Here is a 288358-nt window from a genome sequence, read left to right as displayed (position 1 = left end):
CGAAATATCTGGAAGGTGACAGCTTTGGGTTCACATGAAGTTGCATACAGAAGGTTTCTGTAAAAAAAAGTTTACAAATGTGCAGATCAGCGTTTGTGGTGGAAAAAAATGTAAAGTTCTCGAATTTTTCTTTGCATTTCGGGACTGGGACAATATGCAACATTACCGTATTAATCTCCATTCTGAACTGAGACATTTCTAACACTGTGGTAATAACCTGGGGAAAACAGAGCCTTGGGATATCTGTAATTTCCTTGGTGGACTTTACTGCATCAATTTACTGGTGCACTGCACCAAATAAGCATGAAAATAACCACCACAGCTAGAGGGTGGGCAGCATTTTGTGGTACACCTATATAAGAATTAAGAAACACTGAACGGACCTGTAATCATAGGATCAAACTCCAGCAGTTGCATTAGGCCACTAAGCCACCAGACTAGACATATCCTGTTGCACAAGGGGATTGGTTCTGATAAGTGCTGGAAAATAAGGAGATCCAGCAACCTGGGGGTGCCGAAGCAACAAGGGACCACGGGTAAGGTGAAGAGAAGCACACGGAGGAGACAGTGGGAAAAAACACATGCACTGTCAGACTGCTTAAACAAAAAGAAAAAAGTAACGCCTGAAAAAGCGTGCAGTGGAAGGATGTAGTAATGTGTCTAGGTTCCATGTGCAGAAAAAACACAAAAAGCGGGACTAATGCCCACACAGCTAATGAAGCAAGCAAATGAAGGTGACAATGAAGCTAACTCATGGTAAGTATTTGGCGGGCTTCATGCCCAATGTAGGATAAACAAGCATTGGCATAGCCAATAGGTCTCGCTTTTGGGACCTTATAAGTGTTTAGCCATGCAACACTTGATGTTGTTTAATCAAGGATATTGTGCTGGATAACATAGGGGCCTATGCATCAACAATGCCATTTGCGATTCCTTATTAGCGAAAAATAAGGAATCGCTAATAAGGAATAGCAAAAGGCTATGCATGTAGGAATCGCTATTCAAATAGCGATTCCTTAATATTCCTTATTACCGAATCGGTAATACCGAATCGGTAATAAGGAATACCTACCCATTCATTCCTATGGGCTTGGAGGCCCATAGGAATGAATGTAAAGCCAGTCTGTATTAGCGATTCGGTATTACCGAATCGCTAATAGCGGGAGCACTTTCAAGGGTGCCAGGGTGTCAAAAGGACACCCTGTTGCACCCCTGAAAATGATATGTGCACATATGTTGCACACACACATGCTCTAAAGGCATGTGTGTGCGCAACATGCAACTTTGAAAAATGCACAAAAGTGCATTTTTCAAAGTTTTTGCAAATTACCATGCAGTTCATCTTCATGGTAATTTGCTCCCCCTATTAGCGAAATCGCTAATTTTTTAACTTTGATGCATTGCATTTAAGGAATCTCACTTTGGGATTCCTTAAATGCAATCGCTATTTAAGGAATCGGTATTTAAGGAATCCCTATTTAAAGAATCGCTATTTAAGGATTCCTTAAATAGCGATTTCTGCTTTTGGGTTGATGCATTGGGATTGGGTATTTTTTACTTAATACCGGGAGCTATTACCGAATCGGTATTTTACCGACTGGATTTTGGGTTGATGCATGAGGCTGTAAATACTTATAATATTCCAAAGACTAGACTGATTGGCTATGCATTGGGTGGCCTTATAAGGGGTTCGATAGAGCTATTGAGTTTGCCGATGTTTCTAAGCTGTGTTGTAGAGAACTGTGGCTGCTGTGCAGCATGCTGAGAAGTTGTAATTAAAAAGTGTAAGAAGCACTGAGTGATGCTGTGGTGTTGTTGAGTGATGCTGTGGTGGCGTTGAGTGATGCTGCGGTGGCCCTGAGTGATGCTGCGGTGGCCCTGAGTGATGCTGCGGTGGCCCTGAGTGATGCTGCGGTGGCCCTGAGTGATGCTGCGGTGGCCCTGAGTGATGCTGTGGGGGTGTTGACTGAGGCTGTGGTGATGCTGATTGATGCTGTGGTGCTGCAGAGTGATGCAGTGGTAGCGTATGGTGATGCTGTGGTGGTACTGAGTGATGCTGTGGTGGGACTGAGTGATGCTGTTGTGTTGCTGAGTGATGCTGTGTTGAAGGTGAGTGATGCTGTGGTGGCCTTGAGTGATGATGTTGTGGTGCTGACTCGTGCTGTGGTGGTGCTGAGTGAAGCTGTGGTGGCCCTGATTGATGCTGTCTGATGCTGTGGTGGTGTTGAGTGATCCTGTGCTGACCCTGAGTGATGGTGTGGTGGCCCTGAGTGATGTTGTGGTGCTGACTCATGCTGTGACGTTGCAGAGCGATGCTGTGGTGGTACTGAGTGATGCAGTGGTGATACTGAGTGATGTTGTGGTGAAGGAGAGTGATGTTGTGGTGATGGAGAGTGATGTTGTGGTGGTGCTGATTGATGCTGTGCTGGCCCTGAGTGATGCTGTGGTGGTGTTGAGTGACGCTGTGGTGGTGCCGATTGATGCTGTGGTAGCGCTCAGTGTTATTGTTGTGTCCCTGAGTGATGCTGTGGTGGTGCTGAGTAATGCTGTGGTGGTGCTGAGTAATGCTGTGGTGGTGCTGAGTAATGCTGTGGTGGTGCTGAGTGATGCTGTGGTGGCGCTGAGTGATGCTGTGGTGGCGCTGAGTGATGCTGTGGTGGCGCTGAGTGATGCTGTGGTGGCGCTGAGTGATGCTGTGGTGGCGCTGAGTGATGCTGTGGTGGCGCTGAGTGATGCTGTGGTGCGCTGAGTGATGCTGTTGTGGCGCTGAGTGATGCTGTGGTGGCGCGGAGTGATGCTGTGGTGGCGCTGAGTGATGCTGCGGTGGCCCTGAGTGATGCTGCGGTGGCCCTGAGTGATGCTGTGGTGGTGTTGACTGAGGCTGTGGTGATGCTGATTGATGCTGTGGTGCTGCAGAGTGATGCAGTGGTAGCGTATGGTGATGCTGTGGTGGTACTGAGTGATGCTGTGGTGGGACTGAGTGATGCTGTTGTGTTGCTGAGTGATGCTGTGGTGAAGGTGAGTGATGCTGTGGTGGCCTTGAGTGATGATGTTGTGGTGCTGACTCGTGCTGTGGTGGTGCTGAGTGAAGCTGTGGTGGCCCTGATTGATGCTGTGGTGATGCTGTCTGATGCTGTGGTGGTGTTGAGTGATCCTGTGCTGACCCTGAGTGATGGTGTGGTGGCCCTGAGTGATGTTGTGGTGCTGACTGATGCTGTGACGTTGCAGAGCGATGCTGTGGTGGTACTGAGTGATGCAGTGGTGGTACTGAGTGATGTTGTGGTGAAGGAGAGTGATGTTGTGGTGATGGAGAGTGATGTTGTGGTGGTGCTGATTGATGCTGTGCTGGCCCTGAGTGATGCTGTGGTGGTGTTGAGTGACGCTGTGGTGGTGCCGATTGATGCTGTGGTAGCGCTCAGTGTATTGTTGTGTCCCTGAGTGATGCTGTGGTGGTGCTGAGTAATGCTGTGGTGGTGCTGAGTAATGCTGTGGTGGTGCTGAGTAATGCTGTGGTGGTGCTGAGTGATCCTGTGGTGGTGCTGAGTGATCCTGTGGTGGTGCTGAGTGATGCTGTGGTGGCGCTGAGTGATGCTGTGGTGGCGCTGAGTGATGCTGTGGTGGCGCTGAGTGATGCTGTGGTGGCGCTGAGTGATGCTGTGGTGGCACTGAGTGATGCTGTGGTGGCACTGAGTGATGCTGTGGTGGCACTGAGTGATGCTGTGGTGGCGCTGAGTGATGCTGTGGTGGCGCTGAGTGATGCTGTGGTGGCGCTGAGTGATGCTGTGGTGGCGCTGAGTGATGCTGTGGGGGTGCTGAGTGATGCTGTGGTGACCCTGAGTGATGCTGTGGTGGTGCTAAGTGATGCTGTGGTGGCCCTGAGTGATGTTGTGGTGGTGTTGAGTGATGCTGTAGTGGTGCTGAGTGATGCTGTGGTGGTGCTGAGTGATGCTGTGGTGGCGCTGAGTGATGCTGTGGTGGCGTTGAGTGATGCTGTGGTGGAGCTGAGTGTTGCTGTAGTTGTGCTGAGTGATGCTGTGGTGGTGTTGAGTGATGATAATGTTAATCACAGACGCTGAGAATTTTACAGAAACTGATGTCTGCTCATCTCATGCATGTCAGTTATCAATGGATGTGTGCATTACTTTGTCACAACCAAGCAGAACTGTACCATCCAAAGAATCATCATGAAGTACTTACCATCTTCTGGAGCTCCTCACATGACTCTTACACTCGCTCTCGGTCATTGCTATCCACTACAAAGATAAGACCCTGGAGACAAAGAACCCTCTGAGAGAAAGCCAAACATTTTCTAAAACGGAAACACTGCCCTCAGATGTTTAGTTTCTTTTAGTATGTGAAATGTACAACACTAAGTGAGAAAAGTATGCAATTAGAGAGGTAAGTTGGTGGGAGTGTGCATTCCATTAATTTAACAGGGGATCTTATTTTCAGAAAAGATGTTAAAATTCAGGGTTGAAATTATGCCTAGCGGCACCTTATGAAAAAGATGTCTGCTAGGTGCACGTGGACACTAGTTCTTGGTTTTTAAAGACGCTTGTCAAATGGCTGCGATAGCCCATGTTCTCATTCTGAGTCCTGGGCTCAACAGACATCCTTTAGTTCACTCCACATTTTGTAGACAGTTGAGCTTGACGGAAGCTACATCACTGGGGAAGGAGAAGTAGTGCTTACAGCAAACCAGAAGAAAATGTGTATTACAATAATCCAGCTAGCAGCAGAGCTATACGCTATTTCATAAAAGAAGCCAGAACTCATTCCAGATAAGAAGAATATTCCCAAAAAATTAACTGTTCTCTTCCGCCTTCCCTGGGGCTACAATAAATGCTCCAATGTATAGCACACCAAGGAAGAAAATCACCGCCTGCCTGCAAACCTTGCATAGTCCGAATACATGCTAATGAGCCGTACATATGCACAGTTCATCCTCTCAGCTCGTGCTCTCCAACTGCATGTAAACACGTACATGATTTTTCCATCATATCAATACAAGCGCGCGCCCCACACCCCCTTCAAATGAGAAAACTCCAGTGTCGCCATCCTATAAGCACAAAGAGGTAACGCTGCTGTATGCCGCATTCCTTGTAATACACCATGTTTCAAGTGCTTCCTTGGTCTCACATGTATTTACTGATCGCTCAACGAGCGTGTCAAAAATCAGTCTAGAAAGCATGCACATTCCCGTTGTGGGATTCGTAGAGGACTGCAGGTTGGATACCATGAGGGCGCTGTACTTGTATGTAACTAGGATGCACTAACAGGGTTTCTGAGGAAAGAGGGTTACTACTATTTTACAAAAAAGAAAAGTGACATACTATGCCATACTGACACCAGTTAATGTTAAAATGGATTGACGCAGATTTGTAAAACATTAATAACAATGTTATGTTACTGGAAACATTAAAAGGTCATGCGAACACTAACCTTAGAAAAGCTTATAAGATATAGTAAGTATTACATTTCCCATACTTTACAACGCCAGGCTTAAAGTGGGCCGGGTCCTGCCGGTGCTAAGCACTGGTAGCTGTAAAAAGCAGGTGCTGAGACGGGTCTCTATAGGGCTCTGCATTTTGTCCCTCAGGTAAAAAAAAATCTGAAACCTGACGCAAGACCACCTTTCACTGCCTTTGAGGTAACTTCAAAGACACTCGTTATAGTTTTTTCACTGTCATCATTTCAGAATCGAAGAATTTAAAATATTCTGTACAACAAAGCCATAGTTGTTGCTTAATCTTACACAACTAAAAAGCATTGGCAAAGCCAACAGCCCTGACTTGTGGGTGTAATGTTACTTGTTGTATTATATAGCTGGATGCAATGACCGAAGCAGCAAAATCCAGGCGGGCAGCAGACTATGGTAAGCACAGATTTTTAGCTGGTGTATTTTTAAGCCACGGCCTTAACTATATTGTCTATGCCCCTTTGAGAGACCCCCTAGATTTTTAATTCCACTTAATGCCCTGTTACAACGTATCTTGAAATGCTATGGCTCTTAACTTTTGTATTGTGAACGGTTTAGTTTGAAAAGAACAGCGTAGTGAAAGAGTGTATATGAAACATAAACGTACTGCTTGAAGCGCTCATGCATGGGTCTTGCATATCATTTACCTAAGGTGCTGTCAATTTGATGCTCTGCAACACATGTGTAAAATTAGAGGGCTGCTAGACTTTAGCACAAGAAAAGTATAAAAAGACGTGTGGCCGAGTGGTGCGTGCGTGCGAGGGTCAAAAGCAGACATGGCAGGAGCCACAAGACGTGCGGCCGAGTGGTGCTAATGACCCGTGAAAGACAGATGGCGGCTGGTGCGCGCGTGTGGGAGGGTCAACAGCAGACATGGTAGAGCCACAAGACATGCGGCCGAGTGGTGCGCGCGCGTGCACGAGGGTCAAAAGCAGACATGGCAGGAGCCACAAGACGTGCGGCCGAGTAGCGCTAATGACCCGTAAAAGACAGATGGCGGCTGCGTGCGAGCACGCTCGCGTGAACGCAAGCGCTAGGCCAGACAGTAGCACTTTGAAAACTCACCTACTAAAAGTCTCGCCAGACCAGCGCATGTGCTGGGTCAGGCGACACCTAAAAACATGACTCGCAACAGACAGTGCATGCGCTGTCTTAGCGAGACCTAAAAAAGTATCGTACTACACACCAGGGATAGGGACTTTTTTTTTTTTTAAACAAGAAAATTAGCAAAATATATCATTGTCTCAGTGCTCCAACACACAAGAGCCTCGCAAACTGGACCGGACATCACTTAAGATCTGAGAAAGAAGAGGCCAATATGGGATGTATGTTTTAAATTCCAGAAGTGCACATGCTTACACATATAGCCCAGAGGAGGCCAGCCTCATCTTGCAACTAGATTCATTTCTAGACAGTGTACATACTGGGGAATTCAGAGGGTGGCTGTCAAACCCCTTGTGCTTCAAAAGATGGAGCATACTTCTTCAAAATGTTTTTGCGGGTAAAACATCAACTAATATTTAATTGGGTACCAGTAAAAACAAACTTGCAATAACAAAATTAAAATTAATTTCAATGTAAACTACAATAATGATGAAAAGTGCCTTAAAAAAATCCTTGACGCTTATTCCTCAGCCCCACACCCAATATTTATGTTTTTGAATATTTAGCTACCAGCTGCACACCTACACAGCCTTAACACTTCGTTCCTTATCAGCAGTGTTTTTATTGTAAGAGAAATAATTTTGAATGAAGGCTCACTGGCCTCTGCCACAGGTTCGCCCAACCTCTTATTCTGCCTGCCCTCAACGGCCTAGATAGATGGACCTTGTGCTGTATCTACCTCATACCTCCCCGTACCATAAAACGTTTTCTTGGAGCTGCATTCCTCTCTGATCTCTGTGCATTCTGAATTTTTAGGGTGGATTTTGTGCCGTGCTCTGCCTGCCTCAGTCTCTCCACCATTCACACGCATGAATGACCCAGTCCCACTGCTTTAATAAGCAATTCACTGCTCAGTTCAAACTGCCCTAAATAATGGCGGCCATATCGATTTAGGATGTGTTCAAGTATTATGATACTGCCGGTGTTTCTCACCATTCGGTTAAGTTGAACTCAATGTTTTTATTTAAAAAAATCATTCCAGGCTCTTTGGTGACTCAATTTCATCAGGCACGTTTTGCTCAGTATTCTTATGTTACATTAGTTGATTTTATTTAGTTCAACATTAAAACACCTCAATTTAGGTCATATTTACATCTGTAAGCGGTCCAAACAGCAAATTATTGCAAATGTTGCTGTAGCATGTAAAATATGATCCTATATTTCCTACCTCAGAAATAAGTACCCTGTGCATGATGGTTCATGCTCTTTGCTAGACATGGGAAAATTGGGACTCCAGATATGTCAGGCATGTTTCAAGGCGCAAAATAGATCCACGCTTAATACGCTTCTTGATAGAGTTTCTAACAAGGACAGGAAGGGACCATGGGAAACATTCCATCATCGTATTTCCTGAAAATTGGACACGTGGAATCCACAGAGGTTTCTAGCACTGGGGCCAAAAAGTAGTAGAACAAAAAAAATCAGATTTTTCTACACTAGAAATTTACAGCATGAGTCACTGGATTATATTAATCTCTTCTCCATGGTAAAGAGCCTCTCAAGCAAGAGATCACTGGTGAAGGAACATTATTTGCCTATCCTCGACTCCTACATAAAGGCTATTTTACAGTTAAGTAGGGCACAACATGTTTTCTCAATGCCTCACAGTCTTAAAGATTGTCGCTCATTTAAAGGAAGGTACGGCTACGGCTTAAAATATGCGCAAGCTTTGCTCTTTTACATCAACTCACCTTTCAGGTCGTGAAGCCCACAGGCAATGCTTGCTGGCAGATCTAGTGGAATGTAGACTACCGCCGTCATTACAAGTATGCTAGAATTTGGTGAGGAGTTATTGGGGGCACGGGCTTGTATGCCCACACCAAATTGCACTGATTACAAGTGTTCTCCCTGGAATGGGGGACTAACTACACGCACAGGCAATACCAGGTCCTTTTCAGTGCATCTTCTCCCCATTTGTGGAAGAAAACCAGTGACATTTTCTACCTGTCAAGGCAGGGCTGGGTTGGAGGGGCTCAGGGCAAGCTCCTGCCTGTAAGTCAAGGGGCATTGTCTGCTCTCCTGCGCTGGTGCTTGTAGCCCATGGCCCTGATGCATGAAAGAGAGGTCTGGTGTCTCCGGTCTAGAATACGTGGACGTGATAATTCAGGCGGGTGTGGAATTCTAGTTCCGGCCTACAAGCTGCTGGTTGAAAAGTGATCCAGGAAGATGCTGCCACTGCAAAATAAGCTACTGAGAGTATAGGTGCTCAAGGCAGTCATTAAGTGGAAGCATATTTTGCAGTTTAAGAGTCAGATCTTCCACTCTGGGCATCCAAGTATATCAATTTGGTAGGGTGAAAGAGGGCATGTATTTCTAGGTTTCCTTGGACGCAGAGATCTTCTATAGCTGAGAAACTACCATTACATTTTAGTTTTCTTGCCTAATCCAATCTTGACACAACTGCAGTTCTCCAACACTATTTTTCCCTTTGCGCCGATGAATTATGCCTGGATCTATTCAAACTTAAAAGCATCAGCCACATAAATCTTGCCTTTGCCCTCCTATGTCCTTCCAACCCTAACCTTTTCTTCACTTCACTCCACTACCGTGACCCTTGCCCTCATGCATGTCACATGTACTGCTTTTGCTGTCAACCATTTATTAGCTCTTTCCATGTCCAGTTCCATAATAAGAAATCTGCCCTTTCGCTTCTCAACTTCGTCCAAACTTACATTGCCCTACTCCATTCTACCAACTGGGTCCTCCCATTTCCCCACTCTCCGAAGTCTGCGTAAATTCTAATGTCCCAGCTCTTATTTTGACCTTTTCCATCCTACCAAACATGCCCTTGCCATCCTCTGCCTTGCCGTTAATGCCACCCCTGCCTTCCGTTGATCCTGCTTCCAGGCAGGTCGCTCCCCACGCCGCGTAGTGCCCGTGCTCCAGCCCAGCTGCTGCCAAGTTCGAGGCCAGCTTCCACCCGCAGGCTACCACTTGCGCCTCATCCCTGGTGGCCAGTGGTAGGCCTTAGGTCTGCTTTTGCCGTTTTTCACTGTGCCTGCTTTTCACGCTTCTGCCCGTTTTATTGTGTTTTATTGTGCTTTTGTACCCTTTTTGTGCCCTTCTGGTGTTTAGTATTGTATTTACTGTATTTATTCTCCTCTTTGTCCCTTTGTGTCCGTCTTTGCCTCTGTACCCTCGCCGGTCCCGCTTCCAGCCGCTGCGTCCCCACCCCCCCACTCCCATTTGACCGCTCCCCCCTCCCAGCTGCTCCTCCCTCCCACCTCCCCTCCTTATGGCGGCCGCTGCGCTGTGAAGGGAGCGACCCTTGACCCTGCTCCCAGGCATGTCGCTCCCCACGTCGCCTAGCTCCACAGGACTGCGCCCGTGCTCCAGCCCAGCTGCTGCCAAGTTCGAGGCCCGCCTCCACCCGCAGGCTAACACCTGCGCCTCATCCCTGGTGGCCAGTGGTAGGCCTTAGGTCTGCTTTTGCCGTTTTTCACTGTGCATGCTTTTCGCGCTTCTGCCTGTTTTATTGTGCTTTTGTACCCTTTGTGTGCCCTTCTGGTGTTTAGTATTGTATTTACTGTAATTATTCTCCTCTTTGTCCCTTTGGGCCAGTTTTTGCCTTTGTATCCTCGCTGGTCCAGCTTCCCGCCGCTGCGTCCCCTGCGGCCCCGCCCCCCCACTCCCATTCAACCGCTCCCCCCTCCCAGCTGCTCCTCCCTCCCACCTCCCCTTCTTATGGCGGCCACGCCCAGTGGGTGTGCCGCTGGCGTGACGAAGGGGCGCCTAAGGCAAGCCCGTCCGCGACTGGACCGCGCCCAGCGCCAGAACCCCTGGCCCCCACGAACACCACAACGCCCGACTCCGCTACGATGCCAGCACCCTGCACGCACTCAACCCCGGACGAGAACACACCTGCTACCGGGCCACCCCGAAGCGCACCCAAGGACCTTTCACCTGCCGGAACTGCAGCTTCACCAGCACCCGGCCCTCCAAACCACCAACCAAAGAACCCAACTACCTCAGATGCATCCTCCTCAACACCCGCTCCGCCTTCAAACACGCCATCGAACTCTGGGACCTTCTCGACTCTACCTCCCCAGACGTCGCCTTCCTGACGGATACCTGGCTGAACCCAACCTCAGCTCCCGACATCGCCATAGCCATCCCAGAAGGCTACAAGATCACCCGCAGGGACCGGACCAGACCAACGGCGTAGGAGGAGGAATCGCCATTGTCCACAGGAACACTCTCAAAGTCTCGACCAACAGGGACGACATCCTCAGCACCGCCAAACACATGCACTTCCAGATCCACACCGATCCCAACACCACCCTCAGAGGAACCCTCGTCTACAGACCCCCCGGACCCCGACCACAGTTCAGCGACTCCATCGCCGACTTCATCAGCACACACGCCCTCACGTCCACGGACTACATCCTCCTCGGGGACCTAAACTTCCACCTCGAGAACAACGACACCAACTCCAGCACCCTGATCGACAACCTCACCAACCTCGGACTCAAACAGCTCGTGACAACACCCACCCACGCCGCCGGCCACACGCTCGACCCCATCTTCACCGCAAGCCCCCACGTCTCCTTCAACCACATCACCGAACCCCACTGGACCGACCACCACTGCATCCACTTCACCTTCAGGAAACCCACCACGCACCCCTGCATCCAACAGATGCCTCGACGCTGCTGGAGCAAAGTCACCGAAGACCAGCTAACCACCACCCTCGCCCAGAGCCCACCCACCGACCCCGCCGCCCGCAACCTCAGACAATGGATCGACGACTGCGCCAACACTCTCGCCCCACTCAAGACACCCTCCAACAGCCACACCAGCAAGAAAGCCACCTGGTTCACCGAAGAACTCCAGGCCTCCAAACGAACATGCCAAAAACTGGAGAAGAACTGACTCCGCGAACGAACACTGGACAGCTACGCAGCCCACAAGAACGCCACCTGCAGAAACCATCAACTCACCAGAGCAGCCAAGAGGGCCTCATTCAAAGACCGCCTAGATAACAACGCACACTACAGCAGAGAGCTCTTCAACATCGTGAATGAACTCTCCAACCCCAGATCTAACACCAACGACATCCCGACTTCGCAAGACCTGAGAGACTCGCTGGCCACCTTCTTCCACCGCAAGATCGCCAACATCCACGACAGCTTCAACGCCACGACCACCCCGACAACCACCGCCCCCACGACCACCCCCTCCACCAACCGCCTGCTCTCCTGGACCAGCATCAACGACAAGGACACCAGCGAGATCATGAACACCATCCACTCCGGATCAACGTTAGACCCATGCCCTCACCACATCTTCAACAAAGCCTGCACAGCCATCACACCCCATCTCCGGAAAGTAATCAACATCTCCTTTGAGACAGCAACCTTCCCGGAAAGCTGGAAGCACGCTAAGATCAACGCCTTACTCAAGAAACCCAAGGCGGACCCCAAGGACCTCAAGAACTTCCGTCCCATCTCCCTGCTCCCGTTCCCGGCGAAGGTCACCGAGAAAATCATCAACAAACAACTGACCCGCTACCTCGAGGAGAACAGCATCCTGGACCTATCCCATGCCGTATTCCGCAGCAACCACAGCACCGAAACTGCCCTCATTGCCGCCACCGATGACATCAGGACCCTGCTTGACAACGGTTAAACAGCGGCCCTCATCCTCCTGGACCTGTCAGCCGCCTTCGACACGGTCTGCCACCGCACCCTACGAACACGCCTACACGACGCCGGGATCCAAGAGAAGGTCCTCGACTGGACCACATGCTTCCTCTCCGGCAGAACTCAGAGCGTCCGCCTTCCCCCCTTCCGCTCCAATGCCACCGAAATCATCTGCGGCGTACCCCATGGCTCTTCTCTCGGCACAACGCTGTTTAACATCTACATGGCATCCCTCGCCCGCGTCGCCCGACAGCACGACCTCAACATCATCTCCTACGCCGACGACACCCAGCTGATCCTCCCCCTCACCAAAGACCCTCACACTGCCAAAACCAGCCTCCACAAAGGAATGAAGGCCGTCGCCAAAAACAGCCGACTGAAGCTGAACTCAGACAAGATGGAGGTCCTCAACCTCATCATCACCCCCTCAGCCTGGGACGACTCCTGGTGGCTGACAACACTAGGAACAGCCCTGACACCCACCGACCACGCACGCAACCTTGGGGTCATCCTCGACTCTAATCTCTCCATGACTAAGCAGGTCAACGCCGTCTCCTCATCCTGCTTAAACACCCTCCGAATTCTCCGCAGGATCTTCAAGTGGATCCCCACCGAAACGAGAAGAACAGTCATCCAGGCACTCGTCACCAGCAGGCTGGACTACAGAAACGCCCTCTACGCAGGAAAGTCGGCCAAGCTCCTGAGACGACGGCAACGCATCCAGAATGCCTCGGCACGTCTGATCCTCGACATCCCCCACCGCAGCACATCTCACCCCACCTGAGAGACCTGCACTGGCTCCCCGTCAACAAGAGGATAACCTTCAAACTCCTCACCCACGCACAGAAGGCACTCCACAACACTGGACCAACGTACCTCAACAGTCGACTCAGCTTCTACACCCGTACCCGCCAGCTCCGCTCCACCGGCCTCGCCCTCGCCACTGTCCCCCGCATCCGAAGAACAACCTCCGGCAGCAGATCTTTCTCCCACCCCGCCGCCAAGACCTGGAACACCCTCCCCACCAACCTACGGCAGACCCAAGACCTACTGGCCTTCAGAAGACGCCTCAAGACCTGGCTCTTCGATCAGTAGCAGCCCCCCCCAGCGCCTTGAGACCCTCACGGGTATGTAGTGTGCTTTACAAATGTCTTGATTGATTGATTACAACATTGACATTCTCTGCATTCCCACCAGCGCTGCCTTTAACCCACTTCATTACCGCTCCATTTCAGTCTTCTATTGCACGTCCTTTGTATATATGAAAGCTGAAAGCTACCCTTTAAATTTGCTAATTTCTGCATTAGGCAATCTGCCCTTGCAGTTATATGACCTCCATCTAACCAATGGCCACTTTCCTAGTCTGCCCTTCCCGCTCTGCCTTGTATGAAATATTTCCTTGCTTCTTTCTTTCAGATCAGGTCTAACTTAGTCCTCCTCCACACCAAGAATGCTTCTCTGCCATCCTCTGCACTTATGATCCTACCATTCTCTTCTTCGGCTCTACCGACTGTGACCTTACCTCACCCTCCCCTGCACCAACTGAGCTTTTCCAAAATATCTATGCCCTTGGCTGCCTCACCCATCTACCTCGTCTTTCTCAGCCTTGCCAAGCTCACAAGCATTTTCTAAACAATGTAATATCTGCTCTTATACTCCTATGCCCTTGCAGTCCTCTGCCTTCTTGGGTCCTGCCTGCCTTCAGACCTTCAACACAGTACTTGTCAAAACTTTGGGATCTTTGCACTAGCCCTCTTTCATCCTGTCAAAAATACCCTCATCCTCGTGCGCTTAACCCTCTCCTTCTACATCCGAGGTTCCATTCAAACACCTGACTAGCCTAGCCATTCTCTCCTGAGCCCAACCAAATCAGCCTTGCCAATCATGGTTCTACCGGCTATATAATTTACTTCCGCTGCCCGATTAATTCAGTCTTTGGCCTCCTCTTCCCTACCAAATCTGTTCTTACCCTGTGCCTTCTTTTTCGTTCTACAAATTATGTTCTTCTTTTACACCTTACTACGCTACTGGATCTACCTCTAACAAGGGCTTTTCTTTACACTGCCCTTTATTTCCCTGCAGTGAACAGAGCAGTCCCTCTGATGCACTGCACTCCACTACCACGTGGCGCTCATTTTCCCGTTCCAGCATCTTTTTCCCCCTGCGTCACATCCTGGTCTGTTCATGACTCGTATCTTCCCAGTTAACCACAACTTCTGCTTCCTGCTCCATCTGACTCAAAGGATTGGTATTCTGTGGTTTCTAGCTGCAAAACCCTCAAGCTTTGATTGAGCAATGAGACTTCTGGAGTAAACATACACATTTGTAGACATAGTCGGGCTGGCTGTTCGTATGCATAGCCATTTCCCTATGCACGTATTTTACTCAGGCTGCTCTCATTAATAGGTTTCCTTCTACAGGACGTGAAGGATGGATACTTTGGTACATTGGGGTTTCATCGGTGGGTCCTCTATGACATGTGAATTGTAGGCTCTTTATAATTGCTGGTGAAGGCTTTCATCCATGAGTACCTCTCCCTGATTATACTGTTGCTCATGTGACATTTGTGGCATTCTGCACTGCAGGCTTCCTCTGTGCCAGGAACGCCATATTTGGGTACACTCTCTCTCTGCATTTCATTACTTGAAGGTGCTGCAAACGATTGTCTGTCTGCGTTAGCTCTTCTTGAAGAGCCTTGTCTCTGGATGTCCTGGTTTTGGGGGATCTCTCATTTGTTTCTTTCTCCAGGTACTCCGTTGTCTTTATGAACATCTTTTTTGTTAGGACACCATGTTTCAGTTTCACTTTACTCTTTGCTGGCAGCTCAAACATACTTTTATTTGCCCCTTCTTGTTTTCCCTTCTGTGCCCCTTTCAGCTAGGAGTTTTTTTTTTTTTTATATACATAGTACTGATGTCTCCGCATGTCTTTACTTTTTCAGCAAAGGACCTAGGAAGTGACCTTTCTCTAGAAGACACTTTCTTGGTCGCACAATGAGTAAAGAAGTCAGCCGGGGGAATAAAACGGTTGAGATCCGGACACTTTTCTGGCAGATTTGTTTGCGGATGGTCTCTTGGAAGCCCTACATTTGAGCATCCTGCTGGCGTGTCCTCTTCCTGAGACCACTCCCTACTGGGAGCTGGTGCCTCAGTATGTGAATCATACTGGCGTGTCCTCTTTCTGAGACCACTCACTGCAGGAAGCTGGTGTCTTGATATACGCATCATGCAGGTTTGTCCTCTTTCTGAGATCTCGCTCTGCTGAAAGCTGGTGTTTGTGCATTATGTTGGCATGTTCTCTTCCTGACACCACTTATTACTAGCAGCTTGTGTCAAGGTACATGCATTATGCTTGCATATCCTCTTCCTGGCACCACTAACTGCTGGGAGCTGGAGTCTTGGTGTGTGCATAATGCTGATGTGTCCTCTTTCTGAGGATATCTGTGCTAGGAACTAATGTCTCTACATTTGCATCATACTGGCGTGTCCTCTTCCTGGCACCCCTTTCTGCTGGCAGCTAGGTTCTCTTTATGGACATCATGCTGACGTGTCCTCTTCCTGGCACCACTTTCTGCTGGCAGCTAGGTTCTCTTCATGGGCATTATGCTGGATTGTCCTCTTCCTGGCACCACTTTCTGCTGGCAGCTGGTGCCTCTGTATGTGCATCATGGTGTTGTGTCCTTTTCCTGGCACCACTCTCTGCTGGCAGCTGGTGCCTCTGTATGTGCATCATGCTGGTGTGTCTGCTTCTTGGCACCACTTTCTGCTAGCAGCTGGTGTCTCTCTATGGGCATCCTGCTGGGGTGTCCTCTTTCTGGCACCACCCTCCCCTGGAACTGGTGTCTCTGTATGTGCATCCTGCTGGCATGTCCTTTCTCTGAGACCAGTCTCTGCTGGCAGCTGGTGTGCCTGTATGGGCATCACGCTGGCCTCTCCTCTCTCTGAGACCATGCTGCTGGAAGCGTGTTTCTCCATATGTGCATCATGCTGCTGTGTCCTTCCTCTGAGAGCGCTCTGTAGTGAGAGCTGGTATCTCTCGATGTGCATCATGTTGGCGTGTACTTTTTCTGAGCCCACTTTTGCTGAGAGGTTGTGCCTTAGTTTTTGTATCATGTTGGTGGGTCCTTTTTCTGAGACCTCTTTGCTGGGAGCCTGTGTCTCCATTTTGCATCATGCTGAAGTCTCCTCTTTCCGAGTTCATCCCCGGGTGTGAGCTGGTTTCTATATGTCCTCTTTCTCGGTATTACTTTGACAACCTAGTGGACTTCTATCTATTAGATATGGTCTGTCTTCCTTGTGAGCCTTTTTTCTAGTCTGTCTTCAGTTTTTGTGCATTCCTGTAGTCGAGGCTTACTAATAATTTGGGGGTTATCTCTTTTTTGAGCCTCAGTATCAAACAAGGAAAAACCTCAGTAGGGTCAACTCTACAATTTGTGCTCTCTTCCTACTCATTTGAATTATCCTAGATTTACATTACATGAAAGATGGGCTGATAAAATGATTATGCAATAGTGCAACCTTCCTTTTGTATCACAGGGCTGCAGTATTTAGGAAGTAGGGCACTCTGCACACATCCAGAAAACCGCCAACAGAAAGTAGGCAGAGAATGACATCTCCCGGTTTGCCTGCTTACAAGAAAACGTTATCAAGGTGACGCCGAGCTCGAGCCTCCATTGCTTCTGGGTCGACCCAGTGGATGATCGACTGACGTGTGTGGAATGTACTCCATCAGTTCTGGGTGGTACATCGTGAATTCTCAACTGAGGGGATTGTGATTATAAAATCTATCTGCGTTGCATGAACCCCATCAGACCTTTGGGGGGGGGGGGGGAGAGAGAAGAGAAGAGAGAAGAGAAGAGAAGAGAGAAGAGAAGAGAGAAGAGAAGAGAGAGAGAAGAGAGAGAGAGAGAGAGAGAGAAAGAGAAAGAGAGAGAAAGAGAGAGAGAGAGAGAAAGAGAGAGAGAGAGAGAGAGAGAGAGAGAGAGAGAGAGAGAGAGAGAGAGAGAGAGAGAGAGAGAGAGAGAGAGAGAGAGAGATTTTGTTTTGCATCAACATCGTTTGTTTTTGTGGTGCTCGATAGCACTGTTGTGTCTGTGGTTATACTCAGGTTGCTCGTTCTCTGCACTCGAGTGGACGTCACACCCCACCTTCATTGGTAAGCTAAATATGGTAAGTTCATGCAAAATGCACATACCTTCTTACATATCTTTCCACAGGCCACGCTTAAAAACAGCTAAAAGTATACTGCAACATGAGTGGAGCTAAATCCCCAAACTTCACATACGCCAACAAAAACTCTTTCCAAACAGACACCCTACCAACCATGCACAACAAACAGAGTGGTCGATTACTATACTATGAAAATGTGATTTGGGCCTTGTAAGAGGAAAGAAATTGATATACAGATGGAAAGACAATGCAAAGCAATCTGTCCCAAAAGAAGGATTACAGCATTGACTACGTTTGCGGACCGCTCCACTATGATCCAATTGTATCTCTCAGAGGGACTGTGGCAATAAAGATGAGGGTTTGGGGAACAGAGTCACCACCCAAAATCGTTTTTTTAAAACTTTTTTTCTTACAGTGCTCAGTCAACATTACATGAAGGACACATCACACTATATCATCAATCAGTAAGCCACAAGTACAACGGTCAAATCAAATATCACTTGACTGAATCAGCGTAATAAAGTTTTATTCATTTCTCCTTCCTGTATCTAATGTCCCTTCTTACAAAGCCCGGTATGCCTGCCAATCTATCCATACCTTTTCCCATTTGCTTGGGCACCCTCTACTCATATATATTGTATGTTCAGCTCGCCAGCACCAATCCAGATCTGTTTTCGAGTCAGCCACTCGGCGGAGAGACCGCTCCCCAGCAGCCCGCTATCTTACGTTTTGCCACCACCGCGGCCAGTGCTAACTGTAACTTTTACCACCCACAATCTCATTCGCCAAAGGAAAATTGGCAAAGATGGCGTCTGGAAAACCTTGCCACCATTATTCATCATCTCCCCCAAAGGGACAGAGACTACATATTCGGGGAACTACACCACCAGCATCCTAATGCTCGTGCCTAAAGGTAATGTTTAGTAAACAACAGGCATGGCACTGTAAGCTATTTCCAAGTGAGGCCACTTAAACCAGGACATTTTGGTTCCATCTACTTTCTGACAGCTGAAACAGGAAGCCTTCTAGCACAGATCTCTTGACTGTCAGAGGCATTTGTTATGTAAACAGTGCTGACAACACACAGAGACAGACAAGCAGACATACAGGTAGCACCTCCTACGTGCTAAGCATGCGTACATTTACCCAAACAAACAAACCTCGTAAACAGCAATAGTACGGCTTTGAGCCAGTGGCAATTACAGAACAAAATAATGATGTAAAGGAGAGGGACTCGAGCTGATCTAAAAACAAACAGATGCCAGAAAAGCAAAATAACAGGAAAACTGTGTTCAGAACGTGTAGGCACTTATTCGAAAGCAAGCGGGCCTGGTCAATTTATCAACCTTCAGAGGTGGATGATGAACACCACAAAACCAGGATAATAAATCTAAGGAGAGTGCCTCTGAACTGCAAGTACGTGACAGCCAGCCCTATAGACTGCCTTATAGATTGCATGCAAACAGTAGTAGTTTCAAAGCCAATAACTGAGGGGAACAATGTCACACCTGTGCGGTACTTTCCATAATTTATCGGGAGTACATCATTTTATAAAAATGACAGATTCCAATTAATGTGGAGACTAGAAAATATTCCTTCACTCTGCCTGCTCACAAGTCGATTTACTCAATGTTTTTTAAGGAACCCAGTCCCTTTGATCAAAGAAAACAAATTATGCAATACAACCAATACACATTACAGATTATGGGACGTTGCCCAACAATAAAAATCTATGAACTTCTCGAGGCCTCCGGAAACCAAAACGGATTTCTGTTCCCAGCAGGGGGCAACTAGAGTTGGATAAACTGTGCCAGACTGCTCATTCTGCCACTCAGACATTTACCTAGTGGGCTGCAGGCTAGGCAACTACTTTGAAAGCAGGATGGGTTGACATCACCCAATCAGGCCCCACAACTCCTTCTAAAAGTGGCAGCCTGCTGTGTGGGACAGGTATGATCATTTTTGCGAGCACTAAAAATAAAGGAAGCAACCTGCAATGGTACTCATATTCACAGATGCAAAGGGCATTTTTTGACCCTTTACGACTACACGGTTGTCCAAAAAGGGAATTTGTTTAAACTCCACGAAGGTAGAGAAAGGGAACATGTATGTTATGTTATACAATGTCCAAGGCGCAGCATATACCTCAAAAGGTGTCCTGACGCTTCTTATACATTCAGTGCAGATAAAACCCTATAAACCATTCTTGTTGAATATTTGCCACTTGATACTTACGAGCCACATAATTTTGTGCAAGTATCAGAAGGATCACTGTGAACGAATAGATTTCCTTAATGCTGCACACCACAAACTAAATTGCCTGTAAACACTTCTAAAACGTTAGTTAGTACGCAAGCAAAAACAGCCACAGGAAAAAAAAATGTATCCCAGGATCAAACAATTTGATAACATGGAGAAGTTGGGGTGTTGGAATCTAGATCTAATGGTTCCACAGACTTTCAATTTTTACCTAAATCAAACTGCCTCTCAAATAATTCCAAGGAAACCTGACCTGCTGCCACAGAATTATCAAGAGCACCCCAGATCCTTTAACATTTTTAATACCCGTACAATTATTTCAGAAGTAAGCTAGAAAGCGTGAATCTGCTATTTTTGTTGTATTCGCAAATACTCATTTTTAGGTCGAGCCTAGAACAGCGCATACGCTGTTGCTCGAATTTTTGTAAGGGGATTTTCAAAGTGCTGCAGCCGCTGGCCTAAAGCCTGCGTGCATGTGCGCTGGAACGCGCGCAGCCGCCATATGTCTCCGTCACGGGTACTTCATGAAGGCGCTTTTGCTATAATCGGGCAACGGCGCTTTACTTTTAATGTTAACAACCATTTGCAATGCAATAGGTCTCGCATTTACGTGAGTTTAAGTTATTGGCATTGTAAATAACAATGCCTTTTATTTTTATTTTTTAACCGGAAACAAAAATAAAAGGCATTGTCATTTGCAATGTCAATAGCTCAAACTCACGTAAATGCGAGACCTATTGCATTGCAAATGCTTGTTATTATTCAGATGAAATAAAACACGTCACGATTCCACAATGGCAATTCAATGCTTCTCCAAAAAAAAGAGTCTCTAAATTTTCAGGAGCAAATATCAACCCAACACGACAGTTTTCAATTGTGAATCGTGTTTATAAAGGTCCTTGGTAGGGAAATAATGCTACTTTGTTAAGATAAGAACATGTTTACGGCAGCTGTTTATGCTACACTCCTGGGATTCCATTTATTTGCTATTTTTTAAAAAGCAAAATCACTTTTTGGTGCATATTATCCCCACCTACAATTTGTTTTCACATGCTGAGCAAATACTTTCCTACTCATCAAGTAAACTGTCTTGACAAAAAAGTCGATTTTAAAAAGAAAAGCTGAAAATACATCAAATTATTTTAATTATTCAGATTGAATATTGTGTGTTATGTTAGTATACATCTTTTATGGACACAGTACTTAGCACACCATTAAAAGTGAAATTGTACCCCACGCCGCCCTTCATTTTCCACCCCGTCTGTATGCCCTGGGCTGGCCTGGAGCTCTTCTCTCCAGCCTGAGATCCCAAGAGTGCCAACCATGATGGCCCTGCTGAGAAGGGAAAGGTTACATCACATGCACTCTCCAGCAACAACTTGACAGAGATCTAGTCTCTATTGCTGCAGAAGAGGTAGACAAAGCCCATCCTTTAGAGCTGCACGGTACTGGGGGCAGAGTAAAATGACATGTCATTTCACTGTCACCGAGTGGTAAATCTGTCCCAGCACCGTGCAGTTACAAGCTGAACCCCATGGAATAGAAAACTACATGTAAGACTCGTTTTTCCGGTCGTAAAATGACACGGAATTATCAGTGCTGTAGGGTTTAACACATATATTTGCCACCTGCTCTTAGCAGGGACCTCTGGGTGGGTGGGCGGATGAAGGACGTCAGCGGGAGAAACAGGGTAGGGAAGTGGACGGTGTTTGTAGGCAAAAGGGTGTTTGACCCAGGGCCTTCTTAACGCATGGGCACGCTTTGAAGTTGCCTGGGGCCCCAACAGCATAGGAGCCACATACAGACCAAAATGTAACACAAATTTTCCGTTAAACATTTTTATTCCTGTGAGTGGCTGTGTAGGGCGGACCCAGTGAACTGCTTTAGACAGCCCTGGTATGACCCCAGTCAAAAAAGAAAGAAACCGAGAATGAGGCTTAGCTCCTGCCGACAAAGCATCATGAGTTTCTACCAAGTCAAATCTCAGCAGGTTCAGTTCGGTTCTGGCTCTCCCACACCTGGAAAAACCGACTCACTTGGAATCAGCAAGAGCAGAATTCGAGGAGGTCATTTCTCTTTGACTGGCTCGTAATCAGGGCCTAAACAGAGGAGGGAGGGGACGAATAGAAAACTTGAAAGGAATCTAAAGAAGGCGCATTTGAAGCGGATGCGACGCACTCAACGCCTCTGGCCTCCAGTGCTTGGTCCCATGCTTCCAACATGCACGCAACCGGATTCCTGCCCTCTCGCCTACTGAGTAAACAAAACCCATTCCATCTAATTATGTGGACTCTTACTTGAAAATGCCAAACAGCAACTGTAAACGCCCTGCTCCTGCAAACATAGCATGCATTTAAAGAGTAAAATAAAACACACAAAGTACCGATTCCTTGTTCTGTTCCTTTTACTAACTAATGCACACAACTGTGAATTATGATACAGAAATCGACCTATTGCTTTAAGCATTTTACTCTTTGGAAAAAAAAAACATTTTCCTATCACACATCCACCTAAACGCTTAATTGAAATATATAAAGAGTAATCTATATTATGAAGCACAGCGCAGTGTTAGACATCTTGAGACACTTATAACCACAAGGCCTTCAGTTTCTAGTTGATAAGTCACCAAAACCACTCAAGGCCATAAAAGAACTATACAATGAATAAATCGTCATAGCAAATTAGCCCTCTGAAAATATGACTGTGTCCAATCACCTGAACCACGCAGAGCGACTATAAAAGTAAGCGCACCACAGACTATTGGTAATAGACGATCCAGCTCTCATCTTGCCAGGCCCTATTGCAAAAACACATGAAGGAAAAACTGGAAAACCACTAAACGTGTAGGTAATATTTATACATCAAGAGGTGCAATGCATGCCCCTAAAGCCCCTGCAGCGCAGGGGTGGTCCTAAACATTTAAAGGGGCCCACACTCCTTTGGGAGGGGCCCATTCAGCCCATGGCCAAAAAATATGTGCGAGATATTGAAGACTCATAGGCCCTCTACACATTCTGAAGAGGGACCCATCATTTTGCGTTACACCACTGTATGTATCCTCACTACCTTAACTGCACCCACCGCTCTCTGCGCCACATCTGGAGCACATCTTTGATTGTTATGCACGTGATTCACCTGCCCACATTGCTCAGTTGTCATCACTGCCCACGGCCATGAGCAGCCTCAGCCTCGAGCATGCTCTACAAGGCTGCACCGACACCGTGCTAGAAACCCATGCAGCCGACCTCACTTCATCCCCCACACACAACCATTCAAGTTCACAAGGATCTGGAAGACAACTAGATCTCACTTTCAGAACCTTCGAACAACACCTCCAGTCAACAGCTGCAACATCAACACCTGCATGGGCTTGCATGTATTAGTATTAGGAAGCCCCCAAGAGGTCAGGGTGACTCAAGGGTTCCAGGTGGTACTTTTTGGATCGGTGAAGTTATCCATGATTTAGGAAAAGGAGTACAGGAAAGAAAAAAGAAATCCCTGCAGCCTGATGCCCTATCCATGCCAGACAGGGCATCATGGTTCAGGGACTTACAAACGTGTAACTAAGCCAGAGGGTGCAAACTCAAGGGACTTCGGACTTCCATCCCACACTTGGAGCTATTTAACAGATTATTAATGTGAACCAACATAGCACAGATTTAATCAGGTGGTTCATGACTTTCTTGGTATGCAGGCAAAATGTGTACATTTGAAGACACTAACACGAATGGATGTCACTAGATAACTCCCCCAACCTCAGTCGAGCACTAAGCCAGCTATTCACATCAGATACACCCGCCTCTCTACGCATGTCCCTTTCTGCTACTCATCCTTCTAAGGTTTCTAAGGTGTAACACTAGTCCTTTGCTCTGACATAAAAGAGTCATTACACTTATTTTACAGAGAAATTCGTCGGGCTGAAGAGTTAACTTGGAGGATAAAAAAAGTTAAGTGTATTTTTTGTCATTAATATTATTAAAATTCTGGTCAGATCTAGACTTTTACACTGAGTTGACCATTTTCTAGCCTTTATCAATCAAATTATCTTGTCAGTGCACTGCGTATGATGATCCTTATATACCGGTAGGAGTTCCAAATGGTAGTAATTTTTAAAATACTGCTCTGACCTTCCAGAAGTATTCTGGCCTGTCTCTCGCTCAATCGCCCACTGCTTGCCTCTTTCACGCCAAAGCAGATTTATAGCAGAAAACTGGGAAGCAAGAAGGGCGGGTGGGTCACTCAGAAGGCTGGCAGGATATGGCAATTCAGTTTGTCACAAAATGCCGGGTACACTATTCTTGAAACTTCAAGACAACACTTTTCTTTCTTAAGGTGCTAATACACGACTATATACAAAATCATAATAATACGTAGCAACATGCCCCTTTCGTTGAAAGTGCTGGTACTTCATCTTCCTAGTTGGGTGCTATTTTTTCCTTCCTCAGCATGTGCCAAAGTTTGTGGTACCTGTCCAGTTGTGTTGGTGGAGTATGGTGGCCCCATTTACTTAGCACGGGCTATACAATAGTCATCAGTAGTAATGCAAGTTTCCTTGCTCACTTTCTCATACCCCAGTTTTCCCACCAACACTACACATTAAATAAAAGAAGCTGTATATAGTGAAGGGTTACACAATCGTGTGAATTGTTTAGCCTGAGTTAATACAAAAAACTGCAAAATGTGTCCTAACTCAGCCATACCTCATTAGTTACATAAACTTCCAAATTATGCTAAAGCCGAAATAAGAATAATAATTCGCCACACGGGGAGATGTTTGCTTCCAATTCTAAAATAATGTACGCATATTTATAGATTTTGTGTTTACTTCAGAGGGTTTCTGGCAGTTACTGGCAGATAGAATGTTTGTTGCTATCCACCTAATTGGTACTCATTTAAGTGGCATAGATGCTCTAAGCACCACAGTCAAGACACTGGACTGCTTCTATCTCACTATCCATTTGTTCGCCGTATAAGTGTGCTCTTCCAAATTACAGCCTAGTAGTGCCCTTAAAGGATCCCCTCCTTGGCTCTCTATATCACTACGCTTTGCAATGACATTTCCTCCTTTAGTTCCCGATACTATCGCCATGATTATAACACCCAGGTATTTTCTCTGTCCTCGGCTTCCCTGCTCTTCAAATGTAAAATCGTTGACTGTGCAATGGCAATTCCACCATAAATGACACTTAGTTTCCTAATACTTACTCCCTTAGTGACTGACATCTTCTCCTTCCTTGCCTTGTCATAAGAACCAATAATCACCACACTTTCCAGAAATAAGTGACTTAGTAATATGCTAGCTTTGAGCAAAATAGTCAATTTTAACAGTCGTCACACCTAATGTGCTTTTTCTGCCTTGATAAAATCATTCGTTTGTATATTTCATCACCCATGTAGTCTTCCCAGAACAGAGTTCAAGCTACTTATTATAATATTTAAGGCCACCCACAACACAGTAGTCTACACATATTTCCAAACTTCTCGCAAACCATGTTACCATATAGAAGGTACTCTCAGCCAATCTCAAGCTCTTCACTTACATACAATCACCATGCACGTTGTCAAGATTACAATCCATCGAACTTCAAGGCCCACGCCACTAAAATGCCTCCCCCCACTCTCGGTCAAGCCACTTTTACGCATCCAGAATTTAAGAGCTTTTTAAAAACTTTATCTGCTGGTTGCAAAATGCTATAATCTCCAATAGCAAGCAAACAAAGCGGTCTCTTACCCAGCCTGGTTGCCCTCCATAAACATGTATCAAAACATCTACCTGATTGTGACGGCCATGCCTTTTCAATACCTTGTTTCCAGCTATGTGACAGTATTATGTTTCAGCATATGGTTTGTTTACTTCATTTTCCCCCCACAATAATTCTTTCTTATAAACTGTTTCACCATACGGCGCTTCTGATAAATTGACAGTATAACTACAATAAAACAATTTTCATTAATAACCCATTCCTCCTCCGAAGTATTTTAGGTCTCATTCCCACACTGTCACCTGCCACGTACCTGGAGAACATTGTCATAGTAGATACCTATTGATGGCAGTTTGGGGGCAACGCTGCAGCTCTCCGTGAACAGGTTGCCGCTCTCGTCGTAGGGCCCCACGCGGAATTTATAGGCCACGGTGATGCTGCGGATAGGTGGGGTGCCAGCCCCAACCACCACTTCAGTCAATAGTCCAGAATAAACAGCTACACCAAAGATGGTGAGCAGCAAGAGGGCCATCAGTCCAGCAATGAGACTCAGGAGCAACCAGTCCGCCATGGTCCTGTCTCTGAATTGTTCAAGCAACCACAGTGATGAATGGAAAGTGACACAGTTAAACCAGAAGGATCACGCTGTCCTCGCACGGCGGTGCAGTACAATATTTGTTGAACGAAAGCTAGTTAACAACACAGTTCTGAGGTAAGTTGCTTCTGTATAATCAGGCAAGGGCGAAATGTAGTATCCGGCAAAAAGGTCAAAGAACGGGTGATAAACTAGATGTGATAGTAAATATTAAACAATGGTACTTCGTAATCCGTAAAAAGAAACCATGAGCTGACCCTTAAAGAGGAGCTCCGTGATGTTTCTTACAGGAAACTAAAGGTGGTTTACCTGTGGTTATTCACAATATCTTTCTTGAAATCATGAAAGAGGAGTCCCTTAAACAAAAAACAGCTTAGCTTATAAAGATGTTCCAGAAAATAAGTAAGAGGCAAATTAGTGATTGCAATAGATACACGTTACGAGGGAGAGGGTGGTTCTCGCTTGTATTTAAAAGGTGCAATTGGCAGGTTAGGCACCACTACCTACGATAGAACCCACAGCACGGCGACTGCACTAGTAAACTAGCATCTCTTATGACAGGGTCAGTCCTCCTGTTGTGAACCGCTGGCAGCCAGCAGCTGTCTCTGAAATGAATGGATTAGTCCACTGTGGTGAAAAACGCGGGGTTCCGCGGGACTATCAATTTGTCATGGGCAATCTGTGCGTCACACGCAGCCCTCTAGTACAGCGCCAGATGTCACGCCTATGAACTTCTATACAAAGCAGCCTTACTGCCTGAAGGTTCTTTAGCGAGATAAAAAATAAAACTCTAGCTATTCAGTCCCCCCATTTTAGCCTGCGGGTGGTTTCAACCGTTCTTGAATCTGGAGCTCTTCCGGGAACAGTGTACTGGGGCGTGGGGTAAAAAAAAAAGGCGGACTCTGAATGCAACGTGGATAGGGTGCCACACGTTTAGTGGAAAGTGTCATGTCGCCCGTTTTCCTGCATTAACACGTATTTTTTCCCTTTTACGTGCTAATCATATCCATGTTATGGCCTTAGTGGAAGGTATGTCACTAGTCTTCTCACCCCCTGTACGTGGGAACTGGTATAGCCCTTCGTTGGGCATTGTTTGGGACCGTCCATTCTTGTTGCTATGGAAAATGTAGGGGTGGCACAAAGTGTTGTAACCGTCTTTCATAACTGTTGCCATTAATGCGAAATGAAACTGCGTTTTACCTTTGATCCTACAGTCAGAGCAACAATGCCTGCTCTGCGGTTGCAGCAAGAGTCCACATGGCGCCCTCTTTAAACCTTTGTGAATGGTACACTCTCCCCCGGAGGCGGACATAGTAAGGTTCTTTCGCTGAAGTCGGGGTTAACGCTGCATCGCTGAACTACTTTTCTTTTGAACTTTTCGTTCAACATTGGGCACATGAAAAACCGAGGTTGAAGGGATGGTAATATCTTCGAGGCAGGCGATTCTCGCCTTACTGGCGTTACACCTATTGGCCATCATACTTGACAAAACGTTCCGATAGTGGCAGTGGCGGCTGGTGTCATTTCAAAGTGGCGTGGCGAGTAAACTTCCACTGAGAGTGCGTCCAGAGCTATAAAACTAGCTATCCCATCTCTGCCGAGCGGTTTTTGGAAAGCGCAACGCACCTGCTGTTCACAGTTTATATTGAGCTCTATGTGGTTTATACACCGAGATAAGAACGAGTGTGCAGTGCACATATGTCATTCACAGTTTATACTGGTCTATAAAAAGGCAGCACTATATTTGATCTAGACTGAGCGGTTTACCTCTCCCATGTCTCTGTCAATGTGAGCTGTTGTACTTAGGTTTCCCTGCTGCTCAGCCAGAATGAGTGTGTCGTGGAATGTTGGATGGATGGAATGTTGGATGTCGGTGAATGTCAGTTGGGTATGGGCTGAGCAGCAGGACAGCTGCTCCTGGTGGGGGTTTCCTCATTTATACTTGTAACAACTTAAATAAAGAACTTAACTAATCTACGCTAGAAGTTCATATCTTCATTATGATTACAACATTTGGCGATGATTTTGAAGAAGAATCCACGTGTGCAATTTGAAGAAAACCGAAAACAACATAACAGAAATTTGAGTAGAACTGAAAAGTGAAGCCAAAGGATGTTGGGAAATTAAGACTCGACAGAAACAGAGAACTGAAACCAAGGAAATCACAAGGTAAAAGACTTCTTTGTGGAAATTAAGTATGTAACGCTGTTTGGCACCCAAACCCCACCAGTGACCCTGCTATCGGTCGCCCTAAAACCCTGGTGTGCCAGATTCAGCTGTGTTAATCAACGGCATAGTACCAGCCACAGTGTATTTTGTATATGTGTTCGGGGGCAAAAAAAATCGAGCCTCAGTGTGACGTGCTTACGATGTGACGGGTTGCCTCTATGTGAGTTCATACTCTGAAGTACCGTGATTGAAAAAAAATGTGAACTCCGGTGTCAACTGCTCACGACGTGATGATTTGGTGCGAAATGTGTTAATTAATGCGACGATCTGGTGTTAAATTGGGAGTTGTGCAAGGAGAATATGCACCATGAATTGAACATATCTGATTGTTCAAAGGAAGAGATCGGGCCCTGGTGCTGACTATTGATGTTGGCAGGGTTATTTTGCACTTTGGGATGTAGTGATCGAGAGTGGAGATCGGGCCCATTACTACATTGAAGAACTGAAGCGAGAATGAGGAGCAAGAGGGGTGTGCTTAAGTTGTTGGCTCAAGATGTGGTGACAGCGCTGTGGAATTTCTTAAGTTGTTGGCTCAAGATGTGGTGACAGCGCTGTGGAATTTGCTCAGACGCTGTGAGAGTGGAAAGGAGAAGGAACTACCCGGATACTGTGAGAGTAGAAAAAAAAAACGACGCTTTATTTGAAGTCATTGGCAAGAAGCAAGTTGGTTTTTTTTTCATTGGATATGACCGTTGTCTTCAGTAAAGCGAGTTGACGATTACAGTATTTTTAAAAAAAATCTGGCACGAGAGAAACAACATATGTGCAGGATTACCTTCTCACAGTGGCCTTCAGCGTCATCTTCTGTGACGACTCCTCACTCCATTCACGTCTGTACTCTTGGGGGCATTACTGGTGCATGTTTGTACCGAGAACCAGCCGGCTCTACGTAGACATGCGTGCCTCCATTTTGTTGATGCTAAATCCAGGCATATATTGTCAAGCCAGGTATTTCGTTGAAATTACTGTGAATGTCGCTGCCCGAAAATCGGCAGGGGGTCTCGTACTGCGTAGAGAACCAGGTACTGACAATAAAGCTAATAGAAAGCTTCATTTTATCGTGAATGTTGTTAAAAGAGGTTTGAGAGATGGCATGAAAGCAGTTTCTTCTTGCCCACGCATGTCAACCACAAAGCTCACGATTCTGTGGATTATTGCTCCGTGAACAATGCCAGTGGGTTGGTGAGCTCCATGGAAGCAGTATGGCAACAGCGAGGAAAAAAAAATGAGACAGTGATCCCACAAATGGGTCAGAGAACCCAGAAGAAGCTTAAACAGGACAAAGGTCCCAGTATTGGAAGCGGGTCTGAGAGCCAAGAAGAAGCTTAAACAGGACAAAGGTCCCAGTAATGGAAGCAGGTCTTAGTGACCGTGTCGGGAACAATGTCCCGGAACTGGAAACACAACAGAAAGCCCAAAACATGTGGTCAAAGAGCCCATGTTGGGACAAAGGTCCCAAAACTTGATCCACAACAGGGACAACGGTCCCGGAAGCAAAAGATTGTTGTGTATGAGTTGGCATTGAGGTGTTAGGCCACTCATTGGTTTGAGTTGTGTATGAGATGGCTGTGTTTTGGTTAAGTCACTCATTATTAAGTGTTGGTTGTTGTATAATGGTGCGTGAATGAGACACCCATTGTCTTAGTGTTTGAGTTTCGTGGTAAGTGAGAGTAGTAGTTTTATTGGAAGTGAGGGTAGAAGTGGTATGAGGGTGTTTGTTTACGTTGTTCCTGATACAGAGCTCGAAAAATCTGAAAAATGGTACTAGTCCTGCAGGTCTAGTACCTTGAAAAATCTCCTCGACCTAACAGTAACCTACTTGACCTCCGTCTCTGAAAGCGGAGCAAATGTGACAAGAGAACAAGATTTAAAGGCATCTTTATTGCTCATTTGCTTTGTGAGCAATAAAAAGGCCTTAAAATCTTGTTATCTTGTCACATTTTCTCAGTTTTCAAAGACAGAGGACAAAAGTTAGTATGTTTTCCTACTCGCCAGAAAGGGCGAGTAGGACCTAAAAATAGCTTGACCTCATTAAATTTACCTCGCAAATGCAAGCGGTCAAGTGGATTTGTCGAGCCCTGTGATACATATATATTGTCGTAAGGTTTGTCCCTGTATGTTGCTGGTCATACCGGTCTGGCCAACTCGTGTGATCTGTAGCATATGGGTTTTGATGTATGATGTTGGATGGTGGTTTAATTCAGGAAGTGACGTGATACTTTGGTCAGAATGTAATGTGGTGTGGAATTTTAATATAGTTTTTGTGCGAGTTGTGATGTAGTATGGTGTGAAAGGATGTTCTTTTGGTTCTTTTAAGTATTCACTGTGTGCGAGATGAGATGTAGTATGGTGTGGAAGAGTGTTCTTTTAATTATTCACTGTGTGCGAGATGAGATGTAGTATGTTGTGATAGGATGTTCTTTTTTTGTGAGTTTGATGCGTGGTAGTATGGTGTGACAGGTTGTGATGTGAGATGTTTATATTGTATTGCTTGATTTTTCTTATTATTAGTGCATTGTATTTAATTTCGTGACTATATGCTATTTGCCATCGTGTCATTATTTTAATTGTTTCATCTAAACTATTTCACAATGCATTTGTTTCCCGTAAAGAAGGGAGATATGTTGTACTTAGGTTTCCCTGCTGCTCAGCCAGAATGAGTGTGTCGTGGAATGTTGGATGGATGGAATGTTGGATGTCTGTGAATGTCAGTTGGGTATGGGCTGAGCAGCAGGACAGCTGCTCCTGGTGGGGTTTTCCTAATTTATACTTGTAACAACTTAAATAAAGAACTTAACTAATCTACGCTAGAAGTTCATATCTTTATTATGATTACAACATGAGCTTTACTCACTGAGCCATCATGCCGACGTAAAGGGCATAAAAAAAGCACAAATGAGGCGCAGTGGGAGTCTTGCCACTGATTGAAATAGAAATGAGTGCATATCTTATGACCAGGTCAGGTCAAGTGATTTCCACTCTTTTGTAATTTTGCTCTGTCATGTATAGACTCCGGTACTTTTTATCCAGGAAAAACTTGTTTTCCTAAATGAATCTCAAAGTTTCCTAAAATCTTTTAAAACAGGCCTAAAAGTCAGCCCCAATTTGACCAGGATACCCTGGCATACTCTATAATTATGGAACAAACTGAGAAGGTGGAGCCAGGCTGAGGCCTGGAGCTGCTCCGGTCGTGAGCGGTATATAAGAGTCCGAAGTGTATTCACTTTAAGCAGTAACGTTACACAGCACTGCGTCACACTAGTACACACCACCACCACAAGTGTTAGACGTTTTAGAAGATACAGCAACTATTGGCAATGAAGAGCGCCCTGAGCCTTCCACAGCTACTATCTAGACTGGACAACTTTCGTCCGGAAAGCAAGGACGTTTGTTATCTAAACTCGTCACCTTCCATCACCTGTGAAACTACAAGTGATTTCATATTCTGTGAAACTACAAATGATTCTCTGAAACTCCATCTTGAAGTAATTCTAATACGAGACAACAAACCCATGCAACACATTCAAAGGAGCCTGAATGTCACACATTCACAGAAAGGGTCACACATTTGGATTACGTGTATCGTTTCTTTTGCTTTTAAATAAATACTCACTGAAAATGTGGGTGAAAACATCCAACTTTTGACATTTGGTTCTTCAAGCTGTACAAAAAACACCCAGACTGGTGTTGAGGCAGGCTAAAGTAATGAAGATTATATAACGCATTCTGAAATATTAATTATCACGGAACCAATTCAATTCAAATAAACTTTATTCGTTTTTTGTTTGTAAAACCATAAAAGTTACACAAATACAGATGTTTAAAACAGTTAAAAAGGAATTGATACATAGTTTTAACAAAAAATTCTGTACCGCTAGTGAATTAGCTGGAATAATAAACATGCCTAGTTGTACCAACATTAAACATCCATACAAGTCCTGGATTTCAGAGAAGCTTTTAAAAACCCTACTATAAAAAAAATACAGTCTTCTTTCAAAAGTTGGAGATACAGAAGGGCTGGGCGAGCCTGTTTAAAATTCATTCTTTTTAAAATGGGAACCAGGAAGTGCTTACGGGGAATCTCATACAGTTTGCATAAAAACAAAAAGTGCAGCAAATCCTGCGGAGACAAACCGTCGCAGCCGCAGGGAGCTAGCACTTGACCACTACTAAAACCCTTAGGTCTAGCTAACAAAAAGTGGAAGAGGTTCATCCGGAACCTAGTTAGCAAAAATTTCTCATGTGATGACAGAGACCCCAAAAGATAAGGTTCCATCAACGGGGTTGTTTTAAGCATTAAGTACATCCGGACCCTAGGTTTCAGCACCTCCTTAGCTTCCCTGTCCACTCTCCTAAAAGTCAGAAAGGCTGTTTTAGTAAATTCCACATCCTTCTAGTCGATGGCCTCAGGGTTGGTGATTAAATCACCCTGCCCTATCCCTTCAAAGCTTTTTTTAATGTACGTAAGCCAGGGGATAAGGGCAGAGTTATCAAGTGACATACACTCCCTTAACCCCTTCATTGCGCGGGGAATTCCCGCGCCGTGCGGGCGTTTTTATTAGTGGGTGGGGATTCAGACGGCCGGGAGTTGTCGTGCGCACACGCCCACCGTGACGGCTCCCGGCCGTCCTGCGCATGGAAGAGGTTAATATTAGATGGTTAAGAGTTAGGTCTTTATTCAGCCAACACTTGAGGTAGAAAATCAAGGGACGCAGGGCAAGAGCATCACTTAAGTAGGGGAGCCCTAGTTCCTAGTGGACCGCTAAGTTAGAGGTTCCACGAGGGACACATAGTAAGCTTTTCAGGAAGTCGTTCACACCTACCTGCAGGGAATCTACGGCAGTGTATCCCCAAATTTCACTGCCGTAGGTGGCTATGGCCAGGCTTTTAGCTTGATAAACTTGCAGCATAGCTCCTGTAGGTTTCTTCCCTATTTTAGAGGCAAAGTTAAAAATTGCAGTGTTTGCACAAGCCAGATCCCCTTTTTTCCTCACAGTTAGGGGACCCCATTTGAGTTGGTCTTCGAATAACACCCCTAAATAGGAAAATACATTCGAACAAGGGATCTTGGAGGGGCCAACACTAAAATTAAAGCTCTTTTTCGATTGTTGCCCCACATTCATAACGTAGGACTTGGAATTTTTGATTGCCAAGTCCCGGTTGGACATAAAACTTGAGAATGTGGTTAAAAGGGATTGCAAGCCCATTTCAGTCCTAGATATGAGGACGGCGTCGTCCGCATAAAGCAGGACGGGGATGCCACGCCGACCTACATGGGGGTAATCCACTCCAGTTGCCCTTAATGCATTGTCCAGTTAATTTATATAAAAAAGGCGCCAAAATGCATCCCTGCCGTACCCCCCTCTTGATCTCAAAGTCCCTGGTGACCCGCAGGTCCTGCAAAAACCTAACATTAGCTTTAGTTGTCGAGTGCAGGTCCTAGAGAAAAATAACTATACTGCTCTCACCCCCATTGCCCTCATGGACTGCCACAGTTTGACTGTGTTTACACAGTCAAACGCAGATGACAAGTCCATGAAGGTGAGATGGATGGTTCCGGGGCGAGCAACAGTATATTTGCTCAGAATTATAAATAAATTAAGACATTGAGCAACTGTAGAGCGTCCTGGCCGGAATCCATATTGGGCATCTGACATAATCTTGTATTCCTCTGCCCATGTTGTTAGCCTCTGTAAAAGAACCCGTCCTACTACTTTTACCACAGCATCAATAAGCGAAATCGGTCTGTAGCAGTGGGTACTATTTCTGTTACCCTTCTTGAAGACAGGGACTATAGTGGAATCAGCATTTCACTCTCTGTCCCACTTGCACACTCATGGAATGATGCACATGTCTTTCACCAGAAGGAGGGCACACACGACCAGAAGACTGCACAAAAGCAATCGACTGAAAGCGTCCCTTAGACCTAGGGTGTCAAGATAACCTAATACAATTGTAAAGGCGAGACACCCAGCAGAGACAACACCCCATCGCCACTGTAGAACAATGCCTGCTCTTTCACAATGGAAGACATCATTTTTCACCAATATTTACACGCATATTTGCACCGACATTTGAACCACCTGAAATAAGCAAACATGACATCTACTCCATTTGACAATGCAAATAGCCTGTCCAAATACTCGTGCAAAATTGCACTGGCATAGATGCAAGCTACCTAAACAAGGAAGGTCAGTACAAAATTGCCCGGCGACTGTTCTAAGCCACGTTTTCCGAAGTACAAGTCTGTCTTTGAATTGATTTCTTTTACGCAGTCGCGTCTCGTAATACTCAAGGGGGGGGAGGGGGATGTGGACGTTAAAATAAAATGATAAAATGAAAACTTACCTGACCGGGTCCGTGCCGCCTCTGCTCCTGGGCTTCCTCTGCCGCCTCTGCTGCTCCTGAACAGGACAGGCATGCTCCCTAGTCCCTCCCCTCCTGTAAGCCAATCACAACGCTGCAAAGGCAGCGTTGTGATTGGAGGTGAGTCCCGGACAGCGCCCAGCCGGGCACCTGTAGGGAGGCCATTTTCTCTATGTAGGCTGCAGCCGACATAGAGAAAATGTAGAGTGTGCATGACTGCTTTGATCGGCCCCAGGGCTGACCAAACAGTCAGGGTACTCAGAGTGGTGCAAGCCACTCCTCCCCGAACCGCCCGCCCACACCAACCAGGCATACCCTCCCGCCCGCCCGCCCCCAACCAGGCACATACCCCTGCCTTCTGCTTTCTCGCAGCGTGAGAAGCAGAAAATAAAATGGTATTTAAAATACCGTTTTATTTTCTGCTTCTCGCACTGCGAGAAAGCAGTGGGGTGGAGCTCACACGCCCTAATGGAGCACTACTGGATAGTGGCTCTGACCCAATACGAAAACAAAGTTGCTTGTGGTTTGCTTACAAATTGCATCGCTGCAACCGCATATAAAATGTCAGCAAGCCAAGTTTGAATAACTACATGGTTGAAATCGAATGAATGAGACACGTTCCACATTTCGGTTAGGAGCCGTGTTTATGGGGACAGTGGTTTTGGGGCGGGGCATTGGTTTTATTTTACACAGTTGGCGAGGCGGGAATAGGATAGATAGTTCATCATGTCTTTTTTTTGCAGATTTATATAACGCTTTGGTCCTGTTCGACCTCTCAGCATCTTTCGATTCCATTAATCACGGATTGCTGTTGGACCGTCTTGCTAACCTAGAGATCAGGGGCATAGCTTGAACATTACTGAAATCATTTCTCGAGGACTGTGAGCAGTCAATCAGTATGGACCCTTTTCCTCCAACGCTTTCGCACTTCCGTGTGGGGTCCCACAGGGTTCTGCGCTTAGCCCAACCCTTTTTAATGTATATGTCTTCCCACTGACCAACCTCATTAAAACATTTGGATTCTCCCTAATGTCATAAGCTGATGACACGCAGATTGTTGTCTTGGTGGCAAATGATAATCACAACACTGGCCTTAGGTTCAGTAGCTGTATGCAGGCCATCAAATTATGAATGGGTAAGAACTATCTGAGGCTTAACTCCGCAAAGACGGACGAGTTACTGTTCGGAGGCCACACATCTTTTTGAACCCCATCAAGCTGGCCATAGGATCTGGGCCCTCTACCATCGCCAGTAAAGAAGGCTCGCAATCTGGGGGTCTTGATGGATGATAAGCTATCTTTTTCAGATCACATTAGCACAGTGACCTCATTTAAATTTTATACCTTGAGGACCATTGAAAAGATACTACCGTTTATCCAATGTCATCACCAAAAAACTTGTGTGACATCCAAGCAGTAATAAACCCTTCAGGATGCAGCTGCTAGGCTTCAGCACAGGTTCCCAAAATATCATTCAGCCTCCAAGGCTATAAGACAATTGCATTGGCTCCCGTTCAGACCTAGAATGAGTTTTACAACTACTTTGCATAACCTACAAAGTGCTACATGGTCAGGGCCCTCTTTTTTTCCAACAAAGTTTTGTACAATATACCCCTGGCGGGACTTTACGTTCAGCCACAGCCAAACTACTGGTGCCTTTCAGGTTTAAGTGGGCAGCCTGGGGAGGAAAGAGCACTGTATTGGGAGCTACAAAAGCATGGAACACCCCCCCCCTTGTAATCAAGGAAGCCCCTAACATACTTGCTTTCAAGGAATTGTTCTTCTCTTGCAGACCACATCCTACACCAGTAATTTTTTAGGACAGCACCAAGACGTCTCTGGGTATTCAAGCGCTATAGAAACTAAATATAACATAACATTGTAGCATGGTGCACCTTACAACTGAACTGAGAATGGTTTATCAGTAGCAGAACAACAATAGCAGAGGAAATAATCCACTAATCATAGAGAATTAGTTTCAAATGCAATCTCATTAAACTTCACATTGTTAATGAGGCACAATAATACAAACCCATAAAAATCTTTAATGAATCCCCCCTGATTACTCTTAATCACTAAAACACACCATTAATGAGAATTATCTGATTAGGATATTATAACACAGTCTGCATCACTTTCTGTTTCTTTATGGCTGTGTACTCCATCATCTTTAAACGTGATCTTTAATATTCCCTATTTAAATCTCTTTTTCTGTCTTTTCTTTTAATGATTTGCTTTCACCCTTACATCCATAATTTAGAAACAAACACTCAAAGATTTTAAATGAAAGAATCAAGACAATTTCATAAATCATTATGATAAATACACTGAGTATCACAAAAGAGGCTTTACACGTGGTGTATGTAAATAAAGTTTGCATTCAACACACATTAACTAACACAACATGAACATCATGTATGTCTTGGCATAAATCACATTTGGAAATATCACTAGCAGTACTAGGCCCAACTGTGTTAAAATGACATCAGTATTATGCACACTTGGGAAAGATCCTACTTTACCCTCTAGCACCCTTATGCAGTGCAAAACATTGTCAGAATGAGGCCCACCCTTGCAATTAATATAATTCAATACCACCCCAGATCACAAGGATATCAGAAATATGTACACACGAATAATAACAACGCTTTTAAAAAGCAATGTGGGCCAAGGCCGCACGGGTAAAAACCAATGTCACACATTCTTTTGACAGGGAATCAATGTGTAAAGCAACACTGCCATGCAGTGTAATTAATAACAGGCAGTCACTACCACACACTCACTCAGCACCGATACGCAGTGCCACAGATCTCAGGTAGGTCAGTATGGAGCACATTTGCACACAGCACCATAATGGGGTGCAACTGACATCTGGCAGGTTAGTTGATATTGCACATGCAGACCCCATGGCCCAAGCCCTAGTTCACCATTCAGCAAACCTGTACTACCCTACACCCATAGACTGGAGATAAAGAAAACCTTCCCCCTTGATTCTAAGCCAATCGTGGCTGGAGTCACACTTAGGGTCCCAGGGAAGAAGGTGGGGGTAGGTAGCAGTGCTAATTAGCCCTCAGTCGACAAATGGCGGTTTGGGCACTACTCAGGAAGTGCACCCATGGTATGCGGAGCAGAATCAGGCTGAGGGCGATAGTCGTTCAATCAAAGGATTCCACACTGTACCTTCTGGCACCAGCCCAGTTCTGCGACACACAGGGGGGCTCACGCAATCTCTTGACATACTTCCAATCGCTCTCTGAAGCGTTCCTTAGCCCAGTCAATTACTCTCGCCGCCAGACCCGATCCGGGCAATACTACCTGGCAACACAAAGTCATCAGAGCTGAGTGAGGAGAGTGCTGTTTAGCGGCCATACTGAGGGCACAAAAAGAACAATCAATGAATGGGGGATGAAGTAGGGAAGCCTCTAGGAAGGCGGCACCTCGTCAGACATGTCAATCAAAGTAGCACCCAGGCAAGCCGGGCACCATGGAACATGAATCCGATTCCCCGCACCTCCCTGGAAATGAGGCACAATATCTGGTGTGCACCAGACAATTTCAGTCACACACAACGAAGAATTGCAAATTCCGTACCTCCCTGGAAATGAGGCACAATATCTGCTGCGCACTGATACGGGTTGCACCAGACAGTTCTGGTCACACACAACAAAGAGTTGCAAATTTCGCACCTTGTTGGAAATGAGGCACAATGTCTGGTGCACGTTGATACAGGTTGCACAAGACAATTCCGGTCTCACACATACAGGCGCAAGTTCAGCAGTACACCTGAGGTGGAATGAGGCACTACTATGGGTACGCCCTCACCTCCGAGGGTCGCAACCTGTGAATCGGACACAGCATGCAATGAGCATGCACTCGGCGTCGTCACGCACCAATTTCAAGCCGCACTGCGTGTGATCAATTAACTCACTAAACAATACAGTAATCTGGTAAATCTTCATTCTAATCCATTTATGTCACTCTTCAACTGAAAATTCAGACTGAGGCAATATGAATAATAAAACCTTTTAATGCTCACAGAATGCCCATCCAGGCTTTTTCCAACAGCATGGTGTCTCATATTTCAGTTTGAGCAACCCGATTTGATATCCACCCAATGCATTTCGGGCAATGCGCCCTTCGTCAGGGGTAACTGGAATTTAAACACAGCCCATCAGAAGCCACGTTTAAGTTGTTACACATTTCTAAATTCAATAAATAAACTGTACTCAATCATTTATAATACCAGAAGTAACAGTTTCTAGAAGTGGCATTTCTAAGCTATTAATGACAACTACCTCTTTACCACAGGAGGGGGTTTGTTAGGGTGAATCCAATGATAGGAAACATTATGAGGATGCTCCACTGTAAGCCACTATTGCACCTTGAAGTAATTTCAACCACTCTCCATGTTAAACTATGGGAAGAGCAAACCTCATAGGTAGTGAAAACACACATGGGTATTCTTCACTACCTGGGCAGGGAGCACATGTGTACCCTCCCTGCCTTTCACCTACCACTTGCTTTACCCCTTAAAACTTACCCCAGGGGTGTGAGCAAAGACTACAGGAAGGGGAACATGGCGGCCAGCTAGCAAGCGCGGCGTGAGCTCCGGCACTACGACGAGCAATTTTGAAGATATGGCACAAACAAATAAATAACAAATATTTGAAACTATCGGCATCACTTTTGTTTATGGCCCTCTTTTTTTGTAACCTGGCCAGCACTGACATTGGCACCTCCGACTCCGTTCTGCTGCACTCAGCTGTTCCTCCCAGGGCAGGTTCCCCTCTTCTACATGCAGCAGGTCAGCTGCGGAAGGGTCGACAGCCAGCAGCGCGTTTGGGCTTCCGAGTCATCGCGGCAGCCACAGGAGGTAGCATTGGTGGAGGGCTCAGGAAGCAGGGGCTGCAGCCACAAGACCGCAAGGATGTGGGGAGGCCGTGGAACTGGAATCCTCTGGAGATGAGAGGAAGATATTTTCTGCACAGCCTAAACCGGGTGACTTTTTCAGCCCCAGCTCTTAGAAGAGGGGGGGGGGACTCTACAACCCTATGACCCCTAAAAAAGGTAGTAGAGGACCCCCAGGAAGAAACCGAGTGTACAAACGCCCGGGGATCCAGGCACGGTAGGAAAACCGGCAGAAGAAGCGGGGAGGAAGCAGACAACCATTTATCTCCTGGGAATAAACCCTGCAGCTGAAGTTGTCGGGACACATAAAAACAGGTACTCTTTAAGAAATAGAGTGTGAGCATTTGTTAGCCCAGGGGGTGGGGGAGCCTGATAAGGATAGAGGCTTGAGTACAATAGTGGTCTCCCCTCCCTTGGCTGTGCAAACTAAGATCATTGCACAATGATCAGGCAACTTTGAAAGATGGGGGAAGGTGTTGAGGAATAATACAATTCCAGGGGGGAAAACTAGAGTTACGCAATCCCTAGAGCCTCTATATAAAAGGCCTTCTTCAGAATCTAAAACAGCCGAAGCGACTATGGCTACAATAAGGTCTCCTGGGCCCCAACATGCACAGCCAGTGGTCCCGACTGATCTCCCCACCTACAATAGATGTAATGCTTTGTCTGAGGAGGACTTGGATGGGGGGGCCTCAAATGCACACCCCCTTCAAAAATATAACAGTTCCCAGCAACCCGATGATAAACACACAGGCTCCAGATATGAGCCTTAGGTTGTTTTCACTCTCTAAGGAAATTAAAGAAAAATTTGCGATATCTGAAAATAATTATGCTAAAATTCAGGAATCCTGCGAGAGTCTGGGTGCTAAAATGGCAGATATCACAGCAAGGCTAACAACAATGGAGACTGGGATCGGGGTATTGCAGGACGAGGTCAAGGCCAATCAAACCCTAATAAGTAATGAAAGAGAGATCAGAGACAAGCTTGAGACACTAGAAAATAATTCTAGGCGGAACCACCTGAGATTGCTAAATGTTCCCGGGGGGTGGAAGGGGGAAATTTGAAAGGCTTTGTGATAAGCATTCCTAAAGAGTCAATGCCGGAAATTCATTCATGGGATCTAGACCAGGATATCCAAAGAGTGCACAGCGACCCGTTTAGGCGAGATGCAAATAGAGACAAATCAAGGAAAATCCTTAAAAGGTTTTGTACTTACGTCATTAAAGAGGCAATCCCTTCGGCTGCTCTTAAAGCAAGAAAGCTTTCAAAAAGATGACTGGTTCTATATTATCAGATCAGCGAAGAGAACACAAAATCATCAGTGGAAACTTGGTAAGTATATTCAAACTTTGAAATCACTGGGGGCCACGGCGCAGTTAAAAGTTCCCTTCCACCTTAAAAGTCATGTGGAGAAAAAAAAATACACAACATAGGTAGGTCTCTGAAGTAGAGAGTTTGATTAGCCAGATCAATGTGCAAAAATAGGTATATGAAATCAGGTCGGGACTTCGGAGCATCAGGGGTAATATGTGCTAATTTTATTTGGTTTAAGGGAGGGTTCCCCAGGGTGGGTTGGGGTGGTTCAACAGAGGAAGGGTAACACACATACACTCGTAATTATGAGCACTGGGTAGGGAGCATTAGGGATAAAATAAAACAAGAATTTGCAATGCAATAAGTCTCGCATTTTCGAAACTCTAACCTATTGGTATTGTAAACAACAATGCCTTTTATTACTGCAGGTTTTTTAAACATAAATAAAAGGCATTGTCAGTTACAATGCCAATAGCTTAATATCTCGCAATTGTGAGACTTATTGCATTGCAAATGCTTGTTTCTTGGAGGGCTCGATTAAACAGCTCATTTTAGAGCCTTCCTGGGTTTTGCTATGTCCATCATTATCTACGGTTTTTCAGCAGCTGCATGTCCTAGAGGCTTAGGAGCCGCGCTCAGTGGAATTTATGCTTCTAAGGAAAAAGCGAAAGTCAACAAAGCTCAACAGTGAAAAACAGTTCTTAGAAACGGTAAGCCTACCACTCACACCATTACCGAGGGACCCTAGAGACTGTCCCTTCCCATCCTCTGCCCCCACTCTTCCTCTTGTGACGCCGGCTCCTTCCTCTTCCTCTGAAGTGCACGTCTCTCCGTGAGCCGCTGCTCCGTGCGTTGGCGAGCCGCTGCTCCGTGCGTTGGCTGCGGGCTGGGGTCAGGGAACGGTGGCGGGACTGTGCTCCAGAAGGAGGCGGACGGCAGCAGCATGCCAGCGCGGTGCTGAGGGGGCGCCGCCAGCCCTCCGGCTGCCTGTGTGAGCAGAGCCGCCATGGAGCACGGGAGACTGCGAGGCAAGCAGGGGGACTGCTAAGACGAAGGGAACCAAAGACCGAGAGGTAAGGGGCCACTGTAGCCTGCCCAATGTTCCCCTGCTCGAGCCATTAAATCAGCGTGGGGTCCGTTCCATCCCCACGCAGAGCATCCCTCAGGCTCCCTGAAGGGGCAAGCAGCGCTAGAAGGTGTCCGCGGCTTTCCTCGGGCACGCTGCCTGCTGGCGCACAGCAGGACTGCCCTTGCCCGCTGCCATAATCTGATTGTATTTGTTCTAGGTAAAGTACACCTGTTGCTCCCACCCTTTCTTATATATTCAAAAGCGCGTTGCCGCATGGCATATTTATTTAGATTTAACCGCTACATGTATTTCAGTTTAATGCGTTGCACCTACTTTACCCAACACCCATTCTTTAGACTGTGGCATTGGTTCACTTGTTTGTTTAGCAACTATACGCCCCCGCCCCTCACCGCACCAAAAATGTCCCGCATGACGACTTTCTACTTTCGGTTTCTATTTTATGTTAATTGTGCTGATCGAGGGAGGAAGAGAGAGCAGCGAAGAAAGCCACAGACACTACTAATTACCCTCTGCAAACTCTAATCTTTTTTCAATTAAAACTCTTTCCTTCCCTCTTATGAAGGGGAGGGAGGAGGACAGAGATTGGAAGGGAGCAAAAAAGCAGGAGGGGATGGAAGAAGGAGGAGGGGGCGAGAGAGCACTGGATGCCGCTCTAGCTGACACAGAAAGCAGGGTCCGCCTCTTTTCCTCCTCTTCCTCCTCTAGCAGTGTGTGGTTTGTGTTTATGCCAGGCCGTGGTCAGTCCCTCTCGATGTCGTGTTCACCCAGGGGGAGGGGAAACTGCAGCCAGGAGGAGGGGATTGAGAGAGAGCGAGAGACTGCCGCAAACCAAAAAAAAAAGCCCTGTGATTTTTTTTTATCTTCCCAATCTGCACTACACAAAAAAGGAGAAACAAGCATTTACAATGCAATGGTCTCGGCATTGGTAAAGGTAGAGCTATTGGCATTGCTCATGACATTATTTTTGTTTATGTTTTTGTTTTTAAAACATTTAAAGAAACGGCATTGTTATTTACAATGTCAATAGCTTAATCACTCTCAAATGCGAGACCTATTGCATTTGCACCCACACACAGAGCCACCTATACACACACTGATTAAGCTATTGACATTGTAAATAACAATGCCGTTTCTTTACATGTTTTAAAAACAAAAACAAACAAAAATAATGTCATGAGCAATGCCAATAGCTCTAACTTTAACCCGTTCGTTCCCTGCTCATGACGGAACCACTCCGTCATGAGCCACGGGCGCCGTGTGCTCAGGACGGTGTGGTTCCGTCATGCTGCGGCCGTTGGCGGCCGCTCCGCCCACGCGGCACTGATTTCCCCGCCTGTGCGGGCGATCAATGCAAGTGGGCGGAGTCATGACGGAACTACGCCGTCATGAGCACAGCTCACCCGTGACTCATGATGGCGTGGTTCCGTCATGAGCATGGCGGCGCCGCGCTGACCCCAAACCCCCCCAGCGCCGCGGCGGAATTCGTGCCGCGGCGAAGGGGTTAACAATGCCGAGACCGTTGCATTGTAAATGCTTGTTAATACATATAAGTCACCTCTAGTGTTTCTAACGGAACCTGTTTTAAAGGAAATTTATCCAGACATTGTACGTATGTAGATTCCTGAGGGTTAGGCGTGTGTCGGTGATAGTGTGCACCCGTACTTGCGCGATCATCTGGTTCAGAACGAGAATGGATATTTGAAAACAGAAAAAGTCTATATTGCGAGCCCTGAAGAAGTCCGATTGTGGACGAAACGCGTTAGCGGTTGCAAAAAAAGTATATATGTGAATAAAAGATGAAATTCCAAACCAACAGAACATATCGACTCCTTTTTGAGCAAACAATTGTGCTATAGACGCATTTTATTGTGGATTGTTCATATCTAATACTTACAAGTGTGCTGAGCTATTTGTTGTTGTATGTTTTTAGAGGAACCAGTCAGGTCTCTCCTGGTTTCTCTATTTTTGGGACCTAGGGGATTGTGTCCCAGGCTCTTTTGCACCTTGTTTTGTGGCTAAACTATAGAGATGTCAAGACTGGTGCGGGCATTTATGCTTTGATCCCCATTTCTTTATGACATGGATTCAAACCATCATCTGTTGATAACACCCAGACCTCCAGACAATGTTACTGAATGTGGACCTCGTAGACTTGATGTTTTCAAGAGTAACAAACGTGCAGGAAATCAAAAGAAGATGGGTGGGCAGGAGTGCCCAGGAGGAACTGTAGGAGGCGGGGGGCAGGCATGCAGGCAAAGGGGTGGCGGGTGGGCAGGAGAGCAACGGGGGATTCAGTAGAAAACCAAAGGAGAGATGGTGAGTGAGCATAAGAGGGGGTGTGAGTGGTCGAGCAAAGGTGAGAGGAGGAGGGCAAGCAAAGGAGAGGGCAGAAGGGCAAAAGAGGAAGGGCGGCTGAGCAAAGAAGGAAAATACAAAAAAGCACAGGTGGAGTGGTCCAGCACTGAAGAAGGTGGCTGAGAAAAGGAGAGGGCATCTAAGCCAAGGAGGGAGCAGCCGAAAATGGTGAGCAAAGGGTGAGGTGGGGAAGCAAAGGAGAGGGCAGGTGGGTGAGAACAGAAGGTAAATATCAGAGGAGGAAGACCAAAGTAAGAGAAATTGGGACCTACTAGTAATACAAATTTGTAAACTGGTAAAGACATACTGTGGCAAACCATAGAGAGCCCTGAGAATCCCAAGACGTCTCTGTTACAGTGTTTGCATTCAGACTTTTTCTGCTGCTTATACAAGATCAACACTTATCTGGTAACAAATAATGTAGAGTGAGAGCCTGGGGAGACTAGTTACACCTTCCTACCCTTACTAACTACTCAGATTTCTGGAGGAGAGGTAACATAGCATCAGGATGCGCCCTCCAAAGGCTGTTGAAGAGCGACGCCTTGCACTCACCTAAACTAGGGTGACATGAACTGGGCTACCAGAATTCCAGACCTCACACAAATTGGCTGACTGATCCAGTGGACCCCTTCTGCTTGACAAGAGCTCTAAATCAAATCTAGGACACATTAAGTACACTAGGCACAGAACCACGCCTGTTTCACTGCAGGATTGCTGGAGCAGCAACAAGGAGGCAAACATGCAGGGTCTGAGCCTTAAGCTATTAGTCTGGTTACTTAACAGTCCCTGATTTTGATCAGGATTGCCTACGCAGAGCATATGTAACACTGTTTGACCACAGACGTAACTGTCAGTCCTGATATAATTCAAGAAGTAATGTACCAGCCGCAAGACAGCTCGCAACCAGCAGCTGGCAAGTCTGCATACGGGTGGGGTGAACTCAGAACTTTCTAAGGTCAAAACAAGGAGTACAATAGTGTTGTATAAAAGAGCATCTCCCAATTAAATTCCTATATAAAATGGTCAAAATTACTCACCACTTGTCACTTTCGCTAAAGTAAAGTAAAGAAAGCAGAGGGAGGACAATACTAACTCTGTTTATGTGTGTTCTGAATTCTCGACATGTTCTACTAATTAGGCCAATAAGCAGTAGTGATGAAGTGGAGCTAGAAGGCCCTGCTAACGTCATCGGGCCACTCTTCACATTTCAGAACTAGCGAAAGAGGCATGCATGGGCGAGTCGTGGGAAAGAAGATCTTCAAATGGACTTTAACTTATTTTGGTAGAGAGGCGTGGTCCTGCTCACTCAATAGCACACAGAGTCTTAAAATGGAAACAACGAAGAGATGCACCACATGCCTGCTTGGGCATTGACAGCCAATATATGGCCTCTTTATTTCTGGCACGCTCGATCTGTCTGTATCCAGCCGCTTTTATACGAACGACCAGAGTCTTACAAGTTTGTCAGTTTCCAAGAGGTTACCAGTGTAAAAGTGCCAGTACAAGCAGCCACACGTGAAGTAAGGCAAACTGAAAAAATTGCCAATCCCTGACTGTGAAATCACACAGAACGCCTTAATGGAAACGAGGGCATGTTGTAGAGGTGCCCACTGAGCTGCACTTAAGGCAGGGTTGGTCTAGGTCACCTAAGTCTCGGAGAAGCGAAGACCATTCACAAACTAGTACTGGGTGTGTTGAACTATACCATGTTAAAGTTGGCTTCGGCGGGAATGGTGACATCACTTCAATCCAGGAGATGCTATTTGAAGAGAAGTTGTATTTCTGTGTGGCACACGAAGGCCCGAGTAACTAAGTACCGCTAAACTTTCGGCAATTTTTACAGAATATATATTCCAAATTCCGACTCGCGCCTTTCCCCTGCCAAAACTATTTAATTAAAAGGAAAGAGCGAGCAGAGGTGATTAGACAGCGCGTGAAATTCCACAGAATTCACAGCTGGGGGGGAACTGTTGTGATAAAATACATGGAAACAAGAACTGGGCGACACCAGGCAGCGGCGTGGCATCTGGCGGAAGCCGCAGTCACAGCGAGGGGAGGGGAGGGTCGAGGGCGGGAGCGTGAGGAAGCATCCTGCCAAGCGTAGACCGCGCAGGAGGAAGCGACGGCGGCGCTCTGGACCCGGGCCCGCCCCCGCTGATCCTCGCGACGACAGCACAGCACTTTCGGCGCAGGGGAGGGGCACGGACAGTTTAAGTGCACCGCAGGAACTTTCATTCTTTGGCAACGTAACGTATGCCGCCCAAGCTTAGAAGGTACTTACGATGCCAATAGTAAACACTGTCAGGTACGAATGCACGACTGAAGTGACCAGGCACAATACCTGCCAACTTGCCCCATTGTAATGAGAAACAATTCCAGCCAAGTAAGGCTTTTTTTTTTTTACAGATTAAGTAGACGTGAACGAGGAATACAACTTCCTGAATGCAATAATTCTGTTAAAATAAGGGTAACAAATTGAAAATGGAGCAAGTGGGGTGCTCCACTGGGCTCAACACCAGCGAGCCAGTAATAGGTAGCAATGCGTGAGCCAACCAGTTAACACGGAGAGCCGACCCAAGGGTCTAGTCCCGATCCCGAGCCGAACCCAGTAAACGTTTGTCATTTGGAAGCTTTGACATTAAAAGGTCACATTAAGCAAGGCACTGCGTAGTAGGTATCTTTTAAAAGTGATAGTTAACTAATGGTTCATGTAAAAAAAAAAACAAGTTGGCAGGTTAGTCACAGATATTTTAAAAAAGCTACAACAAGCATCGCGGCACCGGCGCTTTACTTTTAACATTAAAAGTAAAGCACGGGTGCCGCGTTTATAGTAAGAGTAAAGAAATAGATGTTTTCTTTCTATTTCTTTACTTTTGCGAAAGTGAAAGTCATCACGGTGCTAATGACCCGTGAAAGACAGATGGCGGCAGGCTGCGCGCGTGAACGCAAGCACTAGGCCAGCAAGTAGCACTTTGAAAACTCACCTACTAAATGTCTTGCAGAGCAGCGCATGCGCGCTGACTCAACAAGACCTAAAAATGATCCTAATACCTGATATCAGTTGGTACACTAGAAGGTGGCGACCAGAAGGCGTAAGAGGAATAAGGGATGTATAAACAGCAAGAAATTAAAAATATCATCCCTTAATGTAAATGACCTCAGGGTGCATAGGAGAAGGAGGAATATTTTGGAATTAATTAAGCTCTCTGAAAGTAACATAATAATATTACAGGAGACTCATCTTCCACAGGAGGAATGGGACGAGATTCCTAAAACAAATAGGTAGATAGCACAATTGATATTCACTAATCAATCATGTAATGTATAAGGAGTAGCCATGTTATTAAAAAAATCAGCAGGTGCTAAAATAGAGAGCTCCATGGTGGATACAGGGGGCAGATGGGCAATAGCTAACATCAAAATAGATGTCAGGATACACGCTGGTAGGATATTATGGTCCCAAAGTGGATGATCCGTCTCCCCTTAGAGAGTTAAGTAGGCATCTACTCAACTCCAAGTACAATAAAATTATGGGGGGGGGAGGGGGGACGACTTTAATATTTTGATGAATCCTGCCCTTGATAAGTCCTCAACAAAGCACATAGTTAATGCTCCAAAAATGAGGAAGAGTATACAGCAGATTGTTAAGTATCTTGGCCTATTGTACATTTGGAGATTTAAAGCTGTCTCTAGGAAAGAGTTTACTTATCAGAATAAAAAGAACTCACATGCTTGTATAATAGATTTGTTTTGTTGATGTAAGGTTGAGTAAAAATATTCTTACAGTCATGCACCAACCAGAGCGCCTCTCAGACCATGTGACAGTAAAATTAGTAGTCTCTGTAGAGAACCAGCAAACTGAGTATAGATGGACGCTAGATAGAACACTTTTAGGTAAGCAAGATATGGTAGATGCTTAAAAATAGGATGTGGCAGAATTTTTCGAAATAAATGGAAATTCTGCAGCGCCTCATATTGTATGGGACACCTTTAAGGCCTATTTGTGAGAAAGAGTAACAAGTTATGCAGTGTTCAGAAGGAAAGAAGGGAAAAGGAGCTAAGAGAACATGAGGTCAGAATTGAAAAAGCACAGAAAAGTCTCATCGATTGTCATAATCCCACTTTAAGAACTGAGCTCCAGGGAAAGTTGAACAAGGCTAAGGACCACCTAGTTGAGTTTCTGGAAAGAAGGATATGAGAGCGATGGGATGCCAGCGAACTGGCCCATTATTAATATGGGGAAGGATGCAAGAAATTACTTGCCTGGAAGACAAAGCAAGATTAGTTAAAAAGCGAGATTAAGGAGGTGCAGATTGGCTCCACCCAATAACATTGTTTGGATGACTACAGTATCGGTATGTCATTTAGGGACTTTTTCCAAGATTTATACACTGAAGATACGAAGCCTACCCAGATAGAATTGAATGAATGGTTGAAGCAAGACTCTCTTCCCAGGTTGGACATTAGTCAACAAACATTCCTTAATTGAAAATTCACCACTCTAGAGATAGAGAAATCAATCGCCCACTTAAAAGAAGGGAAAGCTGCAGGCCCAGATGGCATCCCTAATGAGCTGTATAAGGTCTTAAAGGAAGTGCTTGTTCCACACTTAAATAAGTTATTGAACCACATTTACGTTTACCATGCCCTTCTCCCAGCGACATGGAAAGAGGCAGTCATAACATTAATTTTAAAACCCACTAAAGACCCCATGAAGTGTGAGTCTTATAGGCCAATTTCTCTTTTACATAGCGACTACAAAATATTTACGCAAATACTCGCCACAAGGTTAGATAGTGTATTAAGAGACCTCATACATGAGAATCAAAAGGGTTTCATGAAACATAGGCAGCTTCATGACTTAACACATGATTTGATTAGTGCAATTGATGGCTATTACAACCAGGTCTCCCCTAACTGTTATAATGATTGTAGTTGCTAAAGCATTTGATAGAGTCAGTTAGCCCTATCTGTATGGAGTCATCGAACAAAATGGGCTAGGTAGCAACTTTCTCAAAGCCATAGGATCAATATATGATCTACCAACTGCGAGGTTAGTGGTAAATGCGTCCCTTTCACCTAAAATAATGATAGGCCGTGGTACCAGACAAGGGTGCCCATTGTCACCACTACTTTTTAATTTATATATAGAACCTCTGGCAAGGAGAATCAGGTCAGAACAGGGAATCCTCCTTTTAGATATCTGGATTGGGTTAAAAAAGAAGCACTATATGCTGACCATCTTTTAATCAATACATCTAATCGAGAGGCATCATTACCACTTATAATGGAAATAATTGTGTCTTTTGGGCAAATATCCGGATATTTAGTAAACGAGGATAAAACGGAGACCATGACTTGGAATGGCATAGCTGATTCCTCACTAGAAAAGCTAGAGATCAGGTATCTTGGGGTAAGACTAGTCAAAGACTTGGACAAGATGGCTTTCATCAACTTTAACAGAATTTATTTGGAGTCCAAGAAGTTATTGGAATCATGGATGCATCTACCCCTTTCGATTTTAGGGAGAGCAAACTTAGTTAATATGATCCTCCCCATGTTTACTTTTATTTTCAATACTTTACCATTACATTTCAAAACCGAGTGGTTCAGGAAGTTGCAAGGGGACCTGAGCAGTTTTATACAGTTTTATATGGAAAAACAAAGCTGTGCGAATAGCCTGGAAAAAACTGTGTAAAAAGAAAATGAATGGAGGGATAGCATTACCGGACTTCCAACTGCACCACTGGGACCTACTTTCTGAAAAATGTTAGACATCTTCTAATGGATAATACGCAAAGAATCCCCCCTCATTTGAGGGTTTAGAGAAAGAATCTGCCGGATGAAGGAAATTCATTTTTATTTAAACATGGCCACCCCAAGTTCTTCAAAAAGATCAAATTCAAGGTTTTACTAGCAGCTTGTAAACTATGGGTTCAAGTTAAGCGGATCTTGGGAATACCTTACTATAGCTGTAACGCCCCGATCTGGAACTCACCAGGGACCCCTGAATATCTTTTGGATGCCTTAGCTGTGCCTTTATTAACAGTGGGTCTGCCAAAATGGGGACAGCTTTTCGATCAAGGCTCATTGATACCATGGGACACGTTAGCAGCAAGTACCAACTTCACACTATCGAGGTTAAAATATCATTAATTGACAAGCAGCAAGTTGGGCTGGAATTAGAGTGAAAGGGCGAGTTAATAAAAGATCAAAGCTATGTGAATGAGGTGTCCAAATGGTATTGGATGTTGGTGGAAACAGAGGACCACCCCCTAAACTTGTCAGAGAAGATATGGAGGATGGACATGACGGTGCCAGAGATTCAAAGTTTATGGCAAGTATCTATGGCTACACTTTGGCTAACAGTGTGATCTGCACCTCTGAGGAGGAACCATCTTTTTACTTTATACAGAGCATGCTGGTCTCTGAAGAAGCTGTCAAAGATGGGTGGAAGCAAGAAGAGACCATGCCCTAAGTGTATGCTGGAGAATGCAGACAATGTTCATCTACTATGGCAATGTCCAGTAATCCAACTCTTTTGGCAAGAGGTGGGTGACTTTTTGTTGAGATTATTCGAGGGCAATATAGAGGAAAGCCATGAGGTGGTTATATTTGGGATTCTACCTGGTGGCAGGAGTAATCACATACTGAAGAAAACTCAGGCCCAGCTTCTCTTTTTTCTGATAATAATTGCACGCAGGGAAAAATGCATGAAGTCGGTAGTAAAGAATGCACCATCAACATGTGAGTGGGTTTCTTATGTTAGACACACCTGTAAATTGGACTGTATAAGGGGGTCTGCCATAAGGATAAAAATGTGGGATCCCCTACTTGCTAATGATATACAGGCGCAACATGACTGGGGGGGAAACAGCATTACTATAGCATCTCAAAACCGTCCAATGATTAAGACGCACTTCAACAACGAGGGAGGGCTGGCGATGTCGAGCAGAATCTCCCTCATATATTGTTTGAAGGAGGCCCAAATAAATAAAGAGACGAAGCTATTTGATATATATTCGCTCCCCGTTAAACCGCTTTCAGCTTAGATCTTGGGCGAGTGTCATGTATGAGGACCAAAAAAAAAAAAAACTTACCCCAGGGGGTGCCCTAGTGGTAGCAAAAGGTCCCCACAGGATTGGCCAGTGGTTTAGAAAGGCCAACCTGAGCATAAGTGCAACTGTGCACACACAGGCCTGCAATGGCAGACTTGACACATGTTTAAAAACCTCAAAGGTGCAAGTGCGCACCCACAGGCCTGCAATGGCAGGCTTGAGGCATGTTTAAAACAAACATTTGCAATGTACTAGGTCTCGCATTTATAAGAGTTAAAGCTATTGGCATTGTAAACGACAATGTCTTATCCATGTATTTTTCTTTGGAGTGTAGTGAATGTGTGAACAGAGACAGCGCTGCAGCACTGCTTAGTACTTAGAAAGGAGGAATTACTATTGGGACCAGAGAAGCAGCTGCAGCACTGTCTAGAAGACTTAGAATAAGGAATTACAGATGGGACCAAAGAAGCAGGTAGCAGCACTGTGCAGAGGATTTAGCAAAGATGCAGCTGCAGCACTGCCTGGAGGAGTTAGAATGAGGAATTACAGATGAGAACAGGAAAGCAGCTAGCTGCACTGTCTAGAAGACAAAGAAGGAGGAATAACCGACGGGACTAGAGAAGCAGCTAGTAGCATCGCCCAGAGGACTGAGAATGAGAAATTACCACTGGGAACAGAGGCACAGCTGCAGTATTGCCTAGAGGAGTTAAAATGTGGGAATTTCCGATGGGGCCAGAGTAGCAGCTAGAAGCACTGTCTGGAAGACTTAGAAGGAGGAATTACCAGCGGTACGAGAGTAGAAGCTAGTAGCACTGTCTGAAAGACTTAGAATAAGGAATTACTGATGTGGCCACAGTAGCACTAGCAGGACTGTCTAGAGAATTTAGAATGAGGAATTACCACTGGGACCAGAGAAGCAGCTAGCAGCACTGTCTAGAGGACTAAGAATGAGTAATTACCACTAGGAACAGAGACACAGCTGCCGCACTGCCTAGCCTAGAAGACTTAGAAAAGGAGGGATAAATGGGCAAGATTTACCATTCAAAAGTAAGGAATTTAGAAACGCACCCGGAACAACCAATGACAAGCGATGGGCCAGCTTGAAGCCCATGTACTGAATACACCATGCCTCACAGTGCAGTGCATGCGTGCTGCTAGGCTTGACCTAAAGACAACAATCATGGCATTGTGTTGTCTATAGTGTATAATTGCTTTAGCATTCCAAGATGGCCAACACGTTAGTTCTAAATGTGGCAGCCATACAGGAATATATAAACAAGGACACACTAACAATGAAACGATCATTTCAAGATGGCCAGCATGTTTTCTTTTTTCTACTTTTAATCTGTTAATTTATCTTGCATATGTTGTTGAGTTTGGTTGTGTGCTTAATTGTGATTATGTTAATGAGTGAATACAAGAATAATTCAGTGAGAGGTTGGAAGCGTCACAGTCGGTGGTATAGTAGGGTATTGGCGCTCCTAGGCTGTACGCAGAAAGCGTTAAAGTGCAAGAATATGTAAGCGGTGCAAAAGGGGTAGGGAGAACCACCCTTCTCCCTTAACTGTGGAAAACCACTGACAAAACAACACAACAATCTCTTGCACACGCTATGGAGTACACACAACAATTTAATAATGGTGTAAGAACAATCTTGGTCCGTTGCTTGATCATGTAACACAATTTTTATTCTTCTCGTGGTCAAACGTAAACAAAGACTTAGCCAACACGTGGTTCGTCGCGTTCTGCTGCTGTGAGCCGTGACTTCTTCAGGGCTAACATTTTCTTGGTGCAGAACCTTAGTTTCGGTTGTATTTCCGTCCCGAAATGGGTTCAAAATATTAGGCGTCCCAAGTTGCAGGGACCCATCATGACGTTCCTAGTGCTTGTGCATGCGTGCTGCTAGGCTCGACCTAAAGACAACTATCATGGCATCGTATTTTGTATAGTGTATAATTGCTTTAGCATTCCAAGATGGCCAACACGTTTTTTCTAAATGTGTCAGCCATACAGGAATATATAAACAAGGACACACTACCAATGAAACGACAATTTCAAGATGGCCACTACTTACTAAGTTTAGTTTTAATTGTGGTTACAGACATATTTCCACCATGTCTAGGCAGCAGCATGTTTTCTTTTTTCTACTTTTAATCTGTTAATTTATCTTGCATCTGTTGTGGAGTTTGGTTGTGTGCTTTATTGTGATTGTGTTAATGAGTGAATACAAGAATAATTAGGTAAGAGGTTGAATGGATGCATGGGTGCAAGAATGAGTGACAGGGCATGTGTGATAAATGCCTTATGGATTCTCTAAAGCCATCAATGACTGAATAGGCACTTCTATTTAGAAGCCAAGCCTGTTGGCCTTGTCAAGGCTTGGTTATGTATTTCTACACATAAGCACAGTAGGAAAACATTAGTTTTCCCAGCCTGAATTTACTTTTAAAAACTAAAAGAAATTCAGTTGCTAGGCCTTAATTTGAGTGTGTCTCTATTATCAATCCTGTCAAGTCAATAGCTGTACTGACAGAATAGACTCAATACACAAAGGATGATATTTACTATTGAACCTACATATAAGTGCTAATACTATACAGGGGGGCACCTTCCCTTACTTTTGCCCCCAAAATCTGCCCCTGTATTGGAACCAGGTTCAGTCACAGCACAAGTGGTTCTAACGCTCCTCACGGTTATGTTGCATATCTCTTAGTAGTGCCACGGCATGTGTTGTATAGTATGGTATGGTATTCTATAATGCAAGCATCGCTTTATACCCCTGAAGAGACTGCGAAGAACTCCTGGGCCAGTCAATGTAAACACAAACTTGCTACTAGCCGGCAGCTCTCTGAAGCACTTAGAGACAATTCGTACTATACTATTTGAAACTTCAATTTTACACTCACAAAAAGTATGGACGACTGCCAGTTAGATGAGAAGAACGCAAATGCGAGTATATACAGACCTAAGAGTCAAAAAAGTTATTCATAAACTAGGAGTCAGTTTACAAATGTGTCTACTTAGAAACTCTCACCGTCTGTTTCTCTCAGGCTGCCCCTCTCTATAGCAGGAATACCCTTGATCTACCCCATCTACTCACATCCATCACCACCTGTGTTTTCTCCCACTTTCACGCTTGTCACTGTCATTGAGGAGTGACAGATTCTGCCGTCAAGTGAACAGGAAAGTGGTAAATACTATAGCTAGTAACATGGATGTCCGGTCAGAAAATAAAAATGCCAGATGTAGCGGAAGTTACATCACCCACCCTTGACACCCCCCCACCCCCCAAGGCATCGTTGAGCTGACCTCTTCTGTTTCCCATGGCCCCTCAAGAGCTCCCGGTTTGCTACAAGTAAAAAAAAACTGGCCTTCTGCAACTACATTAAACAAGAAATATAAATAGCCCCTGGTTTTGAGATGAGAACATTCTCGTTTTCATGGTACTTACCCCACCGTGTGTTGGTTTGTGCGACGTGGAGTTGTTGCTTGTGAATACTGTTCAACTGCTTTGAAATTTTCCTGCTGTTTCTTTTTGTTCTGGTCGGCTGAGCCATGGCTATATATGACAGATAAAGAGAGCACCAGAGACTGGGCATGAAGAGAGGCAGTGGAACAGAGAAAAAGAGGGGCAAAGCAGAAACAGGACAGAGGCACAGGAAGGCTGAGTGAAAAAGACAGACACTAATGGGAAATCAGTGATCAAGACAAGACACAAACATGACTCGTGCCTCAGCTGCCATGCTGATTATAAGTAAATATATCTTGGAAAAGTCAAGCGTACATGAAGTGGGTGCATTGCTGATACATAAGCCCCAGTCAGCCCCCCCCCCCCCCCCAAAACAAAATATTTCAGGAAGGAACATAGATTAAAAAACGTGTAAGATCACATGTAGCAGGGGCAGGCTGCTGGGAGGGTCCAAAACACCAAAAGGCGGGACTAATTAAAGTATGCTGACCAATCAAAAGCAGGCATGTATGACAGGGAGGAACAGGAGCAAATGGAAAAGATGGGAGGGGCAACAAGCAACAGTCCAGATTACAACATGCCTTGGCCATACCCAGCACCAGGAACCCTAGCCTCCCTCTACCCACTGTTACCCTGCAGCACTTCTCCATGCTCTTACTCACGGCCGCCACTCGTCACACTGCATCATAAACAACTCGGAAGGAACATTCAGATACCCCGCCTTCAACTTCTCATGAACTCTTCACCACCCCCTACTCCCACACCAACAGCTCCAAACAACCCACTTGCTCATACTCACACAAACCAGACACCCACTCATACAGATAAAACACCACCCAAACAACACTCTACACTCGTATGCTTGCTCCTCAACACCCGCTCACTCACCAAACGTCACAGGGATATAGAACCTACAGTACGACCATGTTCTAGACCTGCTCTTTGTAAACCCTACAAAACCCAATATGGGTAAACTCAACCTCAGCACAGGACATCACTACAGCCATCTCTGCTGCCAACAAGATCTTTGGGCTTGTGTTGACGGTCTTTCCTAAAGGTGGAGTCACCATTATATTCAAAGATACCAACAGCGACACCACTGGCATGGACACCAGCTACATGGGACACCTATCATTCAAGATATGCATCTCAGCCAACTTCTCTCTGCGCGGAACCATTGTATACAGATCACTAGGACCGGCATCAATTTCACCAGCGAAATCACAGAGTTTGTTGCACCCCTCATTATCAATGCCAGCCCCTCCATCCTCATCAGGGACCTTAACTTTCACCTACAAAAAACCCGTATGGCCCTTCTAGAAAACCTTGGATACCTTGGCCTCCCCCAGCATGTTACCAAACCACCAACTCCGCTGGACACCTATTTAACCGAATCTTCGCCTCAATCAGCAACATCACAGTCGACAAGCCAGCAACTTTGACCTGGACAGAACACACCATTGTCAGTTTCAGAATACCCATCCTGCACCATCGAAGACCTATGACCACTGGAACCACGAGCTGCAGCTGGAAAAGCACTCCAAAAGAGGAGGGATCCTCCGCCTTCTCCAAGCACTGGGTCAAGCACACAAGCGACTTGCTGAAAGTCATCAAACACCTCAACAGCTTGATCATCGCATAAGCCAACACCCTGGCTCCCCTCAAGGACAACCCAACGGCAAGAACCCAACCATGGGACAGCTGGTACACAGATGAAGTCAGGCTGACGAAACACCACTGCAAGCAACTGCAGCGCAAATGGGGAAAAAGTCAAGACACCTCAGATGAAGACATCTTCAAATCAGCCCTAAGTCGCTAAAACTAGAAGATACGGGGCACAAAGCACGCACCTATTGCAGATCACATGGATGACAGTACTAACAGCAGCAGGGAAAAGTTCATCATCTTCAAAATTTTCAGTGCAACACCTGCCGCTCCAGCAACATAACTCCCTCACATGACCTTTGCAACAAGCTCTCAGAAATCTTCCATAACAAAATCAGATCATTATACAGCAACTTTGTCCCTCAACCAGAACCTGCCACTGTCACAACTCTGCTTCCCGTCATGGCCGATTAACAAATCCTTACCTCGTGGTCTGCTGTCACCATTGGCAAAATCGCTGCTACCATGAAGTCATCCACTTGGGGGCTCTTTCTGACCATTGCCCACACCTTTACCAAAGGACTCCTACTGATCAGAGAAGCACTAACATCCATCCGCAACGCCTCCATCAATTCAGCCACTTTTCCAAGCATCTGGGAACATGCCACTGTCATGACCGTGCTCAGGAAACCATCCACTCTGCCAGCCACGCTATCCAACTACAGTCCAATCTCCCTCTGAAAGAAGGTCTGAAAGAAACGAATCAACTGACACCTCAATGACCACTTCCACAACCACCTGCTCCTCGATGCCACGCAGTCTGGATTCAGGTCCAACCATAGTACAGAAACAGCACTCATTGCCGCCACAGATGACATCTGCATGATCCCTGACAGAGGAGACTTGGAAGCCCTCATTCTCTTGAACCTCTCTGCAGAATTTGACTCTGCTTCACACTCCATCCTCATCAGGTGCCTGCACAAGACAGGAATCCAAGGGTCTGCTTTTCACTGTATCTGCTCCTTCTAAATGGAAAGAACACAAGCTGTAAGCCAGGCACCTTATTTCTTGGAAGCCCCCAAACTCATCTGCGGAGATTCTCAAGTATCATTGCTTAGACCCACCCTCTATCAACACATACATGATCTCTCTAGCCAATCTAATGCGCGCACATGACATTAACATCATCTTCTACACAGATGACACGCACCTCATACTCTCCTTCTCAGACAAGACCCCCAGCACAAGAAACAAGTTCACCACCTGCATGCCTGATGTTGGTAACTGGATGAAAACCATTTGTCTCAAAATCAACAATGACAAGACAGGGGGGCGTGGCCAGCAACATCGCCGTGTAGTTGCGTTTGTCGCGAGCTCCGCTGGCACCGGACGAGTCTGGTGGAGAATCCGGAGGTGTTTATCTGCCCGAGGCTGAGACTTCTTCGGCACGGCAGCCAGCGCGCAGTCTCTCAAGATGGCGTCTGGGGCGGACTGATCGCGGCTGAGGGCCGGAGCTCTTGGCCATACTGTTGGCGAGGCTGAACTAGTGCCCACTGCGGTGAAGAGGGGCACCGCCGAGGTCCGCCTGGGACCTCTGCTGTGGCGGTGTGACGAGAGGTTGGTGGCTGCCCTGAGAGATCGGCGCAGTGAAGGGCAGGAGATCGCTGGTGAAGTGGGAGCCCCCCCCCCTGCTGCAGCGTGATGGAGACTTGCGGCTGCGTCACCCGGTGTTGAGCCCCGTGGGTGCCGCTTGTTGAAGGAAGGGAGCCTCCATTGTGCCTGCCAGTGGTGAGCCCGAGTGAGTGTTGGGTGCACGGTCTGAGCGGCGGCGCCGAGACCAGCAAGAGGCCATAGGCAATGTGGGAGGCCCCCCCCGCTGAGGTACAACGGAGATTTGCGGCCGTGGCACCCGCTGCTGAGACCTGCGGGTGCCGCTTGTGAGGAGGAGGGAGCCACACAGAACCTAGATTCTGCCAGCCAGTGGTGGGCCTGGTTGGGTGCGGGTTGAAGGTGAGGGCATTCCGTGCCGCAACCCGGCTGGGCCCGTTGTGGCGGTGATACGCGTGGAAGCCTGCGGCTATCTGGCCAGAGCTGGTGATCAGTGCGGCAGCGCCGAGGACACAGGCCATTGTTGGAGGGGTGAGAGGGGGTTCCCCCCGTTTCTTTTTCATATACTGGCGGAGGTTTGTGGTCACGACGCCCACTGTTGAGACCTGCGGGTGCTGACTGCGAGGAGGAGGGAGCCTGCGGGGTGAGAGAGCCAGCTCCCTGTGCCTCCTGCCTTTGAGTGACTTGTGTACTGATACAGGGATACCCTTCTGAAACTCACATTGTCCTGGCTTGGGGGGGGGGGGGGGGCGTGATTGTTATTGGATACTGCCCTGCTCACCTATTGTGTTGATACAACACATGGTTGGTACCTGCAGTGGGGGGCCTTGCGGGTGCTGAGCAGAGAATAGAAGGCACGTGCGGGGTGAGACACCTAGCTCCTCGTGTCTCCTGTTTCACCCCCCCCCCAGGGAACAACAATACAACAGTGCTGGCACACATATGCGACTTGTCCGTTGCCTTGATGGTGGGGGGGGCCTTTCATCGAATATTACCCTGCTCCTCTGCTGTGGTGAGGGGGTTGCACTGTGGATTCCCTCCGCTGGTCTGGCGGAGCTGTCACTGCAGAGGCTCGTCTCCCTGTGTCCCCTGCTGCAATGAAGGGATGAATGAAGGGGACTCACCTATGGCTTTACCTTGCTGGTGCCTGGTGAAAATAATCTCTTGAGTCTAGGCTCCTGTAGTGCTGTAACCGGACGGGCAATCTGAGTCGTAGGCAACTGGGCCTCCCCCTAGTGGACTGTAATACAGGGCTGTGTATTCCTGGATCAGCGGTGTAATTCGGAAGTGGGCTAGTCGTACAGTGGCGTGGATTTGGGGGACGCTCTAGTTGCCACAGTTCTGATGCCACGCCTTGCAGGGGGAGCGAAGCAGATCTTGGTTTGGTTTTACGGGCTGCCCAAGCAACTGGCGTGCCTGTGTGATTTTATCCCGATGTAAGGGGGTGCTATCGGCCCGCTAGCTTATGCTCTGGAGGGCCTGTCAATAGTTCAGCCAAGATGGCAAAAGATAGGGAGCCTAAAACTAGCAAACAAGGGGAACTGTATCGCTTTGCGAAAGTCGTCTCGGCGCCTGCAGGGGCGGAGGGTGGTATACCCTCTCGACCGGACACAGATGCGATACTACAGGCAATCCATGCATTACGGGAAGCCTGGAAGGCAAGTTGGCGGAGGTACGGATGGAGGTTTCCTTTCTGCGCCAGGACCTGCATAAAGTCTCTGAAAGAGTGACGGGGGTTGAGCAGCGTGTCTCGGAGCTCGAAGACACCTCACGGACCGCAAGTAAAGATGTGGCTGGACTTATGGCAATGGTGAGGGATGTGGCCTGGAAAGTGGATGATGCTGAAAACAGAGCCCCCCCCTGAATAACTTGCGTTTTATAGGCTTTCCGGAGAATGCGGAGCGTGCTGACAGTTTTCACCATGCTTTGTTATAGAAAGAGCTCACAGAATGCCTGGGGCCCGACCGCCGCCGGGGGCTCTTTCTCGGCCGCTGATAGCCCGCTTCTTGAACTTTCAAGATAGAGACTTAATAATCATGGAACTGCGGAAGAAAGGTGAGATCAAATATGAAAACTCAAAAGTGATGGTGTTCCCTGATTATTCTCGAGACGTTCAAAAACAGCGGCGCACCTTTGATTCTGTAAGAGTGAAATTGCGTGCTCTTGGGATCCAATATATGCTGCTATTTCCTGCCAAACTTAAAGTTGTTTTTCAGAACAACACGCATTTCTTCCAGACTCAAGAGGATGCTTGGTCCTGGATTAAGGAACGGCCTCGCTTGCAACGTGGGTCGCCTTTCCCTGCTCCCCTGCCTACTGGTAAGCTGCCGGGTCCCAGTTGGGAACAGCCTAAGGAGAAGCAAAGGAGACAAATGCCTAGACGTCAGACTTTCGTCAAGAGCACACCAGCGAGATCCCTGAGGCCCAGGGACCAGAAGACTAATATATCGGACTCAGACGATGATACGGCACTGGAATGTATGTCTAAAACCTCGTAGAGATTGAGTGGTAACGGAGACTCTGATCAGTCAGAAACGCCAGAGTCTATGGTGGTGGATGATACGCATCCGCTTCTAGAGCAAATTCAGCAATTAGAGGCCTCGGGTACGACCCCTCTGGACGAGAACTTTTCTCTCCAGCAGCCTTTGAACAATAGCGAGGAGGAATGAAGACTTGGGGCCAGACGCCCTCCTTGAGACACTGTACAGTTCCTGTGATTGTATTGACATTCGGAATCTCTGGCCCGCTACGCACATCATTGGGGGCGACTTTAATGATGTGCTTGATCCCTTCTTGGATCGTACGGTGACGAGACCAGGACAGCATGAAACGGCTGCATTAGCGAGGTTTCAGGATGCATTAGGCCTCACTGATCTCTGGAGACGCCATCACCCATTTGCACGTACATACTCATATTTCTACGGGGCCCACAGGGTATTTTCAAGGTTGGATTATCTCTTTGCTCCAGCTGGCAAGGTCGAGCAAGTGGAGGAGTTGGAATACTTGGCTAGAGGCATTTCGGACCATTTGCCGCTTTACTTACGGGTGGGGGAGAGACGGAAGGGTTCTGGCACAACGTGAAGACTGAATGCTTGGGCACTGAAAGATGATTCGGTGTCCAAAGAACTTAGGGTAGACACCGAGCTCTATTTGAAAGAAAATGTTGGTTCAGTGCAATTGCCTGTCACACTATGGGAGGCCTTTAAAACAGTGATACGCGACAGAGCCCAAAATATTATTGCCCATAAAAAGAGGCGGGATCTTCAGGAGATTTTGGACTTGGAACGTAGCCTTGTAGATCTTGAAAGGGGGATGTTACTCCATCCAATACACGCACTCTCCGTCAAATTGACATTACTAAGCGGGAATATCAAGCATTGGTCACTAAAGAGACACGGGCACATCAACTTGCAGTACAGCATAGGCTATATGAGACGGGGGATCGAACGGGTAAATTGTTGGCTTGGTTGGGCAGAAAGGAACAAGAGTCGCGGTGGGTTGCATCCATTACGGAACAGATCCGGACTTACACTACCCCACAGGACATAGTAGGGGCTTTTGCCCGATATTACTTCGCACTTTATACAAACCAGACACAGACAAGTGAGGTGCAAATAGCCCAGTACCTTGCTGGGGTTAAACTCCCCTGCCTCGCCCAAGATGAGCGGGACAGGCTGGAGGAAGATATCACTCTAGCGGAAGTGATGGAGGCTATTGGTAAACTGAAAGCAGGGAAAACCCCAGGCCCTAATGGCCTCCCAGGGGAATTCTTTAAAGCACAAAGTACTTTACTGGCTCCATATTTGCTTCAGATGTTTGTGGCAGCTAAGAGTGAGGGGATACTCCCGACAGACCTTAGAATGGCAATGGTGGTGGTAATTCCAAAAGCAGGGAAAGCCCCGGATGACTGTGGGTCATACCGCCCTATCTCTTTAATAAATATTGAAACTAAAATTCTGGCCACTGTTCTCGTGACACGTCTTGTAACTGTTATTACCTCACTGGTCCACGGGGACCAGTCTGGTTTCATGCCGAAACGGGTCAAGCGTTATAACTTACGCAGAGTGGCCAATTGGATGGATGTAGTTCGTGATAGGGAAGAGGCCCACCTGCTCCTCTCGCTAGACGCTGAAAAAGCGTTTGACACCGTCCATTGGCCCTTTATGAGGCATGTTCTGAAAAAATGTGGATTTGGTCTGGGGTTTAGAGATTGGGTAGAGTTACTTTACAAAGGACCTGAGACGAGGGTTAGGGTTAATGGAGTTCTCTCCTAGACCTGGCCGATCCAAATGGGGACTAGACAGGGCTGTCCCCTTTCCCCCTTATTGTTCGCTCTTATTCTGGAACCATTGGCCTGTGCAATTAGACACCTCCCAGGGTTAGGGGGTTTTGTGGCCGACTCCCAGCTATTAGACACGGGAAACATCCTTAACAACGAAGTTTTAATTACGACTTACCTGAACAACGAAGCCCGAACAACGACTTTCCTAAACCACGACTTTTCTTGAACAACGAGACTGCACAATGCGTGGCACGTCACTCATCTCCGCCCCCACTGCTCATCGACCCTTGCAATTTGCTTTGAACCAACTAGCACCACTTAATTATTTGCCAGGTATAATACATTGAAACCGGGGGCAAAACACCCCTGCACAATTTAATGCTGACTAAAACAAAACATACTGCACGGCAGAGTAAGGAATCCGATCGAAGAGGCAGGAGAAAGGTAGTAGCCATCGCACAGAAAAAAGTTATCGTTATGAAAAAGCACTTTTGATCTTCATTATTCCGCAACTCAGAAGATTTTTTTGTGTAGAAAAGCAATTACATGTCATGCAGATTAAAGCGCATAATAACCCAAAGACACTTTGCTCAATTTGGTAGTTTTGCTTGATAAGCAAGTCATAGAAGTTTTACAAAGTCACTGTCTTTTTGAACCCATTACTCTTACGTGCTTGGTCATAAATGTTTATTTGGCAGGCACACACTGTTTCTATATAAAAAATAACAACGTTCTCGGTAAATTCAAATACGATCTCAATTTACAGTAAAATGTTGATAAATCTTTTTTTTCTGTTAAATACAATGTAGCTCAAGAACAGTAAACATGCCACTAGATGGCGCATGTGACTTACAATTCAAAACTTTAAAAAATAATTTTCATAGTGTGGAATATAACCGTTTTAACAACGTTGATGTTGAAGTATTGAAATGCAGGACAATATTCAAGCATGCATGTCACTAGATATCCACAACTGGGTTCCTAAAAAGTGCACAGAAGTAAACCACGGAGAAATGTATGTCACTTGAATCTAGTTTGTATAAAATAATAATTTTCGTGGTTAAGGAACTCGTTGATAAAAATGTAGTTGTTTGGCAATGATCGTTGTGAAGCCTTCGTGGTTGAGGAATTCGTGGTTTAGCCAGTAGTTGTTCAATCATACAACCATTAGACACAGAATGCATATCTTTTTATGCAGATGATATTCTGTTATATGTAACAAAACCGGTGGAGACACTTCCCCGAATCTTACAGGTTGTTGAGGACTATGGGAGTCATGCGGGATATAAAATCAACTGGACCAAATCCACTTTATACCCAGTGGGGGAATGGTGGAGCCCCAGAGATACCCTGGTTGTTTGCGTTGGTCGACAGAGGGATTTACATACCTTGGTCTTTATATTACAACGGAAGTGGCCACTAGCCTAGCTCATAATATTAGGCGGGTCCTCCTTAATTCTCATGCGGATGTTAAGAGGTGGAGGAGACTCCCCCTGACCCTAATGGGGAGAGCGGCCATGTATAAAATGGTTACTCTTTCCCAATTGCTCTATGTACTGCAAAATACTTACACTAAGATTCCAGACGCAATGTTCAAAGACATTGATAATGAACTGCGTTTACTCATATGGGATGGGGTTCATCTGCGTATTGCACTCCTAACTCTACAGAGAAATCCATATAACGGAGGTTTGGCCCTTCCGGATATTAGGGCATATTATAGGGCCTCCCACCTCATTACCATCAATGAATGGATTCATGCGCCAGGAGAACACCACGCGTATAGATTGGAAAGGCTACAATTTAGAAACCGTACATATCTTCATTATATTTATGGGGGTAAGGGATGTAGTCGACTACTCCAGGCAACCCAGAGGACGCTTGAGGCATGGAAAGGGGCTGAGAGACAGATGGGGTGGGACCACACATGGTTCTTTGTGGGAGGGGACACGTCTACTTGAGATAGGGAAACTGAAAGGCTTTAGGCAATGGGACTTAATTGGCATCTCTAAACTAGGAGATGTCCTGGAGCAGGGTGTGTTGGCTTCATTTGGTACACTTCAAGCTAGATACCAGCTCCAACACACACAGGCTTACGCATATCTCCACTTGAAACATGCCTGGGCAGCCGAGGAGCTAGATAAGGAGACGCTACCGGAATATGCCCCACTAGAAGGTCGACTCCTCCAAGAAGAGATCCCTACTAAAGCTATTTCGTACACTTATAAAACAATACTCAATAAAATGCCTGATAAACTGGGTCCACTACGGGCGCGATGGGAAAAGACCACTGGGGTAATGGAAGACAGACTGGGAGGGCGCTCTTATGCACCCACGCGAAGTAGCAATCAAACTACGGCTGGGTCTTATTTAATACAAAATCCTACACCAAGTTTATTTTGCTAGAGCAAAATTACATACAATAGGGAGAGCTGAAAGCCCAGATTGTCTTAGATGTCGTGCAGAATGTGGTACATTCATACATACCCTTTGGGAATGCACGGAGATTCAGATTTATTGGGATAGGATTGTGAGAGAGCTAAATACCATACTAGAAGTCCAGATAGACTTGGAACCAAGGTTTCTTCTTTTGGGAATTCCGACTGTTGTGGATATCCCACGGCGTAAACTTGTACTGGCCAATTTGGGGCTAGTGGTTGCAAAACGGGATATAGCAAAATACAGGGGGGGCCCTTAAGTACAGACATTGAAAGAGTGGAGGGAATGTCTTGATTTGTACATGGTGGCAGAGCAAGTGACATACAAGGCTAGGGGTTCTCCTCGGAAGTTCCAGACGATATGGGCGCCATGGATCAAGTACTATGGCCTGGAAGTGATGGGGGAGATAGAGGCAGGGGGAATGCAGTCTGGAGAAGTGGGAAAGGAGCCTTGAACGATGTAATGTTGGTTCCTAATATTTGTACTCAGGAGCAGTGTAATCATGACCCTTTATTTTTCTATGCCTGGGTGGCTCAGACCCCTCAGTGGATTCAACTGAGACAGATATTTTGTTTTTACAATTGCCATTTTTGTCACTGTTATTTGTCATTAATGGTGCATCATGTACTCATGCTTTGTTTGAAGTTTGTCTTATTTTTCAAAATAAAATAAAAATATTTATAAACAAAAAAAAAACAATGACAAGACAGAAGTAGTGATCTTCAGTGAGAACATCTTACCATGGGACTCCAACTGGTGGGTAGCCGGCCGGGTTCGGACTCACGCGAAGAACCTTGCAATAATCAGACAGCAACTGGTCATGACAGCTTATGTCAACGTTGTAACTGCATCCAACTTTCACACCCTGAAGATGCTGAAAAAGATCTTCAAATGGCTCCCAAGCAATGCTAAAAAAACTGGCACTTACGCCCTAGTCACCAGCACGACTATGGGAACACCCTCTATGCCAGGATCACCAATCAACTCAATAAAAGATTACAAGCTATCCAGAACTTGGCAGCCAGACTCATCCTCTACCTCCTGCACAGAACTCCCATCACACTATATCCCATGGAACTACACTGGCTCCTGTTTATTTGCACTGAAACAACTAATGCGCTTTGGAAGAAGCAAGCATGTAATATTGCAAATGTTCAAGTTAGATGCTCTTTGCTGGTTAAAGCTGTCTCATTTAATATTTCAATTGTTAATTGTTTAGTAGTACAATGTCATTTCCCCTTGTATGTAGGTTAGAGATACTCACAGACTTCATTTTGGGAGCGTTTCTAGAATGAGCCTGGTTTTCTAAATATAATTTCTATGCTGTTGATTGGTTTCTGTCAATAGGTCTGTATTAGTCCAAAGCAAGGTGCCATTTCACAATAGGCAACTGTAAACCTATAAAATGTGCTATTTTGGGGATTTTTGCAGACTTTTCCTTGCTCTCTTCAGAGGCAGAGTCCATGTCGACCCTCTCATTGGCTTTGTACTTAGATATTTTACACCATTTATTTGTCTTTAAATTAAGAAATCCTATGACAGATTGCTCCTTGGCTCTGTTTTTAAGGTCGACCTTATGTTATCCTCTTGGTGATTTTTAATTATAGAATTATCTGACTAACTTACCTTTTTGCTTTCTGTAATGATTTCTAAATTTTAAATATTCCTTCCAATGTTTGGCTTTGTCACACTCATTTGCTTGCATCTTATTCCACAGCTTTCCTTGTCCCAGCAATTCCATCTTGTGTCTGTCCCACACCTGCAGTATAGCATCTTTACCATCTCTCTGTTTAGCTGGCTTCTGTCTTTCCGCTGCACACTTTTAGCAAACTATTTTTGTAGGTCAAGCATGCAATACCACATGCGCTCTTGAATGCAAGACTTTTTCATGTTCAGCAATGGGCTTGGAACCCGCCCATTGATTACCATTCATTGGCACCAGTGTTACTCTTCTTTGCTGCCTTTTAATTGGGCAGCACTTGCCATACGTCAATTCTTTTTTTTATGTGGCGCTTGAACCAAGCACAATTTAATTTACCTTTATTAGTGTCCCTCCGCTGTCTGTACGCTGTTCGTGCTGTTATTCACTTACAATTTGTTTTATCCCTCCCACCCTCCATCCGTTTTGCTGTTATGCCTACCAATCCATCCTCCCACCCTCCATTCGTTTTGCTTGTTGCCCCCACTTAGCTGAATTCCTTTTTGTAGGCTGGATAGACCACTTATAAAACAATACTCAATAAAATGCCTGATAAACTGGGTCCACTACGGGCGCGATGGGAAAAGACCACTGGGGTAATGGAAGACAGACTGGGAGGGCGCTCTTATGCACCCACGCGAAGTAGCAATCAAACTACGGCTGGATCTTATTTAATACAAAATCCTACACCAAGTTTATTTTGCTAGAGCAAAATTACATACAATAGGGAGAGCTGAAAGCCCAGATTGTCTTAGATGTCGTGCAGAATGTGGTACATTCATACATACCCTTTGGGAATGCACGGAGATTCAGATTTATTGGGATAGGATTGTGAGAGAGCTAAATACCATACTAGAAGTCCAGATAGACTTGGAACCAAGGTTTCTTCTTTTGGGAATTCCGACTGTTGTGGATATCCCACGGCGTAAACTTGTACTGGCCAATTTGGGGCTAGTGGTTGCAAAACGGAATATAGCAAAATACAGGGGGGGCCCTTAAGTACAGACATTGAAAGAGTGGAGGGAATGTCTTGATTTGTACATGGTGGCAGAGCAAGTGACATACAAGGCTAGGGGTTCTCCTCGGAAGTTCCAGACGATATGGGCGCCATGGATCAAGTACTATGGCCTGGAAGTGATGGGGGAGATAGAGGCAGGGGGAATGCAGTCTGGAGAAGTGGGAAAGGAGCCTTGAACGATGTAATGTTGGTTCCTAATATTTGTACTCAGGAGCAGTGTAATCATGACCCTTTATTTTTCTATGCCTGGGTGGCTCAGACCCCTCAGTGGATTCAACTGAGACAGATATTTTGTTTTTACAATTGCCATTTTTGTCACTGTTATTTGTCATTAATGGTGCATCATGTACTCATGCTTTGTTTGAAGTTTGTCTTATTTTTCAAAATAAAATAAAAATATTTATAAACAAAAAAAAAACAATGACAAGACAGAAGTAGTGATCTTCAGTGAGAACATCTTACCATGGGACTCCAACTGGTGGGTAGCCGGCCGGGTTCGGACTCACGCGAAGAACCTTGCAATAATCAGACAGCAACTGGTCATGACAGCTTATGTCAACGTTGTAACTGCATCCAACTTTCACACCCTGAAGATGCTGAAAAAGATCTTCAAATGGCTCCCAAGCAATGCTAGAAAAACTGGCACTTACGCCCTAGTCACCAGCACGACTATGGGAACACCCTCTATGCCAGGATCACCAATCAACTCAATAAAAGATTACAAGCTATCCAGAACTTGGCAGCCAGACTCATCCTCTACCTCCTGCACAGAACTCCCATCACACTATATCCCATGGAACTACACTGGCTCCTGTTTATTTGCACTGAAACAACTAATGCGCTTTGGAAGAAGCAAGCATGTAATATTGCAAATGTTCAAGTTAGATGCTCTTTGCTGGTTAAAGCTGTCTCATTTAATATTTCAATTGTTAATTGTTTAGTAGTACAATGTCATTTCCCCTTGTATGTAGGTTAGAGATACTCACAGACTTCATTTTGGGAGCGTTTCTAGAATGAGCCTGGTTTTCTAAATATAATTTCTATGCTGTTGATTGGTTTCTGTCAATAGGTCTGTATTAGTCCAAAGCAAGGTGCCATTTCACAATAGGCAACTGTAAACCTATAAAATGTGCTATTTTGGGGATTTTTGCAGACTTTTCCTTGCTCTCTTCAGAGGCAGAGTCCATGTCGACCCTCTCATTGGCTTTGTACTTAGATATTTTACACCATTTATTTGTCTTTAAATTAAGAAATCCTATGACAGATTGCTCCTTGGCTCTGTTTTTAAGGTCGACCTTATGTTATCCTCTTGGTGATTTTTAATTATAGAATTATCTGACTAACTTACCTTTTTGCTTTCTGTAATGATTTCTAAATTTTAAATATTCCTTCCAATGTTTGGCTTTGTCACACTCATTTGCTTGCATCTTATTCCACAGCTTTCCTTGTCCCAGCATTTCCATCTTGTGTCTGTCCCACACCTGCAGTATAGCATCTTTACCATCTCTCTGTTTAGCTGGCTTCTGTCTTTCCGCTGCACACTTTTAGCAAACTATTTTTGTAGGTCAAGCATGCAATACCACATGCGCTCTTGAATGCAAGACTTTTTCATGTTCAGCAATGGGCTTGGAACCCACCCATTGATTACCATTCATTGGCACCAGTGTCACTCTTCTTTGCTGCCTTTTAATTGGGCAGCACTTGCCATACGTCAATTCTTTTTTTTATGTGGCGCTTGAACCAAGCACAGTTTAATTTACCTTTATTAGTGTCCCTCCGCTGTCTGTACGCTGTTCGTGCTGTTATTCACTTACAATTTGTTTTATCCCTCCCACCCTCCATCCGTTTTGCTGTTATGCCTACCAATCCATCCTCCCACCCTCCATTCGTTTTGCTTGTTGCCCCCACTTAGCTGAATTCCTTTTTGTAGGCTGGATAGACCACATAATCAACTGGTACTGTATAGATGCAACATTATTTACTAGATCACATGGTGCAGTGCACACCTCAAATTGTAGCCTTTGTGGGGCATCTGGATGTCCCTGGTGTTCAAGTGAAACATCAGTAAACTGAAGCCTATGCTGCTATCATAAATTACAGCGCAGAGTACTTTCACACGGACCCACTATTTCTTATTTACATGGGTGACCATTATCTAATACTCTCTCTGTTTGTGTGGCGCGACAAATCCCTCCCCACTCACTCAGACTACACTTGGTCTGCTTATACACCAGCAAAACACAGGTATGGTTGTGCACCACAGTTTTCTCTGCTGTTCTGGTGTACCCAACGTCAATTTGTCCCGGCAATGAGATGCTTGCATACAGACATTGCCAATCGATTGCTGATTAGTTGTTGATAGAACGTCTGCCTTGGGTTGAGCAGTTACTACTTCTGAAGCTGTTGCATTGCATAATTATTAGGTGTACTTCAGCGTACCAGAGAATTTTGGAGGTAACCCTTACAATACAATTAAACCTGACAATACTTTCAGACACATGGTTGTAACTTTTAATGGTAAGTGTTTTGTAGACATTTTCAATTCATTGATGGACTTGTTGATGATAAGACTATCACCAATAGTTATTGGTTTGCTAATTGTGCAACATAATGATCAATTTATAGCATACAATAGGACTAATATGTTTTTATCTTTGCTATAAATCAAACCTCTTAATTATTTTACCACAGGGTGGGAGGTTTAATTCTATGCTTGATCAAAGTTGCAATTTAAGACTGTTGTTCTGAATTTTTTAGTTTCTATACCATCCAGTTTGGATCTTTCCAATGAAACAAAATGTGATTCCTCTATCCTGGGCTGTTTCTTCTGACATCCCGGTTTCTTCTCCCCTCCCACCCGGGTCCCTGTTTTATCTACCGCTTCCTCTCCACCTCCCAACAGACAGAACAAAAATGGCAGCTTCATAGCGCTTTTCTCAAATATCCAACTGTCCACCAACCACCTGCCCTCCTGTTCACCACCCCACCTCATTGCCAAAGTCACTAAGCTACTAGCTCACCCATAGGCGAGACCTATTGGCTTTACCAATGCTTGTTTTTGTGTGTGCTTTAGCTCTCAATGAGAGCATGTGTTTTTCTGCTGTCTCCCTTATGTGCTTCTCCACACCTCCGTGCAGTGTGTTGCTCTCATGCCCATATGCTTCTCCCCGTCCTCAGTGTTTCGCTCTCCCTTGTGTGTTTCTCCTCTTGTACCTGTGTTTTTTGTACCTCGTGTGATTCATTTCTACCTCCACCATCTGCGTTACTCCCTTCTTTTGTGTCCTGCTTTTCCACTCTACTCAAACTTGCTTTCAGTTTTACTCCCCCCCCCCCCCCTTCCCCCTCCCAGTCACTCCTCCTTTCATTCCTGCACTCTGTTCCTCCATGGTACCTAAAACCCTACGCAGACCTATTACCTTTTAAAATAAATAAATAAATACATCTGAAGAGCCCAGCAGATGCTATTTGCCCCAGGCCGCCCTGTAGAGCATTAAACAATTTCACTCTAAAAAAGGATTTCTTTTTATTTACTGATCCATGTGCCATCCATCATAGTGAATATGCTACTTACCAGTATGCATCTGTTCTTGGGATGTAGGGCTGCTGACATTCATATCTGTGCATAGATTGCCGCCTAGTGTTGGGTCCGGATGATTGCACATTGTTGTCCTGGAAGAGTCTTCGAAGTATCACGAGATAGGTGGCTCCTCCCCTGGACTACAGTGCGCATGGGCATCCTCTCCATCCTTAGATTGTTTTTCGCCATTGTGGCAGGGATGGAGTAGATACAGTAAGTGATGACCATGCTATAGAGTAATTCTGAGTGCTGCAGCCGCTACAGGCGCCGGGGAGGAGGGTGGGCGATATGAATGTCAGCAGCCCTACATTCCAAGAACAGATGCATACTGGCAAGTAGCATATTCAGTTCGAGGCATGTGGGCTGCTGAATTCATATCTGTGCATAGATTATATAGCAGTCCCTCCATTAGCGGCGGCTGCCCGTGCCAGCTGCAGCAGTCTGAAAAAGAGTTTTTAGAACAGCCTGTCCTACAGCTGCCTGCTGTTTTGAGTATACATCTACACAGTAGTGTTTGGTAAAGGTTTGTATAGTGGACCATGTGGCTGCTCTACATATTTCCTGTAAAGGAATGTTTCCTAGGAAAGCCATGGACGCCCCTAACTTTCGTGTTGAGTGGGCTCGTGGGGGAATCGTTAATGTGCGTTTAGCTTTTTGATAGCAAATTTGAATACATTTAACGATCCATCTGGCTATCCCTGCTTTGGAAATGGCGTTGCCCTTGTGTTGTGGAGAAAAGGCAACGAAAAGTTGTTTTGTTTTCCTAAAATCCTTTGTTCTGTCTATATAGTACATGAGGGCCCTTTTTACATCTAGTGTATGGAGCATTCGCTCTGCGACATTTTGTGGACTTGGAAAGAAAACAGGCAGTTCAATAGTCTGATTTATGTGGAACTGCGATATCACTTTAGGCATGAATTTGGGGTTGGTACGTAGTACAACTCTGTTGGCGTGAACCTGTATGAATGGCTCTTGAATGGTTAGTGCCTGGAGTTCACTAACTCTTCTTAACGAAGTGATTGCCACTAAGAAAGCTACTTTCCAGGTGAGGAATTGAATCTCACATGAATGGAGAGGTTCAAAAGGTGGACCCATTAATCTGGTGAGGACCACATTGAGGTTCCACACTGGTGCCGGTGGGTGTCGTGGGGGAATTACTCGTTTGAGTCCCTCCAAGAAGGCTTTGATGGCAGGCACTCTGAATAAAGAGAGGTGCTGCCTGTTTTGAAGATAGGCTGCTATTGCGGTTAAATGTATACGTATGGAGTTGTATGCCAGATTGCATCGGTATAAGTGTAAGAGGTAACAGATGATGTTTTGAATGGATGCGTCCAGCAGGTTAATGTCATTGTTGTTGCAGTAAATGACAAACCTCTTCCATTTAGCCGCATAGCAAGCTCTGGTTGTGGATCTCCTGGCTTCCTTGATGATATCCATACATTCAGGTGGCAGGTTTAGGTAGCCAAACTCTAAGACTTCAGGAGCCAGATTGCCAGGTTCAGCTGTTGCGGATCTGGGTGCTGAATTTCGCCATGGTTCTGCGTTAAAAGTGCGGGTTTGATCCGCAGCCTTTGATGCGGCACCACGGAAAGCTCTAGAAAGGTGGTGTACCATGGTTGGCGTGCCCATGTGGGAGCAACTAGGATGAGTGTTAGTGAGTGTTGTCGCAGTTTGCGTGCCACCAGCGGTATTAATGGCGCTGGGGGAAAAGCGTACGCAAATCTACCGGATCAGTTCATCCATATCGCATTGCCCTGTGACTGTGGATGTGGGAACCTGGCGGCAAAGCTTTGGCATTTTGCGTTTTCGTTTGTGGCGAATAGGTCTATCTCTGGATGACCCCACTGTTGGAAGTACGGTTGGAGTACTGACGGATGTAGCTCCCACTCGTGCATCTGGTGGCTGTGTCCTTGCCCGGGAGGTGTTCCGCCATGAGGAATATGTTCCTCTGAATGGCCCACTTCCACATGCTCTGAGCCAGATGAGACAACTGTGGAGAGTGTGTCCCTCCCTGCTTCTGTATGTAGTACATGGCAGTCATGTTGTCCGTCCGGATCAACACGACTTTGTTGCACAAGTGTACTTTGAATGCCTTCATGGCTAGGAAGATTGACCATCAGTTCCAGAATGTTGATGTGCATCTTCTTTTGCTGTGTCGTCCATAGTCCCTGCACTGTGTAATTGAGTACATGAGCTCCCCATCCCTGGAGAGAGGCGTCCGCTGTCAGTATTATTTGCGGAACAGGCTCTTGGAACGGTCGGCCCTTGCAAAGGTTTTGTGGATTCCACCAATGCAGAGAGTTGTATGCCCGACCGCTCACCAACACTAGGTCTTTTAATTGTCCGTGAGCCTGATTCCATTGACGTGCTAAGCACTCCTGAAGCGGGCGCATGTGTAGTCTCGCGTGCGGGACTATGAAAATGCAGGAGGCCATCATGCCTATCAACTGCATGAACACTCGCGCTGGAAGGGAGTGTTGAGGTTTGAACTTTGTGATCAGCATTTGCATGCTGTTGATCCTCACTAAATTTGGCCGAGCTGTGGCTGTCAGAGTGTTTATGGTCGCGCCCAGGTACTGTCGTACGTGTGCGGGTTGCAGATGTGATTTTGGGTAATTTAGTGAGAATCCCAGACTGCGAAGAAGGTGAATGGTGAGGGACATGTGGCTGGCACATTGCTGGGCTGACTTTGCTTGAACAAGCCAGTCGTCCAGGTAAGGGAAGACGTGAATGTGGTGTCTCCGTAGATGTGCAGCCACTGTTGCTAGGCACTTGGTAAAGACCCTGGGTGCCGTCGTTACTCCGAAGGGGAGAACTTTGAACTGATAGTGATGCCCTTGAATAGTGAACCGGAGATATTTTCTGTGCGATGGGTGTATGGGTATGTGGAAATACGCATCTTTCAAGTCCAGTGTGGCTAGGAAGTCTCCTTGACTGAGTAGCGGTAGAACCTGCTGCAGGGTGAGCATATGGAAATGCTCTGATAGAATGTAGTGGTTGAGGGGTCTCAGGTCTAGTATAGGTCTGAGAGAACCGTCCTTTTTTAGGATTAAGAAGTACAGAGAGTACACCCCTGTCCCCTGTTGGTTGACGAGCACGACTTCTATCGCACCTTTTTGCAGCATACTTAGCACCTCCTGCTGCAATAATGACAAGTGCTCTACGGACATAGGACGGTGCTTTGGCGGTATGTTGGGTGGAGTGGACGTTAATTCTAGACAGTAACCGTACTGGATAATGTCCCTGACCCTCCTGTCTGTGGTGATGGTTTTCCAGACTGACAGGAACTGCTGGAGTCTCCCCCCGACAGGTGTTATGTGGTCGGGGGGCAGGGAGAAGGCGTCACTGTTTGTTTTTGGGGGAGGACCTGGTGTTGCCGTACCCACGTCCTCGGCCCTTGGTGCTGGATCCATGATATCCAGCTCTGGTGGTTTTCTCATAGTTACTTTGTGTGCCCCCTTTATTGTACTGCTGCTGGGACCCCTGACCTCTAGCTGCTCCTCTATTCCCGGGGCGTCGAAAGGAGCGAACTACGAAACTGCTGTGACTGCAGAGCCCCCATCGATTTTGCAGTTTCAGTGTCTTTCTTAATTTTTTCGAGGGTAGTGTCAACTTCTGGGCCAAATAAATAGTCTGGGTTGACCGGATGATTTAAGATATTGTTCTGAATCTCAGGCTTGAAGCCTGAGATTCTCAACCAGGCGTGTCTCCTTAACATGACGCTTGTGTTGATCGCCCTTGCTGCAGTGTCGGCTGCATCCATTGCGCATTTGATGGACGCATTGGTAAGGAGTTGTCCCTCTCTGATAAGGAGCTCCGCTGCCTCTTTGTATTCATCTGGCAAATGTTGTAGCAGTAATTCTAGTGTGTCGTAGTGGGACCTATCATAACAGGCCAGGAGTGCCTGTGTGTTGGCGATGCGCCAGATGTTTGCCGCTTGTGCTGCTATCTTTTTGCCTGATGTCTCCAGCACTTTGGACTCCTTGTCGGGGGGAGGAGCATCACCCGTTGTTTGTGAATGGGCTTGTTTGCGAGCATTAGCAACAACCATGGAGTCTAAAGGTAACTGACCCCTAATGTACATAGGGTCTCCGGGTGCAGGCTTGTATTTCTTTTCGATTCTGGGGTTGAGCACCCGTGCCCTGGTTGTTTCTTTAAAAATGTCTTTAGCAGGTTTTAGAACTCCCTTCAACATTGGCAGAGTTTTGACGGTTTTCTCAGAGGAGGCGAAAGTGTCCACTAAGAAGTCTTCCTCTACAGTGTCAGAATGGAGTTCCACTCCATGATTGGCAGCAGCCCGTTCTATGAGGGCATTAAAGGCAGCAGTGTCCTCTGTGGGAGATGTCTTGATATTGTAAAGCTGCGTGTCAGGAGTATCTGGTGCGTTACCCTGGTCGGTGGGGTCATCCCATGCCTGATCTGGGTCTTGCAAGTGATCATCAGGATTGAAATCCCCAGGGTAGGTGGTATCATCCCCTATGTAGTCTTCTCCTGCGTCTGCCTCTGAATGCGTAGGAGAAAAGGACTGTGGATCCTGATGGAAGGGTTGAAAGTGTTCATGAAGCACTGGTTCTGAACCTTCCGGCAATTTGTGTTTTTAGAGGAATTTTGTATGAGTCCAAGTTTTTCTCTGGCGTGATTTTCCGCTTGCGGAGCATCAACCTACCAGTGTCGGCGTCGATAAAGTGTGCCTGTGAAGGCTCGATATCGGTTTGTCCAGTGGATAGGGAGTGTGTTTGGCGGACATGTGTCCGAATTTCGAACATTTTCGGTGCCGTGGGTGGCGGCAATCCAAATGTGATGTGCGCCGGCGCCGAGGGTGATTTTGCGACCTTGTGCGTTTCGGGACCCGGCGTAGAGTGGAGGGTTGCCCGGTCTCTGATGCGTTGTAATGATGCTGAGACCTGTTGCAAGGTGAACGCAGATGGCGCTTTGGAACCGATCGGCACCTTGGAGGTAGGCGTCGAGGCGGCATCCGACTTATTTCCAGTCTTTGGGTCGTCGATCCGAAGGGAGGTATCGACGCTCGTCGGAGTCGACGATTTGGCAAGCGCCGCCGTCTTCGACGTCGACGGGTTGGCCACCTTGACCTTGGTGGGTTGGGCCGTAATCTTCGGAGCCATAGGCCGGGGCGCCTTGTGGGGACCGAGGGCCTTCTTCTTCGGCTCGGCGCCCGGACCCGTTGCTGTGAGCGCGGCACCGAAATCTCTTTTGGCGCGTTCGGTGCCGAGGGTCTGTGCCGGCGTCGAAGGAGTGGAGGGCTTCGAGGCCTTCGATCCGATCGTAACTAGTTTCGCTTTCGGTTTCGATGTAACCGGTGCGACGGGCGGTTTCGGTTTCACTGAAGGGAATCCAGTCGTCTTCGATAATAATGGCTCCTGTGAAATGTTCGAGGCCGGGCCTTGAGGCGGGGCCGAAGAACCGTGTGATTGATCTTGGGTAAGGCCCGCAGGCGATCCCTCGACCTGAGCCTTACGACGACTTAGTTTCTCGGCCTCCGTCTCGACGGGTTGGCCTAGCTCTTCGTTGGAGCTATCTTCCTCGGCCCCAAGGGCCTCATTGTAGTCTCCTACCTCTTCGACGATGTCTTCGCTCTCAAAGATCACCTCATCGTCGTCTTCCGATCGGGAGTCGTGTTCGGAAGCGTGGCTGGAGTCTACTTCTACGCTCTCGGCATCTTCGTCCTCGGTGCTAAAGATGTTGGCCGGGGCAGGCGCCGACTGCTGTGCCTCCAATCTCGCTGCCCGTCGATTCCGGAGAGTCTTCTTCGATCGGAACCGGGCGCAGGCCGTACATTTCGACTCATCGTGATCCGGTGAGAGACACTTGTTGCATACCGGATGGACGTCGATGTGTGGGTATTTCGCGTGGCATAGAGGACATCTTTTGAAGGGAGTCCTCGATTCCATCGTCGATCTAAGTTCGATGTTCGGACCAAGCGGATCCGAAAAGCGTGAAGAAGGTGCTAAAACACTAAAGAAACTGGTCGATACCGAACGGGAACAGTACCGACGAGATCTAAAGGCCTTTTGGCCTTAAACAAAATTTTCCTAACTTGAGCTAAGATAAGCACATCCGAACCCAATGGCGGAAAAAAACAATCTAAGGATGGAGAGGATGCCCATGCGCACTGTAGTCCAGGGGAGGAGCCATCTATCTCGTGATACTTCGAAGACTCTTCCAGGACAACAATGTGCAATCATCCGGACCCAACACTAGGCGGCGATCTATGCACAGATATGAATTCAGCAGCCCACATGCCTCGAACAACGGTAAATAAAGTAAAGAAAATGACGCTCACATCATGATGCTGGCAAATGCATGCCTGGTGATGTAGGCATGCATAATTCACAACTCGCATACACGTATTCATATTAAGGTACTTCTGCAACATGGCAGTGGGAAAATAAAGGAAGGTTTTCACACTACACAGCAGAACAGCTCTCTCTTTGTTTGCAGACTGTGGCATCTTTGTACAAGGAAAGCTCACATGCATGGAAACATCTAGGAGCAGATAAGAGGAAGAAGCTGGGATAAATAGAAGAATGTAATTTTTCCATTACCTTGTAAAGAAGCTGAGAAGTTGTAAATGTGATAGCTAAAATAGATCCTTTTGGCGATAAAATATATGTTGGAATGTACAAGTGCCTGTGTTTCAGCCAGCAACACCTGTTATCACAACATTGCAAGCTGTGAATAGCTAAACTAATATGACTGATGTGGCATCTATGAGAGTTTCCTATATCAGAGTCACCACTGTAATGCCATCTTTATATTATGTATGAAGTACTCAATTGGTGTTATTTGGTATCTCTGAGTGGAATGGGTAAGGCCCCCTAATCCAGACTGAAATTACATAACATTTGTGGTACGGATATTCACACTATTAATTATACAATTTATTCAGAGCAATTATGAAATATCACATTTCTAACGAAGTTCAGTTTTTTGGTTAATTTTTGTTTTTCTCCTGTAGGTTCAATCCGCTCTGCGCATCTTAAATTCCAGCCAACACATATTTTGCTCTAGGGTCTTCATGAGGACAAGATTGGTAGCGACCTATAATGATTCAACAAAATCAGGAAGATGGTAATACATCAAACACCAAAGAACTCGCTCCCTTTAGGTCGAAATCATGCATGAAACAAATATAGAAAAGAGTAATGCAATTTGCCTTCAAGCTTCAAAGTGCATGTTAAGCCTGTGCCAAAGCGGAAGGCATGCATCAGTCAATAGTAATGGGAAATGTACACTGAAAACAAATGCACGAACAAGTCACGTCCAGTATTTTATTTGGGAGGAAAATATTTTTATTACAGCAGTAAAATAATTGAGATGTAAAGACAAATGTGATGGTCTGTCTCGGGCTCATGCTTGAATGGCGCAAGCGAAGTTTTCTAGTACCTCTGCAAGTTTCCAACCAATGTCTTTCATCTGATTGTCCTTCCCACCCTACTCGAAAAGGTGTCAACTTCACAGTGACTGGAAGCCTTTGAACAATGAGAAGAACCCAATCCAGCCTACCCCCATGGCATGTTAGTCTCCATTTTCATCAACAACTTCAGCCACAACAATAATTGTTCAATTTTATGGTCAGGAATAACATCTTTGGTCATCCATACACCTGTGTTCTTAGGCCCATTCGTAAGCATTCCTTTTCAAGAGTCAAATACCTACATCTTCCATATCTCTGCAGGGCTTTCCTCTTCGTTTAGTTGCATCTTGGCCTCTGTGCCACTCTGCAGACACTGCCACAGGGAAAGGAGCGTAGAACTGAAAGTCAGTATAACCAGAGTCCCGCTTTCACTTCAGGCACACAATGATGTTCGGGTCATTGTCGAGACGCTCATCCAGCTCCTTGTAACTCATTCCTAAAACAAATTGAAAGAGAACATCAGGTAGTCCTGGAAGACACTCACCTTAGCAAGGATACAAAGCAGTGAGGAGAAGACAGCCAATTGTTAATAAGAACCAACATAGATTTAGACTCAATTCTATATCAGAGGCCGCTCATGCTTTCCTAAAATTCGGGCTCATACTGGGCTGGTGTCTGCAGAACATCACACTAGTCTACAGCTATGAAACCGTATGTGTCAGACAGCTTTAACAGCCCCAGTGGTAACATTCAATATCCTACCCTATTCTTAATCTGCGACCCCATGCATTCGCAGGCATGACTTCAGTAAATGTGGCAGGTAAAAGGACACTCTAGTAGAAGTTCGTGAAATCCCCTACGGCAAACCAAAACGTATACATTTTGACTTTGGTATCCCATTATAAAACAAGCATTTGCAATGCAATAGGTCTCGCAATTATGCAAGTTTGAGCTATTGGCATTGTAAATGACAATGCCTTTTATGTATGTTTTGTGTTTTTAAACCTATATAAAATGCATTGTTATTGATAACCAATAGGTCAAACTCTTGCAAATGTGAGACATATTGACTTGCAATAATGGGCCTTCTCATCCAGTTTGAGAGCTCATTGATGCAATTCAGTACAGGAACTGCACTCTACAAAAACCTACATTAGGTATAGTAAATATGAAATAATATTGTTTCACATTTGATGACCGTATAGGCAATCTAACTAGCAAACATGATTAACGGACACATTTTGGGCAACTCGTGACACAGGAGCATTTGTGAATGTTGCAATAAAAAAAAAAAAACATTACTTTCAGTAGATGAAACTCAATTTAATGGTATACTTGTATGTACTTAATTGAGACTGAAAAATGTTGAAGACACTTTTTTAGCATTTTAAAGTCTTTATCATAATTTTTCATGACATTTTGGACTGATTTACACCTTTTGATGGCTCTTCCTGAGCTTTGGCTCTTGGAGCCAAATCAAAGGCCTGGCTCAGCTCTCCCCAAGGCGGCGTGTGTCTCCCTCAGATATACAGTGTCTACTTTGCACGTGTGCAGCCCTGTCATAAGCTGCCCTTCATAATGAATCTGCAGCGTCAATCATAACACAGCCCCTCCCCGTACCCGCATCATAATCTGTACAGCACGCAGATCTCTGCAGCATGCTTGTTATTTATTTACTTTTGAAGCAATCGCGGCACACCCTACTGTAGCGTGAACCATCTTAAGCTAAAACGCGGGGTGCTGCGATTGCTTCAGAAGTACATAAATAGAACAAAAAAAGCAGGCAGAAGCCACATTTTTCCCCCATTACCAATGTATGAAACAGTGCGTTAGCTTTAACGCAGTGCCATCCCTGCTACAAAAATAAAGGACCACCACTACCGGGTATAAAAGAAACAGGCCTAAGGCGGGGTCGGGGTAAGACCCCTCCGCTACTAAATTTAGTTTAGGAACGTTCCACGAAACCCACACTGTGCCTGTATATGCTTCCCCGTAATAATACCAGGCGACGGGGGTTGGATGACCCTCCCACTCATCCCCTGTCTCCGAATCGCACATGCTACCCCTCCTCCTATCGGCTAACGAAGACTCACCAGTTCCACGGCCGCCATCTTACATCGATCTGCTCGCTCACACTACGGACCGGGACACCACAGCATTCAAACCCGGTTGGTTTGAAGCAACCCACGTGACATACAAGGCCGTCGTGGCCGGGGCACGTGCGCGACGAGCAGACTACTGGGTATTGTAGTGCCCAGCGCTTTCTACTTCGCCTCCTGTTGCGTTCTACTTCCACGCGCTTCTCAGAGAAGGGTGACCTGGCGTGCGAACCAGGCGTTATAACGTTAAAGCGCGAGTGGAGGAGACGTCAGGGAGGCTGGTGTGGATGATTAATTATAGAGGCGACAATGTTTTTTGCCAAGAGTGAACGTGAGATGGTTTATCAGGAGAGATATAACATGGTTGAGGTTCCGAACCCGAAGTGATCCGGAACAAAGTTAAGCACGCCATTAAAATAATATAAAACACAGCCCATAGCAATTCGTACCGGGCTCGGCGAAAACCAATACCAGACAAAATCTGAAATAGCCATAGGTCTGACACATATTATACCATATGCTGAAAAATGCTAAGGAGCGGGCTGGTTACTAATCAGAAGGTGTACTAGGGCAATCTTGGTTGGGAGTACTGTTTTGAGATGGCCGCTACGTACACAGGTCATGAATTCGGAGTAAGAGCGGGCCATCGTTTGTTTTTAATGTAATCGTCTGTGACTGTGACGTTTTGTTTGCCTTTTTGTGACGTCCCACTTGGACGGTCTCGCCTGCCAAAAGGTTTCTTGTCTTTATGGGCCATGTGTTTGGCCCCATAAAGATAAGAAACCTTTTGCGACGAACGTAATTCAGGCGAGCCCGTCCAAGTGGGACGGCTCAAAAAGCCAAGCAAATACGTCATGCACAGCTCTGTTCCAATGGCTGGCCACCGTTTACCATAAACGGTGAAGCCAGCCAATGGAACAGAGGGGCGGGGCTTAAAGCCCCTTACAGAAAATACCCGTTAACACTAAATCTCACCAGCGAGACTGCGCATGCGCGCAGCCTACGCCAGGCGAGACCTAAAAAAGTTAATTTTATATCGTACATTTTTTTTTGTTAACAACAGATTTTATTAAATTTGTCAGCGTACCAGATGTGCGAAGCCCAACAAAGAAAGATACAAAGGAAAGGCATAAAATTATATCTCTGGGTACATTATACAAACCCCCTATAGCCTGCAAAACATCAGACCAAGGAACCATGAACCCCCTTATATAGTACATTTACTGTTCAGAGATGTATGTTTTTTCTGATGAAAGGAGGACTTTTTCTTTTTTGAGGAAGGGACACTGAATCACAAATACCTTTTGTAACTTACTCATCAACAATTTGAGTGTTTAAACTCCTAGGTAGCATTAACAGCATTTTATTTTATTAACAAGTTGGGATTGTTTGCTGTAGTTATAAATACTGGATTAAATATTTTAAAAACTGTGTAATATAGGCCTGTATCGGCAGCAAGGTGTTCTGGTGACATTGGCAAACCATGAAACCGAAGGCTGAATGCTTTGTAAATGTCATCTGAACTATGTATTTTTTTTATATTACACAATGTATTACTTGGATTACAGTAAACTTTAAAAAGATTTTGAATATTTGAGTGTCATACTCTTACTATTCATTGTTTGCCTGCAGTTATGTCTGTCTATGCTTTGAGAAATGTGTGTTTTTCTTGGAGATAATGTGCTAATATATAAAAAGAAAGAAAATACAGTGCAATGTGTTTTGCATTCATTGGGCCTGATTCATAAAGGTACCTTACACTTTTGAGTTAAATTTACACTTTGGATTAAATGTATTGCTTTCGGTATTTACAAACTCAGAGTGTAAACTTACTACAAAAGTGTAAGTTTCATGTCTCCACCCAAATAGTTAAAAAAATGGTTTACTCTTGTGTGGGTGGGTGACGTCCCTCCCTAAACCCCTCTTAAACCTTCCTAAACCTATCCACTTGTCATAAGTCTGCTCCTTTTACCAGCCACCCACTCACTCCCTCCAGTCCCACCCGTGGTTACTAATAAAACGTATACTTGGGTCTGTTTAGACTCCATAATCTGGGCGGAGAACTCCGCCCACATATGTAGAGATAATTGTGGATGGATAAACTCCACACAGTGTTATTGAAAAGCACTCTGAAATACTACAAAACGCACTACAAAATGCAGGTTGGAAATCAAGTCCATAGTGTTTATGGTCATACACTTGGGGAGATTCGTTGGTAGATGCTTGCATCAAGGCTGAGCCTGAACTTGGCAAGTAGGCTGATTAATGTTCTAAGAGCAGCACTGTCAATGAAAAAAGTTTTTTTCACCATTACTGAAAGAAAGGCTAAATATGGTGAGTATATCTAATCAATATATCTCTCGCTCCACACACACACATATATATATATATATAAATAACATTTTTATAGATTAAAAATAATTACCTAGTGGCGGTTGTTATAGTTAGATCAGCTGTTCCATAGGAAAAACGTTTTTTTGTGGTGCTAATAACTTTGACACCGTTTGACAAATCTTCATGAAACGTTCCAAAAAGGTGCTGCTTTTTGACTAGTTTGTGCATGGAAAGTTTCCGGGTGATCCATTAAACGGGGGGGGGGGGGGGGGTCCCAAACGTAAAATCCCCAAGCATTTTCCATAAACTTCTTTAGACAAGACTACAGCAAAAACTGCTGAACTGAATTACACCAAATTTGGCAGGAAGCTTGATCTTGGTCCACAGATAGGGCTTTTTCTGATTTGGTGTCAATCTGTTGAGTAGATTTTGAGAAATTAAGGTTGAGAAATAATTGCTTATCTGGACGGTTGAGTTTCGAGACCCTTGAGGGAGCGCCAATTTAAAAAAAAGAGCGCTCCGGTTGTCCCATGGAGCTTCTCGTCCAGTGATGGCAACAATTATATCATCAGTCATGTCATAAAGGATGTCCTTGAACATGTCTTGAGTGATGTAATATGTGAGGTCAGAAGCAGTGCATGGCGGGGGCACAAGTTATAGTTAGCTCCTCTAACTATAACTGGTGAATGTGTGTGTTAATATATTAATGTTGTCACTGACAAATTCACCAAACTATAAATTTACTTTAACCTTTATTTTGTCTCAAAATATATATATATTCACTGAAAAAAACAAAGGTTACAGGGACGCTATAGTTGGGCTCACATTTCACTTGTACAAAACCAGAGAAATTCAACAGTTATAGTCACCTGAGCTAACTATAAGTTACACCCCCAACACACTGCTTATGACCTCACATATTACATCACTCATGACATGGTCAGTGACATCACTGATGACATCTCAAATGACATCACTGATGACATCATGCAGTTATTGTGAGTGTTTACAAAAAGTGTCAGAGTTTTAAAGATATATACTAAGATATTACTAACATTAAATGTGTATACTTGGTATACTACTAATGAGTGATAGTATTTGTAAAACATATTATGTGAGTGGCTGTATGACTGTGTGTATATCTACATTTGAGTAGGTGTGAGTGGCTCTATGGGTGTGTGAGTGGTTGTATGGGTGAGTAAGTGGATGTGGGAGTGACTGTACTTATGTGTGAGTTGGTGTGTCAGTGGTGTGTGGGTATGTGAGAGGCTGTATAGGTGAGTGATGGGGTGTGTGACTGGCTGTATGGTTCAGTGAGTGGGTACATACGTGGGGTATGGGTGAGTGAATGGATGTGTGAGTAACTGCATGGGTGAGTGAATGAGAGTGGCTGTATGGGCGAGTGTGTGCTTGTGACCGTATAGGTAAGTGACTTCATGTGATAGTATCTGTATGACTGAGTGGGTGTGTGAGTACCTGTATGGTGCGTGAGTGAGTAGGTGTGTGAAAAGCGTTATGGGTGATGGAATCGGTGTGTGAGTAGATGTATAGGTGTATGAGTGGGTGCGTTAGTGTATGTTTGACTGGATGTGTGAGTGGCTGTTTTGGTAAGTGAGTGGGTGAGCTAGTGGCTGTATGAGTGACTAGATGTGTGAGTTGCTCTATGAATCAGCAAGTAGGTGTGTGAGTACTTGTATGGGTCTATGAATGGGTTTGTGAGTGTGTGGAAACAGGAGTGGGTGTATGTGGGGTTGTACAGTGGCGTGAATCAGTGCATGATGTCATGAGTGATGTAATATGTGAGGTCATAAGCAGTGCATTGTGGGGCCTAAGTTATAGTTAGCTAAGGTAACTATAAATGCTTAATTTCTCTGGTTTTGTAAGAGTAAAATGTAAGCCTTACTATAAAGTCCCTGTATCCTTTATTTTTTTCAGTGAATTCCTAAGGTTTTATAAATTCTATTTCCTAACTAAAATGTCCCCGTAACCTTACTAAGATCTGAGAGGTAGGTATACTCTTTACTGTGTGTAATGCTAAAGTAGTAGTTCACATAGGTAAATAATATATATATTTTATAATAAAACTTTTTAAGAACCGCGGAGCCTTCGTGGCACAGCAAACATAGGCAAGTGTAACTTTGTATTGGTGGTAAGTATAAGTGTGACACTATGTATATGGGTATGTGAGCGTGTGTAAGAATGCCTCTAAAGGTATGTAAGTGGGTGTGAGGGTTTCTATGTGTCTAAGTGTGGGCGTGACAGTGGGTGTATGAGTATGTCAAAGAGTGTAAGAGTGTCTGTATAGGTGTAAGTATGGGTGTGAGAGTGCCTGTATGGGTATGTAACTGTGTGTGACACTGTCTCTATAATATAGATAGGAGCATGACAGTATGTGTATGTCAGAGGGTGTGAGAGTGTCTGTATGGTTGTAACTGTGAGTGCCTGTATGGGTATGTAAGCGAGTGTGAAAGTCTCTGTATGGGTGTATGTGTGGGTGTAACAGTATCTGTATGGGTATGTGAGCATGGGTGAGAGTGTCTTTATGGCAATGTAAGTGTAAGAGTGTGTACGTGTGTGCATGAGTTTGTGTATGGGTATGTCAGATGGTGAGAGAGTGTCTTTTTAGGTATAAGTGTGGGTGTGAGAGTGTCTGTATGCGTAAATGGGTGTTTAAGTGTCTGTATGGGTGTAGATATGAGCGTGGCTGTGTGTAGCTATGTCACAGGGTGTCAGAGTGTCTGTATGGGTGTAAGTGTGGGTATCACAGTACCTGTATGTGAGTGTGAGTGTGACAGTGTATGTATAGGTGTAAGTATGTGTGTACCAGTGTCTGTATGGCTATGTGAGCATGTGTGAGAGTGTCTGTATGGCTATGGAAATGGCTGTGAGAGTGTCTCTATGGGTGTAAGTATGGGCATGACAGTGGGTGAATGGGTATGTCAGAGAGTGTGACTGTGTCTGTTCAGGTGTATATATGGGTGTGACACTGCCTGTATGGGTATGTAACTGGATGTAACAGTGCCTGTATGGGTGTAGTTGCAAGTGTGAAAATATGTCTATAGGTATGTCAGAGGGTGTGAGAATGTCTATATGGATGTAACCTGTGGGTGTGACTGTGCCTGTAGGCAAGCGTATGTAAGCGAGAGTGACAGTGTCTGTATGGGTATATGAGTGTGTATGAGAGTGTCTTTATGGCCATGTAAGCGGGTGTCAGAGTGTGTCTATGGGTGTAAGTGTCAGCGTGAGAGTATGGGTATGTCAGAGGGTGTGTGAGTGTCTGTAAGTGTGGGAGTAAAAGTACTTTTATATTTTATTTTGAGTCGCACTGGATCCGCAGAGCCTTCACAGAGTTGCACGGGGGGCATCGCTGGGGCCCGCGAGGCTATCGCGGATCTCACGAGTGGAGAAAAAAATGGTTTTCTGGTATTTTGGACCCCAGTACACATGCTTGCCCCTCTTTTTTAACATACACAAGGGGTTTTCGTGTAGTTCCTACAAATCTGCAGTATCTGTGCATTGTTCGGACAACATAAACTAAGGGATTGGTGTCTAGACCGATTCTGGACAATCCCGCAGGATTTGTCAGCCTATATACCAGCTAGCCCACAGTGCCACTATAAGCCCAGTAACCTTACAGAGGAGCGAATAATCTCTGGCAACCACTGAACATTATAACTCTCGACCCTTCAGGGATCGTGGAAACAGTGCAGTACTTTTCGCTCAGTCACTCGTGCTCATTTAGTCTCAGAGAGATACAGAATAAACGTTGGGGACGTTTTCAATAAACATTTATCGAACCAGCGTCATTCTTGAATAAAACATGTTTGCTGCGACAATCATTAGACCGAAACAAATGTAAAAGATTACGAGCACCAATAGAGTAAATAAAAGGTAGAGTTCTACCATGGTGCAGAAAGAGTGAGTATATGCAGGCATATAAACATGACAGTAACCAAGCGTACTCCTAAGATGCTAACCCTACCTAAGTGTACCTACATGTATCTAGCATGTATGAGGGTGTAAACCCAAGACTCCCCCTAGGAAAGAGCCAACCCCATTATCTGATCGGAGAGAATGAAGGACCCCGTCTTGGTCTCGAGTTGGACACCCCGCAAGAGATGTCAGAACGCTGCGTGCTGTAGCTTCTGCAGGCCGGAATCTCAGAGTCTTGTGTCAGCATGTAAGCTTCTCCTCTGTCTATCTTGGGAAGGTATAGTTCTTTTATACCATAAAGATAGCCTAGGGGTTCCTATCAGTATCGATATGTTGTGAGTACGATTATGTAAATGAGCCTAAATCAATACCAACAAAACGTAGTTCTTTCACCCAAGGATGAAGATGACCATGACTTTTATACAGAGTATGTTAATCCTGGTATGTACGTCATGTGCAGGGGACTTTTCTAAGAATCCTCATGCCTAATAAATTAGGCTAGTTTCAAGGAAACCGATGACATTTATTCAGCACATAACTGGGTAAAAGGTCAGTGCTAGGACCGTTATTCAGAGCAAGGTAGGACAAATATAGGTGAAAGGTCGTTTGCTACTTAGGCCTAGTTTGGGGTACATAACGGGGTCAGGGAAGCTCTCACCTGACCCCTTCAACTACTATCCAAACCACGTTTTAGCCCTGAACACTATTTTCCAACATATAAATTGGCGTCCGCAAGTGTTCTGTGAGGGTACAGCCAGCCAATCAGGGCCTTGCTCTGGCATGCGAACCTGTGGATCCTCCGCGGGTGGATCCGCGCCCCTAGATATACAAATTTGGATTTTGGTTAATATCTCTAAAATTACTGAACCGATTTACACCAAACTACCCAAACGCACGACTCTGTACCAAGATCTAGCTTCCTGTCACATTTGGTGTAATTCCGTTCAGTGGTTCGTGCTGTAGACCTCTTCAAAGACCCTATGGGAATTAATATGCGGAAAACACATTTTGGGATTACCCCCCTTTTTTCTCAGCCCCCACTTCACGGATCACCCCAAAACTTTCCAGACAGTAGCTGAAGCGAGCGTCGAATTTGTTTGGAAAATTTCATAAAGATTCGTCAACCGGCGCCAAAGATATAGGCAACTGAAAAACAGCTTTTTAATAGAAATTAGGTCCCAACTATAACTACCTACTGGCGAAAGCTTTATAACTGCTAAAAAACCTTTACAATATATAACAGTGCAATAAGGAATCCACACTTGAGGAAATCTGTGTTTCTTGTCTGAGTATTTTGGTCGTAAACAGAACCTTGACTGCTGAAGGATAGATGCTTCCGTGCCTTTTTCCATCAGACAACACATATGCTTTCCTGTCAGACCACATTCTTCCATGTAGATGACCTCTGGGTCTGTCATACTATGTACATTAATAGATATGGCATTCTGCTGTTTACCAGAACCCTTTGCTGTTGGTTAGGCATTTACACACATTAATCCTGCCATCCTTTGGGTGTCATTCACATTAATTAGGCCACCTAGTCTTCACAATGTGTGGACTTAAACATTCACAGGCATGACATCAGGATGGAACATTCACATACACGCTGCCAGGATGATGCTTTACCATACACATTTCACGCCTGTATACACACTGACATCACATCAAACTGTAAGGTACTCTTTGCATAAGCAGACACCAGCCTAGTCTGTCCATCCAGCTTTACATAGTATCATATATTAGTGCATACACTTTCGAAATTTACAGGCTATATATCCATTAACCTCAGGTTGAGGGTTGTATAGTTGTAATCTAATTTTGTCTATTAAGCTGTACCTCTCCACGACACAACCTCAAACTAGATCAGCTGATTAAGAGATGAAAGACACTTCTTTGTTTTAATTATCCTAGAGGACTGTTTTTTGAAAAATATAAAATGGAGCCCTAATCTTCTGCCAATATTAGTGTAACGTGGCACCTACTGGCAAGGTGGGCTGATGAATAATTCTATATTACTGGCTTGAGACTGACATAGCCTGTGTCTCAAAACTAGTTTTTGAGATTAAATTTATTGTACCTGTTTTACAGCAAATCTCATCATAGCTATGCGAGCCAGTATATAGCCGAGCAGGATGGCACCTTCCATCTCGCACGATCTTCACTGGATACTTTTGCAATCTGCGGATCAGACCCTTCATCAAGCCAAACTGGATAAGCTTCCTAAAACACAAAGAACATTGTCACAGCCTCGCAGGGAAGGTGGTTACTGCATTACAAAATATAAGATGTTGGACTGAAAAGAAAAAAAAAGAAACTCACAGGCAGGAGCAATGGATTTAAAACATATTGATTTCAGCTTAAGCAAACACTGTACAGAAAACAGGTCATGTATTACTTGGAAGGAGCAAAGCATTCAAACATAAATCACACTCCAGAGGAACCTAGAGTAAACCTTTACAGCTTGATTTTGTTACTCTGGAGTGCCAGACCCACGGAGAATACGGAATACCTTTGCTACCAAATTGGATGACAATGCTGCTGGTAGCCCTGCGGTGCCCATGGAAAACAACCTGACCCACCTAGGATACTGCACAGTAAACACGGATAGCCTCAGGACCCTCTAAGAGCCTCTCTATAAGAGGTGCTAACTAAGGCAACAGATCAAGCAGCTTGTCTCCTTGCAGACTGTCAACGCAGGAAAAAGGGTACATCTCAGCATAGGAGCAGCTATCCCACAAGCATAGCACTTCTGAACCAGGGTCAGGGATTATGGATTGTACCTTCTCCTTTATACAAGAAATGAATTTCACATACACTGTATCACATAGGGAGGAATATCAGACTTATTAACCAAACTATGCAACAGAGGGGATACCAGACTCACAAAACACAATCCATTTACAATATGAAGAATCAGACGTACACTAAATTTCCACAAGGTGAAACCCTAGGCATATACCGCAGAATGCCCATCAAAGAACCACTCCAAGACACAAGACACCATCTCCCAATAAAAACAAGTTACTTACCTTCAGTAACGCTGGCTCAGACCAAAAAGTCCTGCAGCATCACATGGGCAAGGGGCTCTCCTGCGGGGCTTGGTTATCAAGGCAGTAGTGCTTCGTGAACGTGTGCAGACGTTCTGCAGCCTGTGTGATGTTCTACACAGGCACTCCACATGCAAATACCATGGTGACAGCATTGCCGCCGGTGGAATCATCCACAGGTGTTCTTTGATATGATCAATATATAAACGTACTTTTTGGGGGGATCCAAGTGACACATGAATGATGTGGATTAAAGAACGCTGGAAGGGTGAGGAACTGCCTGACATGAAACAGGGTGACAACCTTTGGTCAGAATGCCATCTTGGCCTTGAGCAGCAGTTTGTCTTTGAAGAATATGGTGTATGGTTGCTGGACAGACAGGGCTTGCAACTCAATCATGAGATGAGCTGATATTATCGTTATGAGGAAAACTATCATCAGAGCTGGAAGACGCAGAGAGCAGCTATGCACCGTCTCAAATTGAGCGCGCATCAAGAACAAAAGGACCAAAGTAAGACTGTGGCGCAAAAGGTTTGAGTGTGAGGATCCCTTTTAAAAACATCGACAAACACATTCAACATTTACAACATAAAACAACAAATTGTCCAGAACAGATGGTTTGGGTGGATGGACACCTATCTGCCAAGATGATATCAAACATCTTGGGAGGGAGGTCAAAAGCAGTCAACTGTTGCCGCTAAATCTTCAATCAAGGACTCTGCTCCTCTGCTGTAACAGAAGATCCTCCTGAAGAGGTAATCGGATTGGAGGACAGATGGTCATGGCTATAAGTTCTGTGTACCACACTCTCCTGGCTAAGTATGGGGCAGTAGGATAGGTTGGGTTTTGTTCATATTCAGAACTTTTGGCAGTAGAAGTGGTAAGGCATACAAAAGCCCCAAGCTCCTCTCCAGGTGGAAGGTGTCTCCGAGGGAGAACGGCCTTGGAATCTGCAATTAGCAAAAGCGTGAACACTGCGTGTTCTCAGCAGTGGCAAAAAGATTGAGCTAGGGTTCTTCACATTGCTGGAAGACATCCTGTGCCACCCCTGAATGTAATTGCCATTCCTGAACCTCTAGGCAATAAAGATGGAGTTCGTCCGCCCTGGCATTTAAAGATCCCGCAAGGTGAGGTATGACCAGGGAAAGGCCCTGATGGCTCAACCAGTTCCTGAGATGTAAAGCCTCCTGGCACAGAACTCATGATCCTACCTCACACCCTACTTGTTGTAGTACCACATGAAAGTGCTGTTGTCTGTGAGTACCTGCACCAATTTCTCATTAACAGACGGGGGGAGGCTTTTATTGCCAAGTGAATTGCCCAAAGCACCAGCAAATTGATGAAGACTTGGGTCTCCGACATCTTCACATCTGCTACCCGGCATCCCTGACCCAGAAATTATGCACCTGTCACGACCGTCAGCTCTGGGTAGGGTAGGGAGATGGGTGAGGCACTTGTCCAATTGCAGTCTAGCAACCACCACTGCAGAAACTTTGCAGTCTCCTCTAACACCTGGATGGAATCCGATAGGTTGCCTTGGTGCTGAGCCCACTGAGACATCCAATCCCACTGCACAGCCTGCATTTGCTACTTGGCGTTGTCTATTAGCAGGATTCAGGAGTCCAAAGGGTGAAGAAGCACTCGCACTGAGAACCAAGTCAAAGAGTGAAACATTGGCATCCTAGCCAGAATATACTGGACTCGAAATGGAGGGAAGCCTCGAAACAGCAGTGTCCAGGATGGTCCCAATTAAAGGAAGCCTCTTTTAAGGAGTCATCAGTGACTTTGGTCATCTGTGGAGAATCCTAGAGTGGTCAAGAGATTGGCTGGAGGTGGTCCAAGACTGTTTGAGGTGAGCTCGTCATCTGCAACAAATTGTCAAGGTCAGGGAAGATTGGTATTCCCAAACTCCAAAGATGTTTAGCGACTCCCATCATCACTATCGTGAACACCCGAGGGGCACTGGGGAGGATGAAGAGAGCACCAAGAACTGAAAATGCTTATGTCCCACTCAGAACCACAGGAAACATATGTGGGACTGCCGGAATGGGATGGGAAATACACATCTGCAAATCTAGTGCCACCATCCAGTCACCTGGACTGAGGGCAGACAGAACTTGGGCCAGGATGAGCTTCTTGAACTTGACCTTTTTGAGGACGAAGTTAGAGGGCGAAGGTCGAACATAGGATAAAATCCTCTGTCCTTAATCGGCACAAAGAAATTACGGGAGAAACATCCAGTCACTATTTCTAATGCAGGCACTTTCTCAATAGCTCCCCTTTCCAAGAGAGCCTGGATTTACTTCTCTAAAATGAAAAAGTGGAACTCATCAGTCCAATGTGATGGTTTGCCTCCCGCTGAGGTGATAATTATCCAGCCTCTGACTGAGTGACAATGTGCCACTGAGGGCAACTAAAGGAGTTTTGAAGATGTGGCAGGAGGGGCAGGGCACTGGGTAGTGTGTTGCCCCTGCAAGCCTGGATGTTGTCGGCCGGATCCCTGACCTCTGCCTCAAAAGGACTGGGAGGTCTGCTGTTGCAGAAGCTGGCCTTGGTGCGGCCTCTGCTGGATGCCCCGTCCAAAGCCTTGAAATGGGTGTTACTGTTGAGGATAGTGCCGCCCAGGCACTGAAAGGCTACAGGAGTGTGCTGTGGCTCTGCTTCTTTTGAAGTACTCCAGGGCCGAATCCTCTCCTCCAAGGGAGGGTAGCCATCAATTGGCATGTCCATCAGAAACGCTTCGACAGCACTGAAAAAGCCCATGGATATTATGCATGCATGGCATTGAAGCACAACACTGTTACCGGATGACCTACCCAATCAGTGACAAACTTTAAAGCATCCTGTATGCTTTGTGCCAATTGGCATGGAACTCTTCTGGGACCATGGGCAAGATCTCGCTCACCATGTCCCATTACACCTATGAGTAACTGCCTAAGAGGCAACTAGTATTGACTGATCTAAGAGCCAGACAAGCAGAGAACATCTTTCCCCAAAATTCTCCATCCATTTAGATTCTCTAGGTCTAGTCGGGAAAGAGTTAGGGTTAGCCTGCTTGTGGAAGCTCACACCACATGACTCTCAAGAGTAGGGGCTGGAGGAGAAAAGATGGGACCACTGGAGCAGGTCTGCGCAGTTAAGAATTTGCCTGTTCACAGGTGGGCAAGATACAGGTTTTGCCCAAGTGCCCATTAAAGGAATCCGTTAGGGCCTAACTGGCTGGGAGGAGTTCTGAAGAGGTCTGCCCATGCTGCAAGACCTCATGAGGCTATTTGTTTTTACCTCAACAGATGGCAATTGGAGGTCAACAATTTCTGCAGCCCTCCTAATACCTACAGCAAAAGACGGTGATTCCTCTGTGGAATGTCTGATATGACAATCAGTTATTCACCTGACTTCGGTGCTGGCATCGACACAAGGGGAATCAGCAAAGATTTTTGTGCAAGATGGGAAGCCCATGCAGGCATAGGCCCCAGAGTCGGGGCTGACCCTAGAATGGGGTCCAGAGGCACAGTCAGAGTTGACTGTCTGGAAGCCTCTACAGATCCTTGGGGTCTGTAGGCACACCGGAGGGAACTAATAGGGTGTCGAATATTCTTAGCATGAGCTTGTTGAGGGCTTAGCCTTGTTGCTGTGCCTCAAAGGGACCTGGGAATTAGGATTGGATTGGAAAAAGTGAGTGGAATCGACTCTGCAGGGGGGGAGGGGAGGAAATCGGGAGGTGAATGACATCTATTTGGCTTCTCTTGAGATGGTATACGTGACTTTGAACAAGACTGGCCCTTACGCGGTTTACAGCAGTGTTCAGCAACATAGAGCTTGGCCTCCTGGTCCCAGGTGGCATTTGGGTTCATCCAGGCATAGTCTTCACACAAAATCGAGTCATGTGAAGAGCCTAGACACCAGAGAAATACCTGGTCTGGATCTGTCATCAACATCTACTTTTGAATCCTGAGATGTTTTTCAGCACTTCCCTTGCATCGTGCTGCTTTGCATCAACTCCATACTGCCCCGGAAATTATGCCAGAGCCACAAATAGCTGCCTCCCCTGCGCACTGACGTCAGTGTCCTTGTCTGCACCGACGCATGCAGAGTTGCAGTAAGCTGGCTCTTTATATGATATCAAAATTAGATATATTCTGTAAAGAGTCCAGGGGTGCCCTAATAAGATGACAGGGGCTTGCTATGGCAATTCCAACGTGCTCTTCTAGGGGGCAGTGTGGTCGAGCAGCCTTAAGTTATCAAAGAGGCGAGCAAGACATCTGAAAATACATACAATGGTCAATAAAAGACACACGACTCAAGAAGGAGATCCACGGCAATTTATAAAAATAGCAAGTATCTTTATATATGTTTAGGCATCAGAAGAAAATCGTTCAGTTAAGTATGTTTTTAAATAGGAATTCTTTTCAGTTCAAAAAGTCGACATTCAGGTGTAGTACAGCGACTTATGAAACCAATCTCCAGGAGTTAAGGTGAGTGGTGGGCAAGGTCCAAGGCAGCACCAGCAAAACACCACCAGCAGCAGTAGGGCGGCCAGGTCCAGAGGTGCAATATAGCGCCGGGTGCCCATTGTTACTCTATGGGGATTGGTCTTCGCATAAAGAGGCAGCAGGCTCGGACTGGGAGGCCAGTCAGGCTGAACCAATAGGGGGGCTCAGGCCTCACTATGTTCAGGGACATAGGGACACCTCTTCTCCATGACCCAGGGGCGAGGAGTGTCTTTAGGCATTGGGGTTTCCTTACCAGAAGCAGTCGCGGTAGAGGGGGCCTGTGTGCAGAGGTTGCAGGCGATGTCAGAGTTTACTGGGGCAAAACCATGGTAAAATCTGTATCTGGAGGACTGGGGATCATGATGACACCATTGGCCCACTTCAACTCAGGCTTGGAGCGACGGGTGAAGTGGTGTCTTCAGGTGTCGGGTTTCTGCGGTCACGGAGTCCTCACAGAAGTCTTTGGATGCCTGCAGGGAAGCAGGTCTGTTACTTCTCGGGGGTCTTGGTTCCTGGGTGAAGTGCTGGCAGGTCTCCCGGGCTTTGGGGACTCAGCAGCTGCAGGACAAGTCGACTTTTGGCGCAACTGTCAAAGTCAGCAGGCAGGCCGGCAGGGTTGGTGACAGGTCAGTTGCTGGTTCTTCAGTTCTTGCAGGATGTGATTCATCACATTCTTCTTCGGCTTTCAGGTTGGCAGGATCTGATTTCCTGGTACCAGGGGCTCCCCTAAATACTGAATTTATGGGCGTTGGGTGAGTATAGGGTGGTAGCCAATGGGCTAGTAACCCTTGAGGTCACTACGCCCCCTACATGACCACTTCCTGTGGGAAGTGGGCATAACCCTGTCAATGATGACCACTACTGAAAAGTCATACCCACATGAGTTTAGGTTAACTAAGGGATGGTACTAGCCTGGGGGTGGGCATGTTAATTTCCCACCTGTCCAGGTGCCAAAGGTCTCCGGACAAAGGGGGCTTGGCCTCCTCTTGTGAGGGGAGCCAGATTTGCATTTCAAAGGCGGGAGCTTATTTGAAGCTCGCTGGCCTAGGAGTGCTAATAAGTAGGTCATCCTGAGGGAGGGGGTGTGAAACACCCTCTTCCCGTGCAGGGTTTGTTTCAGACCTCCTGAGAGCAAAGGCCCTCACCCTGGGAGATCACAAATCTGTCTCGGTGGCTGGCTGGCAGATACCAGTCAGCCAACACACCAGAGGCATGTAAGTTTTCAGGGGCACATGTAAGGTGCCCTGTGTGTGCATGCATTCACAAATCTACCACTGGAACCAGGGTGGGTTTGTGAATACGAGATGTTTGACATCAAACATTCTTATTCTCAGTGAAGTAATCATGTAGCTGGGGAACTCGTTTTCACCAGTGTCCAGCACATGTTCTAAAATGGCTTCCCTGTTCATTTGCACTGACAGTAATGTAACTGACCAGCACAGGGGCATATCTGCTTATGCAGGTACACCCTCACATGTAACATTAAGCACCCTGCCTTAGGGCTGTAAGGCCTGCTGTAGGGGTGACTTACAAATACTACATGCAGTGTTAGGGGACGTGGCACAAAGGGATGTGTGTCAGGTCGTGTTTTCACTTTTGTCTGCACCATAACACACAGCCTGTGATGGCAGCCCTGCATGAGTTTGGTGAGGGGTCCCTGCGGGTGGCACAATTTGTGCTGCAGCCCTTAGGGGCCCTCCTTAGTACCTCATGCCCTAGGTACCAGGGCTACCATTTAGTAAGGACTTCCAGGGAGTGCTAAAGGTATTGCCAATTGGGGAAACAATGGTACATTTTTAGGGAAAGAGCACTGGTACTGGGGACCTGGGTAGCAGGAACCCAGTACACTTCAGTCTAAGTTGCATCAAATACCAGGCAAAAAGTGGGGGCGGGTTACTGCAACAAATACCCGGTTTCCTACAGGAGTCCTTTGTAATCAAATTGTGCCAGAGTACAGATCTCTAATTGGAATTATTTAATATAGATCAACGAAGTCCACGCCACAGAACCGAGAGGAGGGTGGGTAAGTGTGAAATCTGTGATTGAATAGAGTATCCATCAGAAAGAGCATTATTAAAGATAATTAACATGTTCTTCTGATGTTGGATTCCTCACCTTGTGAATAGATTACAAAGCAGTATTTTCCCAGTTGGTGGGTCTGTGGAATGACTCAGACCAGGAAATCCTGCAGGTCTGAACAGGCAAAGTGCTCCTCCCAAAAGACCTGAAAATCCAGGCAGTAGAGCTATGTGAATGTGTTAACTAATGCCCATGTTTCAGCCTCACAAATATTCAACCCAGGTAATCTGCGCACCAGTGCAGTGTAGAAGCTGTGGCTCTGATGGAATGATCCTGCAGGCTTTCCAGAAGGCTGTTCCTAGGCCCGTTCATAGCAGATCTTTACACAAAGGACAATCCATCTGGAGATGGTCAGATTCTGCACTGTTCTTCCTTTCTGTACTGCTCTTCCTTTCCCAGAAAAACCTACAAAGAGCTGGTCATCTACCCAGTCATCCTTGGAACGATCGATGTAGAAGCTCAGAGCTCTCTTTGGGTCCAGGCAAATAAGTCTCTCTTTCTACTTGGGTGGATAAGGAGGAGAAGAGAACATCGACAGGGTGATAGACTGCACTAAGTGGAATGGCATTACAACCTGTTGATGCTGATGCAAGGTTTGACACGACCTCTGCTGCAAACCTCTTCCGAAACCTCAAAAGGGGTGATACAGTTGTGGAAACTGCTGTGCAGGCGACGCTATGCTGAGGGAGTGAACTGTTGCTTTCCTCTCTTTGAAGCTCTCCAATGCCAAGTCCATCTTGTCTCCAAAGAGACAGGTACCATCAAAGGACATGTCCAGGAGTGATTGTTGGACATCACTCAAGAATCCAGAGTAGTATATTTGGCGGTTGACAGGAAGGAAAGATCCTGGCTTCGCTCAGGTGCCTATGAGAGTGTCTGTGAATGACTCAAAAAGGGCAGGAGTTGCTTTGTTGAAGTATGGCATGACTGCTGGACTTTGCTTTCACTTTTACTGTGGGCAGCGGTAGGGTAAGGACTTTCACTGCCTTCCTTATCACCATAACAAAATATCTAGAGTCCTCCGTTGAGGGACCAGGCGGGGAAGTGAGGCCAGTACCAAGGGATGTGTGTCAAGGCCAGAGACCTCCAGAAAGGCCAAAATCAGATTGTCATCATCAAAAAAGCTGGGATTCATCATCCCATTCACTGTCACTAAGTTGATCGGATCAGAAAAACTTTATGGTGAAGGAAGCATTCAGTATGAATTTGATTGAGGCATCAGTCGAGGAGGGTGCAACTTCATCGAGGTCGGCTTGGATTAGCTTCCTATAGAACCTTCGGTTCTTCCTCCAGCGGTGTCAACACACAGAGAATCAACATAGGGTTTCAGCGCCGTGTGAGAGTCAAGAGGAGGCATCAGCTCAGGTATCAAGGGGGGCACAGGAATTGGCTCAGGAGGTACAGTCTGCCTCAGGGACGGATCTGCAGGCAGAAATACAACTGGAGGCCTCCTCGAATCAGTGGGGCCTGGAGACGCAACAGAGGGAGCCAGTAGAGCACCAAAAATGCACAGCATGGCTTCTCTGAATGCCTGGATCTTCCACGGCATCACAGATGGCCATTGAAATTTGGGGGATTTTGGGACTGACTGAGAAACTGGATCTGTGAGCTGTGAGGGGAGACTGAGGTTGTGGAATACCCTGACGTCTTCCCAACTTCTCCGGACAAGACGACGTGGAGTTGCATTTCGACTTATTGTGTTGCTTTTTGGATTTGGACTTGCCTTACTATTATGAGTGGCAGTGAAAACACTTATGAGCTTTACAAGCTTTCTATGATGATCTGCAACATGGAGTTTGGTGTCATGGACCCAGATGGTTTTTGGATCCATCCGAGATCACGTGTTGCGTGATTTCGATTTATGTGAGGAGCCCAGACACCAGAGACCAACCTTGTGGGAGTCGGTCAATGACATATGTTTATGGCTTTACACCTGTAGTCTGAGGAGAAGACATGTCCTTGGTACACTACAAGCATTTTGGACATAAGTTTTTTGTCAAGTGATTGAAGTAAAGGAGGAAGCGCAGGATCAAATTCGGAAGACACAGAACGAAAGAAACTGACGATGTGCAGAGGTGGCAGTTATATTGTGGCCTCCACATCACTTCGGGAGCGGGATGAATCCAATGCAGAGCCGCATGATACCACCTACAAATGGGTGAGAGAACTGGTGTGAAAATCCCTGAATCTTGTCTGGCACCTGGGAGACTCACAAGATGAGGAATCTGTGGTTAGAAGAATCCATCAGGCACTTTATTTTTCACACTTCTGCTTGTACATGCAGCTTTTAAGCCACACTAGAATGGTCTAACAGTACTCTATACAAAACAGTAACACAGGACAACTGCATGGGAGTTGAGACAGCAATCTTCGTTTGCCTTTATTAATGACTTACTGTAGGAAAGTGTCCCTTTTTGACATGGTCACCCCCGCTTGTTGCCTTGTATTTGATGTAATTTCGACTGGGAGTGCATTGGGTTTCTGCTAACCAGGTCCGTCCCCAGTGCCAGATCTCTTTCCCAAAACTGGGCAACTGTATCCCAATTGGCCTTACCTTTAGTACCCTTTTAAGTCCCTAATAAATGGTACCCCTGGTACCTAGGGCCTGAAATAATAAAGATGGTCCTCCAGGGCTGCAGTACGAATTTTTTAAAACGTAAAGTATTTCTGTTGCAAAACGTACTTAGCTGATCGTATTGATTCTGGTGCCTAAACATATATAAAAATGTGTGTTATTTTTATAAATTGGAGTGGATCTCCTTATTGAGTGGTTTGCATCATTTATTGACTGTGTGTGTAATTTGCAGATGTCTAACACTACTCTGTGATAAGCCTAAGGCTGCTTGACCACACTGCCCCCTAGAAGAGCACCTTGGGATTGCTAGAGCAAGGTCCTTTCCACTCATAAGGGAATACCTGGACTCTTTACACAATATACCTCTTTTTGGTATATCATATAAAGAGCCAGATTCCTGCACTTACACGTATTATTTTATATGTAACACAAAAATCTATTGAGTTTCTGTTGCAGAAAGTGACGGCTACAGCTAGTCAATGACGTTGCTTGAGAAAGCCAGCATGGCTGAATGCATATGGTCAACGCCGCAGTTCGAGCACTTAAGTCGAGAAAGAGGAAAATGAGTGCTGCCTTATCCTCTTGAATGTACATAAAACTTTGTGCCTAACCTTTCATCCACTCTTTGCAGCTGTTGGGTATAGCGGCAGATGAGGTCTCGCACTGTGGTTCCAGGGCTCAGCCCGCAGTAGAGTTGGAAGACATCACGGAGACTGGCTCGTTTGTGACCTTGGGGAAAGAGAGGATGGAAATGGTTACGGCCAATGAAAGCAAAATACTGGCAGCGCTGACTAATTACATTGATTGTGACTGAAGCAGCCCTGAAGTGCTAGAAACATCTTCAAGACAACCGCCTCACACTGATGAGCTATTCTGGAACCAGCTACTTTGCCACAGCCTTGGGCAGGCATGACATGCTAAAATCAATTACATCTTCGTATGGACAAGTAATCCTGCAACTCATTACGGTACAAGAGTCTGTTGCAGATCAAAAATGCTAAAACGAACACAATTTCTACTGCCTCCTTCAGACCAGCAATGCTACAACAACCTATATTGTCCCACGCAAATACAGAACGGTAGTGCTGAAACCAGCTACATTAACAAAGTTACATACAGACCGCTAATGCTGGACACAATTACATTACCCACGTAGAACGTGTAAATGGTGAAAGCCATTTTATTACCACAACTTAAAGACATGAGAAACAAAACAAATACATCACTACTCCTAAATAGGGACTACCATTGGGGAGCCCAACGTTGTGTTCCCTGACTCAAACTGGAAGTGCAGGGACAAATCGCTACTCTCCTGTAGTAAGAAATGCTGCATTCTTATTTCTAAATGGCCCTCCATTCAAATTTGAAAAATATTTTTTTACACAAAATATGTATATACATGCAGAAATACAAAAACTGTGGAGAGTCCTCGTCTACAGCTGGCCGTTTATACACTGTTTGTATGAATCATCGCTCAGTTCCACAGATCTTTAGGAAACATTTAGCTGGACCAAGCTCAAGGTGAGTGGAAGAGGAGGTTGTGGGGTAAATTGAGGAGATTTGGCCCTAAGGGGAATGAAGTTACTTCAACATGTGAGTAACATGTTCTCCCTCCTCTTACGTCCAACTTCCTCCATTCTGAACATATGGGAATATTTCAAAACAGGGGGATGGCAGAAGTGATGGCCATTGGTGTGATACCAGAATACCGTGGTCAGAATATCATCTGGCATAAATATAGCGTCCTGAATATTGTCTACAACAATATTGCCGCACTGGAGTTAATAATCCAAAATCCTTTTTTTTTTTTAAAGCTTTTTATTGAAATCAGGACGAGAGATCAAATCAACAGTACATTTGAAAGTACAAAAATAATTTATACATTATCATATCAATATATCTTGCAGAGCATGGATATAGATGTCTGAATTAAGTTTCATAAACGAAAGATTCATATTTGTTCAATAGCAGGTATAACAGACAGCAAGAAACAACAAAACAAAACAAAACAAAAAAAAAGTTCAAGTAAATGAGGACCCCCAGATTCTATCTAGCCTCTGTAGAGATTTAACTCCTCTAATTTTAGCAAGAGAGGATTTCATAGTATAGATTTCTCTAACAAGAGTTCACCATTCCATCACATGTGGTGGGTTGCTTGCGATCCAAGTTCGAGCTAAAGTTAATCTAGCACAACCTATTAAGATATTGAAAAGATCTGATTGTGGGTCTGCTGGTGAATTGTTATAGATCTGAATACCAAGCAATACGTTAGTTATGTTAAGTGTTACTGGTCTAGACAAAATCAGAGCCATTCCTTGTTTTACATTAGTCCAGAATTCCGTAAGTCGAGGACACGTAAACAGCATATGTTCTAAACTTACAGCTAAAAGGTCGCATTTGGGACAACTAATCCGTTGGTTATCAGTACTATTACTACACCACTTGAAAAGTCTTTCGGGAGTGTAATATAGCTGACAAATAGTTTTATAATACTGTAACCTCAGGCTGGAAGAATGAATTATACGATTTATATTACAGATAGCAGAAGAAATTTGATTAGCTGTAATATTTAAGCCTAGTCGAGAGCTCCATTTCGCTGCTATTTTCCCACAATCATCAGGTTTATATAAAATTAAGACACCGTATCCAAAACTAATAAATGACCTATCCTTGCTGGAGTAGAAACATTCCCAAATATCAGAGTCAAGAATATTTAAAAGCTTAATTTTACGAATGAGATAGTCATGAATCTGTATATATTTGAAGCGTGATGTTTCAGGTAGTTTGTAAAGTCTACTAAGAGTCTCAAAAGTCAGAAAACCGTCATTGCCATATAGATCGCCAAGTGTTTTTATTCCAGCATTTTCCCAAATTTTAAATGACCCGTCGTGAAATATTCCTGGGAGACCTGGGTTCACCCATAAAGATAATTGGGGATGATAGAGCGTCGTATTGCATTTGGTCAGGATCGATTGCCAAATTTTAAAACTGTCTTTGGCGGTCTTAAATTGAACTCGTTTAAAGTAGTTTGGATCGTTCATTTTTGCTAAGAACATATTAGAATCCTCACCCAACGAGAGTTGATAACAAAAACATGTATTCTTATTACGAATAAACAGGCTACGCAGGCGGCTGAGAAAAGCTGGAAAAAAATATAATCTAAAATCAGGAAAGTTAAGACCACCTTTGTGATAGGGCGGTTTGAGTAGATTAATTGATCTGCGAGCCCTTTTGTATCCCCATATATATCTGCTAAAGATCCCCTCTAATCGTTTAATAATCCAAAATCCACACCCAAAGAGACGATATTTATGTGAGCATTTATTAAGACAAAATATTTATGCCAGATGATATGCCTGTATAGGACATTCTAATATAAAGTGGCTAGAGCTTTCCTAATTACAAATTACGCTTCACCATGGATGAAGGATCACGAGTCGAAGGGCTGCAGCCACTCTTCTCATCGCTTGCTATCATCATACTCTGGTATCTGAAGTGGTAGGTTGCCAGACGCAAGCAGGTCCCCACTGCCTCCACATGGGGCCCATCCTTCAGTGACATAGATACAGACTTCTCCCAGTTTACCTGCCGCCAGAGTCATCCCAACACAACTTCAGCATCTCTAATATGCGGGGGATGGAGCAGTTAGAATGTCGGATACAGAGAGGCAAATCCTCCACATACAGGATATTCTGTCCTCTACCTCATTCCTCCATCAGGAACCTGGCAGCTGCACATCCCAGAGCAGCCACTTTGCCAGATGCTCAATCACAAGAGCAAACAATAGGGCGTGAGTGGGAAGCACAGTGGGGTACCTTATGTTATCGTCCAAGGCTCTGACAACTCCCCATTCACTCTCACCTGGGCCCAGGGGGGCTGCATAAGTAAGTGCCACATATTTCCGAAATTGGGCACGGAGAGCCATCCTCCTCAATATCTTGTAAATAACTAAGCAGTGGATTGAGTTAAAAGCCATTTCAAAGTCCACTTACAACGCAGTCACTGGCCCCTCAAGTTCAACTATGCATGTCAGCGTCACCCGGAGACAGCGCAGGCCATGCCTGGTACCCCTTACTGGTATAAAGTCATTCTGATCAGTATGGACCAAAGTACGAATCACCTTAGCCAATCTAGTGGCTAGAATTTTGGGCAAGAGTTTTACTTCAATATTTCTTAAAGATATTGGCTAGTAGGACAAGCTTTTGCCGGTGGGGCTTAACGGGGTTTGTAACCACCGTGAATCGTGCACCCCGCAGATCCCGTGGGAACATGGCCCCAGCAAGCGCCTCAGAATATAGTGCCTGGAGATGTGGCAACAGCAGCGCTGCATACTTTTTAAGGAACTCCTGGAGGAATCCATTTGGACCCGTGGCCTTTCCAGAAGGCATACCCATAATTACTATTATGACTCTCCTAGATTATGATAGAGAGGTTGAGCTCTATTCTATCTTTCATTGTTAGTGCACCAAAAATTAGATCGTCCACTATTGAATTCCCAGCTTCTTTCAGTGGAGGGTCTTGTCTGGAATACATCTTCCCATAATAGTCTGCAAAAATCACTGCACTCCCAACTGCATCTACGACTAACTCACCATTGCTGTCCTGTACAGAGGAAATTATTTGTGATTCAGTATCACTATTAGTGAGCTAATGAAGCAGTTTGCTTTCCTTATCTCCCCAATCATACAGCGTATGCTATGAGTGCAACCAGACTTAGCCTGCTGAATACAATAGCCTCGTCTGCAGGGTATTCTTAAGCACTTCTAGCTGTCTTTCTTTTCTACTTCCTCTGTTGAATTGGAATTCAAACCCATATCTAGATGCTTAATTTGCACCTTCAAGCCCTCCACTTCTTGCCCCTTCACTCTACCTGCACCTCTACAGTAGGACTTGTCCTGTCCTCTTATCACAGCTTTGACCCGCTTGTATATTTAATCATAGTTAGCATGTATTTGCCCTTTGTAGTCTTTTAACCTCCTTTGGCTTTGATATTCCTGTACGTTTGTTATTACCGTAACTCAATGTTAAACTATTTCCTAGCCTGCTTGTTTGAGAGGGCAGTAGGGCTCAAACTTGATATTGTCATGACCTGGAAATTTCCTTTTCCAAGCCACTTTAGGTGTGCTCCCAAGAATGCCAGCACAACCAAATGACTGCCACTGACTCCATCCCGCAGAGTTTGAATGTAATTCTGCTGATCAATTTAAGTTGTACAAAATTCAATGTTTTATTACTGTATCTGAAATTCTGCCTTGCTCACCTATTTGCTAATGTCTTCATGAATATAAAATAGTTGTAGACATGTCATGTTTTGTTTGCAACTGTAGATGGGCCCTATTTATTGGTCGAAAACACTAAGTTGTTCCACGAGTCCCCAAGACAAATGAAAGACCCACAAGGACAGCATATTATCCAGCTGCACATTAACCACAGAGACCAAAAACAGCCTTATTATTCGTTGTGCCAGGACCAACTAAATTACATAAGTGTTGTTTTCCACCCAACTAGATGCAACATCACAAAAGAAGTATCCTTGTGCATAGATTAGGAAACAGCTTCAACACCTCTGCATCATTCACAGGACATACCCAATATAATAGCAGCTTTGCCATCCAATGAGTCAGAATAAACTACACAACTAAGTTTCCATTTAGTTAGAGTTGATGTCCCACAAGCCACACTAAACATTGCCTTAGCCTTGTTATACATAGTCAATGAAGGCATTACCACAGCCACGTTTTAGACATTCAAACCCAAGTACATTAACACTTTACCTATCTAGAGTGCAAAGAGACCATTACATAAGAAATCATTTTCTGTACCAATCCCCCACTGCCCATCACAGTTACACTGAATCTGCTTTCCTACTCCCACCTTCCGTCTCTGCTTGTGGTGATCCTACCTGGCTTAGTAACATAGGGTAGGCACTCCTCCTGTAAACATTTGTCATCTACCAGATCCTGGACCAGCGGCGTGGTACAGTATACATTGGAGTACTGGAAGATGAAATAAGAAGAGAGAAAAATGGTAGTAGAACAGTGAACAATAAATGGAAACTACATTTGAAAACAGCTTTCAATAACTATAACAAACACGGATCTTCAGAAATTTGAATTAGCAAAAATAAGATCCTTCCTGTGCCCAACAGTGAACACAATCAAGCTCTTCATGCTAAACCAGGTAATCTAACCTGACCCAACACTTAAAAGAGAGATGCTATCCAGTAGTGTTTACACGTCCTTCAAGTAAAACTACTCCAAAAACAAAAATTCAGCAAAAGGAGATGTGCTTGGCTCACAATCCATATACAAGCCTCCAACCACAATGCTATTTTAAAGAGGCGCTCAAGGGCCATTTTAAAATAAGTATATCACAATTAAATGTTCCTCTTATGATCTACTGCCAAAAAAATCACTAATTCATAAACTATGAATTTGTACTTCCTTGTTGAATGATCGCAAATATTGGTGGCATGATCTTTTTAACCAATATGGTAGCAGAAAGTGCTGCCAAGCGATAATATTTAGTATGAGAGGAGAATCTGCTGTTGTAACCATGCGATTTATTAAATTCATGAACAGATTAGACAAGTTATTTAGTAAAAGAGGTGGAATGAGAAATCCTTGCTTAGCAGCGATAAGCTACTGTTTAACATGTAAACTGGCTGTGTTTTGGGGTTAGGTTGCTAGCAACATAAGATTCTGATGTTCGCATAGGAAGACTATATTTTGGCACATGCTTGAAATGCATACAATGCATACAAACTTTGTCCTATCTTTCCCCTCTCGCCTTTTGCTGATCATGGTGAGATTTATCTTTATTCATGTGCGGTTTTAAAATACGCAGAATGGTTTCAAATGTTTAATATCAATTTGAATAATTTGCCTTTTTGCACTGATTGAAGCCATCTACAAATGTTAGTGGCAAAACGCCCGAGCTGGGCTCTTTATGAACACTTTGCACTGTTATGGTCCTGCAGAATGTTCATGGTTTTTATTAAATGTAATAAAAGATTTACCTACCTTACTTTACCTTATAATAGGCTGGTATTCTATCCCCTGGAGCCACCAGAACCTCTGGTATTGGTAACTCTAATGGTTGGGGGAGAACTACTTGACAGATTACTAGGTCACTTGAAATTAGGCTCTTATATCGCTGGATGCCACTGTCCAAGGACACTTCAAGATAGAATTGTTTGTCATCCGGATACTGGTATATGGAGGAGGTCTTGTTTGGTAATTAGCACTCCAAAAGGTGCATATAAAGAACATGGACCCTTAGGAGACTAAGCATATGTTCCCTTGTAAGGAAATGATCTGGCATTTAACTGGGTACATGAAGCAGAGATTATGTGAAGCTTTAGTTTGGGTCCCCTGCAAATCAGAGATCACTGGGCAGTGCCTAGGTTAGGTACTGTTGTCACAGGGCCACAAGCATTGGTTAATTTCCACCTGATAACCAAGTTTTCCAACGTGCACAGGACACTTGGATCTCCCAGAGCAGTGACAACAAGCAGTCAAGCCACAACTTAAGGTTTGATGTGACCTAGAAACTCAGACAAAGTGATACAGTAAATAAGACACACCAGAAAGTTCAGTCAGAATTCTGACTTCTAGGAACAACAGGTTTTATGTTACTATACACAGAAAGCAAACCATCCTAGCACTTTCTGGCAGCTTTGCTTTAAACATTGGTTAGTGCCACAAAATACCAATACTTGCTGTGCATTTTTACAACTCACTGTCAAACTAAGGCAAAAAGCAAAATAATAAGGTCTTAACTTAAATATTGAAATTATTTTCTTCTAAAGTCTGACGTAAATCATCGATTTTCCATGAGAACAAATTATATATGCTAACAATATTCCACAATATTGTACACCTCTTTCTGTGATTTATTTTGTAGAAATAGGCAGGTACTAGAAAATCAATCTTAAAGGTCTGGCTGTGATTCTTTCTTTTTAAAAAAAGGGTGGCTTGTAGGAGCTTGGGAGGGTAGTGCAGATGAGTAAACTTACATGTTTTCTACCTTGAAAGGCATACTCCTAATTGGTGCTGCAATTATTCATTCCGATTTTAATGTGCACTGCTAAGGTAAACTGATGAAATACATGATCTGTTTCTATATTTACTATGTCGAAATGTGAAAGACACCATCTTGTTTTATGATGGAGTTGTGATCTATGGTTGTCAGTTTGTTTTGGATGATTTGGAAGGGAGGGATCTTCTTTAAATAAAGAAATGTTATAAAAGTACTGGAAAATGAAGTAAATAGACCCAGAATGTATATCCTACGCACCCAACAATGTAGTTAAGTAAAAGAAACATATTAAGTTCAGAGTTGTACCACATTATAGTGGATGAAATATCAACCCACACATATACTGTGACAATAATATTGACCCACCGAATGTCACCATAGAAAAGTTAATAACAAAAAAATCTACAATTATCTTGACAATATTTTGGAGTCCAGATCATCATCACGACATATGTGGAGGTCGATAATTTGACCATGATAATGTGTCCTAAAACCATCAATTTCTTAAACAAGTTGGAGCAGTATAGACCCACTCTCTAGGACACATAGGGTCACACTGCCCAAGTATTCCACAGGTCTCAAAATTAACCATTAGCAAGAGGAAAGTTTTCTCAAGCAAGCCATTTGAAGAAGGGGCCATTCATAGGCTTTGCACAGTCAGCTCCACAGTACCTGAAAGGCCAAAATGTTCACACAAAAGTTAAATCCCATAATGCTCACCTGCAGAATGGACACCAAGGTCACCACTCCATAGTACCTACAAAACAAGAGACTGTCAGCAGTGTTTAGACTCTTGCATCAATGCGCCAGTTTTGATTTCAGAGACTCCATCTAAGATGAAACACAAACCTGTGGTCTAATTCTAACCAAGCAGATGTAGTGTACCCCTTACAAAAGAATTGGGTCCACTGTCCTAAGTATGCTTCTAAAATGTATTTGTCACATAAACAATCGAAGAGAATGTATACATCATGACTATGCAGCTTATAAACTAGAATACTTTTAAGGGTCCTTTGGATGCTGTTCGAGGAGTACTCTTAACCTTTCCACATACCAGCTCACAGGGCTCAAGTCCCACCTGCCATAGACCGGCGTCTGTGTTGTACGGGGAGTATTAATGCCCTAAAGGAAACAGCTTACAGAGAGAGTTCCTTCTACTAAAGGGTATAGGTAAACTATTAATTATGTTCCCCGAGATTCATTGGCACAATTTACTTTGGTAAGTCGAATTTATTCATCTTCTTGTACATCTCGGGTATAGGCCACCAAAAACATGAATCAACTATCAAAGCAGTGCCCCACTGCAGCTAGTGTAGCTAGGATAAAAACAGTGCCAGATTAGAGTTTCTGCAATAATGTTTTGAGGATCCTGACATCCACTCTGGCATTAAGATCAACATATTGCTGATATGCCCACGGTATGAATGCACCTATCATTTTACATTCAGGTTATGCAGCTTCCTTCTTCAAATTGGAAAGATTAGGCACTGGCAAAAGCACTAACAGAGACTCAATTAAAAAATAAAGCAATAATGAAAATATTTAAGCTAAATGTACAAACTAAATATCAGCACTAACCTGTCCAGTTGAAAAGTGTAAATACATTATTTGAGGAGACTTGCAGAGCTCATGGGCCTTCCACCCTAAAGACACTGAAACCCGAAAGATCGTTTTCAAAATAATGAATTTAAATGACACCTATTAATTTGAGCTCAATTTAGCCACATTAATGCTCGAAAACCCAACTCAACGCTGAAGAACAGTGTACTACAGCAGAAGTTAGTAACCTAAAAGAAGAAACAGCATGTCAAGGACTCTCATAAAATGCCCAATTATATACAGAGAAACCAATGATCCTTCAAATCTTTTCTGTACTTATCTGCCCTCAAGCCACGGATACCATCCTGTGCTTCACAAAGATGTCTAGTGTTTTCAGTCCAAACCTCTTAGAGGCAGCTCTGGATACTGAGGTATTCTAGCCTTGAGGTGAAGCACCCTTCGCTTTTAAAACACGCATTGGCAAAGCCAATAGGTCGTGCCTTTGTGACCTATTGGCTTTCCCAATGCTTTACTAGTAAAATATTTTTTGCTGATGCTATGTAGTAAAGGCAAAAAGAAAAGAAAAAAACGTGATTACTTGATGCTTGGATGAGCACAGGCAATAATGTCATGCAGCTGCGTGCTCGTGAGATGAGGTATACACGTGCATGCATCACCACACATACTGAATGAGGGAGGCGCCATTTTATTTATTTTTGTATTTACTGATCCAAGATGGCAGACGCCACTTGGAGTGATACATTAAAAAATAATTTTCTGAAACTTGAGTAGCCCAGCAGCAAACGGGTGGTGCTGGGCCCTCCAAAAATTGTAAAAGTAAAAAAAAAGAAAAAGGAAAGATTTTTTTAAGGACCATCAGCGGTGGGTAGCAACTAAGAGGCAGTGGCCACAGAGGGATTAAATATACATGTTTTAAATAAAATCCCAGGAAAGGGGAGGGGTAATAAAGAACCATGGAGGCACAGGGTGAGGGAGGTTATCAAATGGAAAAAGCTGCACTCTAGAGAGAGAGAGAAAATGGTCTGTGGGGAGTAATACGGAATGCCAGTTGTGTATTTCAGGGGAAGCTGCATATGAGGGAGGGTGCTAGAAAACACATGCACCTTAGAGGAGTGCTTCGAGAAAAAAATAGAAATGTTTTTCAAAATGTGAGCGGCGAAAGGATACAAGAAAGTCAATCAAAAGAATGGTAAAGAGGCTGTGGGTAAGGACAAGAAGAGAAAGGCAAGCCATTAAATAAGAAGCAAGCAAATAAAGAGCCAACCAATGGTAAGCAATGGGCGGACTCTAATCCCACTGTAAGGATTTGGTATTGTCTACAAGATGTCTTTCACAATAAGACACCTAACAGCGGTCTGTAGGTGACACCTAAAAAAGGGCAAACTTGATGTGTCTATTATAGGGTTCAAAATATGTATTAAAAAAAATCTTTATGAAGGAAATAGCATGGCCAAACTGAAGCGATGAGGCCCATACTGGCTTGTAACTCCTGATCTTTCTGACCACCACGTGTTTTGGGAAAGATGCATCACTGGGCCTGTTTTAAGCAGTCTAGTTACAATTTACCTTTTCTCAAGATATGAAAGGGACCTTGAGTACTCTCCAAAAAGATCTATATCCACATACCCTCATGCAATAACAGCTGTGCATGGAGAGCGTTACTCCTAAAACAGTGTTCTGTTTTATCCACAGCATTTACCACACCCTCACTTGCAGTGGATGTCCAATGAAGAGCAATGATGTGCATGTTTTTTTAGGGGCACCATTTTTGCTGTACGCCGGGAGAGGACACTACTAGCAGTGCCATGCAAAATTCATTCAGCTGTCGTAATATAGACCCTGTTGCTCTCCTCCCCCACCTTAAGTGTGCAATAAAAAACACACATAGATCAAAGATGCCCTGTAGTGGTGTGTGCACACAACTGTGAATGTGCTTCTTTACAAACCTCAGTCCATGCAGGAATCGTTTCTTGACTAGTCCTGTCTGACCACAGTGGAACAATACACACAAACTCCCAAGCCAGCCCTCTCAAAAGTGGGAAAGAAACACGTGGACAACACAGCTAGAAAGTAAGGAACTCCATAAGGAAAATGGTACTTTCCAATAATCATCAGTTTGCAGGTTGTGGTGTTGCAGATGTATATGCTGGGCACTCTCCTGCTATCTACATTTGGGTTCAGATTATTACCCCTTGTGTTTTTTTCGAAGTCCTTTTTTTCATCTTCAAGGATGATTAGAGTGATTCATGATCATGTTCCTTGAGATCAAATGCTCCCAAGCACAGATAACGCTTTCTCACATTATGTCAATTATTTCAAATGATGATTTATGTCTGTGTTATTTGTGTTCTCGTGTAATAAATTGATGTCTCTTCTACCACTAAACCCGGGGAAGGTGGGCACGTCAGATGCATGGACTCATGTAATCATTGTAGCAGGAAAGGGCTCTTCTACCATATACTGTGCACACACACTTCGCAGAAGGTTTTAGGATAAGTAAACAATGTTGGTAGATGTATAGATTAAGGTGAAATGACACCTGAAAACAGAACAGTACCCTGTCTTTACAATCTTGCAGGTAGAGTTCTTTAGTAGACAAAGTCTATACAAATGACAGTTCTTTAGAATTGCAGAAAACACACTGGTTTACAAGAAAGGGGCCTTAGGGTGTGTTTCACATGTAAATCTCACACAGGGGTGTGGAATTCCTATAGTCAGACGCCCAGGACCTATTGTTTGGGGTCAAGGGCAACAAGGTTTCATGTATATTTTGTCCTTGGGACAAGTAGGCCCAACCCCCTGCAGCACAATCCCTTTGGCTGCCAGTTTGCAGTACCACACTATCGATCAGGGAAGGGCACTGTCTGCAGTTAAGGTAATATTTTTGCCTATATGTTAATGCTGTTCCAACTTGTATTTATGGTTCATTAATTGAAAGCCTTTATTATTAGGGTGAGCACTCACAGTAAATGTTGTAAGCTCTGACTGCACTGACAGTGGTTCCAGTATAAAAATATGTACATGTTTTCAAAGTTTAGCAATATGAGGCTATGTCTAATGCTTCCAGAATGCTCTCTGATTTGATGCGAATATTTGCAGAAGCTTGAAAGCAAGATTGATGATTCTTTGCTTTCAAAATAAAATGTTCATAAAAAAAGGAAAGCAGGAAAAAAACATTTCTCTAAACTACTGTAAAATTTCAGGTACCATTTCTTTGCAGCTTCATTTACTAACATGTGTTGGTGCATGCTAGTATTTCCCAAAAAGATTCATAATGGAAAATCAGTTCAACCAGTTTCAATAAGATTATGGGAAATAAAAATAAACAAGCATTTGCAAAGGCAGTAGGTCTGAAATGGGTAGTCAGCTTTCAGTTTTGTCAATGTGTGAATTGTTTTGGTATGGTTTTTGTAAAACCTTATTGGTGTGGGAGCTGCGGGCCCTTATCATTATAACAAACATTGGCAAAATCAAAAATAGTTTTTGGTCTCAAAAAGCACACACTGCCACTGTAGTTACTTGCACTGATTAAAACTCTGTGTGCTGATATGCTCCTTCTGAAAGTGCAGAATGCTGTCACTCACACAGTGAAGCCAGCCAATACAAAGAGAGATAGAATTGTAATAAACGCAAAAGGTCATGGTCAACGTCAGACCAAATCAGGGGCCCAATTATTGAAGAAAGTCTTAAAAGTACACCCATGGTATATGTCCTTGAATTGAGTGCAGCCATCCGGTTTTTGTGAATTCTCAAGAATTTACAGAGGTAGGACAGGAAATAGTACTCCTAGAAAATATTTGTGAACTGCATTTTAGCATAAGCAAATATGCAAGTGTAGATTTGCTCATGCGAAAATCTGAGTATTTGCAAGTTCACTTTCCTTCCAATCACGTTTTTCCCAACTCTGGAAGAAGGTTTACGTCTGCCATTGTCAGGAGTAAATTTCCAACATTTCTCAGTATGGGAAAAGATTAGAGAAGAGTTGTTGAAAACCCTTAAAACATGCAAGTTAGAAGCTTTGCACAGACTCAAAAGGGCACTCTAACCCTGAAACTATTGCTTACCCACTACCTTCAGCCCCAGTATGCAGCTCTGCGGAAACAAGGCAAAAGAAGGGAATTAAAAAGTATTCAAACACTACTATGGTATGAGCCCTGGCATAATCAGAGTGGCTATATCAGAGCTCTTATATAATGAGATTGCTGCCATAGTATGTCGCCACACTACATGGCACCAAAGGGACAGGTGGATTTTGTTACAGGACAAGTAGATTTATGAAGCAACCTGCCCCATGGACAAGTAGATATTTTATTAAATTCCACACCCCTGTCACATAGGTGCCGGAAGTCATCTAAGTAGAGTAAATCTCTTCAGACCTTTTATGTATGCTCAATCTACTCAACACTTTGAAATTAGTTGTATGATTTATAAATAAGCTGCAACTACCACCAAAAGGTCATATATGGGTGTGTATGTGAATTTGGATTTCTACAGACTCAACGTGCATTATATATCATCCCGTACAGAAGCAAGAAGTGAATGAATACTATGTGTAATAAAGTTGTTGGCAAGCCTTAGCATTTGTTAGCAAAATAGACATTAGTGATTAAGTTGCCTGCTTCTTTCAGAATACTTATGCACTCCTAAGGAAACTGCATGTTGCCAAATCTTGAGATTTTGGTTCCTAATAGATCATTTCTGTGATTGGATTTGATGTAATACTGCGTAGGCTTGTTTACTATGCAAATTGAAATGAGCTGGCCATTTCGTGAATGGATGGAGGTACATTTCCACGAGATGGGACAACTATGCTTGCCAAGCCCATGTTAAAACAATCAGCATAATTGTCAATGGGGCCTGCTCCACCTTTCTAACTACATATGGAGCAAGAGGTGAAGGGTGAAAAGCATTTGCAAATGTCCCTGACTAATCTATCTATTGAGGTGTGGGTATCTGGAGGCATTTTGTGCATCTGGGAAACTGACCGATGTTTGGTGTTTCCCATGTTTAAGGGACACAAGTTCTACTTTCAGCTGAAACTACATTTAGGGTCAAAGCAACCCACATTCTCTACAGATTTGGGGACCTGGCCTTTTACGAATGAAGAAGTGCTTGACATTAAATAGCAAGGGAAATGTAATCTCTGTAGTTGACAGCCAGAGGCTCCTATACATATATTATCCAAATGTGTCACTCTAACTAGTCTGCAGAATGCTATAACTCTCTATAAGTTGTGTTGGTATGCATTCTATGACAACTAAGTATCTGTCACTAGAAGCTTTGCCGAACCTGCAGAATGCAGCGCATTGTTTGACAGTAGATTACTCTCTCAGGCATTAGCTACTTGATATACGGTATAAACCCTTAAGGTACCCACTGGTTCCATGCCAGTTGGTGAATGCAGTGCTATTTAGAATTGGAATGCAACAAGTATTTGAGGTTTTAAACAAAAAGTGGAAGTTATTTAATCTGAAGGAGAATTGGTGTTACCGCGATATTTGCTGCATGTTTTCCTCAGGAGTTTGATATCGAGATTGTACTACTTCCAGCAGCCAAAATCTCAATTTGAAAAAAAAAACCTTAGAATTCTGATGGGCCCGGTGACTCCTGTTACTAGTCCACTGGATTTACAGGTCACTTGTAAAAACAGCCTATTTACCATTGGTATATTTTATTATTTTATAAAACCTGATATATATATTCTAATTATAAAAAAATGAAGGGGATTTCTAATGAGCTGCCACCAAATCAATTTCTTAAACAGTCTAAGAGCAGACTTAATCTCACATGTTTACTATGAACTGAACCTGTTCTCCAGCTACCACAAATATCTAACGATGCATTCTTTAAATCATGCAGTCTCTCAGCTGTTGCAGAGAAATGACTTCTTGCCAGTGTACTGTCCTAAAGTGGAGTGTGTGTACATACCAGTTCAGATTGCGTAGGTCCAGGATGGGGAGCAATGTGCCATCCGTCTCGGAGATCGTGAAGTAGTTAAGAGTATACTTCTTTCCCCCAAATGGGGTAGCATTGTTTCCTCATGTCTCCTTTACTAACCAATAATTCAACTCATACCTGCATTGGCAACTGAGTTTTTGTATTCCTGTCTTCCACTGGTAGATGTTGAATTGGTATTTTGTTTTTAAACGGATTCCGTACCCATATCTGAATGCTGTGAGTGCCCACCGATCACAGTTTATTTCCTCAAACTGTTGGGGAAATTACATTGCTCTCCTTCCGATAAGAGTTCTATGGCCAGGGGAGGAAATAAGGACTCACTGCTTGGTGACAGAAGACACTGTCTCGATGCCCTTTGGTTTTAGATCCGGAGTAGTCTCCATAAATCACTTTTATATATCTGGGGCACTGAGACTACTGTTGAATTTGTTGTTGAGAAACCTGAAGACCCCGATACGGTTTTGTATGCCCTTTTGCCAGGAGTCGTTCAGTGTCCTTTGGAGGTATAGCCAATGTTGCTGTAAAGCACCAACAGATTTTGCACTTTCAATAACCTTTTAAATTTTTTGCAGCAACTCATCTGCCTTTGAATCAAGTGCCTAGACCTATAAATTGATCTGGACTTCAGGAAGAAACACCATTAACCCAATTTCTGCTAAAGTGCATAATAATAGGATATTAATTTGTCTGGACGGTGTGTCTCAAAGGACAATGAATGCCAGCATCTGAAATCTACTTTCCTACTTGAACTGTTTAGTGAGCTCATTTCCAATGTAGAGCAGGAAAATACTGAAGAGGTCTTCCGTTTTCAATTTTTTCATAGACTTTAAAAAAAAAAAAAGATTTGATTTTATACATAAACAACAAAAAGGGTGCAAACTCGAACCAACAACAATACAAACAGTAGTGCGGAGGAGCAGCAGCACAATTTTAGCAGTTACAAATTTCACAGGTAGGTACAGTGAGTCAGCCAGAGAGGTAGCCACAGTCATACAGAGACGGTGGGACACTAAGCCTGGAACGGTGGGGTCGCACCTCCATCATTCATCAAGTCAAGGTCGTAATACTTTATCCAGGGACCTCAAATCTTATAAAATTTACTCAGGCACCCCGTTTTTGTAGGTGACCTTCTCGGCTCATATATATATATATATATATATATATATATATATATATATATATATATATATATATATATATATATATATATATATTGCGGGGGAGTTTTATCTGGCGGATTAAAAGCATCTCTAGGGTTTTGGAATTCTATTGCTCCAAGGTGGATTTTTCTCTGGCGTCTTGAAAGTGCCTCCCGAAGATCGGCCTTCTATTGAATCTTAGTTCGCTCAAATTAGCATTTTAATTGGTGGATTAACAGTACCTCCAGAATTTGTATACCTCTATTGCTCATTTGTCCACACCCAATAAAACCGCACTGGGAAGCTATTTCCCATTGCTTACACCCCAGTTGTGGTACTTGGATCCTCCCAAAACTTGATACAGTTAATCCCAAATATATTGGTTTGTATGCACTGCCTGGAAATGTATCCCTCAAAATTCTTCATGCATAAAATGCAATGACTTGCAGCACAGCTTTAAGCATGGCACCAAAACATGACACCAAAACATAACACTAATAGAGGATACTGGAAGATTTGGTAACCACCTACTAGACCAGCTGGAGAGAGCTTTGGAGCCTTGCCAAGAAGTGGCAATGGGTTATAGATATGTCACAATACAACACAACATACAAATGAGTGACCCTGGCTGGAGGGGAAACTTCCTTCCATGAACCATGTATCTAAGGCAAATCCTTCTTCCCATCACTACAGAGGCAAATGCTCCAGCAGCCATTGCAACAAAAGCAAGTAAAACACCCCTGCTATGGGTGCGAGAGATGTTGACTAGACAGCAGCTGAGAGTAAATGTTCATCTGGACGACGGCTTATATCAGAAATTGCACACTCTCTATGGCCTTCATAACACTAGAAATTCAATACTACTACTATCAATGCAATATGTGTTACACATCCTTGGTATTTAAGTTTCTGTTATTCTTGTTTTTGGATTCTCCTCACTTTTTAATTTCTGTTAGGTCACACGTTCTGTTCTTGAAAGGATGTTTTGGCATCTGTTTTTGAACCTGTACGTAAAGCTCTCTGCTGCATTAATTGGGGTCTAGAACGCACGAAATTAAACATTTTAATATAATCATAATACATATACCAAAACCGCGTCTTTCGGGATCCTTGAGCCATTCTGCCGGAGCTGTATGCTAAATTAACAAGTGCTCAAAACTCATCTAAGGTTTAAGTCTGCATTTAGATCTGACCAGATGAAGAATACAAACTTTTTTCTGGATGTTAGGGAGGATTCTATCCACCACCACCATAGCAAGAGAGACCTCCTAGGGAGTGAGCACTTTTTCCACGAGGCTACCACCTACAGCTCTAAAATGTAGGAGTCAAAAGGTTAACAAATAACCCTATCTAAAGAAAGCAGTTTGAGATCTACTAAACAAATGGCTACCAAGAATACTGGGGTTATTTACATGTTTTATCACTATTAGTACATCATGACTAATTGGGCATTTAGCAAAAGTATGGTCCTAGGTGACCCTAGCCCTCCAGGGAACATACAATGTCTACAAACGAACCAGTGGGAACTGGGATAAAATTACCTACATTCAGATTCAAAGTTTGGAATTGTGTTCACTTCATGAAATACACAGCAGATAAGACAGACACAATGGATTTGAAGATCATCCTTTGGCCGTTTACAGATCAACATAGAGAAAATGGAATGGCTTAAGATGTCCTATCAGTCGAGGATTTCAAATTAAAATAAGGAAAGAGCCAAAATTGCTAGCTTTGCTCACAAAATACACACCAATGAATTGAGTTCATTGTTAAATAACGGAACCCAGATACCACACCATTTTGTTACTTGACTAACGCAGTATGGGGATACTGAAGAGACCACGCAATTATGTGATTGGGTTCAGCACTGAAACTCAGAAGGGTATCCTAGCACTTTATGCTAACTGGATTGGGCCAGGTCTAAACTGGGGTGTCATGGTGAGCAAAAGAATGATGGATTTAACCCAGATCCCTTGACTGGGGGTGAATGTTTTGATTTGTTCTGCATTCCGTCCATCAATTGTGTGTCTTTTGCTTTCTCGCACTAAGTGCGCCGGGTATGCCCAGACGTGGGTCCCGGGCTCACTGTGCCACTGGATTCAAGCTATCCTGGCTGAAGAGGAGTGAAACCCAGAAACCGGTCCTAGGATGCTTGTTTCCGGTCCAGGGAGGACCTGGCTTGGCAGTTCGGGCTGGACTGTTCCCATGAGGCACAGGGTCAAGACCGATTTGCATATGGCCAGGTCTAAACTGGGGTGGCATGGTGAGCAAAAGAATGATGGATTTAACCCAGATCTCTTGATTGGAGGTGAATGTTTTGATTTGTTCTGCATTCCGTTCATCAATTGTGTGTCTTTTGCTTTCTCGCCCTAAGTGCACCGGGTATGCCCAGATGTGGGTCCCGGGCTCACTGTGCCACTGGATTCAAGCTATCCTGGCTGAAGAGGGGTGAAACCCCGAAACCGGTCCTAGGAGGACCTGGCTTGGCAGTTCGGGCTGGACTGTTCCCATGAGGCACAAGGTCAAGACTGATTTGCATATGGCCAGGTCTAAACTGGGGTGGCATGGTGAGCAAAAGAATGATGGATTTAACTCAGATCTCTTGACTGGGGGTGAATATTTTGATTTGTTCTGCATTCCGTCCATCAATTGTGTGTCTTTTTCTTTCTCGCCCTAAGTGCACCGGGTATGCCCAGACGTGGGTCCCGGGCTCACTGTGCCACTGAATTCAAGCTATCCTGGCTGAAGAGGGGTGAAACCCCGAAACTCGTCCTAGGATGCTTGTTTCCGGTCCAGGGAGGACCTGGCTCGGCAGTTCGGGCTGGACTGTTCCCATGAGGCACAGGGTCAAGACTGATTTGCATATGGCCAGGTCTAAACTGGGGTGGCATGGTGAGCAAAAGAATGATGGATTTAACCCAGATCTCTTGACTGGGGGTGAATGTTTTGATTTGTTCTGCATTCCGTCCATCAATTGTGTGTCTTTTGTTAACTGGATTGGGTGGCATTACTTACTCAGGATCGGCTATGATGATAATTGTTAGTAGCCTGCTTATCTACATCCTCCATAGGGAAGACAATAGAGAAAGTATCTGTGAGACTTGTATTAAAAAGCTGTGATACAAAAAACAAAAAAGTAAGCTTATCACCTGATCATTTGAAGAGCTGATGTCAACTGCAGCCACTAATGTTATTGATACTGTAATAATTTCTCAGGAAATTCTGGCTGACTGTCTAGCAGATAATTGAAAGAAGGAAGCCACTGGATACAATGTCATTCCAATGGGGACAGATTGGTAATAAAGCAGTAACTAAGTTGTTAAAACATGTGGTTCCAGTTGAAACCGGGGTAAGATTTACTTGTTCATGCTATGCTTGGGATTGATGGCAAATAGAACATTTCAAGAGACGACCTCCTTGCTCCATTGTCCTTGGCACATCCATGACCTAAATACTCTACCTTTTTAAACAAACAGTTCCACAGCAACCAGGGAACAGGAGCCTTCAACGCACATTAATCCCTGATATAAGTACTGTTCCTTCTCTCCTCTCCTTGCGCTATCAATACTCATATCTGTGAAAAAAGCTTGCGAGATCGCCTGCCAATTTGTTTGAGCTCTAGTGTTGATCTACTGTTAAGTATTTGAGTTGTTCTGTACATCTGATTCAGACACCATTAGTTTTACCCACTTGGCATATCCGATAACTGTAATTTTGAGCACTACTTCTCACCCAGATGTTTCCACCTTTATGTAAAAGAAAACCAATGTTACCAATTAGATGACTGCATCATAAAATTCTTAGAGGCTCAAAGGCACTGCAGATCTATATTGCATCAAAAATAACCAGACTTTAATAAAACTCACATTTATCATTGAACACTCTGCTTTCTGTTTTATTATTCCTCTCACTCACTGCACACCTCACTTGCCAACTTTTACAAGGCTTCTGTACTCACAGAAGGTTCTGCGTGGCTATCCGAACCAGATTCAGTTCTACATCTGCTTCAGCTGCAATTTTCTGAATGTGTCGAAATCCATCAATATACGGTAAAATCTGAGAAAAACAGAGAACATCTTGACTATTTTTAAGAAGATAAACATGAAGAATAGAACAAGGTAGGAAAACATAATATGGGTAACTTGGTGAGTTACTGTGGAAGAACGTCCAAGAACCACAGTTGTAAGGGATTTATAAAGCAACATTGGTGAAGGGTGTGAGAGCATTGGCTAAAGGGAAGATTGTGGGATTACTATACAGCAACAAAGTCAAGGGTGAATGGTTTAAAGGCACCAATTGTCCTTAACTTGGATAAGCTTGTCATTTACAACTGAAGTGTGATTTGAAGGGTCAGATAAAACGCTATTTATCACAGTTTGCTGTAAACGTTGTTGACGGATGGTGTGGCGTAACGGACTTTGGAAGGGATGGTCTTGGAAGGGTGGTTGTGAGAGTTGATGGAAGGTAACTGGCTTTAAGACAAACGCAAGTGAGCTTACTTTGGAGATAATGTAGGAGCTATGGCTGTCCAGATGATGAATAAGTCCCAGCCATGGCTGTGGTATTCATAGTGATGGTAAAGAGATACTAGCTGTTAAGGACGACTATACTCGAATACAAGCTTTAGAACAAACGTTGGACTAGCTGTGAATGGGGGTAAGAGTGTGCATATCGAGGTTTTGCAGGACAGACATTAAAGTTAGACTTGAAAATTGTTTTACCATTTGAGCCAGCTTTAGTCTAATAAAACACGGAGAAGCAGAACTTCAGAATCGTCCTGAATAAGTGATTTTTAAGGAGCATACAGCTTGAACTGAATCCCTCTCCACTGAGAGTTCAATGCATTGATTTAAGTACTGCTGCACGCGCATGACTGAATGGAAAGGAACACAGGTCCACCACAGAAGTACATGCTCCAACAGATCATCAGCCAGTGTGTACTAAAGCTACTAAAGAGGTCGTCCAGATACATTGTTTTTTAGTCCTTAGCTTCTATGTGGAGGTGGGTGGTGATAAGAGTGTTCGTTTGGGATAATTGGGATATACTTGGTCCTGTGTAGAAGATTATCCAGAGCAATGGAAAATGGACAAAAACACCAACTATTCCACAGGCCATCTAAATAAATCATCAGTAGGTTATGAATTTCAACCACCACCAACCTAGGTCAGATTCATGGATACACGAGAGATATTCCTCTAAATCCATGTCAAACCATCAAGTAATCTGACACAAATGCTAGCTCAGACAAGTGCCTTTTAGTGGGAATATAAAAGTGGGGGGCTAGATGCATATAGGCATACATTTAGATTATCACTCTGTGTTGCAGAGATGCTGCTAACCTGCATGCAATCAGCATGCGTTCTTGCAATCCAAATTCAACTGGACAATACTGCACTGCGACAACTAGAAGTCACAGTCATTAATGCCTCAGATTAATTTACTCGAAATGAGATGGATCTTCATCTTTCTCTTTAAGGAAGAGTCAAATTAGCAACAGCTGGAATAAAAAGTTATTTATATGTAATCCAATTCCTCCATCATGAGTGCCTTTAATGAACCAATGACAGTTATCAAGAACGTGCAAAAATTGATTTTTAGAACAAAAAAAGGAAGGTGTCTGGCTCTACTGATGGTACTGTACCTGACAGAGACGTTTGCATGCTTTGCCACAGCACTTTGCTTTAGAGGTTGCAAGAAGTGGTAGGGGCCTTGGAGAGAGGGGGCGTGGACTTTTTTTTAGCATTACTGGTGGAACAGCATGCCCAGGAGAAGATCAGGGAAGCAATGAGGATCAGCCTGCCCAGTTCAATTTAGAGGACTGGAGGGCTCGCACCCATCACCCTGTCATTTAAAGTTAATGTTTGGTCACTCAATTATTTATTTGTGCAAATTGTGCCACTCCATAATTATCCAGACAACATTGTCTAACATTCGTTTGAAGACAGGGTGGCTGACAATGGCGCGATCAACAGCATTTCTGACAGAATACAACGGTGTTACTATTGGCGTCATTCAAACTTGCTGAAAAGAGCTCAGAACTGTACAAAGAAGTGCAAATAAGCAATATGATTTTTTTGACTCCTCTATGACAATAGTTAGTCAATCAATCAATCAATCAAGGTTTATAAAGCGCAACTACTCACCTGTAAGGGTCTCAACACGGTTGTGAAAGCTACCACCTATGCCTTTCAGTTATTAAGCAATGCTGAGCCAGTTTTAACTAAGACCAACAGGGTGGATGTGCAAAGGGCTATAATTGGTTGAAGGTGGAATACTGGAACAATAAAGAATATCGTAAACTCCAAGTTGTTACGAACTCTGCTGTTGCAGAAGATAACAACATCACCTATGATGTGCATATTAATCCGACTGCAGGTAGGTGCATTTGTCTGTCAGCCAAGGAACATTAAAGGACACAGTATTAGCTTTGCACAAGGCAATTAAGAGTGATACACCAGAGAATTTAAAGACAGTTGTCCTTCCCTACCAACAATAAAGGATGGAGTGGAAAACAAATAATGTTCTAACAAAACACTTATCATAAAAGGTTTGGGCATTGAAGGGCCGACTGTATCCCGCACAATCAAGTAACGTTCCAGATTATCTGCATATAACAGTGCAGAGTCCCCCATTTAGGAAAGCACTGAAGACACAGTTGTATTAAGAGCTGCATGTCTTCTGTCGCTGTGCTGTTGTAGGAGCTTGCTTGCCAACACTACCTTAGGTACTACATAATTCTAAGGATGATGATGATAAACATTTAGCGTCTGATCAAGCAAAGTTGTGATACACTGAAAAATGCAATTATGGAATCTTAGGACCAAACGGCACAAAATCCACTGTAAATGTATATGGAAAGGTAATGTTACTTGGAGTTCTGGACTCTCTTTCCAGCTGTATGTACACAACCCGCAATTTAATCTATGTCTAAATTAAATTCTTTCTGGTCATCACCTCAGAAGAAACCGCCACCCACATGAAGCCCATCCATTCAGGGGCCCCACTGGACTCCTGCTCCCACCACACCTACTCCAGAGGACTACAACCTATCAGCACCATGCTCACACTCATTCTGAACGCCTTTACCTCTTCCGCGACCATCCCAGATGTTTGGAAACATGCAAATGTCCTCCCTTTACTGGAGGAATGCTATGTGGACCCTTCAACATACAGCAACTACAGACCAATCTCCCTGCTACCATTCCCGGCCAAAGACTTCGATAGATACCTCACCTAATTCTTCAACGACCACCAACTTTTCAATACCACTCAGTCCGGTTTCAGACCCAGCTTAAGCATGGAAACTGCCCTCATTGCCTCCACACATGGCATCCGTGTAACTCTGGAGACATCGTGGCCCTTTTCCTTCTTGGCCTCTCTGCAGCATTTGACACAGTCTCCCAACCCAACCTTATTCAACACCTGCACGACATTGGAATCCAATGACACACACTCCGATGGATCTGCTCCTTCCTGACTGAAATGACCAGGTCAGTCAGCCTGGCAACGCACACTTGGGATGTCCGCAACCTCATCTGTGGAGTTTCACAAGGATCATCCCTGGGCCCGACTCTCCAACGCACACATGATCTCTCTAACCAGTATCATCCGCTCTTAAAACATCAGCATCCTATCCTACGCCGATAACACGCAACTCATTATCTCCCTCATGGACATGATGCCCAGTACCCTGATAAAGTTCAATGCTTGCATGGCTGAAATCACACAGAATGAAGACCAATGTCTAAAGTCCAACAAGACCAAAATACAGATCTTCGTGAAGAGTACATCACCATAAGATACCATCTGGAGGCCAACAGAGCTAGGACCGACACCACCATCCATGCCAAGAACCGCTGGATCATCATCAATAGCAAACTCAAAAATGAGCGGCGAAGTTAATGCCATCATCTCCTCATGCTTCTATACCTTGAAGATGCTGAGGAACATTTCCATATGGCTCTCAATCAGCAGCCCGAAAACCGTCATGCATGCCCTGGTCACAAGCAAGCTGGACAATGGGAATGCCCTCTATGCCGAGATCAACAATAAACTCAATAGAAGGCTGCAGACTATTCAAATCTTGGCGTCCAGAATCACCCTTAACCTCCCATGCTGCCCTCATATCACACCACACCTGAAGGAACTCCAATGGCTCCCAGTTCACAAACAAGCACAATTCTATCCCTTCACCCACGGTTTCAAGGCATTACTTAACACTGACCCAACATACCTCAACAATCGCATCTGCTTTCAAAAGCCTTTCAGACATCTCCGCTTGTCCGGACTCCTACTAGCACACATCGTTTGCATAAGGAAATCCAGATCTGGCGGTAAAGTCTTTTCCTACATTGCACCTACAGCATGGGACGACCTCCCACTACACACAAGAGCCTCTTCCTTACTACTTGAATTCTGCAAGAAGCTTAAGACCTAGCTTTTCGAGTATTTCCACTAGGCCCTAGGTGAGGTATACACACACCTTCTCAGCACCAGTATACCCTACAAATTTGCATAACATACCAAAATACGTGCTGCATCTGCATTTAGCAAAAGAATTGCTTGTGCTCATCATCAAATGGGGCAATATAAACCATCCTTAAAATGGCATGGCCTAAACGGACAGCATAGCCAAGCAGTGGGAAACCATGCAAAGACACAGAAGTCAATAGCTGGAGAGACCCAACCCTAAACCCACTCACGCTCTATACTTCTTTATACTTCTTTTTTAAATATTAATGAAAAAAGTGCTTCTAACAGCTAAAGCTGTCTGTAACAAGTTCCAACAAAGGAACTAAAGTTGTATTAACCTCACATTTCTGGAGTCACACCCAGTAGAATTCCTAATGCCTCAAAAGAAAAATGTGACCTTTTTGGAGAAAAAGAAAACTGGCAGATGTCGCTCACTTCATCTCTTCTGAGCTATGCTTGTGTAGACAAGTGTTTGCAGTCAGCAAAAGCCCATCTGAGAATCTCTTATGTGCAAATGGCATATTTAGCCCCATCCAAATCCCAACATCAGAATACAGTGTTTGGTACTGATCATTTATTATATACTATTCATCCCCCAACCTTAAGTACCAGAATGATTGTAAATATTATAAACAAATCAGCAATTATTATGCATATTAAGGAAAAGGTTAGATAAGCCCCATCATATTTAATCAAACTTCCCCAACACCTAATCGAAATCCTACCTAAGTTATAACTAGATGTCGAACAGCATAGTTGTGTTAATCCATTTGCAATAATACGTGAAGCTATGTAAGCCCTCCCTACGTACCTTATTATGCCATTAGGCCCAAAGGTCAGAACTCTGTGCTTCTGCATCCCTCCAGGAGACGGTCCTTGTATTTAATCATGCACCAACGTCGGTACCTTATACACCTTTCTTATATATTCCACTCAATGGACTGAGGAGGATCAGCTCATGCTTCACTCCAATTTGTTAATCAGGACAGTGACCAATATTCCTGTTCAAAATATAGGAAGTACATAGAAGTTCACTGCTACTTTTCACCTTCCTTATCTGAAGTTTCCCATCGGCTCGCTCCAAATTTTTGCAACATGGAAAGCAGCTTTAAATGACAGGGGAAGGCTTATCTTTAAAATCCAGAAGAGTGACCGTATATCTCTGATGCTCAAATCACTACAACTATTACCAGTAAAAGCTGTACAATTCTTCGCATCATCTTTGAAGCTCAATACTCCAAACCAACTCCAAGCCAAATTGTTGTTGTAGTTACTTTATTCGATATATTACAAAAATATCATAAAAGTTTGGTACAATAAATATAAAAACAGTTTTAAAAACCCACTACAACTATATGCTTTGAACCTTATACAATTAAAAGCAGTAAAAAATGGCAATAAATATGCATATACAGTGTAAACAAAGACCCCCATTTGTCAGTACCTTTGGCAATGGTATTCTTTATGGGCAACAGGGATAAGTTTATATCTTAAAATTGTTGCACCTTAAGGAGCTTGCGTCTAATCCTCCAGGCCCAGCCCAGGTATTTAGCAGTCCCACAGATGACACTAGGGACTGATGTGTCATAGATCAAGATACGCAATGCCACCCTGGCAGACCTGGTCCCCATATTTTTACAAACCGGTGTCAACCATCTCGCTCTTGGTTGCCGGTATGCTTTGCATGCAAACAGAAAGTGACCAGTAGACTCCAAGGGCGAGGCACAACCGGGACAGCCTTTCGGACTTACGGGTGCCGTGCTCCATCTAGATTGAAACTCGAAGAGTGGGAGTGTACCATATCTCATCTTGAGATAAAGGGACCTATCTTCAGGAGATTCAATAATGTCAAGAAAGGGTTCCATGCTAGGTGCAGGTTTCACATCCAGGAAATTCAAAGTTAGCTCACCTCCCTGATTTCTTAGGGTATTAGTCATAACCCATTCCCAGTAAGCCTTCTTTATCACAGATTTGGGTAGGGGGAGCTGGGTTACCCAGGCCTCTTCCAGACCTATCTTCTGGAGCTCCTTTTTCAAATTTGATACCCAAGGGATCTTACGCTCAGCTCCAAGTTTTATTAGCTCGTCGAGGGCAGATGCATAGTGGAGGAGTTCAGGGGTTCTCCGGAGCCTTGCCCAGTATAGTAATGGGCGCAGCCTGGCTACATTGCTAATGTTTTGTCTGCCAAGATCATAACGGAGAGGAACTAGTGGGGTAGACAGAGGGAGCGACAGTAAGTCTCTGAAGAACTTATTCTCAGATCTAAGCAGCTCTGTTAGGTTTTCGAACCCCCACAGTTCCGCCCCGTATAGGGCAGCTGGCATTGCCTTCCCCTCATAGACCTTAACTGCCGCAGCAATGGGCCTGGTGTAAGAGAGTCTCTGGTGTTTCGCTATTGCCCCTGAGGCTCTCTTATGGGCAAGAAGCATTTTCGATAGATGGGGAGCCCATTTTAGCTTATTGTTTACCCTGACTCCAAGGTAATCAAAAGCCTCAACTAGCTCAAGAATAGTGTCGTTAAGCTTAATATTATTCCTAAAATTTCTAGAGGGTGATAGTGCCATTAGCTTGGTTTTAGAAGTGTTTATTTTCAAGCCCCTGGTGTCACAAAAATGGGAGAAGCGGGAGAGCAATCTTTGTAGGCCCATAGGGCTTTTAGATATCAACAGAGTGTCGTCAGCAAAGAGCAGGGTGGGTGTTTTTTCCCCGCACAGGGTTGGTGCATCGACCGTGTCCTCTCTCAAGTGGTCTGCCACCCCATTTATAAAGAGAGAGAACAGGGTCGGGGCTAAAACACAGCCCTGGCGTACTCCTTTCTCGACGGTAATCCTCACTGTGAGCTGTCCCTGATGCCCCCATCGGACTTTAGCAAAATTCCCTTCGTGAAGGCGTTTGAGGAGGTCCAAGATTAGGGGGGGGATGCCCAAGTCATACAGGACCTGCCACAGCTGTAATCGTGGGACCAGGTCAAAGGCCGTTTTTAAATCAATAAAAGCCAAATACAGGCTGCCTTTTTCAATAATTACAGATTTCCAATGAATGGTGCAAAATCTGAAGACCTGGTCAATGGTGCCAACCCCCTCCCTGAAACCGGCTTGAAAATGGCTCAGGATACCCTCCTCACCTATCCAGGTCTTGATTCTAGTGAGGAGGACTCTGCCGACCACTTTTTGTAGGACATCGATTAAACTAATCGGTCTGTAGTTGGCAGGGTCCCCCCTATCCCCTTTCTTATAAATGGCCACCACCTCCGCCCCCTTCCAAGAATCCGGGACTGGGCATCCCAAAGCTAAATTATTTAAAATGCGTAGAATGAATTCTGCCCATAGGTCTTTGTCGTGTAGCAAGAGATCGCCAGGGAGGCCATCAGGTCCTGCTGCTTTTCCTGGGGCAATCATATTGATTGCAGAGAGGACCTCTGATAGACCAAACGCGGCCTCTATCTCCAGGGGTACCAAGTTCTCAATTACCGGGGTCAGGTTCTCTGGAGCCATTTTTTCCCCAAAAGAGTAAAGATCAGAGAAGTGCTGGTGCCATTGACTCCCCGTTATATGATTGGGGATTGGGTCAGCTCTTCCCTTGGACCGGACATTAATGAGACTCCAGAAGGGAGTTCAGTCTTTTTGTAAGGCAGCGGCCTTTAAATCCTGCCAATGACTTTCCTCCCACAGTCTCTTTGCCTTCCTGATAGTTTCATAATAAGTTTTTCGGGCTTTAACAATGGCCGGTTGAACCTTATGTTTAATGGCTTCGGATATCTGCCAAATTAAAAATGTTGGGTCTGTGAGTTTTAGAGAAATAATACACTTGGCCTCAAGACCCCGGAAACAAAATAAAATATTCACCCTCTTTCTGGATCTCCTCCCAGATTATAGAGCACTACACCTAGATAAATCTAACAAGTTTCTTACCTGTGTTCAAAAATAGATTAAAATAACCCCTCAGTTAAAGCTTTACTTAGTGATAAAACCCCGCTTTCAAACCCTTTCTTAATTGATTCAAGTTAAATACAAATTAGTGTCATCTTTAACAGAATCCTAGACTTAATATCCTGCAATAGATGACAAGGTATTTACAGGTATCCCTCTTTTAAAAGTTAGCTAATGAAGGTTTACGCGGGTGCGCCCATAACATGGGGTATAGAGCTCATACATAAAGAAGTATCCCCACAAATGACTACTTTCCTTGCATCCCATATTAACCCCTAGAGGTGATAACACTGTTTAACAGATACATAGCCACAATATTCTGATACAAAAAGCATCGAAGGCTCACTCATTGGTTTGATCACTTAGGGTCTGTGATAACCCACTCAAGAGATTGCAAGAGGTACAGGCATATAGTCCGAACACCTGGGGGCTCATTACGAGTCATTACTGTCTTTTGGTGCAGTGATATTGTTCCCAGAAAATACCTATTTCGCTCAGGCTGTATTGACTTGATAAACTATTACCACGTCATTCCACGTTCCACACCTCAATATGGGAGATAACAAGGCAAGACTGCTTGATTTTCTCCATTCAAAGATGTGGTATCCCTGAATTATTTATTTTTCCCTGTTTGAATTCTGGCAGGTTTTACCAGGTGCAAATTATACTGAGGAATCCCATGACTGCCGTAATTTTTGAAAGCCCAATTTGGGTGCAAACTCTTGTTTACACTCGAATGAGATACCTGAAAGTGAGGCTCTTGGTGTATCAACACGTTACCTTTAGAAAACAAGCTCTGGCATAGCAACAGGTCTCACCTTTAGGACCTTATAAGGGATTATTAAAGAGAAGTCCTTGCCTGTACTTAGAGGTGTTGTTTCAGCGTTAACACATTTAATATAGCTTCTTTAATCTTAGTTCGGCTCAGACGGAGTCAACAGAAGCCAATAACTTTTCATCCACAGGTAAACATGAGAGTGGCACAACTGTACCAAACCTGAAACAGCAAGTCTGACATACACACTTCGGTGTGTATGTGACGCACCTCCCTCAAAAACAAAAATCCCCCACAAAGAGTCCAATGCTTTGAGTATTTTACTCTGACGACGTGCACCTCCACCGCTCCTGCCGTTTCCAGAGAGCAGTCTCCAAGACCAATAATAGATTTGTCACAAATGTGGGTTGCACCACCAACTCAAAGTCATAAAATATTTTGATCCGTCAAATATTTGTTATTATCCAGTCTCTTATTATTCATTCATAATAAAAACAGCCAAGCAGCCAACGCGTTTCGTGCAGCTTCAGTGGACTTCATAAGGACTTATTATCAACTTCCAGGCTTGTATTGATAGTGGAAAATTGCAGCAGTGCTGTCCAATTCAGTACATCGCCCTCGTTTGAACTGTGCCCTCCGGTATCATGGGTAAGTTCACTATTACTCGGCTCCTGGCATCCATGCAGTATCATGTTGGTTGGCAAAGTAGCAGAGTAATAGTGAACTTACCCTAGCACTAAGCACACACAGGCTACTTCAATTCAACAGTGGAGTGGAGGATGCATTGGAACATCATTACCGAATCCGTATATAGTAACTTTACACAATTTCCAGGATACAGTGGTGAACATTAACGTATTTCTAAGATACAGGTTAGTAACAGATACTTTGTTTATGAAGTATGATGAACATGGAGTTGAGGTTGGCATGTAGCTCCTTGGTCTTGTTCTGCCTGGAGGATAGGAAGAGGTGGTGGGCAGTCAAGCACAAGGTTCCCTCTACAGACAGGTGGAAGGGCTGCTGCAGCTGCACGTTGTGAGAAGTTGGCCTGGTATATGCTGTCCACTAGTTATAGTGGGCACCTTGCACCAGTCCAAACAACCCTTAGTGATGATTAGGTTTAAGATAACCTTTATTGAAAGCTATCCTAGTGGTAGCTATGGAGAGCAGCCTTCAGGCTAAATCTCGAAGGAACGTAAAGCAGCTTGGTTTACCATATTATAACCTCTTGAATGACCAAATGAAAGGAGAACCACACAAGGTATATATATAAAATATATGTATTTATTACTAAACACTCTCTACTAACCTCTTTATGTGATTAGAGAGCAAGGCACACAATATTACAGTTCTAAAACGACAGTAAATAGCACAATATACAATGGGCCACAGGTGGGAGACCAAACCATATATTAAGAAAATGGTATAAGAACCACGACTTGACTAGACACCGTGCCTAGAGCACGTAGAATCGCTGGGACCCCAAGGAACCACCCAAGGTAGTGACACAGGGGACCCACGGGGGACGCGTGCAGTGTGAGAACACAGCCGAGAGCTCCGTACAATCCAATGGGAAACTCACGGTTGGAAGTTCAAAGATTAAGGACACTTAGGAGAGGACTTGGAGCAAACCCTTTTAGACTTAGAAGGTTCTAAGGCCAGCACCCACGTGAGCACTGGAGTACTCGTGTTACCTAACCCAGGGAAGCCGGGTGCAAAGGTGTCAAATGGTGTTGGGAATCTTCGTCGTTTCCAATGGAGAGTTGCTGCAAAGTGCTGCTGCAGTGGAAAGGAAAAGTGTCCAGCGCGATCCAAGCCTGGATCGAGGATGAGACGGACCTGAAAGCAGAGGGGACAGAGTCAGGGTCACTTGCCAGTGACCAGTGGCACGATAGACGAATGCTCGCCGGTGTCCGGTGTTTCAGGTGCGATGAGGTGAAGCTTGACTCTACTGCCACAGGGACCAGGAGGCGTCGACGATGACCACCGTCTGCAGGCGAGCTGTCCTACGAAGGATGTCGAGTGCTGGGGGGGTCGGTGTCCAGATTGGAGACCAACAAGCCTTGGAAACGGCAACCCACACAGTGAGAGTAAAACGGCTTCGGTGTGGACCAGCAATGTCCTGTGGACTCCCCAAGTGATGGAGAGTTAGGGCACGTCTGGAGCAACCAGGTAAGCCAGTTGAAAGTCAAAGTACCCTTCTCAGGGACCCACAAGTCGACGGACAAGGGATCGCAAAGGGAACTCGAGAGGAACCACTAAATACCAGCCCACGGGACACTCGAGGAGTGCAGGCCAGTAATCTTCGGTGGAATCACTGCTCGGGGTCTGGACTACAAGTAGTCCAAAGCACAGCCTCCGGGATCGCCAAGAAGCATATGCTGCTGCAAATGTGCACGGTGTCCAGGGGTTCGGGTTGCATGGTCCCCACGAGGGCTTTGGATCTCAGGATTGCTAAGAGCACGGGTCGGCCTCGGGGAAGCTTGGAAACCCACCTCCTGTTTTGCAAAGTCTTTGGAGTCCTTCAGGAGCTGAGTAGTTGCAAACCGGACAGATGCGTCTTTGGTGCCTGCCTTCCAGGGGAGTAATTCCTTTACTCCAATGGAGATTCTTCGGTCATCCGTCGTGTAGATAGTAGTAGTTCTGGAATTCTGTAGCAGAGTTTCGTCCAGGTAAATCTGAAGTCCTGTAGCCAGGGGTTCCTACTTTATACCCAAGAAAGGGGTGGGACAAACTCTGGGGACCCACCTATGGGAGGGTCTGGACAGAGGGGGGGCTACACCCATGTCCTTTGTCCAGTTTCGCGCCAGAGCAGGTGCTGGTAGCCCCTGCAACCGGTTTGAGCTGGACTATGCACAGGAACACCAAATGTGCCCCCAGTGCAGACATCAAAGCACTCTTGGGAGTGCACCGATTCAGCCCCAATACACTAAAGCCTGTCTGGGAGGTGGTTACACCTCCCTGTGACGGGAAACCTATTGTCCAGCCTCCCCTGCCGAAGTTTCGTCCAGCAGCAGGAGGGCAGACTCGTGTCTGTGGCTGGCAGCAACCATTTTGTGATGCCAGGGTTCTGTGAAGCTGGTACCGGGTGTACCGGTGAAGTCATGTTTCTCCCTCTCGTAGGGTGGAATCATACCTCCCCTGCCAGTTACTGGAGGGGAGGTATGATTCCAAGGTGTTTGACGCCAAACACGACATGTTTCCATGCAGCCATTCTAAAGTTAGCATTTACCGCAAGGATAAAATGCACTTAAGAGTATATGGTTTGGCTGCATCACAAACAACCCCGGAATAAAGGTTCCGAAGGCTGCAGAGGGGCTCTGCTAATGCATGGGCACCCTCTCACATAAAACCCAGCACCCTGCCTTCAGGATTGATAAGGCCTGCCATAGGGGTGACTGATAGGTTTATATGTGCAGTGATATGGATAGACATAGGGAACATATATCTAAGTAAGGGGTGCATACACCACCTTACACGGGCTGCTGTAGCAGACCTGTGGTGTCATTTTGTATGGCATAATACATGCTGCAACCCCTGAGAGGCCTCTAGGGTACCTATGCCTTGGGTATATAGTATACCCTATACTAGGGACTTATAAGGGTACCCCAGAATCCAATCTGTGGTGTACCTAAAGTACATGCAATCCATTTTAGGGAGAAAGCAGATAGACTGGGATCCTGATTAGCAGGATCCCAGTCAAACAAAGTCGAAAACCAGCAAAATACCAGGCAAAAAGTGGGGGTAATCATGCAGTCAGATTCCACCTTCCTACACACGTTATTCACCATTGGGATCTTGATGAACTCGGCGAACTCCATCCTGAGTCCCTCGGCACTGGCCCTGTCCGGACTCCAGTCCGTACACACCCGGTGAAGCAGTATGTTGCAGACAACCAGAACCCAAACCCACAGCGGTAGAGTCAGCTGCAGCATCAAGTAGACACAGAAGATGGCCACACTCCCTAGTGTTCTTCCGATCCGCATATGGTAGATAGCGGCATTCATCTTAGAGGGGTACCACACCTTCATTTAATGCACAAATTGCCCATAAAGATCACAGGAACATAACTTGTGCACGCACCTAATATTTTTACTCACTCAATGGCACTACTGCATTGGAATATGGTTTTCCTTCAAGTATTGCTAATATGTATAAGTAAAATAAAAAAGAATATTTAAATAAATAAATTAAACACCTATGCGATTTACCTGTATGTACCAATAAATTACAAGTAGAATTATGGCACTGTAATTGACTGTATGATTGTTTTGAGTTTCACAACAGTTTTAACTGCTCCCGCCATTTGTTGCTGGTTATTAGCCACTGATAGTACCATTCTGACAGTTTTACACTTTACTTGGATTTCGCCACAGCGCCGAGATACCCCCGTGGGGGTGATTTGTTGCACTATAAAAGTTCATATATAACATATATATCAACTTCACATATAACATTCAGTCAGGGAGGAGAGCGGAGACAAGTGCTTCGGATGGTGCCAGTCAGGACAGGAAGCAGCGGTCCCGGGTAGAGAGCAGTGGACCAAGTGGTTGGGTGAGGGAAGGAAGAGGGCAGATGTGCACACTTCCTCTCAGAGGTGCGAGCAGCAAGGAAGCAAAGAAAACAAGACAAACACACTGGACAAACAGATCTTACCTTATCCCTCTTTCCTCCGGGACTCAGAAGCTTTTGCAGCTATTCCGATGGCTAAACAGACACAGGCAGTTAAGGATGAGCGGGACAGACTCGTAATGTGTCTGGCAGGCTAGGATTGCAGCCCTGGGGTCACCACAGCCTATCCATGTGCTGCACAGAATTGGGACGTGCCTATTGGCTATAGACCGCATGTGCCTCTATAGTGTATAAAAACTGTGAAAGCTAAACAAGTTAGCGGCCAGAAAGGGTGTGGCATAACACACAGAGCTGCCGACTTTGGGACTGGGAAACCAGGTTCGAGTCTCGGCATTGGCTCTCCCTGTGCCTAAAAAAAACATGGGAGATGGGAACAAATAAAATGAAACAACAGCAAATCGAAACAAAATAGGAACAGAAACAAAATTATAAATGTCGATCCGTACTGCCAATGGTTGAACTCCTTTCGCGTCACCTTTAAAGGATGGGGTACAGGAAGAAAAGCCCACAGCAAAAAAAAAAAAAAAGAGTGTGCAGAAACAAACCATAAAGAAACAAAAGAGTACGCGGACATGTAACAGGGCCAGTAGCCATGAAAGTGACAAACCCAAAGGAGGGACAAATAGCAACATTTCACCAATGAAAAGAAAGGAATTTAGAAAGGCAAACAAAAGGAACGAATGAAAAGGGATGGGCGTGATGAAAGCACAGGGAGTAGATACAACATGTTTTGAAGAGAGAGTGCATGTGCTGCCTAAGCGAGACCTAAAAATACAGGGAGCACCCACAGCAGATCAATGGGTGAATATTGGAGCATGTGGACTAAAAAGAATGCGTACCCATATGTTTTCAGTGCTACGTACCTATACCATGTTTAAGAATGATCATCTGAATTTGATCATCATGATAAAAAGTGTACGCAAAGTAGCAACAGGGGGAGAAAAGCATTGTGAAATCAAAGACCCATAGGCAAGAAACACATGATGCCAGTTTGAGAGTTCTAACATGTATATGAGGGCCATATAAAGGGGATAAATTCATGTAGTCGTCCCAACTCTGAATAGCAGCAGTGACTTACTTGTCCAAGGATTCAGTTTTTCTGCTTATTTTTTTTATCAAGAAGAGAGACGTTCTCACAAATACATGTCTGTGGATAATGGAGGAGTCAATGAGGAACAACTCAAAGAAGGCAGCTTAGAGATGGTTCATGATTTTGCATCTGTTATGCATTGATGGGGAGGAAAGCAAATGTATAGATCATTGTTATGTTAATGGTAAATGTAATGATTATTTGAGGTAGTTGGGGGTTAGAGTTCCAGGTCAGGTGAGAATATTTTCCCCTTTTTCCACTCAATGCTGACCAGCCTCACAATACTTTCAAAACATTTCCTTAAGAAGGCAGCCTGCAAGTATAGAAGGGGACAGAAGAACTCCTGGAAAGCTTCTCACCTGAAGAAAGGCAGACACTAATTTAAGAAGACAATTCTATCTTCCAGTCCAATAAAATGGTTGCATCAAAGATTTAACAAATATCGCAGTCCTCATGGATGTGATGAGGGTGAAGGCAGCTAATGCACTCTTTACGCTGCCCATATATATTTTTTCAGACTACTTGGTTTATTAGACTTCTACATGAACCTTTTTGACTTCTGTTATCCTTAATGAAGTAAACAAAAATATATATTTTTTTAAGAGTGTGAAATTGTCTTGGCTTATTTATCTACACAAAGGCCATGAGGAAGGAATCTCTGAAGGCTACACCCTGTGGTTGCAAGCAACACATATCTCTCTGTACAGAAATACTACTCTTATTTGATAGGATGTGTAGATGTGGATTCCAGCAGGTTTTCCATGAAAATCTTGTAAAGTGTGAAAAAATGCTTCAGAAAACAGAGCTTTCTCGGAGTACCACCGGATACATAGAATGCAGTAAAAATATTTTCTCATTTGTTATATGTAAAACATTGTACTTGAGTCCTCTATGCCTGTTAACAATGACTGGCAACAATATGTTCCTCTTCCAAATGTTTTATTTACATCTTCTATTCGGATAAACTGTTATTCTGGGTGTTTTTTTTGGCATGACAGACAAGGTGTCTACCAATGTAGTAAGTAGGAGAAGCAGCTCACCACACAGGAGGTAGTACAGTCGGCTGAATGCATCAGCATATAGTTTGTGGACCAAGGTCATCACTACCGTGTGAGTACAATTCTCATTCACCATCAGACATATCAAGGCAGCTTACAATCAAGCTAGTGCAGGTCAGCATTAGCATTTGGGTGCAGGTGTCTCACCATCCAGCATATATTATCTGCAGCTGATACTTTTGTTCAGTTGCCAACAGTGCAAACAATCCAACTACTTCCCCCACTACAGTTTGTATTCTTTTTCACTACCACCTACATCAGATCTTCCATAAATGGAATCATATGATTGGAGGAACTAATGCCTTTATCTTCTTAGCGTAAGGTAATATGTGGGGAAGCTCATATATATTGATAAGATTTTGGATCACAGGGGCTCGAGTTCCATGCAAGGCTCTGTGGACCAAACAAAATGATTTAAAACATTATTTTCTCCTCCACTAACCAATGTTTAGGTGTAGCTTCTGATATGTTTTCAGCGTGCAGAAGCAATTCTAATGACCTTTTTCTGTCTGAATTCAATTTTAAGAATATTAAAGACTGACATTAGGACAGTCTGTGCGCTTGCCAGGGAGCAATCCAATTTGTGCAGCGTCCAGCATATGCTGCTTAACATGGTAGGGCAAAGGTTTGGCTAAGTATTTCTCCCCTATTTTAGCAATGGAGGGAAGCAGTGATATTGGTCTATAATTAGATTCTAAAGAAGGATCTAGATTAGTTTTGTTTACCAAACTTTTCTTCCATTCATAGAGAATTAACCCAGATGATAAAGACCGATTTAGGAGTGCCGATAGTGAAGAAATAACCATTGTAGTCAAATCATGTAAAACTCTGGTGGGGCAGATGTCATCAGGAGATCTTGACCTAACTGATATCAGCATTTGGCGAGTAAGGGCCTCTTGAATACAAGAACGGTGTCAATTACAGGAACTTCGTGCTAAAGGAGATTTATATCAGATGGATCTTTTTTTGTCAAGGCGACTTGAATGTTATCATAAACTGATAATATTTTATTTACGGAATATGTGGAGAACCTATCACCAAAGACTTGAATTGAAGAGATAGTATTTAATAGGAACGAGGGCTTGTAGGTTCTCACACAGTTTCAAAGAGGCTTTGAGCCGAGTTGGAAGCTACTTCTGTCCATAAGGGATTTTAGCTTGATGAAGAATGAGCTTACACCAACTGAGCTGTAGTCTAAATGCTTGGTGCACTGAAGATGAGTAAGACTAGCACTTTGGTTTCAGCCTGTCTTACTGCTACTTTTTCAACTCTTAACTCATGAGTGTGTGGGTGTTTTAAGAGAAACATGGCTAGTGGCCTTGTACACTTCTTAATCAAAGGTAACTCTCATATTTTTGTTTAAAATACAAACTGCATCTTTCAGGATTTAAGGTATTGAGATGTACTGCAATGCTGTTTAGATTTCAGGGACTCCTCTGAAAGTTTATGTTTGTGCAAGAGTCATGAGAAGGTCCGTCCTACTCGATGACTTGCCTGCTTGAGGTTATTTGGGGGTGAGGAATTGAAGATCAGAGCTGGGTAAACTTATGGCATCTAAAAATAAGGTTGGTTATGTGTCCGTCCTGATGGATGAGTTTATCGCCCTCCTGTTGTAGGAATTAATAATAAAAAAAGGCCTCTTTTGAACGTGACAGAGGTCCATCTGTACCATAATTTAAAATCCCCAAGAATGATTACAGTAGCAATGTTAGTTATAAGGAGACTGATGATCTTGGAGGTTTTTTCAATGAAGGCTGTGGGTCTGTCTAAAGTGTGACAAGATACTAGCCTGTGTTTTCACATACTCTCTAAAGGCAGCAGCCACGCCTTCTCCTACTTGATCCATCTATTTTCCAGCATGTCGAAAGTGGTGTCTAAATTCCATTCTAGAATCAGCTGATGAATTTCATCTTTTTGTTTAGGTGAAGATCTCACGTTCAATAGCGTGGCCTTGAGACATAGGCCACACCGAGCTTTTATTTACAGTCTTCCAAAAGACATGAGGTTTATTATTAAAAATGCACAGTATACATATTTCTGTTACATCTGAAGTTGGAGGAGGTAGTGTCTATTCCTTATGACCATTAGTTCTTGAGGTCCATAATTAATTTCAAGAGCATCTTCATTCAGACCATGCGTGTGTAGCACATACGGGCGAAGGCGGGCTTGCCTTTGGTGTACCTTTAGGAGTGTTTAAATAGGCTAGTAAATCTTTAAACACCCTCTGAATGTATTCTTCCAAGCAGGTCTGCTAAGACACCAAGAATGGCCGCCATGTAGAGCACAAAATATCACTGCCCAGCAGAAGAGGCGCGAAACTCAGATACTCCTGTCTTTAGAACGCAAACTACTTGACCTCGAGAACAAAGGGGCCCCTGCATTAGACCCACGCATCCTCTGCCAGATTGCCATCACTAGGTGAGAATATCAAGCGTTGGCTACCAGGGAATTGCGTTCGCACCAGCTTGCAACACAACATCGATTATATGAAGCTGGGGATAGAACAGGTAAATTACTGGCATGGTTGGGAAGAAAGGAACAAGAATCTAGGTGGGTTACCTCCATTAGGGAGGCAGACAAATATTACTTTACGCCACAAGATATAGCCGGGGCCTTTGCCCGATTCTAAACTACACTTTATGCGGCCCAAACACAGGTGTGCAATACACAAATATGCAGGTATCTTGAAAACATTGAACTTCCTTGTCTCTCCTCAGAGGAGGAAGAGGCTCTTGATATGGAAATCACACTGGAAGAAGTGTCAGAAGCTATGAACAGGTTGAAGCTGGGGAAAGCCTCGGGTCCCAACGGCCTCCCAGGAGAATTTTTTTTTAAAAATACCTCTCTTCTGTCGCCACATCTACTTAGGATGTTCAAGGAATCTAAAGAGGAAGGGTTGCTCCCTGCCGATCTCAGAGAGGCGATTGTAGTGGTGATTCACAAGGCCGGGAAACCCCCAGATGACTGAGGCTCCTACCGCCCTATATCATTGTTGAACACTGAAATTAAAATCCTAGCCACCATCCTTGCTACACGCCTTATAAGGGTGATTACATCACTGGTTCAGGACGATCAATCTGGCTTTATGCCGAAGTGTGCCACTCGTTACAATCTATGCAGGGTGGCCAACTGGATGGATGCCACTCGAGATCGGGAAACTGCACACTTACTGCTTTCCCTAGACGCTGAAAAAGCGTTGGATACCATTCATTGGCCCTTTATGAGGTATGTTCTGGAGAAATTCGGATTCGGGCCAAGTTTCTGAGATTGGGTAGCGCTGCTTTATACGGAACCCGTGGCTAGGGCCCGGGTCAATGGGGCTCTCTCTGACCCTTGGCCAATACAGCGGGGAACTAGACTGGGATGTCCCCTTTCTCCATTACTTTTTGCCCTTATTTTGGAACCGCTTGCCTGTGTTATTAGAACTACCCCCGGATTAGGTGGGTTCGTAGATGATGCCCAAATGCTCAAGGAGGAACGTATATCTTTATATGCAGATGATATATTGTTGTATGTGACCGACCCTAATGTGACCCTCCCCCCGAATCCTGCAGATTTTTGAGGTATACAGGAACCACGCGGGATATAAAATCAATTGGAGTAAATCAACACTCTACCCAATTGGGGGGGCGGTGGACCCACAGGGGTTCCCTGACTGTCTACGTTGGTCAACGGAAGGCTTCACATATCTTGGCCTTTATATTACCACTGATGTTGCAGAGAGCCTGGCACGTAATGTTAAGAGAGTTATTCTCAATTTTCAAGAAGACGTTAAGAGGTGGCGCAAACTCCCCCTAACTATAATGGGAAGGGCCGCCATATATAAAATCATTACGCTTCCCCAGCTGCTCTATGTGCTGCTAAATATTTATCATAAAATCCCAGACACATTGTTCAATCAAATAGATAGTGAGGTACGCTTGCTTCTATGAGACGGGGCCAACCCACGAGTGGCACTCCAAACTTTGCAAAGAAATGCATATAATGGTGGTCTGGCCCTCCCAGACATCGGGGCATACTACAGGGCATCCCACCTTATTGTAAGTAACGAGTGGATACATATACAAGGGGATCATTCGACGTATAGGCTGGAACGACTACAATTTAGAAATCGTACACATCTCCATTATTTATATGGTGGGAAATGTAGTAGCCAACTGCTTCAGGCAACCCGGAGGGCATTGGAGGCTTAGAAACACGCTGAGAGGCAAATGCAAGGGGACAGGAAATGTACCAGGGAGACTCCGCTATGGGAAGGGAATAGACTGTCCGAAATAGGGAAGCTTAGGGGTTTTAAAAAGTGGGCCCTAATTGGCATTTCCAAGATAAGGGACCTTCTAGAAAGGGGAGTATTGGCCTTGTTTGAGACACTTCAAAACAGATCCCAACTTCATGCTACACAAATGTATGCTTATCTTCGTTTAAAACATGCATGGATGGCAGAGGGATTGGAGGGGGAGGCATTACAGAATATGCCCCACTAGAGGGTCGCCTACTGCAAGAAGAGATTCCGGCTAAAGCTGTTTCCTACACATATATAATTTTACTCAATAATATGCCGGATAAGCTTGGTCCACTTCTAACCAAATGGGAGGAGACTACCGGAACACTGGAAGACAGACTGGGAGGCCGCCCACGGGAGGAGGCAATCAAACTTCGATTACGCCTCATTCAATATAAAATTTTACATAGAATATATTTTGACAGAGCCCGACTGCACAAGATAGGGAGGGCAGATAGTCCGAAATGCCTTAGATGTCATGGGATAGATGGGACTTTCATATATACCTCATGGGAGTGTAGGGAAATTCAGGAATACTGGGTAAAGATCGTGGATGAGCTTAATAGCATACTTGAGGTCCAGATAGAAATGGAGCCGAAGCTCCTTCTTTTGAATATTTCCATGGAGGTAGATACCCCACGGCGTAAAATACTACTAGCCAACCTGGGACTAGTGGTGGCCAAGCGTGACATAGCAAAATATTGGGGTGTGCAACAAATACCCACGCTAACGGAATGGAGGACATGTTTGGACCTATACATGGTTGCAGAACAGGTGACATACAAAGCTAGGGGCTGCCCGCGGAAATGCAAGAAAATATGGACACCGTGGATGAAATATTATGGCTTAGAGTTGGATGGGGAATCAGAGAGTGAGAGTTCATTGTCCGGAAGGCTGAGGGAGGAACCCTGACTGAGGTATATTATGACTAGGGCTCCTGGTTTTCCGTATTTACGGATTTATACATATAAATACAGACGGAAATCGATATTTCCTTTGTCTGTATTTATATTTATAAACGGTAAAATACGAGTAAATGTTGCTGCGCTAGTCTCCCGCCTCCCGATTCCTGCAAGCAAAAACCCGATGCCTCTGGGTTTCAGCTGACAGGGCAGCGCATCTCGAGAGCCTGCTGTGTTCACTGCAGTCTCCTCACACCGTGGGTGGGCGGTGTCTGCTGCCGCTGCTCTGTCCCAGGGTGCCACATCTTTGTTCTGTGCCTCGGGGTGTCTTCATCGCCTGACTTTGTTTCGGGGCACTTTACCAGCGCCTTGAGTACATTTGCAATGCAATCTGAAAGGCCACCTCCCGCCCCCCGTTGATAACCTTCAAACTACTCACAGAGCAGGCCTCTCGTGCTTTCGTAGTGCGCCCACTGCTGCCGAGGAGCACAGTGTGCGGCAGAGGGCGGCCAGTGAAGGCTTAAACCAGGGACACTTTTTGAGAAACACAAATATAGTGTTTTGATTACAGTTGGGTGGGAAGAGAAACTGAAAGTAGAAAACCGCAAATGATAGTTTTTTTGATGTTTATACCATACATGCCAACCCTCCCGGATTCAGGCGGGAGACTACCGATTTCAAGGCTAGTCTCCCGCCTCCCGATTCCTGCTAGCAAAACCCGATTCCTGGGGGGTTTCAGCTGACAGGGCTTGATATTGTGTAACGTGCTAATTCTTCCAGCAATAGTCGGAGTGGCGATGCAGGGGCTCTAGAAGGGGTGAACAACCAACAAAGCCCCATTAACAAGCGAATGGTCTTTTAAAGACCTGTGAAGTGCTCGGGGTCGGCTGTGTGTAAGCTGTTTCTGTGGCTCCTAATGACTGCATATGGACCTTCACCTCTCACTAGGATTTAATTTGTTTTTTTTAATTTCAGCTGTATTCAGATTCTAGGTTTGATAATGAGTGACATAGAAGGCATCAGGTGTGCTCCTGTCCTGTCATTGACTGCTTGTCAAATATTTGATTTCGAAGCTTGGGGCATACTTCTAAAGCACTGGAAACATATTGGGGCTGCATTATGTTTTGGTCTGCATCATTGTAAGAAAGGTATGCAAATAAGCCTGGCCCCACACAAGCCTGAACTGCTAGGCCATATCACCCTCTTTCATGAGACAATATGCACAACGATGGCGTGTTTCTGTTTCATTAGGTCTCATCAAATTTCTTTTGTATTTTTGAGTTATCATAGGTGGAGCTTAGAGGTGTGTAAGCCCACAAATTAGCAAGGGAGCCGAGCCAAGCCCAGGGTCTGGATTGGCTTCAAGAGCCTGTGCACGAGCCAAACCTTGAAAATATTCGGCAGACAAATCAAGTCACAGGTATCATATACAATGTATGGTAACTCCTTTCCAAAATGAAAAAGAAGGGTACACGCGTCTCATTTTAGCACATCAGATTATATCACTGCATAGAGAAGAATTTTTAAAAGCGGTAGTTTTTAATACATAAACTTGGAAGAATTAATGCTTCTCCATGTCGACAGTGCCACTAGTGTAGTTAGAGGCAAGTCAGTTATTATGTGTATCCTATATGTGGCATGGAATTTTATTATGCATGAAACAAAATTATAGTCTATTAAATCAAACACAAGAGGTGTTTGTACAGTGTGTGGCTTAACTGATGCTGATGTATTTGCAGATGTTCTCATGTGTGATAATGTATAAAAAAGGAGGCTTGCTGAAATAAAATATTTGACAAGGTTTACACAGTTTGTTCAGTTGGGGATGCCGGGATTGAGCTCAGGTTTTCTGGTCTCACATTGTGCAATTCACTCACTAGATGGTTATTTCTTGCCCTTTATTACATCAAAGCTTCCGGCTTTGCTTTTTGTGGGTGACTTTACAGCGTGAGTGGCAGATGCCACATGAAAGTTCAACTCATTTTTAGCTCGAAGGTCCAAAAAACAAGCATTTGCAATGCAATAGGTCTCGCATTTACTTGAGTTTGAGCTATTGGCATTGTAAATGACAATGCCTTTTATTTATGTTTTGGTTTTTAAAACAGATAAATAAAAGGCATTGTCATTTACAATGCCAATAACTTAAACTAGCGTAATTGCGAGACCTATTGCATTGCAAATGCTTGTTCTCTTCTGCACACACAAAACATCAATCCTCATAGTGATGGCCAGGGACAGCTTTTAGCGCTAGTGGGGCACAATTTGGGTTGCAGTTGAAGTCAGTGTGAGTTTCTCTCTGTGGGGCAGTATGATGTTCAGTGGGGGAAAGGATGTGTCACTCTGCCGATGACAGGAACTGCAAGGCTCTGAGACAAATGGCTTGTGATAGCACTTTTAAGCATATTTGGGACATTTTGCAAATGGCAAAGTTTTCAGGTGAATGTATAGTGTTGACCAACAACAACTGAGCGCATGTGTGCATTGTCAATTTAAATAAATGTGGAAAAATACTAGCTGTAGCGTCGTCTTTTGCTTGTGGCAAAAATAAATGTGGATAAATACAGAAAAAATGCCCGAAAAATAAATATGGATAAATACAGACGGAAATGGCAAAAAAATAAATACCATAAAACCGGGAGCCCTAATTATGACCCACTTGGCGTTGAACAGGAACTGTGTAGTTTTGATGTCATGATTTATATACAATTGGATATTTCATGTCCCTCAATGTGTAGCCCTGTAGTAGATATTCATTATGACCACTGGTCGGCTGCAATTGCTCTACAACCTATCGTGTCAAGTATTCATATTATGTTCTATATGTTATTTTATTGTCAAAAAACAAGAAAAATATATTTTTTTTTTAAAACAATGGCCGCCATGGATGGAACGTAAGTCCAGGAAGTATGCCAGTTTCAGATAAAATAAAAAGTTAAAAAAATCCCTCAAAGACAGAACAAATAAGGGACAAAATCAACAAATTAAACCTAGTTTTACTGGCTCATTGCTACAATAATCACAAAAGGCAAGAAGAGAACATAAAAATATACCACTTTGTAGCATCATTGACATTTTTTCTCTCTGTGTGATTAGAGAAAGGCAAGAGTTAAAACTGACTGATATTCTTTGTTCCTCAACTCACAATAACAGCTTGAAGTATTGTCGTGCATGGCTCACTTTTACAGAGGAATTCTCTGACTGTGTTGGCTATTAGTTTCTATTATAGCCAGGGCATAAACACACATCTCAGTTTATTAAAAGTTTTTACACTATCATACTATGCAACGTTTTCTACCTAGAAAGTGTATAGAGGTGAATAAGTTCTCCGTCTGTGGAGGCTTGGATCCATCTTACATATAAACCTTCTTAGCAAGAAAACTGAGCTGGATTTGGAAAGCAAGGCAGTCTTATTAATGGTAGGTGGTATTCAGATGGTGTACTGACCTTCAGGACAGTGACATAACCTAATTTGCTCTTCTGAACTGTTTCTCTGGTAATTTAAATCAAGGACCACTCTGAACATCTCAAACCAATATGTTAATTGATTAGGACTGTTTTTACTCTCTGTGTTCGCCTTCTTTTATTTTTGTACTCTTAAAGATGTAGTTTCCAATGCCATACTAGATTTTCTGTTGGCAGATGTATCCAAAAAATTAATAGTTGATTGGACTGCTGATTTAATATACCCAAGAAAAAGTCTGACTATGGCCTTGAGCTGAATACTCACTCCTCTCTTGCAGATCTTGATCAGGTTGAAATCCTATCTTTGGAAATATTTTGTTCAAATATCTAGGAAATCCTACAGCTGGTTATGTCTGGGTACTGAAGAACGTATAGAGAGCTAGAATTCAGACCTGCAGTCCAGCTGGTGTGGTAAATTTTGTCCAATATCCAGACAGTGCATTAGAGTGCCGCAGTTCAAAGGTAACCTTCTCAAATGGGACAGAATCAAGAAGAAGCTCTATGTTGCTTGTGGTTGTTATTGATTCCTAACCTTTTCTGTCCCTCTATTGGTGTGATAGAAAGGGAAAACAAAGTGACGTACAGGTTTACCTCCTTTATCGAAGAAATATATCTTACACATATGACAAACATTAGGTGATCTTCAAGCCATTGTCTAGATGTTGGGGTTCAGGTTAGTAATTACAATTACTACTGTAGTAGTGCATGTTCCTTTGAGGTGGTGAGCTACTTCAATCCACCCGATGAGTCTTGAGATGTCTGTACCTGTATGCTGCCAGAACCAACCTGTAGGGTGTGACCCATGTATATAGAGGTAAGTGGCCTGAACCCACCTGCTGGGTGGTGAGGTCCCACTGCGAGCTAATGAAGTCACCACGCTCTTCGGTAAAGACAGGCACGTCATATTCTTGCACAATGGGTGGACTTGACCGCTGTTCAATCACTTTAAGGTGGATGGTATTAGATTCATCTGTAAAGGGTAAAACAAATAGTGTTGTTTCCAGTGTTAGAAGCACTTCGTTAGAATGCTACCATACTGGAGCATTCGATGCATGAATAAGTGAGCTTGCAAAGGAATCTATAACCGTGAGTAAGATGGATGAAACAATGGATTTCAAAACACATAAAAATGGAAACATGGTAAAGCACTATGGGAGTATAAATCATATTGCATAATAATGGTGGTTTTGTGATTTAAAAATGGTGAATGTATTTCAGTGCCTGGTATAGCTCAAGCATTGGCATTACGTAGTGTTAATACAGACACACTCTCAGCTCCCAGAAGAAGAGTTAATTATTTGCCCTTACTCACAATTTCGTTCACAATGTAGGCATGGAAAATCTTTTCATCCCATTTTACCAGCAGCACAAGGCGAAGGCTTTGATTAGGAGTGCCTTGTAATTTTGCAGTGTGCCAAGTTCCTCCCGTTTGTGTGTCTCAATGGCGCCATGATTGTGCCAGGCTGGACTCTCTTTTTGATTTGAATCTGTTCAATAGTTTTTGATAAAATACTTAATTCTAATTGAGCAACTAAGAGTGCAGATGAACCATTCCCCATACATTTCAAACTCTAAATCAATTTTATAGTTTTGCAATGCCACTTGGTACACAAACCCACAATGAGGATTCACAAACCTGCAGTTCAAGGACTGGGAAATGAAACCGCTTTAAAAAACATTTTTTTTTACAAGGACAGTATCACAGTGTACACGGACTATTCACAAACATCTCACAAGTAAATGTTTTTCTTACTGTTGCTATGTTTAGTCAGCCTATCTGTTTCATAGTTATAAAGGTATGGAGGTACACTCCAGGCTTAAAGAAAAATCATGATTGCGATCATCGAGTAATAGTGGGGCGGGCAGCCAAACAAGATGGTCCTGCACTAGCCCAGGTCCAGGCTCCGCTCCCAAAACTCTTATTTCTCCTTCGGTAGGGCTATATAGCATTAAATGAGCCACTTGACGGTTGTAATGCGGCAATGCCAGAAGCCTCTGAGTTTCAACTCATTGGGGGGCTGTCGGAGCCACCACCTACCCTTTCTTCCCCTATCTCTTCTCTGCCAAAGGATAGATGATACCCCTCAGCAGCAGTGAGGAACATGATGATATGTTCTCTAGATTTTTTGGAAACACAGAGGTTTTCAGGACTCCTTGGCATTAAGAATTCAGTAAATGTGCCAGCTCGAATCTGGAAACTATTAGCACTGTATCCAGCCCACAACCCACTGAGCGTTACTTGTGCAAGATGTGTTTCAGGCAACCATCAATCCCATGAGACGTCAGAGGTATAATTAGTGGAACTTACAGCCCTTCTTTCATTGATGTACGCACTCAAGAACATTAAAACCACAAAGGGTAGATTATAAAGATGTATTTTAAATCAAAATCCTAGTCTAGTGCAGACAATATGAATAGTAACCACAATGAAGACATAAAATTGCAGCAGCAATGTCAACCAAAAGAATAAATAAGAGGAACTGCTCCAACATGATAGCTAATATAACTCTATAGCAACACTACCCCCATTATCCTACTTCTAAGCACTGATCTAATTCTAGAACAGCAAGTTTAGAGTTTAAGGCATGGCACACACCTGCATACCTTTTTCAACAATACAGCTCTATGTTCAAAGGTCTGACATGGTATGCCATTCTTGTCTCACAAGGCCAGCTGCACTGTAAGTCAGAGAGCCAAGCCTAAGTTCCTCCAGTCCCAGTGGCCATCAACTGAGATCAGAGAAGGGATTCTGTACAGCCCGTCCTAAATGTGCTAGGTGTGAAGATTCACTCTATCTTTCACTCTCATAATCTAACTGTTGTTAAAAGATAAGTAAAAACAATTAGCAGAAAGTGGCCTGATGCCCTTTAAACTATTTTTGTTCTATGAAACTTGTGTTCTCTTGAATAACAACAATAAACGAGACACTATTGTCAATCTTCTAGAAACGTTTGGAAATCAAAAACAAGATAATGTCAAATGAAGTAGTTAGCTTTAAGATTAAACCCCTACTGCTGGGCCGCCTCCCCCCAGTGACGATTTGGGGGGAGTTCCCACTTAGGGCGCCATAACTTTTTTCCACATAAGGTATCTAAGCCGTATTTGTGCCCTTTTTTCCCAACATCCTGGGGATTCTAACAGGTACCCAGGGTTTGTGCATTCCCCTGGAGGGGACTGAGAAAATGGGCAAAATATAGCTACATTTTGAGTTTTCGGGGAAATAGAGGAAAAGAAGTACTTTGCATAAAAGTGTCTGTTTTTCCAAAAACTGGCTCAAACAAACGGTTTGCTGTGCTAAAATTACCATCTTCTCAGCTTTCACTTACATGCAGAGGTGAATAAAAAAATGTTACCACAGCTTTGGCATTTTTCAAATAGGTAGCCCTTTTTTTCAATTTGTTGTGCTCTCAACCTACTTCCAGTTTGTGGTGAAAAGCAGTGTGAAACCCATGGGTATTCCAGGAAAGCTATAGATTTCTGAAATGCAGACAAAATACCGAATTCATCAAGGGGTCATTTGTGTAGATCCTCAAGGTTTTCCCAAAGGAACTAACTGTTGAAATAAAGAAATATCGAAAATGAGTAGGAAAAAACAGCCATTTGTGGCAAAAATTCCATTTGTAACTTTTTGTCACAATGGCCGATTTACGAAACCAATATACCATAAGGTCCGCTAGCCCTCTTGGCTGCGGGCATATACAGGGTTTGTAAATTCTCCACAAATCCAAGGTACCCAGAGCCAATAACTGAGCTGCACCGTAGAATGTTTTTTCATTATGTTCCAAGTATAGACCAACTCATATGGTGAAATATGTAAAGTGAAAAATGGGTATCAAAGAAACCTACATATTTCTGAAATGGGCACAAAATAAGGAGTTTAGGAGCAGTGGTTATTTGTACATCACTGAATGTGTATGCCCGTACTAACATATGATTAGTAGGACATTTTTTTAAATGCCTTCTTTCTTACACACTACACTGGCTTACACTTGGAAGCATTAATGCAGTGAAATCCTATCAGTAATAACACATGTTCTACTTACTATGCCCCCACGCGACAGGAAATGAGCCAAATCGCAACATGTATACATCACATTTTTCTAATGAAAACTGCCCATGTTTTAGAAAGCTGTTAGCTGTGGATTTTGGGCCCAAGCTCAGCTGGCACCTAAGGAAACCTAGCAAACCTATTCTTTGTCGAAAACTAAACACCTGGGGGAATCCAGGGTGGGGTGACTTGCACAGCACTCGGCAGGTTTTTTACTCAGAATACCTTGCAAACGTCAAACTTTGACTTAAGCAAAACACTTTCTTCATATTTCTGTAATGAAATGTTCGATATTCTGCGGGGTGCCACAAACTTCCTTTCACCCAGCATTCCCCCAAAGTCTTCCGATAAAAATGGTACCTCACTTGCTTGTGTAGGCCTAGTAGCCCCAACAGCAAACGACCCAAAACGCAACATGGATAATACAAATTTTTCCACTCAAAACTGATCCTATTTTTGCCAAGTGGGTAGCTGTGGCTTTTGGGCCGTAGATCAGCCGGCACCAAGGGAAACTTAGCAACCCAGTACATTTCTGAAAACTAGATACCTGGGAGAATCCGGGGTGAGGTGACTTGCATGGCTCTCACTAGGTTTTATTTCCAGAATCCCTGGCAAACGTTAACTATAAAAAACTATTTCCTCACATTTGTGTGAAGGAAAGTTCTGGAATCTGCAGAGTGGCTCCACAGTATGTCACAGAGACAAGTGGCCACAGAAGGGTACTGACACACAAGTCACAGGCATGCCTGTGGGAGAGGAATTCAGGGGCCAATAAGACCTCACCAAAGAAAGTGTACAGTTGAACTAGGGTTTAAAAACAAAAGTAACCAATGGGGCAGGGAAAAGAAACGTCCCTGCAGCACCACTATCGCTGGACAGAAAGACTGTTCCATATATATTGAGTTATGGCCATGCCCTAGTTAGCAGCCCCCCCCTAATAGTTTATTTAGGTCTCGGCTAGCGATGGCTGCGCTTGCGCAGTCTCGCTCGCGAGAGATAATGACTTGGGAGAAGAGGGGCTTGAACCCGCCCCTCTTCTCCCCTGTTCTCCATTGGCTGGCCTAGTAAATGCTGGCCAGCCATTGGAGAAGAGGCCCCGTCACTCCAATCATGCCCCGTCCTTTTCGGATCGGGGGCGTGTTTTTTGCAGAAAGTCTCATTCTCTCCTCCAGCCAATGGCTGGAGGAGAGAAAAGACAAACACGCCCCCCAAACCGAAAATGCCGCTGCCTTTCTCCGAGGCATTTCTTCTTGACCTCAGAGAAAGGCAGTGGTGTGCTCGTCCGCTCCCCCTGCGTCCGGCTGCTGCTCTGGTCTCCTCACCTTAACAACACCGACATCGCCTGCAAAAGTTGCTTCTTTAGGCCACAACCTGTTCTTTAAAGAGACAACACAGCTGGATTCTCGCATTGCTCCTAATATATCGCGTTTCTCCCCCAACGGCTCCCAAAACCAGTTGTGTTGCTCTGTTCCAGGCTGGGTCGTGGGAGGACGGACTCTTTCCCGGCTCTCGGCCCCACAGCGGCGGGTGAGGCTCCCGGGACTCCCCGCTGAACAGAGGTGAGAGGGCACGGGGGTGGAGGGCACCGGGGTGGGGAGAGGGCTCCTGCGTCCGCGTCACTGGGCACCTATGGTGCCAGCCAGTGTCTGCTCTTGATACGGCTCATCTGCTCCCTGTCACTGCTGCCGCTGCGCTCCACTCTGGGGGCTTCGTAGCGGTATGCGCAGCGCCTGTACTCTCCTGTGGGTCTCCTCTGAGGCGACCCCAGTCACAACTCTCCCAGCCTCGGAGGGGGACGACAAGTCTTGCCCAGGTACAGCTCGGTGGTGCCACAAACACTCCCGGCTGCAGTGGGGGCAGGGGTGGACTGTCCCTCACCCCGCCACTCTCTGCGGGGGTAGCCACCCCGGTTCTACCGCCTCTCCCCACAACACCCCAGGCACTTCTGAGCAGCGCTTGTTGTTGTTTACTAAAGAGCGATTGTTTAGTGCCCCATCTACGGACAAACCCAGTCCATCTAGCTGTTAATTTACTTGTAGTCTGCTAATTTTGCCCTGGTTTGTACGATAGAGGCTCCGTTTTAAGAAGCGGAAACGCAAGAATGGATAGCCCCGTGACATATCTAGTCGGATGTGGTGACCCACACGCCCGGTCAGTCTTTTGAATCACATCGCCGAAACTCAGACCGCGGACGTTCTATCCCGAAGAAGCTTCGACCTGAGGAGACATTCTGTATGGGTAAGCCTAACTCTACTTGGCGCTTTTGCTTCCATAATTGTAGCAATAAATTTTTGAGTCGGTTTCACTTACATCTACATTACAGGTCACAGCATCTAATGCAAGGGTCCCTGTGCTGATCCCTGCTGCACACCAGGCCGAGGCATGACTAAAGGGGTCGGCAGCCGAGGCCGCAGGAGGAGAGCTGTTTTATCCAAATCCAAAGCTCAGCAAGTACACACACACAAACACATTGAAAAGTGGAGTAGGGTTACCATAACGCGCGTATCGCATACTGTGCAAGTCAAGCACGCGGGCAGAGGTGGAAAGGACCACTTACTATTCCACAGGCCCTTAAATCTAGAGATCCGACCCTTACATCTAGAGAACCGGCCCTTAAATCTACAGAACCTCCAGTTAAATAAAAAACAAACGGGTCACTATAATGCATCACCAACACACCAATTAGAAAGATATCAAACAAAAAGAAAAGGGATGAAAATGAGAGCGCAAAAACTGCTAAACTAGGTTCCTGAGCTCCCACAATGGCAACGCAAGTGAAGCCATACACCTCACCTGAAGTAGCAGTTCTCTCTGCCAAAACACATTCCTCCCAGCTCCCCCGGGGCTTATATTGGAGGCCCACCCCTCCACCATTACCGATGACGTCACACGCGTTTCATCCACCTGGGGGCCAGCCTGGGACATTCCGAATCATTTCCAACCAACCCACCCCCACCGAAACTAGGGCATCCCGTGTTGTGACTTTCAAACCACGGGGTGGACCGCGGGAGGGGCTGTACATTGTCTTTTTTGCAATGTTTAACTACTCACACAAACTAGTGAAAGTGGAGTCCGCACACAGGTTTCCCAATCCCAACCACGCGCAACAAGGGAATGTGTATCATCCCACGTGGGGTACGTTCAGCAGTGCTCTTTAGTTTCTCAATTCCACAGGTAAGTATTTCTATCGCCGCAGGTTATTCTGGGATTTGTAGTCCATTTGATACTATTTTAAGACCAGCAATTCAAATACCAGAATGCAAAGAAAAACCTGGTTTTGCGGAACGGCTCATGAGTGGAAGTGGGCAGTGTTGTAAATGGAAATATAGAAGTGCAGGTAATCACTATTTAGAGTACCTGCTTAACCCCCGAGAACAGCCGGTACTCTCCCATTAAATGTATTGTAGCGGTGCTAAGAAGTGTAGGTACTCAGTGCCGGGCAGTACCTGCTTATTCAAAGCACTGGACCTGGGGCATTAAGAATAACTCCTTGGTGACCCCAGAATGCGCTTGGAAGCCTCTGCAAAAGGTATGAAGGTGAAGCACTTTACAAAGGCACATATAATACGATGTCACACGTGACACCTTCAGCCAGCCCTGACTTTATAGTCTATTGTGCTTTTCAACCCATTCTCCTCTGTAGTGAAACATGGCACCCTAAGCTCCAGTATGGAAAGTGCTGTAGGGTGAAAAGTAGGGAGTCGTAGGGTGCCTTTTATGCCCCCCATGCAGCAGTTCAGATTGTCACACATACGCAGTCTAATAATGCATTCCTGTCTAAATGATAAGCTTTTTCAGGCTCTCATGCACCTATTGGTGAGTGAGGGGGGCATGCATGTGTGTGTGTCATACCTCATGGAGGGACATGTAACATGAGGCCCATGTTCCAGTGATTAAAACTGAGAGGTATTCTTCGAGCAATGCGATGCATGCAGACCACAGCGAGGAGAATTGCAAGGCTTTCAAACCTCTGAAGTTTAGTGTGATATGCTTATATCTCATTGAAGCACTGTCTGCAGTGTCCGGATCTCATGCCATGGGGAGGAGCATTTGCATAGTTACAGGGGCGCAACTAGACCCGAACATCGGAGGGGGGGGGGGGGTTGGGCCAAAATTCCCAGCCAGGGCTAGCCCTAGCACTGGTCGCACAGTCTTTTTTGGTGCCCCCCCCCCATTTCCTACTTCTCCATGAATACCCTCCCCAGCAGGCGCGCAACACCCATTGGACTCACAGGGCTTCAGCCCCCCCCGTCGTGTGTGGCAGCCCGGGATGAGACAGCTTCCCGTGTACACACACAGCCGCACCAGAGCACTTCACAGGTCTTTACCTTTGTGTACTACCTACCACTTAAAATCTAAGTTATTACAATGCAAGTCAGTGACCATATACAACCCGTATTACAAAACAAGCATATACAATGCAACGGTCTCGCCATTGTTAAAGTTAGAGCTATTGGCATTGCTCATGACAATGCCGTTTCTTTAAATGTTTTTAAAAAAAAAACATAAACAAAAACAATGTCATGAGCAATGCCAATAGCTCTAACTTTACCAATGCCGAGACCATTGCATTGTAAATGCTTGTTAAATAATCTCGTGTGTCCAGTGGACTTTCTGCCATCCCGGGGAACAGATCAGGGGGAATCACCCCATCTGCCCCACGTAGCGGAGCAGAAAGACTGTTCCATATATATTTGGGGTGCGGGCATGGCCAAGCTCTGGTGGGCAGCCCCCACCACAAAAGTTTTTTTTTTTTAAATTAAAACAATACCTGGTGTCTAGTGGGCTTTCTGCCCCCCACCCAGGGGACAGTTCTGGAGTTATCACCGGAACACAGAAAGTTTATAGGGAGTGCTTGGGGGAGCACAGGCCATTGTCCAAGGGACCACTCCCCCTGATCCTGGATTCTAGTGGTGGATCCCTGCTTGGGTGGTGATCTTCAAGCAGGGATCTACTGGGGAAAAAAGTGCCATTGAAAAGGGGAGATTCTCCCATTTCCAACGATACCTCTTCCATTAGAACCTGTGATCGGTGGCTGAGATTTGCCCCGAACACTGATTCAGTGATAGTAAAATAAATCCATGGCTCGTTTTGCTTTTAATTTAGGAATGTAATGTCGTGTAGTTCCTAGGAGTCCCCCAGGACCTGCGTGTTTTGGAGTACCTAAACTGAGGGCTTGGTGTCCCAACCGCTTCCGGACACCCCCACAGGATATGTCAGCCGTTAGACCAGCTAGCTCTACAGTGCTACTATCACCCCCCTGTATTCTGCCGTGGTGTAGGAAGTCTCTGCCAACCACTGAACATGACATCCCTGATTCCTCAGGGATCGTGGAAACAAGTACAGTATGTTTTGCTCAGACACTCGTGCTTGCTTACTCTCAGAAAACACACAGGATGGCGATTAGGACGTTTCAATAAGTATGTATTGGTCGAGTGACAATCTTGTGTAAAACATATGTGCTGCAACAATCAGGAGACAGAAGCAAACGAAAGAAATTGCTAGTACCAATATAGTAAATAGTAGATACATTTCTACAATAATGCTAATAAGATTAACATAAGCAATTCAGATAAAAACAGTAGCATTGCATATTCCTAAAATGCGCGCCCTAAGTAATTTGCCTAAATGTACCTAGCCTAGCCTGGATATGTAGGTGCATGTGCGTATGGCTATGTGTATCTGTAGCCAAGAAACCCCTAGGGGGTGAACCAGCCCCTTCACCTGATGGTTTAGAATGAAGGACCCCGTCTCTGCGTTGAGGATGACACCCTGCAAGGATTGTCAGACTGCTGCTTGTCGAAGATTCAGCATCCAGGACCCCGTCTCAGCTTGGAAGGAATTCTCCGCTAATTTGTAGGGGGGAGTGAGGGTCTTATATACTAAAGTAGCCACTGCAGGGATTTTTCTAGAATCAATATGTTTTCAAAAGAATCATTGATGTTTTGAAAACAATCATAAATGTTTTGAAAACAATTACTGATGCTTTTCTAAACAAGTGTGATCATGCACAGCTGGCTGTTGGCCAAGGATGAAAAAAAGTGGTGATCCTTATACAGACCAATTCTGCCGTGCCTGGGGATATGTTTATATACGTCAGGTACAGGGATTATGATAGAATACTTAGAGCCTGGTGTCGAAGAGACAGGAGTAAGCTAAAAAGGTCACCTGTTTAGAATCGTTATTGTCGTGTTAATCAGACAATGTATGTAAAAATAGGGAATACATGACAGGACTATCCTAAAAGACATGACAGTGCGCCCTGCTTCATTACAAACCAAAAAAACAAAAGAAAGAAAAAGTTCTTCCTGAGGAGCCCGAATCTCAGGGGAAAACAAGGAAACCCTCTGGTGAAATGTACCTGAGAGGGCCTTTCTAACCCTCCCCAGTATCAGCCAATGCCTGACTAGCACAATGGGGAGGAATTGCGCCCATTGGCATTGACCGACGCCGCACCTAAGGGGTTAAATATTGTGAATATAGTCAAGTACGCTTTTTATTTTTATTTTATATAGCGCGAACTTGACCCGAATCACGTATCAGAGCGCTTTACATAGCACCAGTTGCATTACATGAGAACACATTCATTTTTTTTGTTAGGCACATGGAGATTAAGTGATTTGCCCAGAATCACAGGATGTTCAGCGTCATCGCCGAGACTCGAACCCAGTTCCCCAGATTCAAGGTCGACCGCCCTAGCCGTTAGGCCAACTCCTCCCCTGCTTGACAATCATATTGCAGAACATAATATAAACTAAAACTGTTTCATTTAATCACACCTATTCAGCATTTACTTATCATATCTACTTTTGATGGAGTGACTGGCACATGCAACTCAAGTAGGAGGATACCCACAATGGAAAAAACAATCTTTACAACAATCAGAATTAGAAACAGTTTCAGCATGCACCAAGGTCTGCTGGAGAAGCAAGTACAGGTGCAAAGTGACTCCTTGTGCAGGGAATGATGTGAGAAAGTGGGTCGTAGAAAAGAGACAGAGCCTCTGAGCAGTGTTGGAAGGGAGCAGGGAGCTCCCATCAGGCAGGCGGTGATGTGTACTGAAACTGACACAGACTGACCCCACGGTATGTCATAGAGACAAGGGGCCACAGACTAGACTTGACACTTCAGTCACAGGCGTGCCTGCTTGAGAAGAACTAGGGGGCCAATAAACAGTCACTAAAGAAAGTAGACAGTTTACCTTAAGATCAAAAACAAAAGTACCACCTGCACATATATACTTTTCTGTGATGCAACGATGAATTGGAAAGCGACAGCAATCCTTGCCAGAGGTAGCGTGCCAGATAGACAAAGATCCAACATTAAGAGAGGTTCTGCTGGCGTTGAGAGACACCAACCCAACACTGGAGAGTAAGTTTGACTTGGTGAACATGCTGCGCTCGAACTTCTGGAAGATGAGTAAAAACAGATCATACGAACAACTCTACTGAGCACTATGTCCAAGGTAAAATTACTGTGGATAAAGTCTTTGGTAGAGAAAATACAGTCAACAGAATCAAGCAAGCCTGACGAAGACACAGAAAGAAAGTGGCGACAGAACTATATCTGACAGGTGAGGTACTAGAGCGAATTGCAGGCCTACACCTTTTTGTTGAGAACTGGATCTCCAGTTCAAGCATCGCAAGCCGAAGGGCCTATCAATTGTTTTTCCACAGAAACAGCTGAAATCCAGAGCTCCTCTGTGAATAATCGCAGTTAGGCTTTTCAATTATCGAGACAAGGATGTCATATTCTTAGCATCCTGGAAACATGGGAGAATGCAGCTTTGACAGGGTGAAGAGGGCCGTGAGGGAAAGAGAAATTAAATACATGATGCTGAGCCCCATACATCTGTAAATAATTGCAGTTGGGAGAGCTATCCCAAAAGAGGAATGGGACTAGTTAAAGGGATGGCGTAGGGTCAATGTGAGGAAAAGAGGACTCAAAACCAGCAGCAAGGACAACTGGACAGAAAGGAATGTATGTAAATGTATGTGTCTTGTAAAGCTGGCTGCAATAACGTGAGAGACCTGGGCATGAAATCATGAGGCAACTCTGGAAGACAGAAAGACAGCAGTGAAGGACCAATCCAGTGTCTACAGACAAATACAACAAGCAATGGGGAGTGGGACACAAGGAACTCAATCTGAGAAAACTGCGCAATGATCATAGAAACAAAAGGGGCAGTGATATGTAATGGTCAGATTGCAAAATGAACCACCTGGTAATAACTGAACTCCCCAGTGGCAAAACTGGAGGTCAGATGGCCATGGGCCTGGGGAAAAGAAGGGATAGCTAGACTCTTTTGGCTCATTATCAGCCACAGACTATTTCCAAAATAAAAGAACAGCAAGTACAAAAAGGACCTGGATTTGAGGGCAAGGCCTAGCAAAAAAGCACATCCCCTGAGTAGGATGTGCGGGGGCACAGGTGCGTTTGAACCGCAAAGAAGGGAGAAATGCAAGTCTTATCACCCAATTACCCTAATCCATAATGAAACCAATATCCTGGCAAAGGTGCTTGCCCATGTATTAAGATCTGTAATTCTGGGCTTGATGTATCCAGATCAATCAATATTTATGCCAAATAGATCCACCAAACTTAACTTGTAAAGACTCCACAATAACATGGTTGGGGGATGTCATAGAACCTACAGCTGTGGAATCACTGGATGCTAAGAAAGTATTTGACTCAATAGAATGGATATTTATGCTGTACTTTGTGCGAAAAATTGACTTTGTACCCTACATTTTTAGCCTGCATAGAACTGTTGTATAGTGGCTGGAAGCTAGAGTACAAGTAAACAGTACAATATAAAGGACATTCAAGATTCACTGGGGCACCCAGCAAGGTTGCCCTTTGTCCCCAATGCTATTTCCTCGATTATCGAACCACTGACAGAGATAAGGATGCACAGATTAAGGGACAGCAAAGGACACACAAAAGGGAAGACAGAATCTCACTTTAGGTGGACGACATGCTGCTATTCATAGCCAACCCTGATTAATCATTCTCTATACTGAAATGTATATTTGACCAATATAAAAGGTACTCAAGTCTCCGGATTAATTGGGATATAGCCCTCCTGGTCACCAAACCAAATTGGATACTTCCCACAGCCCCTAGGGTGAAAAAACACTTTAGATACCTTGACATATGGAAATCAATCACCCAAATATTCAAAGCCGATAAGCTTGACTCATTGTTGCAGAAGATGTAGACTGATGTCTCCTACTGGACATGAAAACCTCTCTCTCTGTTGTGCCACCAGCCCCATTTCAAAAAGATCACACACCCAAAAATGTTGTACATAATGCACAGAACTCTACTGTTGAAGGGAGGCCCTCAGAACTGCCCTGGATACCCTCCGGAGATCTAAAGTCTACAGGGGTGTAGCTTCCCAATACCCAGAAATATTATCGGGCTGCCCAGCACATTACAATCAATAGAGGAGACCTCGTATCACAAGACAATCCGGCTATATAAAATGGTCTGATTTATGAAAGGGGAACAGGGCTACATACTCTTCTTATATGGAGGTTCCCTGCTCAATGGACCTTGCAAGCCACAACAGTGGTGGTGAAGATGTGATGTAAACTCAATACAGAGATGGGTTATTATTATTATTACAAACACTTGTAGAGAGCATGGCTACCCAGAGGCATCCCAGCGCTTGAGCCAGTCAATTGAAACTGAGGACGCCTTTATAGTTAAGTTCAAGACTAAAAACATTTTAATAATCTGGCTGGGTTTGGGTACGGAACACAACAGAGATAAATATTGAATTAGGTCTAGGGAGTGAATGGTGTAAGCACGATTTTGTAGCTAAAGGAGGAATATACAAGCTGTTGGGCCCACAGATCCTCAGATACCTGCAACTCGAACATTCCCTGCAGGTGTGTTTCGGATGTAGGGAGATGGTGAAATATACATCACCACTAGAGAACAGATGTTTGGAAGCAGAAATAAACTGCAGAGAAATATTAAAAGACTTGATGAAGCTGAGAAGCATTTGGCCTCAAGATGTAGGTATCATTGAGGACTACAAATAGATAGAGGTCTTAGGATGGACCAGGATGTGTTGATTAAATGCAGCTTTAGACTCATTCAGTTAAAAATGTTGTATAGGGAAAATTAAACCAAGCAACAAGAACAGATGCAGGGGTGTGGGGGAGCTGCAACTTTTTCCATACAATATGAGAGTTCCAAATGTTTGGAAGCTATTGAGATGTAGAACATACGGAACTAGAATCAACATTGAGATTGGAAAACTGAGAAGGATGCTTCAACTGTGGCCCGACCTCAAAAGATACCAGAAATTGCTTGTACACGAGAGCTTCATAATACCAAAGAGGGACATAGCCAGAAACTGAGGAAGCCCTGTAACAGCAACACTGTCTAAGTGGATTAGAGGTACACACTGGTGCAAGAAATCTATCAAATTTGAGAAAGTCTGGTGATGGTGGGGTAAAGAAACAGATTAGTTAAACACACAGACGGGAGAAAGGATGACAGTGGAAGTGAAATCCTATAGCCCCCAGGATCTACAGGTGATGTAAGGTGTCACAGAATCTAAATTCAGGTATTGGAAATATGCTGTATCCTGTGGGCCTAAAAAATATCAGCGGAGTCCAGCACACAATTATAGGGATCACTTTATAGTTTACATAGTGGATTCTCTGCTACAGTGAACAAGATCACCATAAGTTGGCAAATGGTTCACTAGCAGAACAAAATCAATGTGAAAATTGTTTGGGATATAAAATAAATATATAGAAAACTAAAAACCAGTTAAATTGACTACTTATGTTTATTGGCATTACCTGAATCAGAAAATACTGAAAGCTAAACTTCAAGAGGAAGAAGTAGACCTTTCATGTGTGCTACAGGTAGTGTGACTTCATAGAAAAACAATTGAATGGAATACCATTACTGAAAAACCATTTCATCTAAACGGTTTAATGGAAATTTTCAGGATGAATGGCATTTAATATTTCATAGAAACCAATTCATAGAATGTCTTTTTTTCTCGATATTGGCTTCTGCATAGTTATTTTTTAAGATGTAAATGAAATGCTTGCAAGGCCTTACTTTCAGAATTTTTTTTGTCAAAGGTATTTGTTTTAATCCTTTACCTCAGGGGAAAGTGTTTTGGATTAGTATCTTTTACATTGTCAAACCATTAATTTGGATGCGTTTAATTAACTGAACCCTCACCACTCCTAAACACCATCCATCTCTGCCCCGCCTATGCATAAAACACACTGATCCCTGACCCATAAACTCCACTGATCCCTGAACCCTAAAACCACTTTCTAACCCTAAACCTACATTCATCAATGAACCCTAAAAACCCCTTACCACACCTAAACTCCACCCATCAATGACCCTAAAACTCTACCCATCCGTGAAACCTTAAAGCGCTTTCTACTCCTAAACCCTACTAATCTCTTAACAAAATCCCCACTCACAACCCCTAAACTCTACCCATTCCAGAACCCTAAAAACCCCTTCGACGCCTGGAACCCATCCATCCTTGATCCCTTAAAATCCCGCACCACCCCTAAACTCCACTTATCCAAAAACCCTAAAAACCCTACCAACCCCTAAAAGCCTCCCATTCATGACCCCCAAGCTCGCCCATCCTGGAACCCTAAAAATCCTTTCTACATATAAATTCCACCTATCCCTGAACCCTTAAAACCCCGAATTACCCTAAACCTACCCAATCCTGAACACTAAAACTCTTCACCAAACCAAAAACCTACCTATCACTGAACCTTACAAACATTCACCAGCTCTAAACTCCATCCATTTCAACCTTAATACCTCTAAAACCCTCACAGTATTTTGCCCTCCATGCTATCCCACTTAATTTACACCCAGCCATACGCCAATAAGTCTTCACCCTGCTCCAATGGAAACAGTCCAGCCAGAACTGCCAAGCCAGGTCCTTCCTGAACTGGAATACCATGTAGGACTGGTTTTGTCCTGATACAGGCTCCTTAGCCAGGCACAGTTTGGTTCCAGTGGCACAGTGAGCATGGGACCCACGTCTATGTGACAGTATATATTGGCCAAGATTAATATGAACCAGTCATTTCACTAATCAGTGAAATAATTAAGCACTGCCAAAAGATCAAATATGATTTTAATATTCCCAGATTCTCTACAATATAAAAAATACTGAGATCAGACACAAAATAAGCTTCTAGGCCCTGCACCTTAAATTCAAGCACACAGAACTGGATGAAATAGAAAGAAGAAACAATATTGTAGTGGTATCCCTAATATATCACTAAGTTGATATACCGTGTAAAGAGTCCAGGTGTTCCCTTATGAATGGACAGCGGCTTGCTATGCAATCCCAAAGTGCTCTATTAGGGGGTAGTGTGGCGAGCATTGTTAGACTTAACACAGAGGAGTGCAAAATACACACAATGATTAATACATGACAACACAACTCAAGAAGGAGATCTACACCAATTTATAAAAATACCAAGTATATTTATATAAGATTTGGCATCAGAGAAACAGCGTTCAGGTAAGAACGCTTTTAAATATAAATTCTTTTCACTTTAAAAAGTGGACATAGTGCAATTTCTGAGTTCTGCTATGTTATCCTACGGAAGGAAGAACAAGTTCTGCAAACAGGTACTGTACATCGAATTACAGGACCAATCTCCAGGGGTTAAGGTGAGGGGTGGGCAAGATTCAAGGCAGCACCAACAGCACACAACCAGCAGCACGAGGGTGGCCGGGTGCAGGGTGCTAATCAGCATCGGGAGCTCAATGTGTTTCAATGGGGTTCGGTCACTGTAAAAAGAGGCAGCAGGCTATGGCTAGGAAGCCAATCGGGCTGAACTAGCAAGTGGGCTCAGGCCTTGTGATACTCAAAGACACCTTTGGTCCTCTTGTTTAAGGCCCAGGGCAGACGGATGCAGGGGTGTCCTCGGGAGTCAGCTTTTTCATTACCGGAGCAGTCACAGTCGAGAGGGCTGCGTGCAGAGGATGCAGGCGACGTCGGGGAGTCCAGGAGGGGTGAAACCACAATGGACTCGAGAGCTGGGGAACCTTGTTGGCACTGGTGGCCTACTTCAACTTGGGCGAGAGGTGTCTGGTGCAGTGGTTAATTCAGGTGTCTGGCTTTGGCAGTTAAAGAGGTCTGGGAGTCTTCTCTTTTGGAGTTTCTTCATAACATATCCGCTGTTCATGGGAGGTCTTGAGTCTTTTTCAAGGGCACGCTGTCCTCCCAGGTTTCTAGAGTCAACAGCTGCAGAACAAGTTGATTTTGGTGCAGTTTTCAATGAGGGGTGCAAACAGGCTGGCGGGGTGGGTACCAGGTTAGCTGCTTCCATCTTATTGGCTTTTGTAGCTCTTCAGTGTCCTCTCTCTGCTTAGGTCGTCAGAGTCTGCTTCTCAGGTGTCAAAGGCTCCCCATAATACTTAATTTAGGGGAGTGTAGGGTAGTAGCCAATGGGCTACTGACCCTTGGGGTCCCTACTCCCCCTATATGACCACTTCCTGTGGGAAGTGGGCCTAACCCTGTCCCAGAATTCCTGAGTATGCCATCACAAAGATGGTTACTTCTGAAAAGTTGTGTCCACCTCACAGTAGCTCACCTTAGGGGTGGTACTAGCCTGGAGGTGGCATGGCTTCTTGACTAGCTTATCTTCCCTAACACACACAAGGAGGGCCAAGAGGAGATTTAAGGACCAGCGTGAGCGCACTCCACACTACACGAATCAATTCACAAAAAGAGCCCACGGGTCCAGGAGGTGTAAGAACACAAGATGTGATACGCCAGGCTATTGCCTCCTCGCGTCAGGAACCTAGTCTTAGCGTAGACTACAACCCCCTCTCTACGAGGGAGGAGCTCAGAGATGTTTTCAGTTAAAGCACACAGGTTGTACTAAAAACCCTATGTGAGCTAGGTGAGAGGAGGAATGAAAATGTGCAGTGCAAACATGAAGGTGAACTAAAACTGCCTATAGACTTAGCCTAAAGAATTTTATTGTGGCTACCCTATGGCAGGATTAAAAACAACAATGAGCTGAAGTGATGCTTCATCAAAGGGATCAACATGTTTTGGCCACTCATGATCTAAAGAGTATCTTGGCCTTCGTCAGGATCCAAAAGGAAAAAACCAGCTAGTGTAACGAACAAAATAAAAAGTGGGAGGGTGGTGAAATCTGAACCCAAAACTGTTGTGTTCATAGAAATCCACCGCTACAACCACATTGGGTCATAATAGTTACCGCATCTGTACGGGGCTATTGTGGCCAGACGGATGCATGAAGGAGCCACGCACTGACTGTCAGGTGGGTAGCATTTGTACCTTTGGCACAATAGCCCCGGACAGATGCGGTAACTATTATGACCCAATGTGGTTGTAACAGTGGATTTCTATGAACACAACAGGCGAGACCTAAAAAGGAAACTTTCTGGTGCAAAGCACCAAAGGGGCCTTTCTAACCCTCCCCACTGTCAGCCAATGGCTGAGAGTCGCACTGGGGAGGGAGTGCACCCGTTGGCCATTGGCCGATGGCCGCACCTAAGGGGTTAAATACTGTGAATATAGTCAAGTAAGTTTGACTATCATATTGCAAAACACTTAAGTCACAGGCATGCCTGCAGGACAGGAACACAGGGGCCCATAAAACCTCACCAAAGAAAGTGGACAGTTGACCTTAGGATCAAAAACAAAAGTGCCCAATGGGGCAGGAAAAAACACAAAGTCCCTTACAGCAGCACCACCTACACAAATGTACTTTTCTGTTTTGCAATGGTTAACTGGAAAGCCACAGCAATCCTTTCCAGAGAGAGAGTGCCAGATGGACCAAGATCCAACATTAAGAGAAGTTCTGCTGGCATTAAGAGATTCCAAACCAACACTGACTTGATGAACATGATGTACAGCAACTTCTGGGAGAGGAGTAGAAATGTAGATAATAGGAACAAACTCTACTAAGTACTACGTCCAAGATAAAATTACTGTGGAAAAAATACTTTGGTAGAGAAACTACAGTCAGCCAACAGTATCAAGCAAGCTCGATGAAGGCACGGATAGAAAAGTCATGATAGAACTAAATTTGACAAGCGAGGTGCTTGGGCGAATTGAAGAACCACGCCTTTTTGTGGAGAACTGGATCTCCAGTCCAAGCATCTCAGCCCGAGGGCCTATCAATTCTTTTTCTGTAGAAACAGCCGAAACCCAGAGCTTCTCTGTGAATAATTGCAGTCAGGCTTTTCAATTATCAAGAAAAGAAGGTCATATTCCTGGCAGCCTGAAAACATGGCAAAATGCAACTTAGACAGGGTGATAAGGGCCGTCACCAATGTATGGCTATAGATTAGAGACGGACCAATAATATTTAGCGGGACATAAGAAACTTGATGCACTTTGTATTAGATGAGGATTTGTATTCCCAACTTTTGATCACAACCATTAATACATCACTTCTCTCTCTTCTCTTCCTCTCTTCTTAGGTCAGAGGCAAGAACACCAGGACCATCGGGAAGAAAGATGCTCCTCAAAGGAAGATGAAAAGAGCCACAGGTAAGTGTTAGACCTTATTTACTCCAGGCCATATGGTGGGCTATGAGGGAAGAGACCAGTTTTCTAACCGGTCACCAAGTGGGTTTTATTTTCTAAATTAGCTCTTTTCTGGTGGTTTTCCAGTATCCTAGATATGGGACTTATTCCTTTTCTCTGAGATAGCCACAGATCCTAAAAGAAATGCAAAGTAAGAACGAAAGAAGAAAGGAAAAAAACAACCTGCTCTTTAATTGGGGGATGAGTTTAAGCAATCGCTTTCTGTGAGAATTTTCTTTTGCTATGCAGGGCATTTACACCGGAGAGCCCTCGAATGCTAAAGGGCCGCATCTTCTTTTTTAATCCCCTACCGGCTCCCAGTCCTCCCAAGTATTCGGACACGTACCTGGGCTAGTCACGCTCCTCTGAGAATGTGGCGGGGCTCTGAGCACAACCGGTGGTCTCTTGCCTTCTCCTAGTCCTCATTAGGGACCCTGGTCGACTCTGTCTTCTCAGGGAATTCTTGTAATCCTACGTCTCGCATCTCCTGCAGTCTTCTTTCCAGCTGTGTCCTCCGTGTTTCCAACACTGCTGTGTCTCTCTCAGGCAATTTTCCTTCTGGGTTTTTCAGTGCTATGTCCTCTCCTGATTGGATCTTTGCTGCGTCTCCACTCCAAGGCCACAGGTCATAACCTGCATCTTCGAATCTGGTAGACTTCTCTTTAAAGGTCCATACATTCCAAGGAGCCTGTGGGATAAGGAAAAGGATGTCTTGCGATGTTGAAACTGTGTGGAAGGGCCAAGGTATCGAAGTGTCAATGCCCTCCTCCCCTTCACAAGAGCTTTGAGGGAAAGAGAAATTAAATACATGAGGCTGTGCCCTCACATCTGTAAATAATTTCAGAGGGGTAATCCATCCCACATGAGGCATGGGACTGGTTCAAGAGTTGGCTTAGGGTCAATCTGAGAAAGAGAGGACTCAAAACAAGCAGCAAAGACAACTGGAGAGAAACAAATGGCTGCAACAATGTGATGGACCTGGACAAAAATTATGAGGCAACTCTGGAAAACAGAAAGACAGCCTCTACAGACAAATAAAAGCAATGGCGAATATTTGAGATCGTCACTGAAAGCAGCCACTACAACAGATCTCTGGAATCAGAGCTTCCCTTTCTTAGCATTCCGCCAGTCATTAAACAGAGTTGCCAAAATAACAAGTCACGCCCACACTCGGATGGTTCTGCAAACATATCCCACGCTGAAACCTGCCACATTCTTGGTACATCTAAAGAGAAAACTAATGGCAATTGGTTTCAGCTTCCTGCCATCCTTGGCTAATCAACCATCCTGGAAATAAAAGGGTCCAAGGACATGTCGACTATGCGGTGCATCAAAAGAGGACCTCATCCACCTGATCTGCATATGCCCCTCTTTATTGATCGCTCTTACTTTATTATTGAAAAATGCTTTTACCTCTAGGGGCAGCCATAATAAAAGATCTTGATCCAACTGACGCTCAGCTAAATTGCAAAATGATGAAATTTCTGATTTTACACAAAAAAATTAATAACACACTAAATCTTTATTGGTCTATAAATTAAAAACTACCAATTGAAATCTGCAAGCCCCAGTGTTTACTATTGTCACAAGATGCCCACCATCTAATGGTCATGGTATTCAGTGGCAGCGCGGCACCTTGTGTTGATTATTATCCAACAACTTAACACGACTGCTCAGCATATGATGCACACCGATTGCTAAACTTAACTATGATTTTTTTACTTCGATTTTAATAGCGCTGCAGCACTTATACACGGCAGAGTGACTGTTTCCTCAGGATGAACTTTTTATTGCATAATGGAGGTTTTATACTGGATCAAATTAATGACTATATATTTTAACTATTAAGGGTCCGATTTTAGTATTAAATCTATTTTATTGTCAGAACCCAATCCAAGGAACAGGAGTAGGATGCCTACAACCCAGAGCGCCGGCGTACTGTGAAATTGATTATATCAGGAGGCAACAAACCATATAATACTGTCCACAATTAAACACAGCAAGTCGCCTACAACCCCTCTGGGCAGGCCGCGTCTGCAAAATGTGGGTATTAGCTCATACATGATGCCCGGGAGGGGCATGTAAAACAGTCAAGAAGCACTAAGGCCGTGCCTACAGTGAAGCGGCCAGCTGAGTCTATAAGCTCCAGGAGGTGTTCCAGAATTGAACAGGAAACAAAATTGGAACATAAAAGAGGAATACCAAAAAGAACTCATAACTCCCATCCCATCCCAACCCCCCCCCCTTTCCGAGAGCGTAGTTTGAATCCTTGCTGACCATCTAAGTAGCTCTGCAACATCGCCAGTCTGCAAACTTTACTCAGTCTTCTGTTCTTCGGGTAAGCGCATTAAGCGCAGATATCGGGGACAAGTGACCTCCCGAAATTCGGAGGCCAACAAAGCCAAAAAGGGTTTCCACAGATCCCCATATTTGGGGCCCTCCCCTGCTAGCGTTATTGTAAGTTTTTCCATGCACAGGACCTGCCATAACCGATGTAACCACCCAGTGAAAGTTGGAACGCTGTTAGTGCACCAATGAATAAGTATATTTTGTGTCGCTGAGCCCAGCGCTATGGCTATCATTCTTCCCCTACGTGTTCGAAGCGGGTAGGTCAGGGGATTTGGAAGGCCCAGTAGCGTGTATGCAGGGAAGTGCGGTATCGCTGTATTAAAGTGCCTGTCCACCTCATCAAGCACCTGTGACCAGTACGGACGGTCATACTCACACTCCCAAAGTAAGTGAGTCAAAGTGCCCACCTGCCCACATCCCCTCCAACAACAAGCCTCCCTCTGCTGGTCCATAGCATGTAGACGCTCTGGGGTGTAATACCAGTAGGTCACGATCTTCGTAAGCGTGTCAGTGAGTCCCATATGGTATGCGGAATGGCAGGCCCTATAATATATTCCCTCCCACTCCTTGTGAGTCAAAGTTCGACCCAGCTCCCTCTCCCACCGTGTCCTACCCGCATTATAAGTATGCATATGTCGGACTTGCAGCATTCTATACAAATCGGAAATTAGTTGTTTATCCGATGTACGCGTTATTAGCCATTTCTCATACTGCGAGAATCTCCGATCTGCCAACGGGCGCACCCGTCTGTCCAGCGCCCAATGCCGAACCTGCAGGTAACGGAGCCTCTCCGTCTCCTGTAACCCGTATTCCTGCTTGAATTGCGTAAACAGACAAACACCATCCCCATCATACATGTGGTAAACAAAGCGACAACCAGCCGGCTTCCACTTATTGTATGCCTCCGTGTCCATCCCGGGGGTGAACTCAGGATTATCAAACAAGGGGGAAAGCAGAGGGGGAAAGGTGGTGAATGCATGCGTGATATTGGTGCGGTCCCAGATCTCTAAATGCACACGAGTGATGTGAGAGGCGTAGAGGTTAGGGGGCCTGTGCTCCTTAAATAGGAAGGAAATTTCCTGCAGGGGCCGAGCCGCAACTGCTTGGTCTTGAAACAGCCAGTGTTTCTCTGATTCCCAGCGACTCCACTCCACCAGGTGGCGTAACTGTGTGGCCTGGAAGTGTAGTTGAAGATCAGGAATCCCCAGCCCCCCGCTCTCCGGTGGAAGAGTGGATAACAGCCTCTTCATTCGTGGTTTCCGCCCGCTCCAAATAAATTGGGCCAGCTCCGATTGCGTCTGTCGAAGCCATCCGATGGGCGGATATAGGGGAATAGTGCGGAATAGATAAAGAATCTGTGGCAGGACGGTCATCTTGACCGCTGCAACTCTACCCAACCATGAAAGAGGACAATACTTCCATTGCCCCAGCTCCCTGCGGATCTTCCGACGCAAGGCTGCGTAGTTGAGGGCCACCACCTGCGGCAGTGTAGAAGCCAGCTGAATCCCGAAATAGGGGATGGACTCCCCCTCCCACTGGAAGGGGAGTAGAGTCTGCAGGTATTCCCGGGTGGGCCGAGACAGAGAGAGGTCAAGGGCCAGCGACTTGTCCATATTCACCTTGAACCCCGCCACTCGTGCGAACGTGTCTAAGTCGCGGGTTAGCGATGGAGAACAGCACATCGTCTGCATAGAGGCTGATGGTATGTACATATCCCCCAAATTTAATACTGGAGATATCTGGGTTCTGTCTGATCTTCTGGGCCAGAGGCTCCATATAAGCGGAAAAAAGCAGCGGTGACAGCGGACACCCCTGTCTCGTGCCCCGTTCTATCTGAAAGCTGGAGGACGTGTGTCCATTCACTCGAACCACCGCCGAGGGGAATTTGTAGCAATTAAAGATGTGGGGGTGGAATTTCTCCCCTAGGCCCATTCTCAGCAACACCTGCTCCAGATAGGGCCAGTGGACCCGATCAAACGCTTTTTCCACATCAATCGTGAGCAGCATGTACTCTCCTGTTGTACGGGAGGCTTTCTCAACCAGATGCAGGACTCGTTTCGTATTGTCAGGAGCTTGACGCTCTGGGATAAACCCCGCCTGATCTGGATCGATAAGACCTGGCATACAAGGTGCCAACCGGCTGGCCAGTATTCCCGTATAAAGCTTGAGATCGACGTTCAATAAGGAAATGGGACGATATGCCCAACAACGGGTCCGATCCTTCCCCGGGTTGGGAATGACCGTTATGTGGGCCCCAACAAGTCCGCGGGGATCGCTCCCTCCGTCGAAAAGGAATTGAATAGCTGGGTAAGCAGGGGTGCCAACAAGGTGCAGAACTGCTTATAGAAGATAGCGGTGAAGCCATCTGGCCCCGGGGCTTTCCCCAGTTTCAGCCGTGAGATGGCGGCAATCACTTCCTCCGGACGGATTTCCCTGTCCAGCTGATCCGCCTGGAATCCGGACAGAGTTGGGAGGGTGATCGAATCTAGGTAGGCCGCCCCATTATCGGCAGTCAGGTGGGAGCTGGTGTACAGGTCGGCATAGTATGCACGAAATGCCTCAGCTATGTCTCGGTCTTCTGTAACTCTCGTGCCGTCCTCCCGACATATTTCACGAACCCCCTGTCGGTTGCGGGCTTCCCGGAGCTTGTGGGCTAGAAGGCGCCCGCACCTGTCTCCCCTAGTATAATAAGCGTGCTTTAAGCGCAGGGCAGCGTACTCTGCTCTATCTTGATCCAGAGCCGCCAATTGTTGTCGGGCAGCCTTAAGCTGGCGCCACACCCAGGGGGCCCCCGTCCTCTGATGTATCTGTTCTAATTCCTTAGTTGTCCGTGTGAGTTCTTCCCTCTTACTCCCACGCTCCCGATTGTCCGCGGCCGAGATAGCAATAAATTCCCCCAGAAGGACGGCTTTCAACGCCGCCCATTGGGTCGCTAAGGTTGTGTCAATATTGGCGTTATGCGAGAGAAAGTCAGTGATAGACCTACGTATCTGCATCATTACATCCTCTTGATGCAGCAAAGTATCCCTGAGGCGCCATACTCTGTCTGGACGCACTACCGGTGGTAGGGTCAGAACCGTGAGGAGCGGTGCATGGTCGGAGAGAGAGGCCACTCCGATCTCCGCTTCCGAGGCCATTGCCCGGACTGCGGACGAGGCCAAAAAGTAATCCAACCTGGCATATGTCTTATGTGCATGGGAATAAAAGGAGAACTCTCGGCTATGGGGGTGGAAACTCCGCCATAAATCGCATAATCCTAAGTCTCGTAGGCGGGTCAATCCCGCCGCCGAGAGTGCCCCCGCTTGATGTGTACGCTGGCAGGACCTATCTTGTATATTGTCAAAAACAAGATTCAAATCTCCCCCTAGAAGAAAATTGCGGTCGCTTGTGGTCGTAATCTCCGTGAGTGCGGCCTGTAAAAAACGCTCTTGGCCCTCGTTAGGGGCATAGAGAGAGCCAATGGTGAAGGGCTGGGCCCCCAGAGCAAACCTGTAAGCCAAAAGCCGCCCCCTAATCTCCGCCTCCCTCTGCAAGACCTCCCCCCGGAACCGTTGGGCTACCAGAATCGCTATCCCTGCTGCCTTGGTGGGACCAGAGGAGAAGAGTTGTGTCGGGAATTTACGGGATCGGAGCCGGTAACAGTCCTGCGCTAGGAGGTGGGTCTCCTGAAGGAGACAGATGTCTGCCCGCGAGTTTTCTAGACAAGACAGTACTGCCCTTCGCTTGATTGGGTTGTTAAGCCCCCTTACATTAAGTGATAATACTCTAAGAGTGTGTGGAGCCATTCGCTTTAACTGTAAAACTTAGAGAGTGCCAGACCGGCGATGCAGCACACCCAAGGGAAGCACACCATGGACAAGTGCTGTGTACACTCCGCAGCCTGTCGGCTGACGCAACCCCACCTAATGATGGACGTGGAACCCCAAACCCTCTTGTGGATAATGCCCCCCATCCCCTACCCCAACCCCACAACCTTAAAACAACAACGAAGCTAAAGAAAAAAAAGGGATAATTCCAGTACCAATGTCCTCTACCTCTCCCGCCGACAGCCCAGCCAACGAGCCAGCCTCAGCAGTGCGTAGCTCAGGTGGGTGAGGAGGCGTGCAGACCTGCAGAAACAGTCTCCAACGCTGCTTGTTGGCCCCTGAGGATCTCCGCCGCCGGGGGCTTCTTGGCTCGCCTGCGGCGACCCTGACTGCTCCACCCCGGCCGGGCAGGCCGCGTGTCCGTCGAGCCTCCATCATCCCCACTGTCCTCCACCGGTAATTCTACCTCCAACAGCTGCGCCGCCTCCTTCAAGGAGCGCAATTGGTATAGTGTGTTATCGATGCGGAACACCAGGCGGAAAGGATGCCCCCAGCTGTATGGGATGTTGCGCTGCTGTAAATGTGCTGTGATCGGACGAAAGAGTCTGCGCTTGTGAAGCGTGAGGGCCGAGAGGTCTTAATAGAGGACTGGTGCGTGTTCCCTAAACGTCACTGGGTGCTTCTGACGAGCTTTCCGGAGTATGTCCTCCTTAGTGCGGTAGTCCTGTATGCACACCAGGATGTCTGACGGAGCAGCGGTTACGGGCCTCGGGGGCCCCACTCTATGTGCCTGATCGAGCCGCAACTCCGCCTCCAGTGGACGCTCCAGGATGTGATTAAAGAGCGCCTTCGTGAAGGCAAACAGATCTTTCGTGTCCTCAATGATCTTCACTCCGCGGACGCGGATATTATGGCGCCGAGAACGGTTTTCAAGATCTTCCACGTGGGACTGGAGGTCTAACTGCTGGTCGTGGATCCGGATGAGCTCCTGCTGCAGCGCCGCTAGCTCCGTGTCCCGCCCGTCGCCCTTGTCCTCCAACGCTGCGACCCTCTCTCCGATTCCGTCCACGTCCCTGCGGACTTCCTTAAGTTCCGTTGCGAATTCCTTTTGAAGATTTGGATGTCAGCTCACAGGGCAGTGAACATAGACTCCAGGAAGGACTTTGTGATCTGTTCAGTTCCCTCCAGCTGCGCGGATGAGGGACCAGGCGCCGCCGCCGCCATGGCGCCCAGCGCGGGACCAACCGGTGTTTTGGCAAACAGTTCTTTCAGTGTCTTGTCTTTCCGATTCTTTGGGGGGACCATTACTCGCGCCTGCTCTCCCTTCACTGTCTCCCTCGTGGGAAGGCACAACCCTGCCGACCCACGTCCCACCGCCGGTAGCTCCTTCCACTGCAGCAGCTCCCCACCACAGTCCCTCGGTCCACCCCGACTGGGCGTGTCCAATGCCAGGGACTACTCAGGTGTGCTGTGACCCCACTTCCGTCTCACGAGGCCCCCGACGCCAGGCCATCCGCTCTTGCCACGAACCCAGGCACAAATCTCTTCAGTGCTGCGGAGCGTGCAGGCGGCACCTACCGGCCTTCAACACTACACGTCTCTGTTGGGCCACCTCACGAGGCGGCAGGGTCCGACTGACCCGTCGCCCAATCCAGCTCCACTGGGACCCTCCAAATCCTGCCGAAGCACCAGATGGGACCGGGGCTCGTTAGCTCCCGGGCACCGCACCAGGGACGGGCCCCTGCTCCCGTGCGCGATCAGCCCAGAGCCGGCCCCAGCAAAGGGAGCCCCGGGTCTCTCGATGTCAGCCCCCGCCACTGGCTCCCTCGCAGGCGGGAACCACGCCACTCCAGCGCGGTCACTTGCTTGTCTGTGCGGTGCAAGGGGGTCTCCCAAGGCGCGCCGAGTCTCCCTCGACCCCCGAAGGCACCAGGCCACTCTGCGATACGGCCTCAGGGCGGAGGGGCATCACCGCATCCCATCGGGCCTCCGTCTATTCCCGCCACCTCCGGCCCGTACTCCGGGACACGCAGGGCCTCCTCACCACGCAAAACAGCTGGCCCCGGTCTCGCCCCAAAGTAGGCAGTCTCTGTAGGGCCCGCAGCCCCCCACCAGCGCGCCGCGTAGATGCGGGGACCGTCGGTCTCCGCGGGCAGCCAAAGCACCTCCAGCACTCAATCCCGGGGAGAGCAGCCAGCTCCCGTCTCTCACCTCGCAGGCTCCCCTTGGCGGCGTCGATGGCCGCTCCCCTCCCGGGATCACGCCGGCAGTCAAGGTGAGCCCCCCCGCGTCTCCGGCTTCTCGGGCTGCTCCGTGTCCGCCAATTCGCTCCAGCTCTTCCTAAAAATGACTCTTACTCAGTCAGGCCGCAAGGGAGCCGGCGTCGTCCCAATCCGCCCGGAGCTCCGGGCGGGCCGGGGCGCTAGGGGCCACCGATCCGGGCCCGGAAAGACCCCCATGTCGCCTGATCCGGCTCACCGGTCCTCCTCTCGGTGCCCACGCCACCATAGGCCAGGCCGCGACGTCTTCGTTTCGCCTCGCTATGGTGACGCTGCACTGCCTCCCGGCCAGGCCCCTCAGGCTCGACTTCCACCTTCGTGCGTGGGCTAATAAGCCTTGCCCATGCCCGAATGCCGCTCTCGTGGCTGTCGGTGCAGCGACCGGCCCCTGGAGGCGCAAGGCTACGGGACCCCCACCACGGGATACGGCCGGTCGCCGGTGCTTTGCTGGACGGCCGGCGGGAGAGACCGAGCAACACGTCCGCTCAAGCCGCCATCTTCGAACAACCAAGGGTCCGATTTTAAATGCATTGTAGCACTTATGGATGAAATCATGACAGTTTTTGGGGACTAAACAATTGCACAAAATGTATTATCAGTGGCTTAACCAAGGGTGATTAACCTTGTGCTTCAATGATAAAATGATAGCCATGAAGTCTTACTGACAAGTATTGCACTATCAACTGGACTGTAACATTGTTATGGTTGTTATTAACTTAAACAATAGAGTATTGAACTGCATTGGATTGACACATGAAGCTCAAGTGGAGAGCACTAACCCATGATCATAGAAATGTAAGGGGCAGCGATATGGTAATGGTCAGATTGCAGACCGAAACACCTGGCAACTGAACACTCCAGTGGCAAAATTGGAGGTAGGATGGCCAAGGTCCTGGGGAAACGTAGGGATTGCTAGACTCATTTGGCTCATTATCTGCTGCAGAGACTTTACTGAACAAAAGAACTGCAAGTAAAAAATTGATCAGGATCTCACGGCAAGGACCAGCAAAAAATAACATTCCCCCACACCTGTACCTACTATCGAATACATACAGAAGATGGGCAGAGTTTAGGGCTGGTGAAATTTCTTAAGGTTCAAATATAGGTAGTGGCTGGGATGGTGAAAAGTTTTTAGGGTTCAGGATTTGGTCGAGTTTAGGGGGGTAATGAGTTTTAACGATTCAGGAATGAGTGTAGTTCAGATGAAGAAAAGAGTTTTCAGGGTTCTGGGCAGAGTAGTTTAGGATGATGTGTTCTTATGAAACATGGATGACACAACGTCTTGTGACTTGAAAAGACTTCTTCAAACAGAAAAGAATTGCACATGTATGTGCCCAAAACTAGATGGCAGGACAATGCACAGCAAGCCTACCTACAGTTAAACATGCCACAAAATGTGTATTTCTTGCTAAAGTGGCCAACACAATGTAACTTTGTTGTAAAGATATAGCAGCTTGAAAGACTGGTCTAAGATTATTCTGCTTTAGTTTTGCTGTTTAGGGATGTCACTACAATTTGGTTTCTTTTTTTTGTTTCATCCAGTTGTGTGTGCTTGAATTAAAGGTGCAGGGTTTAGAAGCACGTTTTACTTCTGATCTTACATTTTATACACTGTAGAGAATCTGGGAATGTTAAAGTCATATTTGATCTTTTGGCAGTGTTTAATTATTTCACTGATTGGTGAAATGACTGGCTGATAAGAATTTTGGCCAATATATGCTATCACATATAACCACAGTGTCAGAATGAGTAAACCCCTTTTATACATCAACCTCATTTTCTAACAAATCAGTATTGATAGCAGGTCAACTGCCAAACAACCCCAGGCTTTCAACATTCAATGCATGGAGTAGGACCGGTACATGAAAAGAGTGGTCACCATGTACAGGGGGTAGTGGTGAAAACATGACAAGACTTTCCACGTACCAACAAAATTAATTGCTGCAAGGTGTTTCATTGTAATGTGTAAAACTTTCAGCTAATCATAGCTTTTCACACAAATGCTGTGTTTTTTGAGCCCATAGTTAAAATGTTAACAGCACAATTTCAAGTCCCAGAATACAATGTGATATCTGTCAACAGGTTAGGACTGACTTAAAGTGAGATATTTGCCATGGGGACACTTGACAGCTATGAATAGCTACACAACAGCACCACTATCTTAATGTAGTCAGGCAAAGAATGCAGAAAAGCAGTGGCGAGAGTGCTTAAAGCATCAAGTTTCAGGTGCCCTAATAATGCAGGGCTACAAACAAATCTGGTGCTGTTGGCAAGGTTGGCCACCCCTACAATGTCATGATATTAAGTAAGTAGAGGTGACACATACTTTCTATGCTTAAATCAGTTTAACATAAGTGCGTAGGCCACATTGGCAATGGCAAGACACTACATAACCTGTATTACTTCTCCTTTAATGTGTGCTTTATAACAATCACTGCAAAAATGTTTTGTGAACACTGAAAAGCTTTTTTTACAGTTGGAGAGTTTGGCAACTGAATATACACTGATAAGCACTGATTAAACACTGATGAAACACCACTGAAATCCTAAAAAATAAACACTGAAAACAAGACAGCCTACCTACCAGCAATAACGACTATTAATTACCTACTCTCTTGTTGTAAGCCCTCGCCTCTAGACGAGCGCCCATAGCTGCGTAGGAGGAGAATTACCTCAATGTATTTACCACAGATAAGGCAAATAACACTTAATCAAAGTGCTGGAACAATTGAGCTCCACTGAAAACAACTGAATGGCTTGGCCTATAAACAGTAGTACAGGTCTGCTGCCATGAACATTATAATTCCCAGATTCACAGTTTCCATCATTCAGTTTCTCTTTCCTCCCCTCTGGCTTTATAAAGTTGTGCAAGAGAATTGGAGAGGCAGAGTCTATGGGCAAAGGGAAAAAAAGTGGGGAAAAACTCCAGCCTGCTTCTGTGGCTCCAAATATTAACTATTTAGAGATAGTCATCGAAGGGTAAAAGTGAAGCCTCTAGAGTCTGTGGCTCTATCTGCATTGCTAAACAAAGTGAAGTAATTTGGTAGAGGAAAATGAGACTCAAACTGTAGATGCTTCTCCCTTCCTTTTTCTTCTGCTGTCCTTTATCGTCCGTAAATGACAGGGCCAGGCACGACCCTGTAAGTGGACCGAGCAGTAACTGACAAGGAGAAACAGCTGCAGCTGCAAAATAAGGGAGAAGGAAGCTGTGTAGAGTCGTAGAGATATTTAAATTACTATATCTACCGCCAGACTCATTAAGTGAGGATTTGGGCCATTTTAGGTTGACAATAAAACACTTACGGCTCACCACAGCAAGCTATTCAACCATTAAAGTCTTGCTCCCTATGCTACCATTTTGGTCAGACCAAAAACGCTGGAGCAGGGCTCCAATGGCCAGTGTAACTCACAGAGTCAATCTACGAGGCTATATTAGAACATTGTAATGTTGGGAGTTCCTCTACAGCCAACAGCTTTGCCGAGAGCCGATATTGGCTGTTCTAAACTGTTTCTATTTGCTCAATTCAGAATATTCGGAACTCATAGGGTGTAATATTTCTGCGTAATCATAAACCTTCTGCGTCACAACACAATTGTTAGTTGTATTCTTAGCCTTAAAAGGTCTGCCATATCATTTTAAGTCTATAACTTAGGGTGTCTATCACCAATAACGCCCTTAAGCCATTTTAGAAGTTCGGCTGTGAGCTTATTGAAATGAGTGAAGGACTTGGTCTTCGTTCACACCTTTCAGCAAGCACACGTGCCCCAAAAAAACCTAACCTTGGTGTCTTTCGAAGTCTCCTATGATGACTTCTCGTGGGAATTATTCCACTGACTGATACAACAGATACAAACGAGTCAAAGCTCAGGGGTTTAGCAGGGCAGAAATGACGATGGGCTTTTAGCCATGTTCGATTACACACTACTGGTGTGTTTGCTTACCTATGGGCAGTGTGCACTCTCCTGTCGCATTCAGACTCTCCAGCAGGATACTCATGATTGGGACCAGCTTCTGCTTACTCTCCTCGTTAGAAATGAAGCTGCTTTCCAACTGCAAGAAAAGATAGTGCTAGTGAACATAGTGTGGTACAGTGGCATGCAAGTTATAATCAAAACAGAAAGGAATACTAGAGTCTGAAGTGTGGGCACTGAGAGAAAAAGTAATCTTGTGTTCGAGGAAAATGCTGTCAGGGCCCACTCAGAATGTTCACTACAAAGGGCAAAGAAACACAGTGCTTAGTACTGAACATGAGACACAGAAAAACAGCAGCAAAATCCAAAGAGGAGATCTCTATAGGTATGCGACAATCATATCTTTTTATATTACGCACAGTTTCATTCCATGGTGCTCCTACAAGCTCATAGCTATAGTGATGAATATTTTTCTATGAAGGCCCCCTTTAAGAAATATGGAAAGTTCACTTCACAAGATAATACAGAAAACATAATTTACCTATAACAGTTGTTTTGCAACCTGTATTTATTACATAAGCAGAGCTCAACACAGCTCTGTCATATAGTGCTTGGGTCTGGAATATTATCTTGTGTATCGAAAAAGAAAACAGTTGGTGGCCAAAGGTGTGTGTAAAACGACTCTTAATGCGGTTAGCCAAAGTCCTTGGACTCAACCTCATCTCAATTTTCTTCTGATACACCCAGTTCATGTATGTAATTAAGGAGTCCACCAGTTCAATATAAACTAAAACAAATCAGTGACTTCGTATTCTTCTTTTCCTTTTTTTGGTTGGTGCAGAGAGCAGGTCTATGGATGAGTGAAGTTATCTTCAGTGAGCAGGTCAATATGTTAAGAGCGCAGCTGAGCTGCTGACAGCAAGCACAAGAGATAACCAATGAACCAGATCAACCACGGAGCGAGGTTGTGAACTGAAGTTAAGTGTCAAACGATGAGCCAGCGAGTGTCCAGAAGAGACAAAGAAAGAATGGGAATGTCCATTATATATGCAGGCACCCAATAAAAATCATTGATTCCCTGAGCAGCAGTGCTGATTGTGTATGTGAACTTTTGGATGGGCGAGGAGCAATCATTGAGTCAGTAATAGTGGGAGGAGGGAGGTACATGAGAGAAAAACATACTGAGGGACCACTCGTTGCTTTACTAAAGGCAGAACACATCCTGGGAGAAGGATTTGATCACTATGAGATGGACAGGTGCTCTGGATGAAAGAACGTGAGAGGAATAAAGACGCAACTGACTTAAGAAAACAGTAATTAAAAGTTCCATGAACCATACATTTAAACTTTTTAGCACTGAGGAGGCTCAGACAGCTGTACGTAAATTAAAACTTAGTTTACTTAAAAATATATAACTCCTGTTTTAAACTTCCTGTTTTGCTCCACAAAGATCTTTTTTCTTAGCCACATTTTTGATTAAGGAAAGCAAATCTTAGTTTATAACAAATTGAGGTACTGTGCTGATCACACCAAATTCTATCTTATGGAGTCAGGGAAGTCCAGCAGATTAGTGGCCATAGCCAAAGGCTTTGATGCTATAAAAACTGGATGTGCCACAACAGCCTCACACTAAGTGACTCAAAACCCAAACGTCTCGTCCTGGCCCAACAACAGTTCCTCAAACAAGCAATCTCTTAATTCATCTCTCTCCTACATTCCATTACCAAAAGGTTTCCAACAAATCTAAACTAAGAAACATGGGACTCATTTGCAAAGCTGAGCTGAACCCCAGTTCACAGAAAGGAAGAGTAGGAAAAGCTACTTTCTTGTTAATTAAACTACTACAAAATCCTTCCTTGTCTCACCTTCTAAACAACTCCTGCTTTGACTAAGCTTAAACCGCGTCGATCTCAGAACTTGCTTTACTCCTGAGGCGGAAGCCGGGAGATCACCTTTTAAAATTTGTATATCTTGTGTCACTACTTCGCCGAACACCTGATTTTAAATTGCACTCACCTGCCTGGCTCCACCAGAAACGGGCTACAGAAACGCCTAAAACAGCGATCTTCGCTGAAAACAAACAATTGGGAAAGCTAACGATCCTGCCGCCACTGACGGCGAGGAACCGAGGCCACGCCTACCCTAGGCGACGCCCACCCGCCCAAACCAGTATAAAACGCTGCTGATAGCGCGTCGATCTCAGAACTTGCTTTACTCCTGAGGCGGAAGCCGGGAGATCACCTTTTAAAATTTGTATATCTTGTGTCACTACTTCGCCGAACACCTGATTTTAAATTGCACTCACCTGCCTGGCTCCACCAGAAACGGGCTACAGAAACGCCTAAAACAGCGATCTTCGCTGAAAACAAACAATTGGGAAAGCTAACGATCCTGCCGCCACTGACGGCGAGGAACCGAGGCCACGCCTACCCTAGGCGACGCCCACCCGCCCAAACCAGTATAAAACGCTGCTGATAGCGCGTCGATCTCAGAACTTGCTTTACTCCTGAGGCGGAAGCCGGGAGATCACCTTTTAAAATTTGTATATCTTGTGTCACTACTTCGCCGAACACCTGATTTTAAATTGCACTCACCTGCCTGGCTCCACCAGAAACAGGCTACAGAAACGCCTAAAACAGCGATCTTCGCTGAAAACAAACAATTGGGAAAGCTAACGATCCTGCCGCCACTGACGGCGAGGAACCGAGGCCACGCCTACCCTAGGCGACGCCCACCCGCCCCTTTCCGCTCCCTCAAAAGATGTGCAATCACCGGACGCGCAGCGGACGGGCGCAGCGGGCGCGCCGTCAGCGCGCCGAAGGCGCGCCAAAGGCAAGCCCGTCTGGGCCCGTCCGGGCCCAGACGGCCTTAGGCCTAGCCACTATGCCCAATCTGCAAAAGCACATATCATACTCCCGAGGATCACTGCTCGCCTGGAACCCGAAAAAACATCCCCAGTGCAAATACATCCTCAAGGAAGACACTCCCTATGCAGGATGCATCCGCTGCAATAGACCCGAGGAAACGGAACGCCACCAAGGACTTCGGATTGGCCTTCTGAATTGCAGATCCTTAGTAAAGCACGCCCACGAAATTAACATCCTCGTTCAGAATGCGGTGTTAGATCTTCTATTTTTGACGGAAACATGGCTGACCCCGCACAATGACTTTGATGTGGCCAATGCAACACCCCCTGGCTACCAAATATGTTGCCTGAACAGACTAATCGGTAGAGGTGGCGGCCTCGCCATACTCTACAAACACCATCTTAAATGCAGAATTGAATATGGGACCATTAAAGACTGCGAGAACTGCCACTTCACTATCCAGATCTCGCCATCTACCTCCCTTTCGGGACTGTTAGTGTACCGGCCACCAGGCTCTCTAGGCGAATTCACCAATACTCTAATGGACCACATCTCACTTAAGACTATTTCAGTCTCTAACTATCTCCTCCTAGGGGACCTTAACATGCACTTTTTGGACCCCACGGACAATGCCGCAGCAAACTTGCTTGCTGATCTCACTACAGCCGACCTCCATCTGCAAAACCCTAAAGCCACCCATGAGAAAGGTCAACTTCTGGACCCTATCTTCTCCAACATTAAGAACCTATACGTCCAGGACCCTACTCCCCTTCCCTGGACAGACCATATGCTGATCCTTTTGCACTGGTCACTCGAAACGACACCAGCGCTCAAACAAAAAACTAGGATACTAACCAGACGATGGCACAAGTTAGTACCAGAGGAATGGGAGGCCAAACTACGTGAAACCATCGCCCCCCTATCCACGGAGCCAAACACCGCGGACAGAGAATTCACGGACTGGCTAGTCCGACCCTTAGATAGCTTCATCCCACTAACCAACACTTTAAAACATTTTAAAAGAATCAACCCCGCCCCCTGGTACACACCCGCCCTCACTGCTCTTAAAAAAAAATGCAAAAAGTTAGAACGCACGTGGAGGAAAAACAAGTCCATAGAAGAGAAAAGCGCTTATCAATTCTCAATGAAAGCATATAAACGTGCCCTACAAGACGCCAAAAAGGCTTACTATGAGGAAAAAATAAAAAGCTCCTCCTGCTCATCCAAGGAGACTTTCTCCATCCTCAAAGAACTCCTCCATGTCCCTGACCCCCCACAGAAACCCATGGACCCCAAAGCAGCGGAGGAAAAATGCGTCAAGTTGGCCACCTTCTTTGACGAAAAAATAAAAAAATCCTCACTTCCCTCCCGACCGCCAACTCAGACACCACAGAGAGAGCTAAGGAGCAGCGGCCCCCTCCCGACAAGCCCTCTTTGGTGTCGCTCGGCCCAGTTACAGAAGAGGAAATAAGTGTTGCACTCACCACAATCAAGAGCGGAGCCCCTAGTGACCCAGTCCCCATACGATTCGCTAAAAACATCCCGCTGACCATAGTTCCCCAATTGACAGCCCTCATTAACATTTCGCTGGAACAGGGAGAGGTCCCTTCAAACTGGAAGGAGGCTGTCGTCAAAGCGCTTCTCAAAAAACCGTCGCTTGACCCAGCAGACCTTTCCAACTACAGACCTATCTCACTCCTTCCTTGGATAGGTAAAGTCGCCGAAAAACTTGTGAATAAAAAACTATCGCACTACCTAGAGTCAAACCAACTCCTCAACAACTCGCAAACAGGCTTTAGACCAGGTCAGGGCACGGACACTGCTCTCCTCGCAGCAGTAGAAAGAACTAGAGAAATCATCGATACAGGAGGATCAGTGGCAGTGGTCCTCCTAGACCTAAGCGCGGCCTTTGAAACGGTCAGCCACCAGGTCTTAACGCAACGTCTGGAGAATATCGGGGTCAAAGACAGAGCGCTGAAATGGCTATCGTCCTTTCTCTCTCGACGCTCCTACCAAGTATGGGAAGGCGAAAGCCGCTCCCCCTCCATCCCCCTCCAGTGCGGCGTGCCTCAGGGCTCATCCCTGAGCCCCACGTTGTTTAACGTTTATATGGCCCCACTGGAGGAACTCGTCTCTCCCTTCGGAGTCACTATCGTCAGCTATGCTGACGACACACAATTGGTGGTGACACTCTCCCACCCCAAGTTAGAGCCCTCCAATCTTCACGACTGCCTCTCCAACGTACATCAGTGGATGAGTGACTCTGCTTTGAAATTAAACGGCTCCAAAACGGAGATCCTGCTCCTAGGACATAAAACCACGAACCTCCCTTCTAACATCTGGCCTGCCTGCATGGGTGAACCCCCCACTCCCAAGAAGGAGGTCAAGAGTCTCGGAGTATGGCTGGAGACCGATCTTACCTTCAGGACACAGGCAAGAAAGACGGCCGGCATATGCTACGGTCTACTTAAATCCTGCAGGAAGGTACTCCCGCTACTACCTTTCCAGCCGCGTCTCATGCTGATCCAGGGCCTAATTCTATCCAGGCTGGACTACAGCAATGCCATTTACCTGGGCTCTCCAGAATCCACTCTTCAGACTCTGCAAAAAGCTCAAAACGCCGCAGCCCGACTCCTAACGAACACCCCGGCTAGATCGTCTGCCAAACCCGCACTTAGGAGGCTGCACTGGCTCCCTATCAGGGAAAGGGTCACTTTCAAGGCCCTTTGTCTCGCCCACAAGGTATTACACAACACCGGCCCTCCCATACTCAACAACTGGATCACCCCCTATAGACCCACCAGAGCGCTCCGCTCGGAGCACAGAAACCTCATTACGATTCCCAAGGTGAAAAAGGCCCGCATAGGTGGCCGCCGCTTCTCGGTCAATACAGGAAATAAATGGAATGCACTCCCTCTGAGCCTCAGAGCGGAACCCAACCTCCTTCGGTTCAGAAAATCCCTCAAAACCCTACTCTTCCCCTAAACCGTCACTTCTACTGACCAATTCCCCTTTGCGAGTAAAAAAGGTTCAGCGCTGGGATACCCACTGGGTGACTACGCGCTTTATAAAACCATAAATAAATAAATAAATTGTTATTCCAGTCTCCCAGGCATCTAAGATCAATTGACAATCTGGGCTGGCTGGCTCATATTTGGGCTAACAAAAAAATAAAAACATTGGGACCACAACTAAAAGCCTCTACTTGCTCCATGTACAGAAAAGAATACAATTTAAGTTCCACGGCCTGACCTTCAGGTGCATGCCCCAAAATGCTGCCTAGATAACATACCAACTAAGCTTCTCACTATGAGCCTGAGGAGAAAACGTCTAGTCACATCAACATCAATAGACAAGATAAAGAGTGATGTGTGCTCTGCAGTGGTGGCATCCCACCTCTAGGAGTGGGACCACCTTCCCCAAGACACGTGCAATGCTCCATCCTTCATACTTTTGAGGTGCAAATCAAAAACACACCTTTTCCAGCCCTAACACTAACATCGCCTCTCACAACTGCTAAAATTGCAATTTACTTTTTCTATGCAGGCCACTTCGGTTTCTCTCTTTTCATCTCTGTGCAACTGTTTCGCTAGACAAATCTCCCTCACCAATCTACCCAGAATTGAACCTGCAGGTTTCTCTTCCCTCTAAGCCCTGACTGGGGCACACTTGCCCTGGTATTCAGCACTATCAAGCAATCAGTTTGGTAATGTGCGTTGTACAAACAAATACATAAACCTAACAATAGACTGAGGACATACACACAGGATCAGACCTCCAGGGTGGTGAGATATCCGGCCAACTTCTTCACTAGAGGCTCCAGGTGACAGGTCTTGGCTGTGGCATCACAAACAAAACCCAGATTGAAGAGCAGAGCATTGCGGCTGTACTTCTTGTGTTCAATGCACACCGGACAACCAATCAACTTCTTCTCCATGGCAGTTCTATCGGAGGACAAAAGGATGCACAACTGAAGTCAATTAGCAGCAACATACTCTTTCCATCAGAACACCAGATTATGTATTTATTACTTAATGAACATTTGTAAAATGCTACATGCAGATCTAGAGACTGTTTAAAAGTGTTGAAGGACAAGGAAGGGAGGGATGGAGGCAGGAAGCTGCGATTAGTGGAATGGGTGTATGTAAGTGACACAGGAACATGAGGGGCTTAATTAAAGAAGAGGGTGCAAGGAGGAGTCGGAGAGGAAAAGCTTCAAAGCAGTGAGTGGTCAGAGGAAAATTAATCAAATGACTGCGAGAAAATGAGTCTTAAATTTACTCTGGAATTGTAGCTACTTCCAGAGCACGATGCTTGTAATGACAAGCATTGGCATAGCCAATAGGTTTCGCCTTTGGGACCTTATAAGCGTTTAGCCATGCAGCACATGCATACACAGGAGGAAGGGCACTGACAGCAATAGGGGTGGGGGAGGGAAAGAGCAGGAGGCAGAGAAAAATAAGGCGAGACAGAGGAAGAAAGAGGAGAGGAAAGGAAAGGGACCGAGTGACGGGAATGGATACAGACAGAAGAGTACAAGAGAATAGAGAGAACGAAGGCTAGCGAAAGACAAATGAAGGAGTAAAAGGCAAAAGTGAAATGGAGAAACAAAGTAAGCAAGGTGAGTAGAAGTAAATATAGGGCGGCGAAAAGAAACAAGAGGATAAAAAATACACTGCGCGAAAGGGAGAGACAAAGAAATAAGGACTGTGGAAGAGAAGGGGGAATGAATGAATGAACACAAACAACTGAAAGAAAGGCGAAATGAAGGATTTGTGCTGAGGATAAAAAGGAAGGAAAGAATGACGTAAATATGAATAGTCCGAGGGACAAAAAAGAAGGAATGAGAGACGAAAAGCAGGAATAGTGTGGGGATAAAGATGAAGGAAGGAAATAAAGAAAGGCAAAAAGAAGGAATAGAATGGGGGGAAAAAGGAAGTTGAAAGGAAGGAATAGTGCAGGGGATAAGAAGGAAGGAGGCAGGGATATAAGTAGAGTATATGGGGAGAAGGTTGAGTGAAAAGGAGTGATGAGGAGGCACAAAGGAAAGGAGACAGGTGTATTAAATGGGAAACATTACGAGCAGCAATAAAATGGACAGATGAACAGATTAATAGTGTGAGAGCGAAGGTAGTAACGAATGTGGAAGATGAGGAAAAAATACTAAAGAAAAAATGACCAAACTACATTAAATTGTACAAAAGAACGAGTGAAAGAAGGAGAAGATGTGTAGGGGCAAATCAGTGACGGGTAGGAAGGACATATCATTACTAGAGTACTAGAGCATATACATAACAACATGACATTTTTCATGTCGTCAAAATTGTTTAGGTGGCGGTCTGTGGCTTCCAACAGTGATTCATTGGGGGTCCGTGGAAGTCAAAAGGATATAAGAACTGCTGCATTAGAACATGCCTTACAGAACAGGGTGCGCCTTTGAGGAGGTAAATATCCAGAGGATAATGAGGGAAGCCGGATCTTCTCAATGAGCCGCTCCAGGTCCAGTGCGGCCATGAAAGACATGTGAGGTGTCTCGGTGAAGGGATGTGTTCACTCAAACTGTGGGGTGAGACGTGCCTATATTGGAACGAGATTGGGGACTGTCTGAAGCGCTGTAGCAAATAAGGAAATGGAGGCGGTGTATATCTGCACTACAAAGGCGAGGGGCACTTCCCATATAGCTCGGAATAAACGGGGAAAACACAGAGCCAGACTACAACTGTGCCTTGACTGCAGCCGTCCTCAGAAATCAACGAGTGCTTAGAAGGAAGGCTACTGCTCTTTAATGTCGCAGCAGAATGCATTCCTCATGAAAGCTGTAAGGACAATAAAGCAGGACTGCTTTGCCGTAAACATGTTTAAAAACACAGTGCCCTTTTGATTTATAAGCCGCAAATGTCTGGGAGACAGTCTCAGAAAACACTGCATTTATTTGGCATTATGAAGATCTCATCGGAATTCAACCCTGTGGATGATTAATGGGAGATTTGGTGGGAAATCCGGAGCGTCGTGTCCAAACGAGAAGATGTGAAGGGGCAAATCAGAGATGGGTAGGACTAAGGAAGGTTTGGAATGGAGGCGGTAGTCAGAGAATGAAGTCTAAAAGAAACAAGTTTCGCTTTCCTGTCAAAGGGCGGGGGCCCAGAGCTGGAAACAGGGCGCCTGAGAGGGAGGGCGAAGGTGAAACAGGCAGGGGAGAGAGAGTAGAGAAATGTAAACAAGCGCAGCCGGCCACGCTAATGCCACACTAATTAGAAACAGATGGCCCCTGAACGCAGCGGCTCGCTCCCGCAAGGTGGATGCCGCCACAAGCACGAGTGTTAGGAAAGTGCAGACAGATTCCAAAAGGTCATCTCCTAGAGCGGCAAAAGCACGCTGCGCTAGGCCCGACCTAAAAAACTGCCAATGCTTTTTCTGCTCAACTAAACAATGGAACGCATGAAGGTGTATATGTGGATACTCTTATGCTGTTAGACTAGAACGGACTTGAGGAGTGATCCAGAGAGTTTTTAACTTTATGTATCCACAAGAAACCAGTATAAATTCTTTAAGGATGACTGAGCATGTTTGAGAGGGTAGAGAAAATATATACATCTAGATGCTTTGTTTATGCTGAAGCTTTAACACAAAACAAAGATAGAAGGCCCATGTACGAGGCACAGCATAATCCTTTCTTAGGAAAAGTAGGGTCAAAATGAAGGTGGCATAGGTATTGAGAACCGGAGTGATATTTTTAGACAGATTAAGATGGTCATTCCAGTGCTTCACCAAGTAATTTATTTGTTTTGCATGAGTGGCTGAGGAATAGAATATGGCATGCAGGTAGTTGAAATGGTTTGCTGGTGTAAATGCTGCTCCGAAACCATGACACCAATTCAAAGGAAGTAAATGTGAATAAGATATGCCCAAGAGAATTAGTTTTGCATTCTCACCATTCAAGTCTGTTTAAGTTGTTCTAAGTAATTCTGCCCTAAATTGAACTGATGCAAGCGGAGACTGGATCTGAACGTGGAGGAACGTTGTTTTTTAACACAGACCTAATCCAGCTCAAACTAGTAGCTAGTTGTTTGTTGTGTGCGTACATTTGGAAATAAAGGCCGAAGTGTCTGAAAATACCGACAAGTGTACTAAGGTAGGTGCTGAACAGAGCTCAGGAAGAAATGAAGCCTGGTGTGCATCTTCAGATCCTCGGTGAACTGGGAACTTAGGAGGAAGCAATCATGAGCTTTTAAGAGTGTTTTAAATAAAGGAGCCAAGGCAGTCCACAGCTGTATCTAAGATATTTAACCAAAAGGTCACAAAGTAAAATGTTCTTTGTGACCATGTCGAATGTGCTCATATGTGAAGCAGTCTGGTCTTTGTTTACACTTTCTAGAATGTATTCTCTTGCATATTGACACCAAGTTGTTTCCATGTTTGGGTCAGAATCTACATTTGTTCTTGTCCAGTAAGCTGTTGCTCTCTATCAAGTCCTACATTTATTTTATAGTTATGTTTCCATTATCCTGGTGATGGAGGGAAGGTTGCAGATGAGTTGGTAGTAGGCCAGACTGTCATTATACATGATGTTTTTGTGATGCTGGTTGGCAATGGCCTACTTGAAGCCTGATGGATTTACACCACCTTCCAAAGATGCCTCGATTATGTTAGTGATAGACAGTGCCATCAAATTTGAAATCCTGGTGAAACCTCTAGCAAGGCAGATATCTGCTGCGGAGGGGAAAAAGATCGATGTCCTTGATGGCTTTTAATACCTCAGGGTATGTGTAAAGACATGTAGTGCTGGTGGCAAAGAATGTGGTGAGGTCAGAGCTGACATAGTGAGAGAAAGTTGGGGATTTGAATAGAAGAAGCTGGAGAGCGTTGGGCTCAGCTGCAGATGCTGTACCTCAATAAACCTATGAGAAGTTACTGAGCCTCCTTGGATCATTACACTTGTGACGAGGGTGGGATGCGTGAGTATTTCAAAATCAGGGAAGAACTGAGCATAGTTGGTGACAGGCTAATGAGGAGAGGTCAGTTTGTTCCCCCCAGGAGTATTTGAATGAGAATTCTTGATATTGTTCATGAGAGACACCTAGGACGGGGACTTGTGAAAAGGAAGGTGAGGTAATCATTGTGGTGGCCTGGTATGGATCGAGATGTGGAAGAAAAGGTGAAGAATTGTGTGGAGTGTGCAAACAGTGACAAGATCAAAGTGATTAGACAGGCTCCGTTAGTAGCCATGAATTTTCCAGAAAGGCCTTTGGAAAAGTTGGCCATCAATTTCTTGGGACCTGTATCCAGGTTAGCAACAAGAAATACGTTTATCCTAATCTTAGTGGATTACCATACCAAATGGTTTGTAGTCTAGGCTGTTGGGGAAGTGAATTCTTCAAATGTTATCAAGTTTTTTGAGGAGATTTTCATGGAGGAAGGGATACCTAAAAATATTGTGTCGGATAATGGGGTGCAGTTTATATCTAAGTGGATGACGAATTATCTCTCTGGCATGGGAATTGAGCATGAGAAGGAGGCTCTTTTGCAACCGCTAGCTAACGGGTTGGTTGAGAGAGTAAACCGATTGGTGATGGAAAACATACAACGGTCTCTAGCTAATTATTTTCAATGGAAGAAGGAACTGAGGAGAATGATGTGGTTGCATAGGACAACCACTCACTCTGTGACAGAAGTCTCGCCATTTGTGTCCTTAAAAGGAAGAGAGCCAGGTGTAAAATAGTGCCCTATATGGTTGAAGGGAATGGCAACAAAGGTTGAGGTGACCCCTGTGCCCCCACAGCCGGTCGCTCCCCCTCACTGCTCTGCCTACCTGTCGCTGCCTGGCACCTGCCCACCCTGTTACCTCCGCCTGACGCCACTCACCTGGTTCACGCCGCTGCCGCCTCCTGCCTCCTGCCTCCTGCCTGTCGCTTCCTGCCGCTGCTGCCCCTTCTCGCCCGCTGACCTCCGACGCTGCCCCGGTGACTTCCGCTCCGTTTTTTCCCGCCGTTTTCGCCACCGCTGACCCGCTCTCCTCCTTCCCGCTCCCGCCTGCAGTCCCCGCCTCCCCCCACTGCCCATTGGACAACCCGCTCCCGCCTCCCAGCTGCCCTCCCTCCCGGCTCCTTATTTAAAGGGACAGTAGCGGGCTGGTCAGTGTGACCCCTGTGCCCCCACAGCCGGTCGCTCCCCCTCACTGCTCTGCCTACCTGTCGCTGCCTGGCACCTGCCCACCCTGTTACCTCCGCCTGACGCCACTCACCTGGTTCACGCCGCTGCCGCCTCCTGCCTCCTGCCTCCTGCCTGTCGCTTCCTGCCGCTGCTGCCCCTTCTCGCCCGCTGACCTCCGACGCTGCCCCGGTGACTTCCGCTCCGTTTTTTCCCGCCGTTTTCGCCACCGCTGACCCGCTCTCCTCCTTCCCGCTCCCGCCTGCAGTCCCCGCCTCCCCCCACTGCCCATTGGACAACCCGCTCCCGCCTCCCAGCTGCCCTCCCTCCCGGCTCCTTATTTAAAGGGACAGTAGCGGGCTGGTCAGTGTGACCCCTGTGCCCCCACAGCCGGTCGCTCCCCCTCACTGCTCTGCCTACCTGTCGCTGCCTGGCACCTGCCCACCCTGTTACCTCCGCCTGACGCCACTCACCTGGTTCACGCCGCTGCCGCCTCCTGCCTCCTGCCTCCTGCCTGTCGCTTCCTGCCGCTGCTGCCCCTTCTCGCCCGCTGACCTCCGACGCTGCCCCGGTGACTTCCGCTCCGTTTTTTCCCGCCGTTTTCGCCACCGCTGACCCGCTCTCCTCCTTCCCGCTCCCGCCTGCAGTCCCCGCCTCCCCCCACTGCCCATTGGACAACCCGCTCCCGCCTCCCAGCTGCCCTCCCTCCCGGCTCCTTATTTAAAGGGACAGTAGCGGGCTGGTCAGTGTGACCCCTGTGCCCCCACAGCCGGTTGCTCCCCCTCACTGCTCTGCCTACCTGTCGCTGCCTGGCACCTGCCCACCCTGTTACCTCCGCCTGACGCCACTCACCTGGTTCACGCCGCTGCCGCCTCCTGCCTCCTGCCTCCTGCCTGTCGCTTCCTGCCGCTGCTGCCCCTTCTCGCCCGCTGACCTCCGACGCTGCCCCGGTGACTTCCGCTCCGTTTTTTCCCGCCGTTTTCGCCACCGCTGACCCGCTCTCCTCCTTCCCGCTCCCGCCTGCAGTCCCCGCCTCCCCCCACTGCCCATTGGACAACCCGCTCCCGCCTCCCAGCTGCCCTCCCTCCCGGCTCCTTATTTATGACGCCCCCTGAGCGACCGCGCAGCGGACGCGCGCAGCGGGAGCGCCTTATGTGCGCCGAAGGTGCGCCAAAGGTAAGCCCGTCTGCGCCCGTCCGTGCCTGGACCGCGCCCAGCGCCAGACCCCTTGGCCCCCGCGCCCGCCAGCCCCCCCGCAGGACCTACGACTTCACTACGCTCATCGCACTCAAAACCGCCCGAGCCCCCGGGTGCTACCGAGCGTCCCCGCGACACACCCATGGACCCTTCGCCTGCCGATCCTGCAACTTCTCCTGCCTCCAAACAAGCACCACGCCCACCAATACGGACAACAGCAACCACCTCAAGTGCATCCTGATCAACACACGCTCCGTCCACAGACACGCCGTGGAACTCTGGAACCTCCTCGACACCGCATCTCCAGATGTCGCCTTCCTCACGGAAACCTGGATGAACACCTCCTCAGCCCCCGACATCGCCATAGCCATCCCGGACGGCTACAAGATCATCAGGAGGGATCGCGTCAACCAGACCGGAGGAGGGATCGCCATCGTACACAAAGACACCATTCGCATCTCGACTGACTCCACCGACGCATTCAACACCGCCGAATACCTGCACTTCCAGATCCACACCGACCCCAAGACTACCCTCAGAGGCACCCTCATCTACAGACCCCCGGGACCACGCGCACAGTTCTGCGAAGACATCACGGACTTCATCAGCCCTCACGCCCTCCCCTCCGCCGACTACATCCTCCTCGGGGACCTCAACTTCCACCTGGAGAACAACAACGACCGCAACACGACCACCCTGCTGGACAACCTCGCCAACCTCGGACTCCAGCAACTGGTCAACACCCCCACCCACCACGCCGGCCACACGCTCGACCCCCTCTTCTCATCCAGCAAGCACGTCACCTTCAGCCACTGCACCGGACTCCACTGGACTGACCACAGCTGCGTCCACTTCAGCTTCAAGAAGAACACGGTCCACCACCACCCGAAGCAGGTTCCCCACAGAAACTGGAGCAAGATCACCGTCGACCAGCTCACCACCTCCCTCAGCCAGAACCCACCGGTCAGGACAACGGACCCTAACACAGCAGCCCTCGACCTCACGCAATGGCTGACCTCCTGTGCCAACGACCTCGCCCCACTGAAGAACCCACTCACCAGGCCCAGAAGCAAGAAGGCCCCCTGGTTCACCGACGAACTCAAGGACTCCAAGAAGGCCTGCCGCACCCTCGAGAAGGCCTGGCGCCTCGACAAGACCACCGACAACATGACCGCCCTCAAACTCGCCACCCGCAGACATCATCAGCTCATCCGCACCACCAAGAAGAAATCTTTGAAGGAACGACTGGACAAGAACGCCCATGACAGCAAGGAGCTCTTCAACATCGTCAAGGAGTTCTCCAACCCCAGCGCCGGCAACAACGACATCACTCCCTCGCAGGACCTCTGCGACTCCCTCGCCTCGTACTTCCACCGCAAGATCGCCGACATCCACAACAGTTTCGGCGCTCCACCCCCGCACCCATCGACTGAACCTACACACCCCGCCGTTATCCTCCAGTCATGGACCAAAGTGACCCCCGAAGACACGACACGCATGATGAACACCATCCACTCCGGATCGCCGACCGACCCATGCCCCCACCATGTCTTCAACAAGGCCGCCTCTACCATCGCACCTCACCTCCGAGACATCCTCAACGCCTCTTTCGACACAGCCACCTTCCCGGAGAGCTGGAAGCACGCCGAGCTCAGCGCACTACTGAAAAAACCAACAGCGGACCCGACCGACCTCAAGAACTTCCGCCCAATCTCGCTCCTTCCATTCCCTGCCAAAGTCATTGAGAAGGTCGTCAACAAGCAGCTGGCCGCCTTCCTCGAGACGAACGGATCCCTCGACCCATCGCAATCCGGATTCAGAGCCAACCACAGTACCGAGACCGCCCTCATCGCAGCCACCGACGACATCCGAGCCCTGCTCGACAAAGGTGAAACAGCGGCACTCATCCTCCTTGACCTCTCCGCAGCATTTGACACTGTCTGCCACCGCACCCTAGTCCAACGCCTCAATGACACCGGCATCCAGGGGACTGCTCTGGAATGGATCATCTCATTCCTCTCCGGCAGAACACAGAGAGTACGCCTCCCTCCGTTCCGCTCTGAGGCCACCGAAGTCATCTGCGGCGTCCCGCAAGGATCGTCGCTCAGCCCCACTCTCTTCAACATCTACATGAAACCCCTCGCTGCCATCGCACGCCAACACAACCTCAACATCATTTCCTACGCCGATGACACCCAGCTGATTCTCTCCCTCACCAGAGACCCCGACACCGCCAAAGCCGACCTACACGAAGGGATGAAAGATGTCGCCGAATGGATGAACATCAGCCGCCTGAAATTGAACACGGACAAGACAGAAGTCCTCATCCTGGGACCGTCGCCCTCCGCATGGGACGACTCCTGGTGGCCCCCGGCCCTGGGCACCGCACCCAAGCCAACGGACCACGCACGCAACCTGGGCGTCATCCTGGACTCCTCCCTATCGATGACCAGACAAGTCAACGCTGTCTCCTCATCCTGCTTCCACAACCTCCGCATGCTCCGCAAGATCTTCAGATGGATCCCGACCGAGACCAGGAAGACTGTCACCCAGGCCCTCGTCACCAGCAGACTAGACTACGGAAACACCCTCTACGCCGGCACAACAGCCAAGCTTCTGAAAAGACTTCAGCGTATCCAGAACGCCTCTGCCCGTCTCATCCTGGACGCCCCCCGACGCAGCCACATCTCGAGCCACCTGAGAGACCTGCACTGGCTCCCTGTCAACAAGAGGATCTCGTTCAGACTCCTCACCCACGCACACAAATCCCTCCACGACCTGGGCCCAAGGTACCTCAACGACCGCCTGACTTTCTACACGCCCACCCGACAGCTACGATCCGCAAACCTCGCCCTCGCCGTCGTCCCTCGCATCCAGAGAGCCACCGCCGGAGGAAGATCCTTCTCCTACCTAGCGGCCAAGACATGGAACTCCCTGCCCGTCCACCTGCGGCTGACCCAGGACCACTTCGCCTTCAGGAAACAGCTCAAGACCTGGCTGTTCGAGCAGTAGCAGACCCCCTCCCCCAAGCGCCTTGAGACCCTTCCGGGTGAGTAGTGCGCGATATAAATTCCATGATTGATTGATTGATTGATTGAAGTGGATCTTGAGGAAGTGAAAAAGAGGGGTTTAAAGTTGCAAAGGAAAAAATGTGCTATATTAAAACATAAGGAAGGGTGTGAAACAATGTTGTGTAAGACCGGGAGATTGGGTGTTCGTGAGAAAAAAAGGGTTTGTTTGCAAGGGGGAGAGCAAGTATTCCATTCCCTTGCTGGGTGAGCAAAGTCAAACGCTATGTTGTAATCCTGGAGAATGGTGCTATGAGGGGTATGGGAGATCTATTTAGAATTGAGGGATAGTTGTCTCTACCTTATATGATAGCATGAAATCCGATGACATGTTGAATATTTAGATATTGGTCATTTAGCTATTAGTAATTTCGAGATATGCCGTATTTTGAATCCTGTTGCATCAATGTATGTTAATTTCATAGTTCTTGTTCAAATATTATTATGGGGAAGATGTGTAAAGACATGTAGTGCTGGCAGCATAGAATGTGGTGAGGTCAGAGCTTACCTAGTGAGAGAATGTTGGGGATTCAAACAGAAGAAGCTGGACAGCGTTGAGCTCAGCTGGAGATGTTGACCTTAATAAACCTATGAGAAGTTACTGAGCCTCCTTGGATCATTACAGTATGCAGGACAAATAATGGTGGATGTCACTGGAGGTGAATCCATGTGAGAGAGTCAAAGAGTGTTTGGGGATTCTTACTTTTCAGAAGGTGTATTTCTGCAAAAAAGTTGTCACAATAATCTTTTCAAGAAGGTAGTGGGGAGTTGAGCAGATACGTTTGATTAACATTGAAGAGACTTTAAAGAGATAGGCAATGTTGTTTTCAGCAGTTTCTATTTTGTGAATATAGTATGCTCTCTTGCATTGCTGTCTTTTGGCTTCTTTTTTGTACTGGACAAACAAGTCTGTCCACTAAACATCCCAATTTCCTCCATCGTCATCAAGGGAACCACAATCACTTAAATTCAGCAAGTTCATTATTATTGATTTGTTGAGGTGATGAGAAATGTTTTTTGTATGTTCCTCTTAGTAGCAGGCAGCTTATTTAAAGCTGGTGCATAGTTAGTAAAGTTTATGTCAAGTGATGGCTCTGTGATGGGTGACTGATGGAGTTGTCCAGAGGAAACAAATCTTCTTGGACTGCATCTGTGAAGACTTTGGGTAACTCCCTAAAGAATTAGCAGTCTTGTTTCTTGTTTTTGACATTTCCAACCAGAGAATGAAATGATCAACAGGCTGAAAAGATAAACAGTTATTCGATGGTGAGACCACAGATGAAGATTAGGTCATGGGAATGGTATTTAGCATGTGTGGTCCTGCAGAGCCAATGGACTGGGAGCAGACTCAGTAAGGCTCAGCTATTAATTTGCAGGTGGAAGAAAATGTTTCAACAACTACACTGCTGTGCCCACAAGTTACACAATCTATATTCCTCTGAGGTGATGACTTTGTTAACAATAAGTGAATGTGTCAAACTTCTGGGAATTTAAATCATCTCATTCTCAGCAAGTCAAATATCATTGCATACATCTGAGCCCTGTAATGAGTTAGCCACATTTACAGAGTACTATGTTGTTGATGGTGCTTCTACATAATAGCCATGTAAACTTGAAGCACTGAGGCCAACGGAAAGAAAGTAACTTCTGCTAGATCGAAGAGGCCGATGGTCCAAAAACGTCACATTTCCTGACATGTTTCTGCATGTTTGCTATGCAGCCACTAAAGACTGAAAATTCTAATCAAGAGTTTTCTCAACCCATTATTTATGACAGCCCTACTCGCACTCAACGAAAAGCCACCGAAATTGTCAGTTAAGGTGAAAATATAGAAAGGAAAGGAGCAAAAGTAAGTCTTGATGATTCGAGGAATACACTATACACTTGGGATCTGAGGCAGATGGAAGTTTCAAATATGTAATGCGCTCCGGCAAGGCCATTAAGTTGTAGTACTCTAAGCCACCCTAAAATCTGCTGTGAGAGTACTCAAGTACACTGCCTTCTGAAGAGTCGGGTCAATGGTAAGTCACACAGTGCTTTTTAGAGGCGGTGATTTATCGCATTTGTGAAGAAATTGGAGTATTACATGGTGTGCTTGTGTGTCCTCACCATGTAATACACTCACAATACTGACTTGGGTCCAGTCAGGTTTGTTTGCTTAACCTTAGCTCAACTCTTCGAAGCAGTGGATTCGAGCAGTAAGCCATAAACAAACAAACAAAAGCATGTCATTTATCAGTACCAAAACAACAGTAACACACTAGGCAAAGTTCCCGGTCCAAGGATACTGTAATATCGCAAATGTGATACTCTTATTAAGAAAATTAGTGGAGACCCTTTGGTGCAAAAGGCAGTGTTATAAACCAGCTATGATCTGTAGACTGTGTTACGCACACAAGATGCACCTTGCTTGTATGAGGCATTTCCTTATAGCACTAAACTGATTCATGCATAACGATAGCCTCTGATCATGCCATGACATCTCCTAATACGTTTGTCATTATGGTAAACTGCTGTGATGCACTAGAATCATCTAATGTGATGTAAAATTTCAGTTGCCATTTCTACATAGGCTTGGGATTCTCTATTAATCCAGGGGGAAAATACACTTAAAGAATATTAAGTATTGCTCGGACTCACGTATTGATTTTAGTAGACAAAAACCAAATGCATAACAAAACCATTTTAAGTAAAGAAACTCTGCTTTGCTGATGGCTATTCAATCTCCACCGAAAAAACAATCTAAAAGGTCCTCAAAACAATTTATAACGTATTCCTCATAATCAAATTGCACAAAGTGCAGACTACAAGCACAAGTCTAACCACTCTAGCTATGTCACTTTTATAATATTGGGGAGATGTTCCATGTGAAATTAAGTGACATTAAGTCCTTGAGACCACTATTACTGAGCAATCATGTTACACCTCTTGGGGAGGACTGTATCATGTCTGATACCAAGACACTAGTTGTAGTACTTACACTGTGATCAGCTTGTTCTGATACCAAGACACTAGTTGTAGTACTTACACTGTGATCAGCTTGTTCTGATACCAAGACACTAGTTGTAGTACTTACACTGTGATCAGCTTGTTCTGAAGTTCAGGCTTGGTAATGATATAGACTTGGACTGTGTCGAAGAGCTCCCGAGATATGTACTCTTCTGGGACCTGAAATGGAGAAAGACATTCAGTAGACTACACAAGGCAAAAGAGGCATGAACGTCTAGAATGAAAAAGCATCCAATCTTCAGACTGTGAACCAAATGCAGACATCTTGGAGAGCTGGAATGTCTAAGAAAGCAGGCCTGAAATGGATTAAGTATTATGTGCTGTACCACCTTAGCCTTTTAGTGCTTCCCACGTTTGGGTTAACGCATCCCTTCTCCCTCATGGTTCTCTGGTCCCATGTTTCTTTTTACTCTCACATATCCTTTAGTTTTGCCCAAATCCATCTCTATGCTTGCCTTATTCCATGCTTGGTGTGACTTCTTCTGTGTTTGGAGAAAGTAAAAAAGAAAGAGAGATAGAGAGAGAAAGACTGACATACACCCAACCTTGAGTGTGTTCACTCAGTCTACAACTATCTCTGGTCACCTTATTGGGTTTCAGCATTCTCCTTGCTCTGTTCTCCATGTGTCTCTTTCTTCTCTCACTTACCTCATTCCTACATCTAAAATATGTACTAGTTTATCTTCAGGATCTGCTCACCTGGTACGTGATTTTTGGTCCCAGCGTGGGGTGGAATTCACTGAAGAAGATACACTCAATCTGTCTGCTGTTTGCCATGGTTAGCTCAAGAAATCACAATAGATAACTTCGGAAATGCAGCATTCCTGATGGGCATAATTAACAAGACTATGAACATTAATTTCTTGTATCCTATATTTGCTTGCACATAAAATAGAAACATGTGATTTTAAAACAACTTACAATACTTATATTCAAATAACCATTTTATACCTACATATCAAATGTCAATAGTCTTAGCCTCCAGCAAAAGAGCAAGTGCTTTGTTATATATGCAAACACTATACTATAAAAAAAAAAAAGTAACTATAGTTGGTGCACACACACCCATAAAAATGAATGTTGATATTTAATTAGATATAAAGAAAAATTGAGTAACAGATCTCATTTGTCTTAACTTGCATCAAAAGTGCATGTGCTTTACTTCATGTAGGAACATAATACTTCAAGAAGATAACTTTCAGGTACTACATCGTTGTAGAAAAATACAGGCAGATTAAAGAAAACATGTGCAAGAGTCTCAACTGACATATTAAAAATACCTTCTGCTCACCCAATTCCCAAAGAAAAGATATCAACCTCATTCCAGAGAAACGTGGGGGGGGGGATATAAGAAATGTCAAGAGAGCAAAGCTGAGCCAAATTTGCTAGTGCCGCGTTCTGACATTTCCAAAACGCAGGGATTTGCTGTATTTATAACAATACGGCACAACCCTGTATTTTCCCTAGCACTGGTGCTATAATTAGCTGCCTAGCGCCAACGTAGGCACCCTTCCACCATAGTGCACAGGTGCCTGCGTTGAATGGAATGGTTGGTTATGTGCATGAAGGGGACCCTTCCTTCACAAACAATCCATAATGGCGATTTGTTACTTCTATGTGTGCTGCATTTTGTAGCACACATAAAAGTAGCAAATCGTCATTATTTAATGATTAATTTAATGATGGGACACATTCCTGCCCATAAACAATCATTAATGGAATTTTGCTATTTCAGAATGCAGCACACACAGAAAAAAGCAAAAACAAGTAGAAAAAAGTATTTCTCCCCGTTCGGCCATTCTAACACCTGCTATTGCTTTGAGTTAGTGTTTGGTGCGGCCTCAGATTTACAGATCTTTGTAAATCTGGGGCAGCATCAAAAAGCAATGGGTGTTGCTGTGGAACATCCGTTGCACGCCCCTTTCACGCAGATACCTTTGAGAAAGGGTAGCTTAGTTACAAAGCTTAACATTACTTTGTAAATATGGTACAGGGCATAATGCCACCGGAGCGTCAAAAAAAGTGGCGCTAAGGGTATATACATATGCCCCTAGTTACGTCAAATAGAATCTAAAAAACGTAATCCAAATGGTCCGTTTGAGAGAATCACATAGGCAACTACTCCTAGGGCATATCGCAAATTACTGTCTATGAAAAGTTCCAAGTTTATTGTATTTGTATTTTCCTCAAAACTCTTATGCTGAGTAATTTGTTTCACCAAGGTAATGATGTTCCATTGGTACTCAAAACAAAATCGCATTTTTATTAAATTGACGCAAAATATTAAACAAATCCAATCAATCAATCGGGGAACTGTAAGTGGGCTACTCACCCGTAAGGGTCTCAAGGCGCTTGGCGGGGGGGGGGGGGGGGGGGGGGGGGCAGGGGCAGATCTGTTTAGCCGAAGAGCCAGGTCTTGAGGGTCTTCCTGAAGGTGTTCAGGGAGGGGGCGCGTCTGATGTCTTCCAGTAGCTCGTTCCAGGTCTTGGCTGCAATGTATGAGAAGGATCTTCCACCTGCTCTGGCTCTGTGAATGCACGGGGTTTCGGCCAGTGCGAGGTAGGAAGATCGGAGGTTTCTTTTGGGTACATGGAAGTTGATTCTGTCGTTGAGGTATTTGGGTCCGTTGTTGTGTAGGCATTTGTAGGCGTGAGTGAGGATTTTGAAAGTGACTCTTTTCTCCACGGGGAGCCAGTGGGGACTTCGTAGGTGTTGACTGATGTGTTCGTGTTCGGGGATGCCGAGGACGAGTCTGGCGGCGGTGTTCTGTATTGGCTGGAGTTTGCGGAGAAGGGACTTGTTGATGCCGGCGTAGAGTGCGTTTCCATAGTCCAGTCTGCTGGTGATGAGTGTGTGGGTTACTGTCTTCCTTGACTCAGGGGGGGGATCCATTTGAAGGTCTTGCGGAGGATGCGGAGGGTATTGAAGCAGCTGGTGGTGACGGCGTTGACCTGCTGGTTCATGGTGAGTGATAAGTCGAGTACGATGTAGAGGTTCTTGGCGTGGTCTGAGGGGGTAGGTGGGCTTCCGAGGGCGGTCGACCACCAGGTGCTGTCCCATGCAGAAGGGGTGGTACCGAGGATGAGGACTTATGTCTTCTCGGCGTTGAGCTTCAGGCAGCTGTTGGTCATCCAGACTGCGATGTCTTGCACTCCTTTCTGGAAGTTGAGTTGGGCAGTGGTGGGGTCTTTGGTGAGGGAGAGGATGAGCTGGGTGTCGTTGGCGTAGGATACGATGTTGAGGCCGTGTTATCGGACGATGGCAGCGAGGGGGGCCATGTAGATGTTGAAGAGGGTGGGGCTCAGGAATGAACCCTGTGGGAGTCTGCAGGTGATTTTTGTGGGGTCGGAGAGGAAGGGTGGGAGTCTGATCCTTCGGGTTCTTCCGGTGAGGAATGATCGGATTCAGACCTGGGCTGTTCCTTGTATGCCTGTGTCGTGTAGTGTGCGGTGGGAGACGGTGTCGAAGGCCACTGATAGGTCGAGTAGGATGAGGGCTGCAGACTGGCCTTGGTCCAGGAGGGTGCGGATGTCATCTTTGGCGGCGAGTAGGGCGGTCTCTGTGCTGTGGTTGTTTCGGAATTCGGATTAGGACATGTCGAGGGACATGTCGAGGACGGCATTCTCTTCAATGAATCGGGTCAGTTTCCTGTTGACTGTTTTCTCTAACTTCGGCTGCGAAGGGGAGGAGCAAGATGGGCCGATAGTTCTCGAGGTCGGTGGGGTCAGCCGTGGGCTTCTTGAGCAGAGGTCTGCCTTCTGCGCGCTTCCAGTCATCTGGGAAGGTGCCTGTTTTGAAGGTGGTGTTGATGGTGCATTGTAGTTCGGGTGCGATGGCAGCTGCGGCTCTGTGGTAGATGTGAGGGGGGCAGGGATCAGTGAGGGCCCCAGAGTGGATGTTTTTCATGGTCGAGGCGGTGTCTTCAGCTGTGATCGGTGTCCAGTTGGAGATGGTGGGCTGGCTGGTGTTTCTGGAGGGCGGGGGCCGTCTGAGGCGACTGGTGGATGGTCGATTAAGTTGTCGTAGATGTTTTTGATCTTGAGGTGGAAATAGGTTCCAAGCTTGTCGCAGAGGTCTTGGGATGGGGTAATGTCTGTGGCTTCGCTGCATGGGTTGGTGAATTCTTGAATGACACTGAAATGTTCCTTGGAGTTAGTGGAGCTGGCCAGGATTTTGTTGTGGATCAAGTTCCTCTTGGTGGCTCTGATCTGGTTGTGGTAGTCTGTCATGGCGTCCTTGTAGGTGGTGTGGTTTTCGTCTGTCTTCTTGGAGAGCGGTGATGAACCAGGGGGTTTTCCTGGGGCATTGTCTGTCGGGGTTGCGTAGCGGGCGAGCTCGTCTACGCAGTCGGAGATCCAGGTGTGGAGTTCTCTGGCTGCATCGTTTGCGCTGGGTGCCCAGGTGTGATTGTCTCTGGTGAGGGTGGAGTTAAGTTGCTCGTTGGTAACCTTGCTCCAGTTCCTTCGTGGTGGGCGTGAGCCGGTTTGGGTACCTTGGGTTTGTTGATGGCGAAGTGTACACAGTGGTGGTCGGTCCATGGCGGCTGCATTGTGCAGCTGAATTGGACGCGGTTTCCTGCCGCGAAGATGGGGTCGAGGGTGTGTCTTGCTCTGTGGGTCGGAGTGTTGACGAGTTGTTTAAGTCCGATGCTGACGAGGCTGTCATGAAGGATTGTGGAGTTGGGGTCCCTGGGGGTGTCGAGGGGGAAGTTCAGGTGACTAATGAGTATGTAGTTTGTTGAGGCGATTGCGTGGGGTGGGATGAAGTCGGTGATGGTGGTGGCGAAGGGTGTTTGGGGGCTGGGTGGTCAGTAGATGAGGGTTCCTTGGAGTGTGGCTTTGGGGGTGGTCTGGATCTAGAAGTGCAGGTGTTCAGCGGAGGGGAAGGTTTCGCTGGAGGTGGTGAGGCGGAGGGTGCTCTTGTGGTCGATGGCGAGGCCCCCTCCTGGGTGGTTGGGGCGGTCTTTCCTCTGGATCTTGTATCCGTCTGGGATGGCGGTGCTGATGTCGGGGGTGGAGGATGCGTTGGTCCAGGTCTCTGTGAAGAAGGCGATGTCAGGAGAGAGAGTTGAGTAGGTTCCAGATTTCCATGGCGTGTTTGTGTACGGAGCGTATGTTAAGGAGGATGCATTTTAGGGTGCCGCCTGTGCTGGAGTTGGAGGCCGGGGTGGCGGTGAGGGTCTGGCGGCAGTGGAGGCAGAAATGGCCGTGGGTCGTGTTCGGCGAGGCCTGTTGGCATTCTTTAAGTCTTCCAGGGTTGAGTGCGAGGAGGGTGGTGGTGTCGTAGCGATGGGTAGTGGGAGATCCAGGGTTGCTGGCGCTGTTACACAATATGAGAGATTGATGCATCAAACCATCACAATGTGCAATAATCACAATGACATTAATCCACTATGCTGTTGCTCTCCATCTCAAGTATGGGACAAAGCACCAAGTAAGGTATTATCATTCGTCAAAAGGAACAAATGGACTTCCTTCCTCATCAAGGTAAATCAATACGCTACTGTGAGAAGCTGGCTTAGTATATGGTGCACACTTATGTGAGTGGGTACCCTGCACTAATCCAGACAACACTTATGGTGTTTTTAGTGGTCTTAGACAACCTTGGCTGTGGAGAGCAGGCTTCAGGCTTAGTCCAGAAGGAGTGTAAAGCAGCTTGTCTTACCAGAAAATCATCTGATTGGTATAGATTGAGTGAAAACGACCCTGAAGAAACCCCATGGAAGACCGAAGGTTGGAAAGCCACCCCACCCGTGCATACCCTAGGAACCAGGATACGTACACCAGGGAAGCCGGGTGCATAGGTGTGAAGTGGCGTCAGAAACCACTGTCGAACTCAAAGGAGGACTTCAGGAAGGTGCTGCTGCTGGAGAAGGCAAAAGTGTCTGGTGGAACCCAAAAGGTGGATTCAAGTTGAGCAGTACCTGCAAGCAGATGGGACAGAGTCTATGCCACTCAGGAGTGAGCAGGAGGCACAGAAGACGAATGCCCACCAATGTAGGGTGTTACAGGAGAGCTAACTGTGACCTTGGAGCTCGAGCTGTGTGGATCAGGCAATGCTGTAGAAGACCAGGGGCCATTCACGAGCTGTCCCACGTCGGATGTCAAGAGTTGAGGGGTCAGTGTCCGTAGGGAGCACCAACATGCCTTGGCAACTGCAAACAACACAGAAAGCGAAGAAGGTGCAGTGTCAGGACCAGCAAGGTCCAGGTGACTCACCACAAGCAGGGAGTCAGGGCAGGCCTGAGCAATTAGGGGAGCATGTGGAAATCAGAGAAGACCCTCAAGATGACCCACAGGCCGGAGACACTGGAGTCGCAAGAGCACCTAGAGCAGCTCACCAAAGATAAAGGCCCATGGTGCACGTGATACAGTGAGGACGAAGATCTTTCTCACAGGAGATGCTTGAGGTTGAGGCTACTCGGAGCCCAAAGATCTTGGAGGAAGGAAGCCAACAAGCCTTTGCCACGGCAAGTTGACACGGTGCACAGGGATTCGGTTCCTGCGGTTCCGGCAAGGGATACAAGCCTCAAACTTGGTGAGAGGACAGGGCAGGCCTAGAGGGATGTGAAGAACCACCACCTGTGTTGCTGAACCTTTCGGAGTCCATGGGAGCTCGGGATCAGCAGACCGGTCAACTCTGTTGCGGTGCCTGCAGATGCAGGGCAGTGACTCGATCACTTCAGGGGAGATTCCTTCAGGTGTCTTGGATGTCCACAGGCCTTGGAAGGTTCCTGTATGGAGCATGGGCACAAACGTTGCAGCAGACTTTCAGGATGATGAGAGCAGGAGTCTTCCCAGTTGCAGTATCGGAGCCCAGAGCAAGGTCCAGCGAAGTCCAGAGTGCTCAGACGGTTGAAGAAGTGGTGTTTTGATATGAATCTTGTCCCACGACGAATCTAGAGACCCACCTTAAGTACCCTAAGGAAAGGGTTGGGACAATTCAGGGGTCCCTCCCAGGGGAGGGATCAAACAGTGGGGAGGATACTCCCATGTCCTTTGTCCAATTTCGCACCAGAGCAGGAGCCAACGGCTTCCTGAGCTGTTTTGAACAGGACTATGCAAGGAGGGCACCAAATGTGCCCTTCAAGCAGACTGAGTGGCGCTGGAAAGCGCTCCCACCCGGCACCAATACACTAAACCCTGTCTGGGAGGGGGTCACACCTCCCTGTGACAGGATACCTATTGTTCTGCCTTCCCCTGCTCGAGCTTGGCTCAGCAGCAGGAAGGCAGAATCATGTCTCTGGTTGGCAGCAGCCATGTTGTGCTGCCTGGGTCTAGAAGACCGTTACCGGGAGAACTGAAGGCCTTCCGGAGGAGCTTTAAGTGCATGGAATCATGATACCAAACATGAGAGGGTTCGTTACAGCCAGTTTAGAGATAGCCATTGCGTAATGATGCATGGCCACTCTATATATCATAATGGCTGATACACTTACAACCCAGGTGAATGGACTACGAAGGATGTAGGGGCTCATGCAGGGGCACCCTCACACTTAGAACCGAATACCCTGCCTTCAGGATTGAAAGGCCTGCCTTGGGGTGACATAGGTTTTAAGTGCAGTGACCTCAGAAATAGGGAAACCTATATCTGTCCTAAGTGGTGTTAGCACCAGCTTACACAAGTTGCAATGGCAGGCCTATAGTCACAATTCGAATGGTCTCTCATGGGTGGCATAATACATACTGCGGCCTATGGGAGACCCCTGGTGTACCCATGCCCTGGGTACCTCAGTACCATATACTAGGGACTTATAATGGTACATCAGTACCCACTCTGGGATGTACCTAGGTACTCACCACAACCAATTTAGGAGAGAAAGCACAGAGGCTGGGGCCTGATTAGCAGGATTCCAGTCAGACTAGTCAGAAACAGAATAGCACCATGCACAAAGTGGGGGGAACCATAAAAGCAGATCCTACTTTCCTACAGCTACCACCTATTTATTTGATTAATTATCTTGTGAATTCTCGGTTTCATTTTAATAAGAGCAAGATAGGTCTGGGAGTCTTTCCAGGGGGCTTTAGGGCATTGTGCTGTTTGCTCGAGACCGCAGTATAATTCTTCTTGTCCATTACATGGTGTTAGCTCATTTGGCAGGAGGTACAACTGGGTGGAAACCTATGTATCCAAATACTGATCATGCAACACTTTCCTAAAAGGAGTACCAGTCCCACAAAGATTTGTTTGATAACGTTTCTTTCAGGAAGTAAGCTCAATATTACAATCTTGGGGTGTGGCTACCCAGATATTTTAGGAATAGCCTCTTAAGCCCGACACCAAAAAACAGTATAAGTCACAAGGTAAAAATCAGCATTGCAGCTGTTACACCTTAGACAATACTGAGGCAGTTTGTTATTGAAATTTGCAAGTGACGGCTGGGTATGCTAGCTTCTAGCAATATGTCTGTCTGAGTTCAAAACATGTTAAACATATTATTGAGAACATGTTGACATAGTCACATAATCATGCCATGGCGAGTCAATAAGACCACAATTTGAAACGTATAAAGTTTAACTTGGAACTCCGACTCGTGGGTTTATTTGTTTGGCTTGGACTAGGTCCTAGGAAGACCCTGTCCCAATCCTATGCCTCGACTCTCTTAATCAATTAATTAGAGCACCAACACTACTTTGCCAAATGCAGATGAATAAAAGGCAGAAAAACAAAAGCAAACTATGGCTTTGTGGCTTCATACCTTAAGCAGGCTGTGGCTGATAGATCTGATGCTGGTTCTACAGCATCTGATTTATTGAATGTTTAGGTTGAGCCTGGGCAGCGCATGCTCTGCGAGGCATGCTGTATTGAGGTACGGAGGTGAAGCTACACCCACTCTCCGCCCACATTTGTCATTGGCTTGTGTCATTGTCTTTCGTAAATGCTGGCTTTTGAATCGTTACTAGGCTTACTAGTCCCTCCTTAGTACCGCCTTGTCTACATTTGTAACATCCCATTAGGACACCCCCCGTTACGTGTTGTTTCGTGTGTGTGTCTGTACATTTTATTTACAGTGTTTGAGCACTACTTTCTTAAATTACTTTCTCCTAAAGCATGCTCGACATGCTGACCTGCAACTGGTTGCTTTTTAAGCAGCACGGCACCCATGGTTTATCTCATCTTTTTTGCTATGAAAATGGCAGTCGCGCCATTAACCTGTTCAGGCTAAAATATATTTTTCATAATATAATTTTTTTTATTTTTATAACGCGCTTAATTTTTTCAGAATGCTGAACCGATGCCGGAACACTGGTCCCCATTTCTTAGGTCGGCAGCTATTACCGCTGAGCCACGCCCTCTCCCTGTACAGCACACTAATATTCAGACAACTGAATACAATGTGTTTAAGTGCTCCCACCCTTTTTAGGTCTCGCCTACGCAGCATGCATGCGCAGCATAGGAGGACCTTTAGTCGTTCTGCTCTTTTTGGAAGCACACACTCGTGCTTGTGGTGGCATCCAGCTTGCAGGAGCGTGCAACGGTGCGCCACAAGCACGAGTGCAGTGCTTCCAAAAAGAGAAAAGTGCGCGCGCATGCACGCACCACTCTCGGGCTCTCGCTCCCTCCCTCTCGCTCGCTCTCTCTCTCTCCTCTCGCTTCTCTCCCGCTCTCTCTTTCTCTCTCTCTCCCCCTCTCTCGCGCTCTTTAGATTCTGCAAAAAAACTTGTGAAACCATCTGTTTCTGACTTAGCTTTCTCAAGTATCTCAAAAGGTCACTTTTTTCCACACTTTATGGTAAATATTAGATATGTATAAAAGTGAGTTTTCCCACAAACACAAGTATTTTTGGAAGGTGTAGAAGGCAAGGGAAAGCCACAGTGGTTTCAACTAGTTTCATGCCATGTTTAAAGTAGTTTTGTTCTTTTCAGTGGCACTGTAAATATTTGAGTTAAAACAGTTTTGGTGAAAAGTTTCAGGAGATGAGGAGTAATTTTCTTGTTAGGAATGTAGTTGGCTAAACGATCCCACCTCAAGATATCCCATCACAGATTACTGTGTTTATCCTATCTCTGACAAACTGTGCCAGGCAAGCAAAAACATGGGTCTGTGAACAAGTTATAGTCTTACTCAGCTGTTGCGGCATTAAACTGGTTACTGGCGTTTATTGCTTGTAGGGAAAATCTGATCTGTTATTATTTCTGTGCATAATACGCAGTGATGGAAAGTGTTTTTTTGCGTTGGAAAAGGAACTGAAGCAGAAATCACATCTGGGATGTCTGAAGTTTAAGGAGGGACGAATATTGTAAATTAAAAATGTATTTTTTGTTTTGTGAACAAAAGACCACAGAAGGCTAAAAATGTCTCATGTAAATCAAAGACATGCCGGACATTTTCATGCACTTTGAATCAGCTCCTTCGTCATCTAATATCATGAAGCAACGCAATACAAGTGGTCACTGCACTGTCAATGCTGGAATGCGCGTGTGTTCTCTATGGGGGTGGGGCCCTTCTAGGGGAACAGACTCATCTCAACCTCTTTTCTCCTAAAGGTCTTTCTTAACTTTTCATTCAATTCATATGTCATTACAGTTTCCAATTAGAAGCAAATCCTTTCAGCTTGACTAATTTCTCACTCTCTAATTTACAAAATACACTTTATTCTAACTATTGCATTCTGTTTGCTAGTTGTATAGCTCTTCCATATCCTTTTAGTGGCCTAAAGCACTTCAGTTTAAATATATCCCTACAGTGGTGTAATGTCTGTGGAAACCTGTTGGGACTGAGGCACTTATGATAATCTTAATGTCTAGGGAATTTGTTCTGTGAAAGATTTAACTAGTGTGGCTATCTTTTCATTTAAAACATCATACTATTTATGACTATACGTATCAGTGTGTATATGTAATAGAAAATCGAAAATACACATTTTTTATTCAGGGTTATGTGCTTATTATGCCCGAACAGAACACGTAATATTATTTTAATAAAATATATCACCATGTTAAAAAGGGTCTTTGTGTCTTACATCAGTAGGACACATACTTGACTGATTTTACCCAATATTTCACTTCTGTTTTTTGTAAAAACAAAACGTTCTTTAATAATTATCTGCTTGGACAATATCTTACTCATGATGACATGAGAATCATATCTTGCATTTTATGACATAATCAGGGTGTCTTTAATTTGACGGTGCAACGGCGAGTTCTAATTTGCACACAGCATAAGACAACATTAGTTACTGAATAAAATGTTTCATTCTACTTGCTTCTGCATTTGTATTTCAAAGATTGAAGCTCCTATGCATCTGGCAGGGAAGGGGGATAGAAGTGAAATTTGCATAATATGTGGCTGGTGACAAAGCATGCAAACCCAGTCAGCCCTTCACACGGGCAGAAAAACAAAGGAGTGTGTTGCTACTTTTTTTTACCATAACCAGTAAACTAACCACTAGAGCAGCTTAGTAAGTTAATGTGGTTGTTGCAAGGATTTAAAACGCGTGTGTGTATTTATACATACACACACATATACATATTAGAAAGGCAAAAATAGCGCATTTTCTACTCATGTTAAATACTTCTAAGGTCCCAAAGGCGAGACCTATTGCATTGCAAATGCTTGTTTTAGGCTTGTTAACTATATAACAAGATTACCAGGAGAACTAGCTTGACCAGAGATATTGAGTACTTACCTATGGCTGTTTCTGCACTTTTCAGTTGGTTACAAGTTGTACCTAGAGAGATGGCTACTATGTCCTGATGAGATCCACTGACATTTGCTCCCAGGGTCGAAACATCAGAAACACCACTTGGGACTGTGCATAACTGTGTTATTAGAATACCATAATGAATGGATTCTGGACTACAACTATTGTGCAAGCTTTTTTTTCCTAGATATTTTCTTTTACATATCACAAAATGCTGCACTGTCTGCACTATTTTCGTTAATTGTGTTTATGTAGAATACTAATTTGACAATAGGAGTGGATTACATACTTACACTGTGCCCCTTACTATATATATTGTTATGCTTCTATAAACATTGTTAAAGATTTTGGTTTAGGTTGAATTTGTAATCATTTGATAAACCCCCAACTGAAAGAATCCTATGGAACCATGGTTCTCTAGCTCAACAAATCAATAAGAACAAAGGGGCATATCATCAAGGGGAAGCGATAAAATTATCACCGCTTTAGCGTCCGTATTCAGGCGAAAAGAGGCGATAATTTTATCGCACTATCGGCAAGAACACGCTAGCGCATGTTTCTATGCCTCTGCGCCAGTTTTCCTAACGCCCAGCTTTGCATCTCTAATCACATGCAAAGTGGGCGTTCCTCGCCAAAAGAACATGGGAAATGTCGCTAACAGACATTTCTCCTATCAGCAAGCTGCACGCTAACCTTCACAGCGACGAGAAATGTAGCGCTAACCGCGCCTAACGCAGGTTTCATTATGCCTGCTTGTAACCTGACTAAACCATTTTAGCCTATGGGTGGTGGATTATAGGGCTGAGACCACCCAGCCCTATCAACAAGGTATCGCCTGTCGCTGTGCGATTATCGCTGGATTTCCAGCGATAATCGCACTTTTCGCAACTATCGCTGGATTATATATCGAATCAGAGATAAGCGTTGCTGATAGCATGCTATCTCGGCGATATAATCCACGATAGCCGGCGATACTAATCCTCGTGCTGTTGCTGATATGCCCTAAAGTCATTATTGGGCCATTATGAAATGTTGACTCACTTAACAAATCCTGGAATCAGATCACCCCGGCTTAATTTTATTCTTTAACTTCTCTAGGATCTTATTTCAAAACACCTCCATTTGTTACTTCAAAATGTGAAAACTTTGTTACTATGATGTTTAGTTTGTTACCTATTTAGGACTTAAAATTTGGTCTGATAATATTAGCATTTTCCTTTTTGATTTCACATTTACCACAATGTCTATGCTTAACTTGTGGTGGAAGACTGGAGAGATTATATTAAATGGCTTCTTTGCTGCTGCTGCTTCTTTTTTTCTTCCACATTGTCCAAATTTGCTTTTTGTCAGGATGGCATTGTTTCTGAGACTATTTACTGTAGAGGATATAGGAGACATTGTACCGATAAACAATCAGTCTGAGAATGTCAAAGAAGGATGGTTATTGTTCCTTGAAGAGAACGTTTCCATCTACAAGATATTGAGACGTTCTGACTCAACCAAATGCTGCACTGTGCCTAGCAAGAAGGGGTGTGGAATGGTGGCTGGAGGGATCTTATTAATATTGAGACCCCAATCTTGCGAAGATGGATGCTTAAGGTAGTTTCTCAACTTTCATTGGGCTGGAGTCAAACCAGTTGGCCCAAACCATGCTTCTATGAATTAAAGGGCTACAGAGTTTGTAGAGGGATACTTCTGAGAAATTTTGTATGAACATATAGCAAGGGCCCCAACACCATCCATTTCAAGAGTATGCTCCTCCACCAAGCTCAGTACACACTTTGACAAACGCACGTGTGAAATAAGTGATCTACCAATAGCAAAATATTGTCAGGGTGCGTTATGGTGGTGGTGGTTTTTTTTACTCAAGAACCTGTAAATTACATTTTCATTGTTGTCTTTGTTTTCAGTTTGCTGATCCATAACTAACCCTTAACTGTGTTTTTTGGTGAATATATCTGCATATATTCACAGAGGCCGCAGTTAAGGTTGAGACTCCAGTCTACAGCAAATCCAATGTTAGCTGCTTTTATAACATTGTCCCTCCTTGAACAATTAGCAACAAATTTGGACAAAAACAGTTTTTCAAATTCAACCACTCATGTGACATATATGGTTCCGAAAAGAGCAAATACTTTAAAGGGATTCCAAATCCAGTGACTTCTTCAAGTAACAGGGAACTCAAATAACGCTGAGAGAAAGAGCAGGCATGCAGTTTTAAGTACCATTTGGGGCCTTTTGTTTGTTTGGTGTATTATCACTTAGCCATTTTTGAGTAATAAACAAATGTCCAGTGTGCATGCATCTCAGCTGTAAACAATGGAACATAGCTAAACCACACAAGCACCTGGTCATCTCATGCATGTTTTTACACTTAACATTAATGTTCGCAAACATTGTTGGTCAGACATTAACCCCTTCGCCGCGGCAGGAATTCCGCCGCGGCGCTGGGGGGGTTTGGGGCAGTTGCGGTGCCGCTGTGCTCGTGACGGAACCACTCCGTCACGAGTCACGGGTGAGCTGTGCTCATGACGGAGTGGTTCCGTCACGACTCCGCCCACTGCGCTAATCGCCCGCACAGGCGGGGAATTAGCGCCGCGTGGGCGGAGCGGCCGCCAACGGCCGCAGCATGACGGAACCACTCCGTCATGAGCACAGCGCACCCGTGGCTCATGACGGAGTGGTTCCGTCATGAGCACGGAAAGGGTTAAAAATTAAACCAAACACAAGCTTTGATTGGTCCAAGCCCATGCCCATATCCTGGCAGACCCAAGTGTAAAAGCTAACAAATATCCATACACACTACAAGCTGTTTTGGAGTGAAAATGAAACCTAGTCCAATGCTCATGATCATCAAAGAAAGCATATCAACCAAGACGTACAAATTTAAAAGTAAGTTATTTCTCAGAGGGAAAAAAACAGTACTTTCAACACCAAACAAATGGTTTAGTGAACATTTTTTAAAAGCCACCTTGATTAGTTGCATTGGTTTGTGAAAGATGTACACCTCAAGATGTTCACTGTATATATATTTTTAGTTTAAGCATTCACAAAAGTCAATAGGTCTAGCTTTGCCAAACTAGTCTCATTGTTATTTTTTCAATTTTATTATAAGCAAGAGAACAAAAACAAAAAACAAGAAAACATGTCAAGCATATGCTTGCAAGAACAATTTAAAACATTTTAAAAAAATAACTATTGCATTTTTTTTATAGAGCTGCTTTCTAGCAGGAAGTTATACTTAGATCGGATAAAGAAATATTTTTTAGTTTAATGGGACATGATAGAGGAATATGATTCTTTTTGGCAGAAAGATAAGTACTACTGGCTTCGAATTACTATAACACGGACATAATTTAAACACACAAGGATGTTTAAAGAACGTGAAGAAAAAATGTGAGTAATTATAGTATTGGCACATTAGCTGTGGCACTGAAGTGCACTTCTTTTAAGTTGAACATGCATATGAGATAAGAAAAAATGTGATTAAAGTGCAAGAGAGCCAATGGCTGAAGTGGGTTGACCAAGCCCTCCATGCAGCAGACTGTGGTTGGTGGAAACAAAATGTGAATGAGGAGCTGAAGAGGGGCAGTGATAAGGCCTCTATGAATATATAAACACATGTATGCATTATGCGTGTATGTGGTACCTGTAGAGCGCAAACCTAGTCTAAGGCAGCAAAGCACTGTACAGGGTCAACAGCACAAATACAGTCTGTCAGTTATTGGATCAGAACCTGGGTTCTGAGAGTGGGGGTGAACTGTTACTTTGCTGTGATGTAGTGCTCTTTAGAAGGGTGTGTCTCAAGCTCTTTCCCTAATTGGAGCAGTCCTGATGGAAACAGGGACATTGTTCCACAACCCGGCCACATAAATGGGGAAGCTAGTTTGCACGTATAAGGTCTTCAATATGATGGTGTTATGGCTGTGGTTTGCCAAGACCCACTGGGGGAAATAAGCTTGTCAGCCAGAAAACCAGGAGCGCTGGTCATGACGGCTTTGTAGATTAATGTATTCTTTATGTATTTTTAAGTGTGGTCGAGAGACAACTTTAACTGTCTGACCAGCCTCATGTAATCAAAAAAAAGAGATGCCAGAGTTTCAAACCCTTTTTTTAAGAATGTGAACAGCCCAAGTAGCATGACGCGCTGAGCTCCTCTCCCAAGACTTTCCAAATATGAACTGGGAGTGACTTTAACTAAACTTATTGGCAGCAAATCATTAAGCGCAATTTATACAGCTGACCCTGCCTTTCAAGTTTACACACACGTGATATTCTCACGCTTGTACCTTCAGCGAATTAATCTGGGTGAACTCGTCTACCCTCAGCTGTTTTCTGCAGCCCTCAATTGCTCTTCCTTGAACTACAAATAATTGCATCAATTCAGCTTGCTCATCCGTTATATGTCCTGATGATAATCTCGAACAGTTGAGATCGAAACGCCGTTGAACCTTTACAACAAAACTCTTCCTATTCTATAAAGTTGCTTGAGGGGTTTTACATTATTGTTGTCAATGCGATGCCGTTATTTTAAACTTCATCATCACTCTGCACCCTCACGCCTCTTTCACTTATTGTGTGAGCACCTGAATTCTATTGTTGTGGAAATAAATGTTTCACATGAACTGACTTATGTCCCTATTTCCATTATTAATTTTTTTGCTCCTTTAAAATAATTAATCTTCAACTCTCTAACCATAAGTGCTCTCCTTAGGATCACTTTATTATTGGACCTTTTGGCCACACCCGAACCATTGTTTTTTTACAGCAGAGTTCCAAACCCTGTCTCCTAAAGTAAACTTTGACTCCAAACCACTCTGGAGTAAAGCTCTAATGACCTAATAGTAGCCAAGGCCAGCATACACCATAACATTTGGTTACCTACCAGAGAACATGTTGCTAATCACTGGCTGCTCTAAAACCTGGAGAATAGCCCAGACTGCTTCACTTTACAAAACACAACTGTGTAAGAAAGGAAATTATTAATTGTGGAGGATGGAAGTCCACCACAACTAATCAAGTCACTAACCTGTTATGTACAGGCAAAGGTTTCAATCATTTAAACCCCAGCTCAGTCACAATTCAAACAGATGAAACTTAGTGAACGTATCATGCATTTAAAAGTTCCAAAACAGTTAAAAAGCAAAACACTAAACAAGTAAAAACACCTACTCTAATTCATAAAAATAGAGAAAAATGCAAGAAATAAAATCACACCAAAAGAGACAAAAATCCAATAGAAGGAACCAGGAGGTACTAATTTTAAAAGATTTGAGAGAAAAAGTACCAAGTAAAAGTAATACACTAATATAAAGTACTGCTACCATGTGAGTGAAACCTAGTCACGAGTTAATGTCAATCGCATTGGAGTAGGGGATCAGATACAAAGCAGGTTCATACCGGTCAAGGATTTTACCTTCTGACGTAGTCTCAGAACTGGAGTCAAAATTGGGGGCAAGGTTGCAGACTGTATCAGAGAAAATCCTTTTGAAGCCAGGTAGCCATTGGAAAAGGTCCCTCTGAACCTGTCGGTTTTTGTTAGAAATGCTCAGAGCGGTATAAGTGCAAATTTCACAACCAGAGAAGTCCACTCATTGGCCGTACTTTGTTTGCACCTTCCAGCAGTCAGGATTTCTTTGTTCGGAATTCTCCAGAGGTGCAGAGCTGCAGGAAGGTCGCACCAAAGTTGGACAGGCTTGCCGCTTAACATGTTTTTTGAGTGACAAAAAGCTGTGAGTAGGACCAACGTCAAATTTTCACCAACTGTGGTCTGCGAAATAGTGTGGTTGGTCCAGGTCCCCAGAGGACTAGGAGATCTAAAAATGTCTTTCTAAGGACCAACTTTTCAGAGATTGTTGGAGATGTCTGGCTAGACACTGCCAGGGGTCTTAAGATGTCTGGGACAGTTCGGGTTGAGTTGCAACTGGTCCGGTGAGCACTTCAGGAAAAAGGCCTCTTGCAGCTTGTTGTGTTCCAGTAGCCACACAGGTCAGCCAACTATCCCTTGGAGTCCATTTCTTTGTTCTGGGTACAAATTGGTCCAGCTCTTACTGTAACAAGTTACAAACAGCAGATGCAATCCTTCTTCTGTTCTTCCACAGGTTTGGAAAGTGTTGTGAGGGGGCGGGGTGGGGTTGGGTGAGGTAAAAGCTTTGTAGGTTTTACTAGTCAGGGGGTGGGGTGACTCCTGGGCACCCACTGATCAATGGGGGACTAGTTCTGGGGAGCAAGAACAGATGTAGTCCTAAGTGTCAGTAGCATGTACAAGTTTTTGCTTTTCAAAATGTGGTCACCCTAAACAGTTTGTTCTGCTGTGCGAGCCACTGACCACAATTTACTGGAGTGCCAGCCCTGAGGTTTTGTGCCAGTCAACCCTATCTCTAGAAGGCCTGACCTTGGAAGGTCACATGACTCATGCTCACACTGTGATGTGCTAATCCTGGCTCTGGGAACCCAAGCCATCTTGGGGCGAATGGGATTTGCAGGTTAAATTACCTTGAGATGTCCTGTGTCTGGTTAATATGACTTTCTGGTGAGGCATTATTTGTAAGTACACCGTTCAGCTTGAAGGCATGCAATCCATAAATTGCTTCAGCAAATATAAAACTATAATTAATCTGATGTGTGTGTTTTTGTTCAGCTTCATTTAGAGATATTTGCTTTGCTCAGTGCCCTACTGATATGATCTACTGGGACTCCTGTTCTAAGGGCTTGTGCTAAAATGTATAACTGTGTCGGATCTGTTCTTCTTTTGGAGATACTGCATGTTTTTGGAGCTCCAATGCCTTTCTATTCTGAGACTTCTGCCTTAAGGCCTTGGACCCGAATGTACAGCCATGCCCAGTCTGTTCTTTGTGTGAGCGTATGTGCATCTGTCTCTGTGTATGTCTTTATGTGCGTTTGTGCGTGAGCTGGCTGCGATTGAAAAATTCAACCTTTTACTAAACCTCTGCCAAGCTGGGTGCCAGATAAATCTTTGGAAGCATGATAGGTCTCCTTTTCCACATTGTTTCTTTTTACCCAGAAATGTAATTTTCTACTAATACTGAAAGTGGAACATGTCAGGGTGGAAATTTAAAAAGGGTGGAAAGATGCCTCCTAATGTAAACTAGAAGGAGTAAGCATCTCTGGGATCGAAAATGAGGTATTGGGCCCTCATTAATGATTGAGAACAGGATGGTAACACTGGCCACGTTGAATTGGTAGCTAAAAATGAAACAAAAAGCACTTTTTTAATGCGTGAGCTTAGAGTAACAAGAAGAGGCCGGAAGTACGACGGGGTGTGAGTAGGTGGGGCAGAAGCAACACAGGTGACGAGGGGCAGAAGCAACACAGGTATGCCAGTGGGAGGTGGGGGTTTGAAAGCAGGTGTGAAGAGCAATACAGAGGCCAAACCAACCGGAGGGGGTGGGTGAGGGGCAGAAGCAACATGTGGTGCCTGTGGAGGATTGTTTTTTAAAGCAGGTGGGGAAGCTATAACGGAGCGTAAGCAGCATGGGTACAAGGGGGAAAGCAATACGGTGCGACGGGTGGGGGAAGTGGGAAAACTTGGACGTGGGTGGGGGAAGCTAACGTGGGAATGCCACAAACGTGGAGATGGCAGGGGAAGAACTAGCATGAGAAGGCAACAAAAGAGGAATTGAATCTGTGGCAGCCGCAATAAAACGAAAGTGGGGGGGGGGGCAGAGAACAAACAGGGCGGCAGGAAACATGGAAGGGACAATATATATATATTTTTTTTTTTCAACGTATCTTTCCTTTCGCAGCCTCCATCACCTGCCTCAATGCTCTCCCAGCAGTCTCTGGGAAAGCAGGTTCCCTACCCAATTCAGACGCTCGCCAGGATTGGTCTGACCGGCCGGGTCTGCCACTCAGACAGTCCCTGGGAGCCTGTGGCTTTTCTCCAACCCGGCTGTGAATACAGCTGGGTTGGAGGAATAGAAATGCGCATGTCTGTTTGGCCACCCTAAGATGCTGGTCAAGCTTACATGCGCACTTCTAAGTGCCCACCACTCCTCCTGGCCCCGCCTCACCCTACACGTGTGCCTAAACCAGACACAGAAAAATAAAATTATGTTGCTTTATGGTTTTATTTTTCTGTTACTGACTCGAACAAGTGCGGCGACACTCCTCTGCCATTACGGAGGAGCTACCCGAGTTGGATAGACTCACATGGGCTAGTGGAACACAAACCGCACTGATGGGGGTGAGGAGGACATGAGGGAGGAGGTGGGAAAGTACACACATTCTCGTAAAGTGCTTAAATAAAACAAAAGTAGCACCTACAAAAGTAAGCAGTGGGAGAAAACAGTAATGTGCCAACTCTCCAGGGGCGGAACTACCACAAGAAAAAGGAAAGCCAACATGCTAACGAATACGAAGCAATTAAATGAGAGCGACAATGAAGCCAACTAATGGTAATCAATGAGAGGGCTCTTAGCCCACTGGAAGGTAACAATATGTCTTTCTTGCATGCGCCGTTTTAGGCGAGACCTAAAACCCAGGGGGCTTATTTACAAGCCCCTTGCGACATTTTTGTGTAATTTTTAGATCTCGCTAGAGTCAGCGCATGCGCTGCTCTTGCGAGACATTTAGTAGGTGGTTGAAAAGTGCTACCCATGTCGGCCACCAGCTTGCAAGAACGCGCACGACGTGCACATCACTTTTTCCCGTCACACGCTCACAACTCGTTTTTTTTTTGCGTCATGGTACTTGTAGTTTTGCCTTTATTGCCCTTCCTAGTTGTTGCTCTTCGCAATTCATTTCTACCCTCAGTCATCTCACGGGAGGATACCTGTCGGGCTGAGCAGCAGTTGCGTGAAGTATGATTGTTTCTTTGCCAGCTTGTATCCCTCGATATCTTATTTCTTACGAGAAGAACCGAAAAAACATTTTTTCAGGAGCTTGCTGGTCCGTTCACAGCGGAAAATGTATTGGCTTTTCTTTTCCGTAGAACATGCTGCCCACTAGTAAAACAATGCAACTCTTTAAGTGACAGTTTGATAGGTTATTTACTGCATATGACTAAGACTCGCTGCATTAAGAGCAACTTTTACTCGACTAAAATGGTTTCTACTTCACACGACTTTAAGTTGGGATAAAACAAAGGTGGGGTGAATCTCTAAAAGGGGAGTGGCCAAAGTAAATAAATTCTTTTGAAGACGTGTTTCCTAGGTGTGGATCAAAATAAGTACACTATTATTTCCTGCTTCAAGCAGCACGCCACCTGACTAAACTCGTGTGCTTCTCTGTGAGATATGTTACATCTGGACCTCCTACATAGTTACAGATATACGACTGAAACAAGCCAGTGCTATTGACTTTGCCAACGATATTGTTAGGAAAATTAGAATTGAAAATATTTCCATTCTGAAAAATGTCGAAACATTATTGAGGCCTGTGGAAGGAGTAGTGATCTGCATGCAGTGTGTCACAATCACTCTTTTTCACAACTTATCACAACTTTACTTTACTCTGCAGCCTCTCCATCAAACATTTCCTTATTCTCCCCACATTCTTCTGAATCCCCCATATGCATATTTAACACTTCATCTCTTTGCTGTTCCACACCCTCTTCCACGCTTTTTTCCTACTGCACTTACCTTGCATCTCGTTCACTTCAGCCTTCCCCACACACATTCACCTGTAAGTACCTCATTATTTTTAATTTTTACATTCTCAATACTTTGACAGCTTGTACACACTGCTTTCAGCCTCTACTCCAGAGCCCTCAACACCCACTGAAAACCTGAGTCCTCACAGAACTCTATAGACGACCCAGTTCACAGAACGCACAAGAAAATATTGACATGCTGCACGAAAAACTGAAAACAGTATCCTAGAAGCCCCTACACTTAGGAAAGTAAAACATGGGAAATGTAAACAGGTGCCACCTCACTAACATGGATTACATTAATGGTTATTACTGTTGAGATATCGACCAGCATTTTTTCTGTGAAGAACAGCAATTTAGGCCCGATACTGACCCATTTCAAAGTCAGTTTTTAATTACTTCCTGGTGTGAGACCCGCAGGGCCCTGGCCCACTTCAAACCATAACATAATAGGTAATAACATGCTTATGGGAGCAATGTGGCTTATGCAATACAGGAGTTTTGTCCGTCTTATAGAAAAACTGCTGCACCATATCACCCAGCCTCAGACTCTAAAGCTACACCTTACCATGTGCTGTGCGGTTAACAACAGCTGGATCACAAGCATTGGCCAAGCCACAGTGCAAAGCAGCTTACTTACTAAAGTCCAGAAAGACCTTGGAAGAGGTGAGCTGATGTCCTGGATATGCTCATTGTGAAGCTCTTAGATATAAAGGCAACTGGTAATGCAATAAGTGATAATGTACTGTTAATGTAATTGCCCTTTGTCCTTGACCATCTGATCGCACAATTATAACTGTACATCCACTGACTTTATTGAAAAACAATAAAGGTTCTAAAACAAAAATCTAGAAAGACCTTACTTGATAATGCAGAGTCACATTGCAGCCAACTACAGCTTTCCCAATACTTTGGCAGTTGCATAATTCTCAATACAAAATTACACATCACTCGAAGTGCGAGCACCGGTGGCTGTTCTTAGTGTGCCGCCTGAGCTAGAATCTGTATAACCATTGACTCTGAGTGAGTAGCTTTTGTTCTGGACTTACCTAAAGTGCCTAAATCATTGAAATCAGCCATGAGCCAAGGCAGTAAATGCTAAAAACAAAAGGTCAGCACTGAATATGTTAGGATGCTAAAAAAGAGACCAGAAATTCTGAATAGTCACTTGGGCGGGATGGTACCTCCAGGAACTACAGGGTGCCATTAATTAGCGAGAGAAAAGCTGTTTTAATTAAACAGGTCAGTGGCCTAGCAAGGGGGGGCGGTCTGCCCAGGTCGGCAAGACTTTTGGGGGCTTCAGCCTCCACCTGCTCTTACCATCCGCAGACTCAGGGACCGCCACGGGAGGCCAATGGTCTAGCTACACCACTGAAACAGGTGCCAAAAACTCCAAGCCACTCATCCTTGCCGTAAGCCATACAGACTAACATTAAACCCAGCATCACTATACATATTACCAATTATCCACCTCCCTTCCCCAGCTAACCCTTAACATATTCAGAACCCAATCACAAACTCTCCTCGCTTCAAACTTCATACATCCAACCATCCTGTATACACCACAGTTGCCTTCTTGTTGCTTCAACCCACCCCCCATCTCTCCTCTCCCCGCATCTCTTGCCTGCGTCTCAACTTGACCAACTTGCTTGCAATAACTTTAAAACTTGTTTAACCAGCCACCTGCATGCACCTTTTCATAACAGCGACGACAATTTACATGCCATCTCAGCCACCCATCTTAAAAAAGCTTGGCCAAAGGGTTGTAAACTAATCGACATTCGCCGCACATATCCCTGGGCGTAAGATTGCCACCCAACTCTTAAAAACATGAGGAAGGGTTGGGCTGGTAAATAATGCACTGTCCCTGCCAACTGGTGTGCTTGATAACTGGAACTCTAGATGGATTGACAGAACTAGCCATCACCATTCTATATAAAACCACTCCGCCCTCTGTACTCCCTCCCCTGCCATCCTTGGACCCTACCACCGGCCTGTAAATCCCGGGTTGGCTGGTCAATTGCCCACCCCCCAAAACCCTACTGTCCTGCCGGTTCCTCCCCCCAACTCTCCAGCAGTTCACACAGTCACCCTGCTGCTCTCGCTCCACACTCTCCTGCAGCTCACCAGTCACCTGCAGTCCTGTATGTCTCCCTCAGACCTCTCCTAAAGCTCACCCCATCACCTTTCATCAGAGCTATTCCTCTATTCTCTAATGATTGTCTACTCCAGCTCAGAGTTATCCATTCTGCCAATATTTCAGTCACTTCTTTTGTAAAAAAATATGCTAGAGACACAACCCCTCATGATGACAATAATAGAATATGACACCCACCAAAAGCAAACAAGCATTGGCATAGCCAATAGGTCTCGCCTTTGGGACATTATAAGTGTTTAGTTATGCAGCACAATATCCTTCGTGCAACAACATCAACGGTTGCATGGCTAAACACTTATAAGGTCCCAAAGGCAAGACCTATTGGCTATGCCAATGCTTGTTAACATGGTAAAAGTGACGTACGGGTGGCTCAAGGGGCTTGTAAATCTGCCCCCAGGACTGGCTGTACTACTCACCCATGGCGCTGTAAAACTTGAGAGCTCTGCCACACCACACACTTGTTCATAGCTGCATTCACCGCACCATGTTTTAAAACACATCTTAGAACCCCATGTACCTTATCCCCTACACAACCATACTATGCTTCATTGTGTGTGGGCGGCTGGGATATCGGTGCCCGTGTGTATTTTTGATCAATCTTGTATGTAGATATTCAGTGATTAAGACCAAATGAGTCCCAATTAAGTTATTAAAAATAACTGCAATAACCACCTACCCCTCGCCTCCTCTCTGTTCCACTGTAAATTTACATCACGGCATTAGCTAAAACGCTCTGAAACAGGCAAAGCTTTAGTACTGGTTGTACTCCTACACGCACAGAATAAATGAAGACTCGTCAAACCTTAGGCCATCTTGGAATTACGATTTTTCTCGGACCACAACTGTGAAGGTGGGCATACGCAACGCTACGTTTATTTTAAAGAAATTAATAGAAAATAAAGAGCAGCTTCAAGTCTTGTTTTCTAGAGCTCTTTACAATCAGCAATGTTTTTAATGTATGTATGTTTTAGTACTAAACGTCTATAAGTTTGCAAAAGTAAACATTTCTATGGCTATCAAAAATTACAAACAATGAACATAAATATTTTCAATTAGAACGGTACAGAAACTGAAGTTCTTTCCCTTGCTTGTTCCATCTTTTATATCAAGGCTCCTAAGTACACACATTCAAAGATGACCGCCAGTCATTAAACAAACGTTCGATTTAGAACAAGGAAATGCGGAACCGCTCCAAGGAGATGCCCCAAAACGAGGCTTGCACCGCGCTTCCTGTCTTTTACAGAATTCGTCTGTATAGCGTCTCTTCTACGAAGTTGCGCGACAAAGATGAGGCGGAGTTTTGGAGATCATGATCACACGGTAAATGAAAGAAACCTTCCAGTGAATATTCCGTTCTTCCGGACCTTTACTTGTTGTTATAATCATTATGAGCGCCAGAGACTCCGAAACGGCGTCTGTGTGCTGGAGATTATTTGCTCAACTTTTGTAGGCTTTCATCTGCGAGGTAAGTTTCTTTAGCTGGAACAGTTCAGAGAATGAAGCCCGATACAGCCCAACCTATTTATTTATTTATGCATGTTCATATTGCAGCGAACTTTACCCGAAGCCGTCGGAGCTCTTTACAATATAACAAGTTACATTATATAAGGATTTCAGAGTACATGAATTACACAAAAGGTGCGAAGCAGAATACATTCTAAACTCACATAAGAATGGCAGTAAGTGCATACGTCTACTATAGATGCCAGTGGTTAGAGTTGCATATATAAAAGATGCAAATTCACTCAAGATTACATTTTAAGGTAAGTTGAGGCGATTATGGTTGGACAAACATATTACATATTTATAGAGCAAGATCATATCGCCATTGCTGGGATTTTTGCGGTGCTCGTTCAGATGTCATAGAAGGCTGATCCTTCAGGCATCGGATGCAAAGTGCGAGAGCCTTGCATGTATTTATGCCGGAGTCGGTGACTTAGTCTGTCTTTCTTTGGAACTATTTTTTTTGCAAATGTCAGGCAAGCATGAACCTTTGGTGTGGTGTAGTGACAATCGATGCTGGGTCAGAGAGATTGCATCACTGCCTGGACACCTTTGCGCGCTCTCTCTCTGTCTCCATCCCCCTGTCCCCGTCCCCTTACTCTCTCCCTGTCCCCTTTCTCCCTTTCAATTATTTTCTTGCTGGCATATCACCCATCGCAAACTTGGTAGAGAATCGGAGGGAAGACGTTGATTTGCTTTGGTTGGTGCTGGGTACTTTCCCTACATACATTCCCTGTTTATGACGGCACCCAACTCTTAACTCCCATCAAATTATGATAAAATGCCAGTTGGAGAAAAGATAGTCTTTTCTCACTGTGTTGTGCACAGCATTTCAGGAATAACCACCTGATGCATACTAGCACACCAAAACTCCAAAAATGCCTTTTATGTGCTTGTAGCGTTGTTACGGTCATGCATCAAACCTTGTATTACCATGAACACAATTGCCAGTACCGCCCTCGTCCTCATCCCAGTCACTTCAGAAGGCATATAATCATTTATTAGGACATGAATGAAACAGGAAATGGTAACCATAACCAGGGACGTTTCTAGGATTTTGAGGGCCGTAAAAAGATAGGTAATGTCTAGGCCCCTCTAATTTGCATACAAACTGACTCATTCATGGCTGTATGCATTCCAATACATACCCTTCTTCCTTTAGCTGGTTGTGCCGACCCCTCCTGGGATTGAGCGCCACTTTCTCAGCCACCTACAAGCACGACTTGGTAGCTCATAAAGGGCTGAATGTGTGAGAGCTGCTTTTTATCACAAAGGGTTAAAACTGCTAAACATTGGAGTCACTCTTGCTGTGCTGTGGCGGGCTGTCGTTTTGAAAAGGACAGGACAAGGGATAGAGCACCCAATACTGGAATATCAAAGTAACAGACACTAAATCACATACATGTCTGGATTTGGACTATAAAGGTGGGGGCTTGAGTCCCTCAAGTTGATCAATAGCACTGTTCAACAGGAGAGAAGATCACCAAGACTTCTAGCTGTTGGAACCAGGACTAGGGACCAATGTCCGCTAGTCTCCATGGTGGGTGAGGAGCATCATCCGGGAAGACAAGACCACTTGCCCTGAGCATTGAGCACCAGACTTCTGCCTTCCTGCCAAGACTAGTGGGCTCTGTGTGGAGGTGAAGGAGGAGAGCGCCTGGAGTGTGCAAGACCCAACCTGCCAAGTGGATTCCGGTGAGCGAAGTGTGACATGCCTAGTCTGATTGGGACCACAGCGAGAGTTTGGGCCACCTGGCTGTTCTTGATAAATCGGTGACAAACTTGTGCTAGGAGGGGGTGACACTGAAACTAGGGCTGTTGCCCTTGTGCAAGCAAAGTTGGTGACCCTCGTGCGCCAAGAGGAGGCCTCAGCAAAAATAAGCCTGTCGTCCATGTGAAGTGAAATCGGTGATTCCAGTGTGCCGAGAGGCGGCCACCATGATGTTAAGGTCATCGCCCTGGATCGTTGTACCAAGGCTGCTGTGAAAAACACCTACCAATTGCTGAATTAGCCCTATAGAAGACGGCCTACGCTGGCCATCCAAACACTGACATGGCACGCCACCTCATTGGGTAAAGAACGTGAGTGGTTGCGTACCTTCACCACTGAGAGCCTGTAGCCAGCAAAGATGTGTCCAGTCCTCCCGCACTTTCTGGATGCCCTTCGTTCGGGTAAGACTGTCCGAGACTGTTAGGCCTGCCGGGGACTTGCATGAGCTTAGCACATTGTGCTACTAAAGTCAGTAAGGCCAAACTTAGGCTTTGCTGCATGAGGACCAGCGTGGGCCACATCTGAAAGTCTTGCATTATCGAATGGGGAATAGCTAGTCCAACTAGAAAGGACAGAGGGACTATGGGATACCACTGGGAGTGGCACTAGCCCACTGACCTTAAGAGACTAGATATTATTTAGTGTGTTCCCTCTATCTATGCATACCCCTCCCCCCGAACGGCCTTGCATCCTCAACCCACACTACCATTGAGAGTCAAGTGCTCAAAGGGATGGTGTTTGGCCTGGTTGTGCAGGACTTCTAGTAGGTCAGGCCCTGGAACATCAGGAGTAAAAGGCCACAACCTCCACACTTGGTCCAAGTAAACCGTACTTGCCTTGTGGCCCTCTGAAAGAAACAATTAGATTGGCTTATTTAAGTCAAGAAGAAACAAGCCCAGGGCATGTTCAAGGTTGTTCACTTTGATATGTGGCAGCTTCTTGGGTGGCGGTTCAAGGAGTTATGTAGGAAGAAATTTGTAGGGCTGTAACTTAGGTCTCACACCACACCTTTTTATAAAACATTATAAAGTTCAAAATGTACAATGAGTACAGAAGAACTTTGGTGTGGCAATGATCAGCCGACAATGATGTGAATGCGGCCAATGCTGGTTAGGGGTTTCTTTGTCATGATTCACTATGTAGCAATTAAACTACACTGGGATTTACATAATATTGTCATTTGTACTGTGTTTTGTGCCAAAGGCTTATTCCTTTGGTAAATCTCATTAAGTAATGACTGGGATGAGAACGAGGAATTTAGTGGTAATAGCTTGGTAATACTGACCTGTAATCTTAATCAATCTTATTCCAACTCTGCTTTCTCCATTTCTCCACCCATAAAACATCTTTACCACACAATTGACAACCCTTGCCCTTTCCCTAAGGGCAGTACTCCAGCAGTTTAAAATTTTGGCCCACTGCCTGCAACCCAGTCACAGTACTAATGACAAAACTGGTATTTAAGTCAGTCGGATCTAATGAAGCTCCGGGTCCAAGTAGCATCCTTGGATCTCTTTATAAGACAAACGCCGATTACTGGAGTGGCTGGCTTTGCCAGATATTTTAAGCCACTTTCCAACAGAAACAAGTTCCGGAGTCTTGACCAGGCTCAGTATTACAATCTATTCCTAATAAAGGGGACAAAAGCGATCCAGTTAATTACTGTTTATTTGCCCTCTTGAACAAGGAAGCCAAGGCTTATGCAAAGATTATACTTCAGGAATTGGAGAGCAGGACAGAGCAGAAAGGTCTTATTCTGTTTTATCTAACCGGGTTTAAGCCCAATCCACCCTTCCACACAATCACCTTCGTTTGCTTGCTTTATCAATCGTGGTGCCACTTTCTCTGTTGTTGACAGACGCATTCTATGGGCGAAGCTCACAAAGTTGGTTATCCACCCTGCCCTGCTGAAAGCAATATCTTTCCCTGTACACTGATACTTGGGTTAGAATTAAGGTAGGAGTTGACTTAAGGTGTGTGAACGTTTCAAATATACACTTAACACAAGGATGTGCCTATAGGTTCCCTTGCTTTTTAATCTATACACTGCGAATATCAGGCACGATGGCTCTACAGCCTGGTCTTTTCCTACAAGAATTAGGCCACATATCCAAATCCTGCACTATGCAGACAATTTGGTGATTCTAGACAAAACAACGAGCCCCTGAGTTAAACGTTTATACCCAACATAATAAAATGGATGTGAATGAAAACAAACCATAGTTAGCATCTTTGACACAGAGAAAAAGAAAACTGAAAGGAGCTGGAATATGGGTCTGCACAAGATAGGTTATTCAAGCTCCTATAACTATATGGGGGTTTGGTTGTTTGATAGACTTTTCCCAAGACTCTACCTACTGAAAACAAAGGCTCCAGCACTGTGCAGTATTAAGGCTCAGTTAACAAGCTACTTGGCAGAAGCAGTTCTAAAATTATTTTGTGCAAAATATGTTCCAGCACGGTCTTATGTTTTATGGCCACTTTCCCTAGCCTGGAAGACTCTTGAATACTACTAACCAGCTACAGAGTATAGTTTATAGGAGAGTCTTCCAACTCTCACAATTTGTCCACAGCAGCATGATCCGGTTCGAATACATCCTCTTGAACCAGGACTTACAATGTAAAACTAATTTCATTGTTTTTTGGTCTCGCCTGAGCCAGCGCATGTGTTGCTCTGTGAGACATTTAGTAAGCGGGGTTTCAAAGTGCTACCCCATGCTTTTGATGGCCTAGTGCTTGTGTTCATGCGCGCACCCGCCAGCTTTCACCGTCCGAGGCGCCATCTGGACCGCGATCAGTTTCACTTTCGCGCGCGCACACAACTCCCATTCACGGCCGCACGTCATTACCGGCTTGTTTTTAACAAATAAATTGAGCGCGCAGCAGCGGCGAGGGCAGGCTGCATTCTCGTCTCAGGTTACTTGTTAAGTAGGTGGGCTTTCAATCTGCAGTGAGCATGTTGTGTAACATGTTGGCTTGATCCCAAATTGCATGTATCGCAGTATAGATGCGGGGTGCCTTGCCTTTGTCAACTTTGTTTCATCCATCGACAAAGAGTGTAGAAATCATGTCTAGAATCTCAGCCAGTGGTTTTAGTCTGTTATGTGAACAGTTTAGACGCTTTATACAGATACGTAGTCTCCTAACGTATCTCTGAGTGGTCTCAAGCAGGGGTCTGTGCTATACCCCTAGGAGTAGCAGTTGTACACTACTTATGATGATGTAATTTAGAATTGATTTTGACAGGTGGCCACTCCCCTCTGGATTGCATTTCTATATTTGAATTCTTTTTTTTACAGCCTTATAATGTTTGATAAGAACGGTGTCTGTCATTTACACGTTAATGGTAATTTAATTAAACCAAGTGCATAAAATGATAATTTATTCAAAAGTGTATTAAAGGATAACATTGTATCAAGGCATGTGAAGTGAGTGAGATCAGATGTAAAAAATGTCAAACTGCGCGATCTGAATTTTACATTTCTGTTGCTGTGGATGTGAGACTTTTTAAGCACAATTTGTGGGGTGTAGCATAGAATCACAGTAATATTATGACATTGTTGAAAACAATGATAATAGGATCCTTGTGCTTATAAATCACAGTATTGTTGTCGGTCATAAAATCATACAGAAACTACAACCAGGTCTTAAACTAGTGACACAGTGAGGTAGTTAAAATGAAATACAGTTGTAACGATCATCACACAGTTAATATTACAGAATTTCTATAATCCTACTCAAAAGTACCTGGTTATTTTAAGTATAGATACAATGAGGTAGTTGCACAAAAACAAAGAATCATAGTTTTTGTTAACTAGTAATAACTACAGATTTCAGTAACACATTTGTTTGCAGCAATGAAAACAAAATACCCATTAAAACAGTTTGATAAGAAACCAAAGTAGAATGCTAAGTAGACAAACAAGGCAGGCTCTTGAATGCCTTTCTCTATCTTAGCGGTAGGGCTCTGTGGTGGTTTATGGGCTCATGAGTATTGAGGGTCATTCGAGGGGCATGTGCAAGTGTATTTTGAGGCTCGTAGAAAAAGAATGCTGCAGGGGCTGAATGGATATCATAAGGGGCGAAAGCATTGCTTTTTAAATAATCTTCTAAGTGGATTCTATGCCCTCCTTGCCCCAGCACAGATGGTGGTATGTTCAGCTTCTCTAAGCTCTGAATGAAGGAGTCTCAATTAACAGGCCCTTTCTTATCATCAGAGGTGTGTGTTTGTATTGATCCTTTGACAAAGTCATACAGGTTTGAACCATGCATCACCCTGAATACACAAGCTCGCTCTTCTCATTCTAGAAAGCTAGGTCTTTTTGTTGAATTTTACAGGGGAGTATTTCATCATTCTTTTTGTAACGGGGTTAGCAATGTCCATTATTTCATGAGCTAGATCAGGGGTTTTTAGGTCTCGCCTGAGTCATCCTACCCTCTCGTTTTTCTGTTGTAGCTCACCTCCTTCCCTCTCTCCCTCTACTAGCCATTCATTCCCTCTATCTTGTTGTTCTGCTCTCTAGTCCTCACTTTATTCTCATCCTCTTCTATCACACTCCTCTTTCTTTGCCCTCTTCAGCATTATCTCCCATTCCGCTCTTCTTTCGAATTCTCATTGCTGTCTTCCTCCTTCTCCCTAACTCGCTATGTTGTAGCTATTATCAGCTCTACGATTGATCCATTGACCATCTAATTTGCGTTAGTGTGTTATCCATATGATCGTTGTCTCACTGCAGTTCTTTAAGCGCTCTCATTCCTTACAATGTTCGTCACTGTATAAAGCTGTTAAATAATTAATATTTAATTATCCGATGTACAATTTTAGCCTGTTCTGCTTCATGTCTCAGCTACAGGCTCACATATTACTTGCTGGGAACCTCCACTGCGGCTGAGAGATGGTCCAGATATTCGTCCTTTTTTTTAACTGAAAGTAAATAAAAGCAACATTCTTTGGAGGTAGCCTTTTGATTGCTATGTGTTCACTTCAGACCAAGAATGCACTGAATGCAGATGCTACTAACTGCCATTCCTCTACAGAACATCCGGTTGACCACTGCACTGGACTCCCACACTCATTCATTCAGATTGAAAACAAGCATTGGCATAGTCAATAGGTCTCGCCTCTGGGACCTTATGAGTATTTAGTTATGCAGCACAATATCCTTGGTGCAACAACATCAACTGTTGCATGGCTAAACACTTATAAGGTCCCAAAGGTGAGACCTATTGGCTATGCCAATGCTTATTTTTAATGACTTCAAGCATGCAAAAAGTCACACACTAAAAGCATCCTTAGTCTGAATATCTTACAGCCGCATTAAAAAATCTGGGTATGTACATTATCCAAGCAAATATTCCATCAACATCTGCACTGAAATATATAATATACCTCTAAGTTATCTTAATTTCACTGTGATATGACTTAGTCTTATTCTCACAATTCATGCACGTCAGTCATTTTTGATTTGTACACCTTAATGTTCTTGCATTTGTTTAGAAACATTTCCGTCTGTATTTATCCATAATTATTTTTGGGCCATTTTATCTGTATTTATCCATATTTATTTTGTGTATTGCGTCTAAATGAAGGTGTAAAACTGTACATTTCCATATTTATTTAACTGATAGATTCGCACTTATACTTTGATGTTTGTCGTGTTTTAGCTATTTAAGCTGGCAAATATTACATAACGACATCTACTGGTAAATACCAGCATTATACCACAAATGTATATTGGCACATCAGTTATTTAAAGCAATGTCATCCTGTTTTTATAATTTCGCATGCTGTCCATCTGCTCCGCTGTTATGCTATAATTCATGAAAGACCGCACGGAGAGTCACTTAAAAGCAGCACAATTTTCTGTATCTACTAATAAATGGAGACAGAAAAAACATTGTTTTCTGTCTGTATTTATATGTAAAAATCCGTAAAAACAGAAAACAGGGAGCCTTAATTATTAGTTAAAAGTAAAAGAACTATTTAAACGGGCCTTGCCAACTTCAAATAGTGAAAAGTTGATTTCGGATTTATTCAGTGAGGGCTACCAAAGTGGCCCATATATCTGCACACACCATTGCACTGCATATTGTGCCAATATCATAAGGAATCTATTTTGCACCTTACATGCTGCTGTCATGGAACATAAAAGGCACACCTTTTAAAAAAAAAAAAAAAAAAAAAAAAAATTAAAGTGAAAAGAATTCATAACATTTTCTTTGTACATGGGGAATCTGTCCAAGCTCTCACAGTCTTCAAAAATGTGAAATATGGTTTTTAAGAAACTGGATAACCGAATCAGGAGACTGTAAGATGAATATTTCGTATAGGCGACTTTTCTTTTAAAGTTTGTACTTTCCAATTTCGATGCTTTAAGCTAATTTTAGTTAAGTGTTTTAGTATTTATATTTTGTGATATTCCTATGATGCAGTAGCTCTATAAAAAGTATTGGTGGAATTGTACTTGTAATGATTGTGATTAATTACTGCAATGAAATTTATCATCATCTTCGTCCTATTCATTATGACATGCCCCCCCTCCCTGGTACTGGTCTTTGACAGGAAGTTCTGCTGGATGCTAACCTAATAAAGACTACCCAGCGTAAGGTGGGCGGGGTTACAGTTAGCATTTCCTTTTTCGTTTGATGTCCTTAGAAATGGTTACTTTCCTTATTAAGTATTGACTGGGACGAGGACTAGGTGGACTAAGCGCAATGAAGATTACCAGTAAGTAATCGGGCATTAATCTGACATTTTAGCCTGTATTTTGACCATAATTTGTTTAGGAAAAGCAGTCAACTTCTCATTACCTGGAAAAAAAAGTATACTTTGCAAACAGAGAAGTGATTGAAATGCTCTGTGCACCTATCGAGCGGCTTTGGTGTGACACAGTGACCTGCTCATGCTAGTACAGAAGAGATCATGATAACACGTGTATTTGTTGTAACTCCTGATTTACACACGTCTCCATTTCACAGTTCACTAGCATTCCTTTTTATTACTCATTTGACTTTTTATCTTGCAATGGTTTATAGCCTGTGATAGTCAGGCTACACCTGACGTTCCAGAAAACACTGCACCCACTCATTGACTTATGTCCCACTGATATAAACAAGAAGTGATAATGTAGATTTTCCTAATAAGTTATGACGGAAAGTCTTAATTTTATTAAAGACACGGAGGCGAGTATTATGCTAACTTTTCTTGCATTTATTAGAATAGCAGCAAGATAAGCGAAAAACTACACTCCCCAGAAGGCTGTAGGAAAGAACTACTGGCCAATGGGGAGAACAATACCAAAAAACAAACCAATCAGGACAGGCCAACCATATATGGGCTTATCTGACCGCAAGCAGTCCTCTTTTCTTGTGCGAATCATGAAGAAGTCGAAAACAAAGGAACCAAAAATAACAGTAAGTAAACAGTCAATATCCAGGTAAAGAGTTCTTGAATCATAAACACCATGGAGGAAACATCCTGAGGAAACCATGAAGGCAGACAGATGGACGAGGACGTCGAGAACTCCGGTGAGGTAGGACCAGGCTCATGAGGAAGGCGGTGGTAACGCTGGAGTACCTAAGGGGGGGAAAAAAAAACAGAACAAATTAGAGCTGTTGTGGAGGGATAATACTCGCCTCCGTGTCTTTAATAAAATTAAGACTTTCCGTCATAACTTATTAGGAAAATCTACATTTTATGGCAAGACCGGAGGCTCCTATTATGCTAGTTCAAAGCATATCAACAACCAAAGAAGAAGCAGTAGCTACAGGTTTACAATAGAAGGACTTGAAAACATTGTCGTTAGACCAATCTGCTGGCTTAAGGATATCTTCCAGGCGGGAGCCTGACCAAAAGGCTTTAGAAGCCATGGCGCCTCTGGTAGAATGAGCACCAAACACAGAGGTATCAATGCCCGCAAGAGACATGATCCAACGGACCCAACGGGCCAGGGTAGCAGAAGAAACAGGCCGGTGAGGTTTGCGGAAAGAAATGAGCAATTGAGTATGAGAAGAAGTCCTAAAGTCAGCAGATTTCTGCTCATAAGCCTTTAAACAGCGACCCACACATAATTTTGGTTGAGCTGGGAAGTAAGGATAAAACACTGATTGTAAATTTGTCTTTGTGCGTCTCTGCACTTGAAACAACACTCCAGTAGGGGAAAACTGCCTAGAAGAAAGATCTAAAGCCCTAACATCAGAGACACGTTTAATTGAAACTAAACATAACAACATAGTAAGCTTTGCAGATAACATTTTTAGAGACAGAGTAGCGTTGTCAGGCCAATCCATAAACAATTTAAAAACCAAATTAACGTCCCATAAAGAAGAATACTTAGCCAACGGAGGTTTGGAAAATCGGACTCCTCTTAACAAACGACAAACCAGCGGATGAGAGCCCACTGGTTTATTGTCGATGGGCTGATGATTAAGTGAAATGGCTGATCTGTACAGGTTCACCGTGCGATAGGACTTGCCAGCGCTGGCTACCGAGGCCAGAAAATTAACAATGAAAGTCACAGAGGCTGAAAAGGGATCGATAGACCGTTCCAGACACCAGCTTGACCAAAGAGACCAAGCGGAATTGTATGCTCTGGAAGTGCCGGGAGCCCAAGCCCGGCTGATAAAGAGAGAAGCTTCCTGACAAAGGAATTGGTCAGTAGAGAGAGGCCGGAGAGCTTCCAGGCCGAAAGAGTCAGGGACCGATCCAGAATGAGGGAGTGAGGGGAACCTCGAGGATCCAGAAGTAGATCTGTGGAATGAGGAAGCAGGACCAGAAAGTCCACTGCTAGTTCCAGCAGAGAAGGAAACCATATCTGGGATTGCCAAAAGGGCACTACCAGGATTAGAGACGTTTGTTGGCGTCGAATCTGGGAAAGAACCCTGTTGATCATAATGAAGGGAGGAAAAGCGTGATTGAGATGAAGAGACCAATCCTGAAGGAACGCATCGGTCGCTAAAGCTAGCGGATCCGGGCGCCAGCTGTAAAAGCGAGGTAACTGGGAATTGAGGCGGGACGCAAATAGGTCGATGAAGAAAGGGCCCCACTTGAGAGAGAGAGCATGAAACACGGAGGGAAGTAGCCTCCAGTCGCTGGAATCCCGGAGAAACCGAGAGTGCCAATCCGCTACGGAATTGAGATTGCCGGGGAGATACTCGGCTTGGAGGGAGAGATTGTAGAGAAGGCAATAATGCCATAGACTTTTGGCGAGCTCCGCCAGGGGTTTGGATCTTGTGCCACCGAGACGGTTGATGTAACGGACCGCAGAAACATTGTCCATCCTGAGAAGAATCGTACAACTTACCTTGTTCTTTGCGAGGCTGCGGATTGCAAAGGAGCCTGCAAGCATCTCTAAACAGTTGATGTGCAATGACGACTCCTCTAGAGACCATGTACCTCCAGTCGAGATTGGTCCACAACGGGCGCCCCAACCCGCCAGGCTGGCATCGGATTCTAATACAAGATCTGGGGCCGTGGCGAAGATGGTCCTTCCGTTCCACGCATCTAAATGGTCTATCCACCATTGAAGTTCGGAGCAAGAGTCTTGGTCTAGGAGGATAAGATCTGAATAAGCCAGCCCCTGACGCAGATGTCGTATTTTTAAACGCTGAAGGGCTCGATAATGAAGAGGACCCGGGAAGATGGCTTGAATGGAAGCGGAGAGAAGCCCCACGATCCTTGCCAGGGAGCGAAGGGAGATTTGGGGAAGGGAAAGAACCTGAGAAATTTCTGATCGGATATTTGCGATCTTTTCGCAAGGGAGAAAGAGAGATGCCGAGGGAGAATCTACGCGAAACCCCAGGAAATCCACACTTTGGGAGGGAATCAACATGGACTTGTCTGGATTGATAAGAAACCCGAGATCGAGCAGAAGGGATTGGGTCACCTGAAGGTCCCGCAGGAGACCTGATTTGCTCGCGTTCATAAGAAGAATATCGTCCAGATAGATAATCAGACGAATTCCTAAAGCTCGAAGATAAGCCACTACGGGCTTCATGATTTTGGTGAAACACCAAGGAGCCGAAGAAAGTCCGAAGGGGAGCGAACAAAACCGATAAGTTACGTCCAGCCATTGAAACTGGAGGAACTTGGAATGAGAGGGATGGATAGGGACGGACCAACCAATCGCTGACTCGTAGAGTGTCTCGCAGATGAATAATGGTCTCCATTTTGAAATGTCTGTAAACAACAAACTGATTGAAAACTTTGAGGTTGATGACCGGGCGCATCTTTTTGTTCTTTTTGCGAACCAGAAACAATGTGCTTAGAAAACCTGAGGGATCGAATGGGAGTCTTAGAATAGCTCTCTTTGTCAACAGGGAATGAATTTCTTGAGAGATCAGACGCGACACGTTGCGGAAAAAACCAGAGGAGGCAAAGTATCCTGGAAAGGAGGAGCGTAAAACTCTATGAGATAGCCTTGGACAGCACTGAGAACCCAAGGGTCTGAAGTCAAAGTTTGCCATTTGTTTAGAAAGAGCGCTAAACGCCCTCCCACGGGAGGGCCAGAAGACAGGCTTACCTTGTTGGGAGAAAGTGGAGTTGTTGTTATTGCCTCTGTGGCCCCTCTGACCACGTCCCCGGAGGCCACGTTGGGGGTAGAACTGTGGCTTGTACTCTTGATAGCCGGCGTTGGAGGCGCCTCGGGAACCTTGGGAACTGGAAAAGCGGCCGGAAGAGCGGTTCCTACCTCTGCCGGCCCTGCCGAAAACCCGGGGGGCAAAAACTTTTTTGATGGAAAGCTGGGCCTTGTCGAGAGAGGCAAAAGTGGAAACAAATTTAGACAAGTCCTTGACCAAAGAATCACCAAAGAGGAGGCCATCCGCTTTGACCCCGGGGTCCTGAGAAGCCAAGTTGGCTAATTTAGGGTCCAGTTTAATAAGGAGACCTTTACGCCTTTCATGTGTGATGGCGGCATTGGCATTGCCCAATAAACAAAAGGCACGTTGGGCCCAAAGAGAAACTTCCTCGGGATTCAACACCAGCTCTTCTGAGCGCGCTGACTCTGCCAGATCCAGAATGCGGGCAAGGGGGCCCACCATATCCAAGAGTTTGTCCTGACAAGAGGACCATGCTCTGTCTACCCCCTTACGAGGGTCCTTTCCGAACTTAGAAAAGAAGGTGAGGAGCGGTTGATCGATGGTGGGAGTGACCGTAATGTTAGAGGCCAAAGATGGTTTGGGGCACTCGGATTTTAATTTAGCTCTCACTGATTTATCTAGAGGATGTCGCAGCTTTGAAGAAATATACTCTCCCACATGGGGAGTGGGAAACTATTCCGTAGAGTTTGGGTGTCTAATTAAAGCAGCGTGAGCAGACGCGTTCAGCTGAAGAGCGAGGGGGAAATGGGGAAACACGTTTAAAAACGAAGCCGTAACCACGGCGAGCAAGCATGCAAAACGCTTGAGGAACGAAGCGGAAACCAGGTGAAAATACACATGTAAATATGGCTAAACAATTGCGCACAACAGAATATTAAATGGAGAAATAAAATAATCGACTTATCTGACTGCAAGCAGCAAGAAAAGAGGACTGCTTGCGGTCAGATAAGCCCATATATGGTTGGCCTGTCCTGATTGGTTTGTTTTTTGGTATTGTTCTCCCCATTGGCCAGTAGTTCTTTCCTACAGCCTTCTGGGGAGTGTAGTTTTTCGCTTATCTTGCTGCTATTCTAATAAATGCAAGAAAAGTTAGCATAATAGGAGCCTCCGGTCTTGCCATAAAATTGAGGTGTGTGTATGTATGTATGTATGTATATATATATATATATATTATATTTCTTCCTTTTTTCTTTTCTTTAATTATGTTTTTGTATTTATTGATGCTTTTATGATTCTGTGAATCGAATAAAGATGCTTTGATGATGATGACAATTGAGGCCAGATCGTGCAATACTGTTGAGAACTATAATGTGTACAGTGCAACTGTCTGTCAGCTGAAATGTGCTTAATGTTATTAGTCATTGACCTGATGCTACACAGCAATGTTAGTTTAGTAACCTGGCTAGCTGTACATGGCATGGCAAGCTGAGACTTTGAAAAATAGTTCATGAAAGTCATTTACCAATGCAAGTTACTACTATAACCTCCATGTGAGAAGCTTAAAGTCTAATATGGAGAAGATCCGTACTAAGAGTGTGAAAATTGTCTTATTAGAGTCTTATCAAAATTTTCATAGCTAGGCTCCTGTCCAACAACTTCATTGTTGCGGGTTGCTAAATGTTTGCTAATAATACTGGTGAAGAATCCCCCTGCATTATCGTAGGAGAATCGCCAGCAGCTTTGCAAGTCACCAGAAAAGCGACAGTGTCTAAAACATGAACCTCAGAAAAGCCTGGAAACTGAAATGACGCTTACTGGACGTTCTTTAATTTTTAAAGTTCAGGGTAGCTGCGTGAATAAAAGAAAAATTGAAAAGTAACTGAATCTCACTGTTGTATTTATGCACTGGAGTGAGTAGTTAAGGGTTTTGTGCTATATTGTCGCACTGCCTATTTATGAGTGAATTGGTGGTCACTTGTTCCTTTCGGAGCATTAGAGTGTCTGCGATAAAGAACTGTACTGTTGATCACGCCAAGGAAGCGTGCTCCTGCATTAACCTAACCATCATCAAAATGTATTTTAGGTGTTTACTTGGAAAAACTTGTGTGACTTGACTTTCCAGTAAAGTGCAGTGTAACTTGTTGCCTAACCTCTGAAATAGCATCACAATAGAAGGTGTCCACTGACTAAAAATGTAAATGAAACTCTTCAGTGATCAAATGTGTTTCGCGCCACTCCTCATTGATTAAATGTATTGTGTGCCAGTACTTTGGGGTTAGCTTTCTTTTTTCACAACAGATTTTATTGTTGACAGACAAAAGCAAGCCAAGTTCGTCTAGGACATAAGGATACATAGGACAGAATCAGTGAAGAATACGCATTATAAACAAAGAACAAAAGTGTCACATGATGTACGCAACTAATATTTGAAATTGGCTCCAGTCGCGATAGAATAGTATATGTACAATAGGTCCCAGTGTGCGTACCCAACATTAAATCAACATGGCAGATAATCAATACTTCGTGCCGGGGGACAGTTCAAGGTAAAGACCGAGATAGTTGGCCCATCGCTTCCATATTCTCGGGTGTTTCTGGGGGCATCCGCGTTCTTTGGAAATTGGAATTTCTAGCCCCATGGAGAAATCAAGGCCACGCTTCCATGTCCCAACTGAGGGCAGAGAAGCCGCCTTCCACGCCCTGGCAATGTCGCACTTAGCAGGGGGTAAGCCCCAAGAAAAGCGAGTGCCTTTTGTATCTATTACCGCCAATCTCCTCGGTAATGTGGAGCATGGTTAGGCGCGGAGACCGTGGGATGTCACATCCCAGGACCTCTGAAAGGCAAGCCAGCACCCCGCGCCAGAAGTGCGACAGGGCAGTACAGTCCCAAACAGCGCAGGCACGAGGGAGATGCGATTATCCCAGTGACTTTGGGGTGAGTTTGCCAGTGAATAACCTTAGACACACGGTCTCATAAAACCTCACTAGCAGGTGTGCAGCGAAGAAAAAAGGCTGGATCTACAGCCATTCAAAATGGCGGCCATATCAATGTTCTTATAATTGGCCATTTCAACATGACTCTTTCCTCACTTAAATCATGAAAAATGGGCAGGATTCAATCAATGGTACCAGCCAGAAAGTAGGTGCTTTACACTCTAGACAGATTTCAACCCACGGACTGTCTCTTTGCGATACCTGATAAAATAAAAAGTCAATTTCAGTCACCACCACTGGTTCACAATACTATATGCTTGCAATTTGTAGACCAGTTATGGACAAAAAGCCCCCATCTCATGAAGTCACGATATCCTCGACATCATTGTTTTTTACTTGAAGGAGTCTTATCCAGAAAGGGAGGCTTTCCACTGAAGAAATTGCTGATAAAACTCTGTTTTTGCCTCTCCCTTATTTCCTCCCGCTCATGAAGACACACCACAGCGTACTTTGGTTGTCAAACTTTCCACGATCTATCGAAAAGCAGTGCTTATTCTTGATATCTATCCAGATTTTTTTTTAAAGAGACAAGCTTTCCGAGGCACCAAAATATTCTCACCCTAAGCCGCACAGCCTAAGCCAATGGGTAAAATAGACGTCCAGAAAGAGGCAGGGTATTTGCTTGCACTTTAGGTAGGCTCTGAGACCTCTCCTACATGGTTAGTCTGTTTAACACACCTGTTCTGGAGTGCATAAAGCCCAGAAGCAAGTCCACTGAAGCCCACCACTAGCATAACTGTTACGTTTATATCGGTAGAACATATTGGCCAACGTGAACGGGAAGCTGATGAGCCCAATTTGCCACGCACTATTAACTTCAGTGTCTGTCGTGGGCAGGATTCATCATTGCAGGGGCAAACTCTGTGTCAATTGATGGGGAGGGGTTTTGTTGGGTTTATTTACCCCATTAGATTTGGGTGTTAGAAGAATGAAGGAGGATGATGCACATCGAAAGGTTCCACCGTCTCCAGGTAAACTGATTTTAATTTACTCTATCTCAACTCAGCTCTACCACTTTGCTCGTCGGATCTCACATGGCATGCTGCCCATCACTGTCTTGGCCTAACTCCAGTCGTGCTACAGCCTAGGATATCATTTTTCCCTGGAGATCAATTCAACCGCAACTCTTCTGCTGTGTTTGACTGTAGATAAATAGATAAATAGAGTTCTGTCTCTGTACACCACTCTAAACCCAGCTCTGCTATAGCCTTTCTCTGAAGTATCTCCAGGCAGCATGATGCTTTCCCACCTGCCTCCCTTGTTTGCACCAAATAATTACTGTAAAAGGTATACAATATCCTCTCTAAACCAGATGTTATTAGGAAAACTGCTTAACATTTTTTTGTCTAACTTAATAGTCACCTTTGGGAAAAACACTTGCCTTATTCTCTCCTACATAACTATCTGCTCGCCTTCTTAGTACTTACCTGCTGGCAGCATCTGCATCAACCAACATCACACATAGTTATGAAGCAACCCTGGTTTGGAGGAATAACTAGTTATTCTTTGACCACTCTCATTACCCAAACCCAACACCACAACCCCTCAAAGCATACATTGGAAACAGCCGATAAAACATACACATAATGCACCTCTGATATTCCATATATTTTTATTTCCTTGGGCATAAATGAGTATTTTGTATGACACGACATACACACCATTGTTCTGGTTTCTTCTACAAATGAGCATGCTGTAACTGCACGTTAGACACGCCTTTCACAATTGTGTGTTCAGTATGGCACCATACTTTATGTATTATGCAAAGCGCTGTTAAATCAACAGCAATGTCATGAACCACATAAGCATACACTTTGGAACTACACACAAGAAAATATACATATATGTACTATGCTCTTGCACAGACAACATCTCAATATTTGGACCTGGCTTGTGATGAATATATAAAAATCACTGTCTTTGGTTGCGCAATGGCCAACCACTCCGTTCTAAGCAAAAACAAAAAGCTGTTTGATGCACCCATCCATACACATAACATACAGCAATCTTTCTAGATCAGCATTAGTTTACTTTTGATCTAACTCACACAAACAGTTTCAAAATGAAACCATGAGCAAACTCTAAACTAACTATCCACAATCAAATAAACTGCACTAGATATTAGAGGCTCATCTAATTTCGACGAAAGGGCATCCAAATGGAAAAAAGTTCCAAATTTGCCATATCAATTGTTCAAAAGTGTCATACAAATTTCAATTACATAACGGATCACATTTGTAGCCACATGCTGCAAATCTTAGTCCCCCCAAAATCTGCTGTCTGGGAGTATTTTGCGAGTTTCCATTGGTGGGAGATGCTGCTGAAAAGGAAATCCTTCTCTTAGTAATTGACAGAAGTCCATGTAGTGCACTAACCATTCACCCCTAAATCGACGAATTTCAGGCCTCCACATGATTATTTTCCTTCTTTTCCAGGCACTTTATCTACTGTGGTTTACGGAGGCCCAAGGACACGGACAATAGACGTGGCAAGATCCCTTTCAAAGAAGCAATCTAATCGGGACCGGCTGACCCAGTTATGGCTCTCAGCATTGAAACGGAGACCTGGCCTTACCGCTACCTGCGAGCCCTCTCTGGCGTGGCTGCACACATCTCCGCTCTGGCCTTGACCATCTCTGTGGGTGTGGTGGCCAGGCCAGGATCAAGTGAGTAAAGAAGCAGCATGACTCATTATAAATACATTTATTGTTCCACTTTTGAAAACTCAAAATAGGTTATTTAATTTAATTTATTGTTACAGTATTTTTAAATTCAAAATAGGTTATTTATTATTATTATGGAAGACAGCCTAATTATTATTTTATAATTAAATAAGAGTGAATATGTACTATTCATTTATTTTTTAACATTCTTTTATAGTTATTTATATTTAATAATTTAATTTAACATTATTTCCTATGGTGTATTATTTTAAGTCCCTACCTCTATTATTTTCAATGGGAAGGTGTTGAATACCAGTGGTTGTCCATTTGTAGTGCTGGACTCACTACAAAAGTGTAAGTTACTGCAAAAGTGCAGTTTGAGAATACCAAAAAGTAGTAAACTTGATGAAAATTATAAATGTATTCAAAAGGGCAGTTTGTGAATCAGGCCGTAGGTGTGATGTTCAGCCCTAGATGGGTTTTTACCTGTGGTTGCTAAGTCTATGCCCGGCACTAGGATCTAAAATAGACTGGTAATTTACCAAAGATTGTGTGGACACTCGTGCTACACTGCTCAATTTTGAAATGCACCCTCGGGCTTTTATAATAACGCTGCTCCATGCAAGTACCTGCTCAGAATCCTAGGGAATAAAACCTGTAGTTTCTAAATATACTGCACCATGATGACTTTGTAACTAACAACCAGGTTTCTTGCCTAATGTAATAGGCTACTGTTGAGATTCAAGGTGCTTACTGAAAGATAAGAGGAACCCCTTCACATCCAAAGGTATAGGGTACTATACAATTGTATCACAAAAACAGTTTCCTTTGGTAAATATTATATCCTGTATGCACTATATGTTTTGTGTATTCCATTCATTCCCAGTTTCTCTCATTCACTTATACACTATACATACATGGGAAGTGAGACCATATATCGCCTACAGATAATCGTGACAACTTAAGTTGTAAAAAAGTACAAATCAATTCATTGGTTAAAAACTCACTAGAGTACACAATTTAAAAAACGCCTGACATAATGCATAGTATTGTTGGTGTCCTACACTCGATTGTGAAAAACACTTTTGTAAATATTAGTTACACATTGAAAAACAACAGTCAAGTTAAAAAATAGAGTGCATACCATAGACAAAAACACTGTGTCATTAACACATCCATGATAGAACAATTTTTCCGGCTGGTGCCTGGTACTTTTCTATTTGTTAAATACTCGTTGGCCACAGCCACTTCACGGATTGTGTTATTCACAACAAGGCGTCGACGCGTTTCGATGGATTCTTATAACACCATCTTTAGCAAGACAAAGATTTGGACTTTCATAGAAATCAGATTAACACTTGATCTGTTAAAAACCTGTGTAATAAAGCACAAATATCAATCAGCAACGTCGGGAAATATCATAATTTAAATCATCATAATATTAAAAAAGACCCATCTACATAGTATCTTTTATAGGGCATTTGATAACACTGTTTTTATGTCTTATAGTCAGAAATTCATAAACATTTCAAAATATCCTTATTAAAAAACATCCTGAGTCCCCGAGCAATACTGCACATCCTAGAAAAGATATTTGCCCATGATCTTTAGACGTTTGCTTAATAAACAGTGTACACCTCACAATCCCAAATGATTATCACTAGGTATATATGTCAGTCTTCCCTCCATTTATACTCGCAAACCCACGTATTCATGTTTCTCTTAGACTCACACATGCATTACTTCCCCAGATGGCACGTGGCCCGCTCTCTCAATCTCATTGGATAGTTTCTTTGAGCAAACCTCCCCTCTCGATGGCAATGGTGATCGCTCCAGTTGCCCTAAGCATATACTTCGCGGGTTTTTGGGTCGTTACCTCCTGCTTCCTATCCAGATTGTAGTTCAATCAATCTATTAAAATAATTTACAATCCAGTTGTTATCATTATTGGAATTATTTCTAGTCTAGTTGTAGTCGAGAAGATCTTTAAAACATAAACATCGCTAAGTTTGAGCGTTTAAGTCTCACCTTCAACTTATCTAAAGAAGGTTAGGAAGATATTTTCGCGCTACTTGGTCTGTCCCTAAGGGCGTTTAAAAATCTGGTCTGGTTTACAGCTCTGTAAAACATATGGTATATGGCTAACTAGTTCGCATTCTCTCCAGAGTAGCACGCAAACAAGAGCATAGTTCTCACAACTACCTGATGAAAGGGGCAGTGATTGCCTTCTCAATTTTAGGCAGGAAGGTGTCTTCGCACTACTTTATCTGCCACCCAGGGTGTGTTTAAAAATTCTGGCCCATTTGATGGCTCTGTAAGAAACATGATAGATGGCTAAGTAGCTCACATCCTCTCAATGGGAATTTTTTGAATAGTACACAACAAAGAGTAAGGTTCTAGCGTTTACCTGATAGAAGGAGGACGTGGTTGCCTTCTTAAAATTAAGCTTTAATTATAGATTCCACTTTTACCTTCTTAAAATATCAGAGTTCAAGTTCCCCTGTAATAATTAGGGTCTGAAAAATAAATGAGAATAGTACAATCCTTTTACAAGCTCCTTATGGGACTCTCTGATGTTATAATTGGTTGCCCTTTTTCCCTTTAAGTGGGTAAACTACCCTTAATAACACTTTCTCATACTGTAGTTAGTTTCCCACATATCAAATATTATTTGACACCTCAGAAATTAAATTGTATTTATCCTTATTGGACCCCTATACTTGATAATAAAGGTAAGTATAAACGGGTCCCCCCTGCCATGTGCTAATACTAAGGCTGTCCCGGTATATCTGTTACTCGTGGTAAATATCACCAATGCGGTACCGCTACTCTCAGTAAGGAGATTTAGGCAATCCCTCTAACAACAGACTCTGCCTCTATCTAGACTCCTCTACAATATGTCTCGCTATTACTAGGGATATTTGCAGCACAATCTCCATAAGCTCGCTGTGTCGATGTTACTATTAAACTCCTTCCACCATGCAGTAAAAGAGTTATTTTCTCTGTGCAATAACGCCAAAACATATAGTGCATACAGGGTATAATATTTTCCAAAGAAAACTGTTTTTGAGATTCAAGGTGTGTCACCGATTAAGTGTAGTGCTCAGCACTAAGGTTGACAACTATCACATGTAGGTACTGCTCAGTCAGCAAAATGTGCTGTACAAGACTTCTCCTGTCTTAAGAAACAGCAGAACTCCTACCTTTTTAAGCTTCCCTCCACATATTAAAAAATAACTTGAAGATGTCTTACATATGTGCTCATTATTGTACATTCGATTATACTACAGTTGGTTGTGTTAGGTGACATACATTTCTCTACAGTTTCAACAATAATTTTACAGGAAAAATAGAAATACACATAGATGAAGTCAATCAAAGTAAATCTATTGTAACCTCTTGATTTGTATGATTTTCTTACAAAATTGAAAGGCTAACATGAATAATGTTTATAATTGAAAAAGGCGAAAAAGAGTGACTTATAAGTGAATATAAGTGATCTAAGGGTAACGAGGTGTTTTGAGTGAAAATAATATATACAGAACCAACAGTAGTATAATCTTTAGACGCCCAGGTTCTGAGGGATAAGGGGTCACCCCATTATATTGTATGCATTATTGTACATTAAGCATGTTGCACCAGGTAAATTCCTTCTTGCACAAAGCATACTGCTTTGCATTATGAAGAGCTGTTCTCTTGTCTGAGTTGCTTGTTATTTTGTAAACTTTATAATAGTGCTTCAATGAAATGATCTTGACTGTGGCAAGTATTGTAGGGGATTGCAAAGTTGCAAACTTTTTTCTTGCCAACGTACTATATCTCGGAATAATACGCCCCTCTTATTCCCCGCTGTCGGACTTTATTTGCAAGTGTAATTTGATGTACGTTTACCCTGTTAGACATTTGTGTGGAAATGCTATGCCAAGTATGGAGTCACATCCAAAACCCTTGCAGGATTTAATATCTGCTAGAAAAAACCCTTCTTGAGCATAGTTGAAGAGAAAGCAAGAAACTACGAACACAGTGTGCAAGTCAATAATTGGGAGCTACGTGAAATGTCACTGGCATAATAAAATCTTTCTACAGCCCTGGCAATGGTTCTGTTAAGAGAGTTTCTACAGAACCAGTCAGTGTAATTTGAACCTCAGTTATGTCCCATAGTACATGTTCAGTTCCAATTAGTGACTCCAGCCTCAGCTGGCTCCAGAGAGAGCACCAGAATGGTTCTGAAGTGGAAGACACTGCCTGGAAATAGGGACTCAAAGTGAATAGTTGTGGCAGCTAATTATTGTAAAGCAGTTTTATCACTAGTCCTAGAAACAGAGGTTTGGGATGGGACCAAGGATTTGAGCTTGAGACCTCCCCACTATGATTTGCCCATTAATAAGAAACGTCCACAGCTTTTCAGTACATAGAAGATGATTATGTTTGTCTACAATGTGCAAGTCTCCCCTCCTCCACTCTACTGTGTCACCCTTGCATGTAGTAGAGACATATTTCTATCTAGTAAAGGCAGGCGACTTGGAGCCCAAATTAAGAATACAGCGTGGCATCGCTTTAGAAGGTTTCTATACCAAGGTGGTCCACAAATTAGTTCAGGAGGGTAGTAGTGTAACTGGCACTAGTTTTATTGAAACTCAGCACAGAGTATGTGTGGTTGGTTTAAAGTCTGAGGGTATGCAGCCACATGTATGAGGAGACTGCACAGCAACTGATCTAGACATCACACTCATGAATGATCATTTTCATGTTTTTTTAACAGGTCTTTTCTCCTGGCATCCATTTCTGATGTCTATGGCTGTGAGTAAACAACATTATGGAGATCCTGACGCTTTTTTTGTCTAATAGAAATTAAAGACTGTACTTTTACTGTCCTGATTTGTGTTCTGTGCAGTGTAATGGTATCAAGGCCCTGCTCTTTGTGTCTATCGAATATATTTCCATGCTTGTGTTCAATTTTGAAATAAGCCCCTGTTTCTCTTTTTAACCATAACTGTTTGTCTTTCTCGTTCGCCTTTTCTGGTCTTTTCACCTTTCTATTTGAGATTCCTTCACTCTTCCTTATCTTTTTGTCGTAGTTTGGTTTCAGGAGGTATCCTCTATTTTATAATTGTGATAGTGGAATGTGAGTTCAATATTAAGATTTTTCTTTTTACTTTGCGTAGCTTTTGTAAACCATGTATTACAGATTTGCTTATAAGGTGGCAAGGAGCACCAGAGGTCATAGGTAATATGCTAGCTTACGGGTAAGTTACTTTCACGAGGACCTAAATATGTTAGAATCAAACTGAATAACACTGCAATCCTATATTTGTTGTTTCTTTTTAATGTGTTGAATGGTGTGAAATGTCAGCTCCTGGGCTCTCCAGCCATGTTGTTGTTATTACAAACTAGAGTATATTTCTTCTTAGCATCTCTAAAGTCACCTCACTGGTCAGTAGATTAATTAGCTGATTAGTGCAGGTAAAAGTAAAGAGGAAAGTATTTCTTTTTAACCTTTTTCTGAAAAACTGTGTGGTTACATAGGCCCAAGTTAATTTTATTTTCTGGTTGCCGTGCTCCTCTGAGAGCATGTTCACAACTAAGTAGTGTGCAGGCATGCTTGGCAGAGTGTAATGCATGTATTTATTGGTGTGAGAAATTCAGAATGCAGTCAGTGGGCATCTGGGGACTAATTATGACCCTCCTCTGGGTCACCTCCTCGCCCCATTCTAGGGACACCAGAGCCATAGGGCAGAAGAAGTCCTACCCATCGACCTGATTAACCCTGCTTACCTCTCCAGTGTACTGATTTGAGGAAATCATCCTGTCCAATGCCATAGTCTGGCTGGCACCAGTATCTGTCCGAGCCGTGACAGGGATCCTGTTTACTGTGATGTGGTGGAAATGACGACTCCCACCTTCAGTGATCACCAGCTTACCCTCTGATTTTAGCTCATAACTAAGGGAGACTAGAGCATGCCGCTCGTAGTCGGGAACTGTGAACTGTGGACGCTGGCAAACGCTGAGGACACCACGGAGGAGTGACCGAAATCCCCTTTTTAATTGCAGTTTTTACTGGAGCTTTTTAAAAGGACTGGAAGAAGTGCTCCCCTAGCGCAACATACTCTGGAACTACATATCCGTCCCGGGACTGCGAGGCCCAGGCTGCCCTGCAACGCAAATCCACAGCGCACCTGGTGCCTCTTCCCGGCCCCTCCCTCTCAGGTGATATATCTGACATTGAATCCCGCGTACGCGGGACGCGAGCGGGACTCAGACCAGGGCTAAGCCCGGGCAAAGGGCGGGCCGTCTGAGGCCGTCTGAGGCCGTCCGAGGACGGGCCGGGCCACCCCCCTAACTTTGTCTGAGCCGTGCTAATTGTGTACCTCCAATTCAGAAGTTATTACGGTATTATACTGTTATTGTTGACCATTTATCTAGGGTTCCCATCCACTACGGTCTTTGAAAATGTCTACATGCCCTGGGAAATCCAGCACCCTAGCGGTAAACACCTCTAAAGGCGTGGTTACAGGTACTATTGATCATTTCTTTAAACGTGTGACCACTGTTTTGGAAAAGGAGATTGCGGACACAGAGAAGAGACTCTCATTAGACCTGCTAACGGGCAAACGATCTTCTTTGGGGAGAATCGGGAATGTTCTTTCCCCTGGGGTGGTAGCAAAGGAGATAAATGTACCTGGTGCTTTCTCCATGTTTGAACGGGAGGAATTGAACACTGAAATTAATCGCTCTCCTGCGATTGTTAACCCTGTTCATACACTGAGTTCAACCATTTCTGGGCTATCTGACTCGCCAAACTTGGACATATCGTCCCCATCGAGTGTAGGCCCCTCTGACCCCGGGCCTAACGCAAGAAAGAGGCGAGGCTCATCTAGGACAAAAAAGGAGAAAGCAAAATCGCAATCTAAAAAGCTAACATCCTTCGAGTCCACGGAAATGACCAATCCACCTGCAACCACCACTATCACTGGGTTCGCATCTGGTCAGGATATCGTGGGCGAACTACTTAATAAAATTGAGATCATGTTTAAGTCCCTATTACTTCCTCTCTTAGAGAGGACTAGATTAATGACCCTGCACCTTGATAACCTGGGCAAAAAACAGCAAGAGAATAGCATAGCTCTAACCGAACTAGCTAGAGTGCAGACAAAAAACATCTCGTCTGACTCAGAGGTTTCTCCCATCAGGCCCTTACAACAACCATCAACTAGTGGTATCGTGGCAAACAGGCATAACGTTTTGGGTAAAAAATCCCTGGGAAAGTCAGCTAAAGACATCAAAGGCAAAGGTCCCACTAATCCCTGTGGTAATGAATCAGGAAGACAAACAGAGAGGGCTGATACCACTAAAACCGATGAATTAGGAAATGTTAAAAAAGTAGCAGGGAATAAAACCCTTACGACTACTAATAACATCCCTCTAAAAAATAGACAAGAGAAGGTAAATGGTGAGGATCCCAATCAGCCACCCTCCACCCCCCGAGTAGAAGAGTGGATTTACCCCCAGAATCAGCACCATATACTATCATAATGACGGGAGTACCACAACTCCCAGAGGGAACAAGGGAGGATTATTACGCCCTAAGAAACAAAACAATATATTGGTTAAAACAAAACAGACCCCTACCAGCGCACATAAACGGAGAAATTTTAATGGTAAGACGCACGTCTTGGGTGGGTTCAAGACCAAAAGACAGGAAGAGGGATGTCATAATCATAAATTTTAGGGATCACAGAGCCGTCAGATATGTTGGTGACTGGTATGAAGCTAGAGGGGGGGGACGGCATTCTTACCCATTATGTTAACTATTTTTACCCACAAGAATTGATCTCTCACCTAAAACCGAATTCCGTAAAAGACCATTTTGTAGGCGGGAAGGAACCCAATTATCAACTTTTTTTCTCTCATCCTTGTAATTATATTCCTAACCCACCTCTTTTTAGGGGTCCACAGAACAATGCCCATTATTATCAAAGGCCCCTTGCACCACCTCATAAAGTGAACCTTCACCCCTACCAGGAATATAGCGTGCCTACCTCTAATTATTTTCTTCCACTTTACGATCTGGAAAGCGTTGATTGACTTATTGATGTTGAGTCTTCGACCCAAAAATCCACTTTTCCAGTACCTGTCACGCCCAAAGAGATAGCCAAATTAAGTGTCGATACAGATAGGCAAGAATTGGAAAAAGGCAACTATTTACAATCTCCTATTTTGCCCTTTATTGGAGGAGCCGATATAATGGCCTACGGCAATAGTTCCCGCAGCGGATCTTTAGAACCGGGAAATTGTTCCTTGGAAATCCGGGAGATTTTTCCCGTAGAAGAAATAGTTAGTGTTAAAAACATTAGCGATTTCAGTAAGGACGCCCTAACACTACAAATTATGTCCTGGAATATAGCGGGTCTACGTTCGAAAATAATGGACGGAAGTGCAATGGACTTTCTGCAGGACTACCATGTTATAGCCTTGCAGGAGACGTGGACCACTAATGAATTGCACATGATAGGGTATAAAACATATTTCTCTCCAGCAGTTGCAGGCTCATATGGTAGGGCCAAGGGAGGCCTAACGCTATATATAAAAAATACCATACCAGGATTAGAAGTCAAGGAACTTAGCCTACAGCCTAACTATCAGATCCTGAGGTTATTGTTCCCAAAGAAAAACACGATCTTCCTGGTTAATACCTATGATAATCTGCCCGATTCCGAGAGAATAAACACTCTTGGGGTCCTTCGGAACAAACTTTCCTCCCTCCAAAAGAAAATACAAGGCTCAAACGCCCCAACTATTGTTTGGGGAGGTGATTTTAACCATCACCCCTGTGCCGTGGAAAATACTAATATCTGCGGCATAGTGGATGAAACAGAAACTCACATCACCCATTTTAGTCATTCCAGGGTAGGGGATTTTTTAAATGACCTACTTTCAGAACTAGGATTAGTCATTTTAAATAAAACGGATATTAGTACCGGACAATTACAGCCAACTTATGTGGGCAGGGGATGGGAGTCAACCATTGATTACATATTGGTTTCAGCCGCCTCTGTGAGTAAAGCGCAGGAATTTAGATTAGTCGCTAACACACTAAGTGACCACGTTGCTTTGGCCTTCGATTTAGTGATGGACTTGGGAAAATTAACCCCCCAACTGCTGATGACTGCACTTGCACAAAATAATTTAACCCTAACTAAAATTAATGGCTATGCCATAGGCTGGGGCAAGATAGAGCCAGCAGATTTGACAAAGAAGGTGGTACTCGCGGTATTTCCCGCCGTAATGAAGTGCCTAGAGGAGGAGATAGATGAGGAGGAAGTCCTGGAAAACTTCAGTAAAATCTTGGTCAAAGTAAACGAGTGCCTAAAACATAAGAAGAAAGGGAGCAAGGGTGGGAAGAAAGGATGGTTTAATAGAGACTGTACCCTGGCCCATAAAGCTCTAAAAAAAGCCCTGACGAACTCTGTCAGAGACAAAGAGGAGATCCGTTCCCTAAGAAGGTCATATAGACTAGCCTGTAAAATAAGACAACAGGAAATTTAAAAAAAAACTTTGGGATCAATTATATGAGTCCGCCAGGAATAAAAATAGCGCAGAGTTTTGGAAGGTAGTGAAAACACCCTTTCTGGCAAATCTAAATGATCAGCCAACAATAGAAGTAACAATAGATGGCTCTGCATGGGTCAATCATTTCTCCAAAGTCTTTGGTAGACTACCAGGAGCTGAACAATCAGAGGAGACTAATCAGAATTCACAAGGTAATTTATTTCCCATACCCATAAATTTTGAAATTACCGAAGTCATAAACGCTGTTAAAATGAGTAAAGGTGGAAAAGCTCCGGGACCGGATGGCGTCCCAGTGGACTTTTTTAAATTTAACTTAGATTTATGGGCTCCAATTTTAAAGAGGGTCTTCGATGCGGCCATGAAATGTGGACTAATGGAAACTTGGACTCACTCCATTATGGTCCCTATTTTTAAGAAGGGAAACAGGGAGGAGGTCACTTGTTACCGCCCAATTTCATTACTGGACTTGCTTGGAAAGGTACTGGGGAGAGTCCTTCTCCAACGTCTACAGGAATGGGCGGATGACCAAAAAATACTATCCGATATCCAATATGGCTTCAGGGAGGGTTTTGGAACCACGGAACAGGCCTTGAATCTTGCCCTCATATTGGGAAAGTACGTGTCGGCAAAGCAAGGAAGGCTCTATATGGTCTATGTCGACCTTTCGGCAGCCTTCGACTGCGTTTCCCACCAAAAACTCTGGGCAGTTCTTACAGATATAGGTATCGATCCAACTCTTGTAAACCTCCTCCGTGCACTGTATTCCTATGCTTCCTCTAGGGTTCGTTTTGGAACACGAGGAGAAGTATCAGAATCATTTAAGGTGGAGCGGGGCGTAAGACAGGGTTGCGTCCTGGCCCCCTTCTTGTTTTCACTCTATACTAATGGCCTCGAGGCAGAGATGCTGAGAGGCTGCCAGGACCTCCCTCGAGTAAACAATCGTCCAGTCCCCGCACTCCTCTACGCGGATGATGCAGTGATTTTGGCACGCACCCCGCGGGAACTGCAAAAAGCACTGGATAGATATGCTAGGTTTATGGGTAGTTTGGATCTGAAAATAAATATTAAAAAAACTTACGTAATGAGAGCAGGCAAGAGACAGAAAGGGGGGAAGTCCTCTTCTGTAAGTACTACATTCCACACCGTAAACTATGGCTAATACCCTTGCTTAGAGCTCTCGGTTTCAATAGATGTCGCCCCGCAATGCTATATTTGCAATTTTTGAATAATCCCCTAGTTTCAAAAACCGTTAGTACCTTCTTAAAATGTATTTTTAAACATAGAGCAAACCTCGGATGAATTTATCTTCAAAGTGTACAGATTGGTTTATGATTATGCTGCTATGTATTTGATATAGCTTCTATTTTGGAAATTGTTTTACTGCATTTGTAAGTTGTTATTTTATGTGTATCTACTTTTATGGTTATTACTGATTATAACCGAATAAAGATTTACTTACTTACTAGAGCATGTTCTGTCACCTGCCCCTCTGGACTCAATACATCTTATGCCATGTTGGTCACCCCCTTATAGATCCCACCAGTGGGTGGTTCCTTAGGACAGAACGAGTCCCCCTGCTTGTGTCCTAACTCACAACTATTAAAGCTCGAGGCTGAAAACTGGGTGCCATGGGCCACTGCGCACCAGAATCTCCACCCCCTCATTCTCAGAAGGGACTTGGGAACCCTTTCTCCCTACCTTACTCTGGGACGTGTCTGTGTATCCTTGGACCTCTCCCTCACTCTGCTGGGGGAAACCTGACCTATTCTTCTTGTGGTCACTCCCAGGTACCTTCTTAGACATTCTATTACTGATCCAGAGGTCTGCCACCTTTGCAGGCTCTCTTGGTGTCTGTGCGCTTACTGTCAATCAGATGTTGCCACAACTCTGTGAAGCAAGTACTGAACATGTGCTCTCTCAAAATTAGATTGTACAGTTCAGTGAAATCATTCACTTTGCTGCCCCTCACCCAATCACTCATTGTCTTGCTGGAGTAATCCAGTATAATCTACCCAAGACTGGTTTGGCAATTTCTGGCTGTCTCTGAACCTGATGCAGTATTTGCCAGGGGTCAGCCCAAACCTGGCTCATAAAATTGCCTTCATAGGAGCATACCTCATCTGCTCCCTCACCTCTAGTTTCAGGAGGCTGTGCCTTCCCACTGTGAGCATGTGTTACCACAGGCTTGCTCCCCATTCCTCCTCTGGGACCCATTGCATTCTAAGGGCTGCCTCATAGGCAGAACATAATTTATTTGTATCATCCCTCACCGCATAGTTTGGCAACAGGTCTTGTGGTATGTGGTCTCTCAGCTCTCCAATGGACACTAAATGCATGGTGCCACCATTGCTGCTGGATTCTGCTGCTTGCTTCGCTTTAAGGCACGGCTCTTTCAGACTCACTTCATGAGCCAATATCAGTTTATTTCTGCCTGAACCTTCTCCTTTGCCAGGGCTCTTTCTGCGTCAGCATTTCTGTCCTCTCTAACCCTCTGGGCAACAGTCTCCTCCATTTTCTGTTTGGCGATCTTCAACCTAAACTCTCTTTCTGCTTTCCTGTCCTCTAGCTTGTCTGGGGACAAGTTGCAGGCAGAGAAACTTCTGCCTGCTGTCAATCTGGCAGGGGACCTCACTCCTGTGGGCACACCTCTCTCTTCTGGTGCCCCAATCGGGGAATTGTCATCCTCCCCTTCCGTTTCCTTATCCCCCTTCTCAATGTCCACCTCCTCATTCTTCTGTGCTGTTAACTGTAACTGGCGGGCCGTCTCCTATGCCCTAGGCCCTTCTGGAGTTCTTGTTTGCTGGAAGGCCCCTCTCCCTTCAGAATCCTTTGAGCTAAGCCACAGCTCTCCAGGTTGTTGAGCTCAAACTCCATGCTTGCAACCGGCAGAGTCACTGATGCACAAAGGCAGGTGGAATGGAAGTGTGTTTGGAAAAAGCAAAATTAACAAATTAAGGAGTGTTAGAAATTAGGTCTCTGGTTAGCAGAGGTATGCACCCTGTCAAAGTAGGGACCACAATCCTAGTCCGGGCAAGTCAGATACACAGACTAAATTAACCTGTGTTCACTCCCTGGTAGATTGGCACAGAGCAGTCATGCTTAACTTGAGGGGCAATGTGTAAAGTATTTGTGCAACACTTAAATTACAGCAAAAAAACAATTGATTAAACCCATGTTTGAATGTTTGTTTGATTTGTTCAGCATCCCGTCTATCAGCTGTGCCTTTTGCTTTTTTGTGCCCCAAGTGGTAAGGGCATGCCCATGCATGGGTTGCATGCTTACTGTGCTACTGAATTCAATCTAGCCTGTCTGATCGGGTGATGCCCCGAAACCAGTCCCATGGTGCTTGTTTCCGGTCCAGGGAGGACCTGACCTGGCAGTTCCGGTTCGACTTTTCCCATGGGGAGCATGGTCAAGATTGATTTGCATATGGCTGGGTCTAAACTGGGGTGGTGTGGAAAGCAAAACAATGATGGATTAAACCCGGGTCTTTGACTGGGGGTGAATGGTTGATTTGTTTAGCATTCCGTCCATCATTTGTTGTTTTTACTTTCTAAAAGTGGCATTTTCAGACTTACAATTTAAAATCCAACTTCATCTTAAGTTGGTATTTTAAATTGTGAGTCTAGAGACATCAAACGCCAAATTTAAATATTTTCCCATTTGGAAATTACATTTCTAAAATGTAACACGGTAATCCCAATGTTAATCTGTGAGATAGATAGGCTGTGCAGTAGGGAAATGCAAATGTAATAGTTTTTCACTACCAGGACATGTAAAACTCAGAAGTATATACTCTACCTTTTAAATACACTGCACCCTCCCCAGGGTCTACATTAGAGGTGACTTCTATGTAATAAAAGGGAAGGGTTTGATCCTGGCAGGTAGGTTAACTTTTTCAAGTCGAAATGGCAGTTTAAAACTGCACCCACAGGCTCTGCAGTGGCAGGCCTGAGACATGTTAAAAGGGCTAGTGAGTGTGTGGCACAATCAGTGCTGCAGGCCCCCTCGTAGTATTTAATTTACAGGTCCTGGGGATGTTTGGTCTTTGGTGTGACCGAGGGCCACACTAATGCAAGCAGGGTGGGGGCTGTAAAGTGGGTGTAGAGAAGCGAAGCATGTACATCTAGTGGCTGAACTGAATTGCACAATGTGGATCTGGACAACCTGGGGTGCAGTACTTCCTAGCTATGAAATAAAACTTTTAAAAAATGCATGCTGTTTATTTAAAAAAATATTTTTAATGTTAGTGCGGAGTCCAGTAAACAGCAGCCCAGTGCTGCTGTTGCCCAGGGAGCTGCATATAAAGGTCAAGAGGGCCGCATGCGGCCCGCGGGCCATACTTTGAGTATCACTGTAAGATAAGGGAAATTTTCCATCTTCTCCCTCAGCAACTGACCTCCGGAGATGATCAGCACAAATAGAAACACCTCTCTAACAATGACTCGTATAATCTGCACATTCACACTAACCCTTCCAGCGGAAGACCTTGAAAATGATGGTACATAGTGGAAGCTTCATTCGCAATACAGGCTTTCTAACAATATTATACATCCCTAATACTTTTACGTCATTCCCTTGATGAAACAAGGGGAGAGATGGCTTTGCATTAATTGGGAGTTGTACGAGCGGGAGCAATTTGAACAGGACATCAAAAACTATATCCATATTAAAAGCAATGTGTTTTGAATAAAAATGTGTCATAACTATTCATCTCATAATCTACTCTTCTAGGTGTCTTCGGTAACTCATTTCAAGTGCAATATAATTAGCATTACGACTCAATCCTTCATAAAAAACACTATTTATGAGACATAAATTTCACATAAACATTTGCACATTTTACATGCATTAGAAACGCAGCCACAAAAGTCACTATATTAACCTGTGCTTAACCTTCTGGTAGAGTGGCAAAAATACAGTCAGGCTTAACTTAGAGGCATTGTGTTAAGTATTTAGGCAGCACATAAGCAGTTATAAAGTGAAAATACAACAAAAAAAAAAATCTAAAATTGGTTTGCGATTTTTTTTTTTTTAAACAGTTTTTATTACAGTTTTTATTAACATAATTATATGCAATATATGGACGGTCAAGAATCAGCGATGCATAGATACAAATCAGACGTTGCAATAATGAAGGTAGCATGACACTATATAGTAGTAATACCAGCTCGACTGCATTGAGCTTGTGTCTCTCCGGGATACCTGCATTTACAGTCCGCCTTATCAATTCAAACCTGAGAGAAGTACAAAGGGCACAGGGACACACGAGGTCTAGGAGGATGGGGGGGAAGTTGGGGGAAAGGGGTGAGTTTCCTCATCCTTCTACGATTCTCAGGCTTTGCCTCTTTATGGCTTTTTCGTCATCTTCCCCCTCTACACTTAGCCCATAAAATTGTATTCAAGGAGTCCAGATCTTGCAAAACGTTCAGGACGTCCTCTCGTCTGGTAGGCCACTTTTTCAGCTATCATGTAGAGATCAATCTGGGTCCTCCACTCAGTAAGTGTGGGCGGGTTTGGGTCTCCCCATTGGCGAGCAATATTTCTCTTGGCCACTACGAGCCCTAAGTTGTATAGAAGGAGTTTGTGGTGTAGCAGGTCTATTTCGGTGGGAATGTTAATGTCCAGTAGGGTATATTTCGGCTCCAATTCTAGTCCCCCCGTTGTACTGATTTCATTGCAGTGTTTGCAATACAACTTTCGGGTGTCTTCCGTCCCACAGTAATGTGTGCAAGTCTGTATTTATCATGGTTAATATGTCTTCGGGTATTCTGCAATATGTGTTTTGAAGCGCATATAACAATTTCCGAAGCGTAATCATTTTGTATAATGCAGCTCTTCCCATTATAGAAATTCCGCAAGCATCCTCCTAATATTTTGATTGATATTGGTTGTGTCATTGGTGGTAATATACAGACCCAGGTACCTGAATTCTTCTGGGGCCTGAAAACGTCACAGGATCCGTCTCTTGTCCATATGTTCTCCTACTGAGTACAGACTGGACTTTTCCCAGTTGATACTGTAGCCCTCGTGCTTATTGTATTCCTGAAAGGTGCTTAGCACTATTGGGAGTGTCTTATCTGGATTCATAATATATAGGAGGATGTCATCTGCGTAGAGCGATAAGCGCTCGTCTGAAAGGGCGCCCTCACTATCTTTAAAACCAGGGATTTCTGGGTGTTTTCATTACTATGCAGGCAAACGGTTCCAGGACCAGTGCAAATAGCAGCAGGGACAGAGGGCAGCCCTTAAGGGTGCCTCTCTGGACCTGGAAGGTCTCCGAGGTTATTTCATTAACCCAACCCTGGCCACTGGGCTAGTATAGAGTAGGTCCACCAAAGCTATAAAAGCCGGGCCAAATCCGAACTTCAACAGGGCTTGGCTCAGGAATGGCCAATGTACCATGTTGAGGCCTTCTCTGCATCTAAGGAGAGGAACATGTGTGTTGTGGATTAATTCTTTACAGTATCTATCCAATTAGCTAGTTGACGAAGATTAAGTCTTGTGGTACGCTGCGGCATAAAGCCGGATGGGTCCCTGTGAATGAGGGATGATAATACTGTCAGGAGATGTGTCGCTAACACAGTGGCAAGTGTCTTTGTTTCCACATTCAGTAAGGATATGGGTCTATAGGACCCACGTTTCATTGGGGGTTTACCTGGTTTATGGATCACCATCACTGTAGCCCTTCGCAGGTCCAGTGGGAGTGTCCTTTCTACTAGGGATGTCCGGAACATGTTCAGGAGGTGCGGGGCCAATAGGTTGGTGGCGATATGTTTAAAAAAGTCTACTAGAAGCCCGTTCGGGCCTATGACCTTCCCTGGTTTTGCCTGCTAATTTCATCCCTTACTTCCTCTAGGGTCAATTCTCTCTCCAAGAATTCTCTATCTTCTCGGGACAAAGTGGGAGCTTATACTGTTGGAAGATAAGAGTCTATTTGGGCAGCGTCTAGCATTGGTCTGGCTCTGTATAACTGCATAGTACCGGGCAAAAGTGTTTGCTATATTTGGGGATGTGGTGTGTATCTTGTCTTGTTCTTGTATGGAGGTCACCCACCTCCCTTCGCTCTCTCTCTCCTACTTGGCCAGGCCAATAGTTTTCCCGCTCTGTCTCATATAGCCAGTGTTATGTGGTCAAGAGTTGGGTTTTTGATTCCTGGGTGATTAGGCTTTTATATTCTCTCTGGGTTATCTCCATCTGTCACAACCTGTGGTGGTCCATATTTGTATTTATATGTTTTTCTAGTTCTAGGAGTCCCTGCTCCAGGGTCTCTATTTCCTGGGTCTGTTTCTTTTTTTATGGGCTATATTTTGTGCTCTGTCTCTTACCACTGTTTTATAGGCCTCCCATAGAGACACTGTGCCCTCGTTTTCACTGAAGTATAGTTCCAAATCTATTTGGATCTCATGGGCAATTTGTTTTATCTTGTAGGAGCCAAGCTTGTAATCTCCACTCCCCCTGTCTCCCTACACCCCTCCCCCCCACCGTCAACTTTAAAGGTGAGTGGTCTGATATGCCCCATGCCAGATATTCCACCTTTTCAATCCCCTCCACCGCTCCCGATGGGGAGAGTAGGTAATCTAGTCTGGAGAAGACCCTGTGGGCGTCCGAGAAGTATGAGTATGTACGGTCTGTCAGATGTTGGCGTCTCCAAAGATCAGTCAGCCCCAGTGTCAGCCCAGTGTGTTCTGGAACTGTTCGAGGTGTGTGTACCAACTCTCGCCTGTGTACGGTCTAATTGTGGATTTAACACGTCGTTAAAATCACCACCAATGATGTATGGAGGTGCCCGAGTCTATAAGTATCTGTGCTACGTTTTCTAGTGTGTGTTGCTGCAGTCTTAGTGGCGCATGCACACTGATCAGTGTAAGTTCCCTCCGACCCCACGTTCCTTGCACCGCCACAAACGTTCTGCTGGGGTCTGTCCACGTTCTGGATGTATGGAAGGGGGCGACTTTTTAATTAATATCGCTACTCCTCTCGATCTTGATGAGAAGCCTGCATGCACCAATGTAGTGTATATACCCTTCCCCAGAAAGGAGCAGTGGGAGCGCATTAGGTGTGTCTCCTGCAGGAAGACAATGTCTGGCTTGAGTTGTTTAATATATTTTATTGCCTAATCCATTGGCATTTCACGTCAATATCGAATAAGTTCCAGAGTGGGGAGGGAGAAACCCCCACTCAGCAACTATGATGGGTTCTTCTGGGCTGTGGGGAAAAGACACGACATTGGTTTATTCATGACCACTCACATATGGCAGACACCGGTAACTTCTTCAGCGCATACAGGTCTTACTTGTGTGTTTTCTGGGCCCCTTATCTATTCTGTTGTCCTTCCCTAATGGGGGGATAACCATTCACATCTGTCTGCACGAAGCTCCAGTGCTGCTTCAGGAGCGCAATCCTGCTCACTGCTCTGCTCAATAGTCCTTAGTGTGACTCTGACATCTTCCTTCAAAAGTTCTAACTCTTAATACCATCAGGCGTCAAGGCCAAATCCCCATACAACCCGTACAACAGGCTCACTCCCCGGGCACTGTTCATCTCAGGCTGGCACGATGTTGGTGCCAGTTGTGGGGAGGGTCTCGTCCGTTTGGGTCACCAGGGTGGCTATGTCTCCCGCCGGTACCCTCCCTCTGCGAGGTGTGCCTCCCTCCTCTCATACACAAGACCCCCCTCCTGGCGTATCACTTCAGGCCTGGCGAGGGAGGTATGTCCGATTTCTGGTGTTCTCAAGGTGGGGAGGGGCTTTTTATGGGCCACTGCGGGGTGGGTAGCTGTCACTAAGTCTGTTATTGCTTTCAGCAGGGGAAGCACTCCAGGTCCTTCGAACTCGTTGCGCTCCCTCCCGTAACTCTCTGCCCCCAGTCACCATGTCTCTGCCTCTGTATCATGGACCATGTGTGTGGCGCCTTGGTGCTCCGATGCCTCGCACTGGCCTGCAGCGGAGTGCCTGCCCCTGGCCTTCACCAATGCCGGTGTTCTCAGTCTCTTCCCAGGGTTGCGGCAGCCAGGCCCGGCGGGTCCCTAGGTCCTTCACCTCACTGCCTCTGTCCGTCCCCGGCCACCTTAGCCCTCTCCCTGGTTTCTCTGAAAGGGCGAGAGGGGGGGGAGGAGAAGCGGGAGAGAAAGGGGAAAGGATCCCTGGATGCAGTCTCTCAGGAATTCCTCTCCTCAGCGGGTTGCCGAAGATCAGGCCTCCGCCCCAGGTCTAGGCCCCTACTGTCGGCCAGCGCTCACCTCTCTCGTCCCTTTTAATAGCTCCGTCATAGTGACCACACCGTCATCCGCTCCACTCAACACGTATGCACAGACATCACCCAATGATTACACTGACACATTAGTTATGGGTGAAGAACTGCTGCAGGTTTATTTCATACAACATAAGTATGACGATAGAGTGGGTTATCTTACGGGCGATCCAGGGCAAGCAGCCCCTCGCTGCTCCGCCCGCCTTGCGAGCCAGCACGTACGGTGGGTCGATGCCCGGCAGTGCGGCACATTTTTCAGATCCTCCTTTGGATCACGTGATCTGTGTAATACTCCCGCCCCTTTTAACGGGGCGGAGCGTGTTATGGCACACCCCCGGTTGGTCAGGCCCCCCCAACCGCCCGAAGGACTAACGGGGCGCCGTCGCGGTCTTCCCAGAACCTCCTTCGGCTCCCGGACCTTGGCTCGGGCACCCTTACTGTGCCGGACAGGGGTACCCTTACTGTACCGACTGTCGCAGAGGTACCCTTACTGTACCCTTCTGCCTCCAGATTGCCCTTTAACTCCGCCACAGCTCTGGGGAGGCTCCCGTCGCTGCCAGAGCCCCCCCCCTTCCTCCCTTCGCTGTTATAGGTGCCCTGCCCCTGCGAGCTAGCTTTAGTGGGCTAAATTATGGATCCTGTTCTGTAACCCGTAAATAACGGCAATAATTTGCAACTGATTACCGGGCTTCCCCAGGTCCAGCCAAACCAGTCTTAGCCCATGCAGGCCCGGAGCCGGCATGCCCCCTCAGGCAAGTGCCCCCATTCTATCAAAGCTCCCCGTGGATTTTGACTGAAGGGACCCGAAACCTAAAAATAGGCGTTGGTCCAATGTTACCTTTGCATGGCTGAAGAACAATACCTATGACAAGCCACTCCTGCCAGGAAGTGCCCGCGGGTGGAGGTAAGAGTTGACAAACCCGCTCTACTTCCTCTTACCTCAGTTATCTGAGTCTAGCCCTAGTCGGAGTATGACCATCACCTTCCGACAGTCAGCACCCTATGTGAAGCCTAGCCCTCCCAAAGTTCTGCCCGCATACCAGCGAGCAGACAGGACAGCGTGACCCAGGGGGGAACCAGAGCATAAATGCCTCACTATGTTAATACTGGGAATGCCAGTGGTACTCCTGCTACTTTGCAGCCCAAATATGCCTCCTAGGAGTTGTTTGACTTATACGTGAATGATGTTCCTAACTTTCTTTGAGATGTAACTGCAGATCTTCCAGACGTAATTGTGTGAAGATCTAAAACCTACATTATAGAGCCAGAACTGGACCGTAGCTTTTTTTTTTTTTTTTTTTTTTTTTTTTTTAATTCTTCAGTCCATCATACCCTTCATTCCTTGAACATAATTTTGTAAACAATGGAAGAATATGTTCTCTGCCGGTAAAGGTGGCTGAATTTTCGGAAAGCAGCGTTTCTTTCCTAGCACGAAGAAGATTTCATTTTCCACTTTGTCTAAACAGGAGATGTATTAATAGTGTTTGTGGTTCCCGAAATGCTGCTGCTTCGAGGTATGCATGGTTTCTAGGCAGGGCAAAATATTTAAAGCTGGCTGCTTATATGGACACCTTTTGCCATGCTCCGGATAAAGCCAATATAACTGCCTAAAAGGTGAGAATTTGCTTCTGAGGGATACATATCTTTCAGCTCGGGGCCAAAATTTGTGAACGTTCCAACTCCCTAGGCTACAAGGAAGGACTGAGCGAAGGAGGGCCACACCTAAATCTGTTTCTCAGGACTGGAAAATATGGCATGGGTAACAAGGCATTGGTGAAATAGGCGTTTATGGACATGAAATCCTATTATGGTTTTTCAATTGTGCCAAATTAGGGTCCATTCTGGCTTAGAAGTGTGTTTCCAACAGCTACATCACAATAACGCAAGATGAAGGTAACGTGTGAGTTAACTACCTTCCCTATGATTATAAACACCAGCTGACATCACGGGTATCCGATGATGGGATGGGCAATTAAAAGCTGTGAACATCAGACAGTATGGGGGCAACAGCCTCTGTCTATGTACTCTCACCCAGCACACGGAAACCTATGCTCACTGTCCCTGGCTGCTTCATGTCACTGTCTCTGAATGTTAATGCCACAACCTTAGCTAGTGACAGCATTATTGGCAAATGATTCGTTGAGACAATCTCACCCTCCTACAGCCTGCTAATACTAGTCTCGCTGTTCATCCCAATCTTTTCTTGCTCTCCACTGGGACAGTGTATACAATTTCCTTGCTTGTTGAATAGAAGCTAGATTTTAGACTTTATTGCTGCTGCAAGGAGTTTATAGGTTTGCCTACAGTCCTTGATATACCGGTGTTGCTATGCTATAGGTAATTTGTGGCACCGACATAGTGGCTTGAAAAAGAAACTTCTTATTTTATCAAATAATTTGTTGTGAGCCCCAGTTATGATTTCGTTTACATCTTCATAGTTGGCAGTGTCTCTATCTTGCCAATACCTGGGTCACGTCTACCTTAATTGATGACAATACATCTGGCTTTTCCACTAGCTTTGCCCATTTAACCTGTCAAATGTCATTGGAAAGCAGCACATCTCTGGTCATGCTCATTTCAGAAGGTGTTAAGCCCTTTCCATTATTAGAAAGTTTAAGTGCAAATTTCAAGAGGTATGGTCGCTCTCTGCTCTCTCAGTTAATGAGGGCATGCCACAATTCCAGATTTATTGATAATCAATATGGCTGGCACGGTAGCCAATATTATAAGTGTTTGACTCATGTCTATCTGAGTTGGATCTCCCATTTACTGCCCTAATGCCCATTTCCAAACATAGGGCTTTTAGTTGTAAAGCTGTTTCAGTCCATCCTTTGATAGGCACTATTTCTAGGCTGGGGGTACCCTTTAGAGCATCTTCCTCTTCGGTTAGTTTATTGTTGTCCTGGTAGAGGGGCCCAAAGGTTGTATTAAAATCCCCTGCTATTAGTAGGTGAGGGATATCTGGGTTAATAGCCAGAGGTTCACCCAGTAACACAACGGTGTTAGACCTTCGACTGCCTTTGATTCCTCTAGTGTATACATTCTAAATAACTATATAGGTCTGGTGGCTAATCTGCATGCGAATGGCAAGGAGCTGTCTCTACAGCGCTCCTGGATCTTATAGCCTATGGCCTGCCTCACCCATATGGTCATCCCTCCTTATGGCCTGCCTAACTGGCGGCGAGCTGCCAGTATATGATAATTCAGGCACCCAGGATGGAATATGGGGTCTGTAGACCATGTTTCCTGAAATAAAGATATCATGTGCATCAATTCGACTGTTCCAGTCTGAAGAAGCTCCCCTAGATCTCAGTCCTGCGATGTTCCATGATAGGAATGATGTCTGAGTTGCTGCTATTGGCTGGAGTGAGACTACCTGGTCATTTGGGCCCCATGGGCTGTTTGTTATATCCTCGATACAAGTGGGCAGGGGAGGCATGGGGTTCAGATAGAACACATGAAATTAGTTGGTGGCCGGTAGACTCTCCAGTGCATTCAGGAACTACATTCCGATGGTACTTGTGGAGAGGCTTCCATGACCATCAATCCAATGCACTTGGGGGAGACTCTATTAAACGAGAAAAAGGATGGTTTTTGGGTAGCAGATTTAATTAGAGATCCAGGGAGTTGTATTTCGTTCGGATTTGTGTATCTGTTAAATGGGAATTCCAAACATCAAATGCCACTAGATTGTCAACTAGTTCACTACAGGTAGGGGTCAGCGCTATACAATCCAAGCAGATCCAGATTGGGGTAGCCTTTTCACCATGATTATGTCTTCCCTAATAATTGATCGACAGCCCCTCACATGTCTGATCCATTGGGTGCATTTATTTATCAGTGCGACTTTGTCCTCTTTAATTAAACTAGGGGATCATTTGGGGACATTAGTTAATTGAGCGATTTTGTTCTGAACCCAGCACAGGATCTCTAATAAGTTGCGTCGTCTTCTTCGTCCTATTAGGAAGGATGGATGAGCTTGAAGGGTTCCCAGGAGTGTCAACACACTTTATAAACTGAGGCCCAGTCAAACGAGTTTGTACTGTTTTGTACAGTTACGTGACCAAATGTTGGGCCAGGCCGTTATGTATATTGGTGGAATCTGAATGTGCTACCATGTGGGAGGTGATCGTAGGGTTTAACAGTATTCTCCCTGGCCCCTGAAACCTGTCTGACAGGGTGCAACTCACTGCACACTGTTATTGTAGAATTATGTAGCTGATTCTTTATATGAACTGTGTCTGCTAGTACGAGTTTAAGGGATTCAGATGATGGCTAACCATTGCTTTAAGAGCGCTGACCTCTTTATTTAAATCCTTAATCTGCAGTTTTAATTTTCAGAGACCCTTCCTCTGAGTTAGATGCGAGTTTAGGGGGAGTGTTCGGCTTAACTAGTTTTACTAGTGGGGGAGAGTCAACACGGGGGGTGGGTTGGATGGAACCAGCATGATGTCCATTTGGGAGAAGAGGAGGAATGGATTCTGTGATATTAGGTGAGTTGGTATTATTTTCAGTTTATTTGAGCTTACACTTTTGTGCTGATTGTCTGGACAAATAGATTTTTATTGTGCCATGCTTTTGACTCAGAGTTGTTTTCGACCCTGCCTCTCACACAAAACCGCCGAGCCAATCAATCATATGCATGTCAATCAGTGTATCGGAAATGTTACCTGAGCCAAAGGACTCAAAGTGTAGGAGACTCATGTCATCCCTGCTGGCAGGCAGTATAGTTTAAGGCTACTTGGTGTGGGGAAGCACAAGCTCAGTCGATTTCTAGCCAAATTAACCCTCTTTGCAACATTAATCAATGTTCTAATAATGTATGCTTAGCGGTGTGTATGCAGCTCTAGGCTCAGCGTTCGTAGCTCACTGTTGACTATTAGGGCCTTAAGATATACATTGCAAGTAACAAAAGGATGCCTCTTTTGAACACAGTAACCCGCTGACCCACTCACATCATACGCACTCTGAAATCTACCCGGCACACGTTCCTTGCAGCGGGCACATCAACCCTATGCACTAACTACACCGAAGTCAAAACCTCCACTATACACATCCCCGATCTCTCTCCAGGAAGTAAACGAATCACACGAGTCATCTTGGTCTTTATGTGAGGCCTGGAATTGCCGCGAAAAGAAAGGCAGCATCCGGTGCTTCAAAGCTCTTAGGAAAAAACCTATGCATGCGGGGGGGGGGGGGGGGGGGGGGTAGGGAACTGTGCTAGCTTTCGCGATCGGGCGGGATTGCTGACCGCGGTCAAATCCTAGGCCATTCACAGCTCTTTGGAGCGGTGTCTGCCTGCTTAATAGCATGTTTTCTCCAAAGCGTAAGTTTGTTGGACCACTTGCAAAACGCCCCCTCAACTCGCTACGGTCCGATTGCAATCAGCTATGGCCAGACACAGAGTACCACGCGAATTACACCAGTTCTGATGGTGCTGCGGGCGCCACGACCGACTCGCTCTACTGGAAGGCGGCAGATGGCCTCACGTTCATGTTTCACCTCCGCTGCCGAACCGCACTCTCTGGAGCGAGGAAGCCAAACCTCAGTTGCTTCATGGCAGGGCCAACCCGCACACAAGGAAACCAAATGTAGGTGCTGCTTAACCCGAGACCCTGAAGTCGTTATGTGATGAAACTGGTCCCTTTGCAACGTGCTCTGACACCTTCGTGTAGGGTTTGTGCTATCGAAATTCGCATTTAATCTATCAATACATACACTAAATTAAGGGCAGGTGCGTGCCTATGATCGGCTAGGGGCGAGCAGAAAACGCGATCCCCATGAAACACTGGTGCTGACGGGAGGCTAGCCCAGTCCGGTTAAGGGCACGCCCAAGGCCGCGGCGGCCTGCCGTGCATTGTTCTTATGCCCCCACCCACCGCTTGTAAAACGTGCAGTCACTCCGGCCGCACTCGACTGCGCAGATGGCACAATTACCCGTCCTGATGCCCGGGTGGACAAGGACAACCCCAGTCTGGGGCTTGAGCATTCATTATAAGTGGGTATGGGGACGGGGCCTCATCCATGCCACGCATGTGCTATTCCACTAAGCTGCATCCCTGGCACTGCGACGGCCGGGAACGAAGCCCGGATCCCACCCCCTAGCTGGAAGCACCGCCACAGTGTTCAACCAGGGAGATAGGCTCACGACGATAACCACTGCCCCCACAGGAACTCTCCTCGGGGCCCCAATGCACCAGATCCACCCAGTATCATCGCCCAACTAAACCGGCATTAGGCTGCTAAAGCACTTGACCCAACGCTGCGCGAGCCACAGTAACCATGTTCTAATAATGTATGCATTGTGGAGTGAATGCAGATTTAGATAAGCGTTTGCAGCTCACTGATGAATATTAGGACACAATTGCAAATAACAAAAGGATGCCTCTTTGAAAATAGTAACCAGCTGACCTATTTACATCATACGCACTCTGTACTCTACTTGGCACACGTTCTTAGCAGCCGGCATATTAACCCTCTGCCCTAACTTCGCTGAAGTCAAAACCTCAACTGTACAAAAAACCTGCTTGCTCTCCTGGAAGATAATGAATCACACGAGTTATCTTGGCATTTATGTGAGGCCTGGTAATTGCCGCAGAAACAAACGCAGCCTCCCGTGCCTCAAAAGGCACGCGCACAACGACTCCCACCGCACAACCGTGGCGGACACCGCAAGGATTATAGGCGCTTAAAGGCTGAAAATTATTGCATATTTATATAGCGCGGACTAGACCCGAAGGTAGCGGAGCGCTTCATACGAGCACCGTATTTGCATTGCACATTCAGGCTTGTAGAGATTATATGATTTGCCCCAGGATCACAGAAAGTGGCGCGAACCCTGGTTTTCAGCACAAAAGTCAGCAGGCTAGCCGAGGCGCCACATCCCTCCGCGATGTATCCACGGATTTGACCTTCATATCTAAATCGCGAACTCTGCCGGCCAAACCGCCTTGGCGCGTTTTTACATGCCTAAAATTCGTAAACCTTGATCTGTAGCCCTAAAGGCGGCCGCGCCGTCGATGGGGGGATCCGCTGAGCCCCGCACCCCTTCCACCGGAGAGGATGTAGGAGCGCTGTCTTTGGTGCCGCGAGGCCCGACTCGCGGTCAGCAACCCCCCCAATCTCGCCCAGCACAACAGAAACAAGTACAGGTGTAGCTGAAGGCTCGATCATTTAAACATCGAGCTATAGCAAAATACCTTCCTTGCAAATATCAGTGTTGCGCTGCCGCCGAGGCAACCCTATTACACAGAGCCCGATGCCGAAGTTTCCCGCCTAAAGAATGTTAATCTTCTGCGTTTCCAGATGAACGATATAATCGTGACCTTGCGGGACTCGAACCTGAAGCTGACGCTCGCCTTCGGCATAGGAATGCACCACGCCGGGCTCCACGAGAGATCGCCGACCCTGCTTCCCGCTCCGATGCCGCAGAACACGTTCCCACATCCAAATTCAGCAGCCTCCTCACTCAGGGCATTTCATTACCCTCTCCACCTCAGTCTGTCTCCATCTGCGCTCTCGTGGCACCGAAGGCAGTCCCTCTCCGTCCATGTTTCTCTCCCGGTCAGCCTCTACGATCGTAGGCAAAGGGGAGATAGTAAAGCTGGAGGAGGGAAATCTCGTCCCACCTCCTTCACTGCTCACCACCGCCGGCTTCCGAGTGTTTCCTGGCAGATTGTCGCCATCTTGCATTTGCGGGTCTCGCTGTTTTTCTGTATCAGTCTCCAAGGGCTCTATGCACCTGCCGTCAGCTCTTGCAGGTCTCTTTGCAGTGGTAATGAATGCGGGGAGTTATTCCTTTCCCGTAAAGCTTTCGATGAGTGTCGTGGGCCAGGATTAAGTATTCTTATCGGGCTGCCGGAGCCGCTGAGAAACACAGCTACTCAGCCATGCTACTGGCCAAGCCACCCACCAATTTAGAAAATTTTGTAAATGTAATAAATATAATGAAACCAAAATGACAAATATCCAACCAGTAGAACCAGAGAAAGGCGATTTTAAAGGTTTAAGTAAAAATAGCGCAAAGAACAGAAATCACTAACTATGGGTATCTAGTGCTGCTAGTCACTAGTTCAGGCCAAAGCCGATAAACTGTGAGCCAAATGCAGGTTCCAGGTCAGTCCCCCTAAAAAAAAAAGTTACCTTCTCAAAGTTCGACATGCAGAGTTCAAAACCTTAGGATTTCACAAGAGTTCAGCTGATTCCAGCCAAGGGTCCATGACATGGGGAGGCACCTCTTGGGGATCAGGAGCTCCCTCCAACAGAGGCCAGCAGGAATTAGGCAAGGACAGTTGTAGGTCCAGGCAGGGCCAGTTGCAGCAGGTCAGCTGGGCTCTTGCAAGGAGGCTTCTGGGGCACGTGTGCCTTTAGCTCAGATCAGGAAGTCAGCCAGTCAACCAACCCTGGGAGTCACTCTGGTAGTTCTGGGTTCAGGGAGGTGGTCCTCCCCTTCAAGCAGCAGGCTGATGTCAAGCAACGGGGCAGACTTCTGAAGAGCAAGGCAGGCTTCAAGCAGCATTACAGTCCTCTGGTAGCAGTAGGGCAGTCTGCTGAGAAACAAGGAAGGTCTCAAGCAGCAGGGCAGTCCTCTGGAGTACAAGGCAGTCCTTTGTAGGCTTCTACAGGTCCAGGAGTGTACTGAAGAGTGGGTCTGAGGGTCCACTATTTATACCTGGTGCCAGCTTTGAAGTGGAAGAAACTTCTGGAGTTTTCCACCACAGATGGTTCTGGGATTTCCTTACTCCCTGCCTAGGTCCCAAGATGTCTGTGGTGATAAAAGCCCTATGTCACGTTATTTTTGCGTGTGCTAAGGTAGCTCCTTTGAAATGTAAGTAGAGCAGGGAACATCTCCGCCCTTCCCATTCTGGCATGATAGCCCTCCCAGCTACACCCAGGTCTTATTGTTCACTGTGTGGAACCAATACACATTCCTGACATAGGAGCAATTAACAAGCCCAGGCAGCTGGAAGCTCCTCGAAGGCCTCAGAAAACTTGGGGCAGGAAAAAGCCAATTTTATAAAAGGGGCATTTTCAAAATCGTAATCTAAAGCTCTGTAGCTGATGCAGTAAGGACTGTTAATGAGGCATGCAGTGGCAGCAGGCTGTTTGTTCAGTTGACAGTATTTTGATGGATTGGTAAACTGTGATGATACTAAGCAAAAACCTTTCAAAGTGGGCAAAATACATTAAACGCAACAGATCAAGAAATTAGCAGAAGAAGAAACTTGCTGTTTTCAGAGTACAATAACTAAATATTTTGTGTGCGCATTAGCCAATTGTTAAAATCAAACAACTTTAAATGTATGTTTGTGGATTCGATCTCACTTGCCTAAAATTAGGAACTCTTAGCTTTCTTCTTTTCACAAATATTTTCATAAACAGCACAGTCAGTGGAAAACCATTGGTTTCAAGGACTTAAAATCCCTGGTAGTGGGGGCAAAATGTAGCAGAATACAATAATATTCAGACTGTTTCGGGTGAGACTTGATGGCCTAGAAAGTGGCAGCCATTAAGTAAATTGAGGATCCTTCCTGTCCTTCTATGTTTACAATTCTGGTCTTGCGGAATGGTTCCTAGCTCAGGATAAATGTTGCGTAGAATGTTTTATGGTGAGTGTGTGATCCATGATCATTGTTCTGTCTGTCTTTCTAGGTCTGTGCTGCAGATCAACTGATCATACTGCTGTCTCTGCATGTGCCCCTTTGTTTTGATTTAACTTTGTGTGATTATCTTGACTTGACCTAGTTGTATCAGACATTTAATTGCTGCCCTTTCTTCCCACAGTTCTCTTTCTTCATGACCGAAGCACTATTGGTCTTCTCTCCAGACAGCTCTCTGCTCCGCTCCTTCTCCCGCAATGTCAAGGTCCGCCTCCATTGGGCTGCCCAGCTCTGTGTCCTTCTTTTCGCTGCACTGGGATTGGTCATCATCAGTTACAACAAGTCCCTCAATGACAAGCCACACTTTGCCACCTGGCATGGTCTTCTGGGGCTGCTCACTATTATCTATGCTGCGTTTCAGAGTTTGGGAGGTGTCACCCTGCTGTACCCCAAGCTAATCACTCGCTGGAGCCTGTCAACGCGGAAGATGTACCATGCTACATCTGGTCTGGTGGGGTACCTGCTGGGCTGTACCAGCCTCCTCCTGGGCATGTGCTCGCTCTGGTTCACGGCTGCGGTTACTGGGGTGTTTTGGTACCTGGCTGCCCTCTGTCCAATCATCACTGGTCTAGTTGTCATGAACCAGGTCAGCAATGCATATCTCTACCGCAAAAGGAGTCAGTTATGAGAAAAGAAACAGGAAGTGAGTGCCCCCGGAGCCATGGGCTATGAGACATTTTAAAGAAAAGGTTATGTTGGAAGTGGAAAAGTCTGCTCTTAAACTGTTTTTAACTATACCAAAATTCATATTTTTCTAATTCATAATGACAGTGTTATGATGCTTTCAAAAATATATTTTTGATATTTAATATTCTGTGGAGGTATTGGTCCATCTCCAACCCCCCGATCTGCCTAAAGGTCTCTAATTTTCCTCTCTCTACCGGCCTACATTGTTCTCTCACCCTTTCCTCTATTTATCCATAACTTCCTCTATTTAGTTTTGACTCCCCTTCTTCTAAACCTCCATCATACAATGAGAAGAGACCTCTCAAACCACTGCTTAGAACACCAGATGTGCTTCACGCTTTGACGTGTTCTAGCTGCATCCATCTTGGTTGTACCCTTTGGAAAGCACAATGTTGGATGATGGTCACTCTGTTGCTGAGGTTTGTTCCTTAGGAATAGATGTAGGTCTGCGATCCATGCATTCAACAACAGTGCACATTTTATGAAGATGTTTGGGAGGCTAGAAGGAGTAGTTATTGCTTCACGGCTCTAAAACAATAGTACGGTTTGCAGTGCTAAGTAATACTCCTCCATCTTACACTTGTTTTCTGCATTAAGCTTCATCATTTCCTGACTGTGTTATTGCCTTCATATCACTAATCAAGGTATTATGTAAATTCACAAGGAAACTAGTGGCAGGTGCTAACCCCAGCGGTGGATCTGTATAATGTATTATTTTAGTTTTCAAAATCGTTAGTAATGACCCACAAATACAAAAAAATAATAAATGATATGTAAATTCACCAGAATAATCCATGTCACCAAAGATACAATGCTCCTGTCCCGGGTTTTCATTTACCAATCTGCGACATATTGGCCTGATTTTAGCTGATCAAATTGAATAATGATTTATAAAAGAACACCCCAGGGCTGCAGCATTGTGTCTTTGTGACACGGAGTTATCTGGTATTCTTAATCATGTAGCTTCCGATGTTGGATCTATTTGTATTTTGTATTTCATAATCATGAACTGATTTGTATTGGAAATTTAGGGGCACATGCATCAAAAATGTTTGCAAACGCAAAAAATGCTTTTCAGATGCAGTAACCCCTATTTTGCGAATCGGTAACCTGTTACCAAATCGCAAAATGGGTTTGTGATTCTCTATTAGGAAGAGGTGTGTTTAGGATGTCTCTTCCTAATACCGAATCGCATTGGTATGTAGGGATGTTTTGTGAATGAAATGCGGTCGCAAAACATCTGCATTTTACCACCTACTTCAAGTAGGTGGTAACCCATTCGCAAATGGGAAGGGGTCCAAAAGTGACCCCTTCCCCTTTGTGAATGTTTGTTGCACTGTTTTGTAAGAGCAGACAGTGGTCCCACGGACTACTGCCTACTCTTAAAAAATGAAAAGAAAACTTTCCATTTTACTTTTTGTAAAGCATCTCGTTTTCCTTTAAGGAAAACGGGCTGCTTTACAAAAAAAGAAAAATGGTTTTATTTAAAAGCAATCACAGACATGGTGGGGAGTTTTGCGATTATTCCTAGGGGGTCGCAAATTGTAATCTACCTCATTAATGTTAATGAGATAGAGAGATTTGTGAACCCCTAGGAATCACTATCTGAAATTCTTTGACTTTCATACATTGTAAATTGTGATTACCTAATTGCAATTCTGAGGATTTCACAATTAGGTATTCACAATTTACAATTTGGATGCATGTAGCCCATAATGTTTTTCCTTAGAAGATTCTCTCCAAATCAGACAACCAATGCTGTGGTTCACATGGAGCACTCTAACTGGAATCCTTATGACGTTCGACCTAATGCTGCCTTACTTGGTAGTAAATGTGACCGCGACACAGGGCACTAGTAGTTGTGTTGTCTTGTCAAAATACACTAAGTGACTGCTGGAGACGATCTCCTAATTCGTGACTATTCCGTACAGTTAGCATGCAAGTTCTTCTTCTGTGGGGTTGCGCTGCCATCTTCTGGTGAGACGTGGGATTGAAGAGGCATGAACTGCGGTACTTCACCTCTCTGCCTGTGAATGGCAATAACACCCTGAGAAAGTCGCTTTGACGGAAGTCTCAATTCCTCATCCTTTCTCGCGATATTTCAAGACGACCTGCACTAGAAAACGCGATTGATATATTTTCATGCATTTATGTTTTTAACGAACAGAGTCAGTGCAATCCGTCCAAACGAATAAAAAAGAATGTTTTTAATAACTGCAAGCGCCTGTTTTGTTTTGCCGTGCTTCTTCTTCTGAAGGTACAAGGTTGTTTTTGTGAATTAGCCAATAAATGTATCGTGCGGTGCAATAAACATGTGCTCGAAGGGTATTTGGAAACGTGGCAGTGCCTTTTCCCACTGCAACTAGCTGCATTTACGCAAACACGTTTTCTACGAGTTTTGCCTGACTTGCAGGTACTTATTTATATTCAAAACACGGTCTATCTGTTCAGATAAATTGCACGGTCAATAAACGAAGACTAAGGGCTTCGAATGCCACACGTCGTACGAACAAGCATTGGCAAAATCATCAGATCTGGCATTGAAAGGGTTATTTTTTTATGTATTTTTTTAAACATGGAATAGTTACTAAAAAATAATCCATGCGAAAATGCCGCCTGCTAAGGTGTTATGTGTGCATATGTTTGCAAAAATACGTAAACAATTACCCATCACAATAATAGTAATTTTAAAGAACGAATTGAAAGAAGATTGCCTCACCAGCAGTGCGAGCTGAAGTGGACTAACTTTTACGTGGATGTGCACAATCTAAATACCCTCTCAGTTAAGAAAGTTTGTGGCTGAAGTGGGCTGGCCGGCTGCTCAATATTGCGTGCTGTAGTGGGCAGGAACAAAATGTGAACTGAACAGACCAATGGATGAAGTGGGCTGACCAAACCCCTTTGTATGTATAGATATATGGGCATTTAGTATTCTGATTTTTTTGGGTGGGAAAACATTAGACTGGTGAGACAGCTAAAGGTCTCTCTAGGCCAGACCTAAAAAGAGTGGATGGGGTGGAATCATTTGCACATATAATGATGTGTCATGCTTTGACGTCACACCCATTTAATAGGGAAACTGGTCTACCTTACTGTCAAACCTGAGACATTAGTTTCCACATATACAAAATGTAATTCAAACACAACTGATTTGTGGAGACATGAACATTCACTCACATAGGAATCTTATAAGTTCTGACTAAAGGGAAGAAAAATCGACATGGAACGTGCCTAGCATTATTATAGATCAATTAACGATACAAAGATGGGCGAGAGCCTGTCCAACTTATTGACAGCAACTGCTATTCGGACTCTATATGGTTGGCCTCTTTCTGGTACTCCTACTAAAATGACTTCTGGAAGGTATTTATTATAATAGATAATATAATAATCAATGTAGAAGCTTGGCACACAGTTAATGAGATGAGACTCAATTAGCAAATAGAAAGTGACCATGACCCATGGTAGCTGGTGGTGGTAATACACATAAGCACCTGAATCTACAGTCCTAAACCAGGTTAACCTCAACATTGAGCCCAGTCGTGAGAAACTAATAAGGGCAAACTCGAACTGGACAGATAAAACCCAGAATTTCGACGACGAAACTGTTTCTAGGCACATAAAATATAATGAATTCAATCAATCAAGTTTTCTTTATTTCGGCCAAGTAGGCCATAAAAGATATAATCATACAACATCAATAAAAACATCCACTTAAGATAAATAAAACCCATTTGATATGATCAGTAAAACCATTATGCGACAAGTTAGAGACACAAAGCACAATTGAAATTCATTAATCCGAGCAAACAATAAGCAGTTTGGACCTTATCTGCCACATAGCCGTTAAGAATTTGGCAACTGCAAAAACTATGTGGGGATCAGTACTCGTTTTCAATATTCTGAACGAATTCAAATGGCTCCTTATACCCAGATTCCTGCAAAGGGGAACTAGCCAGTATTTTCTTGGTCTAATATATGCTGAGCAGAAAAACAAGATATGAATTTCTTCCTCATCGCAAGTGCAACAGCCTGGGCAGATTTTATCATTCTTATTTGACCAGTTATAGGTAAAAGATTTAATAGGGAGAGTCCCTAGACTCCATTGTATGAACAATTTTCTAGATAAAATAGGAAAAATAATGTCCATAAAACCTTCGAACTGGTATATATCCTTGAGATTCAAGAATCGATCAGTTAAGGTACCTTTGTTGGATACAGAGATCAGGGAAGCAAAACATTTCTCCCTAAATAAGCCCACGAGGCGTTTGCGTGAGACCCTGCGACAGCCTTGTTCAGGGGACTCCCATAGTTCCGGGAGTCCTAACCGGTAGAGTTCTTTCTTTACATAGGCTAACCACAGGATTTTATCGCGGAGGCTTAATATTCATTACGTGTGCAAGCTCTTCTCTATAGTATACAAGCTCAGCAGTTGACCAGAGCCTGTGCCAGAATCTTAGGGGCATTAATTGCAGGTCGTCTCTTATAGGAGGTAAACCCAAATCTAATCTTAACGGGACGAGGGGTGTCCCTCGGGGCAAAGCCAGGAGTCGCCTCAAAAAGTTATTTTCTACCTTAGAAATTCCTGTACCCACTTTAAACCCCCAGAGTTCTCCTCCATATGGTACAGCTGCTTTGGCCTGAGTTTTGTACATTTCAACTGCCGGGCTGATAGGTTTATACGTTGAGGAATTTGCCACCTTTAAAATTCCCCCCGATAGTTGAGAAAGCTTTACGCAGCTGGTCACAACGTGAGGTTCCCATGAAAGATTCTCATGCAAAGTTACCCCTAAATACTGGAATGTTTTCACCCTCTCCAGTTTTTCTAGGCCCAGGGAAGGATTGGGTCTGGTTTTCACGGATGGATTAAATATCATAAATTTGGTCTTCCCTGTATTAATTTCTAGGCCATATTGCCTACAGAAGAGACCAAAACCATCTAAAATCCGTTGAATCCCCATTGGAGATTTGGACAGCAGGAGGGTATCATCCGCAAACATGATAGCGGGTACCCTCCTGCCAGCCAAAGACGGGGCATCGTTATCAATAACACTGTCGAGATGGGCAATGACATTGTTAACATATAGGCAAAACAGGGTTGGTGCAAGGACACAGCCCTGTCTAACCCCTCTATGGACCGGAAATTTAGATGTCAGCATGCCCAGCCTCCCATACCTAACCTGTGCGAAGTTGTTTTCATGGAGCCTAATGATTGCATTTAGTAAATGGGGCGGGACACCCAGCGCCATTAGTATCTCCCAAACTTTACTCCTAGGAACCAGGTCAAAAGCTGACCTCAGGTCCACGAACACCATGTACAGCCTTCCCCTCTCGATACTCACAGTTTTCCAGTAAAGGAGAACGAGACGGAATATCTGATCCATGGTGGACGTGTTTTTCCTGAAGCCAGCTTGAAAGGGGCTGAGGATTTTATACTCCTCCATCCACTCTGTGAGGTGGTTCAGAAGGAGGCGAGAATAGATTTTTTGGGGGACATCTATAAGACTTATCGGCCTATAGTTGGCCGGAAGGAGGGGGGAGCCCTTTTTAAAAATAGGCACTATCTCGGCCCCCTGCCAGGTACTAGGAATCTCCATCCCACCCAAGATGGAATTAACAAGGGTGAGAAGATAAGGGCCCCAAATCTCTGGGTGTAGCCGAAAAAGATCGCCAGGCAATCTATCGAGACCTGGGGCCTTCCCCCTCGCCAGGGCCTCAATGGCACTAACCACCTCAGAAAGAGTAAATTCCAAGTCCAATACTGGAACTTGGACAGGGGTGAAAGCCACATCCCGAACATCACCATTTGGGGATGATTCTTGGTAGAGTTGACCAAAATGTGCCTCCCAGACCGATGCTGCTATGTTTGGCTCTATTGCCGTTTTAGGGTCTGCCATGCCAGTATTTACCAGGGACCAGAATTTTCTCAGGTCCTTCACTTCAAGCGGTGTAGTGAGGTCCTGCCATTTATTCCAGTCCCAGGCTGCTCGTGCTTCAGCCATGGCTTTCTTATACTTCCTTCTGAGGTCAACCACTTGGCGCTTATCCGAACCTTTTTTGATGCAGTTTATTAGTTCGGTCTTGATCTTTTTACAAGATGAGTTGTACCAAGTTGGAATTCGAGTTTTTATGTTCCTTAAGGGACACACTGGATAAAAAACCTCACCTAGAAGGGCCACTAGTTCTTCGTGAATTAGGGCTAGTTTATCATTAAATTCTAGGTTTCTTGGCTGCATGATTAAAATGTCCAGTTCTTCGAATTTGGGAAGTGCTAACTGATAGATTTTACTTAAAGACTCCTCTGAGCTCACCAATTTCCCCCATTTAACCCTACGTCTGTTAGAACTAATAGACAAATTCCCGGGATTTTGAATGGTATCAGTGCCAGATGGTCGGACGGTACCATTGTAATGTGCCAAGTACAATACGAGTGCATTATGATCACTGTCCGTCCTAGGTATTATTCTAAAGTCCACGACCTTGGACCAGAGACCAATATGTACAAAAATGTAATCCAGCCTGGACTCCTGATTCGTCCTGTTAAAGGTACATACAGAAGGGGTATCGGAGACAGTACGTCCATTACACGCCCTTAACGAAAAGTTTAACGTTAAAGACAGGATTTGTACTACTAAAGGGGACCATGTTTTGACAAAGGGAGATTGGCAGGGAGGGACTCCCCAGAAATCATCTTCCACTGTAAGGGCGTCTTCCTTAAGTCCTTCCAGGGGCTCAAAATGGCAATTGAGGTCGCCCCCCATCACTATCCTGAAATCCCTGGGAAGACTCTCCAAAAAACACATGAGATCGTCTATTGTGGGGGATTCAGTGGCCAGACTAATAGGGCTGGAATACACATTAATAATTGCTAGATTAGGGCGATTAGGCCACCTAAGTAGAACACACTGGATGTCATGCGATAGAGTCAGAAGACTCTCCGCAGTACACCCAAGGTGACTAGCCACCCAGATCGCCAAGCCTCCAGAGGGCCTCCCTCTCCCAGACCAACTCGCATTCACCTCAAACACTGCATATCCTGCTTTGCACAGTGGTTCCCTCGCCCAAGTCTCTTGAAAAAGACAAATATCACTGTTACCTATCAGAGAGTCCCAGTCGCTCGTGTCGAGTTTATTGGCAATGCCAGCGACATTCCAAGAAAGGACCTTTAATGAATCGTCAGTCAATTCTGAGCCACGTCCGCCGGAATTCACCGGTGTGACATCCAGCATTGAAACCGGCGGGTAGGGCAAAGAAAATTCCGAGGTCGGTTGAGCGATAGGAACTATTTTAGTAACTAGTGGGGCTGACTATGTGATATTAATACATGTAGGGCATGGTACATTCTTGGGTAGATTAGTTCCTAAGCCTTTGGATTTAAAGGGTATCAAAGTCTCTCCATGGAGGGCACTAGAATCTTGAGTAGCAGTGACTATTTCACCTCTCCCGTACCCCTGTCCCTTATAAAGTCAGTCTACCTGATCGAGACAGCTGTATCTATTAGGATGAAAAAGATTGCCGCAGTTGGCAGTGGGAACATAACAGGAAGACCTTAGTCTAAAACCATCGCCAGCAGAGCCCACCCGTGTCCAACCGTTATCATTATTCAGAATTGGATTACAGGTAATGGGATAAAAATATGACAGGTGGACTACTTCAATGGATGTAAGACCTGTGTTCCCAGTCCAATTACAGATATACGGCACAATGTTGGGATTCCTAAAATTTACAATTATACAGTCTCCCGCACGTTTCTTGTCGGTTTGACCGATCCATGGGACCCTTCTTACCATAAGAATTTCTCCATTGGAGTTTGGAGGTAATGGCCTGTGGATATTTAGCCAACTAGTGACCTTATTGTGTAAAGACTCGTGAGATTCCCTCACATTTCCATGGAGCATAGGAACACCCTTCAAAACAACAGAATATGCTGCCGCCTCGGGAGGCAGATTTATCACTGTACGCCAGTTAGGGAAGCTGGATTGCCTAGTTGAGAAATTAGTTGCCTCATCTAATGATTTCTCCTGGCCGGATCTAACAACCGGAGCAGGTAAAATCTGGCCACTAGCAGATCGTGTCGAAAGTTGTTGACTGCATGTGTTTGAGGGAGCAGTTGTTAACAAGGGGACTGGGGGAACATTTACTAATGGAGTGGGTATAGCAGAAGATGAGATAACAGGATTTGTGGGTAAATTCAATAGCCCAGCAAAATCCCCAGCGGCTCCGTGTGTGCCTACTTTTTGAGCTGCAGCTATACCCAGTAATCCCTTGCGCAGATCAATTAAACAAGTTTCTATATTAGCCAGACGATCTTCCAAGGGAATAAGCAGTTCCCTCAATAGGGTGCGACAATCAGAAAAAATAGAATCTTGCACTCCTACGGGTCTGTGTAGGCTAGGCGATTTCTCCCCCCTAATATGAGAAATCAGAACTCCGTTTTTTTTGTGGGGGAACAGGCCCTCTGTTAGCTAGATCCTGGTGGGTTCCCCTAAACTTAGAATTAGATTTGTCGGCCTTGCGTTTTCCCCCCTTGTCGTATAGGCCCTTTTTTTCGTTTTGGGAATGGCTCCCTCCTTCCTCCTCTGAAGTTGCTGCTTCAAATCCTTATTGGAACTTGTATTAGGGTCCGAGGCAGCCACCAAGGGAGTAGTTTGAGATATAGGAGATGGGAGAGGTAGTAAGCTAAGTTCTGCACTATCAGAAATGTCCCGGTCATTAGCAAAGATAACAGAACAATTAATATCCGAAACAGCAGAAACAGCAGACAAACCATTAACCCCCCCTGCAGATGGTGAAGTGCAGTTTGGTGATTTAACGGGGGTAGTGGCATGTGCAAGGGGACCCAGAGAAGATCTCCTCATCCAGTCGATTTCTTGGGAAATACGTCTTTCAAGAATTGAGATCTCATCAACAAGTAGGGCCCCAGCTTTTGCAAAATATGTATCTAATGTGCCTAGTGTCTTCCCAGTCGCCAAAGCACTCTTGCTCCTTGTTTCTCTGGTGGCCATGGTGAAACAGGGAACTACAGATAATATGGGTAAAACTATAGGTAGCCCACACAGGCCCAGGCCCTAACTCGCCCTTACTCGAACCCCGGGCGCGTCCCGCTGGCGCGTATAGGCGGGAGTCTTATAGAGTATGTAAGGGGCTAATAGGGGGCGGGGCCAGGAAGAGGAAGCAGGTGTGCTGGATGAACTAACCGGCAGGCACCCTGGTCCTCGCAGTCCCGGTCTTGTAAGCCTCCACAGCGACCTCCCCAGATTCAGCACAGCGTCCACGCCACTCGGGCAGCACAGGCAGGGAAGAGACCAGCTCCGATGTCCAAATGTAATGGCAGCGAGCGGCACCCGCAAAGCGGGGGCCGCGAGAAGTAATGTAGTTGCGGGAGGCGGGGCCGGGAAGAGGAAGCAGGTGTGCTGGATGAACTAACCGGCAGGCACCCTGGTCCTCGCAGTCCCGGTCTTGTAAGCCTCCACAGCGACCTCCCCAGATTCAGCACAGCGTCCACGCCACTCGGGCAGCACAGGCAGGGAAGAGACCAGCTCCGATGTCCAAAGGTAATGGCAGCGAGCGGCAGATCATGTGGATGCACTGCTTCAGAATGATCCATCCACCCTGGCGTGGTGTAGTGCGAGTCCACCAATGAATTACTTGATCTAGGCAACAAGCAAGATGGAAGAATTGTCCTCAGGCTTAAGGGCCTTCTGTTAGTAACTGCAAAAATCGAGAACAAATTGCACAAGCAAACTGCGGGCAGTAAAGACACCACATCGCTAGAGACCAAGGGGCATATTATCAAGGACGGCATTAAAAATGATCGCCGGTTTAGCGGCAGAAAACTGCCGCTAAAGCGTCGATATTGGGCTCGATAATATGCCCTTGATAATTCCAATAGAAGACCATGTTCTGGTGTGAACATGGGCTTCTTTTGGAATTCTCCAGGGCATATTCTCAAGCCCATTATCGCCGCTTTAGCGGCAATTTTCTGCCGTTAAACCGGCGATAATTTTAACGCCGTCCTTGATAACATGCCCCCAAGATTGCCTAAAACAGAGGAAAGTGCGGTCATGTGCCCAATCACAAACGCACATGTCTAAGGAAGGAAACAAATATCTAAAACACATTGTACAATTTAGAGGTTTCTGATGAAATTTATTAAGGCACAACTTCAAATCAAAGCATGGATGTCATAGGAGATGGCAATCAGAGAGAAAAAATCCAACAGATTTTGGGACTTGGTTAGATGGGGGTTTGAGGGGCCAGAGAATAACCTAGAATCAGAAATCAACTGCATTAAGTGGGCTAATCATTTCTCCTCTTTGCACCAACTTAAATCTGACAGCCCAGTGGCGAGAATGGCCAGTGTGGGGGTCGGGGAATTATAAAACACCTAGCGTCGAACAAGAATCAAATGACCTGAAAAGACCCTGACCTCGCTTCTTTTGACCCTTTCCAACTGCAATCACTTACCCATGAAAAGAAGCCACCATTACTCTCACATTAGAATTTACACAAAGCCACTTCCTTTATCATTAAGAATTCACAAAAGACGAAGTACAACTGGCAATTTTAAGCCACAAGCAAGGAAAGCTGCAGCCCAGAAAAGGTTCCTGCATACTTTTTTTGAAACAATTTATCCATTTGGGTTCCAGCTTATCCACAGCGTTTAATAATATATAGCTCAATCAGCAAGTCTAGTCTTCATGGAATAGGCCGATAATTCCTATCCATAAAAAAGCATTGGCAAACCAAATAGATCTTACCTATGCTTGAGCTATTGGCTTTGCCAATGTGTTTTAGCAATGTTGTACACAAGATTGGCTGCTGTTCAGCATGGTTAAAAGTTAGAGAAGTAGAGGAGAGTAGACTTTAGTGTTGTATTATGGAGTGTTATGGGCAGGAGTGTCGTGGTGTAGAGTGGAGGGGTGTAGAGCGAAATAAAATGTTGTAGGTGAAAAGTGTCGAGGAATGGTGCAGAGTGGTGTAGAGTAATGAAGTGGAGTGGCATAGAGTGACCTAGAGTGAAGTGAAGTATAGTGGCATAGAGTGGAGAAGAGTGTCAAATATTTTATTCGCGTAGAGTGGAGTAAACTAGAGTTCATCGAATTGAGGGATGTAGAGTGGAGTAAAGTGTCATAAACTGGAGTAATGTGGCATGGAGTGTCATAGGGTAGATGTCGGGTACCCCACAAGACTTACTTTACTTGCGAAGTGATTCCGCAGAGACGACAGGAACACCCGTCCCTGCCCCCACCTGACCTCTCCCGGGATCAGGACCCAACAGGGATGAGATGGGCGCAAGGAAAGGAGCCAGAAAACGGGAATGAGGTGGGAATGCGTGGAAGGTGCTGCGCAGGATATCCCCGGGGCAACTGGAAAACAGAACAAGAATGAAATTAAGTAAGATCCCCTGTTTCCGCCCCTTATCAAGCCTTCCCTAAAACACACACAAGCGTTATCCTGCCAGGACTCACCGGTGTGTCTGCTGCTCCAGGCCTTCAACTTGCTCAAGACGGATTTGAATACTCCAGGGGCGTTCCCCAGCATGGACCCCCTTGTGAAGGTTCGAGGAACTGATGGATGACTCGCTCCTGCGCTAGTCACTATTGAAGAAGGATCGCGCAAGGTTCTGACTCCCTATAACGTAAGAGGTGGCGCTTCTGCGCTGTTGGGAAAAAGAAAACAAGCCTGTTGGTGTTTCCAGTGCGGAAACCAAAATACACAAGGTCAGCGCTCCAGCGCGGTGAGACGAAACAAAGTGATTGGCGCTCCAGTGCGGTAGCGAAGATGAAACGATATACGCGCTCCAGCGCGGTAGCGAAGACAAACAATATCCGCTATACAGCGCGGTGAACTAAAACTCAAAAGCTATAACAAGATATGCGCTCCAGCGCGGTGTACAGGAAACCGCAGGTGTTACCGCTACAGCGCGGTAACCCGGAACACAAGGTAACGCTCCAACGCGTTCAGCCACTGTAGACTGGTGCTCACACAACGGTAGGTAACAGGAATACTCCCACTCGACGTGAGCCTCTGGCGAAATCTGAAGCACAGAGCCGGCGGGAAGCGCGGGCTAAAAGCGTTTCCCCCGGAAGTGCTTCAGTGGTCTGCAAGAACTAGACCGGGGCTCGTCTTCCAACCGGAAGTGAGTCTCCCGGCAGTGTTGTGTGTGTTTACAGGATGTCGGGGGAACGGCAACCGCTGTGACCCCGACAGAACCCCCCCAAAAACAGGCCCCCCCCACCGAACCCCGGACCTCAGAAAGGGCAAGCAGGGCGAGGGCTCAGGGGGTGACTCAGATGGAAAGCACGGACCAGAAGGGGAGCATGACGGACATGGGACAATGGTTCCCAGGATCGTTCATCCGGACCGTAACCCCTCCAGTCCACCAAGTAGAAGAGTTTACCTCGGACACGACGAGACCCCAAGATGGCCCTGACCTCATACTCAACATGGCCCTCCACCACCACCGGAGACGGAGGAGAGGGAATCGGTGCACCAGAGCGGACCGCCCGCAGCAGGGAGACATGGAAAACAGGGTGGATCCGCATGTGTGGAGGCAGCGAGAGCTTCATGGCCACAGGGTTGATCACCTTCTCGATGGCAAAGGGACCCACAAAACGAGGCAACAGTTTCTTGGGACCATGTACATTAAGGTGCCGAATGGCCACCACACCTTGTCGCCCAAACGGTAGTTGGGCTCCTTCTGTCTGTGTGCGTCGGCATGCGCCTTGTAGGTGTCTTTCGCTTTTGCCAACTCAAACCGCGCCTGCTGCCAGAGGTCGCGCAGGGTCTCATGATAAGCACGCACCGATGGCAACTGGCTGTCTCGAGGCACTTCCCAAGCAGTGGTGCGGGGGTGACGGCCGTGAAGACAAAAGAAAGGAGACACGCCTATGGCTGAATGTTTGCTGTTGTTGTACGCAAATTCCGCCATCCATAACACCGCTGACCATTCCTTCTCCACCATCAGAAGCAAACAACGGAGGTACTGTTCCATGGTGTGATTCGTTCTCTCCGCCTGACCGTCGGTCTGAGGATGATAGGCGGAGGATAAGCGTACGTCCATCCCGAGAATGGTGCACACCTCCTTCCAGAACTGGGACACGAATTGAGACCCCCGGTCCGTTATGACCACCGAAGGGATGCCATGGAGGCGGACCACCTCGTGAACGAAGACCAACGCCAGCTCCGATGCGGTGGGCACCTTTAACAAGGGTATAAAGTGCGCCATTTTGGATAGGTGGTCAACGACGGTGAGGACCGTGGTATGCCCGGTCTTGGTGATGGGGAGATCAACCACGAAGTCCATGGAGATGGTGTGCCAGGGAAAGGGCGGTACTGGAATGGGCCGTAGTAGACCCACAGAAGGGTCGGACCTGTTCTTCCCTAGAAGGCAAATGGTACAATTCGCCACATGAGTACGGGTGTCGGTTACCAGCGACGGCCACCAAAACTGTCTTTGTACGAGGTCCAGTGTCTTGTGGTACCCCGGATGGCCAGAGAGGACTTGATCATGGCACAGGTGTAGCGCCCTTTGTTGGCTGGGTGTTTCAGGTAAATACAACCGTTCGTCATGAAACAGCAGTCCGTCGGCACGGTTTAGTCCATCGTGTTCCGCAGCCAGGACCACCGGATCTGACCGTGTCATCTCCCTTTTCACGAGAGACAGGAAGTCAGAGGATGCAACCACTCCCTGGAAGTGTTTCTCAGCCAGTATAGGGCTTGGCTCGGTGTTTTCGGCATAACCGTCCCGTTCCTCTAGTCGTGAAAGGGCATCTGCTTTGGCGTTGTCTTTTCCGGGTCGGAATGTGATTATGAAGTTGTATTCATTGAAGAATAGAGTCCATCTCAACTGTCGGGCTGTGAGGGCACGGGCTGAACGGAGAAACTGAAGGTTCCTGTGGTCGGTGTAGATGGTCACCGTGTGTTTGGCGTCTTTCAAAAAATGGCGCCATTCTTCAAACGCCGTTTTGATGGCTAAGAGCTCTCGGTCAGACACCGTGTAGTTGCGTTCGGCTGGTTGTAGCTTTTTAGAGTAAAAAGCCACCGGATGCAGTTGTCCTGTGCTGGTGCTTCGTTGGGATAACACGCCCCCCATCGCGTCCTGTGAGGCGTCGGCTTCCACTATGAAGGGTTGCTCGGTGTCAGGATGCACCAGTACGGGGGCGATGGTGAATCGTCTCTTGAGTTCTTGAAATGCGCTGTCAGCGTTCTGGTCCCACCCAAACGGTACTCCTTTCCGTAATAAGCGCGTGATAGGAGCTACCAGCGCGGAAAATCCTGTGATGAACCTACGGTAGTAGTTGGCAAAACCTATAAACCGCTGGACCCCTTTTACGGATTCCGGAGAAGGCCAAGTCAAGATGGCTTCGACTTTCTTGTTGTCCATCTGGATGCCTGCCGGAGTGATGATGTGCCCCAGGAACTCCACCGAGGTGACGTGAAAGACGCTCTTCTCCAGTTTGACGTATAAACGATGTTCCCCTAGTCGTTGGAGGACTGCGCGCACGTGCTGTACGTGGTCCTTGATGGTTCGGGAATATATTAGGATATCGTCGATGTAGACAATGCAGAAGACGTCTATGAAGTCCCTCAACACCTCGTCTATGAAGAATTGGAACGCTGCGGGGGCATTACAGAGTCCGAAAGGCATCACTTGGTACTCGAACAGACCGAATTTCGTCCGGAAGGCGGTCTTCCATTCGTCCCCTTTCCTAACTCTGACGAGGTGGTAGGCACCCCGCAGGTCGAGCTTCGTATAGACCGATGCGTCTTTTACTTGCTCCAGGAGGCTTGAGATCAACGGTAAAGGGTATCGGTTTTTCACCGTGATGGCGTTCATCGCCCGAAAGTCAATACAGGTCCTCAGATCGCCTTCCTTCTTCGACACGAAGAAAAGAGGAGAGGAAACCGGAGACCTGGAATGGCGAATAAAGCCATTGTCCAAGAACTCATCCAGGTACGAACGAAGGTGAGTATTCTCCTTCTCTGTGAGCGAATATATCCTGCTGCAAGGCAGCGTGGAGCCAGGGATCAAGTCATAGCGGCAGTCGAACGAGCGGTGAGGAGGCAGAGTGTTGGCCCCCTTCTTATCGAACACCTCCGCTAGGTCCTGATACTCCTCTGGTATGTTTGCTTGGGAAACCGTCCCCATGCCATCTATCGGTAAGGACCGCGCCTGTATGGAGCGAGTCCCTGTCAGATTGTCCTTCATGTAACAGGTAGTACAGCAGTATTCAGAATCCAGGTGTATGGTTCTGGCCACCCAATCGATCCGGGGATTGTGCTTCACTAGCCATGGTAACCCCAGGATGATCTTGAATTGAGGAGCGTCGATGACGTCGAAACAAACAGCCTCAGCGTGCTGGTTGACAAAGGACATGGTCAGGTTCTCTGTTTGATGCCTGATAGGACCGGAAGTCAAATCCGTTCCGTCAACAGCCTTGACCGTTTCAGGTTGCTCCTTGGCTACTATGGCTATGCCCAAGGTGCGTAGATACACGGTGTCGATAAAGCTGCCTGTCGCACCGGAATCCAGCATGGCAGTAACCGACCAGGTTCTGCCCGCCTGATTGTGTAAGGTGACGTCTATTCCTACGTGACGACTGCCGTCCAGTACTGCAGGGATCGCTGAGGTGTTATACGAAGAACCCAGAGGACGGATCCCCTTGTCTACTGGGTTGTCTCGTTTCCCATCAACTCGCTTTTGGTAATGGGTAACGCAAACGGCCTTTTACCTCTTGTTTTGGAGGGTTTCACTGGACATTCCCTGACGAAATGTCCACTCTTCCCACAATAGAGACATTGGTTTTGTTTTCTCCTTCTTTCCCTCTCCTGACTGGTCAACGGCCCTCTTATGCCCCCTATCTGCATGGGTTCGGAGGTGTCACTAGGAGTTGTTGCTTCTTCTTTGGCTTTTTCGGCGCCCTTATCTCCGCTGGACAGGAAACGAAGGTCACTGTTTCTCCCTTTATCGGTCCTTCTTTCCTGTAGTCGGAAATTCATCTTCACCACTAAGTCTATGAAAGGACCTATTTCCTCAGGCGGGTTGGGCAACTGGGAGATGAGATCCTTCAGATCTTCCCGTAGGCCTCGGTAGAAAACTGACACCTTTTTATCCTCTGGCCAATGGGCCTCGATGACAAGCCGGCTAAATTGGGTAACGTAATGTAGCAGGTCTTGATTGCCTTGCTTTAGGCTTAGCAACTCATTGTCTGCAGCCTGTACAAAGGTGTGACGGGCGAACATACGCCGCATGGTTTCCTGGAATGTTGGTAAGTGATGAAGCATGGGATCGTCGTTTTCCACAAATGAAATGGACCACTGAGCTGCGTCTCCTCCCATGTATGATAAGATGTAAGCGATCTTGGATGCGTCATCGGGAAAAGCCGTGTGTCTGGCCATAAAGTGCAAGTGGCATTGGTGGATGAAGATCCCATACTTGGTACTGTCGCCGTAGAAACGTTCAGGTGGTGCCAGTTGTACAGGATGGGGTGTGACGACTTGTATAGCAGTGCTCGGGTCGGTGGCAGCGGAGGGCCCCCCAAAGGTGAAGGTTGGTGGGCGCAACAACCCTTCTTGAATGACTCTGGGACTAGGAGTGGTTCCCCAAGGACTGGTGACCCCGGACGCCACTTGACTCTGTAGGGCAGTGATATCGTGGCGTAGGCTTAGGTTTTCGGTTTGCATGGCAGTCAGCATGACTGCTATGTCGTGCAAGGTGACCTCCTGGTCGTTCATGTCGTCTGGGTGGAATATGTAACGTGGGCTTCAGATTCTGTCGGGTACCCCACAAGACTTACTTTACTTGCGAAGTGATTCCGCAGAGACGACAGGAACACCCGTCCCTGCCCCCACCTGACCTCTCCCGGGATCAGGACCCAACAGGGATGAGATGGGCGCAAGGAAAGGAGCCAGAAAACGGGAATGAGGTGGGAATGCGTGGAAGGTGCTGCGCAGGATATCCCCGGGGCAACTGGAAAACAGAACAAGAATGAAATTAAGTAAGATCCCCTGTTTCCGCCCCTTATCAAGCCTTCCCTAAAACACACACAAGCGTTATCCTGCCAGGACTCACCGGTGTGTCTGCTGCTCCAGGCCTTCAACTTGCTCAAGACGGATTTGAATACTCCAGGGGCGTTCCCCAGCATGGACCCCCTTGTGAAGGTTCGAGGAACTGATGGATGACTCGCTCCTGCGCTAGTCACTATTGAAGAAGGATCGCGCAAGGTTCTGACTCCCTATAACGTAAGAGGTGGCGCTTCTGCGCTGTTGGGAAAAAGAAACAAGCCTGTTGGTGTTTCCAGTGCGGAAACCAAAATACACAAGGTCAGCGCTCCAGCGCGGTGAGACGAAACAAAGTGATTGGCGCTCCAGTGCGGTAGCGAAGATGAAACGATATACGCGCTCCAGCGCGGTAGCGAAGACAAACAATATCCGCTATACAGCGCGGTGAACTAAAACTCAAAAGCTATAACAAGATATGCGCTCCAGCGCGGTGTACAGGAAACCGCAGGTGTTACCGCTACAGCGCGGTAACCCGGAACACAAGGTAACGCTCCAACGCGTTCAGCAACTGTAGACTGGTGCTCACACAACGGTAGGTAACAGGAATACTCCCACTCGACGTGAGCCTCTGGCGAAATCTGAAGCACAGAGCCGGCGGGAAGCGCGGGCTAAAAGCGTTTCCCCCGGAAGTGCTTCAGTGGTCTGCAAGAACTAGACCGGGGCTCGTCTTCCAACCGGAAGTGAGTCTCCCGGCAGTGTTGTGTGTGTTTACAGGATGTCGGGGGAACGGCAACCGCTGTGACCCCGACAGTAGAGTGGCCTTGAATGAAGTGGCTTACAGTAGAGGGGCATAGAGTGAAGTGGCGTAGTGTGGACTACGCATGGTGGGTAAGACATGCCATTAGAGACAACACATTTTCAATTGAAATCACTATTACATTTGCACATACAGTTTTACTGATAAAACAATACAGTGCACAAATGAAAATGTGTGTGTTGGACCCGGCCTCGTAGCATGGCTCTACTTGTCGCCGCACCACCTAACCTGGTACCTGCAGCCCCGAGCACACGGCCTAGCCGATCCTTCCCACCAGAACACACGCACCCGACCCGGACATCCTCGTCCATGGCCTCTCTCCTTTCGGCCACCCCGGGCCCGCGTGCCCACTTCATGCACCAAGATGGCCGCCCGGCCCCAGCGCGACCCGGGCCTAGAGGCGCCACTCCGGCTGGAGGACATCACGCTTCCAGGGGATGAGAGAGGGAGGAGCAGTTTCTGTCGCACCTCTGAAGTCCCCTGGGACGATGGGTTTCGATCGGCCCTCCGGCCTCCCTGAGGGCTGGCTCCACGCCTACTGGGTGTCTGGGACTCCTCCCGACCCGGCCCTGAAAGGATCAAAAGACAATGGCAGGAAACCCCGACAAGCGACCCCCAGGTGACAAGACCCCTGCCTGCATAGACTCCGGACATCAAAGAGGGGTCGACCTATAACAAGGGGTGCTCGGGGACTGTCCGGCAGATTCGACGCTGGAACAACGAGAGCCCTGCTGACGTGGTCGCGGCTCCTGGAACTTGTACCTGAGCCCTGCTGAGTGACTCGCGGCTCCCCGAAGATCGTAAGACCTCCGAACTTGTACCTGAGCCCTGCTGAGTGACTCGCGGCTCCCTGAAGATCGTAAGACCTCCGAACTTGTACCTGAGCCCTGCTGAGTGACTCGCGGCTCCCTGAAGATCGTAAGACCTCCGAACTTGTACCTGAGCCCTGCTGAGTGACTCGCGGCTCCTTGAAGATCGTAAGACCTCCGAACTTGTACCTGAGCCCTGCTGAGTGACTCGCGGCTCCCACGGACTCTCACGGTCCCGCCGGACCCCAACTACAACAAGCGTATCTCCCAGCTCGAGGATTGTGAGCTGTGCGCCGGGTACGTCCCTGCCTTGAACCTTTGCCAGAGACTGTCCCGCTACCCCCTATCCCTGCCGAGACTCATTGAGCCCACGCTCTCCTTGTACATATTTGCAGTGCCAATCTGATTGATAAAGATTGATTCCTAAGAACGCACGGTGTGGTGTCTCTGTGTCGTGTGGTGCCAGGGGTACGATCCTAGATACGAGATTCCTCCCCCTGAGGAGTCTCCCGCCAGTGCCCGGCTACGATACTTCGAGGGTGGGTCTCAGGGTAGTCAGGACCCCTTTCCGGGCTCCTCTGAGGTCGCCGTCTAACATTGGTGGCAAGCGACGGGATTCGGGCCCATAACCTAGAGATCGTACCGTGAACGAAGGACGCACTACCGACAAAGATGGCAGAAGGAAGCGCCATGAGCCCCGCAGAAACCAACGCCAACAGGGTGTTCCAGGTGGAACAACTAGAAGAATACACGCACAAAGAACTAAAGCAATTTTGCAAAGAGCTTAAAATCGCTACCACCGGTCTCAACACCAAAGAAGATTTGCAGAAAGCACTGAAAGCTTGGGTGGATGCCGGGGCCTCCCGCCCAGAAGGCACGGGGGAGCGCCCCGACGAAGCCGAACCCCCCCAAGGCGAAAGTAGCAGCAATCAGGTGCGAGGCATCATACCAGACGGGGGCCTATCCCCGGAAGAACTCGCGGACAGAGAGAGAAGTCGCCATCACGAACTCGAGTTAGCCAAACTCAAAATCGAAGGCGAATTGAAGTTAGCGGAAAAAAAGCTAGCAGTAGAGCAAATGCGCGTACAAGGCGAACTAGAAGAGAAGAAGCTCCAACGGGAGCACGAAGGAAGGAAGCTTCAACTAGAGCACGAACGCAGCTTGAAGGAAATCGAGCTCAAGGCCAGAAACGAGGAAGGGAGGCCCCCGGGAAACCGAGAGGCGGCCTCCCCAGCGGAGCAGAAGGTCCACATCCCCAAGGACGTGGTCAAAGAATATTATAAAAACGATGACATTCAACAATGGTTCAGGGCCTACGAGGTCGCCATGACCTCCCATCGGGTCCCGCAGAAGGACTGGGGGGCAGGGTTGTGGGGACGGTTTCTGAGCGAAGGGAGAGACACCCTGCTCGACCTACCCATCTCCCTGCAGACCTCCTACAGCCACATGAAAGAGGCTCTACTCACAAGGTACGGCCTCACCCCCGAGATGTACCGTCAGCGATTCCGGGACTGCAGGAAGATCCCGGGCACCACCTGGGTGGAGTATGTAAACTTTTTCAGTCGGGCCTTCGATGGGTGGATCAAGGGCAGCAAGGTCACCACCCTTGAGGAACTCACCGACCTCATGTTGTGGGAACACCTGGCTGCGAACTGCTTTGTGGAACTACGCCAGCATCTGCTCGACAGCAAACTCACCGATCCCAGGAAGCTGGCTGTGGAAGCAGACCGCTGGACCAACACCCGGGTCCCCCGGGGCATGGTAGGAGAATACCCCCGAGCCAGTCAGGGACCACCCCGCCAGAGAGGAGGAGGGAACCAGGGAGGGCAGAGAGAGTCCCAGCCTAGCCCCCCAAAGACCCAACCTCCACCTTTCCCAGCGCCCCCCCCACCAGTAACCGGACCCCCCGGGAGACGGGGACACCGGGTAACCGTCACTTGTTTCCGTTGCCAGAAGCCCGGGCACTACGCCAATGACCCGGAGTGCCCCATGGCCACCCAAGTCCCCCCTGCGGCAACCCCTGCGAGACAGATAGCCAACGTAGCCCTGGGGGAGGAGGTTGAGGAAACCGGGGAGTGGGAACCCGCAGCTATGGCCCTAGTATCCCTGGGAGATAGAGAGATGGTCCCTGGTAGCCTC

The 288358-nt window shown here is 45.4% G+C and overlaps 3 protein-coding genes across 9 annotated transcripts in view; 1 reads left to right on the top strand and 2 right to left on the bottom strand.

The window, feature by feature from the left end:
• The window catches only part of TEX264 (testis expressed 264, ER-phagy receptor), a 570054-nt gene extending 543451 nt beyond the window's left edge, over positions 1-26603 (bottom strand). For both annotated transcript variants that reach the window (XM_085625159.1, XM_085625160.1), the window contains exon 1: positions 25728-26603. In XM_085625159.1, coding sequence (XP_085481285.1) covers positions 25728-25985 — 258 coding nt within the window. In that variant the 5' untranslated portion in view covers positions 25986-26603. The remainder of the gene's footprint in view (positions 1-25727) is intronic.
• A 51698-nt stretch (positions 26604-78301) lies between these two features.
• NPRL2 (NPR2 like, GATOR1 complex subunit) lies at positions 78302-219755 on the bottom strand. Of its 2 annotated transcripts, none has more exons than XM_085625157.1 (12): positions 219630-219755; positions 196238-196362; positions 195606-195697; positions 182893-183061; positions 176281-176389; positions 145095-145231; positions 119617-119714; positions 107722-107758; positions 104864-104957; positions 99573-99690; positions 88845-88987; positions 78302-78897 (listed from the first exon to the last, which is right to left on the bottom strand). In XM_085625157.1, the coding sequence occupies exons 2-12, from the start codon at positions 196313-196315 to the stop codon at positions 78830-78832; spliced, it is 1143 nt and encodes a 380-aa protein (XP_085481283.1). In that variant the 5' UTR covers positions 196316-196362; positions 219630-219755; the 3' UTR covers positions 78302-78829. The 2 variants fall into 2 exon arrangements, with proteins under 2 accessions (XP_085481283.1, XP_085481284.1); XM_085625158.1 differs by lacking the exon at positions 219630-219755 and adding an exon at positions 219370-219538.
• Positions 219756-220127: 372 nt separating this feature from the next.
• On the top strand, positions 220128-269800 carry CYB561D2 (cytochrome b561 family member D2). 5 transcript variants are annotated; one of them, XM_085625162.1, is made up of 5 exons: positions 220201-220273; positions 227075-227183; positions 238193-238422; positions 243182-243219; positions 267024-269800. In XM_085625162.1, exons 3-5 carry the CDS (start codon positions 238296-238298, stop codon positions 267525-267527), a joined length of 669 nt encoding a protein of 222 aa, XP_085481288.1. In that variant the 5' UTR covers positions 220201-220273; positions 227075-227183; positions 238193-238295; the 3' UTR covers positions 267528-269800. The 5 variants fall into 5 exon arrangements, with proteins under 5 accessions (XP_085481291.1, XP_085481288.1, XP_085481287.1 ...); XM_085625161.1 differs by having other exon boundaries at positions 220221-220418; XM_085625163.1 differs by having other exon boundaries at positions 220230-220418; positions 227075-227157.
• The last annotated feature ends 18558 nt before the right edge of the window (positions 269801-288358 follow it).

The sequence above is a fragment of the Triturus cristatus genome, chromosome 9 (genome assembly GCF_964204655.1).
Source record: "Triturus cristatus chromosome 9, aTriCri1.1, whole genome shotgun sequence".
NCBI classification, from domain to species: domain Eukaryota; kingdom Metazoa; phylum Chordata; class Amphibia; order Caudata; family Salamandridae; genus Triturus; species Triturus cristatus.
Note: the sequence above shows the minus strand (reverse complement) of the source record. Positions and strands in the feature narration are given on the sequence as shown.

Bases quoted from the DNA above. Each gene is read 5' to 3' on its own strand.
- NPRL2 (XM_085625157.1), bottom strand. From the start codon at position 196,315: ATGGCAAACAGCAGACAGATTGAGTGTATCTTCTTCAGTGAATTCCAC. The intron at 183,062-195,605 runs GTAAGTACTACA...GTCCTCCGATAG, and splicing joins CAGAACAAGCTGATCACAGT to AACTGCCATGGAGAAGAAGT. The intron at 78,898-88,844 runs GTACAATAAATT...AATTTGTTTTAG, and splicing joins TGAGATTTGCTGTAAAACAG to GAATGAGTTACAAGGAGCTG.
- CYB561D2 (XM_085625165.1), top strand. From the start codon at position 238,296: ATGGCTCTCAGCATTGAAACGGAGACCTGGCCTTACCGCTACCTGCGA. The intron at 238,423-243,181 runs GTGAGTAAAGAA...TTTTTTTAACAG, and splicing joins GGTGGCCAGGCCAGGATCAA to GTCTTTTCTCCTGGCATCCA. The intron at 243,220-267,023 runs GTGAGTAAACAA...TTCTTCCCACAG, and splicing joins CATTTCTGATGTCTATGGCT to TTCTCTTTCTTCATGACCGA.